Source organism: Rissa tridactyla, chromosome Z (genome assembly GCF_028500815.1).
Source record: "Rissa tridactyla isolate bRisTri1 chromosome Z, bRisTri1.patW.cur.20221130, whole genome shotgun sequence".
Lineage (NCBI taxonomy): Eukaryota > Metazoa > Chordata > Aves > Charadriiformes > Laridae > Rissa > Rissa tridactyla.
In genome coordinates this window covers 43330184-43618541 of record NC_071497.1, presented here as the reverse complement: position 1 = coordinate 43618541, position 288358 = coordinate 43330184, and the positions used below count along the sequence as shown (strand labels likewise).

The following is a 288358-nucleotide window of genomic DNA, read 5'->3' as shown; positions in this document are numbered from 1 at the left end:
TATTACCCCAGTGTGAATGAGAAGAGAATCAACTATTTGTGCCCACTGTCTCCTTATTGTCCTCTTCTAGCTCTTGAGATCTGGAAATTGGAAAAGAAAAGCTTTTTTTCTTATAGCCAAAGGAAGAACTAATACTTACCTACAGTAAATCTTGTCTTTATAACAGACTGTATATTAAATGACTGCTCCCAATGAAGGGCTCTTCTGCAATTTTCTTTAAGATTTGTGAGAGTAGCCTTTAAACTTCAGCTAGGCAGAGCTGGGATGGGGCCTTCTGCTGCCCTAGTGTGAAAATTACAGAACTGTAATTTCCTCACACTGAGTAGATAAAGCTCTTGCTCTTAAAACAATAACATTTTTTTTTTTTTCCTCCCTTCCTCATCCCCTCCCAACTAAGGGACAAGCTTTGTTACTGTTCCTAACCAGCAACAGCAGCGGTACAACAGTTCTTCCATTTGAGTAGGAAATTCCTTTTTGGGTAAACACAGAGATGAGTCAGTCAAAGAAATCGTGAGGTTTCTGCAAAGCATGTTTTTACCATATGGAAATAGGTATGTTGAAACAGCTGAGGCCAGCCAATTTAATTCTTGTGCTTTACAGAATACACTCTAATCCCAAACGCTCTTCCTTTGCTTTTATCCTACTCTGTTTTTTGGATTCCTGTTGTTCCTTTGCTTCTGGTCTGTGTAGAGATGTATGCACAGCCTAGCCTGGCTGTACAAGATACCCTTGAATTTTGAGTTTTGGAAATTTTTAATTTACAAATGAAAAAATAAACAATTATCCTCAGGCTGTCTTTTCAGAAGTTTCCAATGTATTTTTCCTAGGTGAGACCTAAACCCTTCAAAGTTACATAAACAGGCTCTACAACCAGTCCCTAGGTTAGCGTGTAACAAAATTAAAAGTATGTCCTAATTTGTATGTTTTATAGTAACATTCTTCTGTCATTTTAGCAGCTGCACATCACAGTCACATGTATGCAGCAGGAAAACCACCCTGACAGTAAAGAATTTCTTCCTAATATGTAATCTAAATCTCCCCTCTTCCAATTCAAAACCGTTACCCCTCATCCTATTGCTGCATTGCCTCATAAAGAGTCCCCCCCCATCTCTCCTGTAGGCCCCCTTTAGGTACTGGAAGGCCACTGTATGGTTTCCCTGGAGCCTTCTCTTCTCCAGGCTGAACAACCCCAACTCTCTCAGCTTGTCCTCGTAGAGGTGCTCCAGTCCTTTGATCATCTTTGTGGCCCTCCTCTGGACCATTCCAACAGGTTCATGTTCTTCTTATGTTGGGGGCTCCAGAGCTGGACGCAGTACTCCAGGTGGGGTCTCACCAGAGAGAAGCGGGACAGAACCACCTCCCTCAACCTGCTGGCCACGCTTCTTTTGATGCAGTCCAGGATACAGTTACCTTTCTGGGCTGCGATCGCACACTGTTGGCTCATATTCAGTTTTTCATCCACCAGTACCCCCAGGTCCTTCTCCACAGAGGACATATCCCATATAAAACATATAGGCATATATCCCATATAAAACCCCTGATCTAGCCAGATGTAACTGCATATAAAACATACACAGAGAGACTGTTTGGGGTGGGGTTTTTTTGCTTGTTTTTGTATTTAATGTGAGACTTGAGCTTACAGCAAAATAGCATGTTTTTACTTCAGAGCAGAACGCTTAGGCGGTCTTCTAAAACTGTCAGAAAGTCCTTGCTAGACACCTCCTGTGCTGAAGCTGACCCAAGCAGGGAGAGAGTTTTCTCTGCTGCCACTCGGAGGGTGCAAAGCTGGGGACAGCCTCACACCACACCACTGGCAGCACACAGTGCCTGCCTTTGATTCCAAATTAGGCAAAAAGGTATCAAAGCCACTACCTTAACAAGGATTAGGCAAACTAATACCGTCCACAACTCTGACCTCCACAGCGATTAAGGGAAGAATCAGTGAATCATGTTCAACAGTTACTGTGTTGCTCGAGTGTCGCTCTTCTAAAGCACTAACGCTCCTCATGTGTGGTTTGTACAGAGCTAATTGCACCTGATACAGTTATTCATATCATGAGGTATAGAGATGCTGTCTTTACCAGCTGAAAACACTTGCCACAGAAATTAATTTTTATTTGGCATATGGCTATTTATGTGGTATTTGCACAGTCTGTCTGTTACACTGTTTCCAAGTGTTCACGAATACTTTTGCTGACTCTGTAACATCTCCTGGTAAGAACAAAACAGCCAGAGAGATTATTTCATGCATATTGGTCAACTGTTTGGTTTTTTTCGTGTTTCCCTCCCCCCCCCCCCCCAACATGATGGGAATAATATCTCCTTGCACGCTAGCCTTTGACTGGATGTCAGTGACCTCCAAACACAAAACCTGCTCCTGTGGTGTTCCTGTCTTTATCCAAGTGAAACAAATCAATGCTCTTGCCCTGCAAGGCCAGTTCAATTACCACGGGCAACCTTGCTGAATCTGCAAGTTTCAGATTTGTATTGAGTTAATGAAAGCCAAAGGGGATTCCCATATTACAGTATCTCTGCTGTAAGGGATCCTAGTAAACAGAGTGTGCAGTGACATCTGATTTTATCAAATGATAATGCATAAGAGATTAAATAAACACATCACTGTGCAATCCTCTGCAATTTATACACAATGTTCTAAGTGTAAACGTTATTTTAAGACTCCAAATGAGATTCTGCAAGGGCACAGGTGTGATTTAGAAGGCCAATCACCATTAGATTTTTCATAGAAATTAAACTTCTGAGGCACAGATGCTTATTAAAAATTTAATTCCTACTGAAGGTGAACAGCAACTAGGCTTCTAAATACCATATGTGTTGGTAGGAATCTTTTTCCGTAACTGCAGAAGAAGTACGCAACTGATGGGAACAGGACCTCTCTTGTTTGATCTCGCTGATGAAAAGCAAGCTCTGAATTGTGACCACCTCCCTGCAAACTGAATGCCAGCTGTGCTTGTTAAATGAAGAAAGACTAAAAGTATTAATGCTTGTGTCTATTTGCAGTACTTTTTTTAGAATTACTGATTGTTGAGCTAGCTGCAGTTTGTACTAATCAAGTGTTTCTTTAACAAATAGTCACAAGATGTAAGGAGTGATTATCTTTCATCACTGACTTGTCTCACCCATGGCAGTTCTGCTTCTAGAGCAGATCTGAGATATATTCGTACAGGAAAAAGCTCACATCATCTCATTAGTAGACAAGGATGACTTCAGTTTTCAGTGCCACCCATCCACTGTAATTCAGATGCACAAAGTTTAATACAATGTTAATCTTGATCAAAATAGTATGCCAAAGAAACAGCAAAAGTTTTCACAGAATAGTATTATTTTCTCTTTTTTCACATGTTTTGTTAATTTCACTGTTCTGAGAGCTGTCTGAGAAATAGGATGGGAGAGGGGATTATTTATTTTGTGATTATATTGCAAACCTGATTCATTTCCAAGACAAAAAGCCTAAATTCTTATGTATGAGCACCTGCAAGAAGTTTGCATACTGTTCCTTTGGCTATCTATATTTCCTGTTTTCTTTCAATTGTATGATTTTCTGTCACTCACACAGTTACAAACTGTGACTCTTTTCTCTTATTTATGCTATTTCATTTCTACTGTTTGCCTGATGAGGTTTTGTTTTGTTCTGTTTTGTTTTGGGTTTTTTTGTTTTGTTTTATTTTAGCCTTTTCCTATGGGTTCTCCTGGGCTTCTTGTTCCCCTTCCATTTATTTTCTATTAGTTTATAGCAACCACTATCTGCAATAGCTGTCTCAGATTTCCAGAAACTATTACTCTTTTATAGACAGGACACTTCATTGATTGTTCTGAACATAACATGTTTCAGTGATAAGATTGATGGACATGAAATCCCAAGATGACAAATTGACAAGGCTTTTAAACTAAGGGGCTGTGCAGCTTTGTAATTTCATTTTTAATATGGCAATTTGAGAAGGTTTATACAGTTCTTGATTTAAAAAAGCCAAAAAATACATTAATAGTTAAGCACAGCCTTAGATGCTTTGCCTTGCAGTAGTGTCACGGATGGAAGCGATGCACTTCACTCATAGAGAGAAGTAGCAATACATTTATTGATATAAAACAGAGGTTTAACGAAGTTTGATGGTAAATGCGATGGTAAATCTTTTTAACGAGATTCAAGATAGCAAGGCACACTTGGTTATTTACTGCACAGAGGACAGGGTCAGACAGAGCTGTCAGGGAGACCCTCCTGTTGAGTCATGAGGTTCAGAGAGGAACCCCCTTGCTTTCTAAACTTCTCAGAGAGGAGTCTAGGTGTGGCTGCATCCAGTCCTAGTCCCGGACTTGGTCAACGATTTATGCCTAAAGGCATATATGCGCAACCAATCCTTTATATCACTTAGCTAAGGTTTCAGAGTTTAGCATACTATTAGTCACTTACTGAGAATCTGCTGCAGCAAGGAATCTCTCAACCTCGAGAAGTAAATGTAACCTTGAGAAGCATCCCTGCTCAAGGGGAGATCCTAGCGTACATTCCGCTGCCGTTCAGGAGAGCTCAAAGGGCTCTTGGGCTGTTCACTATTTATGGGGGTAAGATGATTGACCTAGAGTCATATTTACATGTTGACCATAGTACCAGCATGGCTCGTTAGCCCTTGACTATTGTGGTGTTATCTGTCTCGCCGAAACCACGTTGAGTCCGGTGCAGCCATCACTACTACATGCACCCATAATGACCACCAAGGGTGGTTATTGCTTGGGCAGAGTTACAGGAGATAAAGGTCAGGTTGGCACCTGGACAGAGGGAGCTCACTGCCACAAGGAGTTGTCTTAAACGTCTGCTTTGTAATGCAAGAAAAATACATGTTACTATTTTGCAGAAGAGTAAGAGCCAAGTTACTGCAGAAGTGTATTGACATGATCCCTTCTTCTACACCATGCAGAAAAGAGATAAGGTGTTTCTGTTGACAGCACTGGCAGAACTACCAGCCTTTCAGTGATGGCTTCAGATGACTTGGAAGACAGTGGAAGTTTTTGAAAGGGGAGATCAGCAGAAAGCAAGCTACCCATCTTTTTTCTAAGGCAGCAAAAGTACAGGCAAGCAGAAGAGGACACCACTTTTTCTTCCCAAACTTATTTCAGTTGAGACCTGAACCACCTTTGAACTGAGACTCTCAAACAAGGATCAGATTCACACGCTAATACAAGTGTACCATCTGTTGATCATTGAAGGAAAACATTTAACTTCCATATTTTACCGAGTTTTTCATAGTTGTGGGACAAGGACCAATATGGACAATTCAATATGCAGCTATAGCAACAAAAGCCAAATAACCAACAATACACAAAGGAAAAAGCAAGATACAGAGAAAAAGACATGAGGATCAGTATGGAAAGCACTATAACACCAATGTGTATAGTGGCATACCTTCAACAGTGTGTAATGGTAATTTCTCCATTTTCTACCAACAGTCTTGGTCAGGTGTTAAGAAAACCTGTGAATGGTTAAGACGTGAAAGACTTTTTTTTTTTATTTTCTGAAGAGATGTAGAAAAAATATCTTACCATAGAAAGGAAATAAATGAGACACGCTATTTTAATGTCTATGCGTACAAAGTGATCAGTGAGGTAAATTAGATCAGGGGTTAAGACTATATGCTTTCGCTAGCAAAACTGGAGGTATTCAATTTTATGAGAAAGTATAAAACTCCTAACTGATAAAGACTACTTTTCCAGAGGTGCAGTGTATTGAGCCCATGGAATTCATTATTACAGCAAGTAATCAAGGGCTATAGTTTAGCAAGTTTAAAAATGAGACTAGAAGGTTACAATCTCAAAGTTTAGAGATTGTACCTACAACTGTACCTACTTAGAAATAAACAGGTTTGTTAAACAGAGGCTCTAGAATTTAAGCTGAATTTTAACTATTAGAGCTTAGATGAATATACCTGCAAAGGACTTTTGCTGTCTTGTCACTCCTGCAGCAATCTTATACGTTCCTCTGAAGCACCCAATACTGGTCAGACTGAGAAATGGAAAGATGTATTAGAGGGACTGAAGATGTCATTGTAAAACAATTCTTACCTTTTTTGAAGACAATCCAACTCTCTGACCCTGTGTAAATACCCTGGTCTATTATATTGCAGCAGTAATTTAGATTGCCTCCTTCCCACACTTTCCCTACCGTGTTTTTAGATTTGAAGTGATTTTGTTTGTTGCTTTGTAAAATAAAAATAATTTATTTCTGAGTGAAGGTAGTTAATACATGGGAAAAAACTCCATATTATGTTGTCCAATACATGGTGGATTGTAATTTGTTACACAACTGCCATAAGCAGAATTTTATTTTGCTGAGTAATAGAAAGCACACACTAACAATAATAACACTAACACCTCGAGGGAGGTGATTCTTCCCCTTTACTCCTCTCTGGTGAAACCCCACCTGCAGTACTGCGTGCAGCTCTGGAGCCCCCAACATAAGAAGGAAATGGACCTGTTGGAGCAGGTCCAGAGGAGGGACACGAAGGTGATGACAGGGCTGGAGCACCTATGCTATGAGGACAGGCTGAGGGAGCTGGGATTGTTCAGCCTGGAGAAGAGAAGGCTCAGGGGAGACCTTATTGTCGCCTTCTAGTACCTAAAGGGGGCCTACAGAAAGGATGAGGACAAACTTCTTAGAAGGGCTTTTTGCAATAGGACAAGGGGTAGCAGTTTTAAACTGAAAAAGGGTAGATTTAGACTAGATGTAAGGCAGAAATTTTTTACAATGAGGGTGGTGAAACACTGGCACAGGTTGCCCAGAGAGGTGGTAGATGCCCCATCCCTGGAAACATTCAAGGTCAGGTTGGACGGGGCTCTGAGCAACCTAATCTACTTGAAGATGTCCCTGCCCATTGCAGGGGGGTTGGGGTAGATGACCTTTAAAGGTCCCTTTCAACCCAAACTGTTCTGTGATTCTATGAATCATAAAAAATTCAGAAGATTTATCATGCCACAAAGGCAGTAAGTATCACATCAGCTAACAAGTGGCAGATGAAAACTACAATTTTGCATTTGTGTTTACCTATAGGCTTGTAATGATGGGACATAGATAGAATATGTGTCTTTTGGCCTTTGTTGTTGCTACGAGTTAGAGAAAAGCTATGTAATAATACATAGACAAGAAAGGGCAGCTAAGCATACGTCTCCACCTTCTAGCCTATGGAGCTTGCGACTTCAGGCACAACAAAGGGTTAAACATCTTCCCAGCTGGACCTGTCTCTGATGAATACACAGTTCTCCATACACATCAGCTAATACCCAAAAAGGCAAAGTGTTCCCTTCACAGAGTGTGTAACATCTAAGGGAGAGATGCTGAACCCATTGGAGCTGAAAACCTAAGATCATTGCCATTTTTACCTTCATGGTTCCCACTGTAGATCAGGGCCCTGTCATGCAAAGCTATGTCCGAATGCGTAATACAAAAGCATCTGAGCTCCCAGGAGTTTACGTTCTAAGAGGGGATGCTGTTGACTGAGGAGAATGATATAGCACTGTGTTGATATGCATCCCTTATGATATGATCTCCACGTATGAATTATGGTTGTCTTCTGTCTTAAGAACCCAGAAGTCCTTTTCTTCAGCACACATCCCTGTGCCAATGTTTATAATTGGGACCATACTAGATACTAATGGAGGCTTTCATTTAGTATCATACTACGTATTAAAGGGGAGGGTTTTGTTTTAAAAGTGAAAAACAACACAGTGAGACTAAACTGCCAGATCTGTGAGATTAAGCTGCCAGATCTAAAATGCCTGAACCATATGGTGCACAAGATGAAAACTGACATTTTTATTTTCCTGGGGATCCTTGAAAAGTAAATGCATAACAGATGCAAAGCATCAAAGTGCCTGAACACCATTTTCAGGTCACAGTGCAACAAGGTTTAAAGCTCTGCAGTACCATCCACAGAAAGCCCATATTTATACAAGTAGTCAGGAGTCACTTACATATAAGAATTGTTGAATCTTGACTCTAACATAATTTTCCTTCTAACGTGATTTCTCACCTTCATTGAGAAGGTATTGAGTAGGGCTCTGGAGGTTTGGGTATATCTTCCTGTAGCTGACTGAGCCTATGTCCTGCATGCCAGAAGTCTTACAGTAACCTATGAACTTTGGGTAAATATGGACCCTCATGGACTACAAACCTCTTAAGTTTCATCATAGCATCCTGTTGACATACACTACAGCATTTGGAATCCTGTTTGTATTCAGGACACTCAAGATCAAGATCTGCACTCAAGATCTGTATACATGTTCTTTAGGTAGTAGTCCAGCTTTTGTATATCCTTACTACCAGGCTTTGTGTGCGATTCCTTGTGGCTCTGAGAGCATGGGCCTGATTCTCTCATGTCTTCACTGATTTAATCTTGGCTTAACTGCACTGAAGCCAAAGGGAGGAATTTCTTTTCCAATCTCTTTGCTATGGACAGGACATGGTAAGGAAAGTTTTGCTTCTGAAATCTTAAATCCTTAGGAAAGTATTATTTGTTCCCTTTTCTGCTTATTACATTTTTGAGAAAAGATTAAAAGAAAGAAAAGTAGGTTGGGGATTCAAAAGAACATATTTTTTTCCTGGAACTTTCAAAATTACAAAGATCCTAAAAATTTAGAAAAAGAATTGGCTTCATTATTAATTTTGTATCTTAGCCAAACGCAAAGCATGTTCTGATTAATGTCTAAAACCACAAAGCCCTTCCCAAGAAGTCTAGAGTCTGATTTGTAATGTCATGATACTTAAAAGCTGCATATGAGCACACAGAATAATTTTTTAAAGAGAACTGGATTTTTAGAGGCTATCTGAACAGAGGATTGGGATGCCACTCTTTCTGGTGTTCAGTGCAAAGATTGTGCCCACGGCCTTTATATCTCTTATGCTTAATGCCAGGGCCTGAAGACATCGTCCCTCTCCAGGAATTTGGGCTGCTGGCACTTGAGGCCTGCTCAGAGGGCAGCCCTGTCGGACTAGTGCCATGGGAAGGGGCTCCCTGTGGGGAAGTGGTGGCCAAAGCCAATCCTTGTCCTCTGGGAGCTGCTTTTAAGCTGGTGCCCAGGGTTGGGACTGTGCTTCTGCTCCCCGGCAGCCCTGCTCCCTGTGGGGGGGTGTGTGTGGGTGGGACAGCCCTGGCTGCTGGCCATGTCCTACCCCTGCAAGGGACCTGCCATGGCCCCTGGTCCCCAGGGAGCAGACAGCAAGTGCCCCTTGAAATGCCAGCGCTGTTAACCTACCACTCCCTGCCACTCCCTGTAATGTTGCTGGTTGGAAGGCCAGCGGCAGTGTATGGATCTGGCAGACCTCACCACTGACCTGAACAATAAGGACCAATCAATCTCAGCAGCTTTCAGCTTTACGTGCTGGAAGAAGGGCATCATCCAGATCAGCTGCAATGAGAGGTCAGCTCATGAGAACAAAGACTCCAATCTGCAATTCCACAGGCAGAAGCAAAACAAAATTAGTACTCCAGGTTGATGCTCCAGGCTCAGAGCACCTACTTCCCGATGGGATTATTGTAATATCCTCCACATGGAGTTAACCTGGAAGATCGTATGAAAGTTACAGCTGGTGGAAAGTGTCCCAACAGGCAAGGAAAAAGGCCTTACAGAATTAAGTACGAGCAAACTTGCAAATCAGCCCACAGGGTGATCTGCCTTGTTTAGATAAATGCTGTGGCTTTACGAAGAGGGAGGAAACGCAGAGCACCTCTGTGATGCAGTTGTGCTCCCAGCAATCCATAAAGGCCTAACCCCAGCATTAGATTACCAGATGCTCAGGGGTTCACTAATCCACTAGCTATTACATCTGCATTCCAGGGTTTTCATAAGAAATCCTACAGCTGAACCCTTTAAATGCCTCTTGAAGCAATGACATACTTCAGAGATTCTCTTTCCCCTTCCCTCCAGACCAGGAGGGAATTGCCCCCATGGGATATGCCCCCTCTAGAAGAGATGTGGGTAACCTCAGGCTTAAATCCTTAGAAGTTCTTGAGGATGGTGGCAATGTGTGTGGTGGAGGAAAGCTGTTCTATTGAACATTGCAGTGTTAGATGGGTTCCTCTTCTTTGGTCTCAGGCAGTCCACAGACACACCGTTAGCTTAGATTTTATGAACAATGGCATAGGAAATGTATTTTCAGGTATGTTGTTGATTTTCTAAGCAAACATCTCTTAAGATGCACTCAGGAATCTGGGAAGTTTGATATCGTGCCTTAGGCCCAGATATGAACTTGCTGTAATGAAAGAATCATAAATCCTTTTGCTAACCTAATGGCAAAAATGGTATTGCTCAAGTTTTTTCCCCCTTCAGACTTCGGGAGTAAATTAAGTTATAACATCAATTTGTCAGCATTTTCTATGTAACTGGCATAGCTGCAGTTTCTTCGGGATCTTCTAGAGGATGTAAAAGGTGGTATTGTTTTGAATTGAAAAATTCTGTTGTGACCCCTTCCTCTCATGCGTTGTAGAGTATGCATTTGATGTCTGAACTGGAATAATCATCTGCTCTAATCAGTCTGCCATAACTCATTCCTCATTAGTAAAATTTTGTCTTCTCCTGAAATGTACTTTTGTATTTGAAAGGCAAAGGCTTTAATAATCAGAAGCACTTTGTCCTGCATAAGACATCCCATCCTGCAAAATGATTGCTCTGATTGATTGCCTAAATTGCAGTACACTGTTTCTCTTCTCTGTTTGGATGGACGATAAGTAGGAAAAGTCCTGAAGCAACTGAGCAGATCTTGATTCTATCAAAGAGAGGCTATAGGGAATTTTCTGAAAAAATCAACAGAGGAAATGAGTAACTATGGCTGATAAGTAAGCTTAGGAAAATGTGAAGCCTTTACAATAGTTCCTACCCTCTTTTTGCAGAAGGAAGTGTATTTGTTTATGTGTGATACATTCCAGCTCTATATCTAAAGATACCTCAAATCATCTTCTTGGGAGACGAAGGGAGCTGTGATTTGGATATTTGCCCTCCTTTACAAGGAATTAATTTATTTTTATTAATTAAGCTAAGAATTAAGGAAATTTTCTTGAACCTTATTCCCAGGTTTTGACTGCAAGTTCCAGGTGGACGTGGACTAGTGCATTTGAAAAAGTCCAGTACTGTATAACAGAGAGTAACACAAAAACAAAGTGATAACATGCCACGATTTCACCAGGCCAAGTTGTGTGTATGTGTATCAGCCACCAGGGTTTTTCTCTTTTGTTAGGAAACACATGATTCATAAATGTGCTTGGACACTTGCAGTGTGGGAAACTCAGTAGGTGACAGCACCGTGACAGGGCTCTGGATTCTTGCAGGTTGGCAACATGACAAACCAAAGGGTGCCATACCACTTATGAAGGAATCATTAGGGAGATATTTTAATAAAGATAGAACATGAAATGAAATGAAGACGTCATGAATCACCAATAAGTTGCAATATAGTCACTACAGAAGTAGATGTAACTTCAGTTATCACATTTATTCATACACCAAAATCTCTCTAAGCAACATTGAAGTAATAGTGACATTTTGCACTTAGAAACTGAATTCAGGATTTACTTTTGCCACAATTGTATTTACACATATTTTTTTGAAAGAGCCAGGAACCTAATCTCGTATTATCAAAACATGATTGATAAGTCTAATTTTGCTCCATTTTTGTATAGCTTCATTGCAGTAATTCAGTACGTATTTAAGTAGAAGAGCCACTGCTCGACTCCATCAGTTTCCACGAGAGTGGATAAAAACACCCACATGTTATATCTTCATGAGAAGGCATATGAAACCCTAAGTTTACCTGAGAAAGTAAAAGAGACTCCAAACTGTACTATCTAAAGCCATACGAAAATATAGGTGATTTTAAGCTTATGAAATAAGACTTTAGTGAAAATGGAGCCATTTCCAGAGGGCTGCTTAATCCACTTTATGCTCTGAGTGGTAGGATATGAAAGCTCATTAATCAGATGAACTTGGGGGTCTCCCAAGATATTGCCACAGAAGAGTACTGCAGCCAGTACAATTAAGCACACCCGCCCTGTGCTGCAGAGGCTTACCTACAAACCCCACCCAAAAACCGTAACAAACTCAACCAAACCGCAGCTATTCTTTGCTTTTTCTGCTTTCGTGCAATTGGAGAGTTGCCCTTCAGTCTTTCTGATGAATATTTTATAGGTAACAGCTCTACACTTACAGGCAGTTTTGGGAAAAGCGATTTATTTGAGATTGTGAATTCAATCATATACCTGACACTATATTACAAGGAAGGCAGATCCTCTGTTCAACGTATTTCTCTCTCTGTGCTGCAAAACTCACCAGAGTCAAAATGTAAATCCTTCAGATCTATAGAGGAACTGTAACCCTGTTCAAAGTTAGAAGCAGATGACGTGTCTTCTTTAAGAGGAACAATTTCCATAACTTTTTTTGTTGAAAAGGAAATGTTTTCCATTTGGGGAACACTCAAAACTTTAGCAGACTTAGGAACTACTGGAGGGATGGGAGCTGTTTTCTCACTGGCTGTCGTTGACTATGTCAGTGTATGACACCGAGCGATCCAGTCACTGTGTCTCAGGATGTCTCGATTCAGCTTGTTGCAGCAGCATTTGTTTATTGCCCTAAACATCTCCCAGGTCACCCTGCTTGTAAGTGGTGAAACATCCAAATTTTTCTTTGGTGATAAAAAACCTAGTTGGAGATTGTCTTTGTACAGGAGAGGAGGAAGAAGGAGATAAGACAGCAAACTGCTGATAACATTAACTTCCTTGAGAGGTGTGGAGCTACTTGATCCAGTCTACCAAGTTGCCCATATACCTGATCGAAGGGGATACCAAAAGCTATGGCTGGCTTTACTTGCATCTGTGGTAGACCCGCTATCCTATGGGGTTTCTATAAATACCAGTCAAAATGGTTTAGTTTTGCCTTCACTATTGGATGCAGAATGTTTAGCAAGGGTTCAAAGCAGCCCAGTGTCTCTTTAGAAATGAGTTAGCATTCTTGAAGACAAACCTTTCACTTATCCAGTGGTTTTAAAAGATACATCCTTCCCCAGGGATTTAAACTCACAGATTTATTCAGACATCATCACTGGGGCAAGAACACACAGAACATATATACTTTAATGTATAGGAACTACCCTGGAAGACAAAACCAGGGTTCATTGTGTCATGGCCGAGGATACCATATAGTCAAACATATTCAGCAAGTATATACTCAGCATAATGCTAACCTTTCTTTTGGGCAAGGGAGTAGTGAAAAATCAAGGTAAATGGGGAAATGGGAGTTTGATGTTATCAAATTTGGTAGGATACCATTTCTCTCCTCAGCAACATTAAGGTCACATTTTTAAGGCAGATAATAGATAATACTATGGTTACGTGGTACTGTGACACCAAAAAGTCATATGAATAATTGCACTCATTTTCACTACCTTAAAGCAACGTGGCTCTTGATACACCTTACAATAAAGTGAGTGGACATTTTGCATAGTACTAATTTTTTGCTGTTTGTTTTTCTTCTTTCCTTTGAATTCTATTCCGCTCAGAGTGCAGTAAGTTATCAGTACATATGAAAAAAATAACAGGAAAAATAATGTTTCTCCATTAGAATACCTTGCTTTTATATCTAGAGGCAAAATCAAATTCTGGGAAACACACAACCATAGACCTTAGTTCTGCAAGCTTCATATTTGCAGTGGAACAGCTTTCATTCCAAAGAATTCTGCATGGATTAGATGCATTCCTGAAACAAGTTTGGGAAGCACTCATATGCATGCAATTGAAATGCCGCTGACAAATGCTGAAAATGAATGGAATGTGTTTTAGCAACATTTGTGATGTTATCAACAAACAACTGGGTGGGTTTTTTTAAGAGCTTATGGTTCTGACGTCAAAACCTTCTGGATAAAATGTTACATGTTCTTGGCGGTTCTAGTTTTTTAAAAAAGTAAGAAAAACACCCATGAAGTTCTTCAGGCTTTGATGTGTTTTTCTACACTAATCATTAAAAAGGTGGATTCTTCAAAAGCTTTTTGTAATGAAAGACCATTGGCAATAGAGATCTAGGCCTTGAGAAAGCTGAAATATCAATTCCGCTTTATTTGAAAGTAAGTTCTACTAGTACCTGCATGCATAACTGATAGGGAGCAGTGACACATTTGGGTGAGAAGCTAGGAAGACACTTTATTAAAGTCTTCCTGAAAAATCATCCTGAGATCATATGGGGCTCCTAGGGTCTATTAATCAAAAGACTTTTCAAGTGTCAAAAAGCAAAGTAAGAGATACTGATTATTAACTGCAGAGTACAGAAAAAGATATTTCAGTCTATCATAAGCATCATGTAAACTGAAAGAGGAGCTTTCTCTAACGAATTCTCTTGGAGACAGAGTATGGAAAGATAGTTTTGGATTTAAACTGAAAATCGTTTATTGGGAATACTAAGCAAGTTTTATTTTCAGTTGATCGCATGAAGTGCCTCATTATTCAAATCATGGCCATTAAGCTCTCATACAAGTTTGGTAAGTTGTGGTTTGGGGTTTTTTTTTTTGTTTTTGTTTGGGTTTTTTTTGAAAGCCTCAAGCTATTTAGATTGTAAGTCATGTGAATTCTGTAATGTCAATATGTTGGTGAGAGATTCAATGTGTAAAGAAACAGTTTGTTCTTGAAAGACCACTAAGCCTAATTATTTCAGTGAAGGCATTCATGGAGGCATTAATAGGAAAGGTGGGGATGAATGTTTTCTAGATGCCATCTGTTTAAGCTGGTAATCCATGTGAGTGGATGATAGCTACCTAAAAGCCCTTTGACAGTGAAGCTATGCCAAGAAATACCAAAACCCCACAATGCATCAAAAATGAGACCCTTCTGATTTTATGTTTAAGTGCATTTAAGAAACACTTACAATGCACTGACCTTTCCCTAACTTCACATACAGGAATTCACATCTCTGCTCTACATAGTTCTGTAATGTGGGATCCTGAGTCAGTGATTGGCTATGCTATAATTGTCACATCTGGTTTTGTCACATACAGGAAATCTATCAGGGCTGAACTGGATGACTCTGCTAAAAGGTTGTTTATATACCCTTAAGGAAACATCTGCTGTCAGAGATGGTCAATTGTTTTTATTAACTGCCAAGCATGAACCTTAAACTGCATCAGGCTGACTGTCTTGGTACCCCTGCTATAACCAAATGGCCTTGAAGACCTTGCTCCCATAGCGTTATCTACTAACAAATTAACAAAAAACCTTCATAGCCATTTCAAGCCAGGATGTCTACTGAGTTGCTATTAGCCAGCAGTGGTGGCAACGGCAGAAGGAGACTTCGGAGTACTGAGTTTCCAAGTCATATTTTAGTAGCCATATTTTTCAAACCACCTCCAGCCCAGCCTGGCTAGGATCGAGGCATATGCTTGCCAGGTTGCAGACCTCTGTGCAGGTTGGCTGAGACAACATATTGTATATCACATAGGGGATAAACTGAGACTTTTTTTCTACGTATTATGCTTCTGCCCAAGCTGTGGCTCTACTCCTTGTTTGCCTGCAAGGTGTGTGTCTCCCTTCACAGCAGTCAGTCAATTCCTGCCCCACTGTGCTGCCACCACTAACCTCTCACCTGTGATGCTCTGTTATGTACAAAGTTGGATGTATTCAGGATGTTCTTAACCCTTATGAGGATTCAAAAAACAGGAGTCTTTCCTTTACCAATACATTTTTTCTAAATTAATAGTTGCATGCCAGACTGGTTCTCTATAACCCAGTTAGACAATGGGTTACTGTCAGCTGCTTTTCCCCACAGTACCCTTGGAAGGCAATCAGATAAATTAGTATAGTTGGTTTACAACACACCTCAACAACTGTACAGATGCCTTGTTAGTCTTTTCACTGACAGCCAAGGAGGGCTGCACTGAGGGCAGAGCTCTGGGAAAGCAAGTGTAATTCTGAAAATAGTCTTAAATCAGAAGGTGGGGGAAGTTTGGCAGCTTATATTTAGGGAGGGTGCATTATTGTACATTTAGGGAGGGTGCATTATTGATATGATTATTTTGGTACCAGTGGAACTGCTAAAGCATTATAAAAGCTCAGTATGAGGTCTTCATAAGAGGCAGTTATTCTCACTGTTGACCAGAAGAGTCTGCCTCAGTCTGTACGGAAGGAGCATGATTGCATGATTACTGACATTACCCAATCATCCTCTTAATTTCGTACAGATAACTTTTGTCTTTCTGCATTATGAAGCAATTAATTTCCTCTATTTGGATGCTTATGATCAAATGTGTTTATGTGATTATTATAAAACACTTGACATTAATATTTAAGTGAAAGCTAGATTTTGTTTTTTTCAGAAAGCTATGCCTCTCTTAAATAGCACCAGCGTGCCCTATAGAGTTGGAGAAGCCTAGGAAATTGGAAAAATTATATCAGCAAGAGCTGATTTAAATTCTCATGAATTCACGCTTTTACTTTTGCTTACAACTGGGACTCTTTTTGGAAACGTTTTTAACGATCTTTCATGAAGTTGTGATGAGTACAGTTAAGTCTCATTTATCTTCTGAACTGTGCATAGGTTGCTATAGATAAATAAATTCTTTAGGTTCTCTACTTACAGAAATGGTATAAAATTTGAACAGTCAGAATATCCAATAAACATGATTTCTTTCAGTACTGAAAATGCCAGATCACCTCTTCAGTTCTAGTATCTTATCTGGCTTTTCTTCTTTGAATTTTTAGTCTGGAAGATAAAAGTCAAGCACTAGGGTCATTTCTGTGGCCTGATGGTAAAGAGGCTGAGAGTTCAATCTATTCAGAGCTGTTTTAACACTTGCCATTAGAATTTTTGGCAAATACTTTCTGGACTCCGTAAGAATGTTCGTGTTTCAGTTTGAACCACAAAGATGCAGGAGTACTTGTAATAACACCAGCCCAAGCATAGATTTAGGGACTGCAAAGTCGGTTGCATACTTCAAAACCCGAAGGAATCCAGAATGTATTATGTTGCTTTAAGGCCCTGAACTGCTCCTCATGGAAGGAATTTTTCCATGGGGGATCTTGGCACCATCATAGCCATCAGGGTGATGGATATTCAGCAACAGCCATCTCACAAACAGTTGTGAGGGTCTGGCCTTGTCTGTGGGATAACTTTTTATTGAAGTGAAAAAGAAAGGGCTGCTAGAAGGCAGAACACTTCCCTTATCTGCCTCGTTCTCTACACGAATAGTTTTAAACTGCAGCTAAACCCTAATTCTAAGGACTTGTAAATGCCTTAAGAATTCCTCTGCCTTCCTTTCAGTCTTAGCTTTGTGCTTTGCTTTTAGGTAGAACAGTAGACGATTTCATCCATGTACCCTGTTGAATACGTGTGTTTTCCATACATAGAGTTACTTTTAGAGAATATAAAATGGCAAAATAGCAGTAACTTTGTTTGTTGCTATGGAAAAGCAACATACAGGTTTTTAATTTTTTTTTTAGGGGGGATGTTGACAGGTGTGGTACAAATGACACCATGCATTATTCCTGGTGTTAGCTGCTGCTGTGAATGAATGTGTTTATCCTGAATTGACGAATTAAACCAAACACATAAAATTATTGGCATTTTTTGCCTGAACAAAATTTTGTATTATTGATGGTCTAAGTGAATCCCCCTCCTGGTCCATAATAACTACACGTCTTATCTCAGCATATCAGTAATTGCCTAATAATTTTATATATTTTTTCTCTTTCTTTTGAAACAACTGTGTATGGCTTTGGATCTGCTTTGAGCAATCCGTTTTATTAGTGATTAGCCGATCTGTTTTATGTGGCCGCTCACGAGCTGCTCTTGCTTCTTTGCCAGCATTGGTTTATAGGCAAAGGCAGTGGGTGGATGTGGACACAACAGCCATAATCCAGTGCTGGCAGTGTGCCAAGAAGGCCGACAGCATCCTGGCTTGTATCAGAAATAGTGTGGCCAGCAGAACTGGGGAAGTGATTGTCCCCCTGTACTTGGCACTGGTGAGGCCCCACCTCAAGTACTGTGTTCAATTTTGGGCCCCTCACTACAAGAAAGACACTGAGGTGCTGGAGCGTGTCCAGAGAAGGGCAATGAAGCTCGTAAGGGGTCTAGAGCACAAGTCTTATGAGGAGTGGATGGGGGAAATGGAGTAGTGTAGCCTGGAGAAAAGGAGGCTGAGGGGAGACCTTATCGCTTTCTACAACCACCTGAAAGGAGGTTGTAGCATGGTGGGGGTCAGCCTCTTCTTCAAGTAACTAGTGATAGGACAAGAGGAAATGGCATGAAGTTGCACCAGGGTAATTTTAGAATGGATATTAGGAAAAATTTCATCACAGAAAGGGTTATCAAACATTGGAACAGGCTGCTGAGGGAAGAGGTGGAATCACCATCCCTGAAGATATTTAAAAGATGTGTAGATGTGGTGCTTAGTGACATGGTTCATTGGTGGTTTTGCCAGTATTGGGTTGGTGGTTGGACTTGGTGATCTGAAAGGTCCCTTCCAACCTAGACAGTTCTATGATTCTATGACTCTATGATTAGCCAGTGTGATCTGGGTGACCTGGGACCCACGGCAGTCCCAGGCAAGGCTGTCCCGCTGCAGGGACTGGGGTAGCATGAGAAACCCCTGGTGCCAAGGAGGTGTTTGAACAGGACCATCTTCACTCAGCTTGTCCCTCCTGCTGTTGCACACAACGCAGTTTTAGTGTAAACAGAACAGTGACTCACTAATGCTTTTTTTTTTTGCTTCTCATCCGATGTCAGTAGGTCAGGTGAGACTAAGAATTAGAAGTAGTTGCAGGACAAAGACCAGAAAGTGTAAAAGCCTGTTTCTGGTCAGTGAATGTCATTTGTTGTATGAAATATCATGCATATACACGTATGGGCATAGAAACAGAAAAGATTAATGGGTTAACAATGTGAACAATGATAATGCAGTGACAGCCTTCTGGTTGAAATCTTCGTTAGCATCTATGCTGAGGCTAGTGAAATAATTATAAAAGTAAAGTAAATGAGAACTGTATCAGACTGCAGTCCATAGCAAGAGTAGAGAGTTCAAGTCTATGAAGAAAAGTACTCTTCTTCTGAACAAACCCTAAAGTTTCAGAAATAAAGGATGTTCAACACTGAAAGGTGAGGCAACCAAGCATCTGTGAGAAGATGCATATTGAAACCTGTAATGATATCTGCTTCCTTTAAACACAAACATTTAAATAAAGCACGTTCCCAGCTATTAATTTATACCTTCACAGTTGGTAAAACATGAGATAATCCCCTCTGCAATAAAGCAATCTGAAAGTGGAAAGTTAAAAAAGACCATAAAATAAAAGTAGACTGTGAGGATTTACAGTATAAACACTATACTCACACCAGCAGCATTGCTGGAACTACAAAGCAATGAAAGCTGCCGTTTGGGATGACTTTTCTTCATGCTCTATGTTCACTCCCTTGATTTTACATCCATTTAGCTTCTTATAGCTGTTAACTGAGGGAACCTATAGTGCAAGTGCTCTGTTTCTGTGAGGTATATAAAGTTGTGTACGCTCCAAGGTTGCGTTTGTTTTGTTCTGCCCAATATCATCTTGAACTATATTTTGCTGTTTCTTTTTCTGACCCACACTGGTGTTTTGGTAGAGCAAAAGCATTTGCTTCCCTTGTGCCCTCACCTTGCTTGATCCCACAGCCTCTGAAGCAGCAGAACAGACTGATGTAAGGGTACAACAGCAACAAATGTGACCTCTTGGTATTTACACTTTGGACACTGTTGTCCACTGCACAGTTTCTGGCACCTCGCTTGAGCTGGATAATGCATTCATTTATTATCAGTCTGTGTTGAGAGAACACTTAATAAGGTTTGGTATTACTAAGTAGATGACATGCTTGTCCCATTTGTACTAATAAGGCTTTTGAAAATGCTTCTAATGGGGCTCCGTTCCTGCAGTGTGGGTAGAAATATTAGAAGCTAGTATAATTTGCAAGCTTTCTAAGTATCTAGACATAATCCCTGAGAACATCTGGAGCATCTGGATAGTCAACAGCTTTGAAAATTGGGCTATGTAGATTGTAGATGGATACCTAACTATGGAGCTGTAAATGTCTCATACACTTGTTCCTGAAAATCTTGAATCTTTTATACTTAAACTTTGCAACATCAGTTTTCATTTAATATTTTGGTATTCTTACAAAATTTTCTTCTGTGGTCACAGCTTATCTCTTAACCCTCTGTCCTTCTTTCATCTAGTGTGTCAATTAAACCAGAGGAAATAGCCTGAATATTTTATAGTAATAAACTGACATAAAATGATCTAAACTAATATATGTTACTCTAAGTAATTTTTCTTCATACTTCAGCACTTGAAGTGTGCAACTTCATTTGACATTAGGTTTTCACAAGCTCCCCAAATCCAACACAGATGCAGATCTTGGAAAAATAAAATCTCTTATTCTTCCTAGAGAGGTCTTAGATGTTTTAGAAATAACATAAGCTAACATGAACAAATATATTTGGCAGCTGAGTCTAAACAAAGAAGTGGTATCTTCTACTCCTCTGGAAAACTTCTTATGGGTGGGAACCACAGAAGTGGTACCTCTTTTCATTTGTCATCCTGTTAAATTCATTGATATGATACATACTAAAAAATGTCTATTCAATATAACTAAGAATGATATGACCCAAGCCAAAATATTTAGACATATAAGGCATTATGTTGAATTACTGAACTCACCATTAAAATAAATGATGTTGCTTTGGGAGGGCACTTCTTGTAATACTTGTTACATGATCTTTAAACCACCTTAGCACTTGTTTTCAGTGTATCTGTTTTGACACTCAAATACTTGCTATGATGTCCAGAAACTACACCTTAACTATACCCAAATTAAAGATGAATCCTCTCCCTCCTGGCCTTTTCTTCTGCCTCCTTCCATGACAAGGGACAACAAGAAAACATCACAATAGAAAGCAGTGTCAACACTCTCAAGATCAAGGGATAATCTTAATGGGGACCTTAAATGCTAAATGGTTTGTCAACGATCCAAGAGATCCCAGAATAAAAACAATTTTTATAAGGTGAGTTATTCACTGGTACAGGTTCAAGGAGGATACGTGATCACTTTTATAGTCATTGGCTTTATTTGCTCAATTTAATTTTCAAGTTGGATTGCACCCTGGGCTGAAATGCAGACCAGTTTTGGACTCAGGAGCCTTCACTTGTGTTTCTGCCTTCATTTGGTATGAATATATGACGAAGAGAAAAAATTGTGTCCTTTCTCTGAAGACCAAATATAACCTGGCCTACTGTGCTCTTCCAGACGAAATACAACCTGTTATAGAAACTCAGGTTTGAATGCAAGTCACTTGGCTGTTGATGAAAGTCTCAGCATGAACTTCTGGTTGATATTTCATCAGAAAGAAGATGTTCAACTGGAGACATGTTGCCTATCTTTGCCTTTTCTTAGTGTCTGAGAGAGCACAGATCATAATTTTCAGAAAGAGAAAATATCTCTGCCTTCATGACCTCAAAGTAAGATCTGAGAAAAGCTTTAAGATCTTCTATAAGCTCCCTTTTTAACATCAAAGGGCAAGGATTAAGCGGAAAGAGGGGAGAACTTGTGGTTCAGTATCCCTTGCAGTAAATTTTCATCACTAGTAATGTCTGTGGTTGCTGAGTTTCACAAATATACCTTATGCAATCAAATTCATTATTTTTTTCATGTATCATTGTGAAACATGTAGCATAAATTGCATAAACACTATTTATTAACTTTAAATTTAATTTTAACTCGCTTCCTCACTATTCATGTGCTTAGCATGCTTTTGGAGTATAAGCAATTCCTTAGAATAACTTTATTTAACAAATGAAGTTGCTCTTTTTCTTAAAAAGGTCTATATGCAGGTTCCCCTCTCCCTCCAGCCTTTTTTGGGCTTGCTTATGCACCTCTGAGACTTATCTGGGTTTATCTCAGCCTAAGGGAAAACATTTTCATTCAAACGTCTCCTGAAAATTTTGACAGCAGATCACTGACACTCCTGGAAAAGAGGGAGCACCTGAAGGGTAAGAATTCTCAGCATTCAGTGGGAAAACCTTTCCCTCCATCCACCACCCACACTTGCACTGCTCCCAAGGTCTGCAGGGATTAAACAGCCAGAGGTTATCCAGAATCTCTTCCAGCAGCACGAAGCCACTGGGGAAGCTCCATCCTGTTCTAAGGGAAAAGGGAGTGATAATCTCTGAAGTCAGTCATCACTTTCGGAGACACTTCAGAGATTCACAGCTGTAGCATTTCTTATGAAAACCTTGGAATGCAGATATAATAGCTGACGGATTAGTGAACCCCTGACCATCTGGTAATCTAATGCTGGGTTTAGCCCTTTTGGATCTCTGGGAGCACAACAGTGCAGTAAGAAATTGCTCTGGATTTCCTCCTTGCTCAAAATATGAGGTATCCAAAACCTGCTGCAGTCAAAAAGAGGTGTTCAGAAAAGGATATTTTGGGTGGATCCCAGTGCCATGCCATGGTCTTTGCTGACATGAGACTTTTCCCCTTTCAGGTTATTTAACACAAGCTCTCTCTTTTGTGATATTCTTTTATTGTCCATCCCTGTGACAACTGATTTTTGTGACCTTTGTTGCATTTTCTTGTGTCATTAGGTTCCAAAAGTAGGAACATTTTCCTTCTTTAATAAATTACTGGCTTTGTACAGATGGTGCTCACAGCACCGTGTGTTGGGACCTCTACTCTTCTGTACCTATCATTATCACGTGCTCTTCTGATCAATGAAAGTTCTTGGATGATCTCATTGCAGGAGATCACAAATCAATAGATCACCCGAACCTCACAGAATAATGTCAATCTTTCATTTTACTGGGAGGCTAAGACAGGAAAGGATTGTGAAACCCTGAAGAACATGAAAAGCACATCACAAAACAGCCTGAAGGCTTAAAAAATAAATTTCTGAAGTTTTGTACGGCTTTTTTGTTGTGGTTTGACCCCAGCCAGCAACTAGGACCACACAGCTGGTCTCTCACTCCCCCTTCCCACTCAGAAGGGTAGGGAGAGGAGGGAGAAAAGGAAGGGAAAGGGGAAAAAATCCCTCATGGGTTGAGATAAAGACAGTTTAATAGAACAATAATGGAACAGGTAAATAAAAACAACAACAACAATAATAATTATCATAATAATGGTAAAAGAATATACAGGCAGAAGTTACTCTCACTGCCCAGTGAATTGGTTGCCCAGCCGGACGCGAGAGGTGATCATGGCTTCCTGCATCCCAGCTAGCCTCCATTTATATACCGAGAATGACATCCGCGGTACGGAATATTTCACTGACTATTCCATTGTTTTGTCTGTGCTCATTCTCAGCTTCTATGGAAAGCCGAAAAAAGTCCTTGAATGGTATAAACATCACCTAGCAACAACTAAAACAATATGCATTATTGACATTCCTTTAATAGCAAATCCTAAACACAGCAATCACTAAAAAGAAAATTAATTCTATCCCAGCTGAAACCAGGACACTTATTAAATATATGGACTACAGTCTTGTGAAGAAGAGGTGTACTTGTATTTTCTATGCTCCATGCAGGTGTGTATCCCAAGATACAAAGACACAAGTGATTCTCTTGGGTGGAACAATGATAAAAGACAACTGGGTGAAGCCCTGGCTGCTTTACTCTAGCTACAGAATAAATCATTCATACATTCCAACTCTGTTCATTTGCTTTTGTTCCTGATTCAGTGTGGCCTACAGTAAGAAACCCGTGTTGTACCAAACAAATGAGTTAACAAGGGATTAAGCTGAATAGCAATTTAGGTATAATATGAATAAGTGGAAGCTAAATATATATATTTATGCAATTTTAGATACCTATGAATAAGTAAATACAAACTCATACCCTGTTTAAATACTTTTGTAATTCACTGAAGTCTCACACTTTGAGAGCTTGGGGATTTACAAGTTATTATTAGGATATTTCACAGGGACTAATTTCTCAGTCAGAAGTGTTTTGGGCCTACTCTAAGGGAAGACCCAACTTCACTGTTTCAAATTAAATTAGATATACTAACGGAGAACTCCTTACAGTCACTTGTATAATACAGGCTTTCCATCAGTTCGATTACGATGTGTTACATATTTTTGTACTGTGATGAATGTGAGGTTGATAGAATGAAAGGAGATAGCTAAACATCTGTTACACATTTGCATTTCAGGTGTGAGCATGAAAATAAAGCTTCATTTTTCATATTTCACCCCGTGTACTTGGCACCCTAGTCTCATTATATTATAGTCCTCTGTATCTTAAAACTGTAACTCCGCTGTTTCTTCACATTCAAGGCCTGATTCTAATCTCATGCTGCTCTAAATTAGGTGTTACCCCATTAAAATGGAGGATCTAGATCCTGATCTCATTGTGTGTAATCTGAAGGAAGTCCTTGCAGTTCAACTGAGGTACTTTGAATTTTCATAGGGTAACTGTAACCAGACCCAGGTCCATCTGCGTGTGCATGTAAAAACCCAATATAAATGAGACCAGAATCAGCTCTGTGCTATTTGTTCTTTCTCTGGAAAATAGTTGATAAATTTATGCTTGCTTTTAAATATGATCAGTAATATTCTAATCACAGTCAGTCATTTTGAGCAATTAGCTGAAAGCTGAAAGAATAATCATTGCTTGAAGCACTTCCCAGCTGATACTTACATTTAATTCCTTCTTTTTCTTATTTCAGCTTCATGGTACTTCCTGTTTCCATGGAGAAATTCCAGTATGTACTAGAGTAGACATCAATAACAATATTTGGGGGCCCTGAGGACAATCCTTCCATTTTGAGAGAAAGGTTAGACTTTATGTGGCTATTAATGAAAAATAAATACATAAAATCATAGAACAGTCCAGTTGGAAGGGACCTTGAGAGATCATCTGGTCCATATTTTTGTGAGAAAGGGAATCTGGATGAGATTACCTAGCATCTTCTTCAGTTGCATCTCAAAAACCTCCAGTGATGAGGACTCTACTGGTCCCTGGTGAGGTTGTTCCAGTGAGCGACTGCTCTCACTATAAAAAATTTCTTTCTTATGTCTCAAGACAAAGTGTCTACTGGTGTAACTTGTACCCTTTGCCCCTTGTCTTCACCGTGTGACTGACTCCTTGTGAAGACAGAGCCTCTCAATTCTTTATAGCTGCCTCACAAATACTGGAATACTGTGATTGAGGTTCCTGCTGAGCCTTCTCTTCTCCAGGGAGAAGAGACCTAGCTCCTTCAGTCTTTCCTCATAAGGCAGGTTCTCCAGCCCTCTGATCATCTTTGAGGGCCTGCTTTAGACTCTCTCCAGTCTGTCTGTGTCGTTCTTGAATTGTGGGGACCAGAACTGGACACAGTGTTCCAGGTGCAGTCTGACAAACGCTCAGTAGAGTGGTACGATGATGTCTATCTCTGCTAGTAATGCCCCTGTGGATGCAGCCTAGGGTCTGATTTGCCTTTATTGCTGGAGCAGCGCACTGCTAACTCATGTTCAGCTAGTTGTCCACCAGGAACAAGGCTGCTCCCCAGACACACAGATTGTAGCCTGTGCTGGGTTCTTTGGTTATGTCATCCCAGGTGCAGGACTTTGTACTTGTCTTTTTGTTGAACTTCATGCTGTTCTTGCTAGCACACTCTTCCAGCCTGTCCATATCTCTCTGTAAGATGACTCTCCCTTCTAATGTGTTCGCCTCACCATTCACAGAATCACGGAATCATGGAATCTTCAGAGTTGGAAGGGACCTCTAGAGATCATCTAGTCCAACTCCCCTGCTAGAGCAGGATTGCCTAAAGCACATCCCTCAGGGCTGCATCCAGGCGGGTCTTGAAAATCTCCAGAGAAGGGGAATCCACAACCTCCCTGGGCAGCCTGTTCCACTGCTCTGTCACCCTCACTGTAAAGAAGTTTTTCCATGTATTTGAACGGAACTTCCTATGTTCTAACTTGTGCCCATTGCCCCTTGTCCTGTCGGTGGGAACCATTGAAAAGAGCCTGGCTCCGTCCTCCTTAAACCCACCCTTTAGGTACTTGTAAACATTAATCAGGTCCCTCCTCAACCTTCTCTTCTCCAGGCTAAAGAGTCCCAGCTCTTTCAGCCTTTCCTCATAAGGGAGGTGCTCCAGTCCCGTAATCATCTTGGTTGCCCTAAATGACATTCAGTTTGGTGTCATCAGCAAACCTGGTGAGAGTGCTTTCAATCCCATCATCCAGGACATTTATGAAGGTGCTGAACAGTGTGGGGCCCAGCATCATTCCCTGGGGACCCCACTTGTGACAGGCTGCCAGCCTGAGTGAAAACCACTGATCACCACTCTCTGAGTGTGACCTATTAGCCAATTTCATACCCATCTCACAGACCACACATCCAGTCTGTATCTTGCCAGTTTGTCCAGGAGAAGGCTGTGGGAAAAATCTCCCTTCTTAATTCAATTTCTATTCTACCAGCTGTAAGAATGATGAATGGAGGGTGGAATTTCTTCCTGTTGTATGAAATGTATTCACTCACAGTTGCCATGTCCAGTGCGTCATCCTAAGACTTGCATAATCGTGTTTCACTCTGTATGAGAAAATACTTCTCTGCACTTTTAAGTCAGAATTCCTGCCCTGATGTTTTCAGAATTATGGAAGATCAAAGGCAGCTTTATCGGAGAGGCAAGACTGTGTTTGCTCTAAAGATCCTCACTGCAGCTGTTTTGATACGGTCTCTGTGAGATGGGGTCTCTGGCTCTTCTGTCTATGACTGCACCCATTCCGAGCTGCTTTGCGCTCAGCTGGATGGAGGTGGGGGCTGCTAGCAGGCAGTGGATGCACTGTATTTCAGCAGCCGTCCTTGGAGATTTACTGTTGCTGGAGAGCTCAGCTTCACTGAGAGCCCCAGACTGAACGGAATCCTTCATCCAATTGATGAAATGTGTTACCTGCTCTCATTCACCTTGGATTTATGAGTTAATTATGGCGGTTTAATTAAGTTATTCCTGTTCTCACATTGGGCTAGAAACATAACTGGGAAATGTATGTCAGGGAGAGCCACCTAACTTAACCTGCGTTTAATGAAAATCACGTGCTATTAGAAGTTTAAGTATACACTAAACCTAAGTCCGCATGTATTCAAGGTTACATCCCATACTATTTGGTGATGCATTTCATCAATGATCTTAAGCACCATGACCGAAAGCCATATTTTCTACTTATTTTTGTTTTATCACAGTCTATCCTTCAATAGAAATTTCCAGATTTCCTGTGTCTGTCATTTTTTAACAGGCAATGATACATTGATCACCGGGATTAGGTAGGAGTAAGTCCCCTCAATTGTGATCTATTTGTGCTCGTATGTATTTTCAGTTACTCAGAGGAACTACAAATGTTAAATCTTTATGATTATGGTAACTGCATAGTGAATTATAGATGACTGTTCATTGGGCAGTGTAATATAAAGGATCCCGTCAGTGAAGCTGAGGTAGTGGCAATCAGAATAGCACAATCTCTGTAGATACTATATACGATCTGCACTCAAAATCAGAAAAGTTTGTTAAATTAAAACATTTCAATGTACAAAATAGCAAACGATACATCAAGTTATTAAGTGACAATATGTGTTTAAAAGCAGTTTTGAAACTCTACAGTAGCGATGCTAATTGTAGGGGAAGATGATGCAACAGTGACAAGGCTACTAAAAAGCTTTTATTTCTAAGGTGGATGTCCATATTTAAAATAACAAAACAACCAAAACAAACAACCAAAAAAACCCCAAAAGAATTTATGCAAAAATGTGTGGTTTTGTAAATGACTATGCAGCATTTGTTTATTCAACTATATCTAGCTAAGAAGTTATTAATTTCTTTATCCCTTCATTGCTAAAATAACTGGAACTATTTTCAACTTTCACTGGGGAAATACTCCAGGTAATGAAAATGAATGCATTCCATTATCTTATCACTTTGCTACTGCTGACAGTCTTAAGGAAATATATCAAGCTGACGGATGGATAACATCCTCCATGAATGGATAAGGCAATGCTATTCAATTCTCAGCCATCTTCACCTTAAAGGCTGGAGTGGGATTTTGTCCTGGTTCCGACGGGGATAGGGTTAATTTTTCCTGGTATTCCATGCCGTGTGAGCCATGCCCACCCTGAGCTGCCGGGGGAGGGGGCGGGAAGTCGCCGCTCGGAGCGGGCTGGGGCGTCCCGGGTCCGGTCGGTGAGCGGCGGTTCCGTAATCGTGTTTGTATATGCCTCTGTCCGTGTTATTGTTGTTGTTTGCCTGTTCCCTTTGCTGTTCTGTTAAACTGCCTTTGTCTCAACCCAAGAGTCTTGCCTTTTTCTTCCGATTCTTCCCGTATTGGGAAGGCCCGAGCGAGCGTCACGTGGTTCTTTGGTGCCGTCTGAGGCTAAACCATGACAGATTTTTATCTTCTAAACTTAACTGTATAAACCGATGTATATGACTTGCCTAAAAGCTGCTTTTTTTCTGCATCTCCAACAGAGATACTTAAAATATGTACTCTTATGCCAAGTAGTTGCAAGTTATATGAGATAAATCATGTGAAGGAGAATGGATTTTGTGAGAACCAAGTAGGTGGCAGGAACAAATTCTGTGATTATGCATTTGTACACTTTCCTAAATATCTTGATTTTTTGCAAATGATTGACCACCTGTGTCATGATTAATGGAAATGGTAATGAATAATGTGCATTTATTTAGACATATTCAGAATGAAAGATAGCAAAGACACAAGGGAAGCAAGGATAGCATGATAAAATAACAGCTGTTGTCTGATGGAAATTATTTGTATTTCTTAAGGTTATAGGAACTTCTAAATGTGAACTACAGCAACAGGTTATAAAGGAAGGCAGAAACTGCGTTTCGATCTGATGAACTTGTGCTAATAAATTTCCTTCTTTCTGGATCACAGAGTTGACTAAAATATTACTTGGAATATTATATCACTTGGGACCAAAAACCAAAACATAACTTTAAAACTTTTTCTCAGATGTATATTCATAGTTTAAAAAGGCATGATCATGATTTGCCTTTATGTCACTTGAAGAATGAAGGGATAATGCTTTTACAGGTGACAAAATGAAAAGAAGTGAAAAAAACTAGTGTTCAAGAGATATTCAGACTAATTTACAATGTCAACAGTAATGAAGCATAAGGCTTGTACACTAAATGTAAATAACCTTCTACCAAACTTGAAAATCTGTATTTATGAGGCAGACTTGTGAGGCAAACTTAAAAAATCTATGTCACAATGAAAATGTGGTGTGTTTGAATTTTGCGTTTTCAGAGTGTGTAGAATGCTTTTCCTTCATTGACTTTCACTGGGCTGCAACTCATAAAATTGCTCAGTGAAATTAGCAAAGGACTTGACTGTATTAAGAGCTAGCTTTCAAAATGCAGTGTTTTGCTCAAATGCTAATGAAATTGATTGGCTAACAGCAATGTAGTAAAGCAGACAGAACAATTACAAGAATGCTATCAGGTTTCTTCTTTGTTCTATGAGAAGATGAAGCACATATAGTTACACTCGAGTGTCCAAATGAACTCCCAATCTGCTCTAGTAATGCCAGAAATATTTGCTGCTAAACAATGCAGTATATTTTTCTTGTCTAAATAGTGACTTTAGTATTCTTTTACTGTTGCCATCACTTATTTGTTGGACTTACTTAAACCTGTTGATTTACACTGGAAAAGATGTAGTATTTTTATAAGCATAAATTATTTTTAATGAACAAAGGATTGACAGTCATAGAGAAGCTATATGCTGCTCAAGACAAGGGCAGGATAAGAACTTTCATACTTTATCTTCCTTCTGCTGTCAGTTAAGAAAGTTTTGGGGGTTTTTTTAATCAAAAAATAAAAAGTATATCTTAATAAATGGAATGTGTTTTGCTTTTCTGCAGCTTTCTTTGTGTTCCAAAGGAGCTGAAATTTTTCATCCAAACTTCGTCTGCAGGAAAAATACAAAAAAATACTGGAAAATTTCAGACAGAAAAGTGTATGTTTAAGTAATAGCAAACACCTTGTAAATTTTAATTCCTATAAGTTTGTGCCTTAGGCCTGATAGGCTTTACCCTTCTAGGAAGTTGCAGGCTATAGCTGCTGTTTTTCTGAAGGTATGGAATGTGAGTTTATGTTAACCTCTTTTCTCATTTGAGACAATTACAAATTCTACAAACTGTGTTAAAAAGTTACTTACTAGGTCTAACTACAAAGTCAGTTGCTATCCCAGAACTTAAAAGAACATCAACTTGCCTGAGACTAGCTATTGGGTTCAAATGTGATGGTTTATGGAAAAGAGCTCAAAAGATTGCTGATCGCATTGACAGTCAGATCAGCAGGGCATGGCTGTATAACCCTCGTCTTCACAAGAAACCAGGAAAAACAGGAATGAAAGCCAACATGCAGTCTAAAAGGTGTTGGGTGTTACAGCTTCTGTGGTGGCTAGATTCTCATGATCTTTAATGGTGGGTATAAGAGGGCCAACTCCAATAACTTCATTAAATTACCTGTGTCTAATGCTACTGTGTGAGCGAAATCTAGACCTTAAGGTAGACCACAGTACTTATCCCTTACTAGGCAAAGGGTACACAGAGTGCAAGTGTGGAAAAAGGAATCCCTCTGGGGATTTTTATTAATTCCATACCAATTCAAAGTTTGTTACTTCAGCAAAGTTGTCCATGATAACTTATTGAAAATACAGCATGAGAATATTGATTGAGTTTCAGTCATTCAAAGGTGAAAGTATCCACACAAAAAAGATGCAGTCTTTCGACCATCACTGAACTGCTGTGAAACACTAGAATGCAAAATGGTTTAATCATTCCTTAGGGGAAAAACTCAACTTTATAATATGGGGACTGTCTGTGGAATATTGCCATTGAAATTAATAAATCAAATTCTCTTCTCAGTTTTAGCCCTACAGCACAACTGGCTTACAGGTATTGCAAAAGTAATTTTTTGCAGTTAGAACTGCACAAGAAATTTCCAGCAGAATCATTTACCAACGAATCTAAATGATGTGTAATGATTATATTTTTTGCTGCTCTTGCTGAAGTTTCAGGGAAGATCTTCTGGAGGAACAGTGCAAACCCTTTGACATTTGTGGAGAAAAATGTTTGGGTTTGGGGTTGGTGTTTTTTTTAGTTTCGGTTTGGTTTGGTTTTTTGTTGTTGTTGGGTTTTTTGTCTTTTTTGTTTGTTTGTTCTGTTTGAAACAACTTTTAATGTTTTTTCATTTTTCACTTAAAGAGTTTCCCTGGCTCCTCACTTGTGAGGCTGTTTGTTCCAGGTCTCGCTGTGCTGGATGTTTTTCTTAAACTTGCCTTTTATTATGTACCTATTTGACTTTTTCTCTTGGGTTTTCCAGCACACTAGCTGGATGATTTAGTCTGGTTATTTTGCATCCCAAAGGCAGAGGGTTTGACACTCAGGTAACTTAGTGACAGAAACAGAGCAGGTGACATCTGACCCATCCTCACTCTGGACACCACTTTTCTGTCCCTCCCACATGGGGACTATTCTTGCTTAACGGCTCATCTCTTCAGGGACGTATGGGGAAAAGACAAGCAAATACATAGCTTGACTTGTTTTACAGTAACTCAAGAAATAGTAAGATTCAGAAAAGTGTAATGTAAAGTCTGTCATTCTTGCTTATGTCCTTTTAGCACCTGTTTGTTTTTTTTCCTGTAGTTACTTTCCTTCTACCCTTTCCTATGGAAAAATGTGCTTTCTCCTCTCTTGGTCCAGCCTACATTGTGTTCTTTGAATTCCTTGCAACAGTGTGATCCCTTGTGGATTTTTAAAGAAGCATGTGGCATCTTCATTGTCATATTTCTGCCCCATCTGTGTATTCATGCTACTTTTGGGAAGTTGGAAAGATCTCATTTCCCGTAAGATATACCTCAGTACTTCAGTACAAATTGGAGTATCAGAGGGCAGCAGCCTCTCTTGCTCCTGGTAGAGACACAGCACAGCCTGAATCCTCATACCCTGACACATTTAGTGGTGGAACTGTTTTTAACTTTGCTCAGAATTCATGTGTTAGATATAGACTACTTTCCTAAATCACCATTCACCTAAACTGAGGTAAGTAGATTTTTTTTTTTTTTTAATAAAAAGTACAGTTCATCAGTTCTGACACGGGCATTGAAAGTGAAAAGGTGAGGCATGAGCTAGTCACTGTAAGCTCTGTGTATAGAAGCTATTTACAAAAAAATAGTCACCTTCAGAGTGTAATTAATCCAGTCCTTCTGCTGGCTGACATGGATTAGATAAATTCCTCCTAGGAGTACCTATTTCCCATTGTTGACTGTTAAGGGAGCCTGACAGGTAACACTGCATTTCACGCCAAACTTAAACGCCTAAATTTAAAGTAGGATGAATCCTACCTAGTGCGTTTAGACTTCAACAGAGTGAAATTATTCAAGATCTAAAATACTTTATTTTACAGATACATTCCGTAATGTGGAGAATTTTTATGTTTCTTTCATAGCTGAAAGGTCTTTGAAATCCCTCAAATGTTCATGAAGTAGAGTTGTCATGCTCTGCCTACCCTTTTTTCTTGTACACAGTAGGTTACAGGTGGATTGTGGTATTACTGACAGTCACAATCACTGTTTAGCTCTTCAGGTGCACAAAGATAGAATCAGAATGTCAGACACATTATCAGAATTGCACATGGATTATCACCTACAATCAGTGGTTCACATCCTGGTGGGACTGAGAGGTATCTTGCATTGGCTGAAGTGCACTCAACTCAGATTATCTCTTGAATACAACTGACTACTTTGCAAAAGAGAAAATTACTATTAGCTGCATTTGTAGATGGGAAAGGCAAGGTAAAGTCTTTCAGACTTCTTTTTAGGCTTCCTTTGTCTCCCCACCTTTCTGTCCTCAGCGGCAATCCATCTTTCCAGCTGTTTCTTCCAGCTGTTTGTCAGTGGACAAGTAACTGCCTTGTGGAGGCTGTTGGTTTTGTCTGGGAACATCTGAAGCCAACAGGTGATACACTCAAAGACATCCTCTATGCAAGACTGTGAAACAGAACCAGAGGTACTAAATAGACAACTAATATGCCACTTAGATATTCTTGTGTGCAAGGAACATCCACAGATAATCTTTGTCTCTTTGTTGTTAATGCTTTTACAGAAAGGAGATGGAGTTGGATGGGTGTCAAGATCTAAAGATTTATCCAGTCTGTGCATGCATAGAGATTGTGACCACAGGTTTGTAGGATTCCACAATGCACAAGGACATGAAGGCTTTATCCTCTAAATTTCTCTGCTTTATTACAGATTACCCTAAATACCACAAAAATCACCACTAGCAAGCAAACTACCACAAAAAAAAAATAAATTAAATAAATCACCTCTAGCAAATATGATTAATAAAGTGAATATATATATATATCCAGCTATTGCAAATGACTATCAGCGATCAATAATATAGTATCAATCAATAGTATGGCAGCAGTCAATAATAGCAGCAATCAATTTTATAGCAACAATCAGTAACAGCAACAAGCAATTATGTATATACTATTACAGGCTACTGTGAACTTTTCATTAGCAAAGCAATTCATCAAAAATATAATAACAGATAGAATAGATTATTTATATGGATTTATAATATCATTAGCAAGTGAATTACATCGATTTCAGAAGGTGACTGACCATCCCAAACCAGAGGACAAACCAATCCCAGAGGGGGACTCAACTATCCCAGAAGTAAGAGGACAAATGGAACCGACCCCAAAAGTGGACCCAAAACAGGGGACCAGTGAGATCACAGACAGAGTCTCGCCTTAAAGGTGATCCATGTCAGAGAGTCTGGAGTCATCTGGGCGTCCCCAGTGAGAACCCAAGACCTTGTAGAAAATTAATATGGAGAATTCAACCTGTTTAGCAAATAAAAAGTACAGACAGCAAGGGAAGTTCTCAGGGAGAGAAGCTCCACTTCAGTTAAAAATTAAGCTCCTTTTATAACATAGAGACATAATAGGACATCACTGCTTCCAGCAGCCAACAGATGCTGTTAATTTCAATTTTTCACCTGTAACAGCCAACAAGTGATGAAGTTTTCTGTTCTTTCAGAGCCATTTTTATTTTTCCAGACTGTTTTCCACCTTTTCAGATGGTAAGATGCCATTTCAGTCCCTTGTTTTGGTACCAATCGATGGTATCTCAGGGTGTCTCTGATTTCTAGGCACCCCAGTTGTACTTTCAAGAGTCCAGCTACCTTTTTCAAGGATGTTTCTGGTTCGCAGGCCTAGTTCCCAGGCTGGCAGCTCCCAAGATGGCAGGCATTTTCTGTCAATATTTTTCAGCAGACATTTTCTTCTATTCAGTAAATTTCCCCTATAACCAGGCTGCCTTTCTGGCTGCTTACATCAGTGGGAGATCTAAGCACAAATCTGTTTGCCAGTCTGACAGCAAACCTTACAACTTTCTTCTTAGAGTTCTTGTTTACTCATCAGGTGTTTCTTAGGTATTCCATTCATCCCATTCAATATCATCTTAAACATATAATTTAATTTGGTCTCTATTCTTTATCACATGTATTTTTGCTTCAACACTGTGACATTTCCACAGAAAAGAGAAAAAATTACAGCATTCCAGAACTGTAAAATTGAGTTTCCTTTAATTAAAAGTCACTTTTCTTCAGTTGGGAACAGGCTGTGGAAATAAATGAAATAACACAGAGGATTTTAGGTAACACCTAGCATGCATATTTTGGAAGACTGTCACAGATTGTCTAATTCTCTGTCATACATAATGCAAATTGGACAGTCTATGTGTGCTGGAGGCTGAAGATTTTCAAGATTCAGGGTAGTATATCTCTGTTCAGCTATTACATAGAGGATAGTAGTACTCCAAAAAAAGGAGGCAAGAGATACACCGTGAGGGAATAAGAACTGATCAGTCTCCAGAATTTGACTGCAGATGGCAAACACTAATTCACAGAATCACAGAATGGTTGAGTTTGTAAGGCACCTCTGGATTTCTTCTAGTCTGAGCGCTCTACTCAAAACAGGGTCAGCAAGAGCGGGTTGGTCAGGGCCACGGCAACTTTGGTGTTGAATACATTTATGGATGGAATACCACAACCTCCATGGGAAATATGTTCCAGTGTTAGAGCACCCTCACAGCAAAGAAAGTGGATTTTATGCTTAAATGGAATTTCCTCTATTTCAATTCCTCTTTTTCTATCACTGAGTACCACTGAGAAGAGCCTGGCTCCATATTCTTTGTTCAAACTTATGAGGTATTTACACACATTGATCAGATTCCCCTAAGACACCTATTCTCCAAGCTAAACAGTCCTCACTCACTCAGCCTCTCCTCATGTGAAAGATGCTGCAGTCTCTTACTCATCTTCATGGTTTTTTGGTAGACTTGCTCCAGTATGTTAATCCCTCGTAGGCAGCCCAGAACTGGACACATTAGTTGAAATGTGTCTCACCAGTGCTGAGTAGAATGAAAGGATCACCTCCCTCAACCTGCTGGTGATGCTCCAGGACCCTCATCAGGTCCTTTCTGAAAAGCCATTGCCCAGGCAGTCAGCCATCAGTGTACGGTACACAAGGCACTATAGTTCCACAATAATACATGGGGTTATCCTTCCCCAGGGACAGGATTTTCCAATTCCCTTTGAACTTAATGAGATTTCTTGTTTGCCCATGTCTCCAGAATGTTCACGACCCTCTGAATGGCAGCACAGCCACCTGGTGTATCAAGCACTCCTCCCAGTTTTCTATCATCTGCAAACTTGCTGATGGTACACTTTGTCCTACCATCCAGGTCATTAATGAGGATGTTAAACGGTATTGGCACCAGTACTGACCACTGGGGTACACCACTGGGGATTGGCTTCCAACTGGGCTTCACGCTGCTGATCACAATCTTTTGAGCTCAGCAGTTCATGCAATCCACCTCACTGCCCAGATATCTAACCTGTACTTCATTAGGTCACTTATGAGGAAGTTCAGGGAGACAGCATTAAAAGCCTTAAAATAGACATATCTAAAAGTCAGTCTTTGACTAAAGTCAAGATAAACAACATCCAATGCTCTTCCTTCATTCATCAAGCCAATCATTTTATTGTAGAAGGCTATCAATTTGGTCAGGCATGATTTTTCCTTTATAAATCCATACTGACCATTCCCAATCACCTTCTCATCCTTCATACGTTTGGGAATGGTGTCTAGGAGGATTTGCTCCACTGCTTACCGAAAGGTCAAGGTGAGACTGACAGATACTTGCTTTCTTCCAGTTCTCCCCTACTTGCCGTGATCTTTCAAAGATAATCAAGAGTGCCCTCACCGTGACATAGACTAGGTCCCTCAGTACTCATTGGTGCATCCCATGAGGTCCCATGGACTTCTGTATGTCCAGCCTATTTACATGTTCCCTAACCCGATCCCAAGACTTTCCCTCAGGTTTCAGGTACTTGGGATTCATGAAGGTTGGTCTTAACACTAAAGCCTGGGGTGAAGGCAGCACTGAGTGCCTTGGTCTTTTGCATGTCCTTTGTCACCAGGTCATCTTTTTGCTGCTGATATATCCACAGAAACCCTTCTTGGTGCCCTTTGCATCCCCTTTTAGTTTCAACTGCAGGTGGTCTTTAGCTTTTCTAACAGCATTCCTACATGCTCTCTATTTCTATTGAGTGACATAATCCTGCCTCCAGCTCTTGAATATTTACTTTTTATGTGTGAGTTTTGCCATGAGCTACTTGTTCACACAAGCACGTGTGACCTGCTACCTTTGCTTGACTTCCTTCATATAGGGATGGACTGTTCTTGAGGTTGGGGGACGTGATCCTTGAAAATCAGTCAACTGTCCTTGACCACTCTATCTCCAGGGCAGTATCCCATGGAATTCTTCTAAGCAGGTCTCTGAACAGGCCAAAGTCTGCTCTCCTGTAGGCCAGTGTTGTGATCCTGCTTTTTGGCTTGTTTTCTTTTCCCAAGATCCCGAATGCCATCATCTCATGGTCACTGTAGCCAAGGATGCTTCCGGCCTTTACATCCCTGGTCAGTTCTTCCATGTTTGAAAGCAGATCGTCTCCCCTCACTGGCTTCTGGGTCACCTGCCAGGAGTTTATCATCAGCTTGGTCCAGAAACCTCCTGACTTCTTGTGCCCTGCTGCACTGTCCCTTCAGTGGACAACACAGGTGTCTGGTCAACCACAACCAGGTACTTGAAGCCCGAATAAGAACCAGGCCCTGTGAATGTGAGCCTTCTCCCAGACATATCTGACGGTTTGTAAGAATTTATCCTAATGCTGTTTCCTTGCATTTCTTGTTAAGTAGATAAAAAAGACACAGGAATATGGGTTCCTTTGACCTTGGGGGCACACCATAAGGTTCAGTGGAGGGGCAAGTCAATGGCACCAGTGCCATTCCTATACTGAAATACAAGAGAAGTTCTCTGTAGCTTCACTGATTTGGAAGACTTGAAGGGTGAACCTCCTTATTTTATACACTGCTTTCTGTGACATATGCCTTTTTGCTCCTGCTCACTCATTAAAAGGTCAGGAGAAAAAGATTCCTTTTCTTAAGGTTTCCACATGGATGTAGTAATTTTTCATTCAAGGATGAAAAATGGAAAATATATAAAGTTATGTATTCGGATTTCTGGCAGGTAGTAACTGTTGCATTCCAAAGGGCTAGGAATTATCAAGGTAAATCCTGCTTAGTACAAGATGAAGGAATGCTTATCGAAACTTGATTAAACAACTAATGATTTTTTACTCACCCTAACTGTAAGACATGGGGCTGTTTGAGCAGAATCTGAGAATTAAAAACACCAATCAGATTTTGCTTTTCAAAAAATGTTTCATTTGGCAACCACATTTTAGCATTTTTTTCTAAGTTAGAAGACAAGCAGAGTATTTTTGTTATGAAGTCAGATATTAATAACACTCAGCAAACAGCTGGGTTAGCAAGCAGAATATGCAGAAATTGCCCTAATTTTAATACCTGGCATGCACAGCTCTGTGGCACATGAACAAGTGTTTATATTAATACTTTTGAAGAGAAACGGGACACGCTAGCATAACTAGTATTAGGTTTGGCCCATGTGTTGCAGAAGCATAGTAAATTGGAAGCAGTACCAAGCAACAAGTAGGTTGAAGAACAAGTTTTGAATTAACCTCTTTGTTTGTTTGCTTCATTCTTTCTTTTGTCTAATGACCTCTGTGATTTATGGAGTTGCAAAGCATTCTTTGCTACAGAAAATTCATGTTCAAGCTGGGACTTTTTTTCGTCTGAAGTTTAAAGAAATAAGTCATTTATCAGGCCAGAACTACTTGCAGAACTACACATGTAACTCGTTACCTGTGTAGTCATAAATGTTCAACTCATGGTTGATTTTTATTTCTGTATTTCTCTATTGTGTAAATCATTTTATGACTTTGGTATAGAGTATAGAGCACTTTATGATGTTTGTGATGGGCTAAAGGAAATCTCATGCAGGTATCAAGCTCAAAAACTAAAAAGAAAAACAATGGCTAAGTAGGGGATTTATAATAAGCTCCAGGACCTCTCTTGATTTGAATCTGTCCAGGTAGCTACAGACAAGTATATTTGTTGTCAAATGATGTTCATCAAAAGACAAAATCATCTTGGCCAATTTCTCTGTGTCTCTGAAACAATCCAATCACACTAGCACAGCTGCTGGCAAAATTTGCAGATTTAGTAAGAAGCATTGTGTAGGCATTGTGTTATCTAGTCTGTTCAGTCCCTTTAGTCTAAGAGCGGGGACATTATTTGAAAGTTTCCTTTTTTATGGCCTTTTAAAATAGAGCAAGTAGAGGGTTTAGTCCTTGTGTCTTTTAATTCCAAATGAAAAGTGCCTGCTGTAATTAGGAGAGAAACCTCTCTAATCTTCTAAAAACAAATTCATCAAGGGGCAATAAATAAGTAAAATAGAAGTTAAATTATGCTTATAGGAAGACGAGTGAGAATAGAAGAACTCTCTAAATCTATTGTTAATTTATAAGGTGTATTGGGTTTTCTTAGCAATGTTTTGGTAGCAGGGAGGCAACAGTGGTGGTTTCCATGAGAAGCTGATAGAAGCTTCCCCTGTGTCTGATAGAGCCGATGCCAGCCCACTCCAAGACAGACCCACCGCTGGCCAAGGCTGAGCCCATCAGCGATGGTGGTAGCACTTCTGTGATAATGTATTTAAGGAGGGAAAAAGTTGCTGTGCAACAGCAGCCTGAGAAAGGAGTGAGAATATGTGAAAGAAACAACTCTGCAGACAGCAAGGTCAGTGAAGAAGGAGGGGGAGAAAGCAACCCAGGAGACAGAGTAGAGATTCCCCTGCAGCCCGTGGTGAAGACCACGGTGAGGCAGGCTGTCCCACAGCAGCCCACGGAGGTTAACGGTGGAACAGATATCTACCTGCAGCCCATGGAGGACCCCACACTGGAGGAGGTGGGTGCCTGAAGGAGGCTGTGACCTCATGGAGAGCATGCGCTGGAGCAGGCTCCTGGCAGGACCTGTGGACCCATGGAGAGAGGAGCCCATGCTGGAGCAGGTTTGCTGGCAGGACTTGTGGGCCCATGAAGGACTCACCTTGTGGAAAGGACCCATGCTGGAGCAGTTCATGAAGAACTGTAGCCTGTGGGAAGGAATCACATTGGAGAAGTTCATGAAGGACTGTCTCCCATGGGAGGGACACCATGCTAGAGCAGGGGAAGAGTGTGAGGAGGAAGGAGCAGCAGAGACAATATGTGATGAACTGAACACAACCCTCATTCCCTGTCCTCCTTCTCCACTTAGGGGAAAGAGGTAGAGCATTCAGGAATAAACTTAAGCCTGGGAAGATGGGAGAGGTGGGGGAAAGGTGTTTTAAGATTTAGTTTTTATTTCTCATTACCCTACCCTGATTTGTTTGGTAATAGATTAAACTAATTTCCCCAAGTTGAGTCTGTGTTGCCCATGATGGTAACTGGTGAGTGATCTCCCTGTCCTTATCTCGACCCCGGAGCCTTTTGTTATATTTTCTCTCCCCTGTACAGCTGAGGAGGGCAGTGACAGAGTGGCTTTAGTGGGCACCTGGTGTCCAGCCAAGATCAACCCACCATATATGACTGTCCCAGTAATTCATGAGCTTTTCACCCTAATGAATTCATGGCAAAACTCGTGTTCACATTGAAGGAATCTGGATTTAGCCCTGACAGACTCATCAGGAGAAGATGTTAACTTGTTCCCTTTTATATTTATTTAGTAATTTAAAGAGAGAATCATTACACTTGTGTGAATATCTCAAAATGCCTTAAGCTTGCATCTATAAGGCTCATTGAAAGAAATTCTGCTATAGAAAGAAAGGCTATATATGACTGTCATTCCTTTAGGGCTGATAGGAAACTGAAGAATTTAGAATTGTGATATTGTTAAACTGTTGAATATCAGAACCTGAAAAAACAATTTCTGTGTCTCTGCATCTCAATATTTAGATGGGAAATAGGAAAAAATAACTTTTTAATATTTATTTATTTATTTAACTTGGAGTTTAGAAATGAAGTGGTATAAGGGGAAATAGAAAGTGACAGCTGTCTTTTTAAAAAAACAGAATGTTTCATGTTTAGTGATAAATGATGTTATTTTGAAACAGTAGTATTAATTACGGGGATAATTGTAAAAAGTGAGAAAGTTACATTTCATTTCTGTGCTTGTCAGAGTAACAAGAAGGTATAGAAGTCAATGTTATGTTACTTCTAGGAACAAAATAATGAAAAAGTTCCATTCCCATGGAGAGCAGAACAGAGCCTCCCTAGAGATCCTTGTATTAAAGGCAATTGTTCAGAATCATATTTTCACTAAAATCTTTGTTCTTTCTGGGGAGGAAGGAGGGAATATATTGGTTTTGGAAGAGTTAAAGAAAATCATGAGATACATGGGGTTGGTTCATTAGCAGTTTAGTGTTTGTGTTGTTAAATTTTAAAATGTCCTACATGCATTAGATGCTATTTTAGTATAATGGCAAAATAATGATTATGTTAAGTCAGACTTTTTTATTACAATGTTATTACTTTCTTTTTGTTATTCCAGATTCCTTTCCTAATCAATGATCCATATATCTGTGACATATGCTGTGTTATAGCTAGACAACTTCATTGCTAAAATGTTTATTTTTTTTCTTTAAAGCTGTTGAAATTTCTTAACGTTTCTTACTAATTTAATGTCAGTAAAAATTAAACATTGCATAGTACCTACTTATAGTATTAGACAGTTTTCACTGTGGTGTTCTAAAGGGTATGGATCATTAAAAATATTGCATTATTTATGTGACTGTATAATAAAATCACAATTACTGTGCACTTGTGGTATTAGGCTAAATTGAAATGTTGAACATAATAATCCATTCACTCACCAGAAAGGGTCAGTGACTAGTCTTATACTTAACATTGTACAGCATCCTACTGCTGCGCATGATTAAACAACTGTTAATTTCCCTGCTGCCTCTGGTCTGGAAGATTAATCTCTTTATTAACTTTCTAAAAATAAGTTTCCATTACAGAAAGCATGGTACTTTATTAGAAAGATGCCTGCTTGTGCATACAATATTTTGTCTTCTCAGATTTCATCTCAAGACATTGAGTTAATTGGTATGTAACGTAACAAGATATGAAGGGTTCTCAATCTGAAAACTGATGGATCACATTAGAAATATTCAGGGAATGGGAGGAAGGGAATTCAGATGGATGTATCACTGTTACTGGCATGTCAGAGCTGTAGTTTTGGTGTGTTTTGTATGTGAGAGAATGGGTACTAGCATGTACAGGACTACATTTCTTTATATGACACTTGGTAGATTACTTGGTATATGACACTTGGAAAGATTTTTGAGGAACAAATACATATTTCCAGTATGATCTTATCTTGTTGTTGTAGCCAAAGGGCCCAATCTAAGTCAGGACCCAGCTGTGCTGGGCTGTGGAGGTGCAGTAAGAAAATTGCCTCACCTCTGAAGGGCTGCAGTCCAAAGAAACTGAGGAAGACATAACTGAGGTAGAGGATGGGGAGGGAAGGACCAAAGAAGCATAGGGCAACAAGCTCAATCTATTAGAAAAACGAAGTTTTGTATTAGTTTAGAACTTGGAAATTTCATTGACTTCCAGAAAAAAATTGTGAAAGCGAAGCTGGCAAGTTCATTGGACCAGCCTTTGGACCTGTTGGAATGGGTCCAGAAGAGGGCCAGAAAGATGATCAGAGGGCTGAAGCACCTCTCCTATGAAGACAGGCTGAGAGAGTTGGGGTTGTTCAGCCTGGAGAAGAGACAGCTCCAGGGAGACCTTATAGCAGCTTTTCAGTACCTAAAGGGGGCCTACAGGAGAGATGGGGAGGGACTCTTTACCAGGGAGTGTAGTGATAGGACACGGGGTAATGGTTTTAAACTGCAAGAGGGCAGATTTAGATTAGAGATTAGAAAGAAATTTTTTACTGTGAGGGTGGTGAGGCACAGGAACAGGTTGCCCAGAGAAGTTGTGGATGCCCCTTCCCTGAAGTGTTCAAGGCCAGGCTGGATGAGGCTTTGAGCAGCCTGGTCTAGTGGGAGGTGTCCCTGCCCATGGCAGGGGGGTTGGAACTAGATGATCTTTAAGGTCCCTTCCAAGCCGAACCACTCTGTGATTCTATGATTCTGTGATTCTACGATCCTATGATTCTATGATGGGCTTACAGGAGTGTCTTGCATGTCTTCAGGCTTCTGTCATCATTTGATTCAGTCACAGAATTTTTGGTTGTTTTTTTTGTTTGTTTGTTTGTTTGTTTTTTAATGCAACAAATACAAAGGCACCTAGAATCTATAGGGAGGTTATATTTCAGTATGTGTGTTTCCTGCTGTAAATTTCTACTTATGTTTTTCAGATCCTACAGTTTGTCTTGGGTTTACTAGCAAAATAAGTAGAGCAAATGAGAAGAAAGTAGTTTTGCAGGGTACTTGTATATACATAAAATATCTATTAAATAAATTTCTATGAAAATAATTTTGGAATATGTTATGGTTAGTAATAATTAGTAAATGAATACTGAGTAAAGGTCACACTAAATTTTTTTGTATATAACTCTAAATGAAAGCTGTTACCTAGCAATATCAAAGACGTCGTTTTCTGCTTAGAAAGACAGCCACAGCCACACTCATCTACTTACTCTGCTGAAGAAAACTGAAACTTTTCTTTCTTGAGTTTGCATGCTTGTTATACAACTGTAATTGCAATGCTATCACATGTCTGCAAATATTTTTCCCCTGCCATTTGCAGTCTTTTATGCACAAAACCAAAAGCTGTACTCTCCTTCAATTTTAGCAGTAAGTTTTAAAAATAGCTTGTTTTAATTATAAACCTTTTTTCTTTTCTTTCTTTTTTTTTTTTTTTGCTATTGCATTCTCGTGTTCTAGAAACTCTCATGGAAATTCTTACAGACATAAGCTGCAGATAAAGTCTCCAATACTTATATAAATAGCGGTGTGTAATAGCACCCAGGAAAAGATCAGACTCTTATTTTTGTTTTGCATTTCACCAGAATAGATTTCTGTATAAATGCCTCATTTCTCCCTTTTCGCTCCATAAATGTAGAATCTGATGCCTGAAAGGTGACTTATAACTGAAGTTCTCACATTTAAATGACACCAGTGCTGGGTTGATTCCCAAGAGATCGTGACTTCCTCTCTTTAAGCATAATGAACCCCACCTCAGCTACCAAGTAGTGTCTTGGTGTCTCATCAAAAGGATGAAAGGAATGACGTGAAGGACACCGTAGCAAGGGGAGCGTATTTGTTTAGATATCCCACTAGAAAATGAAGTCTGTGCCTATCTCATTGCAGCCTGTAAGCACTTGACGTTGAGAGTGGGAGGAAAGGATGACCCAGAGGAAGAGGGTCCTTCAATACCACCTTACACTTTTCAGATTTCCTTGGCCATCAGGAATCGTAAAAATATGGATTTAAAAATACAAACATAAACTGTGCTTAACCCTATCCAACTTGAAAAATTATAGCTCTGTGATGTTGTATTTGTGCATTATACCATGTTTTTGTCTTGTTCAAAGGGTGAAAAATGGAACCCCGTAATTATCTGAATCCCCAAATATTTCTGTGTCTCTGAACAGCTATTCTCTTTGTCCTCTGATCCAGAGATGATGTGGGTTCTTCTGTCTGACCCATTAATGTGCCTGGGACTGGCTCCTAGCACTGACATTGCCTATCGACATCAGCCTGTAAATCAAGCCGGTCTAAAACACGCACTGGAGGGATGGCATTTTGGCCAGACCCTGACGCTCCTTCCAAGCGAGGCAAAGCAAGGGATCTGACAACACATGCAGCCTGAGGAAAGCCAAACAATCCCCAAGGAGAAGCAGAGGACAGAGATGCTCTGGAGACAAACTCTGCATTTCAAACCAATAAAGAGTTTAGGTTCCCTCTCTGGGAAGTCAGTGTATATTGCTGTAACCCTTTCATTTTTTTAAACCTCCTTCCAGAACTTTTCTCTCTGGCTTGGTTTCTAATTTAATTCCAGTAACTTAAGGGCACTTAACTTTGTCTTTTTTTTTTTTTTTATGCTCAACTGGCTTACGCAATTAGAATAGTAAGACGTGGTGTACAGCTAAGTATTTAGCAATTCCTGAGACAGCAGGTAACTTGGGAAAGCACTTGTCACTTTACCTGTCAAAACTTGCTTGGGGTCCCTCGCCACCAGTGATAGCTGGCCATGGAATTAACAGCATTTATTGGGGAGGTGCAGAAAGAGATCACCACAGGTTACTGTGTATCGTTTGATCTGTCACCATTTTCACACCCCACATATGTGACATTCAGCATATTTGATTTTTATGAACGGGATTTGCTAAGACCTGCTTCTCCTTTCTAGCTTGTTACCCGCTGATTTGAAGAGAGTCTGGCATCTCTTTCATTGTTGCTCTGAAAATATACAAATATGAAAGAAAGTGTAAATATTTTCTACAGTACTACTATTAAAAGTGGGTATGGTGGACCCTGGACTCCTTGTGATGTTAACACAGCTGCTCAGCATCCAGACTTCCTGAAGCTCCTGTGTTTCAGATACACAGCCCAAAGTTTACACTTTGTTCCTTGTCAGAGTAACAAGCATCAAGAAGCGAAAGTCACTGAAGAGGCAGCCAGGGCTGCCTCTGACAACCCAAGTCACAGGATTTTTTTTCTGGCTTTATTTGTATGGCTGGATCCTGGAGCTTGTCCTTCCTCCCAGCCCCGTGTGTTTACCTGTCTGTGTCCTGAAAGAGGGCAGATTTAGGCTAGATATGAAGAAGAAATTTTTTACAATGAGGGTGGTGAAACACTGGCACAGGTTGCCCACAGAGGTGGCAGACGTGCCATCCCTGGAAACATTGAAGGTCAGGTTGCACGGGATTCTGAGCAACCTCATCTAGTTGAAGATGTCACTGCTCATCGCGGGGGAGGTTGATGATCTTTGAAGGTCCCTTCCAACACAAACCATCCTGTGATTCTATGTGGGGGAGAGGCCCCGTGTTGCAGTAGACACCGGAGCAGCGAGGGCTGGCTGCTTGGCACAGCAGCACAGAGGCAGTGGCCTTGCCAGTAAGGGCCCAGTCTTACGCCTGTGCCTGCTTAACCCCAGGTCCAGCACAAGGAGTTGCGGCAATAATGTGTGAAATAATGTGAAGGGGGATTTTTTTTAGAACAATCTCTGGTGTTTAGCCCATGGACTGTGCAAATTATTCAGATGGCGCTGGAGCAGAAGATAAGGCTGCTGTGGAGAGTTCACTGGAAACAAAGAGCCTCTCTCTCCACCCAGAAGGGATGAAGAGGTCCTAAACATACTCAGGGGAGATAAGATTTTTTTTCTGCATGTCAAGGAGGGTTCTTGGCTCATGCCTGAGCTTTGTATCTTCCTTCAACTCATGCCTCTGTAGTAAACGTGATATCAGAAGTGAAAGTAGAGGAGGAACCAATTTACAACTGGCTTCTATTCTGAGTACTGAAGAATATTTTTACTGTAAAACATGAGCTGCCCTGGGTCAGCTGGAGACTGTCCAATAGTTTTAGAACTATGTGCTTAGTTCCTATGACTCTTTAAAGCTATTACAAGAGAGGCTGGATATAAATCTATGTTTATTAAGGCAGTATCTGTGTGTACTACACTTCTATAGGCCTGAGGCAGTGTGTTACCAGAAATATGATCAGTAATTTCACTGAAGTCCTGGAAAAAAAGCTTGGTTGTAAGAAATGCTTGAAGAGAATTCTGCACAAAACTTATTTTATACTTGCATCCACAACTTGAGAAGTAGGAACCTCTGTAACTTAAGATGTAACTTAGATCTCGTGACTGAGATGGATGCAGACTATTTTAGAAAGGGGAGTATTGATATTTTGGCTTTATTTCCTGTAACGGCCAAAGATAAAATTTTGCTTCAGTGTTTGTAATAAGCTTGATAGGTACTGGAGCACAACTGTCCTCTGCTTGTGCTTGGTAAGCCTATATTACTGTCAACAGCAGACATAGCAAATAGGTCTGTAAAAATCTGAAAAAAGCAGAGACATTTGTAGATGTAAACATAGCTAGCATTAACTTATACATGCTCTAAATTAGCAGCTTTTAAAGTTTTTTAAAAGAAGTGCTATCAATAACGCAGATTTTTTCTTTAGAAGGGATATGAAGTTGCTAATGGACAACCTGTACAACTGTGTATGTATTCCTGAAGTAACATGTGCATGAGTGGTATTGGCAAGGCTGAGTGTCAAAAGCTAGGTAGTATGGGCGCTGGAAATATGGAATAGGCACTGTATTCTATTCAAATCTTGTGTAGGATTTTCAGAAAGTTTGTATATCTTATAATAGAGCACCTTTACTACAGCTAAGGAAGCTGAGAAGAAAAGGTATACATACAGTAGGTGTTTCTAAGTAATAGTATTGGCTCTAAAGCTGTCTTTAAAAATAGTTATTTATGTCCTGACTCCAGAATGAATGCAGATCTGTGGCCACGCCTTCAGATGCTACTGCTTAGGATGGGCTACAGCAGGATGTCCTCGCTGCACCTTGGTATTCAGCCGCTGGACTAGCTGGGGTGACGCCTCACTTCTGGAAACATTCTTCCTGCTGAAACTACCAGGAAGTAACATCACATCTTCTCTTTCCTCTGCCATAACTGTCTGATAGTAAAAAATCTCTGCCCAGCTTATATGCTATTGTTTGATCTTCCTCAGGTGTCTATTTCATACTTGGGTCTCAAAATTCCTTGAAAGGAAATTATGAACACAATAACTGATTTCAGAAGTTAAAGCAAAGACAAAAGCTACATCTGCTTGTTAAAAAAAAAAAAAAAAAAAAAAGTGACACAAACAAGATACTCAAACTTTGGTTTTTAGGGGAAAGTTAGAATCTTCCACCCAAAGCTCCAGTCTTAAGCTTGACTGAAGCACAGTAATCCTCAGCCAGGCCCACTATATGTAAGGCAAAGTGGACTGAGGTTGCTGAGATATTAAGCTTTCTTTAAAGTATCTGTTTTATTATTAATATACTTTTAATAGCATCTCTCCGATTGTTTTACAGACTGATTACAACTTAAGTTAAAACTGAGACATTAAAAGCTTGCCTTTTAAATTTTTAACAAGAATGAAAATGTACACAGAGCATGGTCTTTGTTGAACTATCTGGATACAATGTGAAAACAAGCTAAGCTAGCATTTCACACTTTGTTTTAAATATTTTATTGGAAGTCACAGATGCTTCTGATTTATGTTTTTGTGACCACTGTCACAAAAAGTTAAGTGATCTTTTGGAGGCTCCAAAAAACTGAGACCAACTTTTCACCTAGGTGAAAGATATTGGGAAAATGAAACGTGGAAATTAATTCATTTAAATTGTTGTTAACACCCCACACCAAAAAACCACCCCAAAACAAACAAAAAACCACCCAAACCCAAAACCAAAAACCCAAACACTGGAGAGAAATTGCATCAGAAGACAGAAAAACAAAGATGTTTCTGTAGCTAGAAATACTGTCTTTCTTCCCTCGTGTCTTGAAGAAGGCTGTAATGAATTGGTAGACTAAAAATTGTCAAGAAATTCTAGTTGGATTATCAGCAGTTTGAGATTTCAGGGCATTTTTGACTGGACTCGTCACCCGGCTGTGACTTAAATGTATAAGTGGAAAGGAGGTTACCCAGTATTTTGTTTGACTTTTAGCTGTTTTATATTGTGTTTCAGTTGTGCAGTTTAGGTAAAAAAAAAGAATATAAAACTTCCTCCTCTATTTAAAACTTAGCTGAGTACTACTACAGGGGATCTCAGGAAATACAGAGAGGTCTAACACCACAGGCCTGAAGGACCGTACCACCTCTTGGCTACAGTGAAGATTTGAGGAAAAATGTTAACTGTCACTCCAGAACTCACAACTGACTCTGGAGGACCCCCACTGCCCAGATTTGGGGCCTTCTGGGATGAGCTATGCCTTGGGTTTCCTTTGCAGACACGGGAACCGCAAGGCAGAGAGGACATGGCTGGTGCTCTCCAGTGTCCGGAGCGCACATGCCAGCAAGAGTTGGGAAGTGAGCCTGCAGTTCCTGACCAAGAGGTGGCTCAAGGGGTCTAGTATTCCCCTAAAAGGATGCACCAAAGGGCATGTGTGTGTGTCACAGATGTTCCTAATCAGACAATCAGAAGTACCGGTTATCCTTTAATATCCCACTGAAAAAAAATCTGCAAATTTATGCACTTATGACTTGCTCCGTTGCACCTGTGACCCACTCCTATGATTACAGACACAAGGCTATGCCATACCTTACATGTTAACAGAATTATTGACTGGAGAAAGACAATGAGCAAAACCTAAATATTCTGTGCTTTGGCAATCCAGTTTTTCTCCACACGCTAGACAGAGCACAAGGTAGATCCAGCAAACCGAAACAGCTCATTTATTGAGCTACTTTAGTAAATTTATCCCCTAACAACAACTAAAGAAATAGGTTTATTCCCTTAAGAAATTAGAATCTCTATCCTGCTCAGAACACAGGATGACTTATGAAAAAAAAAGCAAAGCATGGCAGAGAAATAATACTTCTGACTATTGTAGTAAAACCACTTTTATTAACAGCAGTGAGCTTCCTTTTTGTTCCTTTCCTCTTTCCAGTTTGGCTGTAATGAGCAGTGCTCAGGGATCGTGGATTGTTTTACACTGCTGATGAGTCAAGCCAAAAGAGAAGGAGAGCTTCTGAGCCGGGACCTGCAGCAGCTTCCAAGCGTGAGTCATAGTCACTGGGGTGTCCATTCTCTGCGTCTTCTGGGAATCACAGAGTCAAGAAGGCTTGTCACAGACATCATCCCTACCGGGAAGCCCTGATCTAAAGCAAAAAATGACAGAATCAGGGGATGATCAACCAACACAACTGCAGACAGCTGCAAAAGTAACTGAGTTCGAGCTGTGAATACTTAGCCAAGAAGAGACAGCATTATTCACCCATTTGCTACCACCGTTAAACAAAATGCCTAGAAATGCAGAATAAAGGAATCAATAGGAATGTGTCGGCTGCACTCAGCCTTATCCTGGGAAATGAATGAAAGTCCGTATCATGTTACAGACGAGTGGCAATATCAGAGGAGTGCAAGTACTTTAGGGGACACATAGAAATCCTTCCTACTTCTGGCGAGGGACTAGTGGCAGCTACTACCTCTTAGCATAGACTGGTGCAATTTAATGCAGTTTACACCTTGCACCAGGTACCCACTAACGTAGTCTCTGTGCTTTTCATCCTTGAAGACTAAATAATTGGGTTTCTTTTTGTTTGTTTTTACACTATGCCAGGAGTCCCAATAGCATTCTTGCATTTTCCCTTAATGATGAGAGCTTGTATCTGTGCCAAGCAATTTGTGATATCATTTGTAGGAGTGGATGCTGTCCAGAATGTGCTACATTAATGCTTCATCGCAAAAATACCAGTAGTACAGTGACTTCCTTTTAATTAATTATGATGTCAGCTTCGTGTAGGAGGCCAGCTCACAGCCTGTGAGCTGAACCTCCAGGTTTCTGATCCAAGAAAGAGAATCACACTATGCACAGGCAAGCAGTATTTGATATAGTTATAAAAATTTCCATGAGTTTGCTCTCTCAAGATAGAAGCCTGATCAACACTTACAGGAACTTTTATTTCTTACTGTTACAAGGTCTGGTCTGCGTGGGATAACAGGAATGCTGTGCACACAAAGCATGGGAATGTGTAATCAGAAAACTCGTTCTGCTGAATGAGATTTGAATTGTGCCAAATGATTTTGAAGTATTGAAGGTGAATGGGGTGCAGGGATGGAGAAAAAATTTAACAAAGCATTTGGAGATAGTGTTCATTTCTCATAGTTTAGATACATCCTATGAGAAAGATCTAAAAAAATTAGGAATAGTCCATCAGTCCCCCTGGAATTTGCAGGAGAATCTCACTGGCTTCACATTGGCCCTGTCTGACTGAAGTTCAATTCTGATACTGCAAAAGTTGGTGAATATTTTCTCATTGGTTTCAAAGCAGTCAGAATTTCCTTGGTAAAGCATAATTAGGGGTGTTGATCCTGTGGCTTCATATGCGGCAAACTACACGACTCTTTAGTCTCCAGGGAGGAGTTATAGGAATATTTTTCTTTGGAGATAGAGGCTTCATTCATGAGATAAAATGATACTTTTAGAAAACACTTCTATTTGCAAGAAGGAGTAAAAATTAAAAACAAACAAACAAACAAACAAGAAAACAACCACCAAACCAGCTCATGCACCTGAGTACAGTGACCCGGCTGGTTCTGGGTTTGTTACCTGGCTCTAAACTCAGCTATACTTCCTTGGGAAATTACTTGGCATTACATTTGGGTACCTTGATGACCAGTCTGAATTTGGGAACTGGGACCTCTGAGCCTCTGCGTTCAGCTAGGGAATTCTTATTATCTTGGCAACTCTTTCTGATAGGAGCCATCCCATGGGCCCCACTGGTTTTGCTCTGGTCACCCACCATGATTAAATGTTACACAGGTAGAGCCTCAGGAGTGTCTGGAACTCAGTGCCTTGAGTGCCTGGTTTTCATTACTGGGGATAATCCTTATAGTATTTCTTCAGCCTCACAGAAAATAAAATTAAATATCTAACACTTTTGCCTATTTTTTCCAATACCTGTGTCTCATTGTGATCTCAGAACTCCCCTCTGGTATGAGATAACACATACTCAGGATCTTTCAGGTGATGAAATGAATGATTTACAAAGTCTAGGATTACTCCAAGGCATACATTTTGTATTCACGCTCATCCTTGCCTAGAGGTCTTTAAATAGCAAATAGCCAACCTCTTCTTTCATCAATCCGGCAACAATACTCGTTCCTACTTTCAGACACAGCTTTTCTTCAGAAATTGCCTCAATTTTAAGACAGAAGTAAAAACTCTTCTGCCAAGATTGCTTGCCTTCATATGGAGTGTCCCTCAAATTACAGTATATGTTCTTTTGCTTGTACACTAAGAGAAATATTTTGAAGGCTGTGTGTATTGGTGGTCCCTGATGACAACTGCCATAAAAAAATCATTAAGATGGGTAGGATGTCATTCCTGTAGTTTGCTATGATGTTTATAATATACTGTAGTTTAGAAAATACACTATGGAATATTGTCTGGTGTTCTATTTCAGCAAAGTAAGATGTTTTTACTGAACAAAACTGGCAAGAGGAAATCTTTGCATTCAGATGAGCTAGATTAGCACCTCCGTTTCCCAAGTTACATCTAGTTGCCTCTGCTTGTTTTTAGAGGATTTGCCATGACACAAAAGTAGGGTAATTCGTTGTTGAGTCAGGCCTTTTGTCTTACTGTATCTTTTGTGAGAGCACAGTTTTTAGCGCCATTATTGTAAGACAAAGAGATACTGACACTGTCGATAAAGATAGCTCTGCAGGCTCAGCACAACCTGATTTACTCCAGTGCCCCAGGCCTCTATTAAGAACACTCCGGTGTTATTCTTGTGTTACATCTGGCAGACTACTCTTAATTATTTTCTTTGTTTTCCTTTAAGCAGGGGGTCAAAACGCTGCTGTATTTCCTTATCACTTTGCATTTCTCAATGTTGTCACACTCCTCAGTCAAAAAGCACGCAAAACCTCAAAAGAATCCACCTCCTTGGACTGAGATTGAGTTTAAAGGTCAAATGGTCAATTATGTGCCTGCAACAACCTATAGGGCAATTCTCCAGTTAGGTACATTCAGTTTCGCAGGGTCTGGAATCTAGCAGGGCCAATGTACACCACATAAGTAAAAAGCTAAGGGGTGTTCTGAGAGATAGGAATTTGTCTTCTACAAAGGGAAGACACCCAAGTGATGGCATGGGAAAGGGAGTGGACTTTATTGAGATATGAAATGTTCCTTCATTTTTGCCACCACTACCCCAGAAAGACAGTAATTTTTTTAAAAGCAGGAAAAATTCTTTAAAATTCTCTTTTAACAAAATGACAAACAACCCTGGACCCAGTCCTATATTTACGTAAACATGGAAATGACTTGAAAAAGAAGTGTTAGGTCACAGGTTTGGAAATTACAACATTGGGTATTGTGATTTTGGGCATCAATAGGGTAGAAGATTAGAATATGAGCATGCCAGTGAAAGTCTGTTCCTTACAGTAGAGTTTCTAGTGCTTTACTTAATGTGATTTTAGATGTGCCAAGTATTGGTACTTCCAGCAATTTTCTCTTGGGAGACCATTCTGCCACCTAATAATTATCACTCTGAGGCAAACTGTCTCTTTGCTCTTCCTTGCCCTTGCCAACTGAATGGTATCTAGTAACGCAATTGAGCCAGCTCTGTGTTCTGTGTTCAGGTCTCTTTGTAGATCTTCAAAGATACTCTTGATTTTGTAAAGTCCCCTTGTGTTTAGGCTCAAGTAGGAGGTATTTCCAATATTTTACTTTACTTTTCTTTCCCCAGAATATGCACTATTCACCATTTTCCAAGTCCTCTTGCATGGCAATTGAACAGCCTGCTCAGTTTAACTGAGTCACCAGCACGGGTAATACTCAGGATGTGCAGACGATTTTGTTAATGCACATGGTGACTACACAAAACCATTGTATCTTAGGAAGTGGAAGAAATCCCATCCATTTTAATAAGGAAGACCCCATTTTTTACACTTTTTTACAAATTTTTAAGCAGGACATTGGTCTTCACGTGCCTCTGTGAATTCTCAGGAATCATCCCAGGTGTTCAAGAACAGGAACTTAATTCAAAAGCAAGAACAGTCAAAACACATTTTCATGGATGCTGCTTTGCTTGCAGAAGCGTGTGATTTCTGTTTTGTCAGCTTTGAAGTGTTTGCATTCTTGTGCTTATGGTCTGCATTTCTGGGTCGACAGAAATAATACACTTAGTGAGTTGATCTTAGATAGATTTTACTAAATACTAGCTGCACCAGTGTCTTCTGGTATAGTGCTGCCACACTAATTATCTCAATGTCATAAATGTATTACATAGGCTTCTCAGATTATAAAGGTTTATATGCTTGGGAAAAATAATCTAATGGGTATATCTTATTGTAATGAAATGTGTTTTACAGATTTATCATAACAATAATCTACTAATAACTGAATTACACTCATTTTATTATACCATCACTTATATATCATTTGTGCCACCACTGCTTACATTAACTTCTTATGCATCTTGCCTTTAAAATGAAACACAACTTTTAGAAATCCAGGTACAACTGAGGAAGCAAGGCAAACAACTTCTTTTAACATCAGGTTGAAAAAAGAACAGCAAACATTAGGCAATCCTACAAGATTTTAAACCCTCATGAAATTTGCATGTCATCTTAATGATGATATAACCTTTGCCTATCATCTTACTGATCATACCCTTATATTTCCTTTCTTGCTTTTCAGAATTGTGACACTTTTCCACACGAGGCTGAGTCTGTGTTGGCCTGCCAAGTGAAATGAGCTCCTGAAGCGATAACTGAAGATCAGAGTTTTGACGATAATGATCTGAAAAGATTTTTTGGCATTCAGCTATACAAAATATGTTGTGCAAACTCAGTCCCAGATTTTCATTAGTTCTCTCACCACATAGAAAGTTACATTGGAGGTGCAATGAACTTCCATGTGCCCAGATTTATCAAACCACAGTAATTACCACCCATGTACTTGAGTCTTTTGACCCACACTCTGTGGTCAATTAATAAATTGACAATCTGTTAGGTTGTTTCACACTGGGATTGAGTAAGGATGACAAGGAGAGGGCCCTACATCAATGGTTTCCTTTCAAAGTACACTTAAATACCATAAAATCCACAATCAATGGCAACGCACACACATGTTTAACACAGCTTTTAACCTTTTAACCGTCAAGCCATCTGCCTTTCGAGAAATATTGCTCTTAGTTCAAACAGCAAAGCAAGAGATTGTATACACCCTACAATGTTTATGTTTTATGTCTAGAATCTGAAGGTGAGTGAAGCCCTGGGAATCTCTTCAACTACTCCACGACCTCTCAGGTGAAAAACTGTAGTGAACTGTAGTGACTACTATGCAAGAGCCATCCCATGAAACAAACCCAGTCAAGACACAATAAATAGCGATGGGAAGGAAGACTAAACCGGGTCTCAGTGAATTCTCCTGAGCCTTCCCAGCAGAGCTAATGTGGGTATATACACAACATGAAGTAGGATGAGAGACCCTTTTCCTTAAAGAAGGGATGGAAAAAAAATCACTGCTGTTTTTCAATATAAGTACCCTACCCTCCCAGCCTATTCACACAAGCAGCAGCAGCAAAGCCAGAGACACTTGTCCCAGGCTTGGAAGAAGTCCTGTAGCTGCAGCAAGATTTAGACTGGCTCAGCAACTGGGGATGACAAAAGTGAAAGAGAGAGTACATCCAAGTGTGAGTAACCTGTATCTATACCAAAGGGAAAAAACAGTACGTAAATTGGGTTTGGCCATGTGTGAACCATGACTATAGAAAGTTATTCTTAGCTACAAAATACCTGGGGAATCCCTGGCTTACATGACTGCACAAAACTCTGATGAGGCACAGTTGTGAGCCAGGAAGAAGAGTACTGTACTGCACAGGAGGTGTCTTGTCCTGACTATAGGAGCCGTAAGAAAATGCCATACTACAAGAACCATGGGATTTTGAACAATGGCGGGGTTGGTACAGGGGGAGAAAGAATTACTGCAGTAGGTAAATGAATCAAGCAGGAATGGGCTGCAAGGATACGAGCTTTAGGGCTAGTTGTTGGACGTGGATTTCTGAACTGGCTTTGCTTCCTGAAGGTATATAATGTCTTCAGCTATTCATCAGGAGAGGGTGAAGGATTTGAGTAGCTGGGATTCAGTAGAAAAAAATGCAGTCATTTAGTTCAAAAGCATCAGAGCCCCCAGCAGCAGATACAAAAAGGGGGCTGAATTCAAGGTGGGGGGTTGTATCTCAGGAAAGAGACACTGTTTTTGTTGAACAGCTACACAGTTGGCAAAGTAGTTCCACCACATGTAGATATGCTGAAGAAATAATGTTCTGTTTGAATCAAGATGAAGACTGAGTGTTATTAGCTATTAGTCAATGAAATTAACCTTGTACATATCCAAACTGTATTGGAATACGACACATTTGAAATTGCTGAGGATTTTGCTCACTGTTTTTTTCTGGATAACGTCCTTCCAAAACTTTTATATTCCATTGACAAAAATAAGGGATGGACAAGGCTTGTAATCCAGAAATGTCTTTTAGCAGGATAGTATGATCAAGGAGTCAAGGTAGTGCTTGCCGTCTCTAAATACTTACAGGAACATCAACAGATTTCCCCAATGGATCACTCAAAGGCAGAAATCCCTCTATAATTAGCATCCACTTAAATAGATGTATCTGGAACAAAAACTTGCAGTCAGTAAAAAAACTGGCACTTTCAGGACATGATCCATCTGACCTATTCAACTTTACTGTAGGATGAGATATGTCAGGCATTGTCCACGTCTCCTTATTAAATATAAAAGGACCATAGAGTGATGTGAATGTCTACATGTACTCAGATGAATCCTGCCACTAAAACCCGTCTCTGTTGCTAAGGAAAATGTGCCTCCTTCAGAAGATTAACATTCTTCAGGAGGGTCTTCAAAACCAGGTTAAAACAGGCACAGCTAAGAAAGGCTGTGTTTGTTTGATATCAACAGGTTTAAAACTTCTGGCTTTCTTTTCGCTTCTTTTCTAGGTGTGGGACCAAATTTCTGACAAAATCAGAGAATTCTTGCTGCAGAGGCAAGGCAAAGAGGAGTACCCAGTGGTACTTGTGAGGAATATGTTAAACCTGTGTAATGCAGACTTCATCTCTCAGGTGTGGAGAGCAAGGCATCCACAGTAGGTATTTCCCTTTCCCTGTCTCACAGAGTGAGTTCGTCTCCTGTTATTTCATATGCTTGTTTCTTCAGCTGGGACGGACTGAAATACCTAAAAAGTTTAAGAGAAGGCCTATGATGTGAGTGAGGTGTGGTACCTGACAATAGAGGTCCAGGAAAAAAAAGAATCCATTAAGAGGTACTTCTGACAGGAACAGATCACAAAGACCATTACCTGTGTAAATGACAAGGAAAAGCACCAGCATCTGAAGAGAGAAGGTGCTCTTCATGTAGGATGAATAACAAAACTGCAAATGATGGAGGAAAAATAAGTTTAGAAGCTTTACTTTGTCACTGTCAATAGAAGGTCCTGAATTTCCTCTGCAATTTGCCACCAGTGGGAAGTTTCTGCACGCGCCATTTGGAATGAGTGAAACATCCTAAGATGCAGAGATCCAGCCAAAAAGCTGGAGCAGCTGTGTGACTAAGGGGAAAGCAGTGCTTGGAAGGGCAATTGGGGCTGGCTCATGGCAGGTTCTCAGAAATCTGTTGAGTTAAATCTGCTAGGGGGCAAAGAAAGACTAAGCCATCACTCTTGGCTTATGCAAAATTACAGTTTAACCCAAAGACCAATGAACTCCGGGAAACATTAATGATGGACAGGCGAACATTTGGATCATGCCCTTTAAAAAAGGAACGCAGTTAACTGGAATGTAGATTTTGATTTTAGGCTTTGAAAGTGTTAGCATAAACCATGGCAAAAGAAAGCAAGCCTTAATCTTCAATTTGCACTGACAGAAGTGAGTAAGGAGGAACCATCCCTTTCCTTCCCTCTCTCCTTTTTTGCTCTGTAATTCTTGGGTGAAATATTTAAGTGAAAAATACATTTAGTGAAAGTTCATGCATCAACATCCAACGTAGAAAAAAAAAAAAAGCAAAGGAGAAGCAAACATAATCAAGTATTTGGGCACGAATAGAGCACGTTAATGAGAATTTTCAAACATTTAAAAAATACAATCCCTAAAAAAACCTCAAGCAAATTCCACTAAAAGCAGGTATAAACTTCTGCTGCATTATCAGTTCAGGCTAACAGATGGAACATAAGGCCAAGGCAAAAATGTACAACTCAAACAGCATTTAACTGCTGAGGACTAAGCTGTGCAGGATAGATAAGCTTCAGTTAAGGCAATAGGAATCTTTCACTGACTTAGCTTCAGGAGCTAAGCCATAAAGTGAATTCACCTTAAATGAATGTGATTATTGTTAACACAATACACTGCTTCCTGCACTGAGTTGCACGTAATGTGCTTCATGCTTATTGCCCATCTGCTTGGGGAAGGCAGCTAGACCTTACCTTAGCTAGAGATTTTGAGAAGGTACCAAAAAATCAGTACCAAAGGTACTGAGATTAGCTTCTGCTAACGCTTTCAAAACCCAAATGTTCTCAGACTGTGAATTTTTATGACATTCTCTGTGAACAGAAGGGTAACTATCAGGTCTTTCTTTGATCCAGGTGTTGCCAGAAGACAACATTGCTTGTTTGAACTTCAGAAAACCGACACCAAATGGTGCTTCTTTCTTAGCTGGACATGACGCGTGAAGGACCAATGTTATCTGAATCTTGTGAAAAGGATTAAGAACTGATGATGATGGTACAGCTTAAAATGTCTCCTGCTCAGTGTGGTTGCTGTGGGAAACCAAGTGGAAGTACCATAGAAACTAGAAGAACATTATGTAAGAGAATCCTTTGTGCCCTGTGACCAAATCTAGGTGGTATTGGGAGGAAAAGGCTCCAGAGGAGATGGAGAAAAGATCACAACATATTGGTAGCCAGCAAAGGCTGCAGGAGCCACAGAAAATAATCAGCAAGGGAGTGGTTTTACTCATAGTTGAGGAGGGAAGAGAGAGAGCAGGGTGGAAAATGTATAAATCAAAGGGATCTGCATAGCTTCCACTCTAGACTAAATCCTGAAATTAAACTTGAACAGTTTGATACAAGCAGCAAACTTGTCAACATGTTTTCTCAAGTAAGGCCAGAAGGGGGTAAGGAAGTTTGTCAACATCAAGAGATGATTTCATAAACAGGGGACAAGACAGACATTTCCTGAGACTACAGTAGTTTACAGTTCTGTAAAGAAGTTAGCTGGTCTTTTGTAAAAATTATTCTGTTTTCCTCTCGCTCAGTCTTAAAAATAGTATCGTGTAATGTCTTCTATTCTCTAGAAGCTATCCAAGCACCTGTAGAACAGAACATCAGTAGATAGGCAGCCAAAAAGGAAACACAAACTGCTAAAAAGTAATATATTTACATAGTATCATCTCTAGTACCAATATTTTTTATTTAACAAAAGAAAAAAAAAAAAGAAGAATGCTCCAATATACATGACTTTCAGATGGAAGGACATTAGATTTACCAAGCCATTCACAGTATATTATCCATAAGATAAGTGGAAGAATTACCTCCACTTACAGCCGCGGTACCAATTACCAGGATCTCTCAGTCCTAAGTCAATCAGTCGGAAACAATTGATTTCTGACCTTCTAGGTCTCTACGAGTTTGACTGCTTATCTCTGGTCATGGCTGTTATCTATGTCGCTGTGAGAAGAGGCACACTCAGACATCATCAGTAGTTTTGGAACAGAATTACTGTGTCCTGCCAGTGCCTTCAATAGTAAGCATTACTGTGCAAGCAATATTTTGCCTTGGAGAAATGGGCCATAAAATGAGATTTGACTCCCATGACAAGTGTATCTGCATCATAAATGAAATAATTTCTATCTTGAGCAATAAACTACAGACCTCTCTTGCTCCAGGTCAGTGTATTTCATATGGCGTAGAAGGACAAGGAGTCAAAAATAATGTTCACCTCTCAACTGAAATGATCTTAACTCCATAATCATTAGAAATGCACAACTGTGGTAAGCAGCGCATGTGAATGGGGAAAAATAAACAATGAGAGAAGCAGTAACTTCTGACGCCAACTGAAGCAGGCTTGCAATGTTCCAATAGCTAAGTTTTCAGATGATTTATGAAACTTTTATTTAGTGTACTCGAGACTGGGTTTGGGGTATTTTTTTTTTTTTTTTTCATTCTTTTTCACTGATTACTGTGAAGGAGGGTTCAGAATATCACCAGCTCATCATGGCCAAGAAATGATTACTGCTTGGACTGCTTTTAAACTGGGAGAAAACTGTCGACCGTCCGTCGGATTTTTACTAAGTTGACATTTGGCACCTATTGAACCCTTGTAATCATAAAGACAAGCATGTCTTCCACCACAAAATATGTGTGTGAAAACAGGCACACAGACAGTCAGCTGAACTGAGGGAGAAACAGTTTCTGTGAACTGAGCAAGCCCATGTGTTTGATACAAACTCAGCTTGAACAGATACCCTTTGACAAAATCAGCAAAACAGAACATTAGAGCCCATCAGCTGCTTTGGGATTCCTGTTGTTGACGCTTTACTGCTGAAGACACCATTTATGTTTGCTGTCAGAAGGTGTCCAGAAGGTGATAAAAGGATAGTGGCAGAATCAACAAGCTGGCCTGCTTGGCTGGCTGCAGAAAGACTCAGAAGAGTTGTGGATAAAACAGACTGAAGTAGGGGTAGGGGCTTGCAGTGACACAGAGAGGAGGCAATCAAGCATGGGGTGGAGGAAGTCGTCCTTTTCAACTCCTTGTTCCAGTTTTGCCTCCTTCGGGATGGTGTTTGCTCTCATAGCATTACCAGAGACCCACTTGTGAAGTCCTGTCAGCCAGAAAAAAAGAGTGCTGCCTTGGACTTCAGCAGAAAAGGGAGAACCATGCTCCTTATAATCATTACTGTTACTGCTCCCTCAAAAAATACTAACTTCTTTCTATAAATGAGGAGGGGTCTTCCCTTCACCCTATGATGTGATTGCTTATTGATGAAAAGGAAGTAGCGCTGCTCTCATAGCAAACAAACTTGACCAAGGGCTGCCAGGAACTCTATGATTAATACCTCCAGCCATCAGACAGACACAGATGATGGCATGAGAGGCTGGGTTAAAGCCTTGCTGTCATTAGGTCATGGGGAAGGCCACAGCTTTGAAACCCTTTGGGGGTATGAAAAGTGACACTCGGTGGTGTGCACGCTACCCCTGGAAGAGTGATTGCCCTTGTGAGGATGTCCTAGGTAGATATCTCAGGCAACATCGAATTGGACCCAACCATTAGACCCTCAGGCCCTCATTTAATTCCTTGTTTATTAGAAACAAGGTAGTTACCGTTAAATTTTCCTTCCCCCTTCCTCTTTATTCCCTCCTTCCCAAAATAAAGAGGTGTGCTAATTTTCTTGAGCACAAGGTGGCAGGATTCAGCTTCACTTCAAAGCCAATAAAAGCTGAACAGTGCTTGAAACAGATAAGGTAAAAACTCTTCCATTATTCAGGAGTGGAAAATCAGCTATGATGAAGTAGCTAGATAAATCTGCAAATAGGTGGAACACTGGAAATAACAAAAGCCAGGCTAGGACACTCAGACAGTGACTCGTGTTTGGAGGAAATTCAGAAAAGGGCTGTGCAGAAGCCGATTTTTGTTATTGAGGGAGAAGATGTGGGAGCTCAGGGAAGAGAGGCAAGTTCATGTCAGAATAGTTATTAGCCCAGCAGATACTGAGTTCATGTGCTTGCTCTGGGTCACAGTGCAGCTCTGCCTCTCTGACCACGGTTCTAGCTTGAATGCAAGAAAATCTTCATGGGGAAAGTTTCATGGGAATCAGGTTATTTCTCGAAACACAAAAAGAGCCTGATAAAATCAGGAGTTCCCATGAGCTGCCCAAGCTCTCCCTCTTGTAACAGCTAAAAATCCCCAAACTGCAAGCAAAGTATAAGCAGTTTATTTCTACGCAGCTTTGGTGTTGGTGTCTAAGACTCATCTTTCTGTATGCACTCTGTTGGACAGGATAGGATACCCTAGTACACACACAAATCATGTGGCCCTTACCTTTTCACAGACTCTGTGGTACAGTTTCTTATTCCCACACCTAAATAAAAGTACTCTCACAGGGATTGAGTTTTCAGCTCCTGCCTCTTTTCTGGAACTCTATGTGCACACCTTTTCAGATATTTACTGTAATTTCTATGCTATGATACAAAGACATTTTATGGACGGTGTATGAGTTAAAGATTCAGCGTGATCAAACTCAATTTCAGGACAGTAATTTCAAGAAAACACTTTGAATATTTCAGCATTCTTCAGATTTTGCTTGTAACGTATTCAGATGAATGTGCTCTCATAACTTTCTCTATGGCAGTTAAAAAAATGGGCAAGAAATGTTTATTGCAAGGGAACAGAATCTCTGGGAGGTCGTTAATTTGTTTTTACCTACCTAAGGCAAATCTGACTCTATTTCACCTGCTTTGGAGAGATGCTCTACTCACCTGCTCTGAGAAGGCTCTATTGCTCAAGATTCAAACATGAATCTTCCTTGCTGTAAATCAAGTGCATTACTTTTTGTTCTATCCATAGACAAGGAAAGAATTTATTGCCTGTCTCTTTGCATACCCTTTTACATATTTCAGGAGTGTTACTGCATTTCCCTTCAGTCTTTTGTGCACTGAAGAATGACAGTTCTTTCAATCTTGACTCAGAGTTCATCTTTTCTAGCCCTCTGATCACACTCTATAGCTTTGTCATATTTTCAAGTCTTTATTCTAGTTTTACCATGTTCAGGATCATATTTGCTCTCATAGCACTACCAGAAGGTACTTGTCTCTAGTGGTTTAGTTGTGGGTCTGCTTTAAGTAATGGTTCATAGGAAGCATTTGAGCGGTTCTTCCCTACTTTCTTTAATCTGCAAGAAAAAGCATAAAAGAATGATGTTACTGTTATAAATAGAACTTAATTATGTAGAAATTGAGTCACAATTTATCACAAAAATTTTTTTGTACAGCTATTCTTTTGCAAATGTAGAATTAAAAGACTCAAAACATCTAGCTGTGCCTGTTGACAGAACTGCTGTTTCTCTGAGTAGGCCAGCACCGGTATTTCTTGGTGGAGCATTCCCTAGCTTTTGCTTTGGCAACTGTGGTGGCCGTTCACTTTCGGTTTGTTACCCTTCCACATTCTCCTCCCAACCTATTTTGATAAGATACTAATTTTAGGGGGGAAATGTATTTTTAAAAGAACTTGGTATTTTACCAGCATATTTTCACACCTGGTGATTTTTGGCATCGTCATGCAGACATCTACGTGGGTAAGTTACAATCCTCCTAAGAAACGATCACTGTACAACTTAGCAACAGTCTTGTGAGAAGTATCTTTGAGTTGTAGAAAATACAAAGTAGCATCTACCGTAACAGGTAATAATACTCCTTTCCAGTGTGTGCTCTAGTGTTATTTAACACTTACCTGCAGCCTTATGATTTCAAGGTCTTACCTGCAGAACTTTACTCTTCCAACAATATTGAATTATCTAGTTAGCCAGTTTGATCCAACCACATGGTTTTATCTGAAACTTCTTTGACAACATCTCAGTTTCCCAGAATCATACAAAACAGACACATAAGATGTCTGTGAAGTAATAAAGTCTAGTATGTGCCCATATACGATTAGACAACTGTGAGCTTATTGTCATAAATCGCTAGGAGAATTATGATGAGTACTTATTGCCTTAAAGAGCTGATGTCTTTGTGTTCATCCAGGAGAGAGAGGCGGGATCAAGCATATGTTTCAAAGTTCTAAGCAGACTTGGCTAGAGAACAACAATGCAGGTTTTGCAGCCACTTACAGGGTTTTGAAACCTGACTTCTGTCCTGCATTAGAAACCTTTCTCAAGGTTTTTTGAAAATGGAATCATATTTCAGTTTATGCTATTAATTTTTCTGTCTTTTCCTCTTAGTCACTTTCCTCCAAATCCTTTAAAAATCCCGAATTATTTTGCCTCTATAAAACTGTTCCATGAAATTTTTATCTTAACTTGCTATCCCCATATAAATATTTCTATTTAGAGAAATATTTTATTGTAAAGCTATTACTGCCCTTTTTCGCAATTTTGTATTACTGGTAGGCAAGATGCCTTGCACTTGAATAATATTTTTTATGGTCCTGCCATGTTTTTATGCTGCTTCTTGTGGCTTTGTTATTCCTTCGGACTCTCTTGATATTCCTTACGCTTTATTTAAATGGACAAAGTGCTGAACTTGGTAAGGACAGGATATATTGAGTAGAAGAAATGTATCTCTGTAACAATTTTACTTAAATTTCAAATAAATTTCGTTTAAATATGATAGCATGATTGGCAATATTTTACATTATGTCTCTTCATCTAGTCTTCACTCTTTGCTTTATAGGGAGGTATAAATCAGTGTTTCAGCTAGGTATGGCTATGACTTTCTTAGCAGATGTTCTCTGAAAGCAAAAACAACCCATCCTGTGACTATGCCAGGCCTACGAATACAGCCAGTAGGAACTGGATTTTTCTGTAGCCTGAGCAAACGCAAAAAGAACGGAGTGTGCTTTCAATTAATAAGTGCCATGTCAAATTGATTACTGAGCACTTTCTAAAAGCGTATTGACTACTTGTTCTGTACCTTTGTAATGAAAACTCTGTAACCTTTCTTTCTTTAATTCACCCTGATTTACTCATTTCAAAATACTCAGCTCACATAATTAGATAAGAAAGGACCGCCACCATCTCTGGATGTAATAGCACAGAGGTAAGTAAACAGCCTGCCAACACGAAGCAAGGGCTGCCTGTCATTTACCAGGACAGAAGAAACACCGCCTCAGAAACAGCAAGGGAAGAACATCATTATTAGGCCCAATTTCCCAGATCAGCCGCTCTCTGCACCTGCGAATACGCGATACACGTATGTAACACTCCCTGCCTCGACCTCGATGCACGGAAATGGCACCTCCTTGCCCCATCCCCACCCCAAAGCGGGCACTGTCCTGGTCCGTAGGGCGGCCAAGGGTTAATTAGCGCCCCCCCCTCCTCCCCGCGCTAATTGCGGCGGGTCCCCCCCGGGGGCCGGGCGCGGGGTCCCCCCGCGTGGCGCGGTGCATGGCGGCGGCGGGACGCGCGGTGGCGCCGGCGGAGCGCCCAGCGGCGGGCACTGCGGCTGGCTCCGCGCACCGGCACCGCTGCGGAAAACCCGCACCCGCGGCGGGTGATGGGTGCCGGGGACACGCAAAACATCCCCGCCGCGGAGCTGTTAGGGGAACGGCAAGGCGTTCTGGGGAAAGAACGAAGCGTTTTGGGGTCGCTCATCCGTCGCCTGACGGGGGTCCGGGATAAACATCCCTGTTTATCACCCGATGGCGAGATCCCGCCCCGGCGGGGATGCCCAGTGGCCCTCGGCAAGGTGTCCCGCTCCGCCCGCCGCGACTGACAGCCCGCACCCGCGGCGGGGCACTCCCCATCCCGCGGGGCGCGGGGGCACGCGTGGATATGCGTGTGTGTGCGTGTGTGTGTATGTGATGTGCGTGTGCGTCTGAAGGCTCAGCCGCAAACTGCCTATTGGTATCTGCTCTCCGGCACCCTCCCTTCTCTCCCCCTCCCCCCTCCTCCCTCCCTCCCTTGTTGCTTTTGTCTTTTTTTTTTTTTTTTTGGATTTCAGGCTCATTTTGTGGAGTTTCTGCCCCTCTCTGCGTCAGCCCCACGTCACTTTGCCGGCAGCTCCCCGGCTTGGGCTGGAGCAGGAGACGGGGCCGCTTTATTATCAGCTGGAGGGAGGAGGAGGAGACGGTGCGTAGAGGCGGCGAGCACGGCGCCCCGAGCCCTGCCGCCGCCGCGGGCTGCGCCTCCCTCCCTCCCCGCCCGCCCTTCCCTCCCTCCGGCGGACAGGGGCCGCCCGAGCCCCCGCAGGTAGGAGCGCAGCCTCCGCCACCTGCCCCCGCCGCTCCGCGCCTTTTGCAGCATCACCGCGGAGCCGCCGCGGGGGCAGGCGGCGCCGCTCTCCGCCCGCCCGCGGGGCCGAGGGCAGGTGCCGCGCCGCGCCGCCGGCCCCGCTCTCGCCCTCCTCCGCCCCGCTCCCGCCGCAGCGCTCGGCTCCGGGCTCCCGCCGCCCCGCCGAGCACCCCCCCCCCCCCCCCCCCCCCCGGCTGCGGTGCGGCTGCGGCGGCGGCGGCGCGCCCATGTGAGCCCCGGCCGCGGGGTGCCCGCCCGCGGCGCGGAAGGCTGCGCAGCCTGCGGGAGCGAGGAGGAGGCCGTCGGGGCAGCGCTGGAGTGAGCGGGGGCGGCGATGGTGTCCTGGCGGCGGAGGCCGGGGCCCGGCCTGGCCGGGCTGTGGGGCTTGTGCTGGCTGGTGCTGGGCTGCTGGCGGGGCGCGCTGGGCTGCCCCGCGTCCTGCCGCTGCAGCTCCTGGCGGATCTGGTGCGCGGAGCCGGCGCCGGGCATCTCCTCCTTCCCCGTGCCGCAACGGAGCGCCGAGGGCGACAATGTCACCGAGATGTGAGTACGGCCCGGGCGGCGGGACGGAGCAGGCTGGGGAGGCTGCGGGAGAGGGTGGCGGGCGGCGGGGGGGAGCGTGCCCCGCGGCGGAGGGCGCTTGCCGGGCGGGCAGATGGGGCGGCTGGGAGCCTGGGAGCCCGGCGTGATTTAGTTGGGAGGCGACTTCCCAGAGATGCCGCCGCGAGCCCATTTCGATGATGAATCCTAATTGCCCCCGGTGCGGTTCCCGGGGAGCGGGCGGGAGCCCCGCGGAGCCGCCCCCGGCCCCCGCCGCCGCTGGGGGCCGCGCAGCGCCTGGACCCCCCTCGTCCTCACCGCTGCGGCGGCAGAGGTCTGCAAGGGCTGCTGGTGGGGTTTATTCTATTTATTTTTTTTACTTTCCCTCCCTCAGTTTCTTCCTGCGAACCGGGAGTTTTGCTGGGTGGCTACCCCCTGCTCCCCCAGATGTCTCCTGTACTCTTTTTTTTTTCTATTAAAAAAACCCCAAAACAAGAAAAAGGAAAGGAAAAAAAAGAGGGGATGTGGCAGATTCTGGTGGAAGGGACCGCAAACTATATTCCCTGCCCTGGCCATAGGCATGCGAGACTGCTTTACCCTTCTCAGTAAGGTGGCTGGAAGGAGAAAATACTGAGTCTGCAGAGGAATGAGCCTTGTGCTGCCTCTCAGCAAGTGCTGGAGGATTAGGAAACCGTCATTAATAGTGAGGAACGTGCAAAAAGTTGTGTTTTTTTTTTTTTTTTCTCTTACCCATGCGTTGCTTCCACCCTCGTTTGCCTGCAGATGATATTCAGTGAGGGAGTTCTGTAGCTGTTCGTGTTCAATCCTGCGTCGTTTCACAGCTCTGTGGTGTCCACATACGTTGACAGAGAAAAGCTGCAAAGGCTCTTGCTGAGCAAAAAATTTTGGATACTGGACTTGTAGATGAGAGTTCTGGGGGAAAAAAAACACCTTCCAAAGCTTTTTTGGTCCATTGCCGTATTTCCCAGTCCCTGTTGTTCCTGAATTGTTTCCTGTGTCATTTTTAATGTAAAAGATACCCGACTGTTTTCCCCAAAATCTATACAGTTTTCTCACTCTTTACATTCTCCATCCTTCTTCTCTGTTTCAGTTTCTTTTAGCAAGAATATAGAAATACCGTGAAATACTATGATTTTAGAATAAATTCTAGCCTTTGGGCTACCTTTCTGCAGTTTGCAGAAGTCAATTTGCTGCATTTCCCCGCATGTGTTTGGGGAAAAAGCTGGAGGCATTCATTTTTACTACTCATATATGGCCTACCTTTGGTAGGTTTTTAGGACCTATGATGAAGAAACAGTCTTTCTGAGTTGTTACAGCAGTTATTGTTTCAGATGTTTGTTTAATATTCTGTGGATTGCTTCATTAAAAAAAAGAAATTGCTTTGAACGATGCATCTTGGCTCATTTTCATAGGTTTTGCTAGCCTTATTATCCAGTACTTTCAATTTGGAGGTAACAGAGCAATTTCCCCCTATAATTTAAAAGGCCAGGGGAGAAAACATATATGTAAATATGTATTCCAGCCATGATTGACTTAAAACATGTCTAGTCATTTTGCATTGATGCCTTTGGTTTTCATTTGCCTGTGTTTTTTGAGCATCCTTGGCTTTACAGGTCTTTTCAGTTTTTACTGTATCATTCTGTGACATTGCATGTTGTTGTGTTTGGTGATCTAAAAATAATTTTGAGTCATGGATTTCTCAGGAGATGCTGTTGCACGTATTTAAGGTGGTCTTTTCATGCGTACTTTTAACATAAAACACAGAGGCCCTTTAATTAGTTTATAGGCATAAATTAAAAATTGGACTGCAGTAGCTGTCACGTTATTTCATATTTCATTGTGGGAGCTGAGTAAACAGCAGATATGTAGGGAAGTGGTTCTAATATGGTAGATACAGACTGTGGGAACATTTTTTAACACTGCACATCTTGCTTTATTCTAGCTAAGAAACAGGTTTAAGAAGCAGGGGCATGGAATTTTACTTGGGAAGCTTCAGGCCTGATTTTTATTTTACGTGTTCGGTAGATACAGGAGCACAATTCCATTGGTCTCTGGTGGAATCACTCTTGGTATAAATAAGAGTGAGACGAGCACAAGGCAATTAATTTCTAGTAATTTATTCCCATGTATTTCCTGAGTGTCTGTTGAAACCAATCCTCATTTGTTGCATATGTCCTGCTCCTGATGGGAGTGGATCCCTCAGTCCTAGGCAAAAGCAGCCACAGGTGCCCAGGGCACATGGGCTGAGTCAAGGTCCTGACCTGGGCCATGTGTGCCAGGAGTGCTGGGCTAATGGCACAGTTTGGGTGGGCGTGTGGCACCCGTGGTGGTGCAGAGGGTTGGCCACAGGCCAGGTGGATGGCGCCCAGGGTGGCAGGATGTGAGTGGGCAGCGAGGGTTTCCCCTTGGCATGGATAGGTGGGAGAGAAGGCTTGGGTGATTGGCTCTGGTAGGAATAACAAGAGCTGCGGTCCCACCCATCGGGCACCCTCTGCCACCTGATGGCCAGGTGCTTTGGCTCTGCTTCAGCCCGTAGGTAAATCGCGGTGTAGAGCTTCATAAACCCTCTCCTCCCAGCCCAGCTATTTCTTGATTCCTGACCGGATACCCCATCCAAATCTACTGAGAGCAGCAGAAAGACACCCAGAGCACTTCTCCATCAGCCCTGGGAGGGCCAGCTGCTGAAACTTGGTGTGGGAAGGCATAAGGGTGTTTATGCCTGGTGCTTTTCTTAGTCATCTTCCTCACTCTTTCCTTCCTCGTTGTTTTTGCATGGTTTTCTATTAAGGTGAATAGAAGATTTTGAAAATTCTGTCTCTAACAAGATTTTGGGTTTGTCCAATTGGCTAGGGTGCTGACGTGGGCTGGTCTTTATCTGGAAAGCATGTGCCAGTGCTAAAATGGCTTATCGTAACAGAGTTTAATCATAATAATTGTTTGGTATTTTTGATATTCTTAGAGATAAATTGTAACTCCAGAGTGAGATCTTGCATTAAAATCATGATCTTAGTCCTTGAAGCTCACATTAAGAGCCAAGGACCAAGAATGGTGGAAGCAAAATGAGCATATAAGTATTGTTAAATCCATGCATTGTAGGCACAATAACAAATAAGTTGTCGCTGGTGAGATCACTCAAGTGAAAATATTAATAGGATGGTAAATGAGTCATTTTTAAAGCGTTCAGGACTTTTTATATTCTCTCATTAAGTAAAATGTACTGTTAGTATATCTCAGTGTTTATGACTCTTCAAAGACTTTGATTTCAAAGTGTCTTCTTGCAGGGCAAGTATATTCCTGGCCTAGTTTCTCAGTTCTGGTACCAAGTCATTAATATGTTGACTTATGATTATTCAGGTGAATGGGGTTTGAAATTAATTGGTGTATTTCAGGAAGGTCTGCTTGCCAACAAAATAGTAGGTGACTTTTAAGCTCTTGCCTATTAAAAGAGAGGTGATTGTGTATTGCGTACATTTCAAAACCACAAAATAAATTTCTAATGCAGTTATATAAAGCACTCTAGAATTGTTAATAAATAAGACAGGATAAGTAATTTATAGAGTGAATTATTTAACAAGTCATGTGAGCTTGTGCTAAAAAAAAAAGCCATGTTTAAATTCATGTGAAGCTCAGAGCTGTTGGTATTTTGGGTCTCTTTCGTTTTAGATTTCTAGGTTGTTGTAGATTTAATATAATATAAAACTGTCTACAAAGCTCCTCAATCCCCCCAGCCCTTTCCTTCTCAAAACAACTCTTGGCTGTGCAGCGTTGCATGGCTTGGCTGGATTGAAAAGTTATTTCTGGTGACTTGAAACTGTACAATAAAACATGAGGCAACAGGCTACGAATTGTTAAAGGGCTTTTGGACAGTGGTGATATAATAGCTGCTTTTAGGAATTTGTCCTTTTTTAAAAAAAAAAATCTTCATTTAAAAATCTGGTAATTGGTTAAGGCGAGTTGAAAGCAAACGTTCTAAAAATCAGTTTTCTAATTTCTAGACTCTAAAAATACTCCAAACATCACGAAGCATTGGGTTTTGCATATACTGGCATTCTTTTTTTGCTCCCAGGAAACCTTCCGCATGTCTCGTTTTGGTCCTTGTCCTGCCGGTTGATGGGGACTGCCAGGGCTCCGCGGGGTCTCCACGGGGGCTGTCTCTGGCTCCTGCTGGAGGAGGGCAGCATCCTTCCGGCTGCCTTGGGCAGGGTTGGGCTGGCAGATCACCGCCTCTCCCTCTGTGTGCCTGGTCACTCGGGAGTTTTAAGAGAGGTTTGGGATTTAGATACTAAAATGAAAGCCATTTGTATGAATTCAGGGATTTGGTCTTGAATACGCTGTTTTCAAGAAGCTTCTGCTTCTTTCCATACTAATGAGAAGACAGAGGGCCCAGTAGTCCAGCCTGCGATATCGTTAGGATGGCATTTTCCAGATTTCTCAGGTTCTATTTTTTCTTTATTATTTTTATGCTGACAGTGTAAGGGAGAAAGTAGCTTAGCAAGATTCTAGATCCCAAATCATTGTAAAGCAAAATCTTTTACATAACTAAACAAGGGCCTTATTTCTCCATTTTGGATTTTGTTTTAAAGTAAGAGGGACACCCCCCCTCCCCAACAATCCCCCATTCTTTTTGGATTACAGTTCTCTCTCTCTTCCCTCTTTGTCATCTGTCACTGCAAGAATGTCTAACAATAAGTCAATGAAGGTGGCCATTCAAATATCCTTGCCCAAGGATTACTGTTAGGTAATGAAGAGTAATAAAAGACAAAAAACAGAGCAGAGAACTCTAAAACTGTCTCAATGCTTTTTGATGTTAGATGTATATTTAGTTTGTTACATATGAAAAACATCTCTTTGAAACCTGTTCTTCAGAAAGTGAAACACAGATTGTATAAATTAATTAATTTACTTGCAGTTCAGAGGGAGAAATACGTTCATAGAGGTTTGAAAGCCACATGCCTGTGCTGCCTGGGATATGAATACACTCCGTTACTGGATGCCGTTTGCGTTTGCTAAGATCTCTTCATGCAAATGTATGTAGGCACATAGCTGCTATTAAAATCAAATATAATCAGGATGCACCTTAATTCCTGTTCGATTGTAAGCCTATACTTTCAGAAACTGCATAAAGCAAACCAAACTACTCCCCCTCCTGAAATATGCATATGGAGATCCTGTTTTTTATCTTAATATCTTATCTTAATAATAGATACTATTAACCATAACATTGCATAATCATAATGGACTTATGGGAAAGGAGCCATGCCATGGAAATTCTGTTGTGAATATGCAATTTTTTTTGATTTTCCTGGAAGAAAATGACCTGCCTTGAGTGTTGATCATCGACAGAAGTTATAGCTGAAGTTTAAATATATTTAATACCAATTCAGCTATTCTTGTTTCTGGCTTGTGTTGTCATTGGTAGCATACATTCTTGAAGATCAGATTTCAGGTCAATATGCTTTGGTTCCTAGACAAGGCCTGAAGAAATGAGTTTTTTTTTTTTTTTTTTCAGAAATAAGAGAAAGTGGAACAAGGCAGGCCCAAGGCATTTTCAGAAGCAGTTTAAGAGATCGTAATCTCTGAATTGTGTGATTTCAACCAACCTTTTGCTAATAAGCCTGCTGGTCATGATCCAGTGAGGTACTTAGATGCCTTTTATTTCAGGGGGAAGCAGAGGCTGAGTTTCTGGCCTTGTTTAAGTCACTGTCAAAACTGGATGGAATTAGCGTTTCACCAGAGTAGAGTAGTTTAGAGGACACATGCGAAGGATGACAAGAACTTTGATTCAAGCATTTTGCTGCCTGTTTTAAGTTTGGAAGAGAAGGGGCCTGTTGCTCCATTATTTGATGTGTTTTTGACTTGCAGCTTTTCTTGGATCTCAAGCGTTTTCTTACTGTGTGAAGACTAAATATGTTGAGGCAAGAGGAAGTTGAGCATTTCACGGGGGTCTTTTACAAAGGTTTAGGTAATTCTGTATTGAAATAAACCTGCACCTCCATATGCAAAACAGTAGCAGCCGCAGTCACTACAGGAGCTTGTGCTGGATCCATAGAGGATATATGGTTCACTGTATATAGTTGTCTGATGTATAAGTAACAGAGGGGCAATGTATTAATCAAAGTCAGCCCATTACTGAAACAGAAAAGCAGCAAAATGGCAGCACTTCTGAACTCTTTATGGAAGAGTCTGTCGACAGAGCTCTAGTTGGGCTGTTGTTCCTCTTGACAGCTGAGCCAAAAGAAATCTTCCAGTTTTAGATTTAAACAAAATTGTTTTTACCTTTTTTATTGCCTAACCATACATGTAAAAATAATTAAGGCTGTATTCAGCAGATATCCTGTGAAGCGCGGATGTCCCATATTGCACTATCAGATGTGGAATTCCATATGAAAAGTGTATTGGACGTGACTTTTCCCATTCTTTTGTAACAACTGTCTGATTTTCTGAATGCCAGATGGCACAGCGAGCACACACAGATAAATCATGTGCACATACTGGGCATGTCAGAGTTAACTGGGCATGAACTTGGAGACTTTTTACAGCATGTGCTACGGGTATCATGCACTGGACTTGCCAGTCATGTCTGGGACTGTCCCAGGCTTCAGCATTTAAAATCTGGCAACTCTGTACCAATGAACAGTGCAGCAAAGGCACTTAACTCAGCTGGCTGCTCTCCGGCCAGCAATGGAGAGCTGGCTTCTCCAGAGGAAGTGATTCAGGAGGCTATATTAGGTTCCTACTGCAAATTACCCAATGGAGGCATCCTCTTCTCTCTCCACTGAGTATAAGAAAACCTTGGGGACTTATTTTACTGGGATGAGTGGAAAAAGCAAGACTGTCCTTTTAGCTAGCAGGGTCACGCTGTGAGGTAAGATGTTTGTGTGGTCCCAGATGAACCATTTCAGCAATGCATGTGGGGAGCTGCTCTGCTTGAAGCAGAGCATGGGTCTGAACCAAGGTCTTGCATGTCAGCATCTTAACTATTGTCCTGTATGGTGTACAGATGTGGGCTTGCCTGGGTTCTTCCTGTCTGAGTTGCCTTACTTGGCATGGAGTATTAAAATGTGCTTTTGGGTCAGAGAGCAGGACAGACTGTTTAGCTAAGCGACTGTGACGCTTATTTGTGTAGTGAGACAGCTGGATTCTGCTCCTCTTCCACTGAGTGTTCAATTCTGGCAAAAATTAAAACAGCACAAGCAGGTAAGGTTGAGACTGACCTCTCTGAGATTTCTTTATAGTACAATACCTTCTGAGAGACTGGGATCACATTCCCTTAGGAGAGGAAGGAATTGAATGTGGTACTGGAGATTCTTCCAAATCTGTGGTCTTCTACCTGACTGCCGTGGTTTTGGCCAAATTGGCCAATGGCCGGCGACAGATGCTCCACCCCCTCAACCTCTCGCACATGGAGAGGAGGAGGAGAAATAAAGAGATTTACAAGTTTAGAAGGAACTAAACTACTTTAATGAAATATTAATAATAAGATAAAAAGGAAAATAATGAAATAGATACAGTATATACAAAACCGTACTAAGCTCCCAGGATGATGTCACTGGCAGGCACCAGGGAAGTCCCAGAGTGGACTCAGTGATGGGTGGGAACTGGATTCCACAGACAGAGTCAGGAACACACGGATCGGGATCAGAGGCAGATGAACAGGCAGGGTCCTCCTCGGACATCTGCCATTGAAGAAAGAGAGCTGACCCTTTGATCCCTCAGCTTTTTTACTGAGCTTGGGGCAGATGGGATGGAATACCCCTGTCGGTCAGTTCTGGGTCCCCTGTCCTGTCCGCTCCTCCCCGCAGGTGGGACCCCTCTGTGCTTTTCCGCTTCCACGGGGGCAAGTGATGAAATTAGCTGCCCTTGGTTGTTATAGCAATAAGTATAAGCAAGAGCCTCTCTGCGTACCATTCCTTGGCACAAACTGTCCTATCACTCCGAACGAACCGTTTGCGACACAACGTGCTGTTAATTTCAGAGAGTTAGAAGAGGCCTAGCTAAGAAGTAAAATTGCTGATCAGAAAGTTGGTTCTGTTTTACCCTCAAACCAGGACACTCACACAGACATGTCTTCTTTTTTTTTTTTTTTTTTTTTTAAAAGAAAAAAACAGATGAATCTATTTGGTGAATATGGATCTAGTTCAGGAAGGTGAAATTTTTTCCCGGCCCCCCTCGCCCCGCTGTGTGGATGAATAGTCTGTTGCATGTTAATCTCCTACCCCCCATCCAGTCTGGCCTCTTCCTAAATTTTAGAAACAGGTTTTCAAACACATTATGCATACTGTGATCTTCACCTGGTAAACACATACACTGTACCCTCCTGCTGGGAGCCGTTCTGTTGTTTTTGTGGGACTGACTATGTAATGTACTTAAGCATATGCTGAAGTATTTTACAGTTTAGAGTGGTAGCAATATAAGTATCTTTTGAATAGTGTGTATTGCACACATATTTGTACATATGCACAAAATTTTAAACTTTTCAGGTTATATTCAAATAGATTTACAAACATTTTGAATTGGTGCAAATCCACATGTGACATCAAGGCCCCTAAACAGAAAAATACTAGTGCTGGAGACTACTTCTGCAGATATCACTGCAGATCCCGGACCATGTTTGTGTGCAGCCACTGTCTTGTTGCCTGGAGCCTGTGCCACTTGGGGGATTTGGACCCAGGTGTCACAGCTGCAGAAATAGATACCACTTGTTCTGGTGGTGGGTGTGAATGGAAGAATGACTCTGTCAATCTTCCCTGCCCTGAACATTTCTTGCAACGCTCGAGGACATTCCTGTTTGCATGGAGGCAGGGCAGTTGTTCCTTCTGTTTGCTTGGTCTGGTTGTCTGCATAGTTTTTGCCTGGTGTAGAGCACTTCTGCATGTTCTTACAACTTGTATTGCACAGTTTAACTTGAAGCAGTTTTGCACTTCACAGGGAATATCTGAAATAAAAGGTTTAGGAGGTGAGAGTCCTAATGGAGGTATCATTGAAATGTCTGCTTGAGCTTGGATAATTGCAGGTGAATACGTCGCCTTCACCACGCACACCCTGGGGCAGGGGGAGTGCTGCAAAGGTGCGTAGGTTGGAGGAGTGCTGAAAGGCGCGTGCAGTGATGTGCTGTAGTCGTGAGAACCGTAAGGAGAAACAGGCTGGCGGATCAGAAAAATATTACTCTACTCATAAGCAGTGGCAGGGTCAAAAGCTGTAAAGGTAAATGAAGAATGCTATGAAAGCAGTGGTGGGTAAGGAGAAGGCAGCTTTGCAGAAATACTGAAGAAATTTGAAGACTACTGTAGCAAAAGATGTCTCCTTGTGACAGAGGTGAATGCAGGGCGAAAGCTTAGCTTGAAGGAAAAATGGTAGAGAATGTGATCTAAGACTTGAAATGATGTTAAAATGGAAAATTAATGCTTACAAAAGAGTATCTTTTCCTAAAGTATACCAATAAAGACATCCATGAGTAAGTTTTTAACTAAAGTTGATGTCATGGTTTCATCTGGGGCAGAGTTAGTTTTTTGCTAGCAGCTGGTGTAGTACTATGTTTTGGACTTGGGATGAGAAGAGTGTGACAGCACACTGGTGTTTTTGGTTGTTGCTAAGCCACCAAACCCTTTTCTGCTCCTCACACCGCTCTGGCAGTGAGCAGGCTGGGAGGGCACAAGAAGCTGCGAGGAGACACAGCCAGGACAGCTGACCCCAGCTGACCAAAGGGATATTCCATACCATCTGATGTTATGCTCAGTATACAAAGCTGGGGAAGAAGAAGGAAGGGGGGGACATTTAGAGTGATGGCATTTGTCTTCCCAAGTAACCATTATGCATGATGCAGCCCTGCTTTCCTGGGGATGGCTGAACGCCTGCCTGCCCATGGGAGGCAGTGATTGAATTCCTTGTTTTGCTTTGCTTTGCTTGCGTGCGTGCTTTTTCTTTACCTATTAAAACTGTCTTTATCTCAACCCATGAGGTTTTTTTCTCACTTTCACTCTTCTGATTCTCCCCCTGCATCGTAAGAGAGAATTTCCCAAAAATCGAACTGGCCAAGTACAGAAACATGGAAAGTTATGGAAACAGTGGCAGCAATGTGACAGTCAGCACGAGTATTAGAAATACTCTGTATACCGACAAATGTGCAGGAAGTGTAATAAACACATTATTATGTTAATATATGCAGTGCAAGTAAGAAACTACTTATATTAAGTGAACAACAGGATTCCTCAAGTAAAGAGAAAGTGCTTTTTTTAGGAATGCTGATGGAAGAAGCTATAAATTCAAAAGATTGGCCAATTAAAATGAGGAGAAATGGACTGTACAAGACAGAGAACAGAATGGAAATAAATGTGATAAAAGAAAGTGGAATAGGGAACTGTGAAGAACACATAAATGTGGAAGAGTGAAGACTGCCTCTGAAAGGCTTTAGCAAAGAAGCAATTTTAATGCTGTTGAAATGCTACCTGAAAAATGCTAATGTTAAATATAAATAGTAAGGCTGATGATACAGAAGGTGGTAACCTGTTCCGGGCCTAGAAGAGTGTGGTGAACATCAAGAGAGTCAATATCATGGAAAGTCAAAAAGACAACCTATAACGGTTTTGGAATGCTTCAGTAGCATAATATAAAGATGTATTCATGTATGTCTTCCACGAAAAGACAAGATATGCTTGGAGAAGACACAGATCTGTGGTCAAGGAAAGAAGCTAGGAAATCAATTGTGAACCACAGCAGCAGATGGTATCATTTGAAGAATGGAAAAACATCTACCAATTGGGTTCTCCATGAAGTTATTGCAGAGAAAAAGGGTAGAGATTATGACCATATGTAGGCTCTCAAGACTTAAATAAAAACAGAAGAAGGAAAATTTTTGCTGGCTATGGAAGGTGGAATATTGTTTGGGATGGCAGGAGTCAAATTATTCAGCAAATTTAATGCATTAACAGGATATAGAGGGATTTTCCTGGATAGATGGCATCAAGTTTTGCAGTTTCACTCCATCGTTTGGAAGTACTACATTTTGATCTGTATTTGGCATGAGGTGTATTGCGTGCAGTGAATGAGACAGCATGCACTGTCTCAGGTGCAGCAGGTACAGACATATATCTCGATGATCCAGTGAATATTGGAGCAGATTGAACAGAGTATGTGACATTCCAAGAGCCTGTAGTTTTAAACTGAATAAAGACAACTATTAATGTCAAACAGTGAAAATAATATATGTGGGAGGGAAAACTGACCTCAGAGGGAATTTCTTATGTTGAATCAGAGAGTCAGGGTATATATGTAAAAACCTGAAGATAGGAAAAAGACTTAAAATGTTGTGAAGCATACTCATTTATGTCAACAAGTGCTTATCTAACTCTGAAGCATATGCAACTCATTTAAGATGTCCCTTCCACTAAGTCCCTGTCTGAGCATGGGAGCCTGGAAAGAAGAGAGTTCAAAGGTTTTGGCATCAACTGAGGTGCTTTAATGTTTTAATTCACTGGGGGACCTAAAGGATGGTTAGGAGCAATCTTACTGTGCTGTTATGGAACTGGTGTTTTGTCATTCTCATTTGCATCAAGGCCAGTGACGGCTACAGAGGTGGTGTATGGAAGTGCTGAGAAGGAGGGTGGTTGTGTTGCTAGTCTTTGAAGAGTCACTGCACTAGGTGGTTCTGTAGGAGAAAGAAATGTCACATAGATTTATTTGTATTTATTCATTCCTTTGAGATGCCCTTTCTTCCTTGTGAGCCAAATATTTTTTTTAAAAAAAGATTAATCTTATGTCTGCTTTCTGTTGAGAACTAATGAAAAGCCACATTCGGTACTCCCCTTTTGTATGTTATTTAATGTGTGATTTTTAGTGTATATATTATAAGGGGACTGTACAGGAATTTATGCCTCTTCCTAACAGTCTGAAGAGATGATTTCATACACACTGGATGAAACATAGTTTGTAGAGAAGTATAAGGTCAGTGATTAAGACATATCTTTCTGAAGAAATAGGTTATTGTCTGGCCAGCTGGTACTTTTTTTGACTATATCAAGGAATATCAACATTTCCAAACTATCTATGCTACCTATCCTATCTTTGCTAAGGACAAGCTAGACGGTAGCTACCAATTGTCCTCTGGAGCAATGTCAAAAATTGATGTCTTGGTGAAATATCAAATGTACGAACCTCATGGAGCTAAAGGTGGAGGACAGGTCTCCGAATGGAGAAGATGCTTTGCATGCGTTTTGGGGAAAGTGGTTCCGAAGGTGGAGCTCATCAAGGGCGTGAATCTTAAATCTGGAAAGCTGCATGTAATGTCTTGAGACTTTGCTTGATTTGGTAGCGTGCTATTTGAAGAGAACAGAACAAACACCTTGAAGCCAAACCAGAAACGTAAGTAAGCCCAAGGGTGCATTATATTCGGTTTTTCCTGCCTCCAAATATAGTAGCTGTTTCCTTAAACTCTGCATTGCAGACATACTCATTTATTTTTACTTTTGCCTTCGTGTTTGCATACTGTAAAGAGGGAACTAAGGTTGGCTGGCAAACCGTGGGCTTTCCATTTCCCAGGGAGTTGTAGTCATAAGCAAGAGTATGGATTTGCTCCTGCAGTGCCAAAACAAGATTGGGATCTCCAGTGAATTCCCACTTTCTCCTGCTTTAAGCTGGTGTGTTGTCACTAGTTGTTCAGGATGATGGCTTTGGAGAAGCAATTCCCAGCAGCAACTGTGTGCTACTAATTGGATACTACTAATTGGATAAGCATAGTATATTGGCACGGAGCACAATGTCTGGGCCCCGCTGTCTCCTGGCAGTTGATGCAGCCTCACATCAAGAACAGGGAATTCTCGAAGGTAACTCTGATCTGTGACCTTGGCTGTGAGATGCTGAGTTACAGATCGCCCTGAATGTGCACTACCTCAATGTTGGGTATGGGTAGTGAAGGATTTGCTTAAAAAATACATGTGTCCATGACTGTAAAGAAAGATCCCAGAGTTGATTATGTCAGCTCCAGAGCTACTGTACTGCACGTGGAGAGCTACCTCCTGTAGTCTTCTGTGACTCATGTTTAAATACTCTAAATGGGAGGAAAAAAACCCCTCAAGGATGATTTAAGGAGCCTGTGATAGCGGCAATCAGTTTTTCACAGAGTGATTCACTGCTCAAAAAAAAAAATACAACTACAGCACTTGCTCAGAATTTGTCAGGAGACACCAGACAGCCAAGGAGTGGAGCACCTGTTTGTAAAACTGGTGAATCCTAGGTAAGTCCACAGTGGACTAACTTGACACACTGCCTCATTCCCGGTTTACGGCATGCTCTTTTAGCAGTAGAAGTTCTGTGTCTTGAGGTTGGCCTCATGAAATCTGGCACTGATGGTACCAGATGGAGACAGCAAAATATATCTTAAGAGAACATGTCGCTTGTAGGTGTCTGTATCATACTCATTGCTTGCTGTTAGAGTTTCCTTCCTAGGTGGAGCTTGGTCCTGTGTAGAAAGATTTCTTGGTTGAGCGGAGATTATATCATTGGTCCCTACATCTGTCTGAAACGTGGCATTCCTGATATGCAACGTTGTGTAGCTCTATGCTTCCTTTTCAGACTATGTGAGTTCACACCCCTCGAGCATTATTTTAAATTTGCTTTCAGAGGGGCTGCAAATGAAACCCATTTGTATCTGCCAAGTTTCATCAAGTATTGTGTCAAGCTTACAAATTTTGCATGATTTTGATGCATAACCATAAATCAGCCCAGGTGTGTTGAAAATGTCCCTAAGTTTGATGAACTTGGTCTGACATTTGAGTTTGTAAGAAAATACAGCACTAGGGAACTTTGCAGTGTTTAATTGTCGATATTACCATACAGCTCTCACAGTAGTGTAGACTAGGGACATACGTGATCTGTCATTAAATGGTAGTTTATCTATTGACAGTTCAGTCTCTGGAGTGTACTGCCTTTTCCCTAAAGATTTAGTGAAAAATGAACTCGGAGTGTAAAGTTTTCCCAAAGTTCAAAACCATTTCACCAGGGAATGTTTATTAATTTTAAAAACTTTTTTCTCAGCTGTATGAACCAGAGCTAAACATATAATTGATTTATTTTTTGGAGTGTTAAGAAAATATGTTTCCCATAAAGGGAGTTTTCTGGCAACAGAAATACTTCTCAAGCTGAATTACAGTGTTGTTTACTTGCATCTATGTTGTTAAGACTAGTGCGAGCTAGTTTTCCAGCATGTCCTTATAGCTCCAAATGGAGCAGTATACCTTAGCACATATTAATCCCGAGGAAATAGAGTAAATCACGTAAGTTAGGAAGGCATGACCAGTTTTTTTCAGGTTAAGGAAAAGATTTGAAAGTTAGACTGAAATCCTTTTTTTGAGGTATTGAGGCACAAAATAATCTAGACTGCTTTAAAGAGCAAAACCTGCTTTCTCTTGATGCTCTTGCAGTCTAGAGGTTGCTTTACTGACTCTTAGGCAGCTTGTATCCATAGTCTTTCATATGTGTGAAGAGCAGAAGTGAAGACCACCCTCTTAAAGGAGAGCTTATTTGGAGGAGTTAACTCTTTTACAATAGGATTTTAAAATATCATTTCCAGAATGTTGCAGAAGTGGTGAAGTATGAGTGTGTGACATTATTCAATAGCTGCTGGAGTGTGCTGAGATAAACGTGTTATTGTAGGTTGCAATGTGCCGTCAGTAGGTGTGTGATTCTGAATGCCTTTATTAGAATTCATCAGTAGTTTACAAAGGGGAGATGAAATTAAAGGCCTGAAAACAAATACTATTTACTGATGACTCACTGAAGGAGAGGCAGAATGCTATATTATAATCGAGCGAATAGTATTGTAGGCAGCTGAGGGTTTGGTTTAGAGGTGGCAATCGCTGTTCGTGAGCCGATACGTGTGATCCGACGGAGTGCTATCCAGCCAGGCTCTGGCGGTGCTGCGCTCTGCTGTGGTGTGCAGCGGGAGCTTCCAAGCTCCTCACGTGACTTCAGCCAGCCATGAGTCAGGATGTTTTTCTTCTGTGCTACAATAAAAATGTTCAGTTAAAGAACAGGGTGGATATTCTTAAGGACAGGCAGGCAAATTACTTTTCTCAGTGTCGCCCACTGCAAGTCAGAGCTTTTAGAGTATTAATGTTTGATGATAAGTAATATCAAGGTAGAGTAGTTGCGAAGAAGGTAAAAATAGACTTCAGTTAGGGAGAGGTTTTATTTCAAACCTCCCTCTAAATTAAACAGAAGAACAACTTCCCTTTACAGTGTACAGCTACAGTCATCATACTGCTTTCTTTCTCTCTGCTATGAAATAGCTGCAAAGGCTTAACTTAAAACAGACTTGTTAAGCAAGTAAGGAAGTGTAAGAGGAACGTGACCTGCTTGTGGTAAATTACATCTGTCCACTCTTCCTTCAAGGATTTCCAACTGCATGAAATTTGCTTTACTGTCATGTTCCGTACCGAGAGTGTTTTTACAAATGTATTGCAGAGCAGTTATTTTTTTGAGTTAGTCGCACTTAGCCAGAATTTCTTCTGTGTCCCTACTCGAAGTGTGGTTGTGGAAAATCAGTGATTTCTTTTGGTTCTTTCAGTTAGGAATCGTAAGTCATTCACCATAAAGAGACTAGCGCCAGCTCAATGTAAAGCATGCTCCCCTTGCTTTTCTTTTAAGGGATGCAATAAGAGAAGGAAAGAAAAGATCATAAATTCATTCCACTGCTTCTTCCCAAATTTCATCCTTTTGGTTTGTTCCTTAATGGACCAACTCTGATCTTTTTATATAGATTGTGTGCTCATACTCAGATCCTTGTCTGATGTAAATTGTGGTAGATTCATTGACTTCAGCAGCGCTGAGCTGTTTTACACTGGCAGAGGCTTACCACAGGATGTAATACACTAATTTATTTCTGTATGACACTGTAAGTTATGTCAAGTTCTGGAGCTTCTTGTAGTGGGAGGTTCTGGTTAAACGTTTTTATGATTAGAATTGCAATGTCAGATTTGGATGGGTGACAAGTGTGTTTAAGTGATGGATCTGTGTTCTGGCAGTGTTTGTCAGAGGTTTTTTTGATGGCTTAATCTTCAACTAGTACAAGAGGTTGATCAGTTTCTTTTCTTTTACTCTTCTGAGTCTCTTCTTCCTCTGTGTTTCTCTGTCTATTTTCCTCAAATCCCGCTTTTCTGTATTTTCCTTGTATCTATCTGGTCTTGATAGAATTCTTGTTGGGTGAACACTGAGGGCAGGATGAGGAAGGTATCATTGATACCTCTTGCATAACTTTATTTTAGCATGATGAAGTCCAAGTGACAGCGAAGGTGATAATTAAGTCATGAGTTCTTCTTAAGGGCATGTTCAGAGGAAGCATGATCATTCACTTGCAGGACTCTCAGGTGAAAAAATTGGTAGGCTTTTATGAACTTCATTGCTTTTACTTGGCAAGATATGTAAATTTACCAACCAATGAACAAAAAATTAGATTAATAAACCCCAAGAGGGTAAATCAGATTGCCGTAAAAAATCCAGCGAAGGAAACACAAAACATGAAGGACTCTATTATCTTGTAACAGGTACACCATTTTAATCTTATCCTAAGAAGTCCTGCAGAGCAGTGTCATATGATGCTGTAGTAATGTGTTTTGTCTAGTGTCATGCATTGGATTTTTACTGCCCTTCTTTTTCCCAAAGGACAATGAATCCCATTAGGGGAAACTTTTTGCTTTTGCTGGTAGTTGGCAAGAGCATAGCCCAAGTCAGCTTTGCAGCTTTGGAGGAAAGCCCAGCCCAACTTTTAGGATACTCAAGCTTCTGTTGGGATGTGGGCACGTAGCAAATTTCTCTAGCACACCAGTTGAGGTAGATGGGTTGTCTTTGGGAAAGCAATACACCACCTTTCCAATTCATCATAATTTCCTTTAAATAAAAAAAAAATGCTTAAGATGAAGGTAAGTTTTATTCTAGCAAAGAAAGACTCCTTCTTTTTAGGAAAAACTGCAGCTTTGGTTAGTTCTGGATGCTCATGAAAATACAGGTCAATCTCTGTTTAAGTTTTTCTATGACTGGGGTTATCTTTTGAAATGCGTGGACTCTTTAGCAAGACATCGCTTACATCCAGGCTTACTTTTCTGCCCATAATGTCATTTGAATTGCAGTTTTCACTGATTTCTTCTTCCTAGACTGCATGATTTGCATCATGAAACTTCTTTTTTTGCTACAGAAGAGGTAACAGATTATGTATCATGCCATGCATTACCTGTAAAACATTTTTGTTTCCAGTCTGTGGGATGTCACTGGTTATTCATAGATCTCACATGAAGATAATACAAAAGATCTGCTTGCATGCCCACATCCTTTTGGTGTTCAGGCAGATATTCATGGTATTTGAGTGGACTCAATGCTTTTATCTACTATGACAGTTTCTCTTCTCTTAATTTTTGCTTGTGTATGTAGCATCATGAAGTACAGCCTCCCTTTCCTCATTTTTCCTATTGCCACACTTTGTAAATAGAATTGAAACTACTTTATGGCAGGGAGGAAATCAGTTTAACAAGTGATTAAGTTAACAACATGAGAGAAAAGACTAGGGCAGTCTGATCCCCCCTCAATGTAAGTGGGGGTAGCTCCAGTACCACCACTAAAGTTGACTCTTTTGCTGTTGTAAAATCCATGAGGTAGGGAAGTGTGTCCTGGAAAATGGTGACACTGTAATGCAGCTTTATTTACTGTGCCTTCAGGGTGACTTGCTTCCTTGATGAACAAGGCTTCATTTCCCCTGTGTAAAACTCAGCTGCTTCTTCTCCAGACCTGTCCCACAAAGTACCATTTAAATGGTGGGGAAGATTTTAAGGAACACTTTCACTCTGCAGATGCTCTAACTAGGTCTTAGTGTTAATTGTAATAGGTCAGCAGTCAGTGCTGACTTTCAGACATCGGTGCTTGATCTCTGAACAGTCAGAGCCATGGAAGGATGCACTTTCATACTTTTTTCTGTCTTGCTTTTTCAACAGTTACATCGCAAACCAGCGAAAATTAGAGAGTATCAATGACAATGAAGTTGGATTTTATGTTGGACTTAAAAATTTGTGAGTATATGGGATGCATATTTTATAAAGCTCTTTTTTCTTTATTTCTTGTATAGTAGCAAATAGAGACCTCATCAGACTGTAGGCCTCACTTTGGGTGTTAGAGAGGACAGTTGTAGATCTTGCAGTTCAGCCTTGTTGAGATGTCATCCACACTTTTATTTTAACCATTATTATCATTATGCTTTCCATTATATATTAAATGAAATATTCTAACAGTTTTATGTATTTTCACAGGACGGTGGTGGATTCAGGCTTAAGATTTGTGTCCCGTCAGGCATTTGTGAAAAACGTCAACCTACAATACATGTGAGTAAGGATAGCATCTGCCTTCTAAGTCAAAACTGCCCAACTCATGTCAGTTTATTTAGTTGTTAATTTATTTTCCTCTTTTACCATTTCCTTCATATAAATTGTTTTAACAAAACAGACTTATAATCGTCTTCCATCATTAATTGACGTTAAATAAGATTTGTATGGTAAGGAACTGACTGAACACAGAACATGTACGGTAAGGAAGCGGCAGATCACAAGAACATAACGTGGGATGGTAAGAAGACTGTCCAGTTAATTATACTGTATCTAAGAATGGACTATGGCTGTGTCTTTTGTGGTAAGTAGTGTAGCACAAAGAGCGACCCTCTTGGCTTGTTGCCGAGGGTATGATGCATATAACCCTATGCATTACACTCAGTGACATGGGTTTGACTAGCTCTAGTCTGATTCAGTGGGCTGAATATATTTAGCAGCTGCAGTGCAGTCAGTGCCTGCATGGAGCATGTCTAATCTGGGAGACTGTGGCATGACTATGAACTTAAGTCCTGTAAGTGGGGATGATCAGAAGACTCACTTTGGAAGCTCACTCAAGACCTGAACTAATGCACCCAAACAGAATGTAAGAATGAAGTTACTTTCACACCCAAACACAATTTATGGTTTATGAACTTCAGGAAGAAAAGTTCATGCCTGTGCACCTTTTCACTGTGGTTGTCTAGATTACTTACACTTTAGATTTACAAAGGCTGAACTGAGCAAGTTCTTTATAAAAGTACAGAGAGAAAATGATCAGCTAAAATGAAAGACTGTGTTTCTTTTTAGTATAAGTGCATGTCTCTGAAGGACTATAGTACCTTTTGGTGGGACAGTCACGGAGTAGCTCGCTCTGCTACTTACATGGAAAACTGTGGCACTACTACAAAACACTGAGGTTGTGTGAGGGGCTCAGTTCCTCACACGTACCTTGTTTTGGCCACATATTCAGGTATGTGTTTCGGTCCATCCGTCTTTGTTAGATATATTTAGCACTTAACCTCTTGCTTTTGTTAAAGTCCTAGTGAGATCAGGAAGACATGAGGCCAAGCCTTGGGCTTGTAAGGTTCTTCCATATTTCAGTGAATTATCTTCCTTGTAATATGGAAGAATGGTTGAACTGTGCACAGAGCTGATAGCTTTGCTAACGAAATTCTGCACCTGTGTTTTCCAAAGAATGGCAACTAATTCGTGTAAGGAAGTGGATGTGAATGTCCTTATCTGCCTAAACAATAACTGCTGTTCTTAATGTGGAAGAGTCACGAGAGGAGTGTGAACCAGATTGTGTCAACCTATGAGGCTTACATATTACTTCATATAGTCATTAATAAAGTAAATAGCTTTTACTATTTCAGTAATTAGTTGGCGATGTAAGGGAAGTATCTTCTAGAGTGAATTCTTGAGTTTTCCTTTGTAACAATTGCTCGGTGAATTATGGCTGTAAAAGATGAAATTCCATAAAGTCAAGTGCATATGCACTGGCTGTGGAATTGTGCAATATGAACTTACTGTCTGAGAGGCACATTTGCAGAGAAAGATTTAGTGGCTGTGGTGGGACAGAATCTCAGCGTAATGCAGCAGAACAAAGAAAATTCAGTCTGGGATCAAAAGGAATTTTATGTTAGATTTTTACATCTTTTCTCTGTTACCTTAGCTGCTGGGAAGACGTCTATCGGAATACTGTAAATACATTAGGACGTTGAATCTACCCATCTTGAAAGATACTACAGAGAAGAGCTATAAGGAGCATGTAAAGCAAATAATTTGAGGAGACTCAGAGGCTGCATATGTTTAGTCCAATAAAGAGAAGACTGAAAAGGAACATACATCTTTTTATGTTTAAACACAGAGCAATTATGATGAGGAGAGCAATTAGTTCTCTTCATGACTGTGAGTACAGAGTGGGAAATAATGAGTTTAATTTGAAGCAAGGTAAATAGGTGTTTGGAAGACTTTCCCACCTGTATGGGCAAGTAGACACTGCAAAAGGTGAGATCCCAGTTGATGGGATGCTCTTGATAGGCTTTTTGGCCTATTGCCTTAGGTAAACGGGGTTTGTGCAGTCACAAAGTGACTCTGTCCCCAGTGGCTGCTTCTAACCAAAACTTATACAGGTAAAAAGGTTTTCTGAAAACTGATTGTTGGACAGAACAGGGAGACCCTATTAGAGTTCCCACTTAAAGGAAAAGTGTTGTAGTGCATATATGACCTGCTAGGCACTACAGAATCCACATGGACAAGATGTCTTTAAAATACCTCATCTACAGGAAGAGCTTCAGCTGGAGCACACAGTCAAACGTGGAATACGTATCTGTTGGTAAGCAGGCTGTACTAGATCTGTAGTTCATAAAGCTGCTTGTTAGAAACAAATTGGGCTGTCTGACATCTGTTTGGTTGATGTACATGAAATCCTGATCCAGAATACTTATGTTATGAACGAGGAGCTTATCCAGTCTCCTACTGTGTTTTCTTTTGGTGGGGATTTAGTAGTGTTAGCAGTCACAGGATAAGCCCAGATAAGATGGAAAATATTGAGTGGCACCACCTGCTTTATACATGCGCGTGACAGAGCAGTAAGTATGGAGACGTTTTTTGCTGAGGCTGATGTATTTTTCCTGCAAAGAATGCATTTGTTTATTTTCTCTGGGAAGTCTTGATGCACGCTAAAATGTTTCTGAAAGCCCCAGTGAATCACTGCTTGTTGTCATCAGCAATAAAACTCCTGTTGACTGCACTGGGAATGAAGTGCATCCCCTGTTGTGGTTGGGACAGTGAAAACTATTAAGAGCTGAAATCATTTTACTTTGCAAGAGTAACCTCTGAGTACAGGTCTTTGAGAAGTCTTGCATTTTGTTTTGAAACAACAGTATGTAACTATTCCAAAAAGAAAACAAAAACTCCAAACGCTTTTCTGAAGACTGCTGTAACTGTATAAACTTTAATTTTGCTAGTGATACTATTACAGTTTTCTTTTTCTTCTATGAAAAATCTTCTGATGTAGTTAAGGAGCTTTATGATATGAATGTAGTATTTACTTTATGAATCATATAAGAATATCAGATTATAAGGAACTTATTAACACACATTTCCTTAAGCCCTTTTTTGTCATTACCTTATTTTCTTGGCCAAACTTCTGTAGCCCAAATACCTTTCTGGAGTTATGGATGATGCGAAGATTTGCGTAATAACAGGAAAATAAATGCTCTAATGGATATTACTTAAATGTCATTCATAGCCTTTCTCATCTAATTATGGTATTCTCATTGATCTTAGACTCGAATTAGTCAACAGTCGCATTTTACAAGCTATTAAACAGTCCTAGTTTAGTAGTGCTGTAATTTATATGCTTATCTTCTGCTAACAGTAATTTTAATGGACCTGTGTTAATACATGTGCATGGTATACTGTCAGTACCTTTAAACATAAAAATACATTTCACAGGAAGCGCATATTTCCAAAAACATTAAAAAATGGCTGTTGTTACATGCCAGGCTGTGTATAATTGCATCGCTGAATCATAGATTTGTGACTGTAGTATATATAGAGCTCTAAGATGTGTTTGTATCTCTACACTGTTTGGATTTAGGTAGGGCAGCAAAATGAAACCATTTGAGACCTTGCTGCAGATTTTCCCTTGCTTGCACACAGGGCTGGCTCCAGCCATAGGCAGAGCAGGCAGTTGCCTGTGGAGGGAGACTGAGCGTAGCAAAATAGCCATTTCTTCACCACTTCCCCCCAGTTCTCCTTAGTTTGGTTACCTCGTCTTTCTTCTTGCATCCCCTTGCCAGGAGCACTATAGGCGGTAGAGCTGTGCCTATATCGCTAGCTGCGTGAATATTTATGCAGCTTCTCAGGCTGCTTTTGCATTCCTCGCATTGCCACAGATTTGCTTTTAGCTGAATGAGGACTAGGAAGTTTCAAGTGGGGTTGAAGTTTGTATGTAAAATTCCGCATGCTTTTGATTGAATTTGCATCCTCTCTCTAGGTGTAGCTTTGGAACCAGGCTGTGTACTCCAGACATAGTGTTTATTATTACTTTTTTTAAGGCTTTAGAACCTGAAATGGGTGTTCTTGATCTTTTTGTGTGTAGCTGAACTGGGGAACTAATTTATATTCTCTTTCCATGGAAGTGTAAGCGTGGTCCTTAACTACTCCATAATAAGCCTGATTGTGATTTTTTCACTTAACATGGATTAAAGGGACTGCACTAAGCATCTCTATAATCAATATAAAGTGCTCAGTTTGTGAAAAATATGTATAACATTAAATTTACTGTCTAAGTATCGCTTAAGGTGATAGATAGGTAACAGTGGTCTGAAAAATCTCTGTTGAATTACTTGTCAACTTGAAAAATGTTGAAGGGAGAAAAGACTACAAATGGCACTAAATGTTTCAACCTATGATCAAGAGTATAGGCACAAGAATTTTTCTTTATTTTTCTTACTGTTCTTACTTCCTTTCCGTGGTGCGTATCAGGCACAACTGGTAAAAATCTGAAAAGGCAATTAAAGCTATCAAGGTGCTTTTGATTTTTCAAAACTGCAATTGTTAAAAACAAAACCGACTATTCTTTTGATAGTTTTACTTAAATTATCAGTCACAGTTTTTCACTGGCTCACGTGGACTCATTGATCCCTGCACAAAGTGTTCAGAAAGTAACATGCCTGGTGACATTTGGGCGGTCTGGCTTATGAATCTAAACAAGCGAGGGCTATTCTTCTGCATAAAGGTTTGCAATGATCCTCCAAAAGCAATAACTGGCCTGAGGCTAAATGACAAGATACAGCTGTGGCAGTGCCTGATTCGCACAGTCTGCAGTCTGATAGAGTTCATAGCTCTGAAGCAGGCAGCTCAGCGCCTCACAAAGAGATGGGATGAGTTAGATGAGCATGAGTAGGTTGAGCAAGAAAACACATAAGCAGCCAGGAGGAAATCTTTAGGAAAGACGGGACTTCAGTCTTGCCTGCAAAGTGGGTGGGCTGTTAAGTCCATGCTGGGTTACTAACAGCAAACCCTCTCCTAGAGTCAGTCTTCATGTTTTTAAGATATTCTTGAAAATTTAATTTTTCAGGTATTATTTTCGTAAAATAAAAAATAGAGAACTACTATCTCAGAGGATGGCAGAGGCTCTTATGTAAGATGTTTGTGCCCCATTTTCAGATTTCTATTTTGATGCTTTAGAAGGCATTGGTGGTAGAGGGTTTCAAATCCCCTTTGATGTGCCCTGGTCTGGAATCAGAGCTTGGGCCTGGGCTCTTCCATTAGGGTGCCATGGAAGATCACACATATTAAAAGGCTTCAGCTGGACAGAGATTTCCCTGAGGAACCTGTTGTCTGATGGTGAGGGAGTCCTCCTGATATGGAAGAGTGGGGTCCTCTGCTGTGTGAAAACCAGGAGACAAGTGGCATGGGCATCTGTCTGCAGCTAAAGCCGATTGTATATCTGGTTGTCTTTCAGGAAAGGCGGCATTTGGTTGCTGTGCAGGTAAGAGAAGCAGGTGCATGCCTTGTTTGGTAATACCACAGGGGCATCTGCGTGTGCTGCTCAGCAGTGTCAGAGCTGGAGGGGTTTTTCTGCATGGCGAGTGAAGAGTTGCCCATGGAGGGATGGGGTTTGATGTGCTTCACATTGCCTTGGTGTTGGAGACAAAAGCCCAAGTCTGTATGACAATTCAGCTTCTTTCTTTCAACCTCCTAACGTACTGCTTATATATATTAGGGAAAAAATCATAGTGTCAGTTTTTACTGAAACAGGACTCCTGTCCTATATGCAAATTCTACTTAAATTCTTATATATCCAATCACGGTCCACGAGAGATTTTTACCAGCATCTTCCGTAGGGCAGTCCAGTTAACCTGACTGATGAAATAGTACCTCATCTGTTTTGTTCTCACACATTAGGACTGGATAATTTGCAAACGTCAGGCTGTTGTTTGCCAGAAGGAATCAACAAGGAAATTCAGTAAATAGGTTCTGTTCTAAATGTTTGTAGGAGATCCAACTTGTAATGTCTCTTGTACTCGGAGATCAAGGACTGAAAGTTTGGGAAGTAAACACTGCGTTCTTGAGTCAGGGGGGGAAAAAAAAGATATTTAATCCCTGGTTTTAAATGCAATGCAACTTTAACTATGGAGCCCCTATGGCGCCTTTATAATACCACATAAAACTCATGTGGTATTTTGGCTCATAACACTGATTTGCACTGTACTGCTGGCAGTTATACAGTTTACTGCTCTCACTGTCTTTAATTGGTGGACTGATAAGACTGTAGAAAAGCAGCGTTATTTTGCTATGGGGTGGAGAAGGCAATTTTGTAAGCCTGGGAGGGGAGGAGTATTTCTAATTCAGATGAACATTTATTTGCTCTGCATAATGGGAGAGGACCTTTCACTTAATTACCACTGGAAACCGTAAATGCTTAATTGACATGAAAAAGCCCAATATAGGCATTTTACAGTTTTCCTTTTGATCTTCCATGTGGGTGCATATTGTACATGCAATTTGAAAAGAATAACTAAAACGCTGTGATGTGGATGTGTGCTAGCATGTGAGGAGGGCTTATGCGAGTACAGAGTTTGGTGCAGCATCAAAGAAAGGGATACACCCATTTCACTTATGAATAAATTGAGCATGTAATTAACACCTGGACTTTACAAAATACTTTTGAAACACAATTGATTCTGCTGCTTTGCTGCAATGAACAGAAGTGCTGAAAGTGAAAATATTGTTGACCCCTGCTGAGTTTGATTTTGAATGTGTTTGACTTTAGATGCAGACTGGATTCAAACCGTTGAAACTCATCACACCATAAAACGAGACTGAGCACCATTTCTTTACAACTGAAGTCAAAGGAATAAGGGCCTTTTTAGAGCTCATTTGAGTTCTTAATTTTTTTGAGACACAAACTATATTTTCAGTGTAAGAAGCAGCAATTCTAATTAATACAATCTTTCTCTTTTCCCATAGCAATTTATCCAGAAACAAGCTCTCAAGTTTGTCCAAGAAGCCTTTTCGCCATCTGGGTTTGTCTGATCTGTAAGTTGTCATTTCTTAAAATAAAGTTTATTTTTAGCCAGAATGGAAGAACAAGACTTTGCAGTTTGTTCTGTTGAAGGTAGAGGTCCATCAATGATTAGGACTAAATTCTGCTCCAAACAAAGCAACAATGCCGGACACTTAAATACAGAGAGATTTTCATTCCAGGGCTTCAAGAAGGTCAACTGTGTCTTTTAAAACAATGTAGAGGTCAAAATAGCCTCTTCCCTTCAGCTTTAAAATATTTTATTGTGGGATTACTTCCCACAAAACTACTGATGTTTGTATTAAATTTTTGAACTAGTGAAAACACAGCCTTCTACAGATCTTCAAATGAATCCTCTCTCTCATATTCTTACATTGGCCCCACAGCTGCTATACTTATGGTTGGCTATTGAAAAATATTTTTATTTTCTCAAATTCTTTGAGTTGCATTATACTTCATATAATCATTTGGTAATGAAACACTGGTAAACATTTATTTGTAGATTGTTTCAATATTACATTTGTATCCTCTGTTCCATCAAACAGAATTTCTGTATTAGTATACATTCCAAAATTTTGGTCATCTTCTGGGTTCTTTGCTAATATATGGGTCTGCAGAGAGCCTGCAGGAGCTTTGGGAGGGCTGGGGCTGCAGAGGAGGGAAAGATTGCTCTCCTGGAGCTCAAAGCAAAGTCAGCAGTTGTCTAAAACACCAGCCCAAGAATTGCAACACCAGCCTTGCAATGCTTGACCTCTTCTGGTGCACTTCAGCATGTGAGAAATGAAATGAGCAAATCCCAGTGCCACAAAAAGAGATTATGCCCCTTAGGTATTGGTTTGTTGATAATTAAGTTGGTATAATAATTTTCTTTACAGCCCAGGGAACATTACTCACTGGAATTTTCCTTCGTCATGTGGCGGTCGCCGAGCTCTGATGGAGAGACTAGGTAGTTGCAGAGCACTCCCATTGCTGTATGTTAGTACTCTTGTAAATAAAAACATAAAGGGATGAAAAGTTCAGGATAGGGTGAAATAGGAGATATTCCTCAGGTATTGTAGAGAAGAAGATGCTGTTTGGAAAGGCTTCTTCTTTTAGAACAAACTGTTTAGAACAAGCTTCAGCTGTAAAATTACAGCAAGCAAGATAAAGACATGTAGTTTACTAGGTCAGATTTGCTCTTTCACACAAATCTACGTGGACTGACATCATGCCTCTGTCCAGCATCCTGCCTGTGATGTGTCTGACTCCCTTGGTGGGTTTAACACAAAATAAAACAGTGGAAGAGGAGGACTGCTCAGCCACCGGTCAAGAGAAATTTCTCTTTTATGGGGAACTTAAATGTTGAAACAGAAGATAGGAAGTAAATCTTGCTGTTTTGAATATGCATGTTTTATGTTTTCACTTAAGGGATCCTAATGTTCATCTCTGTCTTGCACAAGCAATTCTTGTCCATGCTGTGGTGGTGTTAAAGTCCAGCAGATTACTTATGTGAATACAAAGTGCTCTTTCAGAGACATGCAAGAGTGATCCCTGCAGCTGTTAAGCCTCAAAGATCTGCAGGTGGCTTTTGGGGGAACAGGTTACAGCTCTGATAAGCTGAGGTTGTTGTGATTCGCGTGCTTCATGACCTCAGAAGGCATTTCTGAGCATGGATTCTGTAAGCAACTTGAGTTTGGTTTCTGTGCATGGAAAAAACCTGTGAAATTTTGTTAAGAATTGTTCTCCTTGTAATGAGATGCCTTAAACAGTCAGTTGCACACGCTTTATTGGATCTCATCTATGCCTGTAGGAGAAAAAAAGAACACTGTGTTACTTCTTATGTAGATACTGGAATGTTTCTGCTCATATTTTACCTGGACATTATTGTATTACATTGTTGTGTAGATTTATTAAATTTTAAAACTAGAATTCGCTAAGTTTATTAACCTGTCATTTAAATTCTGTGCAGCATACTGTATAGCTAGATGATACATTTCAGTTTCAGGGCCATTTTTTTGGTTAGTTTTTCTTCGTGACATCACCTAGTGTTTTACTCTGGGATTTTCTAGAGTGTTGTAGTGGATGAGTTTTGAAGGTTAGGTAAAATCCTTTTCTATGGTTAGAGCTTGCCTGTAATCCATGGCTGTTTGACTCTGTAAAGGATTTACCACCTCACAGTAATAAAACATTTCTGGCATGATATTGCTGAGGTAACTGGGCAGAGAGTCAAGTGTAGAAGAGAGGAATTCTGATCTTTGCTTGACTTTTATGAAATAAAGTGGAGCTTTGTGGAAAGCCCAGTTCCCCACGTGCTCCTGATTTACACCAGTGAATTGGAGGTAGTCATTGAGCCCCGTGTGTGATCTGTCTGGTCTATGATGATCTGGATTCTTGGTGCAAAAGTGAGCTTCATTCTCTACCTGGAAACTGTTATCCACTTGCAGCTTGTATTACACTGAGGTTACTAAGGTTGTATTTCTTATCTTTCTTAACTAAAGGGTTCAGCTTCCACTTTTACTCAGCTGAGTGCTTGGAATCCCCCTGCCCCTCATTTTTTTCTACATGCACGACATATTCTGCATTCTGAATAAACTAGTTTTTTTTGCTATAGGATATTGGTGGACAATCCATTCAAGTGTTCCTGTGAAATTATGTGGATCAAGAAATTTCAAGAGACCAAGTTTTACACAGAAACTCAGGATTTATATTGCATAGATGACAACAACAAGAGGACAGCCTTGCTGGATATGAAGGTTCCGAACTGCGGTAATACTCTTGTAAAATAAAATTACTGCTAAATTGTTATGAGACAGGAAAAACAAACATGCTTTTTTTCCAAGATGCCTATCAGGATGACAACAGTGCTGTTAAAGGAAAAGGTTTCAGTGGAGATATTAACCGCTCAGTTGCCTTTCAGCCCACATGGAATAATTCTGGGAGCTTCAGTAAAGCTTTTTTTTTTTCCTTGATCCTTTAAGGATGTACCATTACTCAAGTGGAGGAAACAGAACACCAACTGTAGATAACACACAAGAATTATATAAGATGCATGTGCCTTTGTTAAACTAAATAGTAGTGCTTCCAAGCTCAACAGACACAAAATTGTACCTTCTTGAATTTTTTTCAGGTATTTATGATGCATGAAGTCTTTATTTTCCTTCAAAAATACTAACTGCAGTGCTAGAACCATAGGAAGAAAATTTAGAACTAACTGCTAATAGACACAAATTAGCAATAGCTCTGTTCTTCACACAGATAAAATTCTAGTGAGTTCACTTGTAAAAGCTATGTAAAAGAGTCATAACAAGCTCAGGTCTGTCTCATTTTGCAGCATATTGTTTTCGGTGACATTATACGGATCTGGACATAGGGGAAAAATGATGTAACAATAAGGCCATCCCTTTACTTTTTTTGTATACAACTTTGTTGCCTGTATATGGCCCTGGGACAGCTGGGGAAAGGTTTCAGCCACTAGTTGAAGAGATTTTTCGTGCTGTGTGTAGGAGGGGCAGAGACCGGGTGTTTCTGACACAACGTGAGACCTGCTGGACTCTGGAGTTCCGTTTGCAGAGCAGGGAGCTGGGGTGCCCAGCAGGAGGCAGGCAAAATGGAAAGGGAGCAAGGGTATCCTCATGGAGGGCTAATTTGGATTGGAAAGGCTGTAAGTGAAGGTCAATAGCAGGAGGAACACTCAATGGGCAAAATTGAGTGTCCTTTTCTCGTCCGCTTATATGGAGGTTGTTGCACCCTTGACAGCAGCTGCCAGTGAGGAGCTGCCATGGAGGGGACGTGCTGCAGACCCAACATGTGAGGCGTTTAATGGCAGTAATGCATTTTATGCCCACATATCATGCTGTTGGTCTTGTGTCCAGCGTCCTGCTGGGGCGAGGTGTGGTGGTGTACTCATGACAAAAAATATACTAGTATCTGGTGGAATCCAAAAAAAAAAGCAACCTATTTAGGGGGTCTTGCGAGCTGCACAGTTGGTCTTGTGTGCTGCAGGTCCTGATTTACGTGAAGTGGGAGATGATACCAAGATGAGGTAAACGGACCCAATCATCTCTCCAGCTGGATGGACTAGAAAGTAGATTAATCTGCTGGGTGTAGAAAGGTCTCCTGGTGGACTGAGATTCATTACTACAAACCAGGAACTCCAGCATAGTCTTTTGTAACATTCCTGGCTAGCACAGCTGGAAGCTACAAGGTAGCTAGGATTTTTTTTTGAAAAGTTTTGATGTTAAATACCCAGAATTAAACCAATGAGACATTATTTCTCCTGAGTTCTTGACCATCTTCAGTCTGCAACAGGCTTGTCTCTGACCTCTGGATGCTGTGTAGGTACACGTGTGTGTACACATGCATGTATCCTGTGAACATATCTTGACTAAAATACTTGCCATGACAAAGGAAGGTGTCACTTACAACTAGAGGAGGAAGAGGAGGACGAAATGTATATACGACATTCAGATTGGAAATTGCAGTATGTGGAATTTCCGTAAGAGAAGTGTATGTTTTGCTGAAGTGGATGTGAGCACATGTCTGCAAATTATTTATATTAGTTTACAGGGTCCAAATATCAGTGAACTCACTAAACTTTACATAATTGGATTTTTTTCCTTTTTTTTCTATTGTTTTAGTGCGTTTTTCTTCCCCTTAATTTACCTTTTTCAAAATGAACCAATGCAGGACATAGGTTTTAATAAAGATGTCAACACAGCCTTTTCCTAGGCATAGAATAGAGAAACCCAGATGAAGAGAATGGCTGTCTCAGTGAGCATGGGCTCTGTTCTGGAAGATGTCTGAAAGATCCAATGCACGGCTTGCTTTCAGTATCTCTGCAGATATTTTTCTGTGTTTAAAAGGACAAGACTTAATTTAAAAAAAACCCGCTGATGTAGCTGGTTTATTTCATTTCCAGAACTTTGTGAGAGGCTAATAGGTAGAACTGAAATAGAAGAATTAAGCTTTTGACATGTGTGATTTTTTTTTTTCCTGAGCTACTTGACCTTTTTAGCTCTTTTTGATGTCAAGAGAATTTTTTGGGCATGCAGGCCTTTGAATTTCGTTAATAAAACATGTTCTAATTTTCTCTGCTAATGAAATGGTTTCATCCCATCTCTGGTTTGTTAATTTTTTTTTATTTATAAACTAAGCAAACATACTCTCTTCTTTGTGTGCAGGTGTTATTAATTACTTCATAATATTATAGTAAGTGGCCTGTACAGTACGTGGTAAATGTCTTGGTAATAGGACGTCTCGCTACTGTGTGCTGTTAATAAATCTCTTGCTGGGAAGTTGGAAGAGGCCACTGTGGTTTCTTGATCATAAGGCTTTGGTTTGTGGATAATTGATGTGAAAATTAGCAAAGTTTTTTGGTACTTATTGTTTATATGGTAGAAGTATTCATTAATTTGCTGATTAAAGGCTGGTTGCAATTTAGAGGCCTCTTTTCTTGAGGTTCAAAGTCGGGTATGCTTACTATCTGGAAGATCCTTTCCAGCTGCAATATTAAAGGTGTCAATCAATTGTTACGATGTTTGCAGAATTATTTTTTCAACTGCATTTGAAATGTATTTATGTATGATGAAAATTCTCAGATTCTTTTAAGTTTGAAATTTACACTTAATTACTCTGTCACAGGTTTTTAAGACGCATTTACCACAGTAGTATTAGTAGAGCCTTCTGTCTAGAGGAATGGTGCTGTTTAGTTTTGCTATTTTCACAGCATTTGCTGGTTGTTGGTACAACATGGACAGCATCACCACACAGACCATCCTCTTTTTTTTTTTTTGTTTCCACCTGATACATAGCATTAGGAAATGAAGAAAGAAAGCTAATAAGTAAACACTTTGTTCTTATTACTACTTCTGTAAGCTCTGGTGGCAATTGTCACTGGTGTATTAAGTCCTTGGAAGTGAGGCATGTCCCATGCCTGGGGTAGGGTCACTCAAAAGTCCATCAGGCTGCGGGGACTTTGGCACTTCAGTCACTTCAGTGGCTCACTGAATGCCAAGGAGGCAAGACCATGTCTTTGGGACTGGTTATTAAGGTGTTGGTTGCTTCCTCTGGTAGGCATTCAGCTACTTGGAGGCTATCGTGGAACTCACTGGTATCAAAAGAAGTCTTTTTTTCTTATGGTATTTTTGGGGGAAGCCTGGCTTCTACAGCTGTCTCTGCAGTCCTGTGTGGATTTTTTGTTTCTCTGGATCTCAATCCAGTAATAGTGTTTTGCCTTATCTGGCCAATTTAGTTAATCAGATTGCTTTATATATGCTGGTGCGGTGCTTGATCTGGCTTTCAATTTTGCTTACTGTCCCAGCTTTCTATGCTTATTTATGATGTATTGTTTCGGTAGATGTTTTCTTTCTTGTCATTGGTCATGCATGCCAGCTAAAGTCTACTGAACAAAGTGGCAAATTAGTCTCATGAACTCATTTGTACATATATTTGTACATATAACAAATGCATGTTCAGACTGGCTATTTCTATATGCAGCCAGTCAGTGGAAATGTTGTCTGTTCTAAGCGCTACTGGATTTTATGAATGCTAACACTTTTTGTCTGTCTCTTCCCTTGCACATGAAGTTCTATGGTGCTCCTTCTTGTGTATGACTGACAAAATTTTAGAAGTTGTTGTAATATAGAATTACAATCTGAAGAGATGGGTTGCCATTTCTTGCTTAGGTGTGAAAGTCACAAAATTTTACAGGTAGTTGTTCAGATGACTATAAATGGACTGGTGGTAGATTTTTGCCCTAGAGGTAAATAAGTAAATATCAAACTGGAGGCAGGTGCCTATAAATTCTAAGGCGGGGGGGAAGGCTAAGTGAAGGACTGACATGTTTATTTCTTTGAATTTACACAAAAGATTGTAGTATTAGTGAGTCAATAAAATAAGCATTAGATCTTAGGCAATCACTGTACAATGCAGTCTAAAACCACAAGCAAAGGCATAATCCAATGGGTGTTGACATTTTTTTCCATTATCAGGCAGACTTCACAGATAAGACTATCAGAAGGAGAACATTACAGGCAGAATGAAGTGAGTTTAAAAAAAGCCTTAAACATTCTCCGTGTTTACCTTTCAGAATATTCATGGGCTTTTTAGTCCGTGTTGTTTATTTTGGCTCAAGAGCTAGGTGTTATGCATGATGTATGGTGGAAAACTGTTCTTATTTTCTCTGTAAGAGTTTTAATTCTTATCTGTGATCATGGGCTGCATGAAAAATGTTATTTTTTATGAGTGTTTTTACAGTAATGGGTTTAGCTGTTGCTCCAAAGTTGAGTTAGAATGTTCCAAACTTAATTAAAATGATTTTCATTGTTCCAGCTTTTAAGTGAAAATAACCAGTAATTTATGGGTGTTTGAAAAGGCAACAGGAATCTCATTTTCAAAGACATGTACATAACTTCCTTGTGAGCATGCACACTTTTATCTGTTCGTGAAGTAAGTTTCGTATAGATATCTAGTTATATGATATGTAAATCAGGGCTTGTGGATGATGATAGCTGAGTGTATGTGATGTACGTGAATGTCTCACATTTGAAAAAAAAAAGCAGAATTTTGTTTTATGATTCTGATTCAATTTCTGCTTAACTTGAATGAAGCAGGTTTATGATACAAAGCAAGTTAGAAATAGAAAGAGGTAAGGCACTGTCTAAGGGAAGGAAACGTGTCTTGATCACTACAATATTGTTCCCAAACCCAGTGCATTGTGCACACTTGCAGAGGTACTCTCTATGCCTGACTTGACGCATCTGCATGAGTGTGGAGTATGGACCTACTGAGGGAGGACGGATATCTGACTGTTGGCTGGCGGTATTCTTACTTTGTTCTTATGATGTAACTAGGTGAAGACTGATGACTAGATAACTGTATTCTGAAGTCTAAAGGAAGTACTTTTTTCACTTTAGAAGTGGAGACATTTCTTGAAGGCATCCCTTCAGCCATATATTTGCTATATGGTATAGTTGGTATCAAGAATGAAATCCATCATTTTACTTCTCTCTGAGACTGTTCCTGTTTCAGGATCACATGTTTATTACATTGCAATATTTGACAGGTTGGCATTGTTTTCAGTATTTCCTGGACACATGAAATTCCCCAGATAAAGATACAAGAATTGCATCTGCATTATATGCACTTAGTGAATAAGAAGCCATTTGTTAGAGGTTTGCATAAGCTAGTTGAGGCCTCATTAACTTACATTACAAAGGCTGTTTAGCTCCTGGTTCATCTGTTCAGTTTGTGGCTGTTATATTCAGCCCAACTGCACTGAATGTATTTGGGTTTGTTTTGAAAGTTGTGGATAAACAACTTAAATACCAATTAATAACAATTTCTCCAGAGGTAATTTAATTTCCTTAACCATTCAGGGAATTTGAGGAAAACATTGCTGGTTACCTCCAGGAGACTGCCAGCAAGGGAAGTGTTGATAAGGTTGATAGCCTCTCTAGATACATACAATTTGAAAATTCTTGCAGACAAACTGTTGATATTAGTACTGGGGACGGCGTCAATTAAACGATTCAGGTGCTGCAAGATCCTTTCTTATTTAGCACCTTCCTACTAGAACCCAGGTCAGGCCTAGGACCTTAAGAGAAAGGTCCTGGGCAGAAGTTAAAGAGCTGATGTAAACCTTGGAAATATAAGCCCTTCATCTGGTTTGAAACGTCAACAGCAACCTTCAAAGCTCCTGTACAGGTTGACTGCAGAAGGCGGCTCGCTGTCCAAGTGAATTTGTTGGGCTGCACGCCTGTTGGTGGTTTTTGCCTGCATGGCATTCATAATGACGTTTGAAGGCCTGGATGGGATGACAGCTTTGCAGAGGTTGTGTTTGTTGCTGTAGTCGTGAAGATGAGTTAGCAAGTTTTGTGGCCTTTGCTGCAGCACACCCTGGCTCTACTTAAAGAATTTTGCTTCTAGTGGTAATTTCAGTTAAGCAGGGAGTGATGGAGAGTATAAAGGCAAAGTAAGGGTGTATTGGCTCTGGGAAAGCATGCTTTAAAGACTCATCATCTTCCAGTAGAAGCTGTACTTGTTTTATTATTTTCTGTAAAGGTTCCCAGGTGAACGTGACAATCAGGCGTGTCATGATTGGAGGCAGATTTCTTTTAGTATTTTAAAATATTTGGGTGGCTCAGTGAGCTGCCACATCACTCATTCTGCTTCCCGACAGAAAGACGTTGCTCCATAGACTAATGAGGTGGGTGTTGTGAGATCTGGCACGGTAAGAAAATGAGAGTTGGACTTCTAAGAAGGTATGCTGAAGCAGCAAGCATGTCTAGCAAGAAGAGGCCCGAAATGAGCTTGTTCAGTGTGCATATGCCTTCCAACTGCTCATTAGGAAATGCTGAAGGCATGGGAAAGTCCTAAACTCCGGTCTGAATGACTCTCCTCAGGGCTTTGGCAAGGATCATCTATGTTTGGACTCAGTCTCTCCCAACAGTAAGAATTTGTGCTTTTCCTTTCAAAAGGACATAACAAGACCTTCTTTTTTTTTGTGTGTGGTTTTTTTTTTTTTTTTTTTTAAATACAGGAGGAGATTTTTTTCATCCTTCTCTGGATTCCTGTTCAGTTCAGGGTTCAGGAATCTAACCTACAACTTTGGGGATAATGTCCTCGCCACCGACCTGCAGAGTGTTTGAGACTGTTTTAGCTTAACGCTGTCAGACCTGTGAAAAATATCATGGTCATTGTGGAAAACACAACCAAGATTTGCTGTGCAACATGATGAGCACATCTCTATTTAGTGGTTAATCAGTGCTCTATTCAATGGCTATATATTTTTCTAAAGAGGTGAAGAGGTTTTGATCTGGGACTGTTTCTTTAATTTACATTAGCACTCAGAGGGCAGAGTATGGAAATATGCTGGGGAAAGGATCATAATCCAGGATTCCTTTTCCTTTTACCCCCTTACACCTTTCAGATTAGTGCCCTTACTGTTAATTTTAATTCAAGGGAAATTTCAAGTTTTGTTGTGCATGATAGCAAAGTTATAGTGGAGAAATGGAGAGTAGCGCCTGGTGGTTGGAGCAGTGAAATGAGAAGTTGTGGGCTTCTCTTCCCTGTAGCTGGAGAGGGAAGTGATCTTTGGGCTCCAGAAAAAAGAAGATATATGAAAGATGATAATATTCTAAATGTTCCTCATTTCTGCTAGTTCTGTATTTTATTTGTGCAACATATTTTTTTTATTTTCATTGAATATGGTTGTGGTTGTCATCTTGGAATAATTTATGTGAGATTTCTGCAATAATCTCTATGTATTGAGCATTTTGATAATGTGGTTGTGATACAACAGGAAATGGAAACAGTGTTTTACATTTCTTTAATTCATGTTTTGCATGTAAACTTTTGGGGAATATCCTGTCTATAGTGCTCTAAAGATGCAGCCAGGCTGATTTTTGGCCCTGTCGTTCTGCAGACTTCAGTGGAAACATGCCCACTTACCCCATGTCTGAAATCTGGCTCAGAGCTTGTTGGCTGCAGACAGTCGCTAAGTGAAACACAGGAGGTGAATTAGATATCCAACAGCTCCTAGCTTTATAGCTAGAATTACTAGGAAGTTTTTTGCTTTGTTTTTTTAAACTCATAAAAGCCCACAGGAAAAGACCCTTGGAATTTGTAAACATTCCTGTATTTTTGAACAAGGCAGAATTTTACTAGAATGATATAAGAAAACTCTGTTTTTCTTACGTCTTACATTGATACTACCTGTTTGGAGCCGGTAGGACCTCTGAAATTTGCAGATCCATTTGCACAGTTCTTAACAAATTGCATTGTCAACCATTCTGTTTTCAGGCTCCAGACAGTACAAGTAGTGGGTGTTACCAAGCTGTACTGTAGTGCTGTAATTAGTCGTATGTTTTCTCCCTAGAGAGAAAAGGCAAAAACAAGGGAGCCAAGAACCTTGGCCTGTATTTAAACCTTATGTGTGGCAAGCAGACTCGATTTGGGCCACTGTATCTTACAATTTACAGGGGATATTTTGTAAATCAGTGGTTCTGGTAGTTTGCCATTACATGGTTCCGTTTGATAGATGGTTGTTGTCTCAGTATTAATTTAATCATTCTGGGTCAGATATATTTTTTTAAAAAGTGATTAAGGATTTCAGGTAAGGATTAAAATGACCTTATTAAAATTCAGATGGAGTTGGCTAGTTTTGAGGAAAAAAATTGTCCATTTTTTCTTGGTAAGTGCTTGTTCTTATCACAGAACAGACTGACCTGCAAAAATGTGGCAAGCAAAAAAGAGACGTCATGGGCCACATTGAAAACCATTTAGTGACACTGCGTCATGGCTAGACTCCTGGGAGTTTGTCCACAGGCTGATGAAAATCAGGAACTTAGTGTGCAAAGGATGGCATAAAAGTTGCTGTAGTATATTGACTAGAGCATTAGCTTAGTTCTGAGAGGTGAGGTGCAGACTACAGAGTTTGTATTAATACTCAGTTATTTCTTAATTAGGTCATATCCTTCCTTTTACGTAAGGTGACAGTCTGGCTCTACCAAGGCCAGCATGAGTTTTCTGTAGAAAGTAGTAAGTAGCAGCATGAAGTCTTTGAAAGCCCTCTAGGAATTGAGGCACTTTCTTTTTATTAATTTCCATTGACAGTTGTGTAGCCAAATGCTGTAGTAACCTTTGAAAATTTCATCCGAAGTATTTGGTTTTGTGATTGCTGAAGTCCCAGCTGTGCACAGTGGAGATATGAGTCATTCCCTAGCAATACTTGACAGTTCCACTGTCTGATGGCCTCGGGCCATCAGTTTGCACTAATGATGGTCTATGAAGGTAAATAGCGCCCCCCCTCAAAAGGAGGGTTTGTACATTCTAAAGCATGAGATGGTATTTGGAGAGACTCAGCTGACATAAATGAGTTCCTCCTGCTTGTCTCTATTGTGTCCGGTTGTGCTGGGGTGAGGGAAGTGGCTGCTTATTCTAATCCAGAGCTACCTATTTCCGGGAATAGAGTGTTGCCAATTTGAATATGAGAACAGATATTCTGTATGTGGTGAAATAACTTAGCTGTTAAGCACCCATACATAATGAAACACATGGATTTTTGTGTACACTTTTACCTATTGAACTACGTAACTCTCTACATTACAGTTTAAAATTCTCAGCAACAGGTTCTGTCCTCCTATTTTTGTAGAGATTGAAAAGCTTTGTATAGATTATTGAGAAGAAAAGGGACTTGAGAAAATGAAATAAAACAGAGTGGTCTTCAGAAGATCATTCAGAAACTCTCTTTGCTCTGTCCCATCAGAACAGGAGAGCTCTCAATGAATTTGAATGTTACAGACGAATTTCAGGACTGGAAAAAGGGAATGGCTCTTGTGTATGGCCTGGACAGCATGCCTGTGGAACTCGTTGCTGCAGAAGGCTCTTGGGGCCAAGAATATAGCAAACTTAAAGAAGAAATCGGATACTAGCAGTGTTATTACTGATATCCAGAATTATGTTTCGAGCTTTGGGGCACAGGGTAATCTCTGTCTGACAGATATCAAGATGGGACTTGTGGAAAGATGATGTCATGTCTACCTTGCGTGGGCTCTTATGCTACAGTCTAAACTTACTATGCTGGCAGTATACAAAAGTATTTGAACCTGATATCTGATTGCTTGTATCAATTACTGTATACAAAGTCCTTTAAAATGTACAACTGTATCAACAGAAGTGATAGCATCTAAAACACTGTATTTAACCAAATTAAGTCAGGAGTAAATGCAGCATGGTTGGATATCTTTGTAATTGTGTAGGTGTCAAAATGCTACTGACTTGTATAAAGGGTCTCACACTACGCTGAGCATACATACTCAGCCTATGTGTCTTTTAGGGTGCATTGTGGTTTCTAAACACAGTTATTTTTCAGTGCAGGTTTTGCTGCTTAGTCTCGTTGCTTTATTGGTAAGTCCAGGGTATCACATTTTCTAGATATGAGGTCTTAGGCTACTGTCTGCTTTTTCCAAACAGAGCCACTTCTCAACTAGTGTGTATTCTGCTGTGGAGCAGTCTGGATGCCACTGGAAATAAAAGCCAAAATGACCTTGCAGTTAAAATTCACTAACTCAAGGTATCCGACCAGAAAAAATGAATCCCAAGGCAATTATTTTATGTGTTTCACACCCACCTCTTATGACTGGGAAAGGGAGCAAAAGAAAACACACACAATAATGTGATTATTCTGCTCTGTTCTGTTCTGTTCTATTCTATTCTATTCTATTCCATGCCATGCCATGCCATGCCATGCCATGCCATTCTATTTTGCCATTCCATTCTATTTATACTTTTTTGCGACAATGTTTTCTGCCAGGTCTTGCAACTGATTTTTAATGTGACTTTGGGAATCTGTAGAATAATAAGCACTGTTATATTATTCTCTCAGAGATATGACACCAACATGACAAGTACAGACTTTTGCAAATAAACAGAACTAGATAAAATTCTGTGTGGGAACCAGAACCAGTACCAGATGAATTAAACTTCAGTTGCCTATCCTGTAAATAAACACACTGCAAGAAGAAGTTGTCTCAGAACTTAACAGGTATTAAAGGAAGGCTCTAAAGGACCAAAGTTGTTTTTTATTTTTGCTTACATGACACATTTCACATGAAATGATGTGTTAGCAGGAGCTGTGCAGGCTTCACTGTGCAGCACAGTGAAACACTAATCTGTTATGTAGACCTTGTCCCAGGTGAAGAAGAAGGGAAGGCCCGGAAGAAGTGGGGAACTTTAATCTCTTCGCAGGTTCAGGTCTGGCAAGACCAGTTGGAGTGGTTTTCAGAGGTGGTGTGGAAGTGTAACTTTACAAAGCAAATGATCTCATTACTTCTCTCCTTGTTCCCTAACCAGCATAATTAATATCCAAATGTTCCCTAAGATTAGTTTTATTTCCTGCCCAGCTAGTTGACAGACACTGCTGAGATTTGAATTCACAGCAGGCGAGAGCAGATGGCTACCTTCGCTAACAGATTACTGCATCAAGGCGTACAAACTGTCCAGCTCTGTCTCAATAAACTTCAACATATGATTTATAAAGTGAACATAATAGAAGAAATCCATGATGCCTATAACGGGAATCATATTACAGCACTGCTTAAAGCACTGGGAGAATTGCCTAAGCAGTTATTGTATACTTGTGCTGATCTTCAAATCTTATTAGGCAAGAAAGCATTGCCTGGAAACTTATTTGTCTTCTCTTTAGTATTACTTCCTCTCATTTAATTTTTATTGAACTAATTAAACTTAAAGGGAGATTTCCGATACATATAGCTTCTATGGAAGCTCTAGCAAACATATTAATGTGTTCACGCTGATTTGGTGGTTAATTGTTTGTATGGGACTTTTTACATCAGCAAAAATTCTCTGCTAAAATTCAATACCTGCAAGTCTGTAATGAAACTACTGTACTCTTAAGTAAAAAAACAAAACACACAAAAACCAAGGAAACCCATTGTTTCAGAAAAAGTCATTGCAAGCTCATGCATACATATCCAGCACAGCAGATAAGCTTGAGTATTTGAGGTGATAAATTGCAAGTAAAACTTGCCTGGAACAGTTGATAAGAAATGCCTCATAAAGGAGGCCAAGGCTTTTTACAGAGTGTAGCAGCTCCGAATGATTGCACAGTATCTTTTAAGAAAGATACGATATTTCTAGCATGTTGCATAATTATTTGCTATGTAAATAAGTATGAAATGTGAGGTCCACTGTGCCTGAAGTCTGTTGATATTGCTGGCATTATTTTTGAAGAGGGTCAGTCTATAATTCCTTGTGTTTTTGTAAGTGTTCAGCATATATTTACTCCTTTGGGAAGCTCTCATTGCTTTGGGTGCTGAAGAATGAGATACAAAGTGATTTATAGCTCTGTGAGGTGGAGGGAGAGCGCCGATCCTTGGCCTGTTTCCTGGTGAGTGGTACAATCTCACTGCTTTTCTGCTTTCCTGAGGGCAATAGCTAAGTCTGGTAAGGTGCCTTGGATAGCAGCTCTGTGCAATGCTGTTGCAATTCCTTTCTCTTCTCTGGTTTGATGTGTTCAGTGCTCTGTGCCCGTCACTTCGTACTTAAGATCTAGGTTTTGACCAGCTTTCTATGAGCTGTGTCTCTGTATGAGAGGGAGGGCGGCATTCTCTTGCGTGATACTGGGGGCTAGTGGGATTTTCCTGCTAGTGTTGCAGAGAACAGTGGGAATACCACAATGTCAGTTCATGGAAAATAGAGGTTTCTTTGCAGCTGTTACAAAGAGACAGATTGAATTTCCTGTTATAAAAAATAGGGGAATGGTGTTTTTTTCATTTCGAAGTTAAAAAATGAAGTTAGGGTAACTTCTGTTTGCTCACCCTATTTCCCTATATGATTAGCTTAATGTATTTCCACATGTAGTAGTGTTTTCTTAGGACCTGAAGTGCAGGAGGTGGAGAAAAACATTATGTAGCAGCTTAAGGACATGTCTGCAAAGATGCTGTTTGTGCACCCTGACTGTATAGTAACTGACCACAGTGAATAGCTGTGTTTTTGGTTGCATTTATAGAGCTTGCTTAGAATTGAGTGGTGTCTTATTTCTGTCAAATGCAAATGCATGTGGTTTTTTTTCTTTTGTTTTGTTTCTATTTTAGACTTACCCTCAGCAAACTTAAGCAATTACAATATCACCGTGGTGGAGGGAAAGAGCATCACATTGTACTGTGATACTACTGGCGGGCCACCCCCTAATGTGTCCTGGGTGCTCACTAATCTTGTTTCAAACCATGAGGTAAGTTTCATATTCAAATACATGACAATTCAGAGACAGGAGTTCCCTGCTGAAGGATGGAACGAAGGTTCGTGTCCAGCTTTAGTTAACTTTTTATTAAAAAGATGAACTAGAACATTAATGTTGGGATTACCTTTATTTTCCAGTTACTTTCAATCCAGAGTGACTGCTGCAGTTGGAGAATGGCAGACATTTGCTCCTTGAGACCCTGATTTGCATTCTGGTTTTTGGATGTTCACTTGTATATGAGAGTACCATAACTTTTTGGAAGTATTGTGGTGAATCAGATACTGAAACACAAGGGCTTTCTGATTATCACCAATTCCTGCATACAGAGAATAAATCTAATGTACTCTAATAATGAAAAAAGCTTTGTGTCTCTAATTTTTTTGTATTTTCATGCCAAAAGCTTTATGTGTTGCAGTTTGGTTGTAAATGTTATTTTGTGGCTTGTTTAATTTATCCTTCAACAAATCAAAAACAGGAAGCCTTGGAAATTGAAGTGAAGGTTTTACTGAAAAGAATGGCAGGGTTTTTTTTAATGAGGCATGAAGATGTTTCCTCAATAAAATCATCTAGGCAGGGGGAATTTTGTTTTCTGAGATCTTTGTGTTCTGTGTCCCTACCTTAGACTGTGTCCACACTGGATATACAATGATTAAGTGCTTTCTGATGGAACTGTTGGTAAGAAGAGGCATATAAGCATGCAGCTTCAACATGCAGCTGCTGACCTCTTAAATTGCCATTATTTACATGGTGGGCAAGACCCTCTGTTATTTACAATTTTATGGCATCGGCTTTTCTAAATTCATACTGGTGCAGGCTGTTCAAAGCTTCCTGGTCTATACAAAGTGCGGGATATGTACTTCCAAAGCTGTTCCTACAGTGCGGAAGAGACAGGACCTCTGGGATCTCATAATCTTTGAACTTTCTTCCTTGAGATCATTGTATGGGGCATGTATAGAGTTTGAGTAGCCTGTCTTTCAGCTTTCATAAGTAAGAGCTCTGTAGAGCTCTAGTTTTATTTTTAAAATTTTCTCTAATCTGAAAAACTACCCAAAGGCATCAGTCATCATCAAGAACAAGAAATTAAAACGGTTTGGGGAACCTGTGCCAAGGTGTGTTTTTTCCTTTTTTCTTTTTCTTTTCCTTTTTCTTTTTCCTTTTTCTTTTTTCTTTTTCTTTTTCTTTTTCTTTTTCTTTTTCTTTTTCTGTTTCTTTTTCTTTTTCTTTTTCTTTTTCTTTTTCTTTTTCTTTTTCTGTTTCTGTTTCTGTTTCTTTTTCTTTTTCTTTTCTGAGTTATGAGACAAAAAAAATGTGGGATGGTGTTCAAAAAGTGAGATCATCTCATTTTTTAACCCTCCTATCTTTGAAATGCCATGGTCAGTTTGCTTCAAGCCTTCCAGAAACATTCTGTCCTGGCATAACTTCATCTTGAGATTTCGGAGGGGCTCAGAATACAGGCTAGCTACAACCTTAGCCATGGAGCACAGTAGTCTTTTCACTAGCAGAAGAATGAGCGCCTTTTAAACCTCATTTGCCATTCACAACTATCCTTCCCTTTTCTGTGAGTGTTGTTTTTGGTTTCCTTTCTCTCACTTCCATATCTCAGTTTCTGACTTCCTTTTCTTCACCTCCTATGCTGCTTTTACCTGTTTTCTCTCTCTCTGCTGTTTTACAGAGAGAGACATTAACAAAAGTTAAAACTAACTTCCAGTCCTGCAAAGCTAACTGTACACTCTCAGCTTCTGTGCTGATGTATAATCCGGTTGGTGTTGGTTAGAGTTTTCTTGCTTTAGATTTCAGCCCTGAGCCTGCGATTGAGCCCCTCTGCTTTGAGCGCTGCTTACCTCAGAGTTGCGTGTGGAGAAGTGTGTAATGGGGTGTTTTCTTTTCCACTCACCTCCCCTAGTGTCACAGTGAAATCAAAGGGGCATTTAACTTAAGTGGAGTTAAGGTGTCATCTTGAGGTTCAAAATTCTCATCCCACATGACTGTATCCAGGAGTGTTCCCACATGTCCCCATTGGCTGCCACTGAAAGTCGCAGGTTTTACAGATGCAGTGTATTATTTGTTTGTGTTCTGTGCAGCACTGAAGTGTATATGTATATGTATACGAAGAAAAGTACTTCAAAAGTAGTTTTTAAAAATTTTCCTAATGTTTATTTTCTGAATGTGTTTTTGTTCCCTTCCTTTTTAAGAAAATAGTCTCACATTTTATGAAAAATTATGTAAAATTTGTACTTTCTTCCTTGAGATCATTGTATTGGGCATGTATAGAATTTGACTAGCCTGTCTTTCAGTTCTCGTAAGAGCTCTGCAGAGCTCTAGTTTTATTTTTAAAATTTTAAAGTACAAAAGCCCCATGTGGAAATAGTAATTATTTGGAGATCATATGAAGGAACTGATTTAAGAAAACAAGAGCCTTTAACCACCGGCTTCCTAGCTTTATTTTTTTTTAAATTCAGCCCTGTTTACTTCGATGTTGCATAGCTGCATATTCAATATGGCATTTAAGGCTGTAAAGGCTGTAAATGGACATTGAGCTTTCTAAGAATCATAAGAATCAAGGTTTCCAAGAATCGTCATTCTTACCTTAATTAGCCTGTGTCTAAACACGTAAACCGGTACTTGGGCAGTAGCTTAGATAGTAGAAGGTACGTAATTTCTTGTGGGAGGTTTCATGAAAAGAACAAGCTTTCAAGAAAAATTTTGGCTTAGGAGGAGGAAGACAACACATTGTTGTCAAGGTGCAGTAGAGCTCAGAAGGCAGCAGTTGAAGCGCAAGTGTAGACAAAAGAGACAAAAGTAAGAGTAAAGCAAGGATTGAATAAAATACAGGAGTGAAGGAAATGTTCAAGGAGAGCAGAGATAGACCACAGAAATGAGTCATGAAGTGGAAGAGATGGATGAGCAAGTGTACAGATAGAGGGGAAGAGGTGTTTAAAAAAAAGGCAGAAACTGAAAATGACAGGACAGAAAAATGCTTGAGTGCAGTGTTTGTAGCAGGACTTTTGGAGCTCTGAATCCACTGCCACTGACGGTTACATTTTGTTCTGTATGTGTTTTGTATCTGTTTAGGTAAGACACTAAAGTAAATCTTTGATCAATTATGGACTGATACAACTAAAAGGAACGGAAAATTTAAAATGCCATTCATCTGTTGCCGGTGATTCCCTGCCTCTCCCTTGTTCTTTATACTGTGGTTGACACATACCTGTTTTTCTGATTACCTGTAGAGTGACACAAGTAAGAACCCTGCCTCGCTAACCATAAAGAACGTTTCATCCATGGACAGTGGACTGTGGATTTCCTGCGTAGCGGAGAACATTGTGGGAGAGGACCAAGCCTCTGCTGAGCTCACGGTATTCTGTACGTATGCAGGCCTCCATACAGCTCCTGAGGCCAAACTGCACTGGCAGCAACTCTTGTGGGTATAAATATTTTTTGGGCACACAGGTTGTTGAACAAATACCATTAAGGCATGTGGACTATCTACAGCAGTTAATGCTGGGAGTAGCCCAACCAGCAGTTGTTGTATTTATCTTTTTCAGCCCTGCATTCTGCAAAAAATGTATTTCTAAGCACTTTATCTTCCAGTTAGAACAATCTGTAAATAAAGGTCTGAAACCCAAAATACTCAATGGCACTGTCAGCGTGGGAAGGTTTGTAATGGTGTGCACGTATATACACACTGTCTTAGGAATTAAGAAGTGTGAACACATCAAAAGGCTCAATAGAGTTAACTGTAAGAGACTACAAATATTGAAGTTCTTATTATCTAAAGCAATAACTGCTTTGTTCAAAAAATAACACACTTGCAACATTCATACTGCCAGATGTAAATTTATTTGTCATAGCTTTGGAGAATATGCTTATTCGTCAGGGCCAAGGAAGGGGGAAGGGACGTGTAGTGTAGAGGCACTGAATTCTTAGATCTAAGATTCCAGCCTGAATTCATTTTACGTGAACTAGACAGCATGTTTTCACAAGTTGCAACCCTCTGTTTAATTGAGGATGGGAATGGAACGCTTTGTAGATGGCAAACTTTGTTCAGCATGTGGTCATGACAGAGTAAACTAGAAAAATCACTGTAGATGTAGGTTTGTAGGTTGAAATTGGATATGTAATAGCTATGGGAAGGGACATAAACTAGGAATGTTCGAACAGTGTAAATGAGATCGTGAGCTTGGTACTGTTATGAGTGATAAAAGGGAGTATTACTAGATGAAATTAGATGCAGTTAAGAATAAATATCAAGGAAAATTTCCCAATAGTGAAATAATGGGCAAGGTGTTGGAGTAATCTCCTGAGGGAAGCAGAACAAGTCTGTAAACTTGAGGCATTTAGCAGGTTTGAACAAAGAATGAGAAAATGTGTAGTAGAAAGCTGTCTTTCCCTGACAGAAGAATCCAGGGAATTAAGTCATCTGTTCTGGCTTTGGTTCTATGAAGAAAATAATCTGTAAGTTTGGATTCCTAGCTGAATATATTTCAAGTACTACTTGCTTTTGGCCAACTTTTAAATATTTTCAATACTGTTGTGTTCCTTCAGCACTCCTCTGCACCATTTTTTCAGCAAAGTTAAAAAGTCCCTCTTCTCTTTCTCAGTGATCCAGTAACTGAACTTTCCACACCTTACAGGGTTTAATTGATTTAACAGGTGTTCAGTCTTTGAAACTAGTTTATTTTGTTTCTTTCTGAAGAATGGCTTCATTTCACTTGTAAGCATAGTACCCTAGGCAGAGCAGGTGAGTTTCTGTGTGAGTATCCTTCAAATAGGCATCATTCCTACTAATAACATACTTTTGTACTGATGAGTAAGGAATACTTCCCTCATAACTTCTGGGGGGAGGGAGGCAAGGGAGGAAAGATGTGTTCGGAATATTCTGATGTTCTTCACTCTTTTTTCCAATATAGTTGCACCAAATATCACGTTTATTGAATCTCCAACCCCGGACCACCACTGGTGTATTCCATTCACTGTGAAAGGGAACCCTAAGCCCACATTGCAGTGGTTCTATGAAGGGGCTATACTGAATGAGTCTGAATACATCTGTACTAAAATACATGTTATCAATCAAAGTGAATACCACGGCTGCCTTCAGCTGGACAATCCTACCCACCTGAATAATGGTGCTTATACCTTACTGGCAAAGAATGAGTATGGAGAGGATGAAAAACGGGTTGATGCTCATTTCATGTCAGTGCCTGGAGATGGTGAGTATATGGGTTTTTTTATGTTAGCAATTGCAAATGGATGAGACTGTGGAGACAGCGCTCCTGGCCAGTTTAACTATTTAGGAGGAAGCTTTTGATATGCTTTTTTTTTTTTTTTTTTCTCTGAACGCATGTCTGCAAGATTAGTTGTAAAATCATGTTTTTCTTGGGCATTTTCTTCTTTACTGTTTCTTAAGGCAGGCCATGCTAGTGCTCTGTAAATCTTCCCATTGAGTAACCATCCTAAGTGCCAGCTAAGGCTAGTAAAAGGTTGCTGTTTCTGAATTGTTTTCTCAAGCCTCCGTTCTGATCCTGGAAAGCACTGAGTGCTAACTCAGCCACTCTGTAAGTTTTCTGCACTGCATATGAATGCAATTAGACAGTGTATCCAGGGACACAGGGGGATGCTTATGTAGCATCTAGTGCCTTGTTGCAAAATCAATAGCGCAGTCCAGTGAGTTAATGATAATATGTTGTTTAGGACACCAGAGGGAGCTGGAGAGAAAACAAGTAACCTAGAGGCAGGATGGACAAGGTCTCAGTCTTCACACGCATTTCAATGTCCAATTCCCTTTTGTTTCAGTGGAGGTTGGGCACCTACTTCCCTAAGAATATCCGTGCTCAAGATGGTTGTTGTTAAATATATGCACCTTCAGCTTCTCTAAAAGCTCTGTTTCAGCCTTCCTAAATGCTATGTGAGCAGGCTCAAGGTGGACTAACTCATTGAACTGCAGGGACTACTGCAGGGACCACTGTGTTCACCGTGGTTTGATCTTTTTCCACATCTTCAAAACCATATGTGAAGTGACAGTAAGAGTAAGAAGGCATACATGTAAGCATATTGCTGTATGTGGAAAAAACTGAGTGGGCCTTGCACAGCTGGAGTGGAAACAAAGGCATGTTTTTGTGCAAATGATTGCAGTCGTATCTGAAAATGTGAGCATGTGTGTACCTTTGGCTTTTTAGCCATGAGATATAAATAGCAGCCTTCTTTTTTGAAATGGCAATGTGCAGTGCTAATGTTATCTGGCAGAAAAAAATGTGAATATTTAAATTCTCTCTCCTACATTGCAGGCTACAGATAGTAAAAATATGGTCTGTATTTAACATTTTTCCCTATCAGCTCAGTCTCCTGTAGGGAAAGAGACAGCAGGTCTTTTGCTTTCCCACCCTTAGAAGGAGAAGGTGAAGAACTGACACAACGAGGCTGTTTTTCACTCCTGCTGTCCTTAGTGCTTCTCTCCTTTTTTTTTTTTTCCGGAGCTTTTCCTTAAATAGATTCATTACAGAAACATGCCATGGTTTCAGCTACTGGCATCTTCTAATACTGCATTATAATGGTTCAGAAAAACAGTTGCCCTCATAGATGTTCTGTGTACAATGGAAGTTCTCTCACACCCTTGTTATTTAATATGAACCTGGCTTCATTTTCTTAACAGAACAACAGCTCATCTAATACATTTAGGTCAATTTATCGTTTCTTGTCTTTGATCCAAATCCCTTTTACTGTTCTGTTTTTCCTTTATGCTTCTCCCCTGTACACTGAAAATTTCACAGTTGTGGCCTTTTAAATCAGTTAATATAACTGTAGGTTTTCTCCAAATTAGAAAGACAGCATTATTTATTTGTTCCATCCTCTTTATGCTCATAAGGAATATAAATCTCTCAAGATAATCTGTGCTATGTTCTTTAAGCATTTCCCAAACTCTCTGGTGGATCAAGTTTCACAAAAAGAGTATAGAGGAAACTGGACTATGTATAGACAGGATGTAACTGCATTAGAAATTAGTTCATGCATAGTGGATGGCACCAAACCAGTCTTAAAAATTAACAATAGGGGAATTGCTTATCTACTTAGCCTCTTCAATATTGTTTTTATTTGTGGAGCTTTTTCCTATAAGAATCGTGGCATTGAGCTTTAGAAAACTTCACAACATTGTTGTCTCCTCCGCTGAAGCTGGCATAAAAGCAAGTGTTAAAAAACTAGAATCCTCTGTGCATTGTATTAAAATTTTTGTTTTAAACTATTACTATTTAAAGCACTGCCAGGCTTTTTCAAACCCTTAAAAGGCTTTTTCAGTGCTGTTGTTACTGTGTAGTTTCTTCTTTTGGCCCACATATTGTACAATGAAGCATAAAGATTAAGGCCCACGCCCTGGTATTATGTTCATTTCCATGCCTTCATGCCTGAATTAAATACCAGCCCTGATGTTTCATGGGGTGGGGTATACTCACTGATCTTTAAACTGATTCTATGGTTATTGCATCACTTATGGGCAAATGCTCTGAAGGTAAAAAAAAAAGAAAATCAAAAAGAACCCCTCACCTATAATCCATATGTCTATCTAAAATGCATACAACTAAGTCTGAAACATATTCTGTCATCAGCAGTGTAATACTCCACTTTTGAAGTTGCATCAAACACAATGAAGACAGGATTTGTGCCTAATACGCTTTCAACTTCCAGCATGCTACTTGCAGAACATTTTTTCCTAGGCTGAGGATGCAGGCATAAAGGAGAGGAAGACAAACCATGTAGCACAATTGATGGTAACACAGTTGATGATGTAAATTAAGACTTTGTTTTAAATACGAAGGCCTGGAAGAAGAAATTTCATATTCTATTAGCTAAATTTTTAACTAGCTTTAATCTGCTAAAGTTTTTGAATTCCTGTGAAGCTGTTTGTGCTGGGGATAATTTGATTGTTTGAGATTACACTGAAGCAAACAGTAAGCAAGGAATGTTCATGTTTTATTCTGGAGGCTGTTCTCATCGGTGGTCCTAAAACAGCTAATGAATACAGGAGAAATTTTTGCCAATAGTAAGTATTTTTAATTAAGCTGATGCATCTACCAGCTCTCTACTCTAGAATTCAGCTGAAGGAATCCAACTCACGTAGTATCTTGTCAAAGTAAAAGAATACGTTAAATACACCTTGGAAATATCATCTTGCTTGTGTGGCATAACAAAATGGGGCTGTTTTGCAGAAGTATGTTTTTGGATTGAGTCTTTTGCTGCTGCTTTATTTTAAAAATGTCAACTTTATAAAGAAAGAAGCGAGCAAACCAAGTGTAGTTGATGTAGCTTGTAAAGATGAGTGAATAGAATAAGTCTCTTAATAGAGACTTATTCTAACAGGGACCAGAAAAACAATGCTGTTCTGTGTTTGCCTTAAAAATAGTTGCATGTAAACATGCAAAATTACTGTGGTGAAGTTTAGTGTTAAAGTAGCGTCAACCGATGTTTCGATGATTGAGTAGATATGTTTTTATGTAGGGAATACTAAATAAAAATTTGGGTCTTGTCCAGCATCTTGATTTTTTCAACTTTATTTGAAGTATTTAGTTATATAAAACGTATTTGATGGAGTTGATGACTTCCTAGTTTATATCCCTGGCATGAGTTAGGGGTTAAACTAATCTGATTACTTTATCCCAATTCTGGTTAACAGTAACAAAAATGTTGCCATTTAACTCAGGAATAAAGGCCTGGAAATTTTGCTGGTTTTTTTTGCCTTCAGATTACAGAAGGTAAATTAGAAATACAGTCTTTCAGGTGGATGTTTTATACTGGAAAAAATGAATCCATGAACTTCTGTGGACAGAAAACCCTGGTCATAAGTTGCTTGAGGACAGACAGTACAAGCTTTCTTCACTTGTTACTTATTTCTGCAGATTGACATGACTGTTCTCATGGGGTCTGTTAACCTATATGTCTGCATACTAGAATATCTTCAAATGTGTTTAAAAATAAACCTAGTTATCTGCTGCCATTCTGCAAATAGGTTGCAACTCTGCTTAGTATTTTCAGCACAGATTCTCATGCTGTTGACATAAGCAGAAACAATGGTGTTCTGGTCGTACTTCACAGTGGCTTTATGCCAGTGTAATGCCACTGCTATGGATTTACTGTATAGTACTATAAACAGAATTATGCTTTTTGAAGTTTGACTCATCTTCAGAGATTTTAACTTTCAGTTAATTTTATTTTCAAACTAACAAAAATGAAAGAGTAAAAATGTGGAAGAGATGATTAGGAACCTACTGCATAAGCTATGCTATAAATACATTGTAGACCAGAATGAACGGGTATGTTGAAATACAACACAAGTATCTTTCAAAGCATGAATAGTCTAATAGTACGCTAATTTCAGTGGGCGTTCTGTGCATTATACTCACATATGTGCTCAGCCTTACATATGTGCAGTAATTGGAAAAAGCTGCAAAACTGGAACTAGTAAAATTTAGAAAAGTGTAGACTAGATGGGTATCCATTTGCCTGTGTAAAGGCTGGCTTTTGAGACATCTGACTCTTTTGGTAGGAGTTCTGTCTGTGTATCGGCTGTGCAGCTGGCTTCTTGGAAGCATCCTTTTACAGAGCAAATGAAATGGTGCTGTTTAGATTATTGCTACCTCTATCCCTTAACTTGCCAGCTCACAGCTGAACCGGTTTGCTCTCACAGTGATTTAATAGCAAAATTTTTTGACCAGGTAAAAGTCAGTGATGCTCACTGAAGTCTGCTTATACTTAAGGTCAGGGAGAATTTTACCATTGATTTTTCAACAGGAATGGTTATTGTTGCATATATTCCAGATATACATTAACAGCGGAAAGCAGAATTGTGCCCAGTTCGGAAATACACCTGCCTTTGCCAGAGCTAGTGCCCTGTGCGTTAGCTGTTTCGCATGAAGCAAAATGTTAACCTTTGGGATAGCTCTAAAATGTCTGTAAATGTAATCTGATAAATGGGTACTGCAATATGTTGATCTTGCTTTGCATTTGTGTAGGTTCTGATCATTCCTATTGCAAATATCGTATCAACTCTTAAAAAAATTCCTAAAGAAACTCTTATTCTTCCAGCATTTGCAATCTATTTACAAAGGCTTTTTCTTTTCTTTTTCTCTTCTCCATGTACAGGTAGTGGCCCAATTGTGGATCCAGACGTTTATGGTATATATTTGATTTTCTTTTTCTTTGCTTTTAATGATAGAAATGAAGGGACTGAAACCATTAAAAGATTGAATGTCAGGCTCAGTTAAATTGAAATGGCACTTACTATATCACAGTTCTAAAAAGTACTTTGTATTTTTGGTTCTTCTCCTGCCTTGTATTATTTAAGATAAACGAGGGCAATGTGACATTTTACTTACTTACTCTGCTGCTTTTGATTCACATTAGGAGAAGCATAAATCCACTGCTAGGAAGGGTTGCAGTTGATCCTGTAGGATGACAGCTGTCTGATGTAGCTCACAGGCATGAGATTTTTGTGAACCTTTTGGAGGCATTTCTTGGAGGAAAGAGAGTTCGTGATTTCTTCTTATATAACTTAATTTATTTTTTCAGCGATGATTCCATACGTGTTTGCCGCCAAAAATGTACCCCTAAATCCCACTTAAAAATGAGGTTGGCACAAGTAAGTTTTCCTGTAGGCAATTTATTTTGCTCTGTCCGCTCATTTGTACCTTCCCTTAATCTCTCTTGCATAAGCAGACCATCACCTTGGTGATACCTGAGTGCGTGCCAGAGGATTTGATGACGCAGTGTTCACATTAGTTTTTTAGTTAGGCATAATGTTTTGGTCTGTACCTAGTAAGAGCCAGTGTGCACTAGAATAGAAGCTGCAGAATGAAAAGTAACTGGCTAGTTCTACATAATGCTTCTGGTATACTTCTGGTGAGCAGGAAAGTCCATCCTAACCAACATACCCAAATACCCTTAGCTTCCAGCAGGAGCTGGATCCTGTTTGGAGTACTTTTTATTTGGATGAAATGGCCCATGACTCAAGTTTCCTTAAGCTGATTTAAATGTTATTGCTTTGATTCCATTCCATGTCATTAAACTTTAGCAAATGTGCAATTGAAGCATCAATTTGGCTGTAAGTGCTTAGAAATACTAAAGGATAGCTTACCCTCCCTCTCTTTCTAAATTCTTTTTTTTTTTTTTGGGGGGGGGGCGGGGGGGTGGCAAAGTGGTGATGGTTTGCACAATTTCTTACATGTATTGTATTATATAAGCTGTATGCATGAAGATCTTGATTCTGAGCTGTTTATCATGGTCCTGATGCCTGTATATGGCTTTAACCATGTGAGTGCTGTGCTTCAGTTGGCTTGGGTAGATTTCTGCTGAGACTTGTGCTTCCAGTTGTGCTAGGAGATCACAACCTGCAAGACTAGTCCTAATGAAAGCTTTCCTTTTTATTCATGGCTTTTCTTTCTGCTGTTTGAAACTGCTGTCTTTGATCTTTGTTTCAATGACTCAGTGCCTGCTTTGAGAAACACTTTGTAGTCCAGAGTGTTTCCTTAATTATTCCAAATTCACAAGTCCAGTTAGTGAGGTGAATAAATGAGGCTGGCTGGAAAGTCTAGAAACTACTACACTTCTTCAGAGAACCACTGCCTGCATGGCTGACAGTGGGGTGGACCCCTGAGATGAGCTTCACTTGGAGACTTTCATGTTTTCATGAATTTTTTTTCAGACGGCTCTGTCTCTATGCTAACCTGTTTATCTACAACTTAGATTATGTTGGAAAGAAGATTTAAAGCACATCCCCCCTCAGGCCCCCACCCTCTTCTCTTCAAAATGCATCTTTCAGAGGCCCATGCTAATCATGTTGCGGATTGTGCCCGCTATAAAGGGTAGAGGCAGTGGCAGAGGATTTGATCCTGCTGTGCGCTGGGACTAGCTGTGTGTCTGTCAGTCTGTTGGCTACGACTGAAGTTAATGGCAGCTGCAAAGTACTTCCCTGTGAGTGTCGGGGCACAGCAGGGCCAGGGGCTCCCTGTGGGGTTCCTTCACGGCAGGGCCTGGCAGCCAGGAGCTGGGGGACATGAGGGCAGCCCCAGCCCTGGCCGTTGGGCACTGCCCTGGGCCACCGGCCTGCGGGTGGGCCCAGCTTAGCAGGGCCCATGGCCAGGCAGGGCCAGGCTGTGAGGAGACAGAGAGGGAGGCGGCAGAGGGCAAGGGGACCCCAACCTCGAGTACCCCTCTGACCACCTTTCTGCGTCCTGTGCTCCATGGGAGGTGATTCCCAAGCGTTTCCCGTTAGGCATTTTGAGCGGGAAACAGAAAAACTGGCGAGGTGGCAGCTGGCTGCATGACGTTGTGTTTGCCGGGCCCGGCATGCCGCAAGTGCGGAGCAGCCGCTGATGCCGCCGGCTTGCCTGGCAGAAAAGGCGGGGAGGAGAGGCCGTCCTGGCCCTGTCTGGGAAACCACCGAGAGAAACAAAGTGACTTGCCCGGGGCTGGGCAGGAAATCGAATGCAAAGCCAGCTCCTTTGGCTCCAAGTTCACATCTCCGTGCCAGGCTGCTGCTTCTGACGCGGTTGTGAACATGAGAGAGACACCGTGCCCCGTATCACCCATCCCCACAGACCCCCCTGGTGCTGGTGTGACCATGCTCTCATCTCTATCCCAGGTTTGTAAAACGGCTGCAAAACACTGCCCGGCCTCAGCCGTGGTTCTCCCCAGTTGGCGTGGTCATAGGTGGCTGCCTGAGGTAGGCGGCACTGGAGAACCTGGCCCTGAAGCGATAGGAGTCCCACATAGCATGCATGAGTCAAGAGGCGTGACCCTGTCTGTACCGGAGTGCTCGGTGTCCGTGTCAGGATTTCATAGTGAAATGAAGAGGAATTTGTTTAACTCAGAATCACCTGGTTTTGGCTGTTGTACGCGTTTTCCTTGCCTGGCTCACCCGTTTCGAGAGGCTTTGAAGATCTGGCAGCAGTTCATATGTAAGCGCTTCGCAGTTATACAGCGGGGGATGGCAATGCAACACCACCGTACCGATGTGGCCTACTTTAGCTCTTGCCCATTTTAATATAAAAGTGCATTCAAAGGATTCACAGACCAGACCTGAAACACTCTGCATGGTTCTCATTAGTCCTTCAGGGTGTGATTTCCAGTAGCTTAGTACAGACATGAGCATAAACAGAACTGTAAATAGCATTGGTTTTTGCTCACTGGTATTTACAAGTAAAATTAGGAGCAAAAAATTTTCCCTGTTGAAAGTTTGTATTACAGAGCCAGAGCAGCAAAGGCTCTAAATATTTTTTTTATATATTGGTCTTACAAAGCTACCATAAATGTAGGTTTGGTCAAAACTATCCTGGTGAAGATTTTCCCAATCTTACAGGCTGAGATACTTGTTATAAAGCAGGCTCTGCCTGCTAATGAATGAAGCAGGAGCTTTCTTCTTTGCTGTGGCAAAGCGCGTAATCACGGTGGCAGATGGTCCCAGTGCCCAGGCTGCTTGTGCAGCGGAGCCATTCAGGCAGGGTTTGTGCTGCCCGGAGTAAGGAACGCTGTTCGTTTCGCCCTTGCTGCTGTTCTATCCTTGCTGCTGTTCTATCCTTGCTGCATAGGAAGCTATAGGTATAGAGATGCAGTGCTGAGTTGGAGAATTCAAACAATAAAAGACCAGGAAATTAGATTTTGTTTTTCATGAAAGCTCTGTATACTTAATATGTATTTTGGCTTGAAAGAGTCCTGTCCTTCGCATGCATGGTGTAGAGCCAAAATAGACTATGCGGCTGGTTAGACAACCTGACTGTACTGACTGTAGCACTGGTGCCAGAAGTAGCTGTGTAGCTTCATATACCAAAAAATCTGCAGCCTGCCGAGTGCTTTGCAGAAAGCAAATGTGTTCACACATGCATGAAGATCAAAAGCCCAATGCAGCTTGTTGCTAGCATTGCCAGCTGAGCTCTCCAGAATGGCCTTGGGAGCTAAAGATCAACTGTACCGAGGCACAGGCCCTCTCGGCCCCTTCTCAGTAGCAGCTCTGTGGTGTGAAGAGTTCCTGCTTCTGCAGTTAGTGAGAGCTGTGTATGCCTCTGCACTCTGCCTTTTCAGATTCACAGTTAAAATTTCATCAGCAGGCTTACGGCACTGATTTAAATCAAAATATGTAAAGAAATACGCAATTAATTGTGAATTTAAATTACAATGCTGGAGGTGCATTTTGTAATAGATGCAGTTGTTGCCCTTGTTTGTTTCTTTCATCTCTACACATTACAGTCATAAGATTAAAATGTTATGTGTATTTTCAGAAATAATCATGAAATATATGCATTTTAAAATTTATTTTCATACCCATTTCTGTAAGTTCTTGTGTATACTATTTAATTCTTTTTATCTTGTTTGAAAAATTTTGTCAGGAAGTCATGGACTGCAAATATATGTGTATCATTTTTAAATAATTATAAATAATTAAGCCATGGTCACTTGTTTGATGGAATAGTTCTGGATTGACTCCTGCAGATCTGTCAGTGGGATTATTTTGATGAATCAAATTTCTTCATAACATCTCAGGCATTTAATTTTTCACAGGTTTACCTGTATGACAGTTTATGATGCTAGACTGTAACCTCTGTGCACACAACAGTATTTTTTATTATTTTTTAAATAAAAATGACTAAAAAAAATTTTCACATTTGATAGTAACAAACTAGCTAAAAATCTATCTGGCACTTTCTTCTCAGCTAAATAAAAGTCTTCAAGTTAATTTCTAAGACTGCCCTATATTTGGCTGAAAACAAGGCTGGAGGAGTTCAGTGTAGAGGGCAGTCTTTCATTTTTAATGGGAAGTCAGAGCGCATAAAAATAGCTTAATGGATGGAGTTCTTCTTTAACTCTAGTTTTTCCAGTAAAGATAGACATTATGGTGCAGATCGCTTCTCTTTTCAAGTTTGTTAGTCACAACACATTTTTAGATTGTCTACCACAGGGATCCCCCCCCCAAAATGTTCCAGCTACTTTAGCAATTATGTATTGTTTCCAGAGAGCTCAGAGTCTTGAGAGTTGTTAGTCGCCTTTCTGTCTTACAGAGCAGAAATAATAAAGACAACCCTTTCCCCTCTAAGATTACAAAATTATAAAAGCAACCTTTTTTCCTTTCCTAAGAGTATGAAACCACGCCTAATGATCTTGGAGACACTACAAATAACAGTAATCAAATCACTTCTACGGATGTTTCCAACAAAGAGAATGAAGATAGCATCACTGTAAGTATATACATTGTTTCCTGATATGTAGTACTGGTGGACTTTCTGGCTCTACAACTCACAAAACTGCATGGGTTGTAATAGGACCCTGAGCTACCAGAAGACTGGAGCTATTAGTGTGTTGTGATCAAAACTCATAAAAAAAGGAAAAAAAGAAAATCAATGCTCCCCACTCTTGCCCTCTCCCCATTTTTTGAAAGAGTGAATCACTTTTCAGTCCAAGTAAAATTGCTAGTTACTTTGTTCCATGCTTTTGTGAACAGCTAACTGTAATTTTTTAGCCTAAGAATTTGCTTCTAATTTTAGCCAAGGAGAGCAACTCTTTATTTACAAAGACTTCCAAGGTGATTTGAAGACCATTGCTTGAATTCTGGTGCTGGAGTCAGCTCCTTCTTATGGAGATGATGTGCTGCAATGAACTTTCAAATTCTAACTGTATGTTTTTAAAACATGATTTCATGTAGGTTTTTGATCAAATAATTTGCAGTAGATTTTAGTATAAGTAGCTCAATTGGTGGGCCTCCTCCTTTGCTGCCCTGCCTCTCATGCTGTCCTGAACTGAATTGTTGGAAACTGGTAGCAGGTGGCCAGCCTGGTTGGCATAGCAGCCTCCCTGCATTAGTGACTCCGTAAAGCAGCAGGCAGTGGAGAGCACGTGCATTCATAAACCAGAGAGCGGTTTGTGAGTTGGGACACTGTGCTAAAAAATTGGGAGGATCCCAGACAGTCTTATCTCATCTGATAACAGAATCATTGAACAGCTGAGGTTGGAAGGGACCTCTGGAAATTCTCTGATCCAATCCCCCCTGCTTAAAGTGGGGCCGGCATGGTTGCCCAGGATTGTGTCCACTCGGTTTTTGATATCCCTAGGGACAGAGACTCCATAGCCACTCTGAACAATCTGTACCAGTGTTCAGCTACCCTCACAGTAAAAAAAATTTTCCTGTGTGCTTTTCTTACATGTTTTCTTAGAATATGCCACTCTGCTGGAAGGGAAAGGGATGATGTGTATGCCCTCCCACCTGCCTTGAATGTGTAGGATGTTGAAAAAGTTGTTCTCAGAGGTGTCTGAATCTCTGTTCTCTGCAGGATAGAAGAAACCTCAACAAGTGGCTGTTTTCTGTACTGCTTGATCTGAGTGCAAATGTTTCCCAGTTGAAACGAGTCACTTTACCTAAGTGCGTTAATCTGAATGTATGCTGAATGTCTTTGAAGGTCATGAGAACAAAACAAGCAGATCTGTTTGTGTCCTCTTATTTTAGGTATATGTTGTGGTAGGAATTGCAGCACTGGTGTGCACTGGCTTAGTAATAATGCTCATTATTCTGAAATTTGGAAGACACTCAAAGTTTGGGATGAAAGGTAAGCAGGGTTGTTTTTTATACCTTCCATAATTGTTGTGGGTTGTATGAGCTATAAATTCTGCACTATAGGCTTCTACACTAAAAGCAATCAAAATAACTAGATTAATGGGATCACATTTAGTGTTTTGTTTATTCATCAGGTAAGTAAGGGCAGAGGCAGATGTAGATAGAGTGTAGAATTTTGTATCAAACTCTGCTACTTCTCTTTTTTTTATGACAAGTCCCATTCCTTTCTCTTCTGCTTCAAAGCCCCCTGTGACACATCATGGAGTAAAATATTACTTGAGTCGGTGTAGGTAGGAAGAAGACAAGAAATGAAACTTATTCTGATATGAGTTTGATTACAACAATTTGGTGAGGATCTATGCTGTATGTAAGAAGTACTTCAGACCATACTACAAATGTCACATTAAGGTGATAGATTCAAGGGCAAACAATGGCAAAGGTGGAAGGTGCATTTGCAGTGGATCCTGTATATGACAGAATGGTTCTTTCTGATACGCGTTTTCTTGAGCTTCTGTTTATATCCTGGGAAGTGGTGACTGGAGAGAGTGGCAAGTGCGCATGTCCCTGTGGAAGGGGGAAATCTCAGCCCTCCCATTTATTAATTTATTTATTTTGCAGCCAGATGAAGGTACGTTTAATATGGAGGTACCTGTAACAGCTCCATTACTGTATTATTTTACTGATATCATCAGTCCGTGTCTGGTGATGGGGGTGAAATGGTATTAAAAAAAACCCAAAAAGAATAAAACACTTGCTGTCTTGTTGGGACGACTCGAAGGTGCTTTGCTGTGTGCTAAAGTACATGAGCTTTTGTTCTTAAGATGTGTAGTTGAAGGTCTGTGAAGACAGTGGTAAGTAATGTTTTGGTAGGCTCCTGTTAACTGCGTGTCCTTCTCAGCTGTGCTTATGACACAGTACTACAAGGATGTATATTTTGATAACCCTTACTTGCTCTTGACAAATGCTCTTTTCAGAGATGTTTACTGTATATTTTGTGTTTCTTCTGTATTCTGTTTAGAGGACAGTTCCTGGAACAAATGAGATTTGAGCAGAGCAGAAATGTAGTCGGTGCAGATTATCTTGCTAGGGTAGTAACCTTTTTTCTCACCTCCATCTGATATGACATAGTCTCTGCTCTTTGGGGTAGTATTAAAAGAGAACGGTCATTGTGAAATATCCTGAATAGCAACATGGAGCCAGCAGGATAGAGCTGCAGAGTTTTGGCCAAAGACTAGAAAAAACTTCCTGCAACTGAGCAGTGTTGCAGAAAGTTCAGTGTAAATTTTGTGTCCAAAGCTTTCTGAATTGCATTTAGAGAGCTGGAGTAGGCAGAAGCTAAATGAGAGCAACGATGAGAGATGTCTGATGTTAGCTCTTTAAAACTGAATGCTTGTTAGATTTTTCAAAATTTGCATTAAATATTTCAACGTGACATTATTGGAGGAACTAGGAAGTAAACTCTCCCCTGAGGCAGAATGCGCAAAGTTGTTTTGTGTGGTAACATGTCACGTCTTACATGGTCGTTGTTTTTCAGTATCTTCAGGTGTGTTTCTCTCAAAAATAGTGCCTTTGCATATCAGTTAAGTTTGACCTCAGTAGTTTTTTGTTGCAGAGTTGTCTGTGTAGATCATATTTTAGTAAGGATAAACTTTTGGGGAAATGACTATATGAAATTATGAAAAGGCGGCAACCTCATGTATACTGTTTATTTTCTTTAAATTTGACCAGTGATGGTTAGGAAGATCATTAAAATGGATTCACAGTTCAGGTACACGCCTTCAAAAATTAATCACAGGCATAGTATACGTGGTAATGGTGAAATGTCACTGTGAGCTATAAATAACTTTTGAATGTTTCATTAGAAAGAAGTGACCTTCAGTTGTCCCTGAAGTCAATGTCAAACTTCTCCAAAGTTTGCATTCACACCTGAGCTTCACAGTCTGATCTATCCATAGTCCAAAGTCCCAGAAACACTGTCTCCATTTATCATCATCAGTATTATTGAATTTATATTAAAGCAATATTGAAAGACATGAGATTAGAACACCACACTGATACCTAATACCCAGACTAATAATGAAATATTACCTTCTCTGAAAAGCCTGCAGCAAAAGTATATATCAAGAATTCATAAATGAAGATAAACAACCTGGGGTATTTGAGCATAGGGAAAATAAGGCAGAGGTGAAGAGAAATTTTTGCAGTCAGTATTAATCAGTACAATACATTTTAAATGTGTAGCTTGGAAATTCTGAGTAAAAAGATCAAGCCAGCTACCTGTGAACTCCTTGAGTCATTTGCTGTTGAATTCAGTGACAGCAAAATTAGTCCCAACTTAGCATACAGACATCTTGTTATGATATGGGTGGTTTAATAAACAGTCTTAGTAGGGATGTGGGAAGGAATAAAATGACCAGATTGCCATTGAAAATATTTATAAAACAAGACAAAAAAATTTCTTTCACGTCTTCCCCAAAATATTAATTAATATTTTGAATTCATAAGAAGGAACTTCTGAGTTACATCAGGCAGAAATGCAAAATAGGCTGTGCTTCATTTTTCAGTTTTCTTGTGAGAACACAACATGGTCATCTCAGATACCCTGTCATTAAATGTCTCTCCACCCTTCTTCAGCCATCAGTTTGGAAAAAAAAAAAATAGTCACTCAGTAACTGGAGCAGTCAAACTGACACTGAATGGCATTTTTCATGTAATTGTGTACTAAAAGGGAAAAAAACGTTCCACTGAAAATCAGAAAAAGAAATGGGTAAATAGGCAATCAGCACGGTGTGTCCCATAGGAAATGACTTTATGTAAAGGGTGAAATTTTCACCCCATTTGGGTTCACAGCAGGCATCTGGAGCTTCTTGAAGACACTGTTTTATGCCTCATATTTTTAAATGCCAGTTTATGCCATCTTTTGCGTGGGCATTGCCTACCCACTTCTTAGACTGTGTCCTTCCTGTTAAAAGAGCTTGATCATGGTTGGAGTGTGGCACTGACAGTGAGAGCATCAGAGATGTGGAGCGGGTGGTTGTTTCTGAGCTACACTGCATCAGAGCTGCCCGTACCTGGAAGCACTGCACATGCTGAAGAGCTGCAGAGACTGCCACAGGGCTCACATGCCACTGTTGTCTTCTTTCCATTACTGTACAGAAAAGAGTCCACTTTAAGTGACAGGGAGCACCAGGTCCTCTGGTAGCTTCCAGTACTTTGGCAGTATTGATGACTTATCAAGAGCTGTTGAAGAGCTGTATAAAAATAACTTACCCTGTCTTTTGGCTTCTCTCCTCATTTTGTATTTTTCAGGTAAGGAGACAACTTGGGATATGTTCATTTCACTCAGTTACCTTTCCAAATTGTAGTAATAGAGTGTTTTTGCAGGTATGGAGGACAAGCAAAGCAATCATTCACTGCCAGTGGCAAAACAAAAGCATTTTGTTTGTAATGGTCTGGATTCTGGTTGAAGTTGGGTTGCCCTGTTAAGAGGCAATTGTTTTAATTCTTGCCTTACTTCTTTTCACTCTGTCTTTTAGAGCTAGAGGCAATAGCAGGTTCTGATGGTTAATTTCAGGAACAGTATTAATACATAATTGGTCTGTGATATGTGCTAGAAAAGACTTAAAATAGGGTTAATAAAAAAACCCCAGTATTGTTTTTTCTACTCTGTGGATGAACTCTCACATTGTGCTAGACTTCCAGACTTCCATTTCAAATTCGTCAGAGTAACTGTTGCAACATAATTCTCTCTATTTCCCTGCTTGTGTACATTTCAAGCACCTTCTTCTACAAGGTTTGTTGGTAAGACCTTTGTGTGAAAATCTGCTTTTGACTGCTTGAATCTGGAGGTGAGGTTTTTAGACCCTTACAAGATGCTGCAGCATAAATGGTGAAAGCTTCAGTTAACTTCTTAAATGTATTAAGATTTGTGGGTTGCTCTTACAAAACACCTTGGCTTGCTTGCTGGAGGATGTGAGAGTGTTTATGGTGGAAATTCACTGAAGGCTGCCAAGACAGCTCTTATCATTTTGTGTGTATTTGTGACTCCATCTAATCAGCTTATGAAATGAAAAAATAACAAGGGAACTGGAGTAGAGAGGGCAGGGGAAGGTGTGTGAACTCCCTGGGTGAATTTGTGGAAGAATAATTCTAGACATATTTTATTCTACTTCCTGTGTTGAAAAATAAATGTAAATAAACAACTGGTTGCAACATAACCAACCTGATAGACAGCTTGCAAATGTTAATATAGCAGCGTGCCACTAAGTGTGAATGGAAATATGGAGGAAACTGATGGAAGACAGATCAGTGGATAAAGTTTGAAATAGCATAATTCAGTTAAAAGGATGAAAGCATTTTTGCAGATTTGAACTGTAGTAAATTTTAGCACAGGGTATCCCTAGTCCGGGAACAAGGCAATATCCTTAGTGCTCCTTGCTTACTAAGGAAGTTGGAAGTGGATGGTTACAGACAAGACTATAATCATAGCTACTTCACTGTGGAGATAAACAGAGTTTGTGTAGGTTTTACCAAAACCAGAAAGGAGAGAGAACCTATTCCTTCCCAAAGGAGACCCTTCTATCTTTTAAGAAACTAAAAAATAGAATCTGACAGAAGTAGAGGGAAACATCTGTACTTGACCACTTTGGGGTAAGAGGGTGTTTTTTGGAATGTTTGTATGAAGTTTTTATCAGTGCTTTGAGCTGTATGTGGTAGTGCAAAGGTAAGGGAACAAACTGAGTCTGAAATTCCTATAATACTTACGCAGTGCCAACTGTTTTCTTGTGTCTGTGGGCTTGGGTGTCATGGTTTGAAAGGTGTTTCTCCTTCCTCGAGTGCTGACTTACCTACCATGTCTAAACATAAGTCCTTACTGTGAATGATTTGCCCCTTTCGTGGACTTTCAAGTCTTGGCACTTCAGGGTACAGAAATTTGCCTTTCTCTGATCAGGTAATGAGATCATGTGGGTGGATTTAAGAACGAAAACAGTATTTCTTTTAGGACAGACACCCAAAATACTATCTTTCCTTCAAGCCATTGACAGCTGCTTGTCATAATTTTTAAGTGTAAGTTTAAAATTTGGACTATCAGTCAGGACATTGTGCTCTTTCACCAAGCTGCCTAAAAGTTATGAACACTTCCATGGAATTTGCCTGCCAAATCAAAACAGAGTATTTTCTCCTACTCCTTGGTAGCTTCTTCTCTCAAGTGATTTCTGTAACATTTGTGCTGGGCCGTGAACTTCCTTGAAAACTTTTTAATTAAAAGCATTGGTTATTCCAACAGGAGCACATTCATAGTAGTGGAATATTTTTTCTTTTCTATGTGCCATTCACTGTATTGTTTTTGCTTGTAAACTCTTGTTATTGAGCTTTGGTCCCAAAGACAGTGGAGGAGAGGGCAGCTTGGAACCTGTCTTCACTTGCAGCATATTTCTCAGTTGTCTCACAATATTTTAGTTTGGTTAAGAAGCACTATACAACTGCATGATAAAAGCCTCCTTACAAAGCAATATTGTCTTTCTGACACAATACATCCATGATGAATTAAGATCTTTAACCCTCATTTATTTACCCAAGTAATCATATTTACATGACTTTAAATACAGTGCTGTCCAGGTAAGAGTGGGGTGCTTTACCATTCTTTCTGAATGTGACCACTTACTGAGGCTTTTGCATATTCTTTTGGATGTAACTTTAGGGCCAGCAGGAGAAGTTTTTTTTTGTGTTACTGTCTGTAAACATATAACAAATGGTCATTTTATTCTCTTCTTTAATACATTTTACTTAACTCCATGTTGTGGGAGAGCGAGTGATTAAAAGGGACTTCAGAACAAACCCTGTTTCATTTACATTGGTGGACAAAGAGTTCAGGTTTTGGAGAGTTTAGATGATTTGAAGCACTGATATGGGAAAAGGGAGAGCTGTTCTGTTTGTTATTAACTCATGCATTATCACACATCTTGATTAAGCAAATGGGTTGCATATAGACTGGGGGAAAGAATGAAATGCAGGTAGAACAGAAGAGCTTTTACTCCTTTGATTCTAAACCAAGTACAAAATAAAAGCTTTGCATCTTCAGCAAAGACCCACAGTTAGACAAATACAATCTAATGTTCAAATTTGTCTGCAATAAGCTTGAAGTGAGATCTACCAGGACAATTTTGCCTTGTTTGCCAGATAATTAAGAAGATCAGTTTGAAGCTTGGGAACACACTGCTTGACCTTCATCAAGTCACTGAAGTCCTGAACTTCTTGAGTTTCCATTTGTACCTATAGAAATTATTTTGTGCTGTGTTGTACCTACCCAAATGCCGATTCTTTGGGTGTCGATCTTTTAATATCTTGAGAACATTCCATTATTTAGTCAATGAGCAGAATATAAAAGAGGGATTAATTCATGTGAGTCAGTGTTGTGAGATAAGATGTAGAAAAAAATGAATGTGCTCAAATCCGCAGTATTTTTAGTGAGCAGACAAGTAAAGGCAATGATGATATTGCTCATCTGTACCACACACAAAAAGCTATTTTATTGTTTGACATTGGAATTCCAGTCCCTGCACTCATGGGCAGATCACAGAAATTGTCTCTCAGGTGCATCACTTGTGTAGTGGGGGCAGTAGTATTTACTTATCACATGAACATTTGGAAGATAGAGTTGTTAATGGTTAAGTGTTAATGCTAAGTATCTTACTCTGAAGAAGGAAATTGCTATAAGTACTTCAAAGAATGAGAGTTCTTATGAACTGATCCAGGAAAGTAATTTTGCGTAAAGGATTTTACAAAGATCTTAAAATATTTAAGCCACCATTCTTCTGTGTTCCAATAAAGAAAAGTGTGTCTTAAAACATTGTTTTGTGCCAGTATCACCCTATCAGAACATAATTTTAGGCATTTCTAGCTTTCCATTATTATTATTTATATAAAATGTGGTCTCTAGGTCTCAGCCTTCAGTTCCTGTCTGCTCCTGGTTTCCTGAGTCTGGTCCTGAAGTGCAAGATATAAAAGGGGAATTTAGCTCTGATTCTGTAGTAGGAACAAGCCAGTGGATGACATGCCCCATATATAACAAAGGATTTAGGGAGACATCTCAAATCTGAAGCTGGGGATTTTTTAATCATGAGATGGTGCATTTGACTATGATGTCCTTTGGTTGCAAAATTCTAACTCAGTTGTAATGACTGAGGCAGAAAAGGAGTTGTTAACTTATTGAGAGCTTTTCATAATTCAAACTACTATACTGATGGATGTTATTAACACAGGAAAATTATCTTAAGGCCTTGTGTCTGTTATTAGCAAAAATATGTGGAAAGCAAGTGTAAACAAGCTGTATTCTACTCCCACTCCCCCAAAAAGAAGTATACAAGCAAGTGATGGAGTAAAGGAGTGCACATATATGTGGTGTGTGTGAAGTGAAATGAACAGGAGAACTGGAGAACTAGGAAGGTGCTGAGTTCCATTCCACAAAATGGAAAGAGGCTGAAGAAAAATGAGACTAATAATGGATGCAGCGGAAATGAGGAGAGCTGAAAATCATAGTTGCCAGAGCTCTACCTTGATATGGGCCAAGGCTCACAGCAATAGCACAGGTCCTAGATCATGGTAGTGGCAGAAGAGAAGAGTCAGTCTTAAAGGTGTAAACTGCAGAGATCCAACCCCGTTTTCAGACTGCATCCACGTTACTTCACAAGTCTTTCTCTTTTAGTTTCTCACGTACAAAGGATGAACACTCACCTGCTTTTATGTGAACTTTTGCCCATATGCAAGTCATGCTGTTTTGGGAATGCGTTAGTTTGTGAGGGCAAATTGTGGTTTAGCCCATGGACAATTTTAGAGAGAAATGAGACTGGATGTAAGAGGAAATATGGGTATGGGAGGAATGGGAGGTGAGAGAGATGGTGGTTCATAATAATTAAATGTTTACCTGTTACCAAAGTGAGATCAGGCACAAAGATAGGTTGGAAGAAGTATTCAGATGTGGAGAGTGAATGGAAAGAATGAAAAGGAGCAAAGACTAGTAAGACAGCCAATGCTATTTATTTATTTATTTATTTATTTCTGAGTGGCCCTAGTTCTCCAATGCTTTAAGCACCATTTACTACAAAGTACATATGTGCTTGGTTGTGATCACCATTTGAGGAAATGTTGAGGTGAGATGATGCTGGAAAACTAGATGCTAAAAAGCAAGCAGTTCTTAAACAATGGCACTGGGAATTTGAATTGTAGTTAAATAAAAGGTAATCCTGGTAGAGATGAGGTCCATTGTACGATCTCCAGCTAGGAAAAAGGGTAATATGGAAGGGGCTGCCAGCAGAGTTGCTGTTAGAGGTTGTTCGTGGAGATGGGTCCAGCTTGTACTGACTTGCCACAGAAGACCTGAGGCTAGCAGGCACTCTAAGAGTATCTGGTCCAACTCCCTGCTCAAAGCAGGGTGGGCTACTGCAGGTTGTTCAGGGCTGTGACCAGCTAGGATTGAATATTTCTAAGGATGGAGACTCCACAACCTCTCTGGGCAACGTGTGACAGTGTTCAGTAACCCTTACAATAGAATTCTTTTCTTTCCTTACATTTAAATTAAATTTAGTCCCCATTGCTGTTTGTCCTGTCACTGGACATGTTGACTCACACTGCAGAGGAACAAAAAAGGGGTAAATAAAGGTGGCATGTGGACAAAGACACTTTCTGGGCTGTTCTGTATTGCTCTTGAATACTGGCTTAATTGTGAAGACAGGGAAATACTGAAAGGTTACAGTAAACCGCATGCTATTTACAGTACAGCAGAATCTTGTTCAAGGAAATTACTTGGCTCAGGCGTGAATCTTGGTTGAATAACACCACCAGGGATTACAAGTATGTGTTGCTTGGGACTTAGTGCTACTCCTTTTACAATACCTGTCAGATTTTATGTGAGTTTCCTTCCATTTGCATTCCTTAGCTTTCAAAGACTGATGTAGGATTCTTTCTCTGATCGAGTTGCATTGATTTCTGTTAACAGCTCTGAAGTTTGAAGTTTTGTGGTTTTTTTCTTTCTTTTTTCATGAGTTTGGAACACGCCCTGTGGTTGTCCTAAATAGCAGATAATACAATTACTCTGCTTCATAAAGTTCTGTTTTTAAATGCCTGGCCGTGATGGCTGCTTATCAATTCTGTTAGCAGATGCTATGATCTTAGTACAGTTGGGGTGCCCATTTTTGTTTCTTTTCTGCAAAAGCATTCAGTATTGCATTTTGCACAACAGGGGAGATTCATCATGAGCTCAGAGCTCAGCTGGCACAGAACACTGTGCTGTATCTCTCCTCACAGCTGTTGTCATTCTGCTTCCTGCAGTAGAACCATGTCTTTTCAAGTAGCATGGACAGAATCACAAAAAATGAAGCCTTGTTTAAGTACGTTTCAGGCAAACATGTATGTCTGAAAATGGCCCACAAACAAGAACTGCTCAGAGATTGAATATGATTTTTAAAGTCTTCTGAAGCTTATTTGAGCTTTCCCCAAATCGGGCAAACTGCTTGCTCTTTCTTGTCTGATGTTGCAAAAATACACAGGAGTAGCTTTTTATCAACAGTTTCCTTTAGTGCATCTGAAGATGCCTTTGTTTTGTTTGTAAAGTCTCATGGCATTACACTCTTTGGATCTGCATATTTGGAAAAAGCATCAAGAACAGTTTTTTTTGCAAGGTTCATGGCATTTCTTTTTTTCAGAATGAACAAGAATTGCTGTTAAGCCATTGTTCTAGGAATGCTGTTGCTGCTTAGGAAGAAATCAGGAAGTACAAAAGTTCACAGGAATTAAGAAAAATTAAGACATAAGGTAGCCAAGCTGCTTGACTATCTGGTAAAAGGAACACTTTAGGTTTTGTTTCAATTCTGGGCAAAAGTTCACATAAGATAGTTTTATTTGAATTAATGGATCCTTTTGGTATTTCTTCACACACACACACTGATGCACTTTTTATCATCTCCCAGCATATCTATAACCCAGGAGCAGCTTTGTATATTAGCTGTTGACACAGCCTCACCACTGCAGCCTGTGAATTCCCCAAGGTGTTTTCTTTATGGGTAGCTGAACACACCTTTTCCAAGTGACTCATAGCTGTTCTCGGTTGTTCTCTTCCTGGAGATACTATACGTCCCCAGTGCTTCCTCACTGGCGTGACAGAAGTATGCTTCTCTGCCTCACCGTGGCCACTGTTTTAGCCTTTCACATTTATTTGCTTAAAACATTAGGGCTATATTCAGTCCTCAGCCTGGATGATAATCTGGTGTTAAGGATCAGAATAATATATTATAAATAGTGTATTTTTTCCCCATAAAGGAGTGATGAGGTGAAATGGGAATGGTCTTCTCTTTTTCCAAGTAGCTTTTTGTGCTGCCATTTTCAAATACCATTTTCTTTTAACACCTGTTCTGCATCCTACATGAAAATCAGAATTAATTGAGGGTTAAATTAAACTCTTGTTTAAAACAAGAGTCTCTCATTCTCTCTTTTTGTCCTTTGCCCTGTTTTGTCCCATTTAATGCTGTTGACTTTGCCAATACCAGAAACCAGGAAGAATTGCTGGCACTTCCAGTATGGAAATGAGAAGCCAGATCTAGCAAAATGAAATCAGTCTTATTTCTTTGAGATTTAAAAAAAAAAAGAAAAAAAAAAGAAAAGGTGGGGTTGGGAATCTTTCTGGAGCTTCCTAAAAAAAGTCACAGGGTGGGACCAATGTAATAGGGTCCTTTATAATGAAGTAAAATGCACAAACTATTTAATAACTATTATTTTTTCTAGTTCAATTTTATTCTTAGTGTAAAAGATTAATGCCACTGTTTCTTCAACTGCCCAGTGTAGCTGAATGCCCTGGAGCACAAAGTGGAGTAATGTAAACATTCAAGAAGTATTTCTGAAAAGTCCTTCATATGTCCCTGATAGCATGATAGACTAAAAAGTGAAGCTTCACTTCTTCCTGGCAGTTTGGCTAGCCAGTCTGGCTGTGGTCCTCCTCCCTCTACCATCCCCTTTCCTTCTTGGCCGCTCTGAGCATTGATGGTATGATAATACAGAGCTAGCACGTGGGAGAACTCAGACCTTTTCCCTCAGATACATTTTGGATCTCAAATGCATCATCCTCATGGAGTAACAGGAGGGAAGAAGATAGCCTACAGTCATGGCACTGTACCAGCGCAGGGCACAATCTCTGCACTGCCACAGCTTCCCTCCAGAGAGTACGTGGAAGCTGGAGAGGTTCATTTGTAACCCTTGTGAGAAGTCCTGTGTTCATGGATTTGCCTCCACATTCGATAGGTCCAGCCCCAACAAGGAGACATGCCATGGACATGGTTTTTAACTTTGGTCCCGGTCAGAAGACATTGTGAGTAATTCAAACTTGGAGAGAAACACTCCTTAAAAATCTGTGAATTGAGTTACAATAATACTTTGTTTCATCTGGGAGCAATCAGGCACAGGAGCTCGTAGCTACAGCTAAAATGTATGTTACTCAAGGGCTTCCAAGTAAGTTTTGTGGCCTAATCTCTTTGTATTTGTGCCCTTTCAAAAAGTTGCATTTCTGTGTTTTGTAGGAATAGGCAGCAGCAGAAATGTATCTCACAGAAATATTCCTTTTTCCATGTTATTGTCGTAACCAGTATTTCCTGGCATCCCGTAATTTTTTTGGAGAGGGCCATTATAGTGTTCCCTCCCGTGATCTCTAGAGCTGCACTGTTACCTGTCCTTTTCCTATGACATGTGGAGATATGTTCTAAGAGCAGCCCATGTTTTAGGTCTTTACCTGGCTGTAATGCAGTTGCTCATTTGTTGGATGTCTCTCACACTCCAGCTGCTTGAGGGTTAAATTAAAACTGGCAATCAAATTCTGTATTTGTGGTTACCACCAGCTAAATATTTCTGCCCATTACCATCCTTTTGGAGGTTTCCAGTGAGCTCTCACATCCCTCACTCACTTTCAATAGCCTCTCCTGCTAAATTTTTCTTTTTCTCCCTGCGTGCTCCAGGCAAACATTAACGTGGGCTATTCTGCTGCCATCACAAGAAGTCACGCAATGTGCCAGTGGCACAGTAAACCCTAGGTGCCCTGTGGGTGCAGGTTATGAGCCAGGTGAATGGCACAGGGCCTGTTCCCTGCCCAGAGGCTGAGAGTTTGAGCGATACAGCTATTAAGTACGAATTCATCACCTCTGGCACATGAAATCTTTGGGCTGCAAAGGTATTCTGGATAAGTGTGACTATGCATGTGCTCTGTGGTTATGTGATCCCTCAGGCAGATACTTTTGGCCCCTGTCAGAGGCAGGGCAGTAGATACTCATCTGGTTGGACCTACATGGCTGTTCTTGTGTTCTATGCCTGCTGCACACAGGAACACTAGCGAGGTAGAGAAAGTCTCCTTCTCTCTGTCTCTTAAGCACCCTCTTGCTTTGATAAAGAAGAGTATAAAATAAGTACACATAGCTTTATTTTAGCAAAGTAATAGTTTGGAATTTCATATAGTTGATTTAGTGCAATTCACTGATTCACCAGATAATCTAGCATGAGCACAGAGGAACCAGAGGAAAAATTCTTCCTTTCGGTCCTTGGCAAATCAGCGTATAGCTGTGTCTTGCATCATATGCTACAGGCCTCGTGACACGTGCAAGAGGAGCATGATAGCAAATCAACAGAGAGACCAAGGAGCGTTTATGGTTTCAGGCTGTTGGACCATACTGTCTTGGGGCCACAGAGAGATTTCCATAGTTTGAATCCCTGCTTTTCCCTCTGTTGTGTTCGGACAGTTCCTGAGCTCAGATCAGACTGTGTGTGTTCCTGCAGGGACCGAAAGCCTCTGTCTAGTTCATGGTTCAGGCACAAATGTGCCAAATTTGAATTGTGCAGAGTTGATATACCTGAGAGAAGGATGAGACCGCCTTATTCCTGTACCTTCTTTCTATGGCCTCAATCCAGCGCAGTATGGTGTTGCCTGTGGCAGCTCTGAGGTGACAGTTGTACCCTTGTGGTGCCAAAGGGGGAGGAGTTCTTACCATGTGTTTGCACCCTTTGTGCAATTGGCTGTGACCTATCTGTGTACTTTGAAAAATGTTCATGCCACAATAGACATTCACTATTAATCACAATGACATCACCTTGCGTTTAAGTGCTTAGGTACTGCAGTGATGGCAACTTCTGCACGTTGACTTGCTTCCAGCAGCCAAGACAATATTTTTGTGAAGTACAAGCTATATGTCTTCAAACAGGTGCTTTTGATTGCATAAAGTATAAAACTGAGCCCCGTTCTCACTGACCACTAGCTGTGGAAAAAGGTTCTTCATGCGGACTGTTGTGTACACCAGCTGGCCTTGGAATTATGATCTCTTTGCCACTGAACTCCCACACTTTGTGCACACTAAATTAATTCGTGTCATTTTAAGTACAAGGCATAGAACTTCTGAGAGGTCCCCAGTGCCTCTTCCAGCTGTCCTAACTCCCAAGTTTCCTTAAATTTTAATTAGATACTTCAGAGTTAGATAGGTATATACCCAGTCTTTTTCCAGCTCATTCCATTGCAGCTGACTACTGATAACCTTTCTGCTCTGTTACAATCCTGAAAATGCATTCAGAACAGCGAACAATATTATGGAAATGCTTTAATTGAAATGCTTTCTTTCGTTTCAACAACTTGGTCACCAGTTTGTTTTGCTTCAGTGTGAGGGGGAAAAAAAAAGAACCTCAGCTACTGTGGAGACTTCAGAATTTAGTGTTTAGTATTGTTACATAGTCAAAAGAGCTGTCTTGTTAATGTTTAAAACTGAAGTAGTGTCCTGGCGAAGTGGGGTATTTTGGAAAGGGAAGGAGGAAGTGGGCTGAATAGAATGGATGATTGGTATCTAAAGATTTTGGTATGCTGATGGCATCCTTCATAAAAAAACAACAGTCAGTGAGCCTGACTCTTTCTTAAACAATGGCCCTTTTATACTACCCTGCCAGTAAATGAGTGTAGATGGGAATTAGACTCATTTAGATTGATGGGGGTTAGCATTTCTTTGGGGAGAGAAGTGCAGCAGGCAGAGGTCCTGCGGTTGGCTGTGTCAGCTTCCATGTGCATCTAGGAAAGTATAGTAACATGGGAAACTAAATCCTCCCAGAGAATAGGTGGAACTTAATCTTGGCCTTCAGCTCCTCAATTAACCTTGGCACTGTAACACACTGGGCTCTGGATGAGGGAGGCATCTTAGAGTGGTTCTTAAATAGCTTCTTAAATAGGAAATGAAATATCAGTGTTTTGCTGGAGTACTGCTTCCAGTCAACATGACAGGACTTAAAAAAAGGTAATGGAAAAGAGACCCAACTAATAATGTTGCTCCTGAACCTGCTCTGGACAAGATATGGACCAGGACCAATTCTCCTACGTGAGTCAGCCATAAAAAGGCTATGGAAGAGGGGGTTTAAGGAACTGAAATCTCAGAGGGTGCCCTTAACTGCACTTCAGATGTACCTGACTGTGTTGGCTAATGTGTGTGGAAAGCATAAAAGGTACAGCAAAAAATATTTTGTTGATGCCAGTAAGAAAACTGCATGTATCTAGTGGTAGATATGAATACAGGTTGTAGCCTGAACTGATGAATCCTTTTTATACAGGGGTTTGTGCACATTCATGTTCATGTTCATGTATGCTTACACATTCCTGGTTTGGTGTATAGCCAGCTGGAGGTAGGTAAATATATTCCTAAATGTGACTCAGAATAGTTTTCTGCTTTGTTTAACAGAACTTTATGGTGTTTGGATATTCTCATTTGTCCAGTATAGTCATAGTTTAGTCACTTTTTTAAAATACTTCACAGCTTCACTGCTTATGATTCACCTTTTGAAATGTGATTGTAGCTCTGACACCCTTCCATTGTTTAATTTCACCAAAAGGGGTTGTTAATCATGCAAAATAGGTCTAAAATTTTAAAGATGGAAAAAAAAGAAAAGTGAATTTTCTATGATTTTTCATGATTCCTGCAGCCAGACAGAACAAATTCTGTTTTCCTTTTCTGCAAAATACTGTTTCATACTTCTTTGTGTAGGTTTTCATCTGTCTTCAGCAGTAGTACAGGTGGTTGTAAATTCCTTGTACTAGCATCAACTTGGCTGCTACTTTGTGAAGAAAATTACGTTTTCTCGTCTTCTTTCTGAGACTGACTGTAGGGAATTCAAGGATCATTTTGTACAGAAGTGTAGTGTGTGGCAGTTTGGATTGAACAAATAGCTCTAAACCATGAGTCGTGCAAAACTCTTAGCACAGGAGGTGAATGATATGTTATGTAAAGGTAGTAGGTAATATAGCCATGGGTCAGGACTGGACTGAGTAAGGTCTTGGATGGAAACCAGGGAGATCATAGCCAGAGGGCTGATAGTCCATGAATAAGACCAGGTGAACCTCTTGCAATTCATTCAGTGAGCTCAATGAGAAATACAGGTAATAGTTTGAGAGACAGATGGGATTACTATTTTTTTAAAAAAAGGTAAGATCAAAGCCTACGTTCATTGTGGGAGAAAGTTGGGCTAAGTGAGAAGTGATAGAGAGGAGTGAGGGAGGGGTGAAAAAAGAGGTACGGGAACCTAGGAGGAGAGGTCTTTGGGTCCAAGTCAGGAGACTAGAAGAGGTGAGCAGGTAGGGAATTTCTTAAACTGTGATGGGGAAAAAAGAAAAGGTTGTAGGATAGCTAAAGAAAACATTGTTTTATAACTAGGCGAAAGCAAGCCAAAGAAGGCAAAAATCGCCATTTTCGGTTTTGTACTGGAAGGATTCATTATATTCTGAGTAGAAAGAGAAGAGCAGGACGGCGTTAAGATAGGACCTCAAAGTTGTGGAGAGGTTGCTGGGATTGAAGATGCAATATTTAATTATGATGAAGAAGGTGGGACTAACTTCTGTCAGTTGGAAGGATGACAGGAACAGGGGTAGTGTGATATCTTGAGCATCTGGGAGGGTCGGCATGGTCCCAACCTGGTTTTGAAAGGGTGGTCCCTGATGGCATGGAGAGGAGCAAAAAAATCAGTGGGAAAGTGAAAGAAGAAAGGAATGAATTGATAAGCCTATTCAATGAAAGCAAGAGAAAAGACAGCAAGGGGGGAGGATTGAGAGCTGTGGTGACTATCAGCTCTGACAAACTCTCATGAAGTGAGAGAAAGGCCAGATAGTGTCTCCCAGAACAAGTGTTAAGAGTTCTAGGTCAGGCCATTATTTGGAATGCATCTTTACAGGTATCTTGCAAAGATTGCCAGACCTAGTCCAGTCACCACAACAGGGGCCAGGAGTTGCTCTGAGCTTTGTACCAGCAGTGTGAAAGCTTGGGAAGCTGGCTTTGCTCTCCTCTCTAACTGCTGCCGACCTGACATCAAGCTCTTGCAGTAGTGAAACTGTATGGCTGTGAGTTAGTGTGGAATTTGATACCAGAAAGTATGCATGTTTCATAATAATATCATGGGAACAGAGGAGGAAATCTGTGCTTCTGTGGTGAGAAATGTCCTGTTTCTTAGCTAATAACAGTGTCCTGCAGTCACCTGTCTTTTGCGGTGCCCCTCACTGAGTTCACATAATCATGAATTCCTGCACAACTTTTTAAGAAAACGAAACTAAAAAAATATTAAAATATTTAAACTTCAATTTGGAATAAACCAAGGCCAGACCAGTGACATTGAAAATCGTACAGCCAGGGCCAAGAAATGTGCTTCTTGTGCTGCAGCCACCTCAGGATCAAAAAGGCAGGAAGCTGAGGAATCTTATTTTGCAAAGATCTCTGTGGTGGCACTCAGCCTGGCCCCTAGCCAGGACACTTCTGTTGGCAAAAAAGATTTACTCAATCTGACCTGTGCTATCACGTGTGGTCACAAGATTGGATGTGAACACATCAAAGAATACAGTAATAGATGCAAGCAGCAGCCAGACTTTTTCTGGATATTTCATGGAATACAGTGAATTTCAGTGTGTGCAATATGTACAGTTAAAATCATGAATGCAAAAAGATTGAGGCCTCCCCCACCCACCATGTGCAAATAATTGTCTACACAGAAGCAGCTGATTAGAACTGTGGATCAGCTCTGTTAAATTAGAAGGATGCCTAGTTGTGTCATGGTGATGGGTGCTGCAGGGTTCAGCCAGCAGTGAGAGCAAACCTCTTTGCCCTAGCCTAGCTGCCGTGTCCTATTGCTTTTTCAGCACCAGAAACACCACTGCTGGAAATAGGAACTAACAGTCAGTGCAGAATAAGCGCTGATAGACTCCGCAGATACTACATTTTCAGTGTGCATGAAAGAGGAGAATTTTGCCCTTGGCCTGTAAATTACAGCTCATTTAAAAAAAATCATCATAGGTCCTGTCTAATGTTAGGTGGCTGTTATGGTTTTAGAAACCCATAACAATTCATTGTCATTTAGACAATTATTCTATCACCTGATGAGCCCTCCCCACCCGGGAAGGGGAGTGGGGGAAAACAAGGGAAAATGAGGATTGAAATATAAATAGATTTAATAGGATAAGACCGAATAATTAACAATAATACTAAAGAACCATTATTGATCCTAATCCTAATATAAAGTAGACAAGGATTATACTCAGCCACTTACATCAGTAGGAAGCTGTGCACTCCCAGCAGTGGACAGCAAATGTCAGACACTGCGAGCGCTAAGGCTTCAGGAGGAAGGGAAGGTCGCAGGGGTCTGATACTGGGGCAAGAACTTCTCTGGACCACTGCCATCAAGGGAGAGAGAGAACTACGCAGAAAAATTCCTAATTTATATCGAATGTGATGTTCATGCTCAGGTCTCACTCCTCTTCATCCCTGCTTCTGGCAAGGTTCAAAAACACTGAGACCTTGAAACTCATATACCATATCTGGCTATAAAGTAAATATTTTCACAAATTCAGACACTAGAGTTTTCCCAAGCATTTGAGGAGAAATTGGTCCTGGGTCGCTCAAACCAGGACAGTGGCTCTAGTAGTTATAGCCAAGATTGGAAACTTTTTTGAGAGAGGAATGTTTCACTGCACTCAAAGAGTTGTGGTCAATGGCTCGAGTGATGAGTGGCGTTCCTCAGGGGTTGGTACTAGGACCGGTACTGTTTAACATCTTTGTTGGAGACATGGACAGCAGGACTGAGTGCACCCGCAGCAAGTTTGCTGATGACACCAAGCTGTGTGGCGTGGTCAACACACTGGAGGGAAGGGATGCCATCCAGAAGGACCTTGACAGGCTTGAGAGGTGGGCCTGTGCAAACATCATGAAGTTCAACCAGGCCAAGTGCAAGGTCCTGCACATGGATCGGGGCAATCCCAAGCACAAATACAGGCTGGGCAGAGAATGGCTTGAGAGCAGCCCTGAGGAGAAGGTCATGGGGGTGCTGGTGGACGAGAAGCTCAACATGAGGCGTCAATGTCTCATGAAGCTCAACATGAGGCGTCACAGCCCAGAAAGCCAACTGTATCCTGGGCTGCATGAAAAGAAGCGTGACCAGCGGGTCGAGGGAGGTGATTCTGTCCCCCTGCTCTCATGAGACCCCACCTGGACTGCGTCCAGCTCTGAGACACCCTACGTAAGAAGGACGCAGGCCTGTTGGAGAGAGTCCAGAGGAGGGCTCCAAAGATGAACAGAGGACTGGAGCACCTCTCCTATGAGGACAAGCTGAGAGAGTTGGAGTTGTTCAGCCTGGAGAAGAGAAGGCTCCAGGGACACCTTACTGCAGCCTTCCAGTACCTGAAGGGGGCCTACAGGAGAGCTGGAGAGGGACTCTTGACCACTGAGTGTTGTGACAGGACAAGGGGTAATGGTTTTTAAACTCGAAGAGGGTAGATTTAGATTAGATATTAGGAAGAAATTCTTTCCTGTGAGGGTGGTGAGACACTGGAAGAGGTTGCCCAGAGAAGTTGTGGATGCCCCATCCCTGGAAGTGTTCAAGGCCAGGCTGGATGGGGCTCAGAATAACCTCATCTAGTGGGAGGTGTCCCTGTTGCTGGCAGGGGGGTGGGAACTACATGATCTTTAAGGTCTCTTCCAACTCTAACCATTCTTTGGTTCTATGATTTTATTTCTCCTTCATTTTGTATAAAGTCCTCAGAAGAGCCATGGGACTGAACACAACTATGTAACCAAAAGTGGGAAGGTTTGTAACTCTTTGAAATGTAATGGCAACAAGATACTTCAGTGCCATGAATTGGACAATACCTAAACACCATATCCAAGGGTCTACAAGACCTATGAATTGATTCTTTCTGATAAAAATGGAAAAAATAATATTCCAAATCAAAGACCATTATTAAGTATCTTGTTAGAGGTAGAAGTTGGAGTTGGAAGGGACCTTAAAGATCATCCTGATGTAAACCTGTCCATCACCAGATTCTTGCTAAACTTACTGTGCCATCATACTGCAGTTTTGGACTAAAACTAAAGATGCATTGGTTTCTGGCTTTGTTATTTTGTAGATTTGCACATTGTCTTTCCTGTGTAGTCTGTCACTGTAATCCAGAGCTCACCTCTTTCTCTCTTACTTAAATGAGTATAAGATAATGGTTAGCATTTTATTTTATGACATTAATTAAGTATAGAAGCAGCACTGTTAATCTAGTATTTTTTTTCTACCCTATTATTATAGAAAAAGGTACCTGAATTTAATTCCAGTAGTAGTAATTCTCACCTTGATCAATGTTGCCACGTGGTCCTTAAAGAAGAGGGTGTTTCTAAGGAAGATTTCTAATCTCTAGACAGTGTAAATATCGGTTATTAAATAGATGATCAAGGGGAAACTAATCATATGGATATTTCAAAAATACGCAACTTCCTACACATACGAACTCACTGTGTTTGGCAGCACTGAGCACTCCTTTGTGCAGGTATATCCTATAGACTTCTGCCAGTGCACTGCTATGTGGCAGTGGGGACAGAAGTTGTTGCATTTTTTTCCCCCTGTAGCGGATAGTAAACAGAAAAATCTTTTCATATTTGCACATTGTCGGTATGTCTTTCTTTGTTGAGCAGCACCTCTCTGAGTGGAAATGCCTACAATCATTGATCATTTGGCTGTTTGATGGTTTTCTTCAAGTTCTCTTGGTTTGATAACATTTAAAAAAAGTCTTGGCTTAATATTTTTCCTATCTCTTAACATGGTTGATTTGTTTTAAAAAGGCATTTTGAAATCAGAAAAGCAGTCTATAACCTAAATTATGACTGGTCTATGAAAATACATTAATAGTTAGAGAATGATTTGCAGTAGGACTGCTACATGAGCCAAGACGGAAGCAGGAGGCTTTCTCTGTGTTGCAGTAAGTAGCACAGTAGCTGGACCTACCCAAAGAAAAGCTACTGGAGACAATTTGTAGGAAAGGAGACTTTAGAAGAAAAACTGAAGAATGCATGGAGGAGAAAAAAATCAGTAAGGAGGATGTAGTGAATTGTATGATAAATAAGGAGAAAATTATCATACACCTTCCTATGTCTCATCTAATGGTTGGCTTTCTGCTCCCCATTTACGCTTCTATATTGCTGTAGTGGTAATCAATACAAACCAGCAGTCATTTGGGTTTCTCCTGCCACACAGTTTATAACTTTTCACATAATTTTATTTCATTCCATTTTATGAAGAGCTTTTTTTAAAAAATAACCTTCTCCTTTTTTTAAGGCCAAACAGCTATCTGGTAGAAAGTATGCTCAAAGGCCTTTCAGTCCTAGGAAAGATCCAAAGACTAGAAAATCATATTCTGCATCACTGGGTACTAATGAAAGTCTAGGTAGTGACACAGGCAATCAATAGCATCTTTTAGCTGCTCACAGTAATGAACGTAATATGTATAAACACACATATATGCATATTTAAAAATATATATATGTTGTTATATATTACATAGTCTGAAGTATACAAAAAATGACACCTTTGAGTTGTTGCCTAGAGGTGCTTCATGTTCTCTTGAATGAATTTGCAGTTTATTGTCATGAATAGTGTGATATGTGAAAGAAGAAAGATCCACTTGGATATGTAAAAAATTGAGTTAGGAGCATGCTGCAGGAGCTCATTAATGATTCAGAATGGTTGGTTTCAGTTTCCCCTCCTTCCTTTCACAAGGCAAAATTTGATCAATACTTTTCTTTCAAGGTCACAACTGGTGCTTGGTCTCTGTCCTTCTCACAGCCCTGACCCAACCATAGGAGTGTTTTGGAGGATTTAATTACCACTTTAATCAAGGTTGTCATCAATAACTCTCAGCATAGTCAGTCTCGAATAGAAAGCCGTATTACTACAAGACAGGGCTCTGCCCTGATCCGAGTACAGGGGTGCTGTGCTTGTGAATGGCTTTGTGTCAGTCATGAAAGGGACTTTTCCTCTCTCTTCCTATCCCCAGTACTCCTGTGGTTGCAATATGGACAGGAAGACTGTGAAACTGTGGTATAGCATATCTCAGATATTTGATTTTGCAAGATTTGTAAAATAGAGTTTGAAAAAATCAAGTTTCTGATTTTGGGAGGGAAAGGCATGGGCAATGATACTTCTTAATGTATTTTGGCAATTTGTTTTCCAGAACTGCAACTGAATGGTATATTTTAAAAAAAATTAATATTTTTTTGTGTACTTTTTTGGTACTTTTTTTGGTTAATTTTTTTTTACTTTATTTAGAAATCGGTTCTCTGTAGACTAAGTAAACTTGTTACATACTTAATAACTAACCTCACTTCCTGAGGTTATACTGTAAAATCCTGAGGGGAGTACCAGATTCAGTACTTTAATTGCAGGAAAGGAAACAATGTTCCTCTAATGGAGGTGGAAACTTTTGTCCCTGTAAAATAGCTTTCCTGTTTTGAGAAATATCATAAGCAGTCACTCACAAATACAGAAGAATATCTTAATATCTTTTGTTTGAAATCCTTTTAGAGTATTCTTTCAGCCAAGCATTTTCTTCCTGAATAGACTGCTAAAATACAGGTTTGATGCTTTGTCAAGGGTCAAGCAAGGCTGCCTGTCCTTGCTTACATGCTTCAGTTTTCACATAGACATATTGCTGAACAGGCTCTGCTTTTTGAAATTTAAATTCTATAGTTTAAAAGAGATATTTAAGAGTCGAATGAGCTGGATGTATTTGTAGGAGCTTAAAAAGTCGGTCCAGTAGAATTTTTATGTTGGCTGAAAAATTAACAAAATTTAGGCCATCATCTCTTCCTTCTCTTGCTTTTTAGGAAAATCTTACTGAATTCAGAGTTATAATAATTTCAGGAGTGAGCTCCTGGAGGTCAGTTTTACTGTAGAATATTATGAACACAGTTACTCATGCTTTTTGAACAGGATGGATCCAAATTTTGCTGTGGGTCATAATCCCTCATCAGTAAAAGAATGTCCACAGTTCACTTCGCTCATTCTACCGATATCATATTTAATATGGCTCAAATCAGTTTTATATATATTCTATTGATTTTATGCTGTTCATAAAATGCTAGTAATAGAAGATCTATTTCTATTGCTTTTTGTGGGGGACTAGTACCTTAATGTTAATATAATTTCCAAGGAAAAGCTGTTCAGTGACTCATGTGAAATACCTTGGAGAGAATTTATATGTGCAGCTACACACATTTTCAAGCGGTATAATGTCAGTAGTTTATTTAAGTTGACCCCTGCCATTTGGCTGGGGTTTGCTTTTATATGTTATTTATTTTAGACATTTGTCCCTACATTGAATTCATAATGTATGTCCAGGTCTGCTGGCCACGGATCCATTGCTTTTGCATCTGATGTTCATTTTTTCATGTTGCAAAGAATACTCAGCACTGATGTCTGATAACTCAGGACAGAGAGGCTTGAATTTGCAAATCTTTTGTTTATGTTCATTGTGATGCCTCATGCTGAACTACCATGGACAGGAGGAGACATGGAAACCTGTTGTTTTGCTACATTGGTACCTCCTGCCTTACAGGAAGCAGCGAGGAAGCACCAAGGTCTCCTGCACAACAGACAGCAACTTACAGAAGTTTTAGGAGTGCAAGTTGATTAGACATTAATTGCAGTACTGGGACTAAGGAGTAGGGCCAGGTGCTAAGCAAGCTATTTTGATGTTAGGTCTTGTGGGGATTCTTTAATGCAGTGAATTACTGACTTGGCTGTTAATGAATCAGGTTTTTGTCTGTGTATGATCCGCAACAAAAGCAAAAGTCCCAACCAAAAACATAAACCCCAAGCAAAAAAGTGCTTCATGCAGTATGACTAAGTATTGACCCTTGACTTCAGTGGGGGCTATCTGTACATTAAGTTAGTCTTTGCAGATCAAGGATATGCACAAAGAGGAATTTGGCCAGTGACTGAAGAGTATCTCCTCACTGCTTATCATAAAGCAGGATATTACAATTTTTTTTCATAAATATTTTTAAGCCAAGCATATTTCTGTAGCTCTAAAACACATGTACAAGTTGTGTCTTAGAGTCCAGTCCAAAAAGTATCAGTTAATAGTGACAGCCCTCCTCATGGTATAGATTGTTAACTGTGAAAAATGTGAACTGGGAACAATTTAGAAGTATCACAATGGATGTTTTCTCTCCTGCAGTTTAAGATGGAAAATAAAGCAATTGGTGAAGAAATATAAATATGAAAAAATAATAGAATTGGCAATTGCAAACCAAACCCTTGACAATTGCATTAATGGTAATGCATTCCATTCCAGTTCATGGTGAAGTAAAAGGAGTTGGTCTGGTAGATCAAATATGGCTTTCATTGCAAGACTGCGACAATGAAGGTGAGATGATAAAGCTATTCAGACTCCTAACCTATAAAGAGCAAAGTCTGTATTGTTTTTAAATATACCTGGTGAATTTACAGAATTATTTATTCTTAGAACAGATGTCATTATAAAATACTACATTTGTTTTTAGTTTTATTTCTGGGATGTATCTATCCTATTATGTATATGTTTATGTACATGTATACATACATTTTCTGGTCAAAAAATATATATGCAGTCAAAATTGTGAATAATTAATGATGCATGTTAGGTTCCCATTTGAATCTGGGAAATTCTTTTTGTGTAAAAGTCAGGCTTTGAACAGGGCTTGAAAGGGATTTTATTCTATTGCAATATTTGATAAATTGGGATGTACTAAATAACACTGTGAGAATGTAACTTAATGTCTTGTTTTGCTTATTACGAATACATTGTGAAGCAATTGGTAAGAATCCATTTGGTGTAAGCAAACCCATCTGTGTATCTAGGGTAAAGTCCCATATATCATGTTTAGACTAGTGTCTTTATATGAGTGGATTTTGGTTTTTTTGGTTTGTTTTTTCTTTCTTTTAAAGTTTGCTAGCATGTTTTCAATCATCATCTTATTTTCCAGTCCAGACAAGAGTAAAATCACAAGAGCTCTCAAGTACCTGTTAGTACATTTTTCAAACGGAATGTCAAAAATTGCTTTCTGTTCCATCAATATTGATTCATGGCACCAAGCCTAAATAATTAGAACTGGCCAAATACCAGGCTTTTGTGTCCTACATTAACAAAATTGGTAAAATTATTTTGAAAATTATTTAACCAGTTGCAATACTAGCATGCATTTCACATATTTGACTCACCTCTTCCATTGTACTTCAAGTAATTAGAAACAACTCAATTCTGTATTATCTGCTAAGTGGTCTCCCTGGAGAGTAGGCACAGTGTGTGGTTTGCATGTACTATATAATTTCACTCGGTTCTGGGGCAAAGCACAGCAGCGTTTGAGGGTACCAGCATGCCATCAAAGCAAATGGGGCTAAGGTACATTCTCTGGCCTTTAGGGAAAGGCATAGATCATGTCCATATGTTTAAATCTCTCTTCTCCCTCATCCCTCAAATAAGGTGGCCTCATACATACATACTGTGTGTTGTGAATAATTCCTAACTCATGCTCTCCTTTGAGCCATACTGGGACACTGTCTGAGTAAGTGCAGTTTATCTTAGGCCAAAATGGTACTTAAATTTAATATAGTTTAAATAATTCTGGATAAAAAAGAAGATACACCCTTGCTTAAGCCTGGGCTCTGGCCTTTTTTAATTTACTGACACAAATATGCCCTGAGCCTCTTTGTCACTGAAGTTGTTAGCTTATAGTAGATGGGCCTGGAAGCAACTAGTCTTGCATATTCCATTTACACCAAAATTTTTTTAGCTTGTTAACTACTGTTTGGGTCTTGTTGTGTGTTTGTTCCACATCTGAATTCATGTGATTACTCTGGTAGGGTGGAGTCATTCAAGCTCTACTTTGCAGCAGCCTCGCCCCAAGGAAGTCTGAGTTTGTTTTCTGGGAGGAAGTTGGAGAGGTGGGGATGAGATGGCAACCCCATCTCATGAAAGGAAGGAAGATGTAGGCCCTATTGCTGATTCTTTCTGCAGTGGTAGTAGCACAGGTGGAGAGCACCACCTTGGCCAATACTGGCAGCATTGTGGCCAGAGGATTCCTGGGTCCCAGGACTCCTAACCCACGATTGTTGCAGCCTGGGACACGTTTGGTTTCTGAAGCCCAAAGGTAGACAGTTATTCTGTTTGCCTCACCAAAGAAGAGCCAGCCGTATTGCTTTGGTTATTTATTGATTGAAAAGGCGAGGGGATTTAACTATGAAGACTGAGGACTCTGGATTTCTTAAACAGTGCCTTTAGGGGGAATTGTCACAAAGTAAAGCACCAATCTCTCTTCTTTCAGACAAAATATCTCTTATTTCAAATGCATTTCAAGCATTTTGTTAATCTTAATATGTCTAGAAGACCGTTCTTTCTGTAGAAAGAGGGAAATTCAGAAGTCACACCTTGGCAATTCTACAGAGATAACTGAGCAATAGCACCATTCCTTTCCTGGTTCTGTGCCTACAAAGTTATATGATGGTAATATGTTTGGGAGTGGTTTTCTTTGGTTTGGTAACAGGACAGGAGTTTATTCCACATGCACAGAGAAGGAAAGGATATTTCTGTTGCGGTTCACACAGCTTGGAAAGTTCTGTTCCTAGTTCATCAGTGATAGCAAATAGGATTCAAATAGGATATATAGCATATATAATATACTGTGTGCCAGACGTGGATGAAAACCCCAGCAGCTCTAGTTGCAGGAACACAATAAGAGAACAGTCTTATTCACTTACTTGCTAATAGCATCCCCTGGCAGTTACGGCAATAAGCAACTAAACATGGTATCCATTATAGACTCTTGTCTAATTTATTTCATGTTAATTGAGTTTATAATTATGTGGTTTCATTTAGTAAAATTGTTTACTTTCTCCTGTAAAGTCACTGAGTCTTCAGATGGGGCTTTTTGGCTATATTTGGGTGCAGTTAGCCTTTTAAATATAGTATGTGTTTTGTTCTGTCAAAAAGGTGCTGTAAGAGGTAGCATTTGTAAATACAAAGAGTGGGAGCTTCCCTTTTTCCCTAGACCATTTTCCTTCTCCATTCCTTGGTGTATCCTGTGCTCCTTTGAATGGAGATCCATTTTGTGCCCATGTAAAACTGGTAACAGAGTGAAGCAAACCAAGGCCAGACTGGAGTAAGTGCACATTGTTTTCACTTCGGCTCCAAGCAGCTGTGATTCAGAAGCCTCCAACTGCTTCATTTAGTACTGTGTTGTGCAGATTTTTCCTTAAAATTATTCTCCATCTTCTGTGTTTGAAGGAATCACAGGGACATTCACAGCCAAGCATTGTCTTTGGTGTGATTCCAGCTTACTGCAGTGCCTGAGGAGAAAGAATAGTCCCTGGAGCCTTGGAAGAGGTGCAGGACCTGAATGTGTGTACTTCAAGCTGCCCACAAAATGTGTGCTGGACTTTGAGATGGCTTTTCAGGAGTGTAAATCCAGACCACAAGGTTCATGAGGAAACTTAGAGTGCCTCAAAGCCCATGTGTTGCTGTGGAGGAGGGCTGATGTAGATAAGGTTCAGTGGAAGGCAGGTGTGAGATTGTCTCTTCCCTGTGTTATGACATTAGGATTTGTGGTAAGAGATAACTACTTGGGCTTTTGAGGTATTTGGGATTTTTCCCTATGGGACCTATGACTTAATTTTTCTACCAGGAGAAAATTTGTGAGGTGAAATACTCGAGCCAAGATTGTATCAAAATGAGGCAGTGATCTCTGGCCCTGAGACCTTAAAGTCTGCAGAGAATGGAGGAAGAAAAGATGCACAGAAGTGATGTGGTAGTGTTCATGGAGCAAAACAGTAACTGGGCTACTTGGAATTTGTCTCTTGGTTGCTTGCTGTCATTCCATCATCCTGATCATTGACCGTGCACAGATTGTTTTATTTAAGGAAGATCATTAATTGCCACATGGAAGTGCTTGAGTAGTAGTGACTATAAAGGAAGGCAGTTGAGATTAATGAAGTAAAAAAAGAATTGTTTTGCTAGAGGCCCTCAGTGATTAGGATATGAATCTTGTAAGAAGTATTCAGATTTCATAGACTCGAGGTAAAATGTCATGGAAAGGAAGCTTGAGAATTCTCAGTAGCAACTACAAGGCCTGTAATGATCAAAGGAGGAAATATTGTTGTAAGGCAACAGTAAGCAAAATAATCCCATTATAAATGAATATATATGGTACAGTTCCATAACTCTTATCCTACTGGAATGAGCAACATTATTTCCCTAATTTGTATACAAAAACTGGCTTGCCAGTTCTTGTCAAAAAGCAATATATTGAAAATGTGGAATATCTATTGATCTTTGGAATTATGCGAGCTAACGTGATGATAGAGTTGGCTTCAGTATTCAGGTAGAGACAGAATGGTTTCGAGGTTGACAGTGATCCACTTTTTCAAAGGGGTAAGATACAATTATGCTGTGTCCTTCATGGGCTCTGATCTTCTTTCTTGTGTCTGAAAACTGACACTTGTCAAAAGTGTGTCTGTGTAGTAGCATTTCTGTATTTTACATGCATAGCAATGAGTGTATTAAACACAAATGCTAGCGATGTCGTAAGGTAAACAGCCTTTTATTCTTAACACCTTTGACTTTTCAAGTACTTGCAGAAAGCTTTGAGAAAGCATTCCTTGATATATTGATTGATCTCTCAGGCATACAGTGTTTCATGCAAATGAAGTGTAAAATAACCTGCAGACATCCATGTTTTAAAACGTGTATGCAGATAGTCATTGCTATGTCCTTTCCTACAAACTGGGTTTCTGTTGTGCATTTCCTGTGGTTCTGTGGGGAGCTGCTGTTACTGCAGAGTTCTGTTTCAGAGTTTGAACAGTTGCTTATTCACGCTCTCTCTTCTTCACTTTAACCTGTTGCCGAATTAGCAGCTGTGCAAAATGTATGCACTGACTAGCTCTGAACACTGGTGGTTTGAGCTTCAGCTTTTAATGTCCTTGACTCTCACTAATCAATAACAAGCAAAACAACTACAGCATCAGCAGCAGCACTGTAAAAGGAATCGTCTGTGCGATATTGTGCTGGAAGACATGAGGGTAATGACTCTCCTTGGGAAAGATGCAATATTTTCTCCTTAAGAGTGCTGAGCATAAATGTTTCAGTTTCTGCTACCTGCTTGAAAATGAGTGCATCTTCCAGTATATCATACTGGGAAATAAAATAAAAACTGCAAATCAGACTAAGGAAAAACAGATTAAGATAATAAATGATCCTTGTTAGCAATGTAGAGGACTGTTAGCCCAAAATATTTTTGGTTTCTAAAACGCTGAGTAGACAGGTCAAGTTTTACTGTCTCTTGGTTCTAACTCATTTCACACTGAGAACAGCTTTATAGGGTTCTGTACTGAAGTACATATAATTCTATTTGACCTCCCTTCTCATTTTATGAACTTGTGGATCAATGAAACAAACCATTAAATAGATTGAATGCTGCCTGCAACACTAATGTTAATGCCTCCAATTTTATTAAGCCCATTTGGAAACCTCATACAGGTGGCAGCATCCATAAAATGACAAACTATGCATCCTTATCTGTGGAGCATAAATTTAAACATTAAAGGAAAAGCTAGTGATAGTGGAAAATAAATCTTTCTAAGATATTGCAGTATTTTGAAGAATTGCAGAGGAGAAGAAAACCACTGGTTTAGGTTACTAGAAATAGTCCCGAGGTTAATGTGATATCGTCTTGTGTACTGCCTTCCTGTTGTTGTAAGCAACTGGAGCATGCAAGAGGGTCAAGATTCTTTATCTTGATGTACAACTTCATGGGATAGATTGTTTAATCTCTTCTGGTCCTAGTTTTTCTAATTACTAAGTAAATTCAGTTATTGGAAAATTTGATCTGGAAATGTCAGATTCAGATCCAGGACTTTTTGGGAACGCCTAGCCTCTAATAAGTTAAGAGTGTGTCCAAGTCTGTGTGGTTTTATGTCTTTGGTTTTCATTTGTTTGTCTTTTATCCATGCTTTTATCTTCAGGTAAAAAAGTAATATTTACATATGTCATTAGATCTTTTAGTGACATGAATAAAAAATACTGTCTTAGTGCCTCATGGGGTAAAAGTGATGTTTAGAAATAAAGAAAAAGTTGTATGAAAAGTTTATGTTACTGTGCTCTGAAACATAAAGCAGTATTGAGCCTGGTGTGAGCGAAATCTGCAAAATTCTAAGAAAAACTATGGGTATCTTCAGACAACTTTATCTTCTACTGCTCCGTAGGGACTGCTCTAACAAGGCAACACATTATTCTTCTTTGTGCGATAAACATTCTCCAGAAACCTATCCGTGAGCCTCTCCTTGCTTTCCAATAAAAATTAGGTGACATTTTGTCCTCATTTTGCCACAGCATTAGCCAGCACTGCTCTTTGAAGCACTGGCTCAGGTCCAAGAAGCAAATAAAACTAGGAATGAATTGGTTCATTTAATTTTCTGCTTGAAACCAGAAACTGACAAATTTGATAACAATATCTTTTTAGGTACTGCGACTACATCTTCTCTTTGCTTTCCTCCCTTCCACTCAGCAGTTTGAGCTTTCTCCATATAAATCACTGTTCATTTAAAAAGACCAGAGGTACACGTCTTGTTATGCTCGATTTCCTACAAGATGGAAAAAGTAAAAATGTAAATTTATTTTTGTTTCAAAATACTCTATTTGGATCAAGGTCCCAAGTAACATTCTACTTAGGATAAACCATAGGTACTTGATGAAGAGAGAAAGTCTAACAAGTCGTAACATCATAGAAACTTTAAGTTGTTCAGCACTTCTTTTACTTGGGCTTTCCCTTGAATGTTTGGGTTTACATACATGATCTCCAAATTTATGCAACTCATATGTAGAGACATATTTGGAGCATAGGATGTGAGTATATGAAACTTAGTTTTGACTTCAGTTAGTCATCATTACAGGAAACTTTTATTTACTCTGTCAGAATTTAGGTCAAGATTGTAATGACCAAGGAAGTTTGATTGCAGACCTCCAATTTATGTACAACTCATCAGAAAATATTAATTCAAATCCTTTTGGAGTAGAAGGGATTTAAGGCAACTAAAATTTACCATGTTGCTTTGTGAAAAAAGTCCAGAAGATGACCATGTCATAACATTTTCCTTCCTGAATGACTTAGTTAAAGGTTTGCAGGGAACATAGCCAGTGAGAAAGAGCGTGGCTGAGATTGTTTGGGACAGGTAGAAATTGAGCCCATGGATGTGTGACTATTCCCACAACAGTGAAGTTCCCAAATATGGCAGAGCATTAGATGTTATGATGATATAATTAACTGCTCAGTTCTGTGCTGCATGCTGGTTAAAGGAGGAAAAAAATTCACTTCTTTACGTATAAAAAGGATCATGTCTATGAAAGGCTCTTCATTCAGAATAAGTTCAGCATGTATAAACATATGGCTTTTTGCTGTTATAATTTCTTTTTATGCTTTCTTCTGTAATGAATAGAAAAGCTAAAAACAATTGGTCTTAAAGGCATTTTATCCAGCTCCCAATGAGAATAAACTCTTAGGAAGTTACAGATCATCCAGTATCTGAGATAGAGATCTGGGAAGCTCATAAGATAGTCATCTATGGTACTTCCAGAAAGCAGATTGTAGGGTTAAAAAAAAATCCTCACTGTTGGGTCAACTGGATCCATATTAATAACATAATTCAAACTACACTTTATGTAGCACATTCGCTTTGGGGGAGAGCAGTTAGACTTAAATTTGGTGTCCCCAAAATAGTGTATTGCAAAATCATTATAATGTTTGTTTTAAGACTAATAATGAATACAGTGCTTACTTCAAAACTCTCTGAATGAAGAGATGATATTGGAAATAAAGTATCAGCAGGTTACATTTTGATCTATTATTTTCTTTATTGTCTTGGACACATTTGCATCTGAGACAGGTACATAATGTTCACTTAAAGGATGAATGAAGTTCTGTCATTCCTTCAACAGGCAAGATGGATAGCTTTTTTCCTCTCTTCCACTTTTATTTTGAGTTTTTTATTTTTATTCTTCAGTGTACTTTCCTCGGCAAGTCTGAGTGGCAGCTTACATAACAGCAGTGTTTTTTTAAAAACTAATATTAAACTCAGAATCCAGCACCCTGGCAGCAACTCAAACCAAAATCAGGTTTTGCCTCAACCTGCCTAACTCACTCCTTTTCAAACTCTGAGAAGCCAGATGAGAGGGTGGCAGTTAGAAAATGAGAAATCGTCTTCTAAATATCCACTGCCCATAATATTTTGCCTCTATTAGCTCAACAACTCCAAATAGTCAGAGAGCTAGTGTACAAATTAAGTCCAGATTGCCTGCTGCTTAATGGGTTTATAGCTTTTTCTGCTTTGCCTGCAACCATTTTTTTAAAGGACACGTGTTCAGTTTCTGTGTCTTTCTATTTTAGTCCTTTTTCCTTGCTCCACTTCACCTGTGTCCTGTGAGAACCTTCCTATCACACCAACCCCTCACTCCCCACCCTCCTCTGCAATCATCTGTATTTCTGGGTCCTTTTCTTTTTTACATGCATTACCTGGTTACTTTCCATATTTCACTGAATACAATCAATAGACTTTTTTCTAATCCTTTTCTTTCTATGCTTTTTGGACTCTCTTCTATTAACCATCTTTTTCCTTTAAAAGATGTATTTATTGTGATTAATTCTTGTGCCTTCAATAGGACCTGCAGGACTCCCTTGTATACCTCTTTACTCCTGTGGACTGTTCAGGTTCTAGGTCTGAGTCTTTTTCCCTACTGCGCTGCCTTAGACATCACTGTTGACTACTAGAGTTACTAATATACATGCACATGCAACTAAGACTATAAGCAGATCCATTGTCTACCTGTGATTTGCACAGTACTGTACACTTAATAGTAGTTCATTAGTTAACAACTTCTCAAATGAAAATTCAGAGGTGACTTTAAATACAATAATATGATTCACTACGATTGCAGCAGACCAGGTAAGGAAAATACTAACAGGCCAGAAAGCTTTTACTTGCAATGATTTGCTCTAGTGTTAAAAGTGTGGTGTAGCTCTGTGTTTTTATGTAAATACATATATCTGTCCTTTGACTTAGTCTCCAAGAACATATGCAATCTCACAGATTTAGGAAAACAGATTTAAGGTCTGAATCGCCTAGGAAATTTGAAGGGAAGGTAGCAACCATGCAGTAGCTTTCAATTCTAGACTGCCAAAACCCTGATGATACTTCTCTTTTTCTGTTTTGACCTGTAACTTCCAAACATCCTTCAGAAAATTACTTAGGAGATAACGATTAACTACAGAGACCTAGTAAAAATACTGCAGAAAGGCCTGGAAAAGCCTGCCACCTTTGTACCACCTGCAGAAATGGATCTTCAGTCTTGCTGAAACACTATTAGACAGCGTTTGCTGTCATATGCATATGCAGTCATAAAGGTCAACATATTTTACAGCTGTGCATTTTTCTTGACATTACAGTAGGCTTTTAGGGTTGTGATATTAATATACTCCATGGTGAACTGAATTTTCAATGATACATTTTGGCTTTGAATTCTCTCATTGAGAATTTTGTGGCATGGCAAAACTATATTAATTCACTTTAAGCTATTTTATGTATATAAGACAAAGCAGTAGAAGTGGCAAGGACCTGAATGTGATGTAAGCTTCAGTAAGAGCACAGATTCCAACAATAATGCAGTGTTCCTTACAAGTTCTTACAATACTTGTCAGTACATATGGATATGACTATAAGAAGCTCACCTTCTCAATGTCAGTCTAGGCTAGAGCCTTCCTCTCCAGGTAAAACAGTCCCTATGCAGAAACCTAGCTGTACTGAAATGATACTCCCTTCAACTGATAATATATTATTGTCTGTGAATTAGCCATGTTCCTTTGGTTTTGCTTGACGCCTTCACTAGACCTTATCAATTGTTTCAGAGAAAAGGAATTTTGCCACACCCTTTTGTAAATGTTTGGTGGCTCAAAGCTAGCATGTTCAGCTTCTGAATGTGCCATTACAGACTTTCAGGGTAGAAGTACTAAGAATGCCTCAAGGTTAGAACAAGCAAGAAAATGCAATGTAAATGAATTAGTCATTATTACTTAATTACTAACAGTCAAATTCAACTTCTCTTGAAACTGATAGCATAAGTCCCATTCATTTAAGGCAAATCAAGATTTGGCTCTGCATTGTTGTTTAAAGTGCTGTGGAATATAGATAAGCTTTCACTCTTCATAAACATTGAGAACTTACTAAAGCAAGGTAAAAACATCCCACAAAACAAACAAACAAACAAAAAAGACTGATGAAGTTTACATTTGCAGGATAATAGTACAACTCTCACATGTTTTTTTTTCCAAATATCATTAGAACAAGTAATGGTGACTGTCAACAGTGATGTACATAATAACCCAACTGCATCAGATAACAACCGACTGGGTAAGACAATGCTGTTCTAGGAAGTATTTATACTATGGAATCAGATGGTTGGATTTCACACGTAGCCTTTTTTGGAGTTCGTAGCTTTAGACGGCCAGGTAACATTTTGGGGATAAGTGCACAGGGTTTCTGCTTCAGCAGAGAACAGACCATGACCCCGAGGTTTTTATTTGTGTTTCAGTGTGCCATCATATTTAGTTGTTGATTTTTTAGTTCCTTTTGATATTTAGAAACAATGAATTTTAAGATATTTAACTAACATTTCCTCCAGCTGCACTTTTTTTCTGCCATTACAAAGTCATTTAATGACATTAAGGGGAGGAACCTGTTTGGATCAGGCAGAAAGGATGATATGCACAGAGCTAAGGCATGAAACAAAGGTTACAGAGGAACCTGGTGTTGTACTTACAGTAACTCTGTGGTATGGCATGGTCTCCTTCACTTAGTTGGTGGACTGGTAGATCAAAAACAGAGAACTTGATTGTGCACCCAGGCTTGTTCACCATATGCCTTTGCGCAAGGCACGACACCTGACTGAGGTTTTTCTGATGCATGCATAGCATAGTCCGTGGTTGGAGAATTCTGGATTTATTGCATTACAGCTCAATATGAATATTTTGATGTGTTAAAGACAAATGAGTAACACGCCTTACACATTTTTAATTAAGGAATGAAATTGTTGGCCACAAGATAGAGCTAATGTTGTCATTTTCATAAATTCATGTACAGTTTTTATTTAACATTTTATGTATGCTTTAAGTGCATTTTATGTTTATGTATTTAATTGTCAAGTATTCATTTGTGTTTGGAATTTTGTATTAATTTTTCTTTGACTTTTTTTTAAAGCATGATTTCTCATATTTTATTTTGTTTCTTTTAGGTTTTGTTTTATTTCATAAGATCCCACTGGATGGGTAAATGAAATAAGGAAAAGATGAGAGAGGGGCTGTTGAGCTTGTGGAAGCTGTATGCTGCACACTAGGGAGTGGACAGTGTTCTTGCCCAGTGAAATGCCACCTCCTTTGGACTTCTCTTTTAGACATTGATTGTATTTGGAGAACTATAGAAATACATTCAAATCAGTAGCTGTTTTTGCAAGAGCAGGGCAAAGTCAAGCCCTGAGGCAGCTATAAAACTCAAGAAAGTCCAGAAATAAGCTATCACACTCTTTCTTATTGCCTTGTCCTCACTGTGTCTTCCAAAATGACATTGAGACGAAATGACATATATTGTTTCCTCTGTCAATTTTTTGCTGTTTGAACTTAACTGGAAAGATGTTGTTTTTGTAAATAATATTTTTCAAAGGTGAACTGCAAAGTTGCTTTTATTTTATTGCATTAGTGGCTCTGCAAAACTTCCACAAATGCTTGAGTGTGTGTGTAATCTCATTGATTTCAATGGGAATGCTCACATCCTTAAAGCGAAGTTCTTGTATATCTTCAGGATATGGCCTTAAATCCTAAAGCAGTAAATTGCAGAGCTGGCCCTGCAAATCTTATTTATGTATGTGGTTCCACTGACTTTACCAGGAATATAGAGAGTGTGAGCAGTATGCAGAAAGGTGGCAATACTGTTCATTAGTGCGTTTGGGTAGTGAACTAGTGTCATCACTTACACATTCAGTTAGGTTGTGCTTATTCAATATAGTCCATAATTTTGGGTAAGTGTACAAATCTTTAGTAGGCTGGAATGCTGATTCTGAGCCAAGAACAAAAATAACAACACTATGCAGTTGGTCCTTCAGACAGTGTACTTACAGGCCTATTTAACTGTTCATATTTAACTGTGGAGTATACTTTAGAGTATGTTTCAGTATACGTCAGAGGAGAGCCTATTCTCTTCTCAAGAAGAGTTTACTGTAACAAATAAAGCTAAGCGAAGATACAAGCATTTGCAAGACCTGGGACTGCATTTAGATACAGTGCTAGACATTCAGTTTCATGCTACTTACCTATCAGATCCTGAGTTCATAATTTGATCTTTTCAGTTTAGGGAATCATTGTAAGAAAGATAAAGTTTCTGTTTTTATAACCAAGAGATAGCTACAAGGACTAGCAGCAAAAAACTGAGACAGATGCTTATGTTTCTATTCATTTTGTTTACATTTCTGAGCTATAGTTAGATTTTAATTCCTTACAATGATGTTTAGTAAAAAAAAAGAGATGTTATTCTTTTGTCTCTCCTGTATTTGCTTTTCATTGTTTTGTCTTTTTAATTTTAGCCATTTTTACTCTTCCATTGAAACACTATTGTTTTTTGCTGCAGTCTTTTACAGCATACACCTCTCTTTCTACAGTACCATCTTGGCTCTTTTTTTCTGTCTCCATATAGTTACTTGCTTTTTGCCTTTTAAGACTCAGTCCTTTGACATTTTTCTTATGTTTTCTTTAGTATCTCGCATCCAAGTTCTTGCTGTGCTCAAGTTTTGGAAGTGTCCTCATTAGTCAAGAAATATGGCCACATTTGCATTTTTGTAGGACTATGTAGTGAGATATTTCCTTTCTCTTGCCACTGGCTAAGGAAAGGGAGTTGCAGTTGCTAAAGCGCTTTTTTCCCTTCTCCAAAATCTGTCCCAAAGATGCATTCTTCTCCCCACATCAAAGAAGAGGGCAGAGCTGAAAGTCTACTGATGACCTAGGAGTTGTGGTGTCTTTGTTGCCCTGCTCATACTGTGGTGATCTGGGGAGGGATGGCAGCAATTAAGGATATCCACTGTAGTTTTTGTTTGAAGTTAGATATCAACAAGTGTTCTGCTGTTCCTCAGAAACAGTATTAGGAACATCTCCCTTTTTTCCTCCCTAAGTCTACGTGGACAGGGTCTTGTTTTAGAGAGATACTAACTTTCACGTCTCCTTACTGATTCTCTTTTAACTTCCTTTCATTTTCTTCTCAGACTTCTTGCTTACCCATGAATCTCTCCTCCTGTTGAAGTAATATCTGATGCCATTGGGCTGATTCTAAATCAATAGAGAATCATTAGGTCAGCAATATTTGAACTAAAGTCAGTGGAGTTACATAAAATGTAAGTTGGATCATGAGCAGAGCTTGACCCAGTAGCCCAGATTCCAGACTTAAGTTTTGCTGGGACAAAATCAACATATTTCAGTTATGTATTCACAATTTATTGCCAAATAAATGAGGTGAGAATCTGAATCCTTTTCTTCTGGCAGGAAAAAGGCAAACTTGCAGAGATGGAATTTGGCAGTTGATTTTTGAAATATTTAATTTTAAAAGGTAGTTCTTTCTGATTCATACTATTTATATGCATAAATGTGCACAGTTATTGATTGGGGATTTTTCACATTTTTTTTTGTAATTTATTTTGTAGAACTTTGCAGTTCATCTTTATGGTATAGGAGTAGGTTTGACCGTCAAATATTTTAGCATGTACTGACACAGTATTTTAGATTTTATGTAATCATGGAGGTAACTTTAATAAACCACAACTGATTTATGCACCAGTGAAATATATATATTTTTATATATATATATAGTAGAATATCCTTCTTACATATTTTGTACTATATCTTTTATATTAGCCACTCAGTGCACTATTACTTGATGGAGATATTCACAGAACCTTATGGACTACAGCACATGATTTGTTACTAATAATGTCTTAACACAGATGTTCAGTGCTTGATGGAAAAAGACTACGTGTTCCTAAAATGGTTTCTTTTCAGTATGCGAACAGAGCATCTTAATGCTAAGGGAGCTAAACTTTTAACGTGGAAATTATAGTACCCACTAGCTCCTGTCTTTCAGCTTGATTGTAAGTGACGTTGCTTGTAACTGTAGAGATTCTGATCTGCCAAATGGTGTTGGTTTACAAAGGGCTCAGTTAATTATGAATTCTTGACCTCCTTAAAATAAAGTGAGACTCAAATTAGGAATCATGCAGGAACCATTAACATGGTAAAAGTTGCTGAACATCCAGGATTTGACATTAAAAAGCTTTTATATTGTTTCACTGAGCAATAAAAAAGGCTATGAAACGTCTAAAGGCAGAGTTGCTATTTTCTTTCACTGTGCCAGACATGAAACTAAAATAAAAGCGTATTTCTAATGTTCTGCTAGAAGTGGTTTATTTATACTAGAATTTACTTTAAATCGACTTTTAATATACCTAGACAAGTACTGAGATAAGCTGTTGAGCAGTTTGATAGGCAGATTAGTTGGGGGACTGGAGAGGAAGCACTGCTGGGACTGTTTTGTTGTGAGGCAAGGCGTGTCATCATGTCTGTTAAATAAACCTGTTCGTGTTGAATTTGGTGGAAGTTTGATCAATGGACAGGTCTATTTTGCAAAGCACATTGTTGCCAGGCAGAGCCTGGGGTCTGTATTGTGTTTGCTGCAGCTGCCTGCCATGCCAGGCAAGGAGGGGGCCCTTGCAAAGGTTGTTCCTGTGGAAGGGTGTTTGGGGACTATGTCTTTTTTTGATGGGAGTTGTGGGAGCTCACCGCTAGGACAGACAGAGGCTGCTGTGACACATTTGCGTGGCAATATCTGTGTGTCTGAGCACCCTAACCTCTGCAAGGCAGGACCCAACCTTTCCACTGCCTTTGACTACCAGCTGGATCTCTCCCATGCAGCAGTGAAGAAAACCATTCATTTTGGGGGAGCAAGATCCTTGGGGGCAGCAGACAGTTCCAAGAAAACCTGTGGACAGCTAGTTGGAAACAGTTCTACTTCAAATAGTTCTTGCAGGAATTACCCTTTCTCTTTTGACTGCTGCAGAAGCACTAGAAATCCGTTTTTTTCCTAGAGTGCAGCCCATCTCTAGGCACATTTTTTCAAAAATTAAAGAACTTCTAGAAGTTTGCCATGTAGGAATGACCAATACACCTCTTAATGGCTCTTTACGCAACAGCATTCATACAAGGGTCCAGTTTCTCGGTCCCTTCACCAGCCGTCCATGATAAATTGATGATTAATCATCAGTGTGAAGACCAGCACTTTGTTTGCATCTGTTTGAACGCTTAAAAACTTGCAAATGGTTTGTAAAGTTGGAAGTCATTATGAGATGGATAAAAAATGCATCCTTTCTGACATCTTCTAATTCATCCCTCCTTTTCAAGTCGCATATTTAACATTTGAAATAATTTGAAAGTTATTAATTAATTGAGCAGCAAAGCATTTTATTCATGTTCATTTCAAAAGAAAACCCCAGAACCTTAACTAAAGGTTTTCAGTACTTCCTTCTTCTTCTTCTTCTTCTTCTTCTTCTTCTTCTTCTTCTTCTTCTTCTTCTTCTTCTTCTTCTTCCTCCTCCTCCTCATTATTCTTTCTGGCTTCTTCTCTTTATTGCGGTTTTCAGTGGTTCTGTCTTTCCTTCTCTTCTGTTATTGAGAGAGCTCCTACTTCATGACCTGTGGTAAGCTCTGTTCCCCATAGGGTATAAATATGCAGGGTCTTTGAATATCGTTTTGAAGGGCTTTGCTGTTATTATGTGATGGTGTGAGGTATTCCAGATTATAATGTAGGCCCACATTCTGCCAGATTTTGTCATCTGATCTCCACAGCAAGAGTTCATGGATGGATGGAAGTATTTAGAACTATAAATACAGCATTATAGGGAGCACAGAGAACATTGGTACTGTGTATTTCACATTTTTCACAGACCATTTTATTATCCCATTTCCATAGGAATGTGTATTCCCAAACTTTTGAAGCTGGCTTCTGTTTGTTCTGTTTTGTATATACAAATTAAATCTGTGGAAATAGAAAATGATGCATTAATTGGAAATAAATATAGCTGTTTGGTTCCACAAGCCTGTAGACTATATGATCAAACTTGTACAAGATGTTACTGTCTTTTAATCAGACCTCAAGGTTAACTGGTTAATTTATTTTCATCAAAAAAAGATAGACAGAAAGAGCCCACATTAGAGTGTGTATTGTTTTGATATGGACATGCCATATCCTTCTAATTTTAATGGCATCCTTCCATGATTAGCTATATTTTTGCAGCTGCAAGGAGTGTGGTGGATAAGCACATGTCCTGGCCTGGAGCAGAGTTGCAGGCAGAATAGAGCCAAACTGCTTTCATTTTGAAGAGGGCAATTCCATTATAGTCCCTAGAGGCAGCAACTCACAGCAGTGTTACTAAGCAGATTATGTCTTGATAAAGGAGGAAAATCCCCTCACCGCATACAGGTTTTCACTGTAACTTCGTTCCTTGGCTGGAATGACGAGAACAACCATATAGGATTTCAGGGAACTATCTGATAGTCAAACAAGTAGAGGGTGAAGTCACGACCTTCTTGTGATAGCTTTGATTTTTCCTTGATGTAAGCCGTGTAGAGCTCACTCCTCAAGCATGTTCAGAAAACAGGAAAAGCAATCCTGACTTTTTCCTTAGTTTTTTTTTTATAACACAACTCTTTCATTGACATTAGTGGTGTTACAACCGTGAGAGCAGAATTGGGCTGCCATGCTGCTGCACAAACCTGAGACCAGAGTCTTTGGCAAATACGTTTGAAATGTCTTCCACTGCCATTCGGAGTCTGTGTTCTTTGGTCTTTCTTAGATTTCAGGTTCAACATAAAATATGAAGAGAGCCATTCTGTTGGTATCAGAGTATAGAACTTAAGCATTCTTTACCAAAACTATTTTTCGTATGTTGAAAAAAGTAACATTCTAAATGATAGCACAAAAATGCCTTCTACCATAACACCACATTATAAAAAAAGTTTGCTATATTCCATCAGCAAGCTGTCTTTTCTCTCTTTCTCCTCTCTAATTCTTCACGTTGAAACTGTTTTATATTTCTTGAAAATAACAGATAATCATTGTTTTTATTCCCAAGAACTACCATAACAGTTTGGACAGTCTATATTTAAAAAAATTGTACTTGACAGACTTACTTTTAAGAAGCCAATAAAGTTTTACAATTAATTTTCCTTGTGCCTTTCACTCTCTGTAAATTGATCACATCTAGTATTTCATTAGTAATTGTGCATTGTATTGGAAAATAGTGAATCTTTGAGTTCTTCACCTGTTATCTGTTGTTATAAATGTGCTTATCATTGCTGTTGTTTTCTGATAAACAGTGACATTCAACTCCTTAATTATATTTTTATAACATCTTAAAGGGTTACCCATTTTATTTCTATTTAATTTAATTTAAATGTATGTGCGTTTAACATGTAGATCCAATCAGGTGTGTGTGTGTTCAGGTCAAATGACTACATACTCGGCTGTTGGCCACAAGGCAGCAGATTTGATGTCAGGCTGTGCTTCATCTACTTAGAACTTAAAGTAGAAAAAGTTGGTTGGTTGAATACTCAAGTAAGCTGTGCTGATTTTCCAAATTATTTTAAGGAAACGTCAGTGCTATGATTTGAAGAGTGTGTTTTGCTTTGGGACTTCTGTTTGTTGGTCTGGACCAAATGGATTTCTTGACAGACCTAATGAAACAGAATACACAAGAATGTTGAAATGGTTATGTCACAATTTAAGCCCAAGCTTTTCTCTTGTTTGCTTTTTTCTAGGGCATGTCATATTTTCCCATTAATTTGATTGCTGTATTTGGACTACAGCAGATGTGGATATTGCATTACATGTTCACTTTCTTGCTTCTGAAATGTTTGGTCACATATTTCTCTTCTGTGATCTCAGCACAACTCTGAGCATTGTACCAAATTTCTATGTTTACCTGTAGGGAATTTGAAATTTTGCACCTATTCACACAATTGTGATGCCATTTAGAGTGTTTTATACACATGCTTTTTTATCACCATCCATGTAAAATATGCTTTTGAAATTAATTTGATGTATCTTCACTATATAGAAGAAACAGGCTTGATGTAAAGGTCTGTTCTAGGAGAAGCTTTCAGTAAGATTTGCTACTACAGGTAAAATGTGATATCAGTTAAGCTGACAGATACAATTATTTTAAAGTATGCAAACAATATAAAATATTAGGTTCATGAAAACACTTTACCAAGTAAAAGAACAAATTGGAATTGTCACATATTGGTTATTTTTTTGAGTGGTAGCAAGTTTGCCGTTGAAATACTCTAATATAGCCTTTGCAGCCTCAGCAGAGCAAGAAGTTATTATCTAGTGAGACCAATCAAAAAATGGAGCTGAGTAAAGATAAAAGTGAAAATAGCCATTTACACTGCCCAGGAAACTAGGAAATCAACAGAATAAGAAGTAATATGAAGTCTTAATGTTCTTGATAATTCAGATTAGTGTAAAAATGCAAACAGAGGTTCATTTTTTAATGAACATGAATTGTTCATTAACAGTATTCTTGTAGAAGTAAAGCCTTTACTTTGTTCTTTTAAATGAGACAAAAAATACAAACAGCATGTATTGAATATTTGTCTTGAGAAATTATTATTTCCATATAATTTCTCCATTAACATACTGCAAGAATAAAAATTTAATTTCATAGGTGACTTTATAATTCTGCTTGAAATGTAAAGCGAATTTAAAGATCAACTTTCAGGTTAAGTAATTGATGTTTCTTCCTGTATTATGTTAGTAATCAGGCCCTAAAGCAAAAATGCAAAGCATATAGTAAGCAGTTCTTTGTATATTGCAGTTTCATGAGGATGGTTGCAAAAAGTCACAAAATTCTTGTTTCTGATATTCAGATAATTCTATTGAAAGACCTTTTTGGCAATGTGTTTTACCTAGAAAAAGGAAATGTAGTCGGCAGGTTTCTGACCCACGTATTTTCTAGCTGATTTGTTGAAGCTGACAGATACTTCAGATTTAAATGATAATGTTTTGTTTAGCTTTATTATGTCATTAAGGTCTATAAACAGAGAATGGAGTTTAAACTAAAATAATCCCCTCAGAGTGTAAAATTGTATTTAATAGTGTGCAATAACAGACAAAAGTGGGTGAATAGAAAGGTGCATTTGAAAGACAGCTGAAAATGAGTTTGACTTGGAGTTCACGTTTGATGCACAAGTTGATACTGCATTTAACATGAATGGCTTGCTCTGGTAGTTGAAAAACAGTAATCTAAAAAACAGTTGTTTGTTTTATTTATGCAATTTACTAATCTACTGTAGCTTCCAAATTCATAGTTTATTCCCATTATGCCATTCTTATGATGCTATTATTGTACCTTCGTTTTTCATCATAGCAAATTTCAGATATAGTTCCCTCATACACTGGAACTGTAATTAGTAAAATCCCAAATAGTGTCTCGGAATAAGTTAGAATATGAATGTGACAGTATCTTTCATACCTGCATTTATTCTTGCCACATAGAAGTGCTGTGCTATTTACACATCCAGAAGAAGCAGAGTATTGCTGGCTGTTGTAGGCATAACACCTTCCCAGGAGAGCTGATATGCAAAAAGAAAATATGCAAGTGTGTGTTGAGAACTATATATCAATGACACCACAGATCTTATTTCCTCAATAACTCTTAATAGCTAATATTAGGTATGATACGTTAGAGAACAGAAAGCGGTGAAAATCTTTGTAGCCAGGTGGGCAATTGGTTGTGCAGTTTCTTGCAACTACTGTGATCCCACTGAAGAGTCACCATATTCTTCCTGTGCAAGGGTTTTAGCACAATCTCAGTATCTACAGCATTGAAGTATGAATGTATGCTTCATCCCTGCCTCAGGGAACATGATCCAAGAAAACAGATAGTTCTATATAAACCTTTGTCTGAGGGCTGGATAACGTTTCTTTCAGTTTGTTATCAGCCCATGCTGAGTTTTTGTAATGTCTTTACTCCAGCAGACATCCTGGCATAGATCTTGCTTCCTAAAAGAGAATCCCCTTTCTTTTTCTAAAGATGCATGCCATGTAACCAATTTTAATGCTTCCTCATGAGACCAAGCACGATGCTGAGGTCAAGGCTTAGAAGTTAGCTCACACTTTTCTGCCCAGATGGCCCCAGAGTAAAGGTCAATAGGGCTAGCCGTGTCAGAGATTCCTGGTGCACTTGTACCTAATAAAGCATAGTCTTAAGAAGTTGGTTCACTTCTGTTAAATGTCTTAAGACTCCTAGGAAATATCCAAGGGCTATATATACCTGTACAGATTAACTGTTAGAATTATAACAAAATGTAAAATCTTGGTAAGTCGGTGCTTTGTAGAAGAAAATATTTACATAAGACTCCCATTTTCATTCAGATTCAAAATAGTGTATATTGCCCTAAATACAAGAGACAAGAGGTAAAGTATGTGTTGGCTTCCTCATGGTAAGCCCTGTTCATTGATTTTTCTATTAATGTCAGGTAATTAGATGAAAGACCTAGGAAGTTAGTGTCTCTCAGTTTAGTCTTTTATAAGCCAAAAGTAATTTTTGACAGGCTGAGGTACTAATTCCCTGTTGCCTGCCTGTCTTGGTGAAATATGTCTTCTGGATACCAAGTAGCCCAGTGGTATCTCAGTCCCTGATGGGTCTTGTGAAAGCTTCTGCCACACAAGCATTAACTCTTTATTTTTACTAATTGCTCAACTGTGTCATTTTTCAATAAATGTCATGTTTTTTAAATACTACCAAGTCATTGACGCTCTGCATTTGTTTGCTTTTGAGAGTATGAATCAAAATAAGGTAAGTTGACTGTGAATTACCTGAGCATTTCCTTTCTCCAGTAGCCATCAGGCATTTGAGGTATGGTTTTTGAAGCAGAACGCACAGAGACCAGCTTTCTACTTGCTGTGTGGTATAACAGGTTACCTTTTCCTGTATGTCAGCATGGGTTTTCCCTTGAGAGTTGGCATAATCTCTTTCCAGTCACACTTTATCACTGTCTCAAAAAGGGCCACGTGCCTCTTCAAGAGGAAGGGAAAGATTTATCATAACTGCGTTTCCTTTCTAAAGAGGACGCCAAGTTTCCATTCCCTGCTGCTGCTTCACACTTCGTTGGAATCCAGAGGTATATATAATGCTGTTGCTGTTGAACTCGACTACCCTGGGACCCAGGTGAAGTTGTTACCTGTGGTTAGGAGGTGATGGCATTGCCTCTGGGGGCAGTTGTTCCTAACTGTGGGGCTTTAACACTTTTTGCTCCTTGGTTCTGGTCTGAAATTTGCCCATGGTGAACGCGGCTGTAACCACGATGTGATTTGTAGATGGCCCACAGATAGCAGTTTGATCAGTGAATGCCAGGGGACAGATACTCGTGCCAGGAAAGGGCAACCTTTGGCAGACGAAGCAGAAAGGCTGTGGATTGATGGCAGAGAGACTGAGTTATCCTGTCATCAGTCTAATTACAAAGGGTTTGATCGTCTCTAGGAGGGGAGTGGAAATTCAAAAAAACTGATGTTTTTTTCCCATTTGGAGACATGCAGGTCTTGCTTTGGGTGCCATAAATCAGGCTACTGTGAGATTTATTTGTTTAATACAGGATATAAATGTGGTTTTAACTCGCTGCATTCATAAGGAATTCCATCTGCATGTTGCAGGATGCTCTGGTTACACCAGAGCCCTGGCTCTGACCCCAGATAGAGCACAGCATTGTATTCCCCAATAAAATAAATCATGGGCGTTTATTCATCTGAGATTTTTGTCATCACTGCAGTTATGCACAGGAGAAATCGTGCATGTGTGTGTGGTCCTGCCTGGAGTCACCTCACATCCGTCTAGTAATTTTATGTGCTTCAGGATTCTAGGGAGGGCTGTTACGGTACCACATTAAATTGTCCCAGAGTAATGTGTAACTGCTTTCTTTAGCATTCTGAAACTTTTTGTCGTTACTACCTACACATCACAATTGCAAGTGCACAGCTTGTGCAGCATGATTCTCCCATGCCTTTCCTTGCATCGCGTTTATGTTCATGCCATGTGACTGTAAAATGCGAACAGATCAATCTGTCCAGCAGTGAATATACATGCATGGGATACGAAACCATGAGGAACTTAAAATCAGTATAGAATGAGAAAGGTATGAGTCAGATCTTTTAGCCAATTCACATCAGCTAAGAGACCAACTTAAATATTTGCTATTCGTAAGTACTACTACTCCCTACTATTTGGGAATGGTAAATTTTAAAGCTTGAAATTCACTGTCTGTGAACATTTGTAGGATTAAACATCTTAGGTCTTGCCAGACATTTAGCATAAAAAGGAAATGCCAACAAAATGAAGCAATGCAATTTTAATTCCAAAACTGTAAGGTTTTTGTGATGTTTAATCCATAATAGCCGGATTCCATGTAAGTTCTGTATTTGTCTGTAGTTTCATTTTTCCTACAAAATGATCTTTTAGGAGTTTATGTAGATGTAAAACAGTGCTATATATTACAGTTTTAGTCATGTGTTACTAACAGAGTGAATAAAGTAATCTCATTTTTTACTACCAGTATTGAATGAGTTTATGTAGGATACATAGTTTGAAACTTGCTTTAGAACCCAGATCAGAGTGTTTAATTCAACAGGGCTAGCTTATTTTAAATTCAGGACTCCAATGTCTTTATGCTAGTGTTTGAATCATTATTGCTGTATTGATCTTTGTTTTGCAAGTGATAGTGCTCCCTAAACATATAATTTTTTATTAAGCTTTATAAGAAATATTCCTGGATGTGAATATTAGTTAATTTTTTAGCAATAATTGCTTGACAATTTAAATTAAATTGGTGCCAGGTGGCATTGCTAATGATACAAAATGTCAGAAATCTGTTATAATCATACTCTTGAAAATGAAGTTTCATTTTTAAAATGATACGTGTAGTGAGATCCTACTTTATTCTTGCTTTCTCTTAAAAAGCAAAATGGGTTAGGAGCTCAGGGCTTAATTTTTGCTTCATTTTGCAGGCTGTTTAGATAACTTATCTGTTTCAAGTTGTCATATCTTTTTTCCTTTGGTTTTGCTACCACATCATGAAAACGTGGAGAAATTGGCTGGTAAAGTAAGAAAAGTTGGTACTGTCTTAACAAACTAAATTCTAATGCCTCTGGAAATTGCACTGGATAACAAAACCATCCCAAACACTCAGTTGATGAACTCTGTACTTTTTTAAAATGAGTTTCTGTATCCGTCTAAGGTAACGACCAAGTGGAGGGAGCAGCTGGCAAAACCTGAGGACCCCAAGGCAGTGCAGTGTCCCATCCTTGCAGAGACAGGCACCCCCCTAGGGATAACAGGTGCCTCTGGTTACCAGTGAGGTCCATCCGCCCCTGGCAGAAGCCCGTTGAGGCTGTTACGTGTTGGCTGCTTCCTGCCAGCTGTTTCCTGCCGTCTCTCTTCTTAGGTGTCTTATCTCTGTGGCACAGAGCCCAGCTTAAAGCCTCCCAAAGGGGTGTGTGCCCAGGCGTGCTCCCAGTGCTGGAGTGGCACAGGTACTGTCAGTAGCTTCAGTAGTTTTTGTGATGATGAGGGTGCTGCACTGCCTCCAACTAGTGCTGTTTGCTAAGGATCCAGGCTTGCTTCTTTGCCCCTTTCCTGCTTCTTGTTGGGCTTTAAAGAGGATGAGGGAAGGGAGATACTGCAGGAGGGATTCACTTCTGCTGGCTCCCAGCCCAGTGTTAAGCGCTCTCCAGCAAGCTGGCTTGTCCGCCTCACGTCCGTCCCTTCTCTGAAAGTCCACATCACTGCATTACTGAAAGGTGAAAGACCAAAATCTTGCTGATTTTAATAGTCCCAGCAGCGCCGTAATGAAAACAGCTCCATAGCTTTTACATTTCTGGTAGCATGCAGCTACCGTCTTTAATCCTCTCCCTGGCAAAACTCCCACTGACTTCAGTGGGAGTTTTGTCTGAGCATGACCAGTGTTGGAATTTCAGGTTTTGTTCCTATATTAATTTCTCAGCAAGAAAAAGAAATGGATTTTATAGATTTTCAGTTAAACATTCATAAGACATGAAACTGTCATTCTCTATAATGTATTTGTACAAATATGGGCAATTAGCTTTTTGGCATTGCCTTTTGGGAATAATATAGATCTATTATTTTAACTCATTCCTAACGTAATTCATGTTCAGCTACATATTATAGATACAGCCTTTCAGTGACACAACTAAGTGCCACAGCAGCACGGGACTTCATTTGCCAAAAAGGTTGTCATCACTGCTTCCACTGTCAAGCCTAAGGATTTTGCACTACTGTCAATTTAATAAATTGCTATCGGTTGGTATTATGATGAAGGGAAATAGACTGTTGATATTGTTGTTTCACTTTTTCTGGTACTAAGATTTCATGCATCATCTTTGATTTCACTCTTTCACTCTATCCCCAACTTTGTTTTTCTCTACGTTTTTTTCTGAACTAGTTGGCTGGGGCTTAGCACATTATTTCGGGGTAAAAAAAAAAAACAAAACAAAAAAACCCCAAGAAAAACCTCATCTGTCAAAGTGAAGTAAGGTGTAGAAAAATCTCCAGGGAAAATGGATTCTTTCTAAAGAATTCTTTCATTTTCACAGAAAATGAAAAACTCAGTTTACTGAGAGTATGGTATAAATGTCCAGAGAATGAAATACTAAGTCATTATGTTCCAGCACTGAAGTCCAATTCTTGGTTTTTTAGTGTTTTGGTGTGCTTGAAGTGAGACTGTGCATTTTTCGTGCACGTGGGAAGTGCATGTGTCTGCAGTCTGGTCCTTTGAGACCTGTTTGTATGTGACCATTGAAGTCACCAATTTTGAATCTAGTCCAGCGTGAGAGAGGATTGTGGCTGTGCATGGTTTGTTTTGTTTTGCAGTCTCTGAAGGCAAGAAGATTATTTTTGCAGATTAACTCAGAGATACACAAATTAGGGAAGTTTATGTAGTCTTCTACTTCAGTTGGTGCTAATGTTCTACATGTGTTCATTAGAGTCATACAGAATTACAAAACCATTTTATTCTGCTTTGTGGTATTTGCTTCTAATGGTGGTCAGGAATAAGGCTATGTTATCAGCTTCCTTTAGCAGTTCCTTTTTGAGAGTATTTAATTTCCATGCAAATCTGTTCTGATGAATCTGTTGCTAAGAAACAGCCATGACTGAATTTTTGGTAAAAGAGGAAGTTACACTCTGAGAATAAATGAGCGTCACCCTAGAATACTTGAATTTAACAAGTACTAATGCTATTTAATGCTAACATATAAATTATGGCATCACAGCAGGCCATGTGGACAATTGGGAACTGAATATTACAAGGTGATAGGAAGCTGCAGAGTTAAGAAATCCAGGGAGGTGTTAGAAGAAGAGAGGATAGATGAGGCAGGTGGTCAAGAGAGAATCAGTTAAGGAGAGAGAGGCAAAGCTCTTAATAAAGGAAGAAGTGAGTAAATAAGCAGAGGAGGCACATCAGAAAAAAGGGAGAATGCTTGGTAAAATATTCAGAAGTAGTAGAATAAGCATCCTGAAAAAAGAGAAGCAGTGTTTTATTTAGAGCCCTGCAAAATAGAAGTGGTGATGCTTCCAATATTTTAGCAAAACCTCATTGTGGTTTAGAGACCATTTTCACAATTAATGCATCCATTTCAAATCTGCTGTAGATTCAAAAGTGCCAGAGTTTGATTTGAAGTGTGGCCACCTCTGGGATGGCTGAGCTAGTTGGTACTCTGCAAATAGCTTTGAGTGTGGGGCATTTTCCTGCTTGCCATAAAGGCAATTTCAAGGAAAGCTGGCAGGAGAGAGGTGACAGGACGAGTCTCCAGCAGATGAGGCATCATATGGCAGGGAGGAGGAAGTGTCTGTAAACGGCACTAGAGGATCAACATACAGAGGCAAGTCACTCAATTTGTGCAGCTAATCTTATAGCTTGTGAGTGATGCTGCTGGGACAGAAATTTGACGTGTTGCTTTTCTATCCATGAGTGTCATTTGCTCCGCCACAGTAATTTTTAGATCTGCATTTGAAGAGGATTTTCAGTATGAAGGCTTCACTGCCTTAGGAATTGTGCTTGGGGAAAGAAGGGTGTTGTTTGCAGGCAATTCTGCATCTTTGATCTGAGGCTGTATTGGCAGGGATATTCCACAAGCAGTCTGTTCATCTCCTTCCCATTTCCAAAGGGGAGTTATTTTTTAAACAATGTCCTAAAAGATCTAATTGAGCATAATCCAGAAGTCTATAACCATGGAAATGGAAACTGATTAATGGAAAGCAATTACTTTTATTTTCTTTATGATTTTTAGAGGTGCACAAAAGCACCAGATGCTAGAGGGAAACTGTTGCTAAGACTACTCCACATTGGAGAACATGGCAGATGCTTCACCTGGGTATTACAAGAATTTCTGGTGACACAGTGCTGTGCACTAAAAATCTTCCCAGAAGAATGTTCTGGCCAGTCTGTTGCTGGCCACCAAGGTTTTCTGAGCAGGAGCTGTGATCTCTGTTTGAAGGCCAGGGAGGTGTATAGTTGCTGAGTGCTCTAGGGACACTGTCCTAGAGAAAGCCACAGAAATGGCTGCTGTGGCAGAGACACAAAAGGAATCAGTTTCGCTGTTGCTAAGTAATCTAATATAAATTGGAATAAAATGTCAGGCATTGATGCTTAGGAAGGAAAGTAAGCTATCTCTTGCTTTGTGCTCACTGAGAGCTAGTTTTGGACAGCCTGTCTTCTGTGATGATGCCTCCTGCCATTCCACCAGCCCTCTTCCAAAGGCCAAATACTGCCTCCCGAGCATATGCAAAATTTGGGCTATTAGGACCCAAAGCCTGTTCACCCAGGGAGAGAGGGAACTACTTGACTATCTTTCCATCCCGTCCTCTTTAGATGTAGGTGGGCCTTGGGATTTTGTTTTCAAAACCTGTTTTCAAGTATGGGGAATGTTTGGAGATGAAGAGGAGCCAGTCCAAGTCAGTGCAAGTTGGGCTGCAAGATCATCTTGGTGAGAGCTGAGTAAGTAGCAATACCAGATTTCTGCATATGTTGTTTATAATTTGAGCTTGATGTTTGGGTTGATTGTGTGTAATGATTTAGTTTTGTTTCTTTGCAGATTGTCACGTTTAAGGGTAGCTAGTGAGGCTGTAAATGAAAAATGAATTGGAAGCTATTATGCTTCAATGTAGGACAGTGTTGACTCCATAATTCGTGCAGTTTTGTGGGCCTGTAAAAATCTTCCACTCACAAAAAATGAGAAATGATACAAGACTTTGTGTTATAGTGTCATGTAGTTAGCACTTCCACTAATGAAAACTGCTCAGAAATAATTAAGGGGGTGAAACCCACTGAAATAAATGGTATGTAAAGAATGCAATTAAATCATTTGTATTCTAGTAGAGTAACCCACTGTAGACTGTGGATTTGTACATCACTGGTGTGCTTCTCACCTGACTAAACCTATCTTGATTCTGCAGTCTGGAGAAGTAACCTCCAAATGCAGTGACGTGTACGTGCTTCATTGATACATGTTATGTATTTGTTGAGCTACAAGCCTCATTCAGTTCTGAATAGATATAAATCAACATTTGAAGAACCCCAAGCGTTTTCCATAAGACCAGTCAAGGTCTACCTTTTTGTCCTATTCAGCATAGGCATGAAATAAAGATTGTTCCGTTCCATTGGGAGGTTATCCTGTATACCTCCTCAGACCTCTGTTTAGGATAAAAGAAATCCCAATTCCCCCATGTTTTCAGCTCATTTGCTTGAATGGGAGAGGCCTGTAGACAGTATCTCTTTACTCCCAAGAAATAATCAGGAAGGGTTTAAAGAAGGGCAATAGTTTCATTAATAATGCCTTTGTTTTTTTTTAAAAAAAGCACACAAACAACAAATACAAGTTTAATATCAGGAGCATTTCTTCACAATCTAGCATATCAGCCATTTATCTAACTATGTCTAACTAAACAGAATTTGGAAAATTGTTCAAGTTGACTACTCCAAATAGCTTTGCTGTTCTCTCAGATAGACTGACTGCCAAAGCAGCATGGGGAAACTTGTGTTGCTTCTGTACATATTGCATTCACCTTCTAGATAACAGAGGATCTCATTCCCAGCCCTAGGAATGGGAATGCTAACACTTAGATTATTTATGCAAAGTGTGGAGGGAAGCAGTTCTTAATCAAATAGTTTTTTAAGTTAAATGAAAGGCAAGAAGGATTTAATTTTGGGTGAATTATTTTTTTTTGCTTGATGCCAACAAGCACATTCCATCTGATCTTTTTTCTTATTGCAGTGATTTTTCACTGTAATATTTTTGAGGGATTGTAATTTTACCCACATTTCCGAGATAGCCAAACCTGCAGGTGGCTATAATGAATGGTCTTGGTGATCTATATTAAAAAAGATAAATCATTTTTTCTTTCCTTCTTTCACATTTTCTGCTGCCTTGTATCCTTACTTCTCTGGCTCACATGTCCATGTTGATTAATACACTTCATCCTTCCTAGATTTTTGTCTCAGGTCTGTGTTTGATTTGACTACCAATAATGAGAGGTCATAAATTCCTCATTCTTTAGGATAGGGCACATCATTTGAGCTGCAGATACTGCAAACTTGTCCATGAAGCAGTGGGCACCCGTATATCCACCATTTATCCTAAAGCTGAAGGAGGGCTCTAAGTCCCAAAGGCCGCTGTGGTTCAACAGCTGGGGCTGGCAGACCCTCCTGAGTCCTGATCATGACTTTGACAAAGATCACACCTGCAGCGCTGGGCAACCCAGTGAGCTGCGCAAAGCTCCTCTTGTTGCCTCCAAATTGGGAATAATAGTAGCATGTACCTCACCAAGGACGAACTGTGAGGATTTATTGGTTATGGTGCTTAAGAGTTTGAAGATGTGTACCAGATTGTGGTTGCAAGATCTGTTATACAAATGCCTCCCATTCTGTCTGAAAGGAGAAAGAAATCAGCAACCTTTGTGCTGCGGGCTGAGGCTTTGCTGATGGCATCCCTGGGGAGAGCTGGCCCTGGAGTGAGGGGCAGAGGCGGGTCATGCGCCTTTCATTGTGCACAGACAGTACTAGCAAATCCAGTAAGTTTTAGAGACCTCATCCTTTTTCCTGCACGATTCTGCAGTGCTGCAAAGGAGGTTTCCTGGAGGAACTGTCTTGCCAGTCTGTTCCAGCCTAGACACCTGTGTTTTTGTTCCTGAGTCCTGTAGGTTGCCTGGCTTTTGGGGAGTGACATGCATTATGAAGGGGTCCCCTAGGGAGTCCTCCCTATTTGGAAACCTCCCTTGCAGAAACTATGACCTCTGGAATGCTCTAGGCTTGTGTGTAAAGCAATGTGTGAATGAATGCATAGAGGGGAATATAGACGAAGTTGTGAGAAAAAAGGCAGCTGAAAGGAACTGACTGGGATTCTTTCACGATCACACTCCAGAATAAAACTGAAGCAAACAAATATGCAGCTGTGGCTCTTAGATTCAAAGCCACAACAAATAGGCCTGATGAAATACTTGAGTGGCTAAAATCTGTGAGCAGTCGTTTCAGTGGAAATTACCCAGATTGTGTGTTTGTTGCTCTCTAGAGGAGTCAGGCATTTGAAATAATTTTTCCAGCAAGAGGAACATGTGTTTTAGGGGAAAGGCATTTAAGTCAGTGTGACGGACGTTTTGACACCTAGCAACGCTGAAAATTTGGTACTGTAAAGCTGAATAACATACCTATTATTTTGTTAGACTCAAAGGTATACATTACTTAAAATATTCTATGTAGAAAAGAAAATAATCTGGCACTGTAACTTACTTGCTCTGTATGAAAGCAATACAGTGATAACAACACAAATTAGTCTTCTTGTGAAGCTTCAACAAATGAGGAAAGATAAAACATTGATTTGTCACATGAAAACAAAAGCAATCCACTTTGGATTCTTGATCACCCAAATTAAACTTTATGTCAAAGTGATGTGGGTTCATCATGATTTTCAAACAAATGTCTCCACTTTGTTTTGCAATGGTTTTAAGTGAATAGACTCCTAAAGACTGCTTCTTGAGTTTAAACTTTTATTTTCAACCACTTATTCCTGCAAGAGACCTCCAAGGACCCCCCTTCCTTCTGTTATTCAGAGAATGTTAGAAGTGCATGCTGACAGGGAACAGAGGCATTTGTCTGCTGGGTATGGGGGAGTTCTCCAGCTCTCCATTCCGGTTCCCCTGGCTTCTTTGGAGCATGCTCTTGGATGGGAACTGAACTTCTTGGGCAGTGTCAGAAAGTTTTTCTCATCTCATATATCAAGAAGCAACAGAGTACAAGCTTAAACAAGCACTGGTGGGTGCAAATCAGTTAAACAGATTAATGATACCTGTCAGAAGATGTGAAATAATTTATCCTCTAAACACCCAAACCTGGCAAGTCTCGGTTTTCTGAGTCACAGACTTAATGACTACAGTGTAGTTTTTGGCTCCGTGTGCTGCACTGGGATGGAAGGACGTGCAGTGTTTGAGCTGTGAAGAGCAGTGTGCTTCAGCAGGATGGACTTGGGTATAATGTTGCTTGGGGTGATCTTATTCTTTTGTTTTCTCCACCACAAACAAAGGAGAATTAACCCCATAATACTCGTTTTGCAACTGAGTGTGACAGTGACTGTTGAGATGACTTCACTGAGGCTAAGACTAATGGCTGTTTTCTGGGAGTTGGCAGGGATGGGGATAAGATACAAGAAGGTTTAGTTGGAAGGTGCAGAGGAGCAAGAAATGCTACTGCTCCGCACATCTGAACTGCTGAGAAGGCATAGAAGCATCTTGCCTTGAGTGTTCCCTCATTAAATGCTTCGGCATCTGCAAAGCAAAGACCATCATTTTAATAAGCCCACTCTAGATTTGCAGAAGAATCTGACTTTGAACAGCTCCACCAAGCAACGTGAGACTAAACTGGTTTCTCTTTGGGAAGCTTATTCGGCCAGCTTTGAATTTTTTTCCTTGTATTCTATTAATGCCTTTTAATTCAATTCCCCGTATTCAGCATGCAGCATTTTAAGAGACCAATAATATAAAATAATGTTTCTGTAATTGCATTACTTTCTATTGTGCTGAGCTCTCTTATCCAGTCTAATAGAATTGCATAAACATGATTTGATATCACAGTTGCATACAGTTGTTGAACTTAGGAATGCAAAGGAATATTCAAAGTAAAGCTTGTAGCACCTTAGTCAGAAAAAAAGTGTGCCAAGCCGTGATTGATGAGTTGTCTTCCAGAGGGAGTGAATGATAAGATAGTGATTCAAAAGTTAAGCTAAAAAGATGTCTGTTCTGGTAAGAAAGCTGGATCCTAGCTTGATAACAGAAAAAAAAAAAAAAAAAAGAATGTTTGTTCCTGCTAAAGCATAAAACTTACCTTTTAAGCAAGCAGAAAAGAACTTAGAATCTATCAGCAAGTATGGGAGTCTCATAGGAAAAGAAATCTTGTGTAATTGGTTTTTCAGAACAAGGTATTTAACTAGTGAAAAAATACACCCTTCCCAAAAGGAAAAGAGAGAAGATTCAGTATGGCCTTGAAATTCAGCAGAGATGATGCTAACTGATGTGACATGCACTCACTGTCCTGCTTTTGACTTGATGGTGTGCTGTTACCATGTCGCAGCACAGACTGGTCCCAGTTCCCAGAGGAAGTAAGAAGAACGAATGCTAGTGCAAGGTCAGTTGAGAAATCTTCCTAGCAGTCAACATCATTTTTCATGGAAGGAGCCATGGTTATTAAGGCATCACAGCACAAAATCCTCTCTACAAATAACGCTCTTTACCTGAGCTGCCTCGTAACACTTGACTAAGCAGATGCATCCTTGTAACTACACAGCTCCAATGACAAAGTTAAAATTGACTGGTTTTTTGATAATTATTACTCCTTTGTTTCCCAGTAGTGAGCCATAAGTGACTTCAGGGATAACTGGAGTGATATGTGATGCACAGAAGTGTGTTGCGAGGAGAATGCAGAATATTGTAGCCTCCAAGAGATCTTGTTAGAGCTTGGAGAGCAAACATGCAGAGTAAATTGCTTGTATCTTTGACAGAGTAGGTGGAGGGAGAAGTAGATGGACACAGTGCTTGTTTGTGACCACCTAAAGTCTAAGCATATGTGCTTGCAAAGTCATGACAGGTGCAAACAAAACCCGTATGTTCTTTCTGATTCTGCATTTGAGAGCCTCTCCTTTTAATTTTTTCCCTGAGCCTGTTTAGCTGAGTCATGCTATTATTTGCTTTGGAACTTTTTCTGTACTTGGATACACAGGAAGGTCATGTGGATTATTGCAGTGGCAACCGGTAGTCAGATATGTTGCCACAGCCAACTACCTAAAAGTCTGAAATAGTGCAAAGCAAAATACAGACTCAACAAATAGCAGGGTAGATAGCTCTTGGTAGCGTGCATATTAAAACTGCATTAATTCTGATGGCGATAGAAGCAGCAGGAAAGGCTGTAGTTTATAATCATGAAACTCCTTCTCCTGGCCAGAAATAGCAGCGCACCTTGAAAATGACTTTTTTTTCTCTAAACCTAAGGAAAATCACATTTGTTGGCACCACCAGGCTCAAGGACAGTGCAGAGATGCACTGTTCAAGAGGTAGCACAGAAGTGTAATCCACAGATATTTCAGGGAGGGATGCTGGCACTAGTAAAGGTAAACCGTGGCGCCATTCCAGCAGCAGACAATTGATTGTTTCAACATTCCAGCAGACATTCCAGCAGACAATTGATTGTCTCAATTTTTTGTGGGAAGTGCAGTACGAGAAGTTTGCTGTTTCTTCCTCTCCCCATACCATATGTCAAAGATCATTCACAGCCTAGGGATGTGGGAGGTATTTTGGCTTTATAATAGCTTGTGACTTTCAAATATCGTTAGTTTTCTTACATGTTACCACTTTTTCGGAGAGCTGTACACAGAAGGGATTTTTCTTGGGCCTACATGATGCAGAATGGACAAGTTTTTAGCTCAATGTCAAAGAGAAATTCAGCCCCGGGGTGTATAGCTCTCATGTTTCTTCTCCAAGCAGGCTACCGTTTCTCATCTGACCGCAGCTTTTATCTTCTTAAGATAAGAAATATGCTCTAACAATGAAATCGGGTGAAGATGTTGGGCAGCACATTTGAAGGTGAGGAAGGCCTCTGGAGTTTTCTTAAAAGCTCAACATGACTGTGAGTCAGCTTTTGGCAATAGCTAATGGCTATTGACAACCCATAATTTTCACTCCCACCAACGACATTTTGTCTAAAATTTTCAGATTTCAGGTGTGTAACCAACAACAGATTTTATAAAAAACAGAATCAGTAATAGGTAACTGAGGGTAATTATCATACTCATTCTGCCTTTGACAAGTAATTTGGTGACCCCATTTCATCTGGATGAAACCACACTTTAAGGTGCTTTAAGAGATTACCCTTCAATTTGAGCTCAGTGCATATTCAGAAAAGGGCAGCTCTAGCTTCTTGTCAGCACAGGTGATGGCCTCATTTTACATCCCAGAAAATGATTTTGCATTACTAGAACATCAGTCACATACAGCTTCGGTGCTGGCCGGTAATTGTAACATGGCTTAATGTATTCCAAAAATGAAATGTAACTTTATGGTAAATGGCTAATCTGGCAAATAAGCAAGTGTGGAAATGGTTTATGTACCAGTTTGCTCGCATTGACGAAAAGGTCCTAGCAAAGGGGAAGTTTGAAAGGATGTGAGCTCAGCTGCCTCTGATACACAAAATTTTCCATCTGTTGAGTTCTCATTGTCTTAATTAGAGAAGAAATACATAGGAAGTAGGATTTTGAACCCAAACAACTACTTCCAAAGACCATTGCATGAGCTGATTACTTGCAAATGAGTGAGAGGGATCACTAAGTGACACAGCCCAAAGTTTCTAGAGTTGAATTTTTCTTAAACTATTTCATACCGCCAGGAATTGCTTCGGAAACCACGTTGTTTTCCAGGTTTCCTCACCTACATCAGAGAGCTGAATATACTTGGAGCCTGCTTCATACCACACAGAAGACTAATTTTTACCAGTTAGCCTAATGGAGTAAATAGATTTATAGAACAATTGTCTGCTTTTCACCTGCAGCACTTTGTGGTTTATGCTGATTGAAAAAATAGTTCACTGTACAAAATCGGGTCTTGTAGCAGTGCAGAAATGATTTGATGAACAGAATGAGTTTCTATTCATTAGCCCACTTTAACATCTAGAAATGTGTAATGGTCACTTTTCTTTGCCATCACCGCATATGTGGTGGAAGCAAACAATGACAAAAGAGCACCATAGAACAGTAGGGCTGAAAAGGACTTAGAGGCGTGCCTCTATTAAATTACAGACCCAAGAGAATTTGCCCATTTGCTGTAAGAGAAGGGATTTGACCCTCATACTAAAGCTATATTAGTATAAAAGGACTTTATTTTCCCAAGAAAATGTGTATTTGTCAGCCTGCTATTTTGGAGCCACTAGCTTGGCATTCAGGAAGTTTAGAGATCTAAGGATGATGGCTAGAAAAGACTGAATGTGGTTTTAAATGCGTTTGCACTCTATTGCCACTGCAGACACCTCTCATGCACCTGAAAAATGTGTTGTGACTTCACATACGTATCTTGTGTGCTACCTAAGGTACCCTTTCCTACAGTTTCTTAGGCTCTGCACTTCATTAGTGAAATCTTCACCAAAAACTCTTAATCCTGTCAGCTTTCCGAGTAGAATCAATCTTTTGAGGATCTGGTTGATCAGTAATGACAAAACCAGCCTTGGTATTAGTATTTCACTTGATAAATTGCAGAGATCTAGACTTCACTTACATTTGTCAACAGTGACTTTCCAGTGAAGTGCAAGGTATTTGAAAAATTACCTCTAATGTTTCAGGCTAGGGTGGGAAGTGCTTTTTCAAACTATGAGAACATTTCCCTCATGCACCAACCTAAGACTCTGTCTGGGGCTCCAGCATGTTGCAATGGGGTGACTGGTGACTTGGAGTAAACACAGCTTTTCATCATCCTCAAGGTCCTTTTTGCTGCCGCCTTCTTTGGGGGGACGTTCGCCCCACCTGTCACAGCTGCCCATGGGCTAAATGTGGGTGTTGTCTGAGGATGCCGTTCCAGGATAGGCACTTCCAGAATATGAATTCTTCCATGTTTCTACCATCGTCTTTTGATTGTTACAATTAGAAGATGTGAATGCTACCCCAAAACCACTGTTTAACATGGATGGAGAGGGAAGTGAAATGTGACATGTGTGATCTCTGCTGGCACATTATGTAAAATGTTGTTGCTGCTATGTGATGATTCTGGTTTTCTTCGAATACTGGATGTAAACTGGACAGTGTAATGTGGAATTTAAATGGCAGAGCTGGATGGGAAGAGTTCAAATGTTACCTGCACTGATCTCGCTGTTAGATCAAAGCCCTCTGCAGCTCACAGAACTGGGACACTATGCTAAGCAGCATTTTTTTTACCCATTTACAAGGTTTTATCTCCGTGGCACTTTTGATAAAAATATATAGCACAGAGTGAAAACAAAGCAAAAGCTGTCACTGAATTACTGATCAAAATAAACCGCTTTCTGAAAAGTGACTAGACTCAGGTATGGATGGGGATGCCAGTGGAATGTTCCCCAGGCCTGGGTGAGCCCCTCTGCAGTGACCCCAGACTTTCTGGTGGGATGGGAATGTGTCTCACCCACTGCTCTTCTCAGCCTCTGCTGCACGTCTTCTATGACTGTTAAAATTGTCCCTTGGGTTTTGGCTCTCAATCGTGTTGTCTTTCAGAAATTACTACCTTCCCACATCAGGATGAGCCCATATCCTCTATGTCTTTTGTCTTGTTACAATGTCACCTCAAAGGGAGGTCAGGCATTCCCTGGATTTTTGGCAATTATTGCTGTGTGATCCAAGTAGGGCATAAGGTAAAAAAAGATAATGTGTGTATTTCATAGCTTATGTCTGAGAATAACAGAAAGAGTTCAACACATTTGGAGATCTTTCCCAGTGACAGATTATGCTGGACCCTGTTGTATTCTAGGTGATCTACCAGTACAAAAATTTGTTTCACATTCCAACTCCTAATGGAAAAAAACCACTGTTCTCCATCTGTACCCAGACATATAAAATTCCTGAGGTAAGGTCAAGAAGGCACACAAAGAGAGCTGTTGACTATGGGGATGAAGGACAAATTGGACCAAAGGGAAAAAGAATTTTCTGATGGAAGGGAACCATGTGCTGAGTTACAAGAAAATCTTTGTTTCTAACTCTAGGTCCTTCTTCAGTTATCAGCAATGATGACGATTCAGCCAGTCCCCTCCACCACATCTCAAATGGCAGTAACACTCCGTCTTCTTCTGAGGGGGGTCCTGATGCAGTCATTATTGGGATGACGAAGATTCCCGTCATCGAAAATCCCCAGTATTTTGGAATTACTAACAGTCAACTCAAGCCAGACACCTGTAAGTACAAACAACTGTGTGTGTTTCAGTCATTCATTTTACCTGTGCGAGTGCTGGGGCTTCTTAACACAGCTAGCAGAACAAAGTGCTCTAAATTCCTGGGAGTGGAAGGGTGGGGTTAAAATGTGTTCAATTTGTTAAAGGTACATGGGATGAACCGCTTTACATCTGTTAAAGCCAAATTCATCCCGTGTGATGAGTCAATCAAGTCAGCAGTGTTATGCTCAAAGCCTGATCCACATTCCATCCAAGTCACTGGTTGCCTTTCCATTGATTTCAGTGGTCTTTGGCCAGTCCTGTGCTCTGAATGTGTTATTGGGAGAAAACAAATCCTGTGGCAGAAGCAGAAGTCAGTATTGTTACATACGCACTGCTTTTAAATTGATCGTATTGGCAATGAACATAACCTAACTTTGAAATCTGAATATTTGTAAAGTTATAAGAATGACAAGGGTTAAAACTTCAATTCTTTTAATTTCATTGTATAATTCAACCTCTACAGCCGGAAAAGATGTTGAATATTTAAAAGTAGAGCAGAAAGTTGCTTGATGGACAATAAATGTCACATATGAATTCTTTCATGTTCAGCTAGAAACAAGTGAAATGTGAAAAAATATGAAGAGTTCAACATAATTAACTATGGATAGTTAAAAAAAAAAGTATCCCTAACTTCAGCTGCTATTCTTCAAACCTAGTAACATTTTTAGAATTGGACATCTGAAGTGTTGATTTTTGCACCAGTGATTAGCATTGTAGCAGATAACTGAAAAAATTCCTGAAGGATATTGTTATTAATGGTAACTGCACTGCTTATTATTTTTCATCAGTACATTAAGGTCTTTAACTGTTTCAGAGAAGGTTGTTCCTGCCTCTTTTTTCCTCTTTTTTTTGTGTGAACGTACATAAATTTCTGAAGTTTCTCTGGGAAGTCGGTCCACAGATTCCCAGTATAGCCAGTGAGCAGAGGGCTTGCAACTAAGGGATGCTGCATCCTGTCTGTATCCTACCCTGAATGACACCACTTCATAGCATGAACTGTAGGCTAGGGGCTTACTGCCAAGGTCAGAAACCTTCACCTCCAACTTTGCAAAGCTTAAATGTCGTAATAGGAATCTTTCTTGACCTGTGCACGAGGGCATGTATGCATCTGCATGACTTGTAAGGTTGCAAAGACTGATGCTGGACTACCTACGTATCTTGTGAATATTAATGCTCATCTACATCTAAATTGTTGCACTAAGCACAATCCACAGAAGATGTTTCAGCAATTCAATGGAAGATCTTTTTCTGCTTTCTATTGTACATCCCTGGTGCTTGCTCTTACCATAGCATTTTTGTGTGGCACTATTTTGTGATTAGAAATGCCCCATTATCTCTTCTACCAGGGGATATTTGAATAATCTGGCCTAGTATATGCAGTGGGATGTGTAAGGTAATCACTGAATTGCTGGTACTTGATCAGCCCAAGGAAAATGTTATACAGATGCATTCTGATTAGAACATTTAATCCTGTGAAGAAGAGAAGCTACTAGGGAATCAGAAATGGGCAACATGCCCACTAGAGCTCTCTAATGTTATAAAAAAGGCCATGCTTTTAAATATGAGGCTACTGTGCCTCCGTTCGCAGCTGCATTAGGCAACATTATAATGGCTTTAAATAAACATCAGTGATTACAGAGTATTTAACTTTCAGCATTAATGTTAAAATAACATACATGCTGTTCTGGGGAAAAACCCAAACTGTACCCAAACACAGAATTCTCTCACATTTATTAAGCTGAGCATTAAGTACAGACATATTAAATCACCGCTGACTAGTGCTAAGTAGGTCCTGATCCTAACAATATGTAAGTCTGTGTTGTTTGGTCTTATGTGCTGCAGTGAAACTCACATGGTGTCGGGGAAATTAATGACAATACGTGAAGTTCAGTTTGTGCATAAATGCTTGCAGGGTGCAGCTCAAGACTTTGCTACGGTGCTCTGGGGAGGTTTATGGGGCTGATGCGCTGCATTCTGCCACATTACCATGGTGGTCCCAGTCTTTGTGGTTTTATTGCTTTAGCAGAGAGAATCGGGTAAACTGTGGCAGTGAATAAGCCAAGGCAGATTTCTCCTAGCACACTGAGTATCTGTCCAATTAAGAACGTAATTAAAATTGTCTCAGACAAAAATGGTATTCCCATAAATAATTTCACATATACTTTCTTTCTGTGTCTCTCACTCTTATTATTACAGAGCTGCACTTGTCCTTTCTTAACCTGCCAACCTTCTCCTGATGTGTATATCTGGTATTTATAAACCTCTAAGCTAAGTAGCTCTTATACCTTTTTCCTCTTTACAATAATGCCAGCTCCAGATGTCATCTGGTTTCTCATCTCCAGCAAGATAATTAACATTTATTTCCTATCTCGTCTAAGTTCCGTTGTCCGCTACCATTAAACACAGCAATCACTGATAGTCATGCTGGAAAGGATTCTTACGTATTTAGCATATATTGGTCTGTGGAAGGAGGTGAGACGTTGAGCTAGGTGATTCTGTACACAGATCATATTGCAATTTTCACAGAAAGATGAAGGAGTATGTCTGCTGTGAGTAGCAAGTCGACTTTCTTTTTTGTTATCTACTTAAGCCAAATTTTGACTTGTCTACAGATAAACATTTCTGAATACAGTGGTATCAAGCTCCATTGCAAAGTATTAAAAGCGTGTGTATTTAAAAGGAAATTAAAAAGTTGGTTGCAGTCAATTTAGTTCGAAATTCCATCACTGTATCAGTAAATTGGTACTTTCACTACTGAATAGCTAAATCCCAAAGAGTGATGGCTTCTAAAGAGTCAGTCTCAGGCTAAAAGTTAAAACACTTTCCTCCTGTTGAGAGACAGAGTTTGAGGTGGGAAAAGCAAACTGATAAAGACCAAAGACCCACTGATTTGAGGGGCTGGGTTTCAGTCATCACTCAGGAGGACTGAATTTCTGTCCCAGATTTCAGCACAAATGCTCATCTGTACCTTTAATTGACATAACGGTGGAAAATTACTTTCCATCTTCCAACTGGGATTGGCTGATATGTCCCATCATATCAGCTGCTCATCATCTTAGCTACCCGTTTTCCTCACCAGCAAACTCACTGATGCTTCTTCAGCAGTTGTTTGTGTGACACCCTGTCCCGGCACTCCTGGCTTTTCTTTTTCCTGCCATGTACCCTTGGTTGCTGATGGCTGGTGGGCTTCTCTGCCACTCCAATATCCTAAATATTTCCACCTTGAAAGTTTACAGTCTGTGGTGCACAGACATGTTTCAGACACATACCAGACTTCTTGGTTCCTTTTTGTGTCAAATCCAAAGGTTTTTCCTTTTTGGCAGTACTTGGCTAACAGTAACAACTCTGATTTCAGTTGTGTGAGAGAGAGTCCGCAGCCTGGATGTGGTGAAATGCTCTTTGCACTTAAGTCATTATAAACCAGGTTGTGCTGTATTAGTGTCAGCCTGCAAACCTCTTGCCTGGGAATTACCAACAGTATTCAGTTGTTGCTGTTGAAAATCGGGCCCTAACTTTGTAGTGAAGCAACATCACCAGGTGCAGAAGCCTTGCATGGATGACAAACCTTGCAAAGGTTTTTGTCCCCTGAAATTAAATGGATGATGTAATATCTTGTAGGCATAGATGCTATTTCTAGATGGTTAGCTTCGCTAATTTTATGAGATGTTACAGCCCCTAAGTTATTTGGTATTTTAATTAATACCATGGTATTTCAAAAATCACTCTTCTACATCTCTGCACAGAAATTGTAGTTGCCAACTATATCACCCCATTACTGTTACATTTCTGTGATTAATGGTGGAAATGCAGTCAGTAAATAATATTGCTGTGTTGACAGTAATGTGAAAAGCAAAACCTGAGGAGGGGCCATGCATAAAACATCGGTGGAAGTGCCCAGGATGAGATTCTGCTTGCAGGTGGTTTTTGGGATTTTGGAAATCAAATTGTTCTCTGAATACCACCCCAGTAACTCCCACCCATGCCCCATGAAGTCACCATGGTTGTTTCGGTGCAACTGAAAGGAAGGCTGGAGCTTTGCCCTTTTATGGAGAGGTTTGCAAGCTCCAGGGTTTATCGTTGGGTGTATAAATAGCAGCTGCACTGACATCAGTCTGCTGATCCGTACTTGCAACTCACTTGATTTTATCCCTAAAGATATTATCAATGATGGAAAATAGCATACTGGGCAGGCTTGTTGACTTGACAGTGGATGGTTTAGTGGCAAGATGTTTTCAGCGTCTGGCCATACATATAGCCATTGCATTTCAGATGATGTGGTAATTGTGGCTTTCATATGGAAAATTTGTATATCTTCATGAGGTAATCTTGCTATTTCATTTATATTTCTGCAGTTTGGGATTGTGTTCCTTAAAGTGCAGGAGTGTGAATGTGTGATTTGGATATTTATTATTGTTGGCCTCTGTTAGGGAAAGTCTGAAGCTGATTACAAGTTGGTAGAAATAATTTTTGTAAATTAATTTTGATTTATTTTGCTGATCTGAAAAAATGAATTTACAGTCTATAGCTCCAGTTCCACAGTAAAATTGCTAGTTGCATATGCAAATTTTAAAGACAGAAGTTTTTAGAGCATCCCTCTTCTATCCCATTTTGAACACTGAATTTTTCGATTTGTGCTTAGGGATTTTCACTTACGTTTCAGGAATTGTAACACCATTTAGTTAAAAGTGAACTCAGTCATTTTATGACTTTCCTTGTTCTTTAACTATAGATTTCTTTTTAACATATACGTAGCCAGGATTTGGTTGTCCCCATTAGGCAGGAAAGTTGCAGCAATGCTCTGCTTCAGTCCACCACCTTCTTGAATGACTTTTACAGGATAAAAGAAGCAGGAGTGTTATTCTTATCATTTTGTAGAATCATAGAATCATAGAATGGTTTGGATTGGAAGGGATCTTAAAGATCATCTAGTTCCAACGCCCCTGCCATGGGCAGGGACACCTCCCACTAGACCAGGTTGCTCAAAGCTCCATCCAGCCTCGCCTTGAACACTTGAGGGATGGGGCATCCAGAGCTTCCCTGGGCAACCTGTTCCAGTGCCTCACCACCCTCACAGTAAAGAATTTCTTCCTAATATCTAATCTGAATTTCCCCTCTTTCAGTTTAAAATGGTTACCCTTCATCCTATCATTACACTCAATCATAAAGAGTCCCTCCCCACCTTTGCTGTAGGGCCCCTTTAGGTACTGGATGGCTGCTATAAGGTCTCCTTGGAGCCTTCTTTTCTCCAGGCTGAACAACCCCAACTCTCTCAGCCTGTCTTCACAGGAGAGGTGCTCCAGTCCTCTGATCATCTTCGTGGCTCTCCTGTGGACCTGTTCCAGCAGGTCCATGTCCTTCCTGTGCTGAGGACTCCAAAGCTGGACACAGTACTCCACATGGGGTCTTACAAGAGTGGAGTAGAGGGGTAGAATCACCTCCCTTGACCTGCTGGCCATGCTTCTTTTGATGCAGCCCAGGATGTGGTTGGCTTTCTGGGCTGCAAGCGCACATTGACACCTCATGTTGAGCTTCTCATCAGCCAACACCCCCAGGTCCTTGTCCTCAGGGCTGCTCTCAATCCATTCTTTGCCCAGCCTGTATTTGTGCTTGGGATTGCCCTGACGTGCATGCAGGACCTTGCACTTGGCCTGGTTGAACTTCATGAGGTTGGCATGGGACCACTAATTGGGCCTGTCCATGTCCCTCTGGATAGCACCCCTTCCCTTCAGCATGTCAACAGCACCACACAGCTTGATGGTGGTGTCAAACTTGCTGTGGGTGCACTCAATCCACTGTCTATGTCTCCGACAAAGATGTTAAACAGCACTGGTCCCAGTACCGAACTCTGAGGAACGCCACTCATCACTGTTTTCCATTTGGACATTGAGACGTTGACTGCAACTCTTTGAGTGTGGCCATCTAACCATTTCCTTATCAACCAAGTGGTCCATCCACCAAATCCATGCCTTTCCAATTTAGAGACCAGGATGTCACGCAGGACTTTGCAAATGCTTTGCATAAATCCAGGTAGATGATGTTGGTTGCTCTCCCCTTATCCACCAATGCTGCAGCACTGTTGTAGAAGACCACCAAATTTGTCAGGCATGACTTGCCCTTGGTGGAGCCATGTTGGCTGTTACCAATCACCTTCTTATTTTGCATGTGCCTTAGCAGAGATTCCAGGAGGAATGGTCTTGCCCAGCACAGAGGTGAGGCTGACCGGCCTGTAACTCCCTGGGTCTTCTTTTTTTCCCTTTTTGAAAATGAGGGTTACGTTTCCCCTTTTCCTGTCAGCGGGAACTTCACCAGACTGCCACGACTTTTCAAATATAATGGAAAATGGCTTAGCAACTTCATCCACCAGTTCGCTCAGGACCTGTGGATGGATTTCATCAAGTCCCATGGACCTACATACCTTCAGGTTCCTTAGATAGTCTCAAACCTGATCTTCTACAGTGGGTGGTTCTTCATTCTCATAGCCCATTTTTTGCCTTCTGCAACTTGGATGGTGTGGTTAGAGCCCTTGCCAGTGAAGACTCAGGCAAAAAAGTCATTCAGTACCTCAGCCTTCTCCATATCCTGGTTGACCAGGTCTCCTGTTTCCTTCCAGAGAGGGTCCACATCTTCCCTAGTCTTCCCTTAGTCTTCCCTTTATCTCTGATGTACTTATAGATGTTTTTCTTGTTGCCCTTGATGTCCCTGGCCAGATTTAATTCTATCTGGGCTCTAGCTTGCCTAATTTGTTCCTTGCCACTTGGACATTTTCTCTGTATTCCTCCCAGTCTACCTGTCCTTGCGTCCACCCTTTGTAGGCCTCCTTTTTGCTTTTGAGCTTGTCCAGGAGCATCTTGGTCGTCCATGCAGGCCTCCTGGCTTTTTTTGCCTGACTACTTCTTTCTTGGGATACACTGTTCCTGAGCTTGGAAGAGGTGGTCCTTGAAAACTAACCATCTTCCTTGGGCCCCTCTCCCCTCCAGTGCCTTTTCCCATGGAACCCTGCCAAGCGAATTCCTCAGCAGGCCAAAGTCTGCTGTCCTGAAGTCTAGGACTCTCCAGAGCTTGCTGGGCATCCTCCGAGCTGCCCTAAGGATCTTGAATTCTACCATTTCATGATTACTGCAGCCAAGGCTACCCTTGAGCTTGACGTTCCTCACCAGCCCCTCCTTGTTGGTAAAGACAGGGTCCAGCTTGGTTCCTCTCCTCGTTGGCTCCCCTACCATTTGAAGAATTTGTCAACACATTCCAAGAACTTCCTGGATTTCTTGTGCCCCGTTGTGTTGTCCTTCCAACAGATATCAGGGTGGTTGAAGTCCCCCATGAGGACTGTCTGTGAACACAATGCCACTCCTATCTGTCTATAGAGAGCCTCATCTACTCTGTCGTCCTGGTGAGGTGGCCTGTAGCAGACCCCCACTGTAATGTCACCCACCCCGTGTTCCCTTTAATCTTGACCCATAAGCTCTCTGTTGGCTCTTCATCCATCCCCAGCTGGAGCTCCATGCACTCCAGCTGTTCATTGACATAGAAGGCAACACCCCCTCCTTGTCTCCCCTGCCACATAGAAGGCAACACCCCCTCCTTGTCTCCCCTGCCTGTCCTTCCTGAAGAGTCTGTATCCCTTCATTCCAACACTCCAGTCATAGAAGCCATTCCTCCACTTCTCCCTGTTGACAATGAGATTGTAGCCCTGGAGGCGTGCACACATATCTAACTCCTCTTGCTTGTTTCCCATGCCACATGCATTTGCATAGCAGCATTTCAGTTGGGCACCTAATTAGACTGACTTACATGCTGGAGCAGCTGCATTTCCTTCATGCTGCGTTTCTTATCATAACTCCCACAGTACTGGACTTACCTCTTTAAAATCATATGTCTTGGAGTCTGGCGATGATGTCAGATTTCATTTTAGAATGAAAAAAATGTGAGGAAAAGCTCGAGAATGTGAGCCAGACCCCAGGAGGCTGAGAAAACAGGAAAAAAAAAAACTGGATTTGTTTTTCTTCTGTTCATTACATTGAGATTCTTTTTAAACTCAGTTTCATGATTTGGGAGCATTTGAGCATGGCAGCAGCATGTGAGGGTGCAGAGCTGGCCTTGCTCTGCCAGCCTGGGGAGACAGCCCTGGCATGGCTGCCACAGAGAGCAGAGGGGAACAGCCAGCCAGATACTGGGATCCACTGAGCTGCATTTCCTCTCCCAGGCTGTTTGTGTAAGCTTGGAACTACTTGTAGTTCAATACCCAGTTGTTTCCATTGCTCTGATCACTCACACCCTGCAAGGCAGACTGGTTTCTCTTCGTTTTGGAGTAGGCTGAGAACCTTCTCTCCAGCCCTAGCAGTGTGCCATTTGATATGAAGAAAGAAGTTGTTTGTATTTCCAGGGTGGGTTCAACAGAAGGAGGAGATGTGGTCACACAGTGTGTATTCCTCAGGCGTTCTTGTCCCAGGAGTACCATAGCAGAGCCTGGCCATATTTCCTTGCTGGGTGCACGGGCTCTCACTGCAGAGCTGAGACATGAGAGTCTGGTGATATGAAAGCTACAGGCAAGACGGAAAATTCACCAAGACACCCTCTGCACCACTGGGATATGCTAGGCCTCTGACCTAGAGCAGTAGATTTGTTCATTTCTGCGTGCTGCTCATCCTGCACACACAGTGTCCTGCAGAAAACAGCAATGCACAATGAGCACTGCTGCAGCTGACAATCTCCATTTGACTTTGTTTCCCATCTGACAAATTTTGGTGTGTTTCACATTGTATCTGTCACCCTACACTCTCCTACAGTTTTGAGGAATAGGGGTAATTTTTGACAAACATTACAGGGTAAAAAATAGGCTGAGTTGGTCCCTATGCACAGAAGAAGAGTATTCCAAGAGAAACACTCTGTCAGCATTTCCATCTCTTTTGAAAGGCTTTTATATCTGAGTGACCACAAAAGAAAGGCTGCTGTAGTGGTTTCTTAGCCAGCTAAGACCTAAGCCTGGGGATTTTCCATTAACTCCCAAAGTTCACAAAGATGAAAATTTGTAAGCAGCTCATTTTCCTATAAAAAGACACCATGACCTCAACAGCCAGAATGCAGAGGACCAAAACTGATCGATCTTAGTGAAATCCAGACTGAGAGGAAAAGCCTTGCTGTCCAGGCTGAACTTGCCAGTCTTGACATTCATCAGTAGTCGGGATTCAGAGGTTGGGAGGCTTAACAAGACACTGACTTAGGATCTTCAGATGCTGAAAACCAAAAAGCTTTAGATGCTGAAAGCTGAACATGGATGAGGTTGAGATTACAGGGAGGAATATACATAAAGTATTTACTGCTTGTAAATTGTGTGCTTTGCTCTGGAGATATTTTATTGGCAAGGTAAATGTATGAGAGAGATATTGTCTGAATAAAGATACAAAGGTATATGAAGGTGTATTTTGTCATCTTGACTAAATAATTTTGTAGTTTGATTGCATGTTTTAATCTCTGCTTGCAGTCACCATTTAAAATGCATGTCTTTGCAATTGTTCGTCAAGTCATACATATGTCAGAAATCGGGGATGTATTTCATTAGTTGCATTTGACTTTTGTTGACTGGATGAGAGATTTATCTCCCAGACCATAGCATAGTGAGTCTCGGATATTTTTTGTGGTCATATATTTCCTTTGCTCAACAAATCAAATGTAACAGGTAATACATAAATCCATGAGAAATTAGATTTTTTTAACTTCTGATTCTCATTCTGAGATTCATCAGACATGTGTTTCTTTTGTTTTCCAACGTAATGGAAGAAGTTGTCCCAAAGGCAGAAGCCTTCAACTTGAAAAGCATGCATTTCTACCTCCTTAAAAATCCAGAACTGGATAGAAAGGAATATTTCCACATTTAGCGTAGAGGTGAACCTACAGAATCACTTTTGTCCCCAGAAGGTACTTGTGTTGAAGTCTTAATCTATTCATGAAGTCCATTTACATCTAATAAAAAAGGCAAGAAATCATGCTTTCAGCAAAATATTTGCATTTCAACACAGAGAATGTTGTTCTGTGACCTGAATTATTCGGTAAACTACTTGCTCTGAGAGTTCAAATGCTGGAAGTGCAACTGCAAGAAAAACCATCTTGGACTCTGATCTTTAATTTATAAATAGCATCAGTGTTATCACCTGGAAACACAGCACGTGAAACATACTGGCTAAATAGTGGATGTTATAAGGAGATCTGGGCAATGGAGATCCAAAGTATGCATTTCAACTACAGAGACAGAGTACAAGGCAGGCCAGCGTGAAACATACACTCTCAGGAAAGTGTCCAGTGTCAAAATTCAGGTAGGGTGTGCACCTTCTTGTGTAAATTCATCCAGTAAACTTCAGGTAAGCCCACTGCTCTTCTTCAGCAAAGCTCTGAAATGCACTGTCAACATCAAGCCAACCATGGGCTTGATGCAACCAAGAGCACACTTAAGGACTTTATGAAATATAAAGTGAAATTAAACACGTACACAGGCATTCTCTGCAATTAGGGTATTAGTCAAGATCAAAAAAAACACAATGTGGTGCTTTTTTAGTAGGTGTATATGCCAATCTCAGTGGCATTGCTACATTCAGTTTGTCATTTGACAGTACATCTGTATCAGAAATACATACACTATTTTGGCACCAAAATATGTAGTAATAAGTAAATGACAAATAGCACCGTTAATATTGTAAAGATTACATTATGCCTTTCAGACTCCATACTGCATACTAAGTTCTATGGATGTTGATTTTATATACAGAAAGCTGCGTTATATAAAAGCATAATGGAAAAATAACATGACAGACGTTAAATGGGTTGTCATATTTAAGCTGAATGGAAAAAAAAAATAATCCATTGTGAAAACCTGCTTATCACGAGCCTAAGCATGAGAGCAGGATTGGGCCTTGGATTTATTCCTTTATGTCAATGAGAGTTTTGGCTGAATAAGAAATACAGATCCTAGGGGAAGCAAGGTAGTTTCAATAAGAATAAAATAAGAAATTTTAAGTCTAATAAATACTAGAGTGTGAGAAGATCAGATGTAAATCAAATAACTTTGTAACCAAAATTATTTCATAAATCCGACTTATAATTTTCTTGAGATCATCACCAAGCAAGTGCATCGTTATTAAGAAACATGAGTGTGTAAAATGCAGTTGGCCCTGGGCACAACCTCACCCAAAGATGAATTTTGGGAGAAAATGATCAGGAATACGGTTGTCCACAATAAGCATCCATTAAAACAGGGTAGTATTTATTGCACTTGCAGTGTGAGCCATGTTGGTTTTCAGCTGTATATAACATCTTCACACCTCTTGCCAGTAGCTGTCTCTGAGGAAGTAAGGCTGTAACTGCTTTGAGACTGTGACCTGTGAGAGCAGTTTAGCTCTTCTGGAGGAGACCTTGTGGTTGGCTTTGCAAGTTTGCAGATGTGCCCAGTGTGCAGGGAGGCCCTGCATAACAATGGGTTACGTTACACCTGGAGCCATCGGAACAGGAGATGGATCCACAGCCCACTCTGAATATATGCATGCCCCTACTATTTACGTGTTTCTGTGTGTGAATGAGGGTTTATTGGCTTGCATGGCAGCCCATGCGCCCAGCAGGAGTTCACCTGCTCTGTCCCTCCCTTTCCTATATCATTTGTACTCTGGCTATCAGATTCTGTGGGAGAGGTTCTTTCCCCACTGGTGCTGGATCCATGCAGCTGGTATGTGGAAAGCCCTGTCTCTCCCCGCAAGCAGGAGGGCTTATCAGCTTCTTTGGGGTGGCTAGTCTCCCAAACCTTTTTTATTCTGTGGTCCATGCAGCTCAATTGTCATTCTGTCTTGAGAAGCCTTTCCCAGCAAAAATGCCACCAAGGTTCATAAGGCTGATCTGGTATATTTGATTTGGTTTTGACAGGATTTTGCAGGGGAGCTCCTTATTGTCTCATGCTTGGCTGCATGTGTGTTATGGGCATAGGGTGGGCCAGCAGCAAGTGGAACGTAATAGCCATTTAAAATGTTGTCAGAGATAAAAGTAACACAGGTGGTAGTACTCTGAAATACTCTGTAATATTCTTCAAATAATTTTTTCAGCATTAACTTGTTAATTAAACCTCTCAATGGGCTTCTCATTTTCCACAGCAACAGTTGGGGAAAAATGATAATGCTGGGTCTTTTTCACTGGAAGGTGTTTAATTAATATGCCTGTTTCAGTTTAGACATGTATTCTGTATAATAGAATACCTGATCTCAGCATTTTTGACTCATTTAGAAAATATAATCATGTGGGTAGAGGATTCCAGGAACACGCTTATGTCATTAATTAACACAAATAAAACCCCAACTGCTGAAATGTATCTTTATGATAATCTTTTAGAGCCCTCCCTTTCTCACTTTCCCTTAAGCTAGTTTTCTTTTGGTTTGTTGGACAGAAGAGAGAGAACCTTTCAGTACCAGCTGCTCTGTCTGCGAAGGGTACCAAAGGGACCTCTGCTTAGTGGGACTATGACTTAGAGGCAAAAGGAGAGACAGGCAGCCCTTTAGCTCAGTAGTTCCTTGACCATCAGGGTTGGTATGAATTTCTCAGCCAGGTTATAGTTCTTCAAAGGCCAGAATGTGTATTAAGTCATGAGGTACACAGATCTGGTATGAGGCGAACACTTGGTGGGTCTTATCTCTCGCCCATCAATGCCCATAATAATTGAAGACTATTATTTGCAGATTGCAGAGGAATCGCTGTGACTGAAGTATAAAACCCCTTCAGGGAAAAAAAAGTCTCAAATAACCTAAGTCAAGACCCTGCAATGAGGTCTGAAATTGTTAAAAGTTCTGTTGATGAAAAGTTGTGCAGTACCTCTGGCCAGTGACTTGCCCATTAGCTTTTGGGGGCAATTAAACATTTAAATGGAAAATGTATTGCATGGAGGTATTGTTTACATTTAGAAAAAATATGTGGTGTATGCATACCAATTATTGCCTGTTTCTCTAAATTGCAGTGTATCTCTGTACAACTAATAATGTCTTTAGGATTTTTTTTTTTTTAATTTCTGCATTTAGGGAATCTAAATTCCATTCTCAGATGTCAGCTAAGCACATGAAATGAGCATCCTAAAGGCATTCAGGTGCTAAATCAACAACTAACTGGTTCTCTAAAAAGCCCCTGAACAGCTTGGAAGTGTAAAGTCTGGTCAATAGAAATCAGAGCATTAGTCAGCTTAGTACTTTGGACAATTCCAGTAGATGATTGCTTTGCCTTTAGCTGCCTAAAAGCCTTTGAAACTGGTTGCTGGAAACTCTGTTGATGGTCAGTAATTGTACAGGTTGCAGGGTGCAGAAAAAGGCTTTCAATCTCCAAGAGGATCCCTTGAGTGGCACTGAGTTGTACTGGAGGGTTGGAGTCAGAGTTAAGGAAATGGGAAGCGAAGCTGACTTCACAGCAGCACTCCCTTTCCCTCTTCTCTCACCTTGGTTTGTTTCTCACAGTACTGGAAAGACAGAATGGAAAGTGAGGTGGTTGTCTTCATCACATGGTTATTTATTCCCAAGATTGGATAGTGAGAAGCCAAATCTAGCATCAAACAACTTCCAATTTATATCATTTTGAGGGAAATCCAGATTTGACAGAATTTTCAGCTGCCATTATGAATACTTCTTTGAGCTACATTTTCAGTTAGAAACTTTCTGAAGTGAAGCCGTTCCCACACAGCTCCTCTCATCTCTGAGTGTTGCTTAGGATTTGTTTAGATTTCATTTCTTAGGCTGTCTTTCAAGGATGTGCTCTCATTTTTATGGTGCCCACAGCCTGGAATGCCTGTGGCTGCCTTAACAAAAAGAAAGAAATAGCTGAAAACAATACCCATGAAGGGGAACATGTCCCACACAAAGTAGGGAGGAACAGAAAAAAGGAGAAACAAATGGAAAAGGAAAAGGAAAAGAAAAAGAACCTCAGTCTCAGCCTTTGGCAAAGAAAGAACAATACATGACTGATTTGCTCTGACCGCTTGTGCAGGAGGACATGATTTGTCTTGTGCCTGTTTTATTCTCATCAGAAGAAAAGCAACTGTTCTGCAGTATTTGCAGTCTTCACTCAGGAGGCTGTTGAGACTGGAATAGCAATGGGAGTGCCTCCAGATAGAAATGCATTGACCGGCACTGTGTGAGAAAGCTTGAAAAGCTCCTTCTTGGGTGGTAAAAAGCACAAGGCAAAAGCTTATGGGCTCGTTCTTCATCCTCTGATGTAGAAGTGGAAGTACCCTGTTACACAAGGTTGCTCTTTCCAGGACTGTCCATGTTGTCATGTGCTTGTGGTGCTTCGGTCCGTGAAGTTCACTTGTGCAATGGGGAGTGCACAAAGGTGCTGTATCATCAGGTGAGAGTAAGATGATTTGTGTTATCGTTGTCCAGCAATGCTGATCCTGTCTATGTTGATGGTAAATCCTAACCTCATTTTGCATACTGTATCTTCTCATTTTGGGAATGAACAAATTACTACAGTGGACCTCAGTAGTAACTTTTCTGGTACCTAAAAAAGGCTGATACCGTACCTATTAGAAACCCTTCATCAAATAACTATCTAATAAGCCTGAATCCACGTCTTCCAACTCATAGAGATTGGCTTATGCTGTGTGACATAAAGATTGATGTCCTTTTTTAAGTACTAATCCTGTCCAATGAACCATCCTGTCTGATAAACCATCAGATATTCCCGGTATGGTATGTAGCAGCTTCCCCAACATTAACAGCAACATATTTATACCCTCCTGTGGCCAGCACCCTCAAGCCCAGGAAAGCAGAGAAGAGGGATCAGAAGCAGCTAAAATGCCAGAGGCTCACAGCTTGCCAGCACCCTCAGCCGTTGCAGCAGAGAGCTGGCACTCATCTGTCCTGGTAGGAAATGATGTGAAACAGTGTTAGCATCATCAGAAGTGCGCTAGTGTCCTGCACCCAATGTAATGACCAAGGTAAGCCTTTGGTACTTCCCCAAGGGCTCTGAACCCTCACTGCATCCACAGTGTGCCCGGAGAAGGGACTGCTACCCACCCCTCTGCAACAGGGGAAGGGCAGAGGCAAACCCACCATCCTTCAGCTCCTGCAGCCTGTGGCTGACTACATGTGTAAACTGCCTTTGATTTCAAGTCACATCAATGCTCTGGCCACCACTGTGGAGGCTGGATTCGCAGGCTGGACCCCTTCAGCTGCCACAGTCAGGCCCAGCAGGCATCAGACATGGAGCCCAAAACCTCTGTGTTCAACTCAGCCTTGCAGGAAGGGTCCTTTCAGTCTTGTGCTTAACCCTGAGAGAAGACATCGGGTGTATGTTTTCAGTGAAGTGTGGTTTGAGACACGTAAATCACAGTTCTCATCCTGAAGGTGTGGTATAGGAGCATAGACTTAAGCCTCAAAATTCACATGGTCCTTCTTGGATAATATATTTCTTTTTTGGCCTTAGATTTTGCTTCTGGAGAGGAAGGCACAAGCCTTTTGCTTTCCTTGCAGATGCAGTGAATCCTTCTAAAAGTTCATCTGAATTCTGTTTGCAACAATCCTTATTTTACTAGAGAGTGACTATTTCCCAACTCATTGAAGTCTTTAGCATTATGCATTTTGATGCAGCACATCTCCTCACTGGAATTGGTTTTGCACATTTATCACTATGTTGTATTGCACTTTAAGGTTACAGTTTTTTACCTCTTTTAATGGCAGCATTTTAGAGAACCCTGAAATTGTACCACACTGAGGAATAAACACAGTGCAAAATAAAGTATGTCTTTCAGAAATGAGGAAGAAGAGAGAAGTTTTGACTTTTCTTTTCAGTGATAGCTTTCCTCTAGAGGCCAAATCCAGAATTGATTTCCCATTTTAATCATCATGAGTCTTTCCAGCCTATTGATCTCTGTTTGTTTTGAATTTGGCCTCAACATCTGAAACAGAACTGCGGTAAATGGCAGCATTAAACAAACTGCTAAGAGATTTATCTTGGACTGGTAAAATTTCTTGACTGAAGGTTAGGATAGTTTCAAGATAGAACAAAGCACACAGGTGCTGTTGCGGAAGACAGCTTTGCCATCTCACCTTTGCAGCTTATATTTATTGACAGAATATGTAAACAGAAATATGTGGAGCACTTTCTATGGGAAAAGCACAGAAAAGCATCAGGTGTTTTTCTTAATAGTGGAGAGAAAGTGTACAGAGAAATCTCTGAATTTTGTTTGCTTTGGTCTTGTCTTGGGACAGACTCGCTGCCTGAGCGTGCAATATTTATTTTTCATCATATATAAAAGACTGTGCCCACCCACAATGAGTTCTTGGCCTCATCAGACCAGTCGTTCCATCCAAATGTCCATAAAAGCTTTTAGAAACATTTTGTTACGGTTTCTCTGACCTTTCTCTATCGGTATACTGTATACAAGCACACACGTTAAAATCCACACCATTCATTAGCTAAACCATCTCAAGTGCTGTCTTCCTGAAACTTCCTGATTCTTCCGTGACTGCAGCCAAAGGCTGTGCTGGGAGACATTTAAATAGCTGAGAGACTAGTGTCTGCCCTATGATAAAGAAATACGGCAGCAGACTGCAGAAAAGTTGTGTTGGAATAGTCCCTTGAATTTCTCTCCTCTTACAGAGGGCTATTTTTACGTATCTCCTCAGAAAGACAGGACAAATTCAGAGAAGTGCTAAGAACAAAGCGGCTGCAGAAATGTATCTCGATGCTGGCAGTTTTAATTTTTAAGAAAGAAGGGCAATAATTTAAATGGAAATGCAGTCTAAGGAAAGATAGCAATCCTGGGTTTAAATCTGTCCTTGATCTCCATGCTTTTATAATAAGAAAATGAAATAATAGTTTACAAGCTCAGGTATAAACCCTCCGCAGTCACAAGCTGCCCATCATTCCCTGCGCTGCTTTCTGCTGACAGATCCTGAGAAGCCATGCCGGCAGCACTGAGCTGGACTTGCAGTTTTGCATGGCATGTTACCTCTCTGGGTAATCAGGATAAGAAGGCCATAGGTCAAAGCCTATTTGAACACATTCGAGCCAAAACCAGCAACCACTGTTTTCTTTGTATCTCAGATTCTGTGGTGGAACAAGCTTTATTTAACCTCGTCTGTGACAAACCTCATTGTCTGTGACAAAAGTATTTGGAATTAGCTTTTGGGTTGTTGCTTTTAAGTAAACTAATCAGCCATTTAATACTGTGGAAAGTAAGCGTTTCTGCATCCCAATGTACTTGAATTATTGAGGTTTTTGGTGTGTGGTGTTGTTTAAGTTGTGCAAGCTATAGGATGACTGTAAATAAAATCGCAGTTTTAGGCAGCTAGTACTCAGTCTGATCCACAGACGGTGATGGTTTAATTCATAGGAAACAAAAAGCTTCTTGTCCCCTCCTCTTCAACCCAATGAAAGGTGGTGGAGCAAAGCATCAGGGAAAAGTAGTGTAAAGACTTACAAAATGCACACTGTACCCATGAATGCAAAAAATATGAAGTATGTGAATATATTCAATCTCTTAACTCTCTTACAACAAAATTACGGAACAAAGGAAAGGCAACAAAGACTCTTTAATGTTTCACTTTTTACTTTTAACAGGCAGCTGCTCTATATGGGCAGATTTCACTGTACGTTCTCAGGCTTTGCTACGGGGAATACCTCGTGTTGCAAATATGAAGAAAATATTCTTATCTCTAGGTGTTGTTTAAGCCAGCAAGCATGTTGTTAAGGGTGACACTGTTCTACACATGGCATAAATATAAACAAAATTACTAATAAAAAAAATTAGACAGGACAAAACTGAACTAACATCACAAAGATGAAGAAGATAAATAATGCTCAGACAACAGAGAAACTGCAGGGAAAATACAAAAGCCCACAACTTGTGTGTATCCAAGTAATAACCAGAGAGGACTCCAGTAAGAAGTAGCATCCTGTGAGACAGTGAAGTGTACAAATATCCCCCTCCCACACAAAGAGAAGGAAGGAGAGGGTGGGGGAGGAAAAAGGAAATAAAAGATAAGAGAGACAAAAGGGTAGGCCTTTTGGTCATTTACTCCAATTAAGCCAATATTTTGCAGCTGTGCTGTTCCAAAGTTCAAGCAATTAAAGTCACTACCTAGGTTTTGCCCTCCCTGACAACATGACTTCAGGATTTGGATTTAGGGAGCAAAAGGATTTGGGCGAGTAAGGCTTTGCTTTTGATACATTAGCTGACTTGTTAAAAGCAGCAGTGTTTGATTAAGGATCTTATTAATTGCCTTTCACTAGGCTGATGTGTTCATCGAGCTTTCCCTCTTCCCTGCATTTCATCCTGACAGCCAACTAATTGAATATCCGGGTCAGGTTGGGAAGGGAATTTTATCCACGCTCCTCTTGGGCTTCAGTGAGGAGAACCAGAGGTCAGCATGGCAGAGCCTGGTATCTGCAGCTTTAACCGTTTGTTCATTTGGTTTTACAGCTTTTAAACGTATGTTTATTCTTCTCTAGATGTTCAACAGGGAAGTCCTCTGGAGTCCCTGATGGCGTTTCATTATGGTCATAATTATAAAATGTCTCATATCTTTGGGGTGTGTGAAAGGATCAATAGAGTACAAGACAGCTGAAGAACAAAAAGCTCTTCTGGGTCACTGCTTTTTTCTGTACCATCCATGCTCCACACCTCCAGACCCCAGCTGCTACTTGTGCTGCTGGAGACATGAAGTGAAAGATTATTAGGGTGCTGGGATAAGGGAAATGTTAACAGCAGTGCTTGTGATTATCAAAGGGACTGGATATATAAGAGGTATCATGATTTGCTTTGGTTGCTGAAAAGCAGAGGAGCCAAAGGATTTCCTTTGTATTAGGGATATTAATATAACTGCAGTAACCTTTCTGAAGATGAAATAGCCCATCATAATCCGAATGGCGGGTTCTAGCACAAAAGTACTGCTGTATGCAAAACTTTTGCTGTTCCAAAGGATTTGTACATTGACCATCATTTGCGGTAGCATAGGAGTTAAATTGCAGAATCCTTCTTTGATGATTATCATTTTGTTCAGTATGAGAGAAGTTTTCTGAGCAATTACTTTTAACTCACAGCATTCAGATCAGGACGTAAAATTTGTCAAAAGCTGGTTGTATTCAATTCTTGCATTTTGGTTCAAACTTCTACAAGTTCATTAGATCTTGCTTACAACTTTGCCATGCTTAAAGCTGAGTGTTAATTTCCATTCTCCACATCCTTTCCACTTGCAAAGGTTTTTTCTCAATAGGTTTCTTGGTAATCAAATTTGATAGCCTCTGGATAAGGGTGAGAAAAATGATCAGTGGAGCAATGTGCTGATGTGCAGGCATCCTGCATAGGCTTCTGTATGAGATTGGCATCCAGCTCTTCATCTGATGATAGCCTTGAAAGAGTGGTTCCTCCACTGTAATGCAAAGTGAAAGAGGAAAGTCCTAGTGCCTTTACCACTTTGTACAACCAGAATAATGCAGCCTTTACTGAATTATTCCATCTTCAGTACAACTTCTCCTCCTCCAAAGTTCCAGGGTAATAGCTGAGATTTTAAATGCACAGAAGTATAGCTGTTCAAAAATAGAATTTTCCTCCCATGGGAGATTTCAGCATTTCAAAATTACTTTCTGCTTTAAAATCAGAATGTAAGTTAAAGCAGAGGGCACTTGATTCAATTTTGTCTCAAGTTTTGAATTGAAGTGTTGAAATGGAAAAATATGCATCTTAATAAAATTTAAATAATTTGGTATTTTAAAATGAAAAGTTTATTTGGGGAAATGTTTCAAAATTATGGGTAAGATTTTTTTTTTTTTGGGGGGTGGGGCATTTTTCCACTTTGGAACGCTGAATTTGATTCTTTGCTTTATAAAGCCAGAAAGGTAACTGGAAAGCAACATTTTCCTGCTGCCAAATATTTGAAACTCTTATTTTACACCATTAACATTTTTCAGTCAAATTTTTGGACTGGCTTTATGCTGAAGTTAGTGCTGTGGGAATCAAAATTTTGAATGTCCTGACTTGCGTTCAATTAATATTTGGTATGTTTTCTTTCATTCCTATACCTATTTCCATTAATTTTCTTGTTGAGCTTACCTGGGAGGGGGAGGGACTCTAAAAGACAAAAGTGGTTGTATGTAACTGCAAGTGATATCCAACAAGTCCAAACCTTATTGGATCAAAGGGTGAAACTCCACTGAAGTCAATGGAGCTTTAAACATTGGCATCAACAGCAAATTTGTCCCATGGAGTGCAATTGCATTGTCACATCTTGAATGTTCTTCATTCCCATGATAGACGTTACTAAAGGAGTCTCTTTGCAAGCACTTATGCATTTATTATTTTCAAAACCCATTTCCTCAGAGAGGTCAAAAGCTCTTCTCAGCACCATAGGGAGCCCATGGGAATTTCGGCATTCTGAAGTACGGCAGGTATCCAACTGCATTAAAATGTTAACACCGTTTTTATTTTATTTTAACCATGGTCTGGTTTTGTCATGAATCAAAAGTGGTGGAATCTAATTATTTTTTGATTGGAAGGAAAAAAATTCCAGCAGGAAAAATGTCACATTAAAATCGGATTACTTCCAACTAATCCATAAAAGAAATTGACCTAGTGAAAAGGCCCTATCCCTGATTGCTTTGTGTCACTACTGTGATGCTATAATACCATTTTTTATACTGTGTTTCTGGCAATTTGCAGAAAATAGATTGCGGATTTCCTCTGAAAGCTAAATGTTTTTTCCTGCTTGGCTGTACAGTAAAGCTGGAGTTTTCCCTCCTTGCCTATTTTTCCTTAAGAGAGGAGAACAATGCAATTATTATTTGTGTGCGGTACTTTAGAACCCCAAGGTTCAAACAAGATCTCACTGTGCAAAGCATTGTGGGACTCTGCAGCTGCAGATAACCCCTGCCTGAAGAGCTTTTGGGCTGTGGCCCCGCTCCTGTAACCTGGAGCTAGTTGGTTGGCCTGTGGGCAGGTTACAGACCTGGGGCTTCGCGCACAGGGTGAAGAATGGGGGAAGGATGCTTCCGGTCCTGGCTGCATGAGCAGGGAGTCACAGGGATTAAATCCCTTGCCCCAGCTCGCGCAGGAAATCTGTGACTGGCCCTGAGGTGGAAGACAGATCTCCTGCGTAGCTCTCCTGGCCTCGACCCATCCATCCTTCCTCCCACTGTCATGTTGGCCTCCAGCGCAGAAACTTCTACCCGAGGAATTTTCCATTGAGTTCTGCTGCTGATGAGTTTCTTTCTCACCAATAGGTGGAAACTGACAGCCCGGTTTCTCAGGTGACACAAGGAACGGTTCTGCCATCCCAAATGAGGCAGGAAAAACATCACGCAGAACAAGGAATTTTCCATAAGAAACTGTACCATAGCAACTGAAAAAGACGTTGAAGCACATTACATTTTCTCAGCTTGTTGCAACCTGTGCTTTGATGCAACAGGACATCAGAAAAGCGAAGACTTGGTTTTTTTGTTTTTCTTTTCCTCACTTATTTCTTTGGCCAGGAGAGTGATCGCTTTAACTGGTGCTGCTTGATCATAATGAATTTATTGCAAAATTGTGTAACCTTTCAACATCCGTCTCCAAAGTCTGTGCCAGAGCCTGTGTTCTGGCAAGCATTGTCATGCTATAGCCTGGGAGGATGAGGGAACTACATCTGCAAAGTTCCATAAGAGATCACAAGCTTTTTCAAATTGTAGGATAACTAACCACATGGGATGCAGAAGTATTTCTAACAGGCTGGCAGCTGCGCAATATGTGGCATCAAAATAAAATTCAGTCTCTAAGAAGTATTGATAAATAAGCTAGCAAAAGTTTCTGTCTTTTTTCCTAAGCAACCTCAAATATGGTTGTCAAGTGTAACAGAAAAAAAAAACCCCAGCACTGTGCAGAAACAAGGGCTGTGGTGTTGGTTTGGATATGGACAAATCCTTGCTGTACTAGGGAGAGCGTTTAATTAAAATGTTGTATCAAATCTTTAAGGAGTCTTTGCAGGGCAGATGTTTAGCTTGTTCCTGAGTAGCTGTAACAGGCTGTTCAGGATGCAGAAATCTAAATTGACAGGACCTAAAATGCCTAAGTGAGACAGGAGAAATTCTGATTAATTTTACTAATCAACTGAGGTCTGGAGATTCCCTTTCTTTTGAACTGGAGCAGTTTAGTCATCTTCCTTTTCTTTTTTTCAGAGTTCATACTGCACCCTGCCCACATTTCTCCCGTGTGTCACTTCACAAGCCCATCAGCAGTTCAGTCTTGTGCTTCTCACTGGAGACAATAAACTCCATGGTGTGGATGATCGTCCTCTCCTGTGTATCTGCAGACATGAATTACTGGGTGGAAAGCTGCAGTATATAGCACATTTGCTATGCATGTACTGTCGTTTAATTCAAACCCACAACCTGTCGGATTTCTGAGGTATTTCTGAGGCAAGATGTACCTCTTTTCTGTGAGACTGCTTGTTTCAGGTTCCCCTCAATGTCAGTGACAAGCCTGTCACTGGTTTGGGAAAGTTGTATCAGATTCCTGCAGAGCTGGGCTTGAACTAAAAACGCTGTACTGGAGCAGGAGTTGTCACAGCTGTCCTTAACTAGGGCTTTTGGGAAGGTCCAGATGTGAAAGCACAGTACTTTTTGTGCAGTAGCAGGGATAATGCAGGTTCTTGAACCACTTCCTCCTAGCTACTGTAGCCAGCTTTCAACTTGGTAAATTATGGGCAAAAATACCTTTTAAAATAGTCTTGACATTTTTTTTCCCAATGATGTTGTTCAGATGTTTATCTAGAATAGCCCTCGTTAGGACACAGTTTACCCTTTTCCCCAATTTCTGCAACAACTGGCATTTCTGATGCCTGCTTGGCACAATATGAAGGAAAATTATTCCAGTAGCTCCTGTTCAGAAATCTTTGTTTATTTACATTTATGAAGGTGTGGAAAGGGAGCTACTGCAAGTAGTTTTGGAGTGCTGGTTGTGGTATGTTAATCCCCGAGGGTCTGTTTATTTTTATGCGGGATGGTACATAAAAGACTGTAAACTAACAACATACAGACTGGAGTAAGCAAAGAATTAGGGCAGTTAGCTAAGCAGCAGACCTCACATTGTCTTTTGTTCATAGCAAGTGTTTGGTTTTTTTGTTTTTAAATTAGGGAACACTATGGGTTTCTTAATTGCTTTCTTCAGCAGCTTCTCTGTGTGACTGTTAATCTAGAAGGACTCCGCTGGGTTTCTCACTCTACATTTTGTGAGCAAGAGCAGGATTAGTTTCATGACATACAAGATAACACTGAAGGCAATGCAAGAGAAACAGTGGTGTTGTAAAATCTTTATTCTGAATGTATTTTTTTTTCTTTCCAGTTGCTTTTATTTTTGACTGTATTACAATGCACTTAAACTTTAAGAAGGCCAGGATCTGTAAAAATAAAGGAAAGTATTCATTGCAGGCAAATCCGTATCTGAAGAGTTTCCACTTGAGATTTTGAAATCAAGAAAGTGATGGCAGTGAGGAGTTTGGGTCATTGTATTCAAAATATACCAAATAAGAACTTTGATGAATACAAAACCTACACTTCATAGCTTTGTGACGTTGTCCAAATAGAAACTAATTAATATTTAAATAAAAACACCCCGCTATTATGAAACAGCTAGGTAAGCATTTCTGGCCTTATTTTCTAGGTGGGGGAAACAATGATAAAGGGATTCACTCAGCAGAAGCCTCATAAGAGCTGTTTGCCAGAGTGGTGATGACAAATAGCTTTTCATCTCTATGTGTGTCTGTGTCTAGGTTTCAGAAGCAAACAATGTTGCCTCTCTGTAGTTTCTCTGTAAGGAAAAATGCAAATCAGTAATGGTTATTTTTGCAGTTAGAGCCTGTTACATTCCTGGAACATGTGGCTGAATTACCATTCTCATATCAAAGAAAATGTTACAACAAGGGAAAAATAAATGTCACAGAAGCAATAGTGAAAGCAACACACTAGCCTGTAAGTTGAGAGTTGCACGTGGGAAAACACTGGAAAAACTACCCAATAAATCTTGAAATTGGCTTATAAATAATCACGTTAGCTTCTGACCCTTCCTCTTCTCCTTCAAATTCTGACTAGAAAGGCAGGCTAGAAACACAGAGTCCTGGAAATTCCTTGAGGATCATTTTGTGGATGTTGTACTACCAAAAGGCAAAGTAGCCCTCCATCTCCCCAACAGGATTCAGACCAGTCCCTCCTAAAAGCAGGTCTGTACTTGCCCTCCTGCTGGTGGTGGTCTTGCAGGAGGCAACAGTTAATCAATGCTGCTTGTAAAGTGGTCTGTTAATCTAGCCTGGTGACATCTTGTCTGTAGGGCTAACAATAATGCTTTGTGTATCTATCTCAGTGTTTTAGTGAAGTGCAGACGGTGTACGGTGTGCATATCAACAGACAACACCCGTTTCCTTAGCTGCAAGTGCCAGTTCCGAGCAATTTGAGACAAAAATCCAGCTGTTTCACTGGTAACAATAAAAATGATGATACTTTTTAATATTTCCTTCACTGATAAGCACATGGGGTATTCTGCCATTACAGTTCAACAAATGTAGCAGCCATTTTTGTTGGTTACTGCTGCTCAAAATGCTTTCCAAGTGCATGAGTATGTAGGCAGCTGGTATTTATTGCTCTGGAGAGAACTTGAACTTCAGAAGGAAGGGGAGAAGAAAACCACATTTTGCCTATCTTTGTTCTGTGCAGACTACAGTTGCTGTAAATATCATGGTGTGCAGCAGTTGGAACAAAACAGCTTTGTTTTTTAAAAGCAACAATCATATAGATGCTAGGTGAGAAGAGAATTTCTCTGGTCCATGCATTTTTGGTTTCTTGCAGAGACTGCCAGAATTACATTTGCATTCACTTAAGTCTACAACAAGTATTACAGAAGATTCAACTGTAAGTACTTTCCAAATATAAGAAGCACAGGGGAGAAAGGTGACTATGATTTATGGTGACATCTATTAAGCTTTTACAGAATATCATACATGTGTACTAGCCATCACCATAAAATTAACTGATACTAATTGGTCAGAGCTGCCAACTCAGTCTGCTTATGAGTGTAACACTCTTCTTTAGGTCATGTTCGTTATACTGACATCGTATGTCAGATCCTGAATAAAGTTCGTTCAGCCATTTCTGCTGTTCTTCTTCTTGTTTGCCCTGCTGTGTGTGTGTGCTGCTGCCATCAGCGAGAGTTCACGTCTTGGCAAAGACTGGGTCTGTGTGCGTTGGGAAATGCGTGCTCGGGTATCTGCCCAGTGGCCACTTCTCCAGCAACAGCGGGGCTGTGGGAGGACATCCTTAGATTGAATCACGCCTGGTGTTTTCCTCTGTCTTGGAAACTGACTGGAACAAAATGTTCAAAGCTCTTGCTTCCTCCCTTTCCTCTTTTTTTTCCTCCCTCTTTCAGTCTTTCACTTTCCTGCCTGAAAAGACTGTAACTAGATTCATTATTGTGTGATAAATCAGCCAGTAAACTTCTATGCATTTTCCTGCATTTGGGCAGCTCCTGTTCCTTAGTGACAGCTGCTTGGCTCAGCACACTGTAATTATCAACTCAAAACCAAGATGCTTTTAGGTGCTGAAAGCATATTGGCAGAGACTGAACTTGTCCTCAACCTCGTCATGGGCCACAGCTTTAAAAGATCCCATTTAGTGGTTGTTTGGTTGTGTTGTCACTGTTGGTACTGAGGCTCTGACTGTTCGTTATCACAGTGGACCCTGTGGGAAGTTGTCGTTACCCTAAAGGAGTATAGGTCTTCGTTTTTCATTAGCTGCTGACATATCATATAGTTAGCTTTTGATTAATGCATCCGTGTGCATTCTCTTCCTCTAAAATAAAGTTCTATTGATATGTGGGAGAGGATTTATACGACTTAGTGAAAATTTACAAAGCCCTTATTTAAACAGATGTCTGAATGGAACTTTGCTGAGAAGCAGACCTGTTGGTTTGTTGTCTGCAGGGGAACCAAGGCACTCTGTGCTCCTACTTTAAGCCTACCTCCGTTTGGTTTACTGGCTGGACAGACAGGCTACTGACTTTTGCTCCCTCACCAAATTCATTTTAGCAGAGAAGGAGGTCTTCTCCTTATTTGTCTGAAATGTAGAGAAACGTAGTTTCAACTGATAGATAACACAGTCCAGAGCTCAATGAGTGGAAGGAGATTTCTCGTATTCTCTGCTAGATCTGTTAGCTAGATGTGTTATTTTTCATGTTACATGAAAATTACATGCAGATCCTTGAGGGGGGAAGAGAAAATACGTAACATATTTTTCAAGAGAAATAATCAGGGTAAGTCCTGCTGTTCCCGTTGTCAAGCCACAGCTTTGCTTTTCTCACTGTATCCACGGGGCAGGTTGGGTTTTCTATCAGGACTATTAGAATAGGCATGTATCCTGCTGCTATTAAAAAAACCTGAAGTGTTCTCAAGCCCTGCTGGGCTACAGTTTAGTGTAATTTACAGAGCAGTTCCAAGTAGCAGCACCACTATTTGCTTAAGCAAAGCTCAATGCAAGGGGCATGATGCAGGCTCGTTTGCACCCTCCCTATGATTTGGGGACGTTGTCAGACCCTGGAGAATGATGAGAAGTTACCCAGGCTGTAGAAACCTCATGACTTTTACACATGGAATAATTTGTGTTGTCGTCATACGACAAACATACACCTTATGGTCTTAGTCCTTCAGAAGATGCAGGACAGAAGAACCAGGTCAGCAGAGGAGGAGATGTGTAGTAGCAGATCCTTTTAAGCTTGCAAACTGAAGCATGTGGTACGTTCATATGGAAACAGAGGAAGAATTTTTTTCCAGTGCACGTGCAACAAGACAAAAGGAAAGTCATCTTTTCTTCGCAGTTGTTGAGAATCTGATCCTGAAAAACCCTCAGCATGTTCAGTCTTGCAAACTCTTTGTGACTTCATTTGGGTGACCTGTAAGTGAGAACTTGTAGGGCTTTCATTCGAAGACAGTACAATGTAATAATATTTTGACTGCTTTGTGGCTGCAGCAGAGGTATCTGGCACAGCCCAACAGTAAATACGAATGTTCTGGGTGTAGTCTTTGTTGCCCATAAGCACTGGAATTCTGAAACTGTAATGGGGGCCAAGGAGGAAATGCCCTATGGGAACATAATCCTCTGTAGATGCAATGCCCTAGCAAAGAGGTGTGCCAGCCTGTCAGTGAAACAGAAGCAGAGCAACAAAATGCCTCACCATGGAAGGACGCAGAAATGCTGAAAGACAGCATCTCTGTAAAAGAGAGCAGCCTCTTTTTCAGGTCTGTTCACATTTTCTGATGGTTTTGCTCATGTCTCCTGTTGGATGAGGCTTTGGGGCAGTATATCGGGTAGTGGTAACCCCTTCTGCATCCCCAGAGAACAGAGGGCAAACTGAGGTTTCAATGTATAGGAAGACTCAAGACTTGTTTTCTCTCCTTGCTGCTGGTTTTGTTTCTTGGCAAATAATACAGGGATCTGATCAAAGGGCAAGTAATGTTTCTTCTTTTGTTTGTTTGCAATGCTTGAAGTCTTTGTGTGTCATTTGTGTGTCCTCAGAAATAACCAAACCTGTAACTTTTCTCTGTGTTTAAAGGCACTTTAACCCAGCAAAACCCAGGAAAGGAGGCGGTACACACGGAATCATAAGAGCAAGTAACCACGTAGCAGCAAAGTCTTAACTGCATGCAGTTAAGGAAGCAGGCAGAGACAGAACCTCCCTCTACAGCAGTTCACCTCAGTTGGCCCAAAGAAAGCAAAATGTAGGCATGCATAAGATTCTGCTTTTCTCAGGGAAAGCCACACAGTGTGCTGCAGCCTGATAGGACTGTAAAAGGTGCTCTGAAGCAGGACAAAAATTATTTGGAAAAGTGTAAATAATATGCTTAAAACATAATATGCTTAAAACAGACTGGGTTCTGTCACACTCCTACAATGTTTTCTATATTGTTCCCTTTTCTTTCCTTGCTCAATTAGCTGCAACAGGGCAGACCTACCCATCTAATGTGGCAGATCAGATGCTATGCTATCTTTTAGTAAAATAGTTCAGCATAAGGTAAAGATTATGTGCTTAACTTTATATAAGGGGATAGGATTTGGGACTGTGAGCAAAGCACGTGGTTTATTCCTTCACAGGCTTGAAAGCTCCATTTGCTTTTCATATTTTCTTTGAAAGGCCACCAGTAAAACCCTTGTGTCTCCCTTATATCAAGGTACGAAATGATTTTCCTTTGCTTTTAAAATGAGAAGAGAAAAAGTAAAGCAGAGAAACCTACATCAAAAATAGGGCAATCTCCTTTGAATTTCACCCTTATACCCACTTAGGCCAAGCTCGAATATGGCTCAGCCTCTGAATGTATGATGTTTCTTTCAGGTCCTGCTTCTCAGACTGGCATCCTGGGATGCTGTTCAGACTATGCCTGCTTCTGAAAACGGAGATAGAAAAGAGTTAATACTTTGAAGACAGTACATTTATTAGCCCTTCTCCCCTGCAAGTGTCTATTATATGAGATATTCTCCATGGTACATCCCCATCCTTTCTGAGTGCTTCTGTTTCTGCAGCACAGAAGATCCCTAAAGATTAGCATTGTGCTGAGGAAAGGGTTTCCTGGTCTGAGCTAAGAGAAGGGTGATGGTGGTGAGATCATTGTCTCCACTTAACTTAAACATGGAAGACGAACCAAATTTGCCACCATAAAATAATACCAGCAGAAGTATTTTTGCAGCAACTCATGCACAATAGCCTTAAAGTTTTACAATCATTAGTCTTATGGAAGAAGTGCATTGAGATTGGCATTTACAAATTAAGTATGTACACATCTGCAAAGGCAATGTTTGGTCAAAATTCCAGCACAGTTTTATGTTTAAAGCTGATTTACCATACTGTGCTGAAAAGTTGTCAGTAGGCTGGGAGCAGCATAGAAACAGAAACTCAGAGCAATTAATATCTGTTATTTACTCTGAACATAGAGTGTCAAGTTTAACTTTTAGTTATTCTGACATATGCCAATTGTTTCAGCATGTAACAGATCAAATCCATATTTAATACATACTTATAATTGAAATAAAAAATAGTTTCAGGTTGCTAAGGCTTGAGGGCCTTGTGTACTTTAGTTTTTCTATGCAAAGGCAAATTCATACCTGGAAAAACTCAACTTCATTATTCTTGTTTTCCTGAAGGGTGAATTCAGCTCATAATGCTCATGCATTTAAAACAATTATAGCATTTTAATTATAATTTATTATTAAGTAATTCTTATTTGATTATAAGCATCTAATCAAGTATGGCAATATGCCTATCTGTAGCCAAACTGAGAGGATCTTGAACAATTAAAACAAATCAATTACCATAACAAAAGAGTAAGATAAAACGCCTCACCAGAAACCAAATGTTAGCCCCAAAAGAGAGCAAACACTTGGGTTTTAGTCAGAGAAGAGCCATGCCATCTACACTGAAATGAGTTTACAGTGGGCAAGGTCTGTCGTGCCCCTGCGGGCAGGTGGGGAAGGGCTGGGCACCCTCCCAGAAGCTGCAGCTCTATTTCACGAAAGGAAGCCTAATTCTCCATCAAGACAATAGAAACTCTGGGGTTTATAGTATAGCTCCCGTGAGGATGTAAGTTGTAAACAAAGCAACTGAAAGGTTAAGCTGCAGCAATCACAGATTTATTGGATTTATCATCAGATGTAGCTCTTGACAGCTAGGAAATCCCTGGGAATTATGCCATTCCTGTGAGTGCTCACAGATTTGCCTTTCATAAATGTTTCCAGTTCTTCCAGGAAGACCAGGGCCTATTCAGCTTGCCCATTAAATGTCTCCTCAAGGTCCACTTGGGGTCTGATGCATGTGAAAAATCTGGCAAATCACTGATGGCCACTCAAGGATAACTGTTTCCTAACTGTTGAATTAAACTGTTCTTTTTAAAAGAAACAAAATGAAATTCAAAGTGATTCAGAAGCCATACTTGTACAGGTAATGTGGCAAGGCCCGAGTGCCTTTCTGACCTAGTTCTTCTGTCGATCCTCCATACTCAGTTTTCTATAGCCCGTACCAGCACCTTTCATTTAGAGCAGAGTCCCTGAGGAGCGCGTTTTCTGTTGGCTTATTTTCCTTCTTTAAAGAGGTATGAGTTGAATCTCAACTGTGGGCGATATATATAAAAGCATGCTGTTTCTTTGTTAGTGCCTACAACAGCTGGGCATTGGTCTTGCATGAGAATTTGTTGCTGCTGTGTGGTAAAAATTAAACAACAATAGCACTACACAAAAATATATATAGAATAATAGTAATGAATGTCATGTGGGATAAATACATCAAATGATCAGAAATATATTCTCAGAACTGAGCTGCCCTATTTCTGCATCCAGGCAACACTGACCGGTTGAAAAAAAATAAATGGTTACTGTTGGCTTTTATTGCCATGTTAGAGAGTAGGTATCTCGATGTACCAAAATTTCTACTCTGGCAATAGCATGCAGAACTGCAGAGATGCTGCTACTTCAGAATCCGATGGCCATCAGGCTAGACTTGCTGTCTGCTATTCGTAGTGATTTTGTATCCTCCTGCTATGGGATTCTCTCTGAAATTCTACCCCTCCTTTTATGTGAATGAAAAATGCTGTACAAATTTGATATACTGTCCGAACAATCACTCACCCATTTATAGCTGTTTTTTCTAGCAAGATCTCAGAAATAGTTGTCTTCACAATTGCAAGAGAAATGATGGGAGAAGAAATGAAGAAACTTGCAAAATGTCTTTCTGTGGCACCTCATGTCACATCACAAGCTGAGTCTTTTTTGCTGCTGCTTTTTTTTTTATGCGACTCTAAATAAGTTTATAATATTACCCCTCTTTACTTGGCATCTTGGAGATCCTTATTCTCTTCTCAGAGTCCTGGCATAACGCATTCCATCAGGAGTGTTCCACATGTGTATCACTAGCAAAATTTTGGACAGTGTCCTAGAGAGCAGACTCAGCATGTGGGCATGCAACACAACAGGATCTTCTAGTATTGGTAGTTCAGTGAGCAGTGATGATGGAGCCTGTCTGCTATGGCTCTTACTGTCCATGAAGTAGTGACTCCATGTTGCAGGCTCTCCATAGGGACAGATCTCTCCTCTGCTCTGCTGTTCTCATAAGGCATATGGGAACACACCTGAAACTTGCAGCACTTGTGATGTTGGAATTGGGTGAGGTGTTCAAGATGAGACACAAACATGCATACAACATAACTATGTAATTTTCATGCCCTTTACGAAACTCAGCCTTAAAAGTACTAGTGTGATTTTTGGACATGCAGAGATACAGGGAGCTGATTTTACTTTTTTATCACAAGCTTGTGGAGAGTGATACAGGAATGTGGCTTCCAGTTGGGAAAACCAACTGGAAACAACTTATTTTAAAAGGTTGTTGAAAATTTTGCCAGAGGATAGCCATGAAAATGAATGGCAAACTGGAGAAAATGTTTTCCTGGGAGAGGTTTCCATCTCTTTGCCTTACCAAGATGAACAAGAATAGTGTTGATTACGTATATTTAATACCAGACCTTAAAAGTTGCTCAAGCTAGCAGAGAAGGTATCCTAAAACCCAAGGGAGGGAGATGCAAGACAGACAAGCTAAAAATTAAGAGACAAAGAAGAAGGCATGCATTTTTATTAGCAATGAAAATGATTGCACATTAGGGAAGTGAATAGCTCAGACTTTCAAATCAAGACTGGCACGGCTGCTTTCTGGAGGCAGTCTTCTGCCAAGCACAAGTCATTTAACTCAATACTATGCTCCATGCTGTGTAGAAGGTCAGCTTAGGTCGTGTAATGATCACATGTAGTGGTAAAATGTTCAGACCTATTGTTTGTGGCCAAGGGGAAAACACTTTCACTCTGTCACAGCATTTCACTTTTTAATTACGTGCAGAAACATTTTAATAATTTATACTGCTGAGTGCCCTGCTGTCTATGGCTGGAATCAGTCGCATCCAACTCAGTGAATTCAATGTGGTGAGGTGATCCCGAGTTCCCTGTTTTGATGGGACCCTCTCCAGAACGTGGTGTGACGCTCTCTGTTCAGCCACACCATCAAAGGTAGGTTACCTGGGGAGCGCAATCCCATGCCCACAGATAGTGTTTGCAGGATAAGGCTTTGATGAATCATTTCCAGTGTGACGTTAGTGAGTGAAAGTCTTAGAAGTCCTAGAAGTCCAGCTCTGTTGGTGGGATGTCTATGAGACCTCAAGATGAGAGCCCTTTCCTGCAGTTGTGCTCCCTGCTGCCAGCTGATTCCCTGCAGTCATCCGTGGTAGTGCCGCCTTCTATGGGCACAGCTGTGTGGTTATTATTTAACACCACAGCCTCTTTTCAGCGTTTATCCTTGTTTAGTTTGCTTGGTCTCACTTCATATTTTATGTTTCTTTTTTTTCTTAAGTGTTTCAACTCGACTTAGCTCGTAGCTTAATGTAATGTATTTTTTATAGTAATCAGACAAGATCTTTTAAACCAGGGGTGATGTGCTTTTGAAAGTACAAATGGCAGCTCAAAGGCAATCACCATTTAGAGTCAAAAGGAGGAAAATGCATAGGTGCTCTTTGAATGTTTGTGTGTCTCCACCTGTGAGACAATGTTATGAGACCACTTATTTGATAATTCAGTTGTGCCACCTCTTTGGCCAAATTCTGCTTTGTTTCTTCAATGTAAATCCAGGATAATCTCTTGGACTTCAACAGAGATAATTGGCTTTATCCTGATATTAACTGAAAGCAGATTTTGACTTGAATTTTTCAGTGTATCTCCTGCTGAAATCTCCTCCCACTGAAGACGGTGTCATTATGGCTGGGGCCCTGAGCATGCTAAACGGATTTTTTCCTTAGCTCATATTTCCGTCACATCGTATGTGTTTGATTTACTTACATTGTTCTTATATTTAATCTCTGCCCATTTAGTCACATTTACTGTTGTTTTTTGTTTGTTTAGTAACTTGGTGCAGCTCAGAAAGGTTACAGGGAAGGATAGAGTGTGACAAGTTGCAAATATATTCTGCGCAGATCTCTTGTGCAGCTTGCTGCATTTCGGTTTTAACAGTTTCCTTTATGGGATGGGTTGTTTATTCAAATGCTTTGTTTATATAAGAGCATTTAGCAGCAGCTGTAAGTGTACTACAGTTGATATGTTTCTTATTTATTTTTACTCTAATGTTTGTGAAGTCCTCCAGGAACTTCACAAAACCCCTTGATACTACTAGGGCCAACATTGGGGGTGTGCTGGGTTCAAAATGGAGAGGACCCACACAAAATTCAGAAAGTTGACTGTGTTCATCAACAGGTCTTCAGCAGCTGTGGAGACAACCAAGTGAAAAAGTACTTCCACTGGAGTTTTGCTGCTGATGCCAGTAGGACAGGATCTCAGCCCTACTCCTTGCCTGTGGGCTTTGAGGACGTTTTAAGATGGTGACACTGGTAATGCAGAGCTGAACTTCTCTCTCTAGGAAAGGAAGAGAGGCGTCTTTCTTTGGGGTTCTAATTGACAAGCGGCATCCTGGCTTGTATTAGAAATAGTGTGACCAGCAGAAGTAGGGAGGTGATTGTCCCCCTGTACTCAGCACTGGTGAGGCCACACCTTGAGTATTGTGTCCAGTTCTGGGCATCTCAATATGAGAGAAATATCGAGGTGCTGGAGCAAGTGCAGAGGTGGGCAACGAAGCTGGTGAAGGGCCTGGAGAATAAATCTTATGAGGGGCAATTGAAGGAGTTGGGACTGTTTCGTTTGAGGAAGAGGAGGCTGAGGGGAGACATCATCACTCTCTACAACTACTTGAAAGGCCATTGTAGAGAGGTTGGTGCTGGTGTCTTCTCACAGGTAATTAGCGATTGAACAAGAGGGAATGGGGTTCAATCTGCAGCAGGGTAGCTTTAGGCTGGACATTAGGAAAAAATTCTTCACAGAAAGAGTGGTCAGACACTGGAATAGGCTGCCCAGGGAGGTGGTGGAGTCACCATCCCTGGATGTGTTTAAGACTCGTTTAGATGTGGTGTTAAGGGATATGATATAAGGGAGAACTTTGTAGAGTGGGGTTGATGGTTCGACTTGATGATGCCAAGGGTCTTTTCCAACCTAAATGATTCTATGATTCTGGTGATACTGGTCAAGCAGAGGCAAACAGAAAAATCCCCCAAGAGGCAGGGTTGAATGGCAGGTTTGGCAGGGGGTACTGGGGAGTACTCATTTATTAGTAAGCATTTTTTAAAGCACAGATGATGAGGTGTGCCACCCTCCCACGCTTAGGCAGCGTGCCTGCATGTCTGCTTTCTGACTGGTATTAGGAGAAGTGAGGGATGCCAGTTAACGTGCCTCTATGGGCAAAAGTTAGGTTTTGGTTCAGGCTTGTCTTGTGCTGACAGCATTTTGTGCTTTAGCTTGAAAAGCCAATGCTGAGGAGAAAATGAAAATACAAAGCAAATTCCTACTGACTGCAGTGGAGCCACGCCGGTAGCTGGCCAAACAAAGCGTACACATAAGAATGCATCACCACAATAAAACTTAATCTTACACTAGACAAGAGTTTGACAAGAGTGAAAAACATTGGTACCTTGCAGTCTCATTTCACATGTACTTGGCAATTAATGGGATGTGTGGCCTCTGCCAGGAGACCTGGCGTTGGAGGAGGAGGCGGGCAATGTTCTGCCTGCAGCCACCATCTGCAGGGACAGGTCAAGCCCTGGTGGGTCTGGGGTGGCATGGGGAGAAAGCTGGCTTTCCTCACTCCGCTCCCAGGGCATGGTGGGCCTGCTTACGTGCCAGCCTGGGGATTTCTGGCAGGTGCCAGCTGGGTCTGGTGGAGGTCCGCTCCTCAGGTGCACTGACTGCCTGGCAGACTCATGATGGGGGCACTTGGGGACATCTCTGGCTCTCCTGGCTTGCTTCAGCAACTGGGCTCCCCTTGCATGCACACACATGGATATAAAGTGTGTTTATACGTGCAGTGCGCTCAGGTTGTGTTGCTGGAGGCTCAGGGTGTGGGACACACTTATTTTTCTCTTATACAACGTGGGCCCTTTCTCCAAATGCTGGGGACAGGCTGTGCCATATCTCCCCACTGCTGTTATCAGCAGCACTCTGTTTTCCATCTTTTAATAATGGAAGCGAGGTGCTTTCTGTGTTAAGTGGTCACCCAGTTCAGAAGAGACATGTGGCCAAGCATGGAGGTGGGTTGGTTTGCATCTGAATATATCCTAAATTATTGGCAGGGTTCAGTCCTGGTCCCTGCAGTTAAGCAGCCAAGGTGAGATTCGTGACTTCACAGAAGCCATCCTGATGCCCATGCACCACTATTTACTTCATTGTGTTTAGCATTTAAGTTGCAAATAGGCTTTATCTAGGCAGCATTAAATTTCAGTGTTTGCAAAAGCAGCTAAACGCACTGAGGTTAAATTCATCAGTAGATGCTGACTGTTTTGTACAATTTCAGCAACACAAGCTGTCAACCCTGTTGAGTTGGCCAGTTAAACTGCCCTTACAGCTGCTTTATTTAGCTTGAACAGTGCAAATTGATAATGTATTCTACAAAATTTGGTACAGTCTTTTAAATATTAAATCTTCTAATGGAAGCTTATGCTGAAAGGAAAATGTAAAATGAGTTGAACAAAAATGCTCAAAGTCTTTAATGTCTGATTCAATTGATTCTGGCCAGAAATTCAGCTAAGGCTCTGTCCACTATGCTGACTAAAACCTTTGTCCATCTTTTATTTCTTTTACTTCAGAGCAATATTGTAAATCACATTTGCGAGAACAAAATTTCTATCTTATTATAACTGTAGTATAGCACAGAGAGGGAAAGCAGTTGAACAGGTGATAAGAGAACCAGAGGGTAAGTTGGATTTAGTTGAAAGAGGGCACATTTTGTTTTCTTGGATTAGGTTAATTTTAAAACTTTTGGGCTTTGGACGAGAAAGTTCAGCTATTGTTAGAAGTACAAAAATAGAAGTGATGTGAGAAAGGTTTGGTTTGTTTTCTATTCTTTGTCTTCATGTCTTTAAAAAAAAAAAAGCAGCTTTGGCTGTTAGATATGTTCTGCAGCAGTCATTGTATTACAATGATAAATGGCCTTTTCCCAGGTGACTCTTAATTCCATGTCTTCTTATCCAAAAAATATGCTACTCTCCAAATATAAATATATTAACTTGGTCTTTTTGGGCAAAGCATTAATGAATGACACATGGGCACTTTGATTCCTTCCATGACATGCACCCCACTCTGCAGGCAACCCTGTCTCCGTGTGGCTGTACGCATGGATCCCGTCCCATCCTGGCCTTGTAGCTCATTTCTGACCTCCATTTTGTCTTCTCTTCACAGTTGTGCAGCATATCAAGCGCCACAATATCGTTCTCAAAAGAGAACTGGGAGAAGGAGCCTTTGGGAAAGTCTTTCTGGCAGAATGCTATAACCTCTGTCCGGAGCAGGACAAGATCTTGGTGGCAGTGAAGGTAAAAGAGTCTAGGGTTTCCATTATTAATTCATGGTTGGTAATGCTATTTTATTTGTAAATGGTCATGTTTTCCCATTCTGTAGCCCAGTGTAACTGCTCTGATATATGTGGGAGGGTTCACAAGGCTAATGGAGTTTTAAGAAAATGTGATATTTGATCTTGCTGTGGATTATAAAATGAGAGCTGAATTTCATAAAGAAAAGAGGGGAAACAGACGGTGTCATAAAGGGGCAAAATCTTTTATGATCTATCTAAAATATAATTAGTGAAAAATAGTGTCTAGGTCATTAAAATTAGATGTGATATATATGTGTGTCTAAAAAAATAATCAATTACTAGCTAAGTGAATAGGTTATGTGTATAATTGCTAGTCAAAGAGGACCTTTCTTTTTCAGGATTGTGCCATTCTTTTAGTCAGCCACTGAAATTATCTGTGGGTAATAGTCATTAATATAGCTGCCAGGAATGTTATAACAAACTTGTGGATAATATTGTCATATGCTGTTAAACAATGGCTGTATGGAAAGCCAGAAGTCATGATCTGTCAGAACTGGAGCAGTGACTATTATACAGCTCCAGTCAGCTGTCCCAAAACACAGTACAGAGGAGGAGGAGACTACGTGAAATCTTAGAGTTTCAAGTATACAGAATAGTTCTCACATTTCTGGGGGAAAAAAAAAAAAAGGAATTTTTTTGGTTCTCCTAAAGAGCACAGATTACATGGTATGTTGGGAATTTACCAAGGAGTAGGAAGATTTTCAACTGATCTCAAAGCTTGGACACCAAGCCTGCTTCACCGTACCAAGCCTTTTTGTCTCTCAAAATGGAAAGGGTGAGGGTCGGTTATTGACCTCAGCTATGGGTGTATGCTAGAAAACAATATTGGTGAAACTACATTCTAAGAGTTTGCAAAGTCTCCCTGGCAACAATCTCTTATCGCCATCTGTAACGTTCTGCCAAAAGCTGAACAAGGTGTTCAGCATTTGAAGTATCTCATTATATGCAGGGGGAATACACATTTAGAATTTGGGCTGTGCCTAAGGATCAGAAAATATTATTATTTGACCAGTCACAATTAGGCAACCATTGGTATGTTTTTGATCAAACCATGCAGTAAAAGAAATCACGTAGACCAACTTTTTGAATTTGGAAACAAGAAATAGGCTTTTGGATCTAGCAGTGAGAGAACATGAAAAGAGGAGGGACTCGTAGAGTGCTTCCTTGCTCCATCAAAAATAACAGGTTTTTGGGGTTTGCCAAGGTTACAAGCTTTTTGATACTTGGAAGTTGTTCAGGTATGTTGACTGTGAGAAAAAATTAAGCCCTGGAGGGATATAGCATAGACAGGAGAAAGCAAGAGATAGGAGATGACAAAAGTAGGTCTGAATGAATTTTCTATTGTATTTTGGTGAAGCTAGAGTGGAAATTGCCCTTCCTCTATCACTTCAGGGAACTGCTTGATAGCAAAATAAAAGTCTTTCCATTCACTTGCTGCCTTTGAAAGTCCTGACGAAATGGAGCTTAGCACTGCTGCTGTTAATGCTGAGCCATGCTTTCTCTCTGCTGCTCTTTCTTGGTGTAATTCACAAGGAACAGCATTCAGCCTTTAAAGGCAGAGATGTCTCCATGAGTTTAGATGACAAATCTTTCAGTTTTCTAGACCAGTTGTCATACTTTTTTTTTTTTTTTTTAACCAAACCCACTCTTTATAGTGTCCTTAACAAGTATCTTGCAGGCAGCTCTGGGGACAGGTTGTGCCCATTTTATGTTTCTCGTGTTGGCTCTTGAACATGTGACTCTGGCTGCTGTCAAGGAGCAAATTTCTTGGCCTACTGTGCCATTGGATTGATCCCTATATAGCTGAGGGGTTAATTGCCTGGTGCTTCTCTCTTTCACTGTGGTACCAAACTGTAGGTTACAGGTGTCCTGCAGTCACAGTGGAAGTCAAGGGATGGACCTCACTGATACGCAGAGAGCTAGCCAGAGGACTGAACCCCACTGCTGGGCCCAGGGTTTGGTAGTGAAAGTGTGTGAATTTTTTTTATTTAATTTTTTTTTTTAAATCTTAGAGAAGCATACCTGGATGCCAGCTGCCATACAGAGGGCAGCTCCTCCTGGCACACAGCAAGGTCTTTAGAGAACTTCACCCCTGTGAGCAAAACCACAACAAACTTGTCTCTATGACATAGGTTCAGTGAGCCAGTGGGAATGTGTACTTGCTGAGGAGTAAGGCAGTGTGGATTTTGGCAGCGAGGAGGCACGGTCTCACCTGCACAGGGTGGATTAGGATGGCTGGTGGTCCCCACTGGCTGCCTGTGCCTGCTGGTTGCTGGGCAACTGCGTGGTTCGTGCCTGGCCCTGAGCATCACTCGATCTGACTCAACATGAATCCTTCTCCTTTTCGGCCAGCTGGTATCTGAAATGCTGACGTTGCTGCAGCAAATTATTTAGGAGCTAAGAGGCCCAGAAAAATCTGTGAAGATATAAAGTCAGGCTTAGCATAAACAAACCAAAGTGCTTGAGTTTTTGCTCCTTGGAAGAGGAGAAAAACAACCAGGCTTTTTCAGGGGAGCACAGAATGTTTGGTAATGCTTTCTGTGGGTCAGACCCTGTGAGCAAAGAGCTTAACCACAGGTTAAGCTGATTGCATGGACATTGTACTAGCCTTCTTCCTGTGTGAGTTTGCACATCACCATTTGCTGCAGGCACTTTTAGAGAACACAGGGTAAAGGAAGGAAAAATTATCATTTCCTTGCAGGCCATTTTGCCATGCCACAGTGGTTGTTCAGGCCTAGATCCATACTGTCATCTCATAGGGTTGGATTCCTCGGCATAGTCTTGCACTAGTTAAAACTGGCTGGAGCTGGATGTGAGGATGACTGCCAGGGCACAGGTTAGCAGGTGCCTCAGGCTCCCCTGGAGACTGGAGGGGGATTCACCCTGTGGTGCTCTAGGCTTGTGCTCAGCTAGCAGACTGCTATGTGCATGAGGCAAAGAACATTTTTACAGCACGTGCAGAGGAAAACCAAAGGTTTCTAACTCTTCTGGCCTTTAGTTCAAGAAGGATCAAAACCACCCCTTCCGTTCTTGAGGAAATAGACCACCGAGCTCTTCTATGGTGACAGGGAGCAGTAGTAAGGATTTCACTGGGGAAGGATGAAACTGTATAAAGGACAACTGTCATGAGAGTTTCATTGCCAGCTCATACTGATGTTGGTGAGAGCCACATTCCCTCGCTCTGACTCCTCCGTGAATGCAGCTCTCTGGTGTCGGGGTGGACTAAGGAGCAGGTGGTTTGCACTCGCTACAGAGCACAGGTCTGCAGAAACCAGATGGTACATGGATACCTGGGCAAGGACTCTGTGGAGAAGAATAAGCATGAGGTGGCAGTCCGACTGTCACAAGGATGAACTCAGCAGATGTGGAACTCCTGTAACAGCCAGGGTGTCCCTCTGTTGCCCGAGGGAGCGTGTCCCTCCTCCTTAGCTGCTGGACTGAGTGGTTGTGAGCACATGGCGTTGTATCTCAGCTCCTAGTCAGGAAGAACTCCTGTTGACTGGTGAGAGTGCTTTGTGCACATAACTTCAGTGTACTTGTCAGTAATGATAATACAAATGAATATGTCTTTTTCTTTCTTTGTGCTCTTATGGTTTTATTTTGTTTTTTTTTTCCTCTCTTGCACTGAAACAAGCTAAATGCATTAATCAATGTCATTTCTATGTAAATTCTACGTACTTATTGATTTTTTCACTTTCCAGTCTCATTCTTGCCTGACTGTGTCAGCTACCTCTCATGCATTGTGTCTGTTCTATGGGCTGCATGAAATAATGAAAACGGGGTTTTGCAATGTTGGGTGACAGAAATTCAAGTTGTCCCATGGTAGTAGAAACCCTGCCTGAGTTTTACCTAGGTTTTAGACCTTTTTGTATTTTGCTGTTTGACAGAAAATATGTAATTGCCATGGCAACTGCTCTGTCATATGATAATTTTGCTGTTTCTGTGAGATAAAAAGCATCTTCTGAAATATACAATATGCCATCCTCACAGGGCAGAGCTGTCAGCTTTTTTACTGTCTTTCCAGGGAAAGAGCCTGCTGGAAAGAGTATCAGCCTGTGCTTTTTCCTGTCACTTTATTTTCTGAGTTCCTATTATTTAAAAATGGGGCTTATATGAATTGTTTTTCTAATTCTGTTGTTGCAAAGAATTAAAATCCAGTTGCTTTATACATGAAACCACCAGAAGAAGCTCAAGTGACAACACTTCCAGTGATTTCATTATATAGTGTAGATTGGACTGTGGGTTGGTGCCTGTATCATGTTAAAGCATCATCCCAGAGCCTGGAAGCGTTGGAATACATTTAAATTTCAGTCCTTGCTCGGTTCAGCTGTTATTTTTTGGGGACTGTAGTGGGGAGCCAATTTGATATCCCCTTTAGATGACATAGTATACTAATCTATCATGTCTTGTGAAGCTTTGATGATGAAATATCCTTGTTGCATCATTATTGGTAAAACTTGTGGAAGAAAGGTTCTGGGCCTGAAGACACATGAGATTCACAAGTTAGTGGGTCCCTCAGGGAAGGGATGTCTGTGGCATGACTGATTTCTATTGCCTCTAGGATCCATAGAGCCTGAAACCCACAGGGAAAAGCATGTGAATTTGGTAGATGGCTATCCAGTCTGCCCTGCCCCTTGTCATCCCATGTGGACATTAGTGTGGTAGATGTTCATATTTCAAGACCTGTGGTTGCATTTTCACAAGTAAAGCAAGTGTTTTCTCCAACGGTCATCTTTTAGTCTCTTCTTCACACATACATACATATAATACTAGAAAAGTGAACAGAATTGTCTCTGTTAAAGAAAAACTCTGAACAAACAATGGCTTCTGCAGCTAAAAACTGTGTTTGTTGGCAGAATGATTTCACAGTATTAACGTGTTCTGTGTCTGTTCTGATGAGTGTCGTGGTCCCATATATGAATTCAGGGTAGAAAATAAAGTGACTAGATGGCCAGGAAAAGCATCTTTAGTTAAAACAATGCCACTGCTTTTGTGTTTCATCTTCCTTTGTATTAAGTCTAGGTGTAGTTAAAATCCAGAAGTACAGAGCCCAGACATCGGTTTCTGTGAGTCATAATTTGTGAACATTGGTAACCTGCTATCTTTCTCTTAGTCTTTTAGAAATATTGTTTGAATTAATATAGTGCAACCACTCTGCCTTTTGAAGGTAGAGCCTGGTAGTGGTTGATTGTCAATTACAATTATTCCTCATTTAATTGGTGTCAGATTTTGCTTTATTTTTTTTGGTGCATGAAAGTGTTTCCTTGCTCAGGAAGTGTAATTCTCAAGAAGCGATCTGAAAACTGCCTATGTGTGGCAGTTAAATTAGCATTATTTCGTTATACAACATTTAAGCCTCCTACTTGATCCGGTGTTGATGTATTTCCTTCAAAATGAAAATATGCAGAGCTGTATAAATAAAAGGGGATGAGAAAAATTGATGCCCCATAATTCTGATCTGCATCTACTTCCTCTTTGCCTATCAGTTTAGGATTGATCCTCCAGTTACTTATACATATGCTTATTCTTAGGCATGTGAGTAGATTTACTGAGTCTCTAAGGAGTTTCTGGCTGAAGCCTCAGGTTGTAAGTTCTGGTCCAGGGGTGTATCCTTGTATAAATCTGCCTAATGTGTAGCACACCACAGGGGCCAACATCAGCAATAGTGACATTAGTAATACATAAAGAATGCATCTATGTTCCCACTAAGCAAGCAGACTTTTATTTTAAAGAACTTACAAGAAAGGTATAAATACCAACAGGATACCAGCATTTGCCTGAGTTAAATGCTAAAGGATATGAACCAGCTGTGTGCTAAGTATATTTTTTGGATAAGACCAGTTTATTTGTTCTGTGTTTAGAAAACACTTGGCACAGTAAGATCATGAGTATTCCTACATTCTCTTACAAGAAAAATTGTTGTTTGGGATGACGTGCGGCAGGAGAATGAAATTGTACTGCCATTATTTAATTGCACTTAAACATCACACCTGCATTTCTAGAAGTTAAGAAAGTACTTCCTCCATCCTTTATGCGGTAGAGTGTCCTTATCTTAACCTTACAGTGCCATCCCACATGTTCGCTACCTTCTGCGAGCATCTCCCCTTGCTTACATTTTTGTTTTCTTCATCAGACACTGAAGGATGCCAGCGACAATGCCCGCAAGGACTTCCACCGTGAGGCAGAGCTGCTAACTAACCTGCAACACGAGCACATCGTAAAGTTCTACGGCGTCTGTGTCGAGGGTGATCCGCTCATCATGGTCTTTGAGTATATGAAGCATGGAGATCTTAACAAATTCCTCAGGTAAATCCACGAACACATATTGTGCTGGAGAGCCAGAAGTGGGCAGAGAAGGTAGGTGTTACTGGTACTTAATGTGAAATTAACTACTACCACTGGAAAATGCTGACATCTAGGAGTGCAAATCTGTGCAACTCTTCTCTTCTGTATGGGGGTGTGGGGCTCATTGTTTCTTTGCCTAGTTGGAAGTACCATTAAGTCAAGCCTTGTGCTTTGCAAGAAAGGAATGTGAACCAAAGAAATATTGTTTTCAGTATATTTCAGTGTATTCTGAATTGTATGGTTATAAATCTTAGAGTAGGAATCATTTTCTTGCAGGCTTTCTGGTAGCACTTGGGAAGATCCCACTCAACACCTATCGTTATCTGTAGGCATCTAAGAGCTTTTGAAATCTAACCACTTTTCTCTTCCCTCCTCTCAGTGTTTTGGAAAGACTGCCATTAATCTGAAGCAAGAAAACTGTAAGCCGTGGAAACTTCAGTGCAATGGAAAATGCTACATCTTGAGGTCCAGATTAGGGCTGTATTTCATAACACTATTCAGGAACGTGCATCAGAAATTTAAATTTGGTAGTAAAGTAGTCATAAATAAATAGATGATACCTAAGATTCACAATAATAGGTAACTCATGAACTGGGAAGTTACGAACAGCAGGCCTGTGTACGTGTCATTTCCACTAGCCTGCGCTTGTTGACGTAAAAATAAGCAGTTAAGAGATAGCTTTTGCTCTTGTGTTAAAAATTCTGTTTGCATAAGGGACTGTTCTTTCAAGACCTTCATTTCATTGAAGGATTATCACGATTTACTGAGATCTCTCCTGATGAAGATAACTAGGGGTACCACCATTTTAGAAAGATACCTGTGACACAGCTGTAAAACAATAAAAACTGATGTCCCTTTAAATGGGTTCAGATTTTCTGTCTGACTGAAATAGCTAGTGACTACTGGTGTCACTATTTATGTATTTTTGATAGCCTACGTGAAATGAGTTTGCTGTCTATCTGATCTCCACTGAACAAATAGCCACACCGTAAAAGCAAATGACTTCAACTAGCATCCTCCCTTCTTGGCAGGGCTGCCAGATTTGGCAGAGAGACCGAGGCCTGAACTGCATATGCAGAGCAAACACTACTATTTTTCCAAGACTGATTGTTTCTCTGGCAAAGGATTTAAGTATATTGTCAGAGCTATGTCAGGGCGTTTGCATTTGCCAGCTTGGACCTCTGCCGTGGACCAAGAGAGAATGGCACTTTCCTAAGATGCCTCCTCAGTACTTTTTCAGAACATTGAATTTCCATTAGAAGAAGCAAGATTTACAGCTGATAAGAAACAATTTCTTATTTCATAAGAAATACTTATTCTTTTATTCTTTTTGATTGGTCTTTTCTTACCTCCTAACTCTGATTTTGAATTATTGTAGAGAAAGGTAGTTTAGCAGACAGTGTATTTCCTACTTTAGGTCTTCTCTTTTTTTTAATTATTAATCAGCCCTTGTCTATAGAACATAAAATGATTATGCTGGGACAAGCTGTTAAACCTAAGCTCCAATTTGTCATTCCCATCACATTTGCTGCAGTTTGTGCTGCAGATCAGAGGTTAGTTGTAAGCATGCTTTAAGAGCCTGTATTTCTTACCCTGCAGCGCCACCAAAGGCTGCCAGGGAAAAGCAAATCCGAAATTTAACCCAAATGAGCCTTGCTAACTGCATGCAGCCAAAGGCTGTTCCAGATCTAGGACTAAAGCCTCAAAGTCATGCCTGCCCTCTGCTTGTTCTAGCTAGTGAATACGAAGAAATCTCTGTCAATATTTGTGGCCGTTGCAGACACTGACGATCATCTCATCTACAGCCAGCACCAAGAGGACAGCAAGGTGGATGGAGTGTTGAGAATAATCCACAAGTTTCATTAGATACAGACCATGTCCTCAGGGAAGCTAGCAAAAGATGAAGAGTTCTCTAATTTAGCCACTCAGAGGTTAATATCTGAGAGCAGGCATGAAAAAAATTCATGCAATGAAAAGGTACAGTGCTTTTCAATAGGAATTTGCCTCTGAGTCTTACCCCCACCAACCCAGACTAGTTGAATGTACACTGTGGAAGAGAGCTTCTTTGCCTGATACCAGATGCAGTCCCCGCAATGATATACACCTTCCTTCATTTCTTTCTTACATCTGTCACTTTACCCATGAAGTTCTTCCCTTGGGGCAATTTTAATATCATATTTCTAATAGGTAGTGTCAGATTTGATCTCAGATTTTGATTAATTTCCAAGTCTTTTCCAAAATCCTGTGCCCTTCCCGTAGGGAAAAATTAAGGCCTCACCTCTATTGATTAGAAAGGTGATTCTCTGAAAGTCCTTTTTGTAGGAAGGAAGGACTTTTGAGAGAAAATAAAAATCAGTTCTTGAGTATTAAAAAAAAAAAAAGAGTTGAGGATGGAAGAGAAGATGTGATCTCTCAGAAAGAATAGTCTGCAAAATGGAATAAAAAAGGCATCTGAAAACCCAGAATAATGGAGTGGATGGAAAGAGATATTCAGAATATTATGGGATGTGTCACATGAATAATGATTGCCAGATGACTTCATGAATTGGATAAGGATTAGCTAGTAATTCTTACTTTAAAATGTTGTATGTAGGAATGTTTCTATGTTTCTGTCTTCAAGATACTAGAATGTTACACATGTACATCAGAGCTAACATAGTTAAGATGGGTGAACCACATGTGTTACAGTACTTTCCTGGGCTTTCCAAATGCAAAATGGCTCTCCTTCTGCTGGAGTGTATACAAGTTTCTCATTAATCAGTTGATTATTGCATCTTAGGGACCTGCTAGGTCTTAAAAAGCTCATATTTCTGAAACTGTTTAGTTCTTCCAGATAGTGTGTTTTTTTGTGTCCTCTTCCTATTGCAAAGAATTCCCATCTCAGGCAGGAATCACCCTTGGTGATGAAAGAAGCAAAAATAGTTTTCCGCTGGGCATTTGCATAGGAAATTAGAAGTGTAAATCTAAAATAGCTACCCTTGTTTCTCAGATAGCATCTCAGAATGAAGTTAGCTCTTTCTTCTTTAAGAAAAGATGGAAGGGTCAATGGACTGTGTCCCTGTAGAAATCAAAGAATGCCAGTCATAGGAAAAGTGATGCTATGCATTGCCTTTCGCTCTGTGGCCTTTTACTTTATAGAGTGATAAGGTTTTCCTCAGTTAACAAACAGCTGCATTTGCCAGCCTTTCTCTGGAAAAGAATCATAGAATTGTAGAATACCAGCTTGGAAGGGACCTCAAAGGTCGTCTGGTCCAGCCTTTCTTGGCAAAAGCTCAGTGTGGACAAGATGGCTCACGCTGACAACTGAATCTTAAAAGCGTCCAGGTTACTAGATTGTGAGAACGGAACGGGAGGAAGGTAGATTTTGACAAAGGGGTGTTATTATGAATGCATGTGCCTTATTTCCATAAGCAATATATCTCCTGTTGTGTAACGCTCTTCACACCACCTGTCTTTCACACAGTGAAGGAAAACAATAAATAAAAAAAGACAAGATACAGATTTTCCCCTATTTCATCAATGAATCCGTAGCCCTTTTTGTTATTATTTTTGAGCGAGCCAGTTGTGCGGCTTTAGGCTCACTAATGCCTTTCACCTCTCCAGCTTACAAGTGGCCTATTACTTAATCAGCTTGTATTTTGGTGCAGGGCACACGGACCAGATGCAGTACTGATGGCAGAAGGCAACCGTCCTGCTGAGCTGACCCAATCCCAGATGCTTCATATTGCCCAGCAGATTGCAGCTGGTATGGTCTACCTGGCGTCGCAGCACTTCGTGCATCGGGATCTTGCTACCCGGAATTGCCTGGTTGGTGAGAACCTACTGGTGAAGATTGGGGATTTTGGGATGTCTAGAGATGTGTACAGCACAGACTACTATAGGGTAAGTGAACTGCTGTAGTTGGTAATAACCCAGGTTTTATTCAGTCATCTTACCACGCTGATGTGACTGATTCTGCTTTTACACTCGAACTTCTGTCAGTCAAGTAACTTAGAGGCTGGAGTGTGGAGAACCTGGTTTTGAGTTCCAAAGTTTTGGTAAATTTGGAGAGAGTTAATCAGAGTAAGATTCACAGGTCCTGTTGTTTGTATATGTTGGCTTTATATTCTAATAATAAATCACAAAAAGGTCTTTTTCTTTGTGCAGAAATTTTGCATGTTTGCTTGGCTTTAGTGAAAAAGAAGCAGCAGCAGATAAAAAGAAAGAGTGGGTAATCAAATTTGGCCCTACACTTTGAAGTTATTAAAATACGTTGTTACGTATTGCTAAGACCAATGGAAATTGTAACCTTTGGGTATTGCATAATGTTTCAGTTTACCAGAGGAGGTATAAGTACTGGCCAGCAGTACTGGACCAGTTATTTTACTCAGGAAGAGACTAGTGAGAAATTGTTATATACCCAGCACTTGAAATCCTGTCAGTAAGTTTCTCCTGCCTTAAGCCAGGTCATTAGTCTTACTGCTTATGGTTGAAGAGTTGTTTTGTGATGGGTAAAACTAGTCCATTGCACTCGTTCATCTGACCCAGGCCATTTTCCTGAGCTTGATTGCCATCAAATGATCTCTGAAGTTTACAAAGGGCTTCTAGGATGGCTAGGATAAACAGAACTGTGTACATTAATTACTGTTGTTGATGTTGTGTTTTTACTATGTGGCAAGTCATGTAGTTGACAGCATTTGCTGTTAGCTACCATGTGTGTAATTTGATGATTGGAGCTGAAGCTATCGGGTATTTGTGGCTTGGGGAAGGCAATCTGTGGCCAAGCTGGTAAGTTTATAAACCCTAGAATTTATCCTGTAAGATAAGCCACTCAGCATCTTTAAGAACACTTTCTGTATCTACCTTTCACATGACTTGTTGCCACTGAATTCCTTATAGGTAAAATGAAGGCCTCTTCCTTAGCCACACAATTTGGGCTGCTGTGTCCATAAAGGAGAGTGTCACCTCAGCGTCAGTGTTTGTGGGATGCCCAGAAAGAGATTGTCTCTACATCCAGATGAAGCGGGACACAACACAGGAAACAGCGCACAAGAATAGTTGTTGAGTGTTGTTTCACTTAACAGCGGAGAAGTAACAGTCTCCTCTCTTCATTGTCTTTTCTTCCAAAAGGCAAACCTAGTATTTAGTAAACACAAGAGGCAGATCCCTCTTATATTTTGTTATTTTGGAAACTTGGCACTTCGAGCTATTTGGTCAATGTAAAACAAGCATGACTGCACTTCAGAACTTGGAAAAATATACAGAATGGTAATCACTGCCTCTGTTTGTGTTTGCAAAGACATCAGTGAGCACCAAAGGCCAGGGTTTCTTGGTTTTGCATTTGAAGTATGAGCAATATTAGTTGGGACTGGAGGCGTGTCTCTGTTCTGTATTTCATTTAAAATGGATTTGTTTACCATGTTCGTCATTACACTTAAGAATGAATGTCCATGCTTAACAGTGAGTGTTTGCAAAGGCCTTGACAGTCAGAGGCGGCTTTTTTGAACAATAAATGCGCTGCTTATTTTTGGAAAAAAGTTAATACTCCATGCTGCAGAAAAACTACCTGCAAAAAGGGATGGAAGCTAAGTTATCATATGGGCTTCCTGGGGACAAGTGAGGCCTGGCACAGACATGTGACAGTGTATTGAATCTGGCGTCATCTTACCTGCTCCTGTACCTCTGGGTTTAATCCTTGAGTCTTACACATGAGCACTCAAGCAAAGCTTCTACCCAATGAAGCACAAATTTAGAAGAAAACCTGTGACCTGGAGAAAGCAGGGGTTCACCAAGGGGAATTCTGGGTAACATGGATAGTCCTTTGGTACTTCTCCTTCAAGGGGCACACTGCTTTTCTCACTGTCTCTTATACAGAATCACTCTTTCTTTGCTTCTTCTCTCCCTCTTCATCACTTTTTTTGAGGCCAAGGGAGGATCTGTGGGATCCAGGGTGTAACAAAGGAGAAGAAAGAGGGAATAGTGTGAAAAGGGTGTAATCATGGATGTGAGAGAGGGAATGAAAAAGGCAGGAAAGGTAGGTGTAGAGAGGTGTTAGTAGTAGACACAAGTGTGTATGAAGGGAGAAAGACGTAGACAAGTGCCAGAGCGGAATGAATAAAGATGTGAAGTAGCATGGTTCCATGCCATGCATGCATGGCTTGCAGTATGATGGATGGGTATGAAACAAAGTTGGGTGGGTAGTCACTTGTTCTGCACAGTGAGAAAAACAAGAAGGACCATTTCTCTGGCCCGTCATGTTCCAGCTGGCTTCTAGATGGTGCAGAGGAAGGACAGACAGCCTGCTGTGCCACCGTATTTCACAGTGATAAAATTTCGAACTCACAGTTAAGCCTTTGGCCTGCCCTTTTTGGGCCATATGTAGGCTGGTCAGAAGCTGGTCATGAAACAGTCAAGGCTATGATGACTTTCCAGATGGTTGCCTAGAGAATTATGTTCATGGCAGGCCTAAGTAATGAAACTGTCAGCGATGACACTGGGATGGCACTGACCTACCATACCTAATTGTTTATAGCAGGCTAAGTCTTTTTCACTGCTCAGGCTTAATTACATACATAGAAGCAATTCTTCCCCAAACTTGACAGCTTTATCTGATGCTTGTTGGAAGGATTTACACAGCTTCAAAAAGCTCTGCAAGAAATGGTTCAGCATTTGTGTTTATTAATACACTGGAATCAGTTTTTTTGGATCCTACCACTCTGTCAGGATGTTAGATTTGCCCAAGATGATTATTTATAGCTTGCTTCTGTAAGATAAGGATGATCCCCAGTCCTTGTTCACTGTTAGATTGCTAATGACATTCTGCATTGAATCAGCTCAGTTGTTAAGAGATGCTTCAGGGAAGAGGGGGAGAGAAATAACCCTTGATCTAGGAATACATGTGATGCATGGCCCTGATTGCACAAGCTTTCCTTTTTCTCCTCTATTCTTTTTTCCTTTCTTTTTCATCAGGCAGGAATCTTGTGGGTGGGGGGAGCCCTGGTGTACATGCTAGCATTCAGTGTAACATCAATAGTTTTCAATAGTCAGACCAGATGAGCCTGGTGACATGAAGAAACTGCAGTGGCTTTTCTTACCCATCACTGCTGTCCACCTCAGGCCAAACTAAAACAACTGTCAAGTAATTAGTTTGGTCTGTGTGCCAAATAGCTCCAGCAGCACTCTGCTGCACTGCAGTCTTTGTAGCACAGTGGATCATTTCACAAAGTTATTTACTTGCAGAGCTTAGGTCTCAGGTTCATTAGGGGCTTTTATTTGTTTTCTTGATGTCTGTTTTCTGTCGTCTGGACTCCCAACCCCCACAGGTCAGGCTTTCCCATCTTTCCCTCTGATACCCAAATAGTGGGAGTCAGCAGCAGCTTTCAGTGGCTTGAAAGTATTGACACTGAAGCATGGGAACAACTACTTTGCTAATATTTGTTCTTGCACTCAGAGATAGTGTATCAGACCCTTTTTAGGCCTCCAGATCAGGTTTGCAAGTGGTTGTTCAAAAAAAAAAAAAAAAAAAAAAGGAAGGTCCTCTTATCCCAGTACTTGGAAAAACTTAACAAGGATATGCTCTAAATATCCAGCTTGGGTCAGCCAACTACAGGCTTGAGCCAAGGTTTTGGATGAAACTGTGATCTCACCAGAGTAAGGAAGAGCTTGGCCATTAACTTCATTAGGACCAGAATTTCACCCTCGCACATTTTTATGTTTGTCCAGTGCAGGATAGAGACTCTGTTTCTGATTTAGATTTATGGGGCTCAGTTGTGTAATCCCTGTTTAGTTATTGTATAATTTACTTGCCTTTATGCAACAACACAAGGAACAGTGGAGAAAATAAGGACTTCTTTCCTCCGCTTGTACAAACCAAGCAAGGATCCATCAAAAGACCGAGGCTATTATTGAGGTCTCCATCTTCCTTTAGGCCCAAGTCACCCCAAAGGGACGGAGAGGTTCATAAGCCACAAATTAGTTTCCTCTAGTTCTGGCACAGATGGGGCAGAAGAGGATGTGTTTCAGTATAAAGTTCAGTGACCACGTTCTCTTTAAAATCTTCTGCATATTTTGTACCATGTTTTGCTATTTAATAGAGAGGATAGCATGTAGGGTTGGAAGAAGCAACATAGGTTACTGAGCCCAAGCCTTGCACTCTTGCAGGAAGCCATGCAGTAGGTGTTAAGGGTAGGACGAGCTAAAAGAACCTCAGGCCTCCTCAAGCCACATGGAAAACCCCAACACTCATTAACACTTTAGTCCTTTCTATATAAGGCACCAAACCCCATAAAAATTCCAGTCTGCCAGGGGAAAAGAGGAGGGGATGTTGAGGGTATCAACAGTGTCCTAAGCCCCTAAAGAGAAATTATGTTTGGCAAAATTCCTGAGGGATCTTAGAAAGTCAGTGACACCTGACACACAACAGGAGGTGTCAGCCACCCCCATCAGTCTCAGTGAGAATTGCCTTCTGATCTGGCAAACTGTATAACGCTGTAAGTGCACCAGTGCACCAGCTGCACCAGTCTTTGGCATTACTGGGGTTTGGTGACACCCCTCAGAGCACATCTGGCCCTGTGACCTGTCCTCAGAGATGTGTAGGAACTGAAGTTCACCCAAAGCAAGATCCTACAGCAAGAGAGGAAACAAAAATGCAGGCAATCCCATGCAAGTCCTGAAGAAAGACTTTAGCTAAATAAATAAATATGGAGCAGCCTGAAAAATGCTGACGGACTTCTCAAATGTCTCTCAGGTATACCACAAAATTGGATAGCAGCAGTCTTGTGTCTCTGAAGCTCGTATTTCTAACTCCTGGATCATTCCTGTCCTGTCACACAGACCCTTCCATGAAAGTGAATGTTGCAAATAAGTAGGATCCTGCTGCCAGGGCTTTTTATCAGTAAGCTGAATTAACTCATAATAAATGTACGCCCACTTGATCACTTTATTCTCCTCCTTTCCTAGCCTTTATGTCTCAAGTGCATTTAGCAAAAGTACTCCCGTCCCCTGCCAGACTCTGTTGGAGGGTTAAAGAAGACACACTGTGAGGAGAAAAGGTTCTTCATTTTTCTTCTCCTCATGGTGGCCTTCTCCCATGACTTCCAGCGTGTGAAACAGCAGTTTCAGCGTCTCTTTCCGGTACAGACATGACTAGGACTGTGTGGAGTACTTTCCAAATGAGATTTAGCCTGTTCTTGGATGAGAGGTACTTCCCAACCTCTAATGAAGACGTGCTGCACGGTACATCCTAGACTTACATAGTGTATGTCATTGGCACACAGTCACTGTGTTGTCAAACAGTGCCCTGGGCCACTCTCATCTTTCACTCCTTCCAAATGAAGAACATCCCGGCTTGTTAGAAGTTTTTGGTTTCAGTCCCTCAGTGAATGACTTTGCAGTTCATACTGGCACATTTTGTACCTCTAGTGGTTCAGAAAGACTGTTGTCTCTCTCTTATTTTTAGCTGCTTTGGGGGCTGCTTTTTAAAAAAAAAATAATTAAAATTCAAGTCTTGTCTAGTTTGGTGTTGAGTAAAGAACTAAGCAGAATCATGGTACCAAAAAGTAAACAGCTGAGGGAGTGAGAAAGATTTGTAAGGAAGTTTCCTAGATTTTTGTGTCTTTGTTTTTTAATGTTTTGTTTCTTGATCACTTTTATTTAATGTTAATGTTAAGTGAGTATTTTGGGAAAGGATGTCTTTTTAAAACATAGAGTTCCCATGCACTTTCAGTTAAGATGTGAGAAGTTATTACACTTCTTAGCCTCCCCGGAAGACTTCCAGAAAAACTAAGGATTACACAATTCACTATTCCAGGCCAATTTTAAAAATACCCAGCTTTCAGACCTCATCATTACATAAAAAGGTCAAAAACCCTTTTGAGAAACCTTTTTGACAGTTGGGAATATTACAGTCCTCAGCAAACAGTCCCAATTCTGATCTCCACTGTTGCTTAGCAAAGCTAGAGTAGCAGTTTGAAGATGGTGAAATAACTTTAGTATTGGAGTAGTGAAATGGCAAAGAGCATCTTGCTGTCCTTCCTTCCTGTGCGAGCCTAATATTGCAGAGTGCTGTATTTCTGGCAACTGCATAATACACTTTTCTGGTGACCCTCTCTATATGGAGCACTTACTAAAAGATAGTGATAGTAAAATAATCACCAGAGAGTGATTTCGCTTAAGCTATTTCCAGTACCAAATGCCTATTTGCAAAGAGAATTAACGCATGACAGCAAGGGGCTAAAAAAAGAAAAGGCTGTTTTATCATTATTTGGGCTGTAACTAGCCACGCAAGCACCACGATACAAATGTTTACAGGGAGGAACAAGTGTCTGTCTATTCTGAAAGGGCAATAGCAGCAAACACCTGCAGGTCTCAGCTGTGACTACAGAGATGAATACCTGTGTGGGGGAGTTTGGAGGAGGCTGCACTAAAGAAAACAAGAAAGAGTTACTGAGAAGTCAAGCAGCTTGTCAAGGCATCCTCGTAGGTGTGTGTATGGAATTGTCACAGTTTGAAAGCACAGTTTGAAGGCTTTTTATTAGCTGCTATTTTTGCATGCACTGCTCAAAAGGAAATTATCTGCTTCCCTACATGGACTTCTCAGCTCTCCTCCTCCGTCAGAGGCTCATTGCATCATGTGTAGTGCTGGGGAGGACAGAGGGTTCCAACAGCCCTGGAGGACGTGCACAGATGATTTCATGCAACTGGAAACAGTACAGAAAATAATGGGCTAACTTAAAAGATGTAAATCCGAACTAGCTGCCTTGAAGTCAGTGCAGTGACTCTGAACTTAGAATAACATAATTGCAAACAGAATTAGGCCTAATGATTTTAGAGGGCTTTTAGGAGCTTCTTAAAGGTCACCACAACGTCAGCATTTAGAAACTTCTGTGCACCAGGACATGGCATTATCCTGATGCTGAAGGATTAGCGGCATGGCTTGATGCCTGTTACTACTTGTCCATGACAGAATATATTCTGTTGTGTGCAGGAAGCATGCTGCTTCTCCAGCTCTTACCTACACATCCCTGACTTCTGGTGTTTTGTCTGGAATTGCAGTTTTCTAGCCTGCTCAGTTCTGCACAGAGAGGCCAAATTCAGCTTTGTCTCAGGCAAGTACAGTTCCATCTTTTTTAGCATGGCTATAGATGTAGTCACGTCCCAAGTGAAGTTTTCTCATCATCTTCACACCAGGGTCATTGGTCTTACTTACAGTTCTGATTCCATCTGTTTTCACTGAGACAGATCCTAAGAGGGGAGTCCCAGTACGTTTTCTGTATTAGGGCTAGGAGAAGGAACATAAGATGTATAGCATGTGTAGTGTGCTGCATTTAACAGTGAGTTCTTACTAAACTCTGTCTTGCAGGGTTAATGACATGATAGTAATACAGAAAATGAGATTTTTAACTGTGAGGTTGGGAAATGCTTTGTTTTGCCAGATTTAAGCCCCCTCACATGAAATGTGCAAGTGGGAAGCCAGCGCCATGGCTCCTGGAGCACATTCTCCTTCAGTCTGTGAGATCAAAGAGTGTAGGGAAGGCAGAAAGAGAAAAACATAATGACTAGGTTGAAAAATGGAGCTGATTAAAAGACAAACTAGAGCAGAGTGACCTTGCTTCTGTGACCAGTTACTTGATTACCCATTGAATTTGGGTGTCTAATTATTCCTTTGTAAATCGACCCACACTAGATTTACGCCAGCGTAGTTCTCATGCAGAATGTCAAGAAATAGGTTTATCTTGAGAAAATAAATTCATTCAGGAAGCAGCACCTAGAAACATATTCCAGAAAATGCAGAAATCCTGTTGAACTACTCTATAGCTAAAAGCTCTGAATGTATGTCAATCAAAAACATAATCAAAGTGTTTGGAAATTTTCAAATGGAAATTTTCCCTCTGTTTGCTTCTGTTAAAAGCTTTGAAAATTTACTGTTTGGTCCCATTGTGGTTATAAAATGATATTACAGTTTTCAAGGATGGAAATTTTGGGTTTCCCACCCCATTTTTAAAGCATTTTAATGTTATGGTTTTCAGTGGGGTTACTCCTGCTGTATGCAGTTGGTAAGAGCCTTAGAATCCATATGCATGCCTATAGAATAGCAGGAAGTTTACACAGTCAGCATCACCGGTGGCTGACACAAGCTTTTCTGTTGAGGGCCTCTTAGCGCAGATGTTCATTAACTTAAAAAGTCCTTTTAAAATTATATATACAAAACTGAATCATTCTCAAAAATAACCACACATATGGATATAAATTGCAGGAAAGCAATGATTCACACATTGAAATTAGCTTTACGAACCGCAATTTGGAGAGCTTTGCAGAATTCTGATCGAAATTGGCTCATTCCATTAAGTAGCAGCACAGCCCTACAAAGCCATTTTTGCAGATGCTGAAATTATTTGACTGCTGTTTTGATGTTTAGCACCAGGGCCATGTCCTCCATACCAACTCTGTTCACAATCTGCTGGACTGTAGTTGGTGGATTGGTGGAAGCTTCTTCTGTTGACTTTACTAGAGCCAATGTTTTGTTTGAGGCTTTACAAAGTGAAAAGTCTACAGGCAACATTTTCTAGAGACCAGGTATAGGACAGCAAGAGAAATGATGAAGTGATTTCTGTAGTTTTTCTTCCTGGGTCAGGTCTTTGTGCAGACCATTACTGCCATTTAGTAATTGTGGGTAGGAACCACATGTAAATATCTGGAGAGAGAGAGATACTGTACTGTAGTGCTACAGATTGTCGCTTTTGGCAGGAACTCTGCAAAGCAAATGACAGAACTCCAAAGGTTAGCAGCTGAAGCTGTTGACTTTGTGATGTGTGATGTGCACAGTGTGAGGAAAAGATGATGTGGGAACAAAATGAGAAAAGATTTCTGGGAGCACTGTGAGCACAGTCAGAAGCTGGAGCGGCAGCTCCTGGCTGCTGCTGAGCACTGGTGCACCTTTTGCGATGGTGCCGCTACCCCCACTGATGGGGACAGCACAGAGAGGCCACCCAGAGGGAGCAGGACTAAACCAGGCTTCTTCTTTGAGGACTGATCACAGAATCAACTCCCAGCAGAGTCTTTGCAAGCTTCCAGCTGGAAAGTTTTCTTATGCAAATGGCCTCACTCCTTGCAATAGGGAAAGCAGTTGCTAGGCAGTTTTCCTAAATATGCGGGTTTTTTTCCTATGCCCAAAGGGCAGTGGGCACTGTTTTGGCTCACAGAACTCAGGAAGCACAGAAAGGAAGAACTAGACAATTAGACTATGAAGTGCTATGTGTAACAGGATGAATCGAGAGGATGAGAGGACAGCATCAGCTAGTAACAGAGCAGAGCCTACAAATCTGGCTCTGTAGATTGGTGAATGCATAGCAAAGAGCTACTGATGGTGAGTGGAAATGGGGAACAAGGAAAGCAGTGTGTGATACTGCATGTCACATAGATCTTCACTACTCTCTGGGTCCTTCAGCTGTGTGATGGAGTACCTGGCCAACCAGGCAGTTTGCATGTGTCTACTCCAACATGGAGAGGAAGGGAAATCATTAGCAAAGACAGATCAATCTGAGCCTGTTGGCGTTGGTGGCAGAGAACATGGACAGACTTTACGTTACCTATGTAGTTGTAATGCAGATGCGTTTGTGAAGCCTTTTCAATATCAAACATAATGAACAATACTGTTTTTTGACAAATTATCAGGAACATCTCTCCAAGCTTTCCACAAGGTGAGGACCCCAGAACTGAGGTGATTTTGCATCTTGCAGGCTCATGAACTTTGTAATTAAACGTCAGAGATAACTTGGCTTTGCATTAATCTAGTCTTACATAATATGGAGCCAAAACACTTACAAAATGCTGTCAAGCTTCTAGCTGCGGCCTAACTTTAGGAAGAGATGAAGGCCTGATTTAAGGTGAGTAAGGGAATATGCCTCTGATATCAAGAACAGATAAAATAAAAATAGAAAAGATCGTGGTGACTCAAATGCTTCCGTCTCTATGAGGTAGGTAAACAAATCTGCAGAAGAAAAGCCACATGAGTGGGAAGTAACTTCGTTCTTCCCAGTGTACTGAAATGCTTTCAAGAAACATAATTTAAAGCTTAATACCCCTGAATTTACTTTCAGAAGTTTCTATTTATTTGTCCCTTAACAGTATCCTCGAAAAGCTGCTGTCCAGCCCTTAAGGATTTGAAAGGCTTGCATTGAATTCTGTATACAATCAGTTCCTCCCTCTCTTCCACAGTTCATCTCATCCAAGGCTTGATATTGCAATAGTGATGTCTCATGTCTTTGGTTTGGGAGCAGAATCAGACCCATTGAAATGCTCAGGTAGAGGTACCTACCCTGATAAGTGATACAAATTAAGTTTCAAACCTATACCCTTATTTAGTCTTATGTTTTTGTGTTGTTCTCCAGTGAGACATAAAAGTTATCTTGTCTGTTTTCAAGCTATTCCCAGTGCATATTTATGTTGGTCAAAAGTTTAGTACACTGAGTAGGTGAGCCTTAGTTTAAAACCTATGGAAGCATAACATTGCTCAAGTTACGTCTTCTGTCTTTGCTGATCAATGTAGTTAACTTTTAAATTATATTTTAACTCTTGATTTCACCTGGAATAATCATACTTTTAATTTGCTGTGGCTTTTTTTTTCCTTTGTGACAATTACGAGGAAAGACTGAGTTTGGTTTTGCTTGTGGAGCTACATTCCCATATGCATTATGTGCCCAGGAACCACCTTAATCAGAGTTGAGTCATGAAGAACAGTGATGTGGTAGGCCCCAGGTTAAAGAGGCAACTGATGAATAGTCAGCAACAATTTTCAAGAATGTGTATCCTTGATGATGTAGATGAGACTAAACTATTGTCAGCAACTTTACAGAAAATACACGTGCTGCCATTTTTTTCCAAACCAGGAATGCTACAACATTTCTATCTCTAATTATTAAAAGAAGTCATTAGTTTAATCACTGCCTTACCCACCAACTTGTAAGAACAGCTTAAATTCTTGCTCTTAAACAAGCAAACAAATGCTGGATTCTGTAAAGTGTCTTTTAATTCCCGGACCCTTTTGCTTAAGGCAAGAATTGTGAACAAGAAATATAATAGGGCAAGATGTGTAATCAGGAGGCTAAAGAGCTGTTCAGGCAGAAGGTCATTACTGTCTCAAAAACAAATGTGCATGCACTGCCATGATTGAGAGTGTAAATGAGAATTTTCTAAGAAGTAAGTTTGGAAAAGCCCTTTCAGCAGGAGCAGCACAGAGCACAAAGAAGCCCAACTACTTTCAAGGTAGAGGTGGATACACTTTGGAAGAAGCTTAAATGGTAGTCACCTGTGATAATTGGGGGTCATCAAACCCTACTTCAGATCTCTGTTCCACATAGCTGTGTTCAAGCGTTTCTCCACAACTCTGAGTCCTGGAAGTGAACACTTTTAAATGAATGTCATTTCAATTATTCACATAATCACGTGCTTAGAAGCCAGGACTTTAAGGAAGAGCTATAGTGGGAGACTTTTGATAGTAGAGTAAAAGGCTGCAAATCTACATCTACAAAAAATAACAATCCTTTGTAATAAAGAAGTACATAGTGAATATAAAATAGAGGTAAAGAAACCCTGAGATTGTGATACTTTAAACCACAAAATACTGGGTTTTTTTCTGTTGATATTGAAAATGAATATGATCTAAGCAGTTAGGTTTGTAGCCTATACCATTTTAATAGAAGACAGAAAGACACTGATACATATACAAAGAAAGAAAACTTGTCCTGCTTCCAGACTGACGAGCAAACTGGCATTGACATCACCGGGAATAAGATTTTTACCTTTATCCTTACTAATTGCAAATTTTTAATCAGTTTACATCTGTTTTCACTTCTGTGTTCACTGCTGTATCTAAAGGGTGAAAAAAAAGTAAATCACATCAGCCTGTAATCCAATTCTTGCATGCCACACCATGAAGCAAACAAATGTTTTTTTGGAAATGTAAGTTAGGATTTTTTGCAACTGATATGTAAAATGTGATGCAGTCAGATCCTCCTTCGGGAGGTTATTTTATAACATCATTTAGTCCATTCCAAGGTGTATGTGTGTGAAGGGAGTCCTTCAAATTCTTTTATGACCTCCAAGATTATGTCTCTATAAATCTGGATTTAATGGTGTACACAGAAAGGGAGAAATCTTATCAGGGCAAAGAAATCACTCTCATTTTCTCTCTCTTTTTCATTTCTTTCTCTTTTTTTTGTGATAGAATTTTAGGAAGCTAAAGACTGTTCATTAAATATATTGCTAGATACTCTTTGATAACATATCAGTGTTGCAATTGTTGCACTGCCAGTATAAATACAAAGGCGGGGGGGGAAAAAGAGGCAATGTGAATGACAGACATGACGATTACAAATCATTTGTTCTAATGTTTTTGTCATCTACCTTCTTCATACTGCTTCAGCCCAATCCAGCAAAACAGAAATGTGGTGTTTTATGGAGAATATAGATTCTTTCCAGGCTGATTTACCAGATGCCTGTCACCACCAAGTCACTTTGAAAGGCTAACTGATAGGCTGGGCTCTTTGCAAGTTACTGCTCTGCATGGAGTCCTTTTGCAGCTGATTAAGCTGCCAATGTTATTTTCTGATGGTGAGATTTAGTGCAGCATAGCTGGCTGGCAGTATCCTTGTAGGAGATTTCTCTTGCTTGTGAACTAAGCGAAGGGCAGGATCCTGCATTCTTGGCAGCCTGTCATATGCATGAGCTGTTTGTTTTTTGGATTCAGCAAGCAGAGTTTTAAATCATCTTCAGCAAAACAAGACACAGAGGAAAAAAGAGATCAAAATAGAGCTGAATATTTCATGTCATAATTTTGGCAGCACGTCTTGTCTTGTCTTCTAGATTGAAAGCACCAATGAAAAAGGGAATTTTGCAATTTTCAGTCGAATGACTTTTCCATGCTCTAGTATCCTCACATATTCTAGGACTGGTCTCTCATGCCATATCAGCCATTTTTTAGAGAAAAGAATCTAGTGTGGAGTACTTGTGTGGGAAAAGCTTCACCATGTTAAAATAAAGTTAATGCCAATACACAGTGAGTGGAATGTGCCCCTCAGCAGAAAGCCAATAGATAACTACTTGAATCTACAAAATAAAGCTTATATGTTGTTTAAGATATAGAGGCCTGATACTGCCATTTTCTGCAGAGGGGAATTCTGTTGAAACTGATCAAAAGATCCATCTTACGCAACTCCTACCTGTTTGCATAGGCACACACAGCTGTGATTTTTTTACATCAGTCATGCTCGGAGGAACATACGGTTTTGACCAACAAATGTTTCCATGGCGGTTTGGAGAGGGACTAAATGGTGGATTTGGAGCTAAGCCAGCTTGTGTATGCCCACATACTTTGCAGTATTAACCCTCTTGTTTTCTGTCCCAATCAGCTTTAGTTAGTAGAATAAAATAGAAAAGTAGGAAACCGAAGGCTGTGCTGTACTACACGCAGCAAGAAGCCCTTCAAATACAGCTTTAAGCACAGCTAAAATGGCATAAACTAGGAAATACAAAGGAGTTTCACAGAAAGGTTGATACAGCGCCACTGTACAACATGAGACTGAAGGTATGTCCAGTCTGCAGGCACTGCTAGCTCTAAAGCTGTGAAATGAGCTTGATGCAGACTGCAAAGCTATTGAGAAGCAGGGTGAATGTTCCTTTTCTGGGGTGTACACTTCTCTGCCTGTGCTACTCAAGAGGTCCAAGCTAGCTGCTTTAAAGGTAGCTTGTGTTTGTTATATGTTCTCAGTCATGTCATTAGGAATATGGAAAACAGTATTATGTTAATTACTGCAATTAATCAGGAAAAAAAAAGTAAATAATGCTTCTTTCCTAGTTATTCATTTTAATCTGGCAGTATTTTATGACATCTTAATAGATTTCTTTATGATAAAAGGCAGGAAAAATAGAAAATGAAAAAGGAATAGATCTGGATCTGTTTAGCCTTCAGGATACATAAAGTAGGCAACTACTCTGCACCTGTAATTGAATAATTTCCTATTGTAAGTAAAGCTCACTGGGGTAGTGATGGATTTAAAAACTGCCTGAGATTTTCAGAACTCCTGACTTTGGAATAATTGTGACCTCAAAATTTTTGGAGTACCTGTTTTCTTTCTGTCTTCTACTGCTGTTTCAGAGGCTCAGCTCTGAGAAATGGAGGGAACTAGCTGTTAGGGTCAGCTTAAGTATTGGGGAAATGTGGATTTTCTTTAAATGAAGATGCAGAAAGTAGTTTGAAATTGTGTCCCTAAGTCAGAGGGGAAGGTGGGGAACAGTAGGGTGCAAAACTATCTGTGATTTTACCTCATAAAGTACACTGGGAGTAAGCAAAAACACACAAGAGGGAAAGGCTAATGAACAAAGAGGGATACAGTGAAAAGTGCCAAAAGGTATTAAAGATTGACTTTGAAAAGAATATTAAAATAAACAAGAGAAGGTCCCTTGGCTGTTTAAATGTAAAGAGAATGAAGAGGCAAGTGTCACCACTACAGACATGGTGATGTGGGAAGTAGAGTTAGTTTGGCCTGGAAGCAAAATTAATTTTTAACATCAGGTCTTGAAAGGACAGTGATGAATACGAAGATATAGGCAAAAAGGCTAATGGGCTAATGAAGGGTAAACCTAGAACAGGCATAGGGAAGAGATCCTCAAACAATGAAGGACATGGACAGGATGTTTTATGACAGGAGACAGAGCTTGGCAAACACTTTAGGCAGCATAAGCCAGTCCTGCTGCCCAAAGAGAAAGGTCCTGCTCTCCTGCTAATCTCAGCAGCTAATTCCTGCAGCATCCACTTTTCTGCACCAGCACAGGTGTCTCTTCAGCCACTGAACAAGCTGTATTGATGAATCAATCCAGCTGAAAAACAAGCATCCACATTCCAGGCAGGTTGGGTTCTATTTTTACAGATGGTTCTGTTTGACCATAGGCAGAGAAAATATTGCTTTGACCTTGTTGTTTCCTGGTGTCCTCCATTTGTTATTAGGTAAAGTCAGAAGAAGGTTTTAAAGGATGAAAACGTATAAATAGTTCTTCTTCTGCTCCATCTGTATCTCCCTTCTATTTTCTTCACATTTTCATTTTTTTCAAGAGGGGCGACAATTTGAACGTATCTTTTCAGCCCGTGTCCATCTCAAACATGAGTGGCTTCTATTTGTGACAAGGTTTATTACAGCCCTTGCTGGTTCAGCAAGGTGGCAGTTACCCCTTAGGTCAAAAAGCTACAGCTTCGCATGCAGAGTGGTAAGAGCGTAGGGGCTTCCATGCTGGATTATGCTAGGTTCTCGCTGAATTTTTAATGTATAGAAGATTCATTACATTCATTATTGCATATTATATGCCCTGCTCCAAACTTCTTTCACAGAGAGCATGAAGCCATTACAAAATTAGCCACTGTCTATGGCTTTCAAGTTCTGGAGGTCTCTTCAAGTGCTGGAGACCCTCAATATGATGATGAAGGCAGTAGCAGTCTAACACTGATACGACAAATAGCACACCCATATGGCATCTTCCTGAGTCTTGCATGGTGGAGATGGGAGAAATGGACAAAGGCTAATTTTTCCTGTTAGATATGGTAGCAGAAGATGTAATAAAGGAAACCTATACCTGTTATTCTGAAAAGGTGAATGGTATTCTTGTCTTGCTCCATCTCTCCCTACAACACCTAGATAAAAAGAATATTCTGTTAGAAAGGGACCAATGTAAGTTGCCTTAAAGTTCACTTAATGGTTCACCCTTTCTTCTGTTGCTGAGGCTGGGACCAGGTTGAATATCATCAAGATCAAGATTTTCAGCAGGTATCTGGGTGCATTATTCTGGTTATGCTCTTCATAGTAGGCATTGGGAACCCTGAACAGCAGGAAACACAAGTCCCAGAGTGGTAGTGGAGCTTTTGCAGAGAGTATCTCTCTGCAGCTGTAATTTTAATTATATAGGATGATCCCCTGCCTTTTACAGAGCAACTACTCAGAATTTAAAAGGAATCTGGAGACTTCTGGGGACAGGCAGGTTAAATTATAGTTATTACCAGGCAGCTATTTCAAGATTACTACCCTCTGAATAGCAAATCCCCCACCCCCATGAAACAACAAACAAAACAAAAGGTTTACTTGTCCTTCCAGAATTATTCTGGTATTCAGCTCATAACTTGCAATTTCCAGCCCTTCACCTCAACACTTTCTTCTGCTTTGTAGAAAAAAACCCTAATCTTTGCAGTTTCCAGTATGTCAGACTAAGGTCCTGAAATTAAAAGACACAGATACTCATTTGATTTCAATAGGTTTTGATGTGTAAATGGTAAAATTGGTTCTTTCCTGTGCATGAAAGAGGAGGGGGTGTGTACATACCCAAATCTGTACGTCGTTGTTGTTTTCATGGGACTGGGTTGCTAAACACTTCCCAACATAAAAGGTCCTCAGAGCCTTCTCTGCTTCATTGGCTAATGAAGCCCCCATTGGCAGTTGGGCTTGCATGACTGCCCAAGCCACTCCAGCGCACTGCTGAGAAGGGCTTGGCTCCCAAAGAGGGGCTATGTTCCCTCCTGCCACAGCTCTCCCATTGTGTTCCTACCAAGGCATCGTATCCTCCTCCTGGGCATCCCACAAGTGGGATGAGCATCTGTTGTTCTGAAACTCAGCAAAGAGGCAACAGGTCTGCTGTAAACACTGTGCCAACACTTGGTCCCAATGGTCCCAATGGTCCCATTCTACGTTCTTTTAGTACAGCAGTTCAGGGACAGTGTACTTAGTCCAGTAGATGAGGAACCAGGTGTCACTGCTGCAATTTGAACTTTTGACTGTCAAATCTTGTTGCTGACACATTGCGGGGATCTGTTATGTTTGCATAACATTAGATGTGGAAGGAGTTAGGCAGGTGGCCACCCACTGGGTGATAAAATTAAGAAATGTTTAACAGTTCCCGCATTTTCTGAGCACAGTCTAGCAAATGTACAGAATTAAACAGAGGTTCTGTGGAAAAACATTATTAGATCCTGTAATTAAAAATGTTTTCCATAATGCATGTTTAGATTGCTAGTGGTGCTGGAATCTTTTGCTCCGGAACAAAAAAAAAACCACATATACTTTTATCTGTTCTGAACTTACCTCCTACTAAGGTCATTGAGTGTCCACTTGTTACAGTATTTCAGACTTTGCTAATAACAGTTCTGCAGCTGTTGCTGATTGACCTCACTTTATCCGTCACTTTAATGATTTTGTAAGCCTCAGCTTAAGCATTCTAGTTCTCCTTTTCTGTGCCTCTCCAGTTATGTTACATCCTTGAGCTGTGGAGACCAGAAGTGCACACAGCACTAAAGGGCATGTGGGGGACCCATGGCCATGTAACGTGGCAGAATTATGCCCTGTGCCATGTTGTTAGTACCTATGCTGATGATGTCTTTAGGTTTTCTGGCAGCTGCTGATCACTGAGATGCTGGTGTCAGAGATGGCTCCAAAAACTCCTTCCCAAGTTGTTGCTGCCAGTGGTGGGTGTAAACATAGGTTACTAGGTTATGACATCCATTTATCATGCACGTAGTTAACTGCATTGAATCTCATCTGCTGCCTGATCTTTCTGTTTTGTGAGATCCTTCTCACAAAAGCCTCTCCAAGAGCTTCGTTTCACCCCCACAGTTGTACTAATTGACAGTGCCCTCCTGTCTTCAGGCTGTTGATGAAGATGTTGAATGTGGTCCTGACCTCCAGGGACTTCACTTCTCCCTCCTGGCTATCCTAAGAAGTGGCCTTGAAGTCCTACTTGCTGCTTCTTGTCCTTTAATCAGCCCTCAGTCCATAAAAAGGCCTTTCCTAAACCTTGCAGCAGCTTTGGGGTTTTTTTTTAATAACCTATAATGTAGAGCCTTATCTAAGGTGTTTTGAAAATCCACATATGCTTTGTCTGCTGGATCACCTGTGTTCACATTCATCCTGACTCCCCTGTGGGCCACCACTAGGCTGGTACTACAGCCTAGGAACTACCTGGGGAACTACAGGCCGGTCAGCCTCACCTCCATCCGTGGAAGTATGATGGAACAGCTCATTCTGGGAGTCATCTCAAGGCATGTGGAGGAAAAGAAAGCTATCAGAAGTACTCAACATGGATTCACCAAGGGGAAATCATGTCTGACTAATCTGATAGCCTTCTGTGATGGCATGACTGGATGGATAGATGAGGGGAGGGCAGTGGATGTTGTCTGCCTTGACTGCAGCAAGGCATTCGACACGGTCTCCCACAGCATCCTCATAGGGAAGCTTATGTAGTGTGGGTTAGATGAATGGACAGTGGGGTGGATAGAACGCTGGTCAAAAGACAGAGCTCAGGGGGTAGTGATTAGGGGCACAGAGTCTAGTTGGAGGTCAGTGACGAGTGGTGTTCCCCAGGGGTCAGTACTGGGTCCAGTCCTCTTCAATATATTCATCAATGACCTGATGAGGGGATAGAGCGCACCCTCAGCAAGTTTGCTGATGACACAAAGCTGGGAGGTGTGGCTGACACAGCAGAAGGCTGGGCCACCATACAGAGCAACCTAGACAGGCTGGAGAGTTGGGTGGGGAGAAACCGTATGAAATTCAACAAGGGCAAGTGTAGGGTGCTGCACCTGGGGAGGAATAACCCCATGCACCAGTACAGGTTGGGGAGTGACCTGCTGGAGAGCAGCTCGGTGGAAAGGGACCTGGGAGTCCTGGTGGACAACAGGATGACCATGAGCCAGCAATGTGCCCTTGTGGCCAAGAAGGCCAATGGCATCCTGGGGTGCATCAAGAAGAGTGTGGCCAGCAGGTGGAGGGAGGTCATCCTCCCCCTCTACTCTGCCTTGGTGAGGCCGCACCTGGAGTACTGTGTCCAGTTCTGGGCTCCCGGTTCAAGAGGGACAGGGAACTGCTGGAGAGGGTACAGCAAAGGGCTACCAAGATGATTAGGGGACTGGAACACCTCTCTTATGACGAAAAGCTGAAGGATTTGTGTCTCTTCAGTCTGGAAAAAAGACTACTGAGGGGGGACCTTATCAACACTTATAAATACTTAAAGGGTGGGTGTCAGGAGGATGGGGCCAGGCGCTTTTCAGTGGCGCCTGGGGACAGGACAAGAGGTAATGGGCACAAACTTGAGCATAGGAAGTTCCACCTAAACATGAGAAGGAACTTCTTTACTTTGGGGGTGGCGGAGCACTGGAATAGGCTGCCCAGGGAGATGGTGGAGTCTCCACCTCTAGAGACATTCAAACCCCACCTGGACGCGTTCCTGTGCAACCTGCTCTGGATGACCCTGCTCTGGCAGGGGGGTTGGACTGGGTGATCTCCAGAGGTCCCTTCCAACCCTACCATTCTGTGATTTTGTGATTGTGTGGTAGAGTGGGATCCCTTTCTACAGAAGCTTTTGTTTCCCACTTTGCTTAGAAAGATACAGACAGACTGTTTTTATCCATGCATCAGCTCTCTGGCACAGTTGCTCTTTTTAATGATACTCACACACCTGCAGTTTCCCAACTGCATACCTTCGGACTCAGGTGAATGCCATTTGGTCCTGGTAACATTAACAACCAATTTCTCTATTTGCTTGAAAATAAATATTTTTCCCTTCCTGTAATCCTCTAACATCGTCGGTTTCAAACATTATTTCTTATTTAATAAAATCAGTTGCATGAGAGAGAGGGGAGGCTTACACAAATGCTGCAACCCTGTAAAAGAGCTTTCTCTCTTAGGTGAGGCATTGCTGTAAGTGACTTGCAAACACTCCTTTTGCACTTCTTCATCTTTTATGCACCAACTTGTGCTGTAATAGCAACTCATGTGTGACAGACGTAGTGTATTGAAAATTATAATGGGGCAGCACTCTTCAAGTCAGTGGAAGCTTTTTCTCCTTAGTGGCAAGATGAGGTCAAGACAGCATAAATTCCCTAAAAGAAAAAACCCAAGGAGAAGTCTCCTTTTGCTGATCTTAGCTAAACAGGAAGTATCCCTGTGGGAAGCAGGCTAGGCTGTCCTTAGTTGTCACATCTAAGACCTGTCTCGCTGTGCTCCCCAGCCTGTGCTGCGGTAGATCCCCCTGCCTCACAGGAACACCAAGCAGGGCTTTTTTTGGGTGTCCTGGGTACTTCAGCTCGAAAACCCTGCACTGCTTCATGGCGCGATGCATTCTGACTTGGATCTGAAGTAAATTCCCAGCATTAGGATGGTTGTTTAAGTGGTTGGGACAGAGAATGAGAGTTGAAACATTTGTTATGTCTCTTCCGTGCCTGGGACATAATCAGCTCCATCTAGTCTTCAGAAAAGTGCTGACCCAGTCTAAAATTTTCTGAATGTTCCACTAAAAGAACAGTGGGGGTTTTTTCTTCCGTGTTTTGTTTGCTTGTTTGTGTGGTTCTGGGAGCGTGCCAGTTTTATTGACCTTCTGAGGGCTCCCTGCATGAATAAATCATATCATGGGGAACTTTGCTTAGAAAAAAGACACCCAAGGAGATTCTTCGCTGCAGGCCAGAAAGCTTCAAAGGACACTGGGTGCAAGTGAAGGTGTCCTTCGAAGGCTGAAATTTGGGTACTAACTCAGATTTAAATGTACACTCATCTTACCCCCATTGTATGCCTAGAAATCCCTGGGAGGCAGAACTGAGGACAAAAGTGCAGTTCCCATTGCCACATGGCCTGAAGCAGTGTCCAGAATGTTTTTGGACACAGAGCTGGAGTTGAATTAGGTGCCTGCCCAGAAGAGGCATCAGCGCACGCAGACGGTGCCACAAAGACTGCATTTCCATGCGACTGCAGTCCCACGCGACTGCAGTCCCACTGCTAGCCTGGGAAAGGGAAGCAGGACTGAAAGTCTGGGCACGGGATCACAGCCTTATTGCCTAGGCAGGGGTTTGTCCTCTGCCAGCTTGTGCTGTGGAGGGCCCGAGGCCCCCATGAACCTTTTGCTCACCGTAATCGGCACTTTTTCTGGCTACAAACAGTCCTTCGGATCTGTGAGTCCTATTTGGGATTGTGAAAACTCGTTTAATGACATGGCGTGTGTACGTGCTAGGGGTGTTTGATCCAGACTGTAAATGGATGGGAGGGAGGGGGTTGAGAAGCATTTGAAACATATTCAAGAAAAATGTAGGTAATAGAGGGTTAATCTGTTTTTCCCCTGAATGCCTGCTTTCTTATGCCCAGTATACACTCAGCTTGTGCAGTGCCTTGGCAGAACAGCCCAGACCCGCTCCCACCACAGTCGACATTACCTCTTCCCACTCCTCCGCCTTTACACCCCCTTGAGCATCCCCTTTTTTGAGCTTCACCACCGGAATCTCTCCAAAGGTTGGTTCAGCAGGTTCAGGGCGTTTGGAGGCTCAGTTTCCATGGCAGCCGGGCTCCTCTGCTCCCAGACGGCAGCTCAGGAGGAGACAGGAGGGAGAGCAAGAGAAAGTCATTAAATGTGCCAATTAGTATGCAGGGCCAGGGCTGCCGTGGCAGGCAGTGCTCGAAAAGGCAGGCAGCTGTCGGGGTACCCTGGCTGCACGGTGGAACAGGGTAAAATGGAGTTGCAGGCATTTGGCTACAGCAGGCAGGATCTGAAATGCAGCAGTCCCTGACCAGGGCAGCAAGGAGGATACCACACCGGACGCAGACCTGCTCTCTTTCAGATGACACCTCCAGTATCATTCACACCCTGCAAGCTAAATGGCCCAGAAATAGGGAGGCCTCTGATTTCCTGGCCGGCAGGAACAGGGACAAAAATTATGCATTCTGAAAGTTGTGCATTTGATAACTGGTCAGATACCATGGTGACATTCAGCTAGAGAACTGCAGAGGAGGGAAGGAGAAGGGGAACTTAACTCAGACGAAGATGCAGTATTTTCTCTGCTGCCACTTAGCTTGCAGTGCATGGCAGGATGTAACTTTTAGAAAAGATGCGGCTTGGAGACCAGAGTGCATTTTCATGGGAACAGACGATAGGGGTCTGCTAGATTCCAGTTGTGGTGCCAAGTGACATGCTGCCCCCTCCTGTAGAGCATCCGGTTTCTGTTGTACGTAGTCTTTTTCTTCCTTTTTTTGCCTACTCTGGTTTTTGGGGTTTGCCGTGTTCTGGTTTGGTTTTTTTTTTCCCCCAAGATTTCTCTGTTCTATTAAATGGTTGTGGTATTTTGTCCTGGGTTGACAATATTTCAATCGGAGCTTTATGTATTTTATGCAGCTGTACAGGAGCTATAATGTTTCGCAATGTTTCTGAATGAACAATGCTATGTGACAGTCAGAGATTATTAGAGGGATTAATTCTGTTGTGATATAGGGGTGCTAAAATATTTAATCTCTAAAAGGAGAGCATTCTAGGTATCTTAATAGGACATTGGCTGGTGCTGTTTCAGATTTTTATTTTCTTTTCAACAACTGCTGATCACTTTCTCCCATCATTTCTCTTTCCACGGAAAGAATCTGCTGAGAGAAATTTCAAAAGGATTTGTCTATTAATTAATCATTTTGTTGTTGCTTGGTTTTATTTAGGTCGCAAAATAATCCATTCCGTTCCCAATATATGTTTGTTTCCTATAGTATGTTTTAGTGCTTTATCTTGGATCCAGTTGTTTTAAGACATAGCTTATTGACCTTGTGAGAGGCTTTGTTTGTTTTTTTCCTGTGAGTCTCCATAAAATGGGTCCGCCCTCAGTGCAGATCTTGACTATCTAGGTTGTACATGGATCAGTTTTGAGCACAGGAAGAATTCCTGCAGGAATTCCTCCCAGAAGTGATAATGGAAATAATTCAGAGACTAGTGGTATTGTATTGAGCTGCTCCTCATGCCTCTGCCAACATTTCACCATGCCAGACTGCCCAGGGCCTGAAACACATTGGGAATCCGCTGGATGTTGGGCTCCCCCAGACTCAAGGAGGTGCCACTGTCTGCAGGAAGCTGCCCTCCAGAAGCATGATGTTCCCTTCCATCTCTGCAGCAGCAGACATAGCTGACATTTTTCTTAGTTTTTCTTAACAGACCTCTGTAGGTCTTTGCTTCACTTCAGAACCAATTTAGAGGATGCATATATCAAAAAACGTGCTGTAGAATGTGTGACCTAAATTGAGTATCAGTCACATTTTATTTTTAATTATCCGAGTACATTTTGTTTTAAGTTTCCATTCGAACAAATCTTCTGGGAGCATCTGCCTGTTTTGTTTTGCTGGAAAACACCAACATTTTTCATTTCAAATTTTCTTGCTCAGAAATGTTCCAAATTTTTTATTTTGTGAAAATGTTCAGTACTTTTGCCTTATACAGAATCAAAGGCATTTCAAAACATCAGTACTTCTCACAAAGAGCAGAACTTCTATTTTTTGACCACTGTGGGTTTGTTGAGTAAACTAACAAGGCAACTATAAGTAGCCTGGGGCGAAGTTTGTATAAATCAGTTTGGATTTCTTGGGAAAGAGAAGTTCAAGGGGAGATGTTCTCAGTGTGGAAGAAATAAAAGGTGAACTTTTCTGCTGCCTTGTTTAGTCTCATTCTGTTTATCCCATCCTCACATTCTGCTGCTCCTGATACTTCTGAATCACAACGTATTAACGTGATAGTCGAGAGGTATTGTGATTCTTCTATTAATCAGTCCTTAGACTAAATAAAACCATCTCTTCCTTTACAGAGATAATTCTATATTCTTCTTTGTGCTGGCAATAGAGAACAAAAAGGTGTGTGGCCCAGTCTGACATGGACTACTTCTGGATACTGTTGCACAATTTTAAAATATTGTCCATTTCTTTAGAATAGTAGAAGAAGGTTGAATTCTAAAACCTGCATCCCAACTCATGCTTATAGATGCAGGCCTGTCTTTCATTTAAGTTAGTGTATTTTTCTTTTTTGTTGCATACATAATACCTATTATTATCAAAATTAATATTAACAGTTATAGTACTTTATAGTATTAACATCAAATATTAAATTTTAAATATCTTCAGATATTAACAATCTTGACAATTATAAGATGACTTTTCCATTATTTTGTCATGTTAAAATTAACTATTCTGGAGATGAATTTGTGGCAAACATGTTGTAGGGATTGGCATCTATCCCAGTGCTAATAAACAGCAGAAAGGGTATAGTAGTTCTTCCCTTGCTCTCCAGCTGAGAGCGTCATGAGCGACTTGCATGGCATGGCCTTGGCATGGCTCCACAGAGATGAATTTCCCCCTTAGGGCCAAAGCACAATCACAGAATCCAAGCCTGGAGCAGAAATAATGAAGATACTTACAGGTCCTGAACTTGCCAGTTGTGTACTTCAACTTAGGCTTCTCAGAGAACAAGTACATGGATAATAATGATAAAGGATCATTTGCCCAGTGTTAGACGTTGCAGAAGAAATTCCTGGAATAACCAAAAGCTGTACTTCTGCTGCAAGACAGAATGCAAATGTATTAACTGTTTTGGAGGGAACAACTCCCTGTGGTGGTAGACATAATCCCAAGAGCCATAGAAATTTGGGGTCAGTCTGCATGCTGTGGTTCTTTGCCCAAACCTCTGCCTGAGTTTTACCTAGGGAGAGCCTAGAGGCTCATCCCGAGAGACTGTGCTCCCTGACTTAGGGGAAAGCCCTATTTCTGGTGGTGACAGCTGAAATGCACAATTTCATCAGGGCTTTCTGACAGCAGCTCACAGCCTGTGTGTGAAATCCCTCAGGAGCCAGTGGAAGTTGCCTTGTCTCCTGCCAGTAAGGGTCCGCGGGGTCCTGCAGGGCAGTGGAAAGCAGTCTCTGTGGTCTCTTAGAGAAGGTACCATTTCTGCCTTACACTCTTTTATTCCCTACCCCTCTCTTGCAGAGGAAAAACGAATGAGCAAGGAAACTGCAGGTTTTGTGATGGAGAGGTGAAATGATATTTATTATTCTTATTCTGAATAATCTGTTATTTTCAGCAGTGTTCATTTGGAATATTGCGTTCCTTTTGCTGAAGCAGAAAAGGTTTGAGGTTTCTCATAACTTGGCAGTGTTTTGACCATAGGTCACTTTATGCAGGAGACTGTTAATGTTTCTGGGTATTTACTGAAATAACTGAAAGGCACATGCAAGATTAGGGCTGAAAGAGTCTTCCCAGGGTTCAGTTTATCCATAAGGGGACTGCATATGCAGTAAGAGGGTTATGTGGGACATAGCGCTCACTGATGACTGCTTGCGTGCTTGCTTATTGGAGATGCTTTGCAATAGATATAGAAGGCTGACTGGTCATCCATTCCTGCATGCCCTGGACTATAGTTGTGACCATTTTGCTTTTTACCCAGCTCCTGTTCACCTTCTGTGCTCCTCCCATCCCCACTCCCTCTTTTCTCTTCCCTTGGTATTCATCTTGATTCCTTTCCCCATTCCCCAGGGCTAGGCTGTTGAGTTTCTTTGTTTAGTAGATGCTTCTTCATTAAAGTGCTCCTGTTAAGTGTAAAGAGGCCCTTATTTGAGGTAAGTGCCCATCATGGGGAGTAACCCATATTAGTTTCATTTAACAGGGAAAGGTCTCCCCTGCTTTCACTAGAGCCAAGACAGTCTTGAAGACAAGAACTTACTTCTGACATTATTGTGTTAGGCCTGTCACAGGAGTACATGGATGCTGGGAAGCTGTCTGACCTTAAAGAGTAAGAAGTTGGATTGCATTTTGTTCAGGAATTGCCGGATTTAATTCCTGTCTGATAGAAGCATGGTCTGTATTGGCTCACACATGATACTCATTGTTACCTGTTCAAAACAGGCAAAGAAAGTACATGTAGCATTATTTTGGGGTTTCAAATGGCTAACTCCTAGTTGACTATTTACCTAGCTCAACAATTCTCACAGAAAACCAGAGCCACCTCTCACTTTCCAGCAAAGGTGTCATACTGACCAGAACGGTGAGATTTCAGTAAGACTTAAGTACTCTTACCAATCATGCTAATCCCATTCCTTCACTACCTCATTTACAGTTCTCAGCAACAGAATACCCAATCACTCATACAGAGATAACTATGCAAAGTATTCAAAATAATTGAAAAGTAGATTAAACAGATCAAATACACAGATCAGCAACTTGGAGGGCATTCGTTTAAAAAGTCAGTATTCACATGAAACTGCCAATCTAGCCAGGTACCTTCCTTTAGCCAGAGAAAAGCCAGCTGATAAAGTGAACATGAGACTTGTTTAACACTCATTTCAGATGTCCTGGAAAAGCTGGAGCATTCATACAGAATGGGTTTTGCACAATACAGCGGGTTTCCAAACTCAAAATCATTACGGTAGGAAGATCCTTTCAGAAGAGAACTTAGTGGTGCATCTGCTTTTTGTTAACAAAAGTGTCTTAGCTAGCTCAGTCACAGTTCAGTACCTTGAAGGGGAACTCCTCTCTGGCAGAGAGAAAAGGAAAATAAAATAGGGCTGCAGCCTAAGTATGGGGTCAAGGCTAACGGAAACCCAAGAACTACCCCCTTCCTGTAGGCCATGGTGAACCATAAAATGAAATATCCTGATGGATACAAGATCCAGGGATGTTTTCAATGGAAATAGCCACAGAGGCCAGGATGCAGGGTTAGGTGAAGGTGACAGCCTAGTATGCAGAAAGAATAATAGATTTGCCTGGCAAGAAGACAAAGAAAACTATACACTAAGGCCTGAAGCATATAACATTTTAATAAGAACATCATTGTGTGCATTTGATAATACTCTGTATGGATCATCCTAAACATGTCCAAAGAGTATTATAAAGTAGCATGACTTTAAAAGGAAATGCAGCCTTTATGGAACAATATTTCAAAAGTTTTCATCTAAAGCAGATGAAAAATATGCCGAAGTATAAAGACTCACAAACAGTATTAAGGCTATAGTAACCCACTATCATATAACCAAGTTAAAGTGCATCTGCTATGGTGAACCCATTTGTAATTTTTTACAAGTGGCTAGAAAAAGTCTTATTATGTATAGCGTGTCCTGCAAGGGTGTGTAGGAGCCCCATGTGGATCAGGAATTCATTGACCAAGGTGTTATACAAGCACAGGTGAAAAAAAAATAACACCAGCCTAACTTAAATATGACTTGTTTTAGTACCAGATTTTCACAGAGATTGATTTGGGAGTCCTAGCCTGAAGTATTCCTGAACTGTACAAAACACTGGGGCTGTAGACAATTCCAGAAACCCCCAAACAAATTGAAATATGTAGCCTTAACAATAAGAGAGATTCCTTTCACACTTGGCTTATTTTGAATGTCTCCAGGACCTCCTTGAATCTATGCAACTCTGGAGTCTGGGGTGCTGCATGTGAGATTTATATTGAAGATCGTACAGTTGCCCTGCACTTTTAATAATAGAGATCTCAAAAATTAAATGACTGTCCTAAATACTTTGGTGTAAAATTGCAGCCTGTTTTAAAAAAATTGGGCCTCTAACCTTTGAGCTCTCAGTTTTACTGCAGATGCTGATTTTATTTGAGCAGTGAAACTAAAATTATATTTATGCATTAATTTTGAATTGCTTATAGTGTTGCAACAGTGCAGCAAGCAGAGTACTCAATGTTCAATAGCATTCTTACTCATCCAGAGAGGAAGGTGAGCACGCATGAGGAAGGAACCACCTCAGTGCTGCATGGTTACAGTAAGGAGTAGCTTCATACTTGGAGGACGTAGAAGGTTTTACAGAATACTCCCTTGGGGCACTGCAAAATGTGTAAGGGAAAAGCAGGGAGAGTAGGCATAGTTGTGGGTTTCTTCCCCAGCCACCTCTTCTCCTTTGTCCATACACCACTAGCATTTGGTGAAGGATGTGAGAAGTACGTTGCACAATCTGTGGTGTGGTGTGGAAATCAGTATGTGTTAAATCTTGAGAGGACCCTTACCAGAGATACAGCAATGCTGGTGCAGAGTCCTAAATCCTTTCAAAGATCACTGTGATCTTCCTGTGTTCCCAGGATGAGCAGGTTCAACAGACATAATGTCAGAAAGCCAAACCTGCACCCTGATGACATGAAATCACAGAATAGGTCCACCCAGGGAAGTTTTAGGGGGCATTTCTTACTAGACTGATACCTTCTGTGAATGCCTGCAAGTCAGGAGATTATCTGGTCTCTTTTTGGAGGCAGAAGATGCCTCCATCTTCTGCTTGTGATGCCAACATCACAGTCAGAATTTACACCTCAGCGTTGGTGTTAAACAATCACAGTCATGTGAATTCGAAGAGCCATTGCATACACAATGCCATATTATGTTTCTTAAATGGAAAATGACAGTGCTGAGGGTAGAAACAGGCACTGAAAAGAATGAAGAAAACCAAAATCAAATACAAAACCAAAACCCTAATTTGTGGTTCCAAGCCCTCTGCTGGTGTAAATTGTCCCTTTACACCAGCGTAGAAATTCAGCCAAGAGCTATAAAATTATTTCATCACTGCTTGGGCTACATTTTGGCTCTTGTGCCCAAGAACAATACTTTAACCATGGCTTAAGAAACAATTCAACATATGAATTTGATAAGAACAATTTAGAATTTTGCAAGCTCCATAGGAATGAATAATATTTTTTTTCAGTAATAGCAGTTACTGGTATTTTTAGTGATCGTATTGCATGTTGTTTGATGGATGCCTCATTTCAGAATACATGCCTGTTTCAACTCATAGAATGATGTCACGGTACAAGTGAGGAGACAAAACTAGAATTCATGGAAAGAAAACAGCAGAGAATTTTTTCTGTTCTATTTTAGTGAAACTTTTATCTTGTGTTTTCCAGTTTATGTAAACAAATTATGGCCCAGACAAAGTGGCAAACAGAAAACATCATGAAGACTGCAGAAGAGAAGGAGAATGACCATGACGATCTTGCAATGCCCTATTTTAAAAAGCAAACAGAAGTTAGGATTTCAAGTGTGGTACAGACTTGTAGAGGCCAGTTTTCCAATCATATTAAAGGCTATTTCTAAAACTTTCTTCACCCTGGTAGCCCAGACTACTTGGGGTTAATGTAAAAGTGGAATTTGATATTTTCTTAACTGTTTGGTTTGAAAATCAGAAAGGCAGTAGCTGCAATTCATTAATATTGCATTGCAAAATTGTTTTACTGTTGATTTGGACACATTAGATAATCATATAATCATAGAATGGTTTAGGTTGGAAGGGACGTTAAAAGATCATCTAGTTCCAACCCCCCTGTCACTGGCAGGGACATCTTCCACTAGACCAGGTTACTCTGAGCCCCATCCAGCCCGTCCTTGAACGCTTCCAGGGATGGGATATCCGCAACTTCTCTGGGCAACCTGTTCCAGTGTCTCACCACCCTCATAGTAAAATATTTCTTAATAATATCTAATCTAAGTCTACCCTTTTTCAGTTTAGAGCCTTTACCTCTTGTCCTATCACTACATGCCCTTGTAAAAAATCCCTCTCCAGTTTTCTTGTAAGCCCCCTTTACGTACTGAAAGGCTGCTATAAGGTCTCCCCAGAGAGACCTTTCTCTTCTCCAGGCTGAACAACGCCAACTCTCTCAGCGTGTCTTCATAGGAGAGCTGCTCCAGCCCTCTGATCAACTTCGTGGCCCTCCTCTGGACTCTCTCCAACAGGTCCATGTCCTTCTTGTACTGAGGACTCCAGAGCTGGACACAGTACTCCAGGTGGGGTCTCACCAGAGCAGAGTAGAGGAGGAGAATCATCTCCCTCAACCTGCTGGTCTCGGTTCTTTTGAAGCAGTCCAGGATATAGTTGGCCTTGTGGGCTGCTAGCACACATTGATGCCTCATGTTTAGCTTCTCATCCACTGATACCCCCAAGTCCTTGTCCTCAGGGCACGTTAAGCGGTCTGGTCCCAATACTAACCTCTGAGGAACGCCACTTGTCACTGGTCACCACGTGGACATCGAGCTGTTGACCACAACTGTTTGAGTGTGACCATCCAGACAATTCCTTATCCACCAAGTGGTCCATCCATCAAATCCATGTCTCTCCAACTTAAAGGCAAGGATGTTGTGCAGGACTTGTGTGCTTTACACAAGTCCAGGTAGATCATCCCAGAGCTTGTGAGGATTTTAAAATGAGTTGTTACAGCTGATTGTCTGCTGGTACCTGATACCTCCCTTTATCCACTGGTGCAACCAGCAGACACTCAGGTGTGAAAATAGTGGTAGGGTACAAGTGATATATTGACAACTTTTTGTGAAGCAAAACACAGGACTTCACATGAGCTCAATATTGTGAGTTGCAAGTCGTGCTGCTGGAGTGATCAGTAACTGTATGCTATGGCATAGCTTGACACAACAAATAAGGAGAATATGTGTTTTAGAAAGGAGACGCCATCTGGTTCAACATGCCAGGTCTTCTCTGGCTTATAGTAATCCCATCTACCTGCTTTTTCACAAAAATCCTGAATTCTCATCTTCAGAACGAATCTAGATGTCCACTGAATCATCGAAATACACTGTCCAAGTTGTCTTTCCTTTTGATTTACCACAGTGTACCTCCCTTTCCCTAGAAAAAAATGATAGCTAAGTGAAAACTTAGATTATCATTTTTTGTTTAACGCTAGAAATTTTTCTCATTTTAAAGTAAAAGAAATGATAGAGGAATAGACTTTTTTTTTCATTCATACACATTTCATTTGGGACACCAAAGAGCTGTAATCCTTTACTTTTCAGTGCTACAGATCTCCACTCAGTTAACTTTCCTTCTATCCCTCTGATAGGAGACATTTCTTTTCATCGGAGATGTGAATCATGTCACCTTCTTCGTAGCACTCATCTGAGCTTACCTCCAGGGCACTTCGTCTTCCTTTCTAGGAAGAGTAAGTGCTCTGTAATACAGTAACTACTACAGTTTATTAATTGTCCTGTATATTTGGCTGACCCGGTATGATATTGTGTTGTGTAAAACACAACAATAGATAAAGTTTCTATATCTTTTCAACTTATCATTTGAAAAGGTCTTTGGAACACGCTGAATTGTAAGATACATTAGGTCATTCACATATTTCAATTCCATGTAGTATCTCTCCTTCATTCCACCCTTTTGGCAAAATCATTTCTACTCCTCCATAAACATTGCTGAGAAGTTTAATAAGAACTGTATATTGCAATGCGTGGACCATCCACATAGGAACATAGGAATAGCTTCTCAAAAGGCCCCTCTAGTCTGGGATCCTGTCACTGTGAGTAAACAATGCCTGCAGAATAGTATGAAAACAGGTTAAACGTATATTAATATATTTCACTCATGTACTCTCTTAGCCTCCAGCACTCTGCAGCTCAGGCACTTCCTGGTCCAGAGATTGTATCTTTGTGTTTGATAGCCCTTGTCAGAATTTATCCTCCCTGAGTCTGTTTTATCACTTTTTGATCCCAAGTAGACCTTGGGCGTTGGCAGTATAGTGTGGCAATGAGTTCCACACGCAACTGTACGTTATGTGACAGGGTGCCTCTTTTTGTTTATTATGAATGTGCCATTTAAAAATTTCATTTGTTGTCTTCCGCTTCTTGCGTTACGTGAAACTGAGTAGTTGGTCTTTCTTCATCTTCTCCATATCACTCACAGTTTCATAGAGATTAATGAGAAGAATTTAATCTCCAGTAACACAAAGTTGACACACATTATTGAACTGACGCTGCATAACTGGAGGGAGAACTTACAGTGTAAAAATAGTGTAATAATATGGTGTCTCTGAAGAATAGCCACGAGCAGGTTGAAAGCTTATGGGTAAGCACTGGAAACTGAGACAACAAAGGGAACCTTGTGGTTGGTGTCCACTACGGGCAGCCCGCTCAAGGAGAGCCTATTGACAAAACCTTCTTACACCAGCTACAGGAGGCGTCACGCTTGCAGGCTGTTCTCCTGCTGGGGGACTTCAACCACCCCGACACCTGCTGGAAAAGTAGCATGGCGAGCTCTAGACAATCCAGGAAACTCCTGGAGTGCATTGAGGAAAATTTCTTAAGCCAGTTAATAGACAGCCCTACCAGAGGGGATGTCTTCACTGGCAACCTCTCCTGCCACACCCCTCGATTGGATGGACTGCAAGAGAGGGACTGGGGGAGAAAAGTCCCTCCCACTGTAACAGAAGATCAGGTTTGTGACCACATGAGGAACCTGAACATACAGAAATCTATGAGACCTGAGAAGATGCATCCCAGAGTCCTGTGGGAATTGGCTGATGTAGTTGCCAAGCCACTCTCTGTGATATTCGAAAATATCATTGAAAACACATTTTTCAAAAGAGTATAAAGGAGGACCCTAAGAACTACTGACCTGTCAGCCTCACCTCTGTGCCTGGGAAGGTCATGGAACAGATCCTCCTAGAAGCTACCCTAAGGCACATGGAGGACAGGGAGGTGACTCAAGACAGCCAGCATGGCTTCACCAAGAGCAAGTCCTGCCTGACAAACCTACTGGCCTTCTATGATGGAGTGACTACCTCAGTGGACAAGGGAAGAGCTAAGGATGTCGTCTGTCTGGATTTCTGTAAGGCCTTTGGCACGGTCCCCCACAACATCCTTCTCTGAATTGGGGAGACGTTGATTTCGTGGGTGGACTGTTCAGTGGATGAGGAATTGGTTGGATGATTGCATCCAGAGGGTAGTGGTCAATGGCTTGATGTCCAGGTCGGTGTGAAGTAGTGTCCCTCAGGAGTCCATACGGGGACCAGTACTGTTCAGTATCGTCATCATGGACATAGACAGTGGGATTGAGTGCACCCTCAGCAAGTTAGCAGACAACACCAAGCTGAGGGGTGTGGTTGACATGCTTGAGGGATGGGATGCCATCCAGCGGGACCTGGACAGGCTCGAGAAGTGGGCCAGTGGGAAACTCATGAGATTCAACAAGGCCAAGTGCAATGTCATGCACCTGGGTTGGGGCAACCCCCTGTATCAATACAGGCTGGGAAATGAAGGGATTGAGAGCAGCCCTGCCGAGAAGAACTTGGGGTTACCAGTGGATGAAAAGGTGGACGTGGGCCGACCATATCCTGGTCTGTATCAAAAGAAGCACAGCCAGCAGGTTGAGAGAGGTGATTCTGTCCCTCTACTCCGGTGCGCTGAGACCCTTCCTGGAGTACTGTGTCCAGGTCTGGAGCCCTCAGCACAGGAAAGACATGGACCTGTTGGAGTAGATCCGGAGGAGGGCCACAAAAATGACTGGAGGGATGAAGCACCTCTCCTATGAGGACAGGCTGAATGGTTTGGGTTTATTCAGCCTGGAGAAGAGAAGGTTCCAGGGAAACCTCATTGCAGCCTTTCGGTACTTAAAGGGGGCTTTGAAGAAAGATGGGGACAGAGTTTTTACAAGGGCCTGTTTTGATAGGACAAGGAGTAATGGTCTTAAACTGAAAGAGGGTAGATTTAGGTTAGATATTAGGAAGAAATTTTTTATGATCGGGGTGGTGAAACTCTGGCACAGGTTGCCCAGAGAGGTGGTAGATGCCCCACCCCTGGAAAAATTTGGAGTCAGGTTGGATAGGGCTCTGAGCAACCTGATCTAGTTGAAGATGTCCCTGCTTATTGCAGGTGGGTTGGATGAGATGACCTTTAAAGGTCTGTTCCAACACAAACTATTCTATGATTCTAATAAATGTTCTAGATATTGTTTCAGTTTTCTGACAAGACCGCTGTCAGTTAATTAAGAACTTTAGACATAAACCCCTTTTGAATAGAGATGAACTAAAGCATGATAAAAAGTGAAAATGAAAGGACACATCTTTAGCAATTGGCTAATAATCTGCCTTATTTCACAATTCAGTAACCTCATGTGCTGGAGCGGTATGTCTTGTTATGACTGTGAAAATAATATATTGCTTTTCTGCAAGTGGACATGGCAGGAGTGGTGATATTTTAAGAGGAGAGATTGACTTAGTCTGCAAGGCCAGAACATGGAAGAAATGAAAATAACAATTATTGATCTTCTCTTGTGCTGAGAGAAACGTTTGCCAGCATTATATGCAGGGGAAAGAGCATATGTTCACCAAGAGAGGCGAGGTTTTCAGTTTTAGCAGTAAGACATGGTAATTTTTGCATCAAAATTTTCTTTGCAGTTATATCATCCTGAAATGGAGAAACAAGTCAGAAGACCAAAACATAAATAGCAAAAACTACCCTGAAATGCCGTAATCCCACAAATACACAGGATGCTTTTTTTTTTTTATGAGGGGTGAACAAATACATCAGCTTGGTTACAGTCTGACAAACTAGGATCCAGTTGCATTAAAGAGACTGAGTACATACTTGTCACATGACAGTTAATTTCAGCATATACCAAGCTGTGTTGCTGCTTTCAAGACTACCACCCTGAACTGCAAAAGTGTGAGATCAGCAGGGCTCTCTGGAGATGCAGCAGTCAAGCTGGACCAAGGCACTGGGCAGGATCAGGGCTGAAACCCGTGCATTAGTCACTCAGGTTCATTGAGCTTACAAAGTAAAAAGATTACTTTTATCCTGTTGGCAGAAAAGCATCACTAGTCTTTAGAGGATATACAAAGCGCTCTGACACATTACTGCAATGTCACTCTGTGGGAATCGTGGGAGCCTGGGAACGTTGAACGTCAATGAGGAAGTCTGTTTTCCAAGGCTATGCAATTGGTTGCTGTGCTTTTTACTGCATGAATTCAGAGTAATCATCTACTTAAAGCCAGAAATTGAAAAAAATGGGGAAGGGGTTATTTAATACAATGCCTGCAAAAGCTGGGGGTTGCATTTGATATCCTCTCCAGGAGTGCAGGAGCCTCTCCAAATATGGCCACCAGCATTTAGCAGGATGATAGATTACTCCCTGTTCCAGTTAGTCCCTGTCCTGAAGTTTGGTCAGCCCCTGCAGCACCCTACGGCATGGCTCTGGGCCTCTGTCATACCCTCAGCACTACAGCCCCTAGTGATGCTATGGTAAGATGCGGTTGCAGCTGGCATGCATTGCAAAAGTGCGGGCAGTCCATTCAGCCCTCCCTCTTCATGGTACACGAGTAAGGCATAAACCTGGTGTGAATTGATTGAGTGGTCATCTTAGTGACATTATTTCTTGTGCCTTTCTCAGCCTGTGGCTTGTGTCTTATCTGTGCAGCCCCACATACAGCCTGTTTCTTCCATATCTCTATAGGTTGGCTTCCCCTGGCTCCACCCACAGCCTCCTGTTCCCAGCAGAAGCACAAGGCTTCATTTGCTCATTCTATGTAAGAGAGCGTATCCATTTGCTCACAACCATTAGGCAACAGGGCTTTGGGTTCCCATGGAAGTTGTGCAGTAGAAGTTGAAACAGTGACCAAGGCAGGGTCAGCAGATGCCTTTTTAATTGGCATAGGGAAATTGCAGTGATTGCCTGCCTTTATCTTGATGACAATCAGCTGAGGGCTCATCTCTGTAGCAGTAATATTAATGTGCAAGAAAGCTGGGTTTACACTGGACAGGTGAGTGGGTGGGTGGGTGGGTGGATGGATGGATGGATGGATGGATGGATGGATGGATGGATGTGTGCCAACCCTTGGGCAACAAAAGTCAATTCCACAGAATTTTGTACTATAGGCCTAGTTGCCTTCTTAAAACCAAAATTTCTGCATTTCCTAGTGCCTATGAAGCAGGATATGGAACATATGAAACCAGAAAGTGAACAAATTTCAGCAAACTCTACGATTAGATGCCCTGCTTCAAGGCTAAGACATGGTACTTCTACAGCAATCCTTGAAACTTGACATTTGCAAATAGATGAAAACAATGTTCAAGGTTGGCTTACCTGGCACCTTTCAAAGTGCTAAATTCATTTAAAAGCTGAGTGCTGAAAGTGGTGACAAGTGGAATGACATTGCATTGTTCAAAGTGCATCATTTCATACATGGAACAGTGTGGCGGTTTCCCCTTGGAAGTGCTTCTTTGGAGAACATCGTAGTTCACTGATCTGGCATAGCAGCCTCCTCCCTGTGGATAGTTTGCACATTGCAGAAGCAGATTCACCAGGCTTTCTGGTTTAGATTCTAGACAAATATTGCTAGTAAAAACAACTAGTGAACGTAATACAAGGCTACGTCTGGGCTAGGGAGTGCTTGGTTTCATAAACTGACATTTGGAAGCAAGTACTTAAGTCCTAGAAAGGCTCTGAGGAAGTACAATTCTGAATAAAAATAAACCTTCATAATGTAGCTGCTTTCAGGTAGGCATCAAGAAAATATACCCTAATTTATATCCATAAAATGGTAATTTTTGCAACATTTTTACAGCTACAGCACGGATTTTAAAGTAATAGCATATTAAGTTAAAACTGTAATGCTTTTAAACCTGTCATAACTTTAGCTAGATTGAATATAAAGGTGTTATTTACCTGCAACTGTAGTCTGCTTAGCACACAATCATTTTAAAATTACGTGTCTCAAACAGCACTGCAATGACAGTTTGCATAGCAGGGACTTTATTCTGCAGAATGCTGATGATACCTGAGAGCTGTGTAATAGTTGCATTTCTTATTAAAGCATACACAGAAGTCATCCCCTTGAAGCACTCAGCACCTTTAAAGTTTGGTCAGTCTAATCTTGTTTTCCTTCATTGGTCCTTCTTGGAAAACACCCCTTAGCCTTGCTGAGAGTTTGGCAACAATGGCAAAAAGGCACTCCACTATCTTCACTGGCACAACTGTGGGTGCTTGGACTCAACAGTCCAATAAAGATCGAAAGAAGCTCACAACTGACTGGCAATTTGTTTCAGGCATATTGCAAAGAGTGGTGTCAAGTCCCAGGCTTCAGTTCAAGAAAGCTCTGAAGCATGTGCTTCATTTTAAGCATATACCTAACACGGCCCTTAATGCTTTTCTGACCTGAGTGAGTGTTGACTCAGTAACCACGGATCATTAATAGGGAAGGAAATGTGCATTTAGAAGAACTGCCTTTGGCCAAGCCCTTCCCTGTGCTTTTGATGTGGCTGAACTGAAATCTGAGTTGAAACTGAAGGTGCTCTTCGACCACGGGTAGATGCTGAACCTTCCATAGGTTGCACAGGTATCCTTCATTGTAATGCCATCTGGCAAGAAGAACACCTCTTATAATACTTTTATTGATACTTTGCAAGGCATTAACTATTATCTTCACAAAAATGCTGCGGCACTGGAAGTAACTGTGCCTAAAATGATTGATACTGGCAATGATAGACATAGAGATACCACAGGACTTCTCAGTCCTGGACAAGTTCTCTGCCCAGTGAAGTCTTCTGCCTTCAGAAACAGAAATGAACACAGCTCCAGGCAAGATGGCGTGGAAGGAACACCGAAGAACGCTGTGGCTTGCGCTTATCTGTAAATTGAATTCTTGGTGTCAATACTGATGAGTCAGTCTTGCTATGACTGCAAAGAGACAGCTAAGTCTGTGATGTTACAGATCAGTTCATTGCAGAGCCATCATTTGGTGGCAATTTATCATCATCACTCTAGAGGTGTGTCATTCATTTTACTGATTGACACTAGAAACTCAGCGTAGAGTCCTAGCACAAATACACTGTGGTTCTGCAGCAAGGAACCATGGGAAAAGAAGATTTGGAGAGTGTTGGGATTTTTGTTTAATTGCTGTTTCAAAATCTCTTGATGTAAGATGTGACAAATAAGAAAAAATAGAGACACATATTTTATTGTCTGTAGCTTTCATTAATTTTTAAGAAACGAGTCAAAGAAATTGCTGAAAAGAACCAGTAGCAGAGGCTATATGATGAGCAGATCTAAGAGCCATTTTAATATTTGATGAGACCAAAAGCTTCTCATCATTAACCATCTTTTAATGGTACTTGCCCTTTGTCTGTGTGTATGTGGCTGCATGTTTCTAAGGGACTAACTTTTCTGACTTTCTAATGAAACACCTCTCATGACAGGGATAAAAGTGGTGATTTGGAATTGTTTGGTTACCATGTCAGTTTAGGTTATGATAAGGTGGGAAACTGATACTTTGTTTGCGTCTCAGCGGGTTTGTGTGTTACTTCAAACTCTCCACATCGAGTGATTTCTCTGTCAAAGAGGATTAAAAATACTGATGCACAGAGCCTTACAGCCAGTCTGCCTGACAGAGGTGTAAACTGTAACACAGAGACGAATGGGCTGAATTGAGCAAAGCACTTAAGAATGTGTATCCATTTTCTGTCAATGGAGTGCTCACGTCTTTAAATTAGGCAGAAGGCCACAGGAGTTGGGTCCCCTTTTAAATGTCTCTGAACCAGTGCTCAGCAACATGCATTGAGGCACAAGCAAATCCACAACGTAACCAGGAACTGAACTCAGGAGCACTGTCTTTCATTCGGCATCCTGGCAAAAAATACTCCTCCATTGCTCGCCTGACATCTCCTGTAGGAGGACGAGAAGAAGAGCCTAGTCTGTGGAATTTTTAGCATTACTTTCTGTTTTTATGGAGTCAGTAGCAAGTGTTTACTTGTGGCGATGCACGGAACAGGGCTGAGCTCTCACAACCATAGCTGTGTTTTTGGTATGCTGTGCTAATGCTGAATTACTGACAAATATCTGGAAATGGATGTTCGGAGGGATTTAGAAAGAACATGAACCCTGACTGAATTTCTGTTGTGTTCTCCTTCCATTTGCTGTTTCAACATGAGAACAAGGAGGGCATTCTTTATAACAAAAAATGTGAAGTCCCACAAGGAGAAACAATATTTTGAATTGACGGAATCTTGAAAGTGCAAACGTGGTTTCAAATTAAATACATTTTCAGACAGGAAAATGAGAGTTAATCAAAAGTTAGATGTCTTTGAAAAAGCTTTCCTTTTGATTTTTTTAACTTCCTTGAAAATATTTGCAGCTGTCTTGATGCAAAAGTAATCAGAATATCTATATATCACAATATCTCAGCAGTTACACTATTTTAAAAGTACTTGGGTGGATTTCTTTATTGATGTGATCCTGTCAGAATGTTACATACCAGGAACAATAAATTGTTTAGAAACTAGAAATAAGAGATTTTTTAAAAAATTAAATTAGGGTTAGGATACCTAATTTTGAGGAAGTACAGTATTCTGGAGAAAATTAAAAATGTTCTAAGGCATTCATTCAGTGAAAGATCCAATTCAACATGAGTTGATTTGGCATAAGAGTCTATGTCTTACAAGTTGTTTATTATCAAGGGAATACATCCAAAGGACTGATTTTTTTTTAAGCTGTGTAGGACTGGGTAGTTAATGTGGAACAAAATAATTTGATTTAAACTTTGGAATTTATCAACACAAAATAGCATTGCTTTAATTCACTCAAAATTAAACCGTACAGATCCTGATCCTACCACGTCATGCGGTTAGACCACTGTGTCTTCATGGATTTTAGCTGATATTACTGAGTTTCTAGGAGAATCAGCAGTGCAGATTTCATTTCATGAATCTTTTATAGTTTCCCCAGTGTTAAAATGGAGAGTAAAACTGGGCTAATTTAAAGTGGGTTGGTAGGCTAAATTAATTAATAATTTTGTAGAGCTTCCTGATACTTGGGTACGATGTGCCAAGTAAATGTTAAGAATGAGTTTGCACTTCAGAAACAATGTCTTTGGAGATTCTGTAGAGAAACCAGTCATGGTGGTGATTGCTGCTGGGGGGAGAGGAGTTTGGACCATGAATCCCTAGTTCTGAAAAGCTCCTCAAAGTGAATGGTATCAGATGGGAAAGAAAGAAAACATGGATTCTTCTTATTTAACGTCTTGATACTCTTTCTTGTGAGGGTCTGGAGGAATTATTTCTGACTCTTTCATTTGTTTTTCTCAGGTTGGGGGTCACACCATGCTGCCCATTCGTTGGATGCCTCCAGAGAGTATCATGTACAGGAAGTTCACCACAGAAAGTGATGTCTGGAGCCTTGGGGTTGTATTATGGGAAATCTTTACCTATGGCAAACAGCCATGGTATCAGCTCTCAAACAATGAGGTGTGTGTAATACATTCTCAAACTGCATTGGGAGGGCTGGCACATTAACTGTTGGGATAGCTTCTCTGGAGAAGGGACGGCAACAAATTTATTTAGTAAAGGCAAGACCCCTGATATTAGGTATTCATGGTATTGTCATGAACTTTGCGGTTGAATTTCTTCCTTTTCACCCTTTCCCCCCTAGAGTGGATGGAAGTTGCCCAAGCAGAACTATGCCAGTTGGAATTTAGCTTTTTCCTTTATATAGGATAAAATCTGCTCTGGGTATTGAGAATGACCATGAGGCAATGAAAAGGAGCTTAGCTATCTCCTGAACGGGCTTTGGGTGATTTCAGTTCCATACCATACATGTCATTGTTGCAAAGTGGTTGTCCAGAACCATTCTTGAATAGACTGAGGTAATCTGGAAATCTCTTGATTTACAGGCAGTAACTCCTTTCCAGAAATCAGACACAGTGATACTCATAAGTTTAAGGAGGGAGAGAAGGAGGGAGGGAGAGGCGCTAATGCTCTATGTGAGTAGGGTGAAAACTTAGCCTCCTTCTGAGATGAGGTGAGGTTTTTAGACGGGTAGAGAGAGGAGGTATGAGATTACTTCCTGGCCCATCATTCTATCAAGAGTGAAAGGGGCAACGTGGGTGAATTTCACATCAGTGAAGATACTTCACTGACGAATTTCACATCAGTGAAGATACTGACAACTTACAGTGAATTTTCCAGATCACATCCCGCTGCTCATGCATCTGCCTAGAAACGCAGCCCTTGGCAGAGTTGGCTGGGAGACTGCCACCGGTGAGGCTAGTTGCTGTGGCAATTAGCAGTTAACTCTTCCATGGATGACCCCCCCAATAGTTGTCACAGGTGTGCTGATCCTTTCCTTGTGATTTCTCATAGGTGATTGAGTGCATCACTCAGGGCCGAGTCCTGCAGCGACCTCGCACATGCCCCAAGGAAGTATATGACTTGATGTTGGGCTGTTGGCAACGGGAGCCTCACATGAGGCTCAACATCAAAGAAATCCATTCCCTCCTCCAGAACTTGGCCAAGGCATCTCCAGTCTACTTGGATATTTTAGGCTAAAGTCTCCTAGCATTTCTTCTTATGGGCTGCGGGAATGAATGTGTTCAACTGCCGCTGAACTCCATTAAAATGTGTTCTTAACTTTGACAGTATTAATGACAAAGTTGCGGAGAAGCTTTCTAAAGGGCAAGCAATGTGCACTTCTCCATCTGTAGACACAGTATCGACTTTTTAGACATTACTGAGACGTATCTCCTCTCTCTCTCTCTCTCTCTTTCTCTCTCTCAGTTTCTATCATTTTTTTCTTCTCTCCTGTCTTTCTAATCAATTTGGCTTCTGCATTATTGTAACTCTGCATAGACAAAGGCCTTAAAAACCTGATCTGTTATATCAGCAGACTCTTCAGTTTGCCCACCACAACTAACAATGCCTTGTTGTATTCATGCCTTTGATGTGGATGAAAAAAGGGAAAAATATATTTGACTCGGAACTTTGTGATTTCTGCTGTACAGCTACTGGGAGTTTCTATGGATTCACCTCAATTTTTTTGCTTCGGCATGTGGGTGGAAAAAGAAGACTGGTGTTCTCTACATGAAGCATATTCCTTGCAGAGATAAAGCCAGATGGAAAGACTTACGTGATATACTATCTGGAGGATCTAGGGGATCAGATGGCATCCAATGCCACAAAAATAAAAAACACTTCAATGATTTGATGGAAGGCAAGAGGGGGTTTAGCACTTTCCCTGAAGAGTCTTTCTGAGGACTAAAGGGATTGTTCAAGGAGGTGCTTTGCCAGCACCTTTCATTGCCAGATACAAGTAAAAGAGAAAAAGATGCTGCCTGCACTGCACACAATTATGTTACAACATGATAAACTAAATACATGCCCTTATTTTGTCTTCTGGTAGGATATTGTCATGCCACTGGTATAAAAATGTTCTCCAGCTAGTCTTTTTTAATAAAGGCTGAAGCTAGGCTTATTAATGTACAGTATTAATTTCAGGATCACATGTTGAAACTAAGGATTTTGATAGGATAGGGCAAGCTATAGATGCTGGGGCAGGTGTATCATATACTGTGCTTGTCCAGCAGTGTATTCCTTCCTTTCTCAATCCTTTTTCTTTTTTTTCAACCGTGCAAGCAAAACTGTGCATGGTCTCTGTCGATTAATGCCCTTTGTGCAGAAACTATCACTCATCTTGTAGTACACCCTAGTAGGCATAGCAAACTCATAACAATATAACTTATATTTCATTAGAAGGGGCTAATGGAGAACATTAGCCATGTTAAAATGCCTTTACAATGTTACAATAGGCTGATATAACATGAATAATCTAAAGCACGGAGATCACTGGTTATATTTGAGCCATGGCAGGGGATAGACATCTCTAGAGAAAACAAATTACTCTGAAGTTATGGCTTACTATTCAGAGTGCAAAGACCCTGAGCTCAGCACCATGTTTGTGTTGGTACTAGTGCTGTCATTACGTACATCCACTCTTTCTTAAATAATTTATTTTTAGTTGGATTGGCATTGTATGTGTACAACATTTGCATGGCCACTGTGCTGATGACAGCTGCATGGGCATACCTGTTATTTTTCAAACCAGAAGTTGACGATTTCAAATTTAGAGTTAGGATTATTTTTAATATGAATTCTTACAAATGAAAACATACCTTACCTATTCCTCGAGACTTTTGCCTCCCTCTGTGAGGGGGCGTTACTGCAAAAAAGTGATCTTTCTTTCTCTCTTTTTGTTATTTCTTATTGATATGAGCCAGATCAAAATAGTCCTTCATCTTTGTGTTGGGGATATTTTATTTAATAAATTAAGCATTTTATTTTTGTAAGTGTTCCCATAGCACATTTAATATATAATTTGCTTGCATATATTATTTATTGAGGCACTTTAGATTTTTCCTTCAGAAGCTTTTAGAGCTAGCTCATAAAGAATCTGAACATTTTCAAAAGAAAATAGTTCACTGGACAGTGATGAAGTTTTACCCTTCTCAATGTCATTGAAAAGGCAGCATTACAAATAAACATGACAGTGTAACTATAAAGCCATACTCGGTATTTCTTTCATAAACTAGATGTTATTTCTTAACCACTACTGAACTGGAAACACAAAAAAAGCCAGAGGAAGATTCCTACAAAATGGGCCTTAAGATTTTAACTAGTCTGTCTTGGAAGTTCACACAGAAAGCTAGAAAAAGACTGAGCATCCAGTGAAACCCATTATCTTGAGAACCCAAACGTTGTGTTTTAAAGGAATTTGAAATTGATTTTCAAAATAACAGTTGTGGAAAACAAAGGTGTCAGAGTACGCTCTTACTGTGCAGTGGGAGGAGGCTGCAGGTGGTGGAGGGGGGTGCTAAGTTTCTACCTGCTGTATTCTGTATTAGTTTCTTATGAGCTGAAGAAAAAAGCATCTGAGATGCTTCTTCTGTTGGAAAGCAGGCTCCAGTCTGAAAGCAAACAGGTGGGTTTTGCAAGCACTGAAAGAATGTATACCAAAAATAACCACAAAACCCTGAATTTGTACTTAGTGGCATCTTCTTTTTGATTTACTAGTGAGACTATTAGAGTCGTTTCAGAGAATAAATAGTGTTATCATGCGTTGTGCAATAACATAGCAGTATGTTAAACTTCTAAAGGACCAAATGTTCTACAGAACCACTGGTATGGATAACCATGACCTGTATCATTAATGTTCTTGATAGTGCATAAGATGTATAATCACAGTAGACAAGCTATAAACTGTAGCTATACATAGTTTGCGTTTCCTCATGAAAAGGTGGGTAAGTGTAGCAGAATGAGCAGAGAAGAGGAAGAATTATGTTCAAATCACAATGAAGGGTGAGTATATGTGCATATTCATCATGCTTGCACTGTCAGCTAAATTGTGTACACTGAGTAAATATGACAATCAGGCTCATTTAAAAAGTCTTTCTGGATTGTGCTACGAACTGATCATATATATAATATATATTATATATGTGTGTTTGTATATGGCATATATATATACACACACATAGCATATACATGTATGCCTATGTCTGTTGTATTTTATTTATATATGTGCAGACATGCATGCACATTATGTATGGGCTGTGTGTATATGTATAAATTTACATACACCTACATTATTACAAATGATGATTAGAGTGCTATTAATAAATTGATAAAGTCTGCTGAGTAACCAAAATATTATTTTCTTTTGATATTTGTTTTTCTATGTTTGTAAGATTCAATTTTTTAACTGGTGTGCAGCAGAGGCAGTGCTAGAATGCCAGAGATATAACAACAAGCACTTTTTTTTCCCCAGATGATTGCATAAAAACGTTTCTTCCATTCCCATCTCACTTGTTGATTTCTCACAATGAAAAGAACAGACAAGCTTCCAAGCTGGGAATACAGAGTTTGTTTTACTGTCATTTCTGGGTTTGTGCTAACGTTGCTTTATTGTCCTAGAGTAACAGTGCAGCTCCATTAGCATTTTATACTCGTCTGCAGTAATGAAATAATACCAAGAATGAGCTGGACTATTCAGACTGCAACACGACTTGTAGGACAATGAGAACGCCAAAATTTAGCAGTAATAATAGCAGCATTTGCCACCCTCTGTCCTTCACTCTCAATAGATCTGCAGAAAACAGAACTGGCCGTGGAGAACAGATACTTGTAAAGCAACAGCACCCCATGATGCATGATGGAGTGTACCCTTTTCAAAAGGACTTCATTTTGGTTTGTGAAACAATATATCTCTATATTGTCTACAGTTAAATAGGTAACTGCCTATTTTTTCTCTTTTCTTTCTTTTTCATCCTTACTTCCTGTTTCTGTACCACTTTCCTTCCTTCTTTCTCCTTTCCTTTCTTTCCTTTTCTCCTCTTCCCTTCTTCTTTTCTCTTCCTTTCTCTCTTTCCCTATCTTTCTCTCTGTACCCCTCCCCACCTTCCTGAGAGATTGTTTTTGTTGTGGTTGATGTAGACTTTCACAAAACACTTTAAAAAGAAATTAAATAACCCAATAAAATGACTAGGTCACTGGATGACTAAGGTACAATGCATATGTGTTAGAACAAGTCTGTCTCTGGGTTGTTGCAGCCTGTAACTGAATTTCAAATACTGCTATAAAATGTGAGGGAGGGAAGTGGGGAGGGGCTGGGGAACAGATTAGGGTTTCAGTCGTCAAAGACGAAGGTTTTGATAGCACAAGAAGTTGTATTTTCTTGTTGTGAGGGCTGGGATGAACCACTGCTGCTTTGAATCAAGAGGTCCTTTAGAGCCTTAGTTAAAACACCTTTATTTGGGTGGGGCAGGGGAGTGTGCTACATTCATCACAAATATGAAGCAAAAAAAAAAAAAAAAAAGTCTACATGTTGCAGGGAAAACACTGTGAATTTCACAATAGCAACCAAGTGACTATTTTGCCATCTTTTAAACATATGTCTCAGGAGAAGAAATGGGAAATGATGGGTGTGTTATTTTTCCGTCTATGCATTCTAGACCAGGTCTGTGGGGATATTTTGTTTGCTTGTAGAAGGTTCTGAGTGATGACCGGCTGGTATTTTATAAACACTGAATACTTTGGGCAAGGATAATAGAAGCTGCTAGTAGTGAGGCCGTTTGATTCAAAGACGTGAGAAAACAGAGATCAAATCAAATCTTTCCAGAGGCCTATATCTTGCAGCTTATATGTATCTTTCTGTAACTTAAAGAAAAGCAGCTAAGAATGTTTTATATACAAGTAATTTAATTCAACATTGATGTTTAATTGAATCACCAATAGAGAGAGAATCAAGTAATTATGAAATATTTGTCCCAGCCCTGCTCTCCACCTATACTTTATGTATATATATATTTCTAGATATCACTCTCTTTGTCACTTAAGGTAAAGAGGAAGATATCTACATATAAATATAAATCTCTATATTGTCACCAAACTGTGACCTGGTGTGTAGAGCTATCTTTCTCCTTTCTTTTTTCTTTTTCTTTTTTCAATGTGATGTCTCCATGGAAATATTTAGTGGTTCTTGTTTTGCAGTTTGTTATAACAAGTCATTGCTTTAAAAGTTTCATTGCATCTTGGCTGATTTCAAAGTGATGCCTAGGTATCAGTGTTAAAAGTTTTGTTTGTGAATCATGTGACCAGCTTCTCTCAACATGACATGGAAAGTCTCTTGTATTACAGTGTATTTAATAAAAATGATGTCTTACAATAAACAATGTCATCCAAAAGAAAGAGAAAATAATTACTTTAGAAAACTTAAAAATTTCATGAAGTGTTGTGTGCTATTTTCTTCTGTTTGAATGTCTTTAGCTCCATTAATTTTTAAAAGGATGAAATTAAGGTACAGTTTGGTGTGCTTACAAACGTGACATATTTGCAGTCTAAAACTCTGAATAAAAAAACATGTTGCTGAACTCGTAGTTGATGAAAGAGGAGACCCATAATAATAGGGCAAAGGAATATCCAATCTGAATGTGATGACAGACCCTTTTTATTCTTCATTTTCTAAATGAAGATCCTGTTCGAATGCTTGTTCATTTGGGGAGCTGGCTTAGCAAATACCTGTTTATCTTCTAGCAGAAACAGGCCTTCAGATATTTTCTGGCTTTTTGCTAAAAGTGTCCCTCAAACCACAGCCCCATTAAAAATGTAGTTTGTTCTTTTTAACTCATGTCAGTCTAGAATGAATATACTGTGAACAAATACAGCACTAAATCCAAGTCCTTGAAGAATATAATTAAGATTCAGAATGCAGAGTGCTTAGACATCCAAAGGAAGGTTCAGCAACTTGATTAAAGATCCCTCCACAAGCTATTGATCTACCATGCCCTTCAAGGTTAGAGTAAAACAATATGAGAGCCACTTTATGACTGCGTCTGCTTCCCTCTGCCAAGAGACCTCTCTGAGATTAGACGAGCTGGCTACGAGCATTCAAAAGGTCAAAGGAAAATAATCCACTGAGAAGAAGCCTCAGCATCAAGTTTGTCCAAAGCTGTGAAAATATCCTTGAACCACACTAAAAAGATTTGTTGGCAGTTTGTGTTCATCCACTGACTTAGAACTGCCTTACCTGCTTTTCTGGTAAAATCCATATGCCTTCCAGACTCGGTGGGTTGTGTTGCCATCCCGAAATGAAACACCTCGTGGCAGAGGACTGGTTGCAAGGAATTCTGTTGGGCAGCAGTGAGAGGTGTAGAAAGTCTCAGCGCCGAGCCTGTATAAGCATCGCCCTGCAATCCCAGCAGCACGGGCACCGAAGCCCACACACTCTCCCCATTCTCTTCCCCCAGGGATTTTTAAGTGCAGGGGCACGTAGCAGCAGCAGGACTGGACATTGCCACCCCTCATGGCTGCTCTGCATCATGAGGGATGGAGCCAGATGAGCCAGCAGTGCCCAGCTTCAGCAGTACCCCGAGTATTTTTGCAGCATCGCAACAGGGGAAGGTGGTTGTTCCTCTCCTGTGCAGACCAGACCACCCCCCAAAATTACAGTTTGAGCTTCATCTCCCCAGCAGCCCTCCCACCTACCCACGATGTGCCATAGCGCCTTCCTAGCTCATCCCAGCCTTCCCAGATGGGCTCTTGGGCAGGCAGGAGGTGTTGATACACTGATACTCTTGCTCATCTGCGGTTGAGGGAGAAAAAGTTTTGGGTATTTTCCTGTCTTTCCTACCTGGGTGCGTGTGGCCCTGCAGTGTGCCCTGTGTCACAGAGCAGAGGCTTAACTTAAAAGTAATGGTCAGTGCCATTTTTATTGCCTTCTGTTCACCGCAGCTGTAAGGGTAAAGGTATTAGTTCAGGCTGCACAGGGGGCTTGCAGAAGACCCTTTAATGCAGCCGATGAGCCTCCTGATGCTCCAAAACCTGTCAGACTCAGTGCACAACCAGCCGAGCCCCCTCCCATCTGCTGCTCAGCGACAGCCTGACGCAGCCTCGCAGCAGCCAAAGACCCGTCAACTCCTCCCGCGCCTGGCTTCCGCACAAAGTCCACGGAGAGTTGTGAAATACCTAACGGGCCAGGAGGGGATATGCAACGCAAGTCCTGTGCCTGCTCCTGTGAAGGCTCAACAAACTTCCACGATTGATTTCACGATGAAGAAGTCTTTGTGCTAAATGCTTCATGTAACTGGAAAATCAATCATCTTGATCACTGTATTATTTTAAAAGTGATTCGCAGTGTCAGTTGATGACTCCCATTAGTGTTTTTAATGGCTATAATAATTTATTTTTAAATCAGTGAGAAAGTTTATGTTACAAAGAAGAATGATGGCCCCAGAAAAGACGAAAAAGAAGTCTTGTATGTTGTTAGGACAGGGTGAGGTTGACTCTACTAAACCAGCTCACAGGTTAGTTTGCCAAAGCAGCTTATTAATATTTATCATAAACCATAGATTCTTCCAGGCAAGGCTTCATGCAAGAAAGAAAAATATTTGAAGTAATCACCTGAGGAATCACCCTACTCATTTGTATGCTAAGAGCCCTGTACTTCAACTTTTTGAGGATGGTTTGATCTGCACAACACGCATAGGGTTCCTTCAGCAACTGCTACCTTTTTAGAGTTGAAGATTTTAGGGTGTGGGTCTATTTTTGTCAGTGATGCAATGAAGAATACTAATAAAAAAGCCCATAAGCAGAACAAGAAAGGTGTGGAAAAACAATTGCTTTACTGTCTTGAACTGATAGTCACATCATGCAAAAATATGTACAATCACAAATTATCATAATTTGGGCTAAAACTCTGCCTAGACCAGGGATTAGTAAGGATGCTCAGAACAGAAGAGCTTGTGCTCTTTGCGGCTCTGGTCTGTAACAAATAGTATGCAAGGAAAGAAGAGACAGATGGGAGAAGATCAGAGAGTAAGTGAGCAAACCCTTGTTTAAGATGTGATGTAAATATTAGATCTGTAGTTTTGCTGTCCTAGTGCCTGACCATAAAGACAAATAAAACAGACACTTAAATTACTTACACATATTTTCAGCACTTCCAATACAAAAGAAGGTGTTTCTAGGCCTGGTAGTTCTTTGTTATGATACAATGATTGCTAGTCTCATGGAAGTCCAGGTCTGACCCTCTATTACCTTGATTTTTACATCTTTTTTTTTTCTGAAACAGTTTGTTTAAATACAAAAAGACTGATACTGCTGTTCAGTATGTCACAGCATGGGCAGAGATGACTCCAGGGTTAATTAATCTGCGTTTGCCAGCTAGCCCAGTTAGAAACTGTTGGGAATGAATAAGTAATTTATTGGTGATCAGCAGAGAATGGGAATATTGACATAGGTAACTCCCAGGACAGGCTCCTGCTCGGGCTAACCCAAGTCCTTGTCTGAAAGGCTGGGGCTGCAACAGGAGTGCCAAGGCATTTAGCACCTTCTCATTTCCAGTCTGGAACCAATTTACAACTGGTTTGTGATAGCTGATCAAAGTCAAAAAAATCTCCTCTCTAGAGCACCTTTCTGTATGCCCTTCTGGCCAGAGCTACCAGACCTGATCCTGGCTAACATTTAAATTGAAACCCTTTTCTTCCCCAGCATGAATTACCAGGGCAAAGCCTTCAAACTTGGCAGAAGCGATTGACTTCACCCTCGAAGCAGACGGTTCCTTGCCGGTTGGTTTTCGCACCTGTAAGTGCACTTTAATTTCTGTGCCCTGATGCTGTGGAGACAGCATATGCTCTCAGCACATGTGAGGGTGAGGGGAACAGTATTTGTTGTCCATGCAGTAGAGAGAAAAAAAACCCTGTAAGTGGAAACCAGCACAGCCTGCAAAGTGGGCAGAAGCTGAACTTGTGGACTCCAGCTGCTAAACAATGCCGAGAGGTCCATGGTATCCTCCAAGGAGCAATGTGAGAAGATCTCTTCTCAACATGCTCATGTCTTATTCCCCCCAACACTAGTCTTTCTTTCTCCCCACATACCCCACAGTATGGGAGGGCTAGACCAGCCACAGCATGGGTGTCCCCACCTGGGAGAGCACAGCCTTGGCCATCAGGCTCATGTGGCTTTTGGGGAGAGTCCTATCAACCAAGAAGTTCCTGTCCCCAAGTACCAGCGCTGATTGGGTTTCTCTGTGTCCACATCCTGATAGAGGTGGTGGGCATGATTCCCCTTTGCTGGCAAATGCTGATGGTCCAAGGCTGTCACCAAGCCTCCTGTCCATCTGTGGTGAGTCGGCACAGTCCCAGGGGAGGCTTGTGGAGGTGGCATGGCGTAGCTCCAGCGTGAGTGGGGTGCACGTGGCTGTGGGCAGCCTGCAGCCTGTAATCCTTCTCGACTCTTTTCTGGGGCCTCTGGAGCACCCCAGGGCCAATACTGGAGAGGAGGAGGGAGGGAGGAATCTCACTTTCACTAAGGCAGGCAAAGGGCTGAGCGTGCAACGGCCTTGGTCTGAGGACAGTGGGAAAAGGTGTTAATCACTGCAACAGGAATCACCTATCACCCTGTTCATCACAAACACCCCACACACAGCTGCCTGCACTCCCACTTTCACATGCTGCTGTGGCACCAGAGCTCCAAGCCAGCAAGCAGAGGGTGCCCGTGAGGGCTGCAGAGCTGCCTGTCTTGGCACGGACCAGTGCTTGTGACCTTGGTGCATCTCCTCAGTATACCCTCGGTTTTGGGTAGACCTGCTGGCTGGGGGATGCCACTCACTGCCACTCAGGCAGCCCCATGTTGTTTACCATGCAGAGGGCTGGCAACCGGGCTTGGCCCTGTGTGTTGGTCTTGGCTGTTTTTTGGGTGCCTTGTGCGGATGTGTGCCTTGCCCCCAGGCAGCGTTCTGGCAGCAGATAACTGTCTGGGTCCCAGCCCTGCCCCAGGAGGTCCCAGCTCCCTGCCTCCAGTCACTCACCTTCTCTCCGTGAGGCACAGTCTAGCTTCTCCCTGGCACGGCAGCCGATAAATCACACAGTGCCATAGCTTTGTAGCTTTAATGATCTTGAGACTGGAACACAAAAATACTGGTCCTGGTTTTATTGCACCCATTAAATCTACTCACAAAGGGATAACTGACATGCCTTGTCCCAGAGACTGTTTAACAGTCCTCAGAGGCACACGCAGTCCCATCGCCTTTCTCTTGTTTGTCTCACCCAGGTGACACCTGGGATGGCGCCAGCAGTATTTGCACCTGTGTGCCCCTCCACTGCCAGCCCTGGTGGCACTGCCTGGGCCCCACACATCCCCACCACTCTTGCTGAAGTCGGTTTTGGGAGCGAGCACAGAGGCACATGGACAACCCCACGGCTGGGGTCCCTGGGCAGTGCAGCGCAGGGTGGGCAGAGGTGCAGTCCTGAGCTCCTCACGCGAGCCACTAGTGTATTTTGCTTTTGCTGCAGCTGATTGCTATTTCTAAAACTGGCTTTTTATTCATCGGGCAATTTTTTTTCCAGCACTTAACTTAGTCTATTAAGAGCACCGCTGACATCCCCAGCTCCTATAATTAACGTTTCAAGAAAAATCACGGCCGGGAACAGCAAGTCTTTAGGAGACAAAATAAGGCGAACATATGGATCTCATATTCCCTGCTCCCCTCTCCCCCCTCATCCCCAAACACGGGGGTTTCGGCTCAGAGTCTGTTTGTCTTCCAGTTCCTCCAAGCTGTTACACAAGAAAGCAAGCCTCTGCAAGCAATCCATTGTAAATTCAGGTCATCTCTTTCCTCTTATGGTTTTTTTTTCACTGCTTTGTGATTTGGGGAACTATGTTGACAAATGTCATTAGCACCAGTCATTTTTAGGGACCCAGAATTTAAAGAGGCTTGGATGAGGGAAAGCAGATGGAGAGTAAACATGGTGCCTCCGATACCACAGAAGCCACTAAATAAATATGCACTTTGCTTGGTTAAAATAACACCTATTGGCAGTAAATGTTGTTGGGTTTTTCACCAGTGTGGGACTATCACTCTGGCAAAAGCTAGGCTCTCTGCAAGCTGTTCCAATGCTCTTTTGGCTCACCTTGTGTTGTACAATCTCACTGACTTCCATGCTAGGCAACTGGGTAGGGATCAGTGAAGTCTGAAATATCAACCGCAGGCCACGCTGTTTTCCCAAGGTGTGCAAAATTCTATTACCCCATCATACATGTTGCTCAGCGATTATTTTCAGAGTAGATGTGCTGCTAAACATCTTGTGAGTATGACTCAGGGCAGGGTTCAAGGATGGCTTTCCCAAGCCAGAATGGTACCTTGAGGGAAACTTGGCTGCCAGCTCTTTTTGGACAAAGTCAAGGCTTTTTTTAGAAAGCCAGAAGTGCAACCGATGGACAAGAAAATTCTTGATTTCAAGTCAGTGGCACCAATATGTCCAACCTGGGCCCCACACAACTGCAGAGCTGGTCGTGGGGGGGACCATAAAACCCAAACCAGCAGAGACTGTGGGCTGCAGCATGAGCAATGGGGGTGTCTGCTGGGACCCTGCCCAGGGATCAAGGCCTGCTCTCATTTTGCCTTTCAGAGGTCAAAACCTGGGGTGCTCAGGGGAGAGGGTGTGATGAGAAAGGACTTGGGAGGGCATTAGACAATCTCATGCCAGACTAGGAAACCAAACCAGGCCTAGCCCAAAAACCCCTAAAATTGAAACAGTCTGTAGCAGTACCTTGAAATGGTAGGAAAGCTGTTACACGCAAAATGAGAACAACAGCAGTAGTGAAAGACAGCAAAGTGTGCCTGGCGTTAGATTTATCTTTCTGGCAGTTTGGTTACCTGCCGTATTACTGATGGTACTGAATAACGCTGTCAGATCAAGGTAACCCTTCCATGCTGTTACTTGCTCTTTAAAAACATGCCAGTGATTAAATCTATGTGGTCAGCCAGCGTATCGGAAACTAACGCAGCACAGATTTGCTGCATTTTACCTTAAAAAGACACTGCCAGCTGCCTCATTGCCTCCATTCTCACCCCACAGCCGGTGATTCCCTGTGAGTGGGACACTCAACAGGAGACGGACACAACTAGCTTGTTTTCTAGTGATGCTTTGGTGAGGTTAATGCTGGCAGCCTTCATCCTACTGGCTACCCGAAGTTCAGTTTCTGCGTCTTCCACTTCTGCTCTGACATAAAGCCTTTGTCAAGAGAGACGAGTTACCATGGCACTGCCTCTAAAATAGAATGAATCCAACACACATCAATACCTGTACAATAAATAGAATAAAGTACTACTTATAATGCATTATTCTGCATTCACTGGGTAGTAATTTGTGCAGAGGGCTGCAACTAACTCTTTTTCATTTAATTATGGGAAAGCGATTCTTCAAATCGGAAATGCTCTGTGCTTGGGAAGGAACAGAGCAGAACTGACGAGTGATTAAAAAGACATAGCTCCGGCTGCTAAATTAGAGCTGCTAACGAGGTTGCGCTTCACGGAGAGGCTGATCTATCTCCAGCTGACCATACTGGGTGCTGGATCAGGCCCATACTCTCAAAGAAGCGCAGGCTTTCAAGGGGTTTCAATTAGACTGCCTTTTATTTTGCAGGAGATTGTGGTCGGTAGTCCTGGTAGCTGCAGTCTGGGCCAAAGATCTTGGCAGATCAGGACACATGGCCGTAAGCCAGGCAGAGGGAGCTCAGCCAGGTTGCCCTCCCTGAGATGGGAGGCACTCAAAGGTGACTAGAGCACCAGGCAGGTGCAGGACCAAGGCTGCGACATGATGCGTTTCCCACCAAGGCGTGGGCCTTCCTGGGTTGGGCTGTACAAGTCACAGCCATGCCAGGCCACCAGGAAAAACTCACAGAAAATGTACATCTTCAGGTATCTCCTGGAGCAAGAGAATAACCGTTCAACATGGGTGCCTCAGGCTGGAGTACATGACCCGATGCAGGGCCTCGTTACTCCACGCTGGGAAACCCTTGTGTCCCACCCAAATTGCCTCCAACACCCCGAAGCTTTCACATTAAAAGAAGACTTTGTGTATCATGCTATAACACTTCTAGAAATCCTGATAGATCGGTTTTCTGGTTGAGGAGTTTGCTGCTCTAGTTGACCGTGAGCAGCGGAATGTCTGTAATGAATATCTATGGGGAAACCTTTTCCTCCCTCCAGAAATAAGCGGTAAAATTTCTTTTAATGCAATAGGTGAGACCTGCAAGAGGTGAATTTATGTTCAGACACTCCAATGCCATTCTGAATTACTTGGATGAATGAGCATGGGGGTGTCTTTCAACAAATTTCCTATTCATTTCCTCATTCCCCATTTAAGTAACTGTTGTACTGTTGCTAACATACCCATATAAACATCCTGAAGACAGGGCAATTTTCCTGGCAGTACTTTTGAACCAAATTCTTTCTTTTATATTCACAGTGAATAGCATTTACTGTTCCATATGGTGCCATTGAATGAGGTCTGCTAGCCAGTACCGTAAGGACCTCAGCCTCTTGCATCTTCACTGATACCTGCCACAGCAGTATGCTTAGGAAAAGGTTGTCTTCCCGTGTGCTTATCCCTCCCATTATTGTAAGATTTCATGCAGTTAGGAGTGGAGTTTGTTAGTCACATTTTCGAACTGCTGCATCATATCATGATATTCAGTAAAAAAACTCCCAGAATTATAAAGAGGATTTTAAATAAAATAATATGCAAAAAAAAATGATCAGTGATGCTGTTAAATTGCATCTCAGCATCAAGACAGTACTGCCTTTTACTTCCTGGTGTCAAAAAATGCATTATTTCAGAGAAAAATTAAGTCACTTCAATGCAGTTGTATAACACAGCAAAACAAAAATAGCAGCTATATGAAATATAGCAAACCTATAACAAACAGGCATACACTAGGAACAACCAAAACAAAGTTCAACGAAACACAAATGAATTGTTTCATCTGTATGCACAAAAAAGCAGAGATAGAAGAATTCATGTCACCTTTATAACATTTCATAACATGATTTGAACTTACTAGTGACAGTCTATTTCTTGTTGTTTATTACAGACTGTCCAGGTCTTAAGGGCAATTTAATTTTTTTTAACAGCTAAAATGTTTCATACAAACCATTCATAGCCCAGAAGCAAAGCTGGCTAGTCATTCAACATTTCTCTGTTGAGATACAGACTTTCTTCACAACTAATATTCCTAAAAACATCTGTATATATCTACAAGAAATCTCCTTTAAAAGTGTAACTGTTACTTTAATTTGTCTCTCTTTCTGCATATATGGATATATATACACATGCATAATTAATATTTTTTTTAACCACCTCTTTTTTTAGCTTCTGCTCTGTACTTTGTTCAAATCTTCCTGAATTCTGGAAAAGCTCTGATAGTGGGGGTAGGAAGGGCATGGGAGAAAGCTCCAAGTAGTGGACACTTCTGGGGACTTGGGATGAGTGAGCACTGTAAGGAATACGGATAAATCTGCAATGAGTGCCATCCAGTAGTTCTATGGAAAAGAAAAGCAAGCAAGGAAAGGGAAGTATGGGAGAGAGAAGAAGGGAGGTGGAAAGATTAAATACACAGGGAAGTACAATTGGGTGAAATCTTCACGCTTTCAGATTTTTTTTTTTTTTTTAAATTGGTTTGAGGTATCTTACTGATAAAAGAAGAAAAATAACATGGAGATGATTGGCTTTTGCCCTCTACTTTGGCTGTTGACTTAATGAGGCTGTCCTCAAATAGGATGAGAGAGAATTTGTTATTCAAGATGAAAAATTCCCTGCATAGCTGTTTCATTGTGGAATAGCTGTTTTTATTCTAACAGTGAAAGTTTATATTGTGTGCTTAGTCTTATATTGTTTATATTGTGTCTTTGTCTTATAAAGTTTATATTGTGTGCTAGTGAACCATACACTCGTGTTTTCTCATGGTTAAGTGGTGGCCAGGCAGTGCCTCAAGGCCTGGCAGAGCTTTCGGTTAAGTCAGTGGAAATCTTCCTGTTGACTTCAGAGGATCTTAATCTGACTACTGCGACTATAATACTTTCACACCCCCTATGCCTGCAACAAGCTCCCAACAGATATAAGGCTTCCACCAAAGAGAAATACTGAGGCACTCTGGACATAAAAGCATGTCTCTCTCTGAATCTGAGATAATGACTATTTTGTTGCTCAGTTCATCAGCCGTGCTAGCACTCAACATAGGTAAGAATTAATATGAAAAAAAAATAGAGAAAACCAGAAAATATCCTTGTATCCTCAAGGTAATCTTTACTTCTTAAATGCTGCATGCATGCCGAACAGTACTGTAGAACTGGATAGAATTCAAAGAAGATCCGGAAAGAAAATCCAGGTTACAGCAGCAGCTGTCATGCAAGAAATGCCTCAGTAGCATCCTAAATGCAGTTCTAAGTCTTCAGACTTCACGACTTTACAGTGAAGAACTGTCAAATCCCAAGTGGCATAGTGAAGGTGAGTACGGCACAATTATTCCTCCTTTTTTCAGATACAAGTGCTGAGGGACATCAAAAAGAAATAAGAGGATGTTCTGGAGGCAACAAGAGAAGATACCCCTTGACATCTGCAGTTTAGTTCCATAACATGGCCAAAACTTCTTGTGGGCACCAGGAATGAAAGTGGGTTCAAAGGCTGCTGGACAAATTAATTGGAAGAAAAATCTACAAAAAATCTTTGACAACTAAGACACCATCTCTGACTGGGGAGGTCCCACAGGAATTGGTTTACAGCCCACAGGAAGCTGGGAAAAGTTTCTGGTTATTACTGTATGTTCTTCCTGTCTCTGCATCCTTCTCCAGGCACTTGCCACAGGCAGCTCCTGGGATGGGGAGACCTTTGATCTGTCAGGGTACAGCCACTCTCATGGAATCACGGAATCACAGAATCACGGAATCTTCAGAGTTGGAAGGGACCTCTAGAGATCATCTAGTCCAACTCCCCTGCTAGAGCAGGATTGCCTAAAGCACGTCCCTTAGGGCTGCATCCAGGCGGGTCTTGAAAATCTCCAGAGAAGGGGAATCCACAACCTCCCTGGGCAGCCTGTTCCAGTGCTCTGTCACCCTCACCGTAAAGAAGTTTTTCCGTGTATTTGAACGGAACTTCCTATGTTCTAGCTTGTGCCCATTGCCCCTTGTCCTGTCACTAGGAACCAATGAAAAGAGCCTGGCACCATCCTCCTTCAACCCACCCTTTAGATACTTGTAAACATTAATCAGGTCCCCCTCAACCTTCTCTTCTCCAGGCCAAAGAGTCCCAGCTCTTTCAGCCTTTCCTCATAAGGGAGATGCTCCAGTCCCATAATCATCTTGGTTGCCCTTCGCTGGACTCGCTCCAGTAGTTCCCTGTCCCTCTTGAACTGGGGAGCCCAAAACTGGACACAATACTCCAGTTGTGGCCTCACCAGTGCAGAGTAGAGGGGGAGAATGACCTCCCTCGACCTACTGGCCACAGTCTTCCTTATGCAGCCCAGGATGCCATTGGCCTTCTTGGCGACAAGGGCACACTGCTGGCTCATGGATAATTTGCTGTCTACTAGGACCCCCAGGTCCTTCTTCTCAGAGCTGCTTCCCAGCATGTCCGCCCCTAACCTATACTGGCGCTTAGCATTCTTCCTCCCCAGGTGCAGGACCTTACACTTGCTTTTGTTGAACCTCATTAGGTTCTTCTCTGCCCAGCTCTCCAGCCTGTCCAGGTCACGCTGGATGGCAGCATGGCCCTCTGGAGTGTCGGCCGCCCCTCCCAGCTTGGTATCATCAGCAAACTTGCTGAGGATACACTCTGTCCCCTCACCTAGGTCATTAATGAATATATTGAACAAAATTGGACCAAGTATTGACCCCTGAGGGACACCACTGGTTACAGGCCTCCAACTGGACTCTGTGCCGCTGATCACAACCCTCTGAGTTCTGTCACTCAGCCAGCTCTCGATCCACCTTACTGTCACCTCATCTAGCCCATACTTCCTCAGCTTCCTAATGAGGATGTTATGGGAGACAGTGTCAAAAGCCTTGCTAAGGTCAAGGTAGATGACATCTATGGCTCTCCCCTCATCCAGCCAACCCGTTATAACATCATAGAAAGCTATCAGATTGGTCAGGCATGATTTGCCCTTGGTAAATCCATGCTGACCACTTCCAATAACTTCCTGTTCCTCTACGTGTTTGGAGACGACATCCAGAATGAGTCGCTCCATTACCTTCCCAGGGACAGAGGTGAGACTAACTGGTCTGTAGTTCCCTGGGTCCTCCTTCTTGCCTTTTTTGAAGATTGGAGTGATGTCAGCCTTCCTCCAGTCCTCAGGCACCTCT

General features: G+C 40.7%; 1 protein-coding gene across 8 annotated transcripts; it reads left to right on the top strand.

The window, feature by feature from the left end:
• The first annotated feature begins 65428 nt into the window (after nucleotides 1-65428).
• NTRK2 (neurotrophic receptor tyrosine kinase 2) lies at nucleotides 65429-276320 on the top strand. 8 transcript variants are annotated; one of them, XM_054185015.1, is made up of 18 exons: nucleotides 65429-65766; nucleotides 83757-83831; nucleotides 84069-84140; nucleotides 91107-91175; nucleotides 93752-93906; nucleotides 106755-106891; nucleotides 110131-110263; nucleotides 111811-112110; nucleotides 117029-117061; nucleotides 122012-122112; nucleotides 123375-123474; nucleotides 147130-147201; nucleotides 183263-183451; nucleotides 219809-219939; nucleotides 226132-226304; nucleotides 229991-230225; nucleotides 269980-270138; nucleotides 271033-276320. In XM_054185015.1, the coding sequence occupies exons 1-18, from the start codon at nucleotides 65558-65560 to the stop codon at nucleotides 271216-271218; spliced, it is 2529 nt and encodes an 842-aa protein (XP_054040990.1). In that variant the 5' UTR covers nucleotides 65429-65557; the 3' UTR covers nucleotides 271219-276320. The 8 variants fall into 8 exon arrangements, 7 of the variants coding, with proteins under 7 accessions (XP_054040990.1, XP_054040991.1, XP_054040992.1 ...); XM_054185016.1 differs by lacking the exon at nucleotides 147130-147201; XM_054185017.1 differs by lacking the exons at nucleotides 219809-219939; nucleotides 226132-226304; nucleotides 229991-230225; nucleotides 269980-270138; nucleotides 271033-276320 and adding an exon at nucleotides 204719-204744.
• Nucleotides 276321-288358: the final 12038 nt, after the last annotated feature.

Bases quoted from the DNA above. Each gene is read 5' to 3' on its own strand.
- NTRK2 (XM_054185015.1), top strand. From the start codon at position 65,558: ATGGTGTCCTGGCGGCGGAGGCCGGGGCCCGGCCTGGCCGGGCTGTGG. The intron at 117,062-122,011 runs GTATATATTTGA...TCCTTTCCTAAG, and splicing joins TGTGGATCCAGACGTTTATG to AGTATGAAACCACGCCTAAT. The intron at 230,226-269,979 runs GTAAGTGAACTG...TGTTTTTCTCAG, and splicing joins ACAGCACAGACTACTATAGG to GTTGGGGGTCACACCATGCT.